Source organism: Lipophrys pholis (genome assembly GCF_963383615.2).
Source record: "Lipophrys pholis genome assembly, chromosome: 2".
In the NCBI taxonomy this organism is placed as follows: domain Eukaryota; kingdom Metazoa; phylum Chordata; class Actinopteri; order Blenniiformes; family Blenniidae; genus Lipophrys; species Lipophrys pholis.
Window position 1 is genome coordinate 15733816 of NC_137636.1, and position 204746 is coordinate 15938561.

A 204746-nucleotide genomic window follows, 5' to 3' on the forward strand; every position below is an offset into this window, starting at 1 on the left:
CAAAGAAAAGTCAGTTATTGCAAAAGTCATAAATGTAAAAGATGTCAAACAAGATGCATCTACACCAATTGCAACAGGTGACTTGTCAGAAACATGACTTAAAATCAAACAGAACTGAGATGATTTAGAATGAGAGACACTCTTCTTACACAATTCAGAAGAAATCTTAAAATGGAAACTGTCAGTGGAAATATCATTCAACAAACCACTACAGGTAGTACTGCACCTTTTAACTTTGCTTGAGCAATGAAGCTAAGATTGTTTCTTTTTAACTTTCACCATTTCATTTTTTTAAATGAAAGCCTGTACATTTGTCACCACATTTGTCAGTTGTTGTTCTTTTTTTTTTTACTGTTTAACGATACAGCAACACGTGAATTTAGAAAATAGTCGCTTTTTTTCAAAACCAAAATTAATTAAGGAGGGCCGCTTTGATGCCTTTGTTTAGTGCCTGTGCTTATGTTACAGCTTGCAATAGTTTGCACAATATTTCCTTTCCTCAAGAGAAATTAGATTGCAAATAGCTCACATGTGTAGATTTTGCAGTGTAAGTTGAATTCAATACAATATTTGGTCTTTAAATTTCATTTACTCCTCTTTCAGTTCATTGGTTCACAATAAAAAATGCAATCACAACCACAGCATAGTTCTGATTAACAAACAAAAACACATTTATGCTTTAAAAACATTGTGATCCTGCTTTTATGTAGTTTGCAATAACACAATGTAGGTTGATTAAATCTGCACCTGAGCCCTAAAATTGCTGATGTCATATTACTCCATGTGGAACAGCTGATACGCAAGTGGAAAACAAGTTATTTGGGGGACAAACTAGTCCTTGTGGCTTTCACATGAAAAACATAAATACTTCCAAGAACAGAAATAATACAATGAATTTACACAATATTGACATAACGAACTATTTCCCCTGGTTTAATGATCAAATGTACAGAGCAATATCAAATATTCAAAGCAGGCATCACAATTCCCAAGAAACCAGCGACACATGTCATCAGGGAAACTTGCAGTATAATTAAGCAGTGTGTGTGTGAGTGTGTTATTTTCTGGCTCCTGAACTATAACCTTCCAGCTCATTATCATAGTTTCCAACCATCCTCTCAGGACTACTTAGGACTATTTCATTTAGCACTGGTGAGACATCTTGTTTTGTTGTAAGTGTGTGTGTCTGAGTACTTTTTTGGTGACTAAGCAATCTACTCGGTCCGACTGTCACTTACAGCATTTCAGAGCATCTTGTCCGCATTTAAAATAAATTATTAATTTCTTACATAACCAGTGGAACATTTTGTCCACCCAGCCTTGCATGTTGTATCAGATTCAAACACAGAATGTCCGTGTATTTCTCAGGGCATGGATGCACATATGTAACAAATGTTGGTGTGGTGACTCCCATCGCTGCCTTTCTGCCTCTTGTTATTTGATCACCATCTTTTTTCTCATGGTTTTTCTCTCTCAGAGGGGAGGGTGCAGAGAAAGGCGAGGTTCTGTTGTCAGATCTGTCAGTCTGGCCAGCCTGGCCCCTCCCACCTCGGTGGAGGCATTACATACTGCTGGTGCTCGTGCTCTTAGCAACGGTGCCTCAGCAACAGAGCCACGGCAACAGAGCTCCACGGCAACAGCGTGCCGTGTCTCCCCAATGGAGCTGCCATTGGGCGGACCAGCGCTCAGGCACTACACCCAGAGCAGACCGAGACCTCACCGACAAAAATTGAACTATCGTCCCAGCAGACCGCAGGTACCGTGAAGGAGTATCAGGGAGGTTTTGTGAAAATGGGGTGTGAGGAGGGAAAGGTGATGTGTGTGAGGAGTGAAAATGGAAGGGAGGGAGAGAGGAGGGATGTAATAGGGTACTGAGGGGAGAGGCAGGGGGAAGGGAAAGATGGATGGGGAGCGCTAAAAGATGCCTGATCCCTGCTTGAATAAGGCAGTCCCATTGTACCGGTCACCGGCTGTTTGATGAATTCCCTCTATTCTCGGTTTGTAAGAGCGTGATGACTTTATGTGAGGGCGGGCGGTAGTTTGGTCCGAATGCCTTTTTCTGCTGTCACTGAAAAAAAGCTAACATCATTTTATTCCTTTTTAATGATTGTATGAAAATGTGGAATGTGTGTGTGATCCTTCATTTTTCACGAAGCTGGTCATGCTGTCACGAAGCTATTAGTCTGTGGACACTCAGTCACTCCCTTGGAGACAAATGGCCTGGGAGACAAAATTCAAGCAATTCCCCTAACAGGATATCATGTAACGGTGACTTCTGCTAAATCTGTGTTTTGCCATCTGACTTTCATTGGTACTTGTGGGCACAGATGTTATTGTGATCAGATAGATGCAACTTTGTACACCATCAATTTGGATATCATATGACCAACATTGGAAAAATGAGTTATCTTGTCTTGTAAAAATCCAGTGATGCCCCCTCCCATTTTACGTTACTGAGCAACTGACTCCCAGGAGGCCTGGGACGTAGCATAAATGGATGAAAAAATCTAACCAAAATACACCTATAGAGGTAGGAGGGGCACTAGTGCCAATGTGTGTGGGTTTTCAGAGTTGATAGTTATGTAATATTAAGTTACATATGATCCACTTTGCTCCTCATCTTCTGTTTTGTTTTATCTTTGGTGCAAAGTGTCAGTGTTTTCTGTTTCTGTGTGGTGATTAGGAGACAATAATTGAGAGTGAAAATGAAACCCTTGAGTTTATGGGAAGAGTGGATGAAGGAGTTGAAGAGTTCTTTACAAAGAGAGTACTTCCCACTGATACACCGTGAGTATCACTGCTGACAGATTAGCTGCTTTATATTTGGAACATCTAGATATTGTCATTGCTGTTTCACCAAACTTTTGCTGAACCTGTGAATACATAAACAGTTGATGTTTATGATTCTTTGTGTAGGAAACCGCAAGATGAAGAAACTATCACAGTACACGAAGTGGCTCCTGCCAGCTCTGTCCCCTGTCCACCCCCATCAAAAACCCTCAGAAGGAAGCTTGGTGATTTCTTTACTCTAAAAAAGAGGCGAGGTTTGAAATCAGAGACGAGCCATGAGGGGCGTCCCAAAAAGGCCTCCATTGCTGATCTCATTCGCCCTCTCAGGGAGGTTGCCAGATCTGAGAAGGAGAAAGACAAGGATCGAGTGAAGGAGCACGACAAGGAAAATGAAAAGGAGAAAGCAAAAGAGCAGCCCTCTGCCGTTACCGGAGAGTCAGGTATAAGGGAGACACCTGTTTCTGGTGCTCCCCCACTAAGGGGGGATGCAGCGCCTCCACGGCGAGCTCTCAGAGAGGGGAAGTCCCAGTCACTTATTCTGCTCTCTGGATCTGCAGCTGCAGGGTCTACTAATGCCCGAAACACTGCAAAGGTGAGTTTTACTGGTGTTTTTTTTAATACTTCCATGCTTGTAAAAAAAATAAAAAAATAAAAAAAAAGAAGATTGAAAGAGAATCTATTGATCTGCTGGCTGATTTCAGAAACAATTGGAAGGCCAGCACAGCTTTGAACAGAAACTCCATCTCATGCTTCAACGTATCGGAGTTTCCAAACCACAACCAGGGGAGACACAGGTTTGTGAACGTGTGCCTCCCCATTTAGTTCCTTTGTACTGTTGGAGTCCTACAAAGTGTGAAAACAACTTTTTTTTATTCTTGTAGAATCCAGAGGGAGAAATGAAAAAAGCTGAGTCTGAAGGTACGTTCCTTTATCTATGAAATATTGAATATATGTATAAAAAACATCTTATCTGGTCAGGCCTAGTGTTAATAATCTTTGAATTCGAGGAACAACAGATCTCTAGAGTTGTATCATTTCTCCATTAAATCTCAGGCACTGAGTCAACAGAACCGAAGCATGTAGTGGTTTCCCATGATTATTGGGGCAAAGTGAAGGTACTTCATTTTCTTTGGTAAAAGACTTATGTCCTGTTTTTTCTTTAGGTACTATCATTGACAGCAAACCTGAGCCACCTCCTACTTTTTCAAAACCTCGAACGATGTCTGCATCCTCAGGTAACACAGAAACCTATATTTACTCTCTTACATGTAAAAATAAAACAGAATACACTAAACCAGATTCACATTTATTTTTTCTGTAGACACACGGCATCAAATACGGGCAAGTGTGTCAGCACATGAGGCGGCTGGGAAACCTGCTTTGCTTCCAAAGCCAGTTATCAAACCAGGTCCACCTCCTACAACATCTGGACGCAACACACCTGAGAACGAGTTAGCCCAAATAGAAGAGGCTGAGAAAAACACACCCACTAAACAAAGCCCTGCTTCATCTCTGACTGCTCCTGCTCTCACTGATGTCACCTCCTCTGTACCGACAATCTCAAACTCAATTCCCGACTCAACTGATTTACCAGGTTCTGCTTCAAGTACTGTAACTCCCTCTGACCAAGATATATGCACTGCATCTGTTGTCGCCACCACAGCAGCTATATCAGCCACTAAAGACACAGCGGTTGACAGCATAGCCTCTATCCCCGAAACTAGTGTGTGTACCACTGACCTACCCACTACTACCGTTACAACAACACTCACAAGCATCACTACAGCTACAGAGCCCCTTCCAGCTGTCTCAGTGACTTCCACCACCTCAGAGTCCATTACCCTAGTTGTCTCTGTCAGTTCCACCTCACCAACAACCACTGGCCCTTCCATTACCGCCTCAGAAACAGCTTCAGCTCCCAGCAGTGAAAGCTCAGTAACGACAGCGTCAACAAATCTGCCAATTAAATCAGATTTGCCAGAGCCAAAAGGTATTTTCCCAGCTGATGCCACTGCTGCTGGCGATGCAACTATTCCTGTCACCACTGCAGCTTCTTCTCTTTGTACCAGCACATCTGATACACCATCAAGCTCGTCTATCCCCCTCAATTTAATGAGTGAAGCCAGTGATGAAGCCACTTCAGTTACTTCAGTTTTACTTATCACTGAAACTACATCTTTTCCTCTTAACTCAAGTGTCATTACCACAACTGCAGCTTCAACTGACACCCCCTTCACCACTTCCTCCACTACCATCTCTGCTACCCTTACTTCCCCCACCACCACCTCTTCATATATTGCTGAAACTATCAGTCCAACTTCCAGTGACAGCATGAACTCTGTCTCTACATCAAACATCATTCCCCTTTCATCCAGTGGCCCCAGTGACAGCTCTGTTCCCTCAACCTCTTCCAGTGACACAAACCCCACAGACACCACTTCCACTGCCACCAGTTTAAACCGCGCAGACACCACTTCCACCTCCAGTTCAGCGACAACGACAATGGCTGTCAGCTCTGCACTCACGACTGACTCAGATCCACCTTTGTCCAACAATGTCAGCACTACTCTCACACCAACGAGCACTAGCCTCACTGCTGCTGTTAACTCAAGTGCTACTTCTCACCGCGTGACCAGTCCAGCACCCTCAAATGATAGTCCATGTCAAGATGACAGCTTATCTCCTGAAGAAAGATCTGGGAAAGGGTCTGCAGACAAAGTCGCTGGTGAGTTTTATTCCCTGTAATGTGCCAATGTACGCTCTTTTACTCTTCACCATGTATGTTGAACAGTCTGTTTCTATACATTCCTATCAACAGCAGATGGAGAGCTTGATATGATTCACGAGGCCAAATTAATGGAGACGGATGAGAAGCAAGAAACCCTTGATAGTGAGAAGAAGAGTGATGCCAGTGAAGAAAAACAAGCTCAAGTCGACAGTGAAGCCACAAGAAGAGAAGCCCAGGACGAAAGTGTGGAAGTAGAAGATATTCTTTCTAAACCTGCATCAGGGAAAAAGGATGTACAGAGCAAAGATGAGGGAATGACAGAAGGTGGAAAAGAAGAAGAAACACAGCCAGTGAGTGACAAGTAATTCAGAAGTAAAGAAGTTGCTAAATATGGGACCAACTACTGTGACAGGTGCAGAAAAAGCCACAGTAAAGGGTTAAAAGAAGGGGACGATCCATGGCACTTCCTACAGGGACCACCACATTACAGCAGCACACAACAAAGGGTGGGCCACTGGACCAAAGAACTGAGATCCCTTTGGTGTGATGTAATCAACAAATCCAGCAGTGTCTTTGTCCTTTTTTAACTTATGTTTGAATTTTTGCATTGCACGTATGATTATGTACCATAAGAAAACTACTGTGGTAAAATACACTATGTTTACAATAGATGGATAAGAGACATAATTATGACTATTAAATGGAATATTCAGTTGACTCTGTCATTCTTTTCTGTTTTTTTCATATATTAATGTGGTTTTTTCTGACTATTTTCTGAGTGAAAGTGAATGGATAGTTTTACAATGCTATTCCATCTATTTTTAAGAAATATCATGAAATTATTTTTAAAAGAAATATTACAACTGAAATAATCTCTGGTCATCCAAATAAAATGTTGCAAGCTTGAGTTACAAATCAAAAATACATTTCCTCAGGGGACGAGGATAATATCTGAACAAACAAAAATGTATTATTTCTACTAATTATATAGAGGTGTTCAACATTTCTTAAATTTTATTAAAATGGCAACAACATTGGCCTATAATAATACTAATACTAATACTAATACTTTGTCTTGCAGTATCAATAAGTCAAAGTAAGGATGGAGAATCCATGTACGGAGATATGCATTTTAAGAAGGTCCCAGTTATAACCACCTATGCCTACTAATATTTTTGCTGAACTCGTTTTAATTCAAGTTTCAATTTGTGGTTCTAACAGTAATAACACATTTTCCAATGACTTGAAGACCCTAACTAGTGATATCTTCTTTTATGAGTGCAGTGGTCTATCTCTCACTGATGATAGCTATGATATGGACATTTGTTTTTGCGTACCTGCTTTAGTTTGTTTGCTCTTTTCTTCCACACACCTCGTCTCGTCTGGACAAGAATCACCTGACATGGCAACCACAGAGATTATAAACCTTCTCTATCGATCCGGCATAGGAGAAAAAACTGATGAAAACACCAACAGCAGCGAAGCTCAACTACAAATCGATATACTCAAAAGGAGTTCAACCAGGTTGTCGTTCATTCTCCAGACCAGCAGGGGTCGCTGGCGGGTACAGCAGACCCAATGCCGCCCTGACCCGGAAGAGGTGGGCTCAGGATACAAACGGTAGATAAACTGTTGTGGTGCGTCTTCACAGTTTCTTTGCTATTTTATTCTCTCAGTTGCGCTACTGGGCGAAGCTTCGAACAGAGATACCCCCGCAGGAGGACTCCGTGTCGTTAAGCAGTCTTTAAACATGTCGGTTGTGCCTCCCACTCGTTCGTCCACCGGCTGGCCGCGCCGGGGAGACGTGCAGTTCGGTAACAAATACCACGGCGGGCCCGCTAAACCCCTCACCCTGGAGAGGACCATCAATCTGTAAGTTCAGGACCACCAGAGGGGCAAACGCCACACTGCACCCCCACCCCACCCCGGGGCACATGTCTCTGTTATCTTGTTCACCTGAGGGACACGCTTCAATTAGCACGGACGAGGCCTTCACTGAGCCCCGGGGTTGATTTCTACTGCATCTAGTGTATTTATTGCTCCATCCACACCAACACATTCACACCCAGAGCTGCAGTCAAATTTGTTTGTTCCTTCAGACAACGCGCTGGTCATTTTTTTCAACTAATTGGCTTGTTCAGCGAAATAGAACTGAAAATATTGAACCCAGCCAGAAGTATCGACCACAGCAACGCATTTTAGTATTATGTTTTTCATTTACATAATGTCTGTCATTTGAAATGTCAATTATTAGATACTATTAACCCTCCTGAATGTATACATTTGCCACATTGCTAGGTTTCTTCTCTTTCTTTTTCTTTTCTTTTTTTAAATGTGGTTGGTGTTTGGGCCTGTTTGTTGACCAGTATTGTACAGGCAACAATACATTGAATTAAAACATTGCATGTCACAGCTTTAAATAGTTTTGGTATGTACTGCACTCTTATTTCCTGCCTTCTTGTTTCAGGTATCCCCTCACCAACTACACATTTGGCACAAAGGAGCCTTTGTACGAGAAGGACAGCTCGGTGGCTGCCAGGTTCCAACGGATGCGGGAGGAGTTCGACAAGATGGGCATGCGTAGAACCGTTGAAGGAGTTCTCATTGTTCACGAACACAGGCTGCCTCACGTGCTACTCCTGCAGCTTGGCACGACTTTCTTCAAGCTGTGAGTGTTTAATATTTTCACACTTGCACTGTGTGAAGCTGCAAAGGGGTGTTTTGCAAAATTGTTGACTGTTTTTCTTTGCTGCAGGCCAGGTGGAGAACTGAGTCCAGGAGAAGATGAAGTGGAGGGCCTGAAGCGCCTTATGACTGAGGTCTGTACAGCACAGCGTGAGGGGGGTTTAATCAATGTGAGGACCATGGAATTAATGTGTTTGTTTCGATTTGATGTTAGATCCTCGGACGGCAGGATGGAGTGAAGCAGGACTGGGTGATTGATGACTGTATCGGCAACTGGTGGCGCCCCAACTTTGAGCCTCCACAAGTGAGAACACATAAGAAAAAACATTACATATAACATTTTCTTATAATTTTGGTATAATAGTTGAATACTACATTTGTCAGCCGCTTTGAACGTTTAGCTTGTTAGCATGCTACTAAGTCCCGTGATATGCCCATGAAGTTTTTTATTTTCTTAAATCATGCAGAGATTTTTATAGATCCCAGCAATTTATCTAATATTTAGAGAATTGATTTACAATATTACCGAGAACGTGTAAAGGACAAAGGGAAAGAAATTCATTAAAAATGTTATATTTACAAAAGTTTAAGTGGTTAAGGATTCTCACATCATAGCACTTCTGAGCAATGTTTGCATGTTTCCTTGGTGTTTGGTTCTTTCTATGCGAAATCAAATAAAATGGCAATTAATTCTGAAACCATTTTTCACAATTGGCACTTTTCCACTAGTTCTTACTCAGCCTTACTCGACTTGACTCTTGTGACGCCTTTCCATTACGTGTTAGTTCGTGCTGCCAGGTACTTTCGTGGTATCTGCGGCCAAGGTTCAAAGCGAGCTAAGACGAGTAGAAAACGTGACGTCGGCATACAGCAGGCCACTGATTGGCCGGTGTTTAAACGAATTTCCATTGAAGTTGAAAGTATCATACCGTTTCTCTTATTTTGACATAAGCTGCTGCTAATGGGTTGTGACAGAAGTCACCACTTAACAGGGGTACCAGTGAAACTGATGCACGATCGTAACAATCCACATTTTGTAATATTAATAAATATAGAAAAATATATCCAATTTATTATTTGAGCCGATAGCCAATGCATGTTCGCTCCACATCATATCAGGGGTGATTATTTGTGCATGACGGAGAAAAGCGCTGATGACTCTGCCTATGCCCTGGTTGTACTATATTGTAATGGTAAATGACAGAGGCCAAGTAGGAGCTACTGGAAAAGTGCCAAATGTGTCGGTCTTAATGTAATGTTTGTATGTTGGCAGCTGCAGTCTCGGTTTCTGTTTCTCCATGAACTGATCTGACACTGTTTGTCTTGCAGTATCCATATATTCCCGCTCACATCACCAAACCGAAGGAGCATAAGAAGCTATTCCTGGTTCAGCTGCAAGAAAAAGGTTTTTAATTGCTGCATTACCTTCTTTGCATTTTGAGTGTAAATGATGAATATTTTACATGAATATGGTAAATTTATCCTCTTACGAAACACATTTGACTTTTCTGCAGCGCTGTTTGCTGTTCCGAAGAACTATAAACTGGTGGCTGCGCCGCTGTTTGAACTGTATGACAATGCTCCGGGATATGGACCCATCATTTCCAGTCTACCGCAGCTACTGAGCAGGTGAATTATTTTCTTGTATTTGGATCTTGTAAAAAAACATTTGTTTACTGACTTTGTTAAATTATAGATTGAAGACTCATCAGATGTGATGAAGATTGTCTTTAATAAATGTAAAAACTTTTTTTTTAATCCTTACACTCGCACTTTTGAAATGTCATTTCTTCATTTGACTTTAATACTTTTTTTTTTTTAAGATTCAACTTCATCTACAACTGACCAAAGTGAACAGCAGTTCGTGTGGCTGTCTCTGTGAGCGCAGTCCTGTCCGATCCGAGGAGCAACGATTTCCACCTGTGGCTCAGCTTTCACTTAAACGCTTCCCATGTCTGGTATTTTTACAGTCCACAGGGAGTTTATACTGGTGTTGGATAAAAATGACATGTATGTTTTTTGAGTTGTTTTTTTTTTTTTAATTCTTGATAAACTGTTTTTTTTGTAGTGTGCAAGTTGGTGATCCAGCGTGTTAAAAGAAAATTGGTTTTAAGTCCTTTCAGTGGAAGTCAATGTTTGATTAAACCAAGTACAACATTGAGTTTCCTGTCATTTTAACCTGTAACAATGCTGTGATTTTCTTTTTAATAAAGTCCTTTCGAGTATGTTTTTATAAAGTTCAAAGTGCAGCTGACTGATGCTTTTTTTTAATGTACTTCATGCCATTTTTTTGGTTTAGATCTTGCCTAATGTTTACTTTTATGCTTATACCATTTCGCATGTAACAATGAATTGATAATGTATTCAAAAGAAACATTGGGCAGATTTTGTGCACATGCATATTAAAGTAGGATAAAGCAATGGCTACTTCATAAAAGAGCGCAGATTTTCAACTTAAACTACAATTTAGTTTTTCTTTAACTGCTTCACATCCCTTCATATTAGTGATTTTGGATAATGTTGGCTTGTTTCTTTAGTTTTTTTTTTTTTTACATCTGTACTACCTTGGGTCACAGATAATATTTTACTTTTTCATGTTTTCAAAGCAATTCAGCTCTTTCTGATGTCTTTTAGTTTTGTTTCTTGCATATGTGAAAACCAGGCTTGTGTGCCATCGGTAATCTCTAACCTAGGAAGTACTAGCAGGTTTGCAGCTCCTCAGTTTGCGAGCGTGGGTCGTCTTCTCAATGCATTTTCACATGGTTAGGTTAAACTCGCCCTTATTGGAATTATTTTATACACCAACACTAAAAAGCAAGACTAAGATTCTTAAATTATTGGCCTGGTGTGTTGAAAACACAGAAGTTAGGGACCAAATTTTTTATTTTTTTAAATGTCTATCTACAACTCAACACATGTACTGTATATAGATATTGTATACATCTTTGTATTGGTTCAGTTATGTGCTTTTAAATAACCATAACATATTTGTTTGGTTCGTTGAATATCAACTCGTCCTCCAATTTGTCCTCATGACCTGTCCTTCTGAAGAGAGGACACCTGTCTTCAGGGGACACTTGCCTTTGGATTTTAGGGCGTCCATACATCAGAGGTTTTACTGTATTCCTAAATGTTCCCACTTTTTCAACCCAGACCTGTATCCTCTCTTCTGGACATCTTGTGCTCCTTTAAGCGACTCTCCTCAATTCTGTTATTCTAAAATGTACATCCTCAGTTTTCTTGTCATCTGGAATGTCTTTTATTGGAACAATGAGAAAGTAAAAATACATTTTCTAGTTATTTTTTCTGACGTGTGCATCCTGACTGTCATCAATCCCGGCAAATATAAAGCGTGACGTCATTACTGCGCGCCGCTTCTCCGGTTGTTCGCAGCCTGACGGAAACATGCCGTAGTGGTCGCTTTGGAGTCGCGGATAGTTTCTCTAATAATGGCCTCCAAACGGCCGCAGGAGTGCGGCAGCACAGACGGAAAGAAAAAGAAAAAGAGCCGCTGCGTAGAAGCGGCGGAGTTTGGTTCAGCAGTGGAAGACGAGCAGGTGAAGAGAGCCGTGAAGGAGGCATGGAGCCGCCAGAGTCCCTACACAGAGGGTCAGTGCTCAGCGAGGAGACCCCGCAGATCTTCACAGCAGAGCATAATACTTTCAGATTAATTTAAACTGTGCAGGCAATAGGTTAAACCAACCGAGATTGAATTGGTCTGACAGGGTAGTAACGAACTAGTATCCAAATAGTCCCAATAATGTAAATACTTTTTTTTTCAATACAAGTTTTTTTGTTTACACATAAGTAGTAACAATTTACATCATGTCGGCAATTTTACTACGTTTTTTAGCATGCTTTGTTGATTCCTCTTGTCGAAATTATTTACTCGCCTACTTAATTACTTAACTACAATACTTTATATTTTCTTTATTTTCCACACGAAATCTGCTTAGAATAACTAACAATATTTTGTGCAAGAAAGAAGGTCAAACGATGTGAACAGAGTCCTCATCACCACTGAAAGTCATGCAAACACCCAAAGCCCAAAAAACAAAACATCAAATAGACCAGAGAACAAAATCAAAGATGCATCCGTCCATCTTCTATGCTGCTTTTTCCTGTCGAGGGTCACAGGGTGCTGGAGCCAATCCCAGCTAAGTATGGTTGAGGGCAGAATGACACCGGACAGATCACCAGTCCGTCACAGGGCAAACACAAAGACGGACAACCACACACAATCATATTCACACCTAGGGGCAATTTAGTATCACTAATAACTTCAGATGCATGTTTTTGCACTGTGAGAGGAAACCAGAGTACTTGGAGGAAACTCACACGGGGAGGACATACAAACTCCACCGAGAAAGGCCCAGCCGGTATTGGAATTCACGACCTTCAAACTGTGAGACGAGCGCTAACTACTACTCCACTGTGAAGCTTATCGATGATACAATAGATAAGAAATATACTGCACACACAGAGGTCTCCTTTAGACTAAGGATCCCTTTTAAAGATTTTAATAATTGTTAATGATGGTGACTTCAAAGCTGAGCTTATCGAAACTGAAATTAAAGAGTTCCAGAGATAGGTACATGAAAGAATGATAAATATAAGATGTAACCAAAACGTTTTGTCTCAGATACGTGAATAACAGCTTACAATCTGCATTTTTCTAGCCAGTAAGTTTATTTTATGGACAAAATCCCTGCTCTATAGCTACATATGTTGACAAAACAAAAAGTTATAATGCAGATTGTATGTATTTTATTTTTCTGTTTGAGTTACATGCTTTCACTGCAGATATTTTATATTGAATCAAATGTGTTCTATTGACAAAGCATTCTAATGGAAGTTAAAACCAACTAAAACTTTAAAACATTATTGAGAAGAAGGTAATGCATTTTCACTTGAGCATTTTTTTTTACCATCATTATAAAAGTTGCAGTGACCATGTGACCATAACCATCATACCATACTTGCACTGATTGTTAGCTTTGATTTCATTTTTCACTTTCTCGTAGTTTTTGTATCTATTCTTAGCCACTCTGTGTCTGTTTGGGGTTTAAATATTGCAGTTTGATTTTGGTGGTCTCTCTTTGAAGTCGTCATTACATGTCTTTTGCGTCTCATTTTTGTTGGTTTGTACGCGTGTGTGATTGGTTGCACATGTATGTAGACATCATTAAAAAGCCAATTGTCAGTTAAGTAAAATAAGTTGGACTGTGTATGTCTAAATGTTTGCAGGAGATCTGGAGCTGGACTGCTCCCCTTTCCCTCACTGCGTCATCAAAAACTTCCTCAGCAGTGAGACGTTTGTGGAAAACCTACAGAAAGAGCTGTTGGGACTTAACTTCCATGAGAAGTCAAACGATCTCTACAAATTCAAACAGGTGATTGTCAACCTGATCCTCACACTGATCTATTACTGATGGTCTAAGTCTTTGTCTGATTTTTTTTTTTTTATCTGTGGTTTGTGTCCAGTCAGATGACTTGAAGAAGAGAACAGAGCCACATATCGCAGGACTGAGGTAACTCACAGCTTCAGTTTATTTCTGCACCTGAACCAACAAATCTTGAAAGACTGGTTTGTATTATATGTAGCAGATTAAATCTGTTAAAACAGCTGCATTACTGCACTGTACAGAACCCCAGTTAATCTGCTCCACTAGGCCAACCACAGTTTATCATTGACAGCATGCACACATACCTACTTTTATTTTAAACGCTTTGAAACACAGTGATCAATATTTAGCACCTGCAGTCACCTGTTCTTTATTAAAGCTACATATTGTGTTTTTATGGAACATTTTCATGGCTGAAATGTTCAGTACAAACAGCAATGGCTGTGCACTCAACCATTGTTTGGATGACTTGTTGTAGTTTTCAAACGGACTTGTTTCTATCAACATGCATAAGGAAATACAATCAGATTTTTTCTTTTAAACACATCCTGTTCTGATACAGACACTGTTTCTGTTGGTATTTACATCCTTAAACTTTAAAATCAGCTGCATTGCTCCTCAAGAGCCTGACTATAAAGTCTACCTTTAAGGATGCCGGTATGGTCTGATCCATCCATCTACTGTATCGTATGGAGGTTCACAGGACACTAGAGCGGGTCCTTGTGGACTTTGGGTGGCCAGGATACACCCTGCCACAGATCACCAGCCTGGAATAAGACAGCGTGACACTCGCATTCATACCTATAGACAATTTAGAGTCACCAGCATACCTAACACACATGTTTTTGGACTGTGAGAGGAAAGTGATGAACTTGGAGAAATCCCCTGCACACACATACATGTAAACTCCACATAAAGCTCCCCCCAGTCTTCGCCGTGCCTGCTGCTTCACTGTGTGGCCTGTTATGTCTTTGTGTTTGAGATACTTGTAATGCAATCTTGCATACTTGAAAACAATCTGCGAGTGTAAGGCAGCTTTATTTGTACAGCACATTTCAGCAATAATGCAAAGTGCCTTCCATTAAACATGTACAGTTTGCAATGAAAAAAGGTGGACAAAAAGTAGAAAGAAACACATTGAAAGGTCTTAAAGATACAGTGTAGCATAAAATTAATTCTGTCTTTACTGAAGGTTGCAGCAAACAGAAATGTCAGCACAGACTAACATCTTGGACTTAAAATGTGTAAATGAATTATAACTCTTACTTTACTCTCTTTGGTAGTAATAATAATTTGAAGAAAAAAAAACCTCTATGACAAACATGGTCATTAAACAATCTCCGTGCCACATCTAGCATGTTGGTGGTACCTGACCGGCCTGTGGGAAGTCACTGAGAAGCATTAAAAAAAAACAGCAACTTTTTTTTCAGAATATAAAGTTGTGCTTGTTTGCATCTCCACAACAAAATGAAATTTTCATCGCAAACTTGTAGGCTGCTCGTGATTAGTGAAGTGATTAATGGTAAAAAAACAATGTTGTGGAAGCACTTTCAATCTAATGATCTTTTCTTGATCACTCATCATAACATTGTCAGTTTCTTACTGCTTGTCTTTGTGTTGGTAAATTAATAATGTCAAAAGAAAATTGTGATTTTTCTTTTTTGGTGTTATGGCTTTGGTTTTTTTTAATGTCCAGCATGTGGAGCCAGAGATCACATCTCCCTTCTAATTAACATATTTTTTCTTTGTTTAGTTTTAATGACTCTGAATGTTCACTTTTAGATTTATTGTAAATTGTTAACATGAAACTAAATTCTGCTACACTCTGTGAGAACAAGGTGATTTGTTACCCTCGCTTGTCACCGTTTGACAGCGCTGAGGAAGAAACACCCCCCCCCCCACACACACACACACACACACACACACACACACACACTTGGCAGTGAACGTCTAGCTAACATGCTGTAGATCATCCTAACAGTATAAATGTTGGAGTGCCCAGATTAAAAAGTAGACAGCTGTTGGTCAGAGCTGCCAAGAGGTTCACTGTTTGTATAGTGTCCAAGAAAAATATGGTCTCAGTTTATAAATCAGGAGTAAATGAACAGAGTGTCAAATCAGAATCCAAGTCGACACTTTTAAGACTCAGTCATTACCTTAACGGAAAGTAAGGTTGTAACACCACTAACTTTATTGAGAGATGATCTATATTTTTTATGATGATAAATTGCATTACTGTGCAGGGAATTAGTTTTATTTAATTTTTTTTTTCGAAATATGTATTTGTATTTTTACAGAGAGGTATGCATACTGCAGCCCTGGAGGGTAAATGCTAAATGCTGTAATTAAATACACAATAACAGCCTCCCCTTGTGATCATCTATTATTTATGCCTCAACAAAATGTCATGGTGGGCTGTCAGGACTGCAAGCTGCCTGTCTGTGTGGTGACGGCTCCCCAATTTCTCATTTTAAATGTAATTGTCCATATTGCAGGTTTTCACAATGTACATGCTTGTGTCCTCAGGGAGGGACTGTTTGGGCGTTTCCGGTCTTGGCTCGGGGAAGTGCTGGGGGTCGAACTGGAGCCTACAGTAGATATTTCTTGTGCCAGATACGAGCACACTGGTGAGATTATTCAAAGACCATAGAAATGGCTGTCCTGCCTTAGGGTTTCATTTTTATTTGATCACTTGTTTCCTTTTTTTTTCTTTTTTTTACAAATACCATTTTCTCTTTTTTCTAGATGTTCTGTTGTGTCATGATGATGAACTGGAGGGAAGGAGAGTAGCTTTCATTCTGTACCTTGTGCCTCCATGGCAGAGCAGCGACGGGGGAACTCTCGATCTTTACTCAATAAACAGTGCGTGAGTGCGTGCACGCGCATCCCTCCTTGTTTTTCCGTACTACTTCATGAACCAGCCTGACTGCACACAACCCATTGGGACTCATGTCACTGTGGGGACAAAAATTGAGGTCCCCATGAGAAAAATCATTAATCTTTTAGCCGAAGACATGTTTTAAGGTCATGGTTAGGTTAACATTTAAGAGCCAGGGAAGCTTTAGTTACAGCTGGGTTTAGATTAAGTCTGCAGGAGATTGATATAAATCATTTTAATGTTACTGTATGGTATATATTAATAATTAGTATGTTAACCTTTATTTCTATTCTTGGGATCTAAGTGTAGACACATTATTGTTATTTTCATTGTGAACAACAATATCTAAGGTAGGTGAGGGCATGTTTTATGGCTACAATACGGCTAGGGGGTAAGTTAGACAACTCACTGGTATGGAGAGTGCACACAGGAAATGAACGCAAGTCACTCTAATGTCCCCAGAAACACTGAGCGTGTGCGAGTGCTTTCCTCTTCTGATCTGATGGAACCTGATTGCATAGCAGCAAATAGAGACTTGTTTCGCTGTGGGGTCAAAAAATGTACCCCCCCCCCCCCCCCCCCCCCCCAGGATGATCAATAATATTGAACATAGTTGCACGTTTTAATGTCAGCCTAAGATTATAACTAGGCAATTGACAGCAATAGTATCAAGCAAGTCTGTAGGAAATGAATGTAGGTCAAGATTTTGTCCCTGTATGCCATTTTGCGGATGTGCATTTGGGTGTATGTGTCTATACTTTGCCACCACAGAGCTGTGTTTCTAACTAACAGGTCATTTCCAGCCACAGACTATAGTGAAGTCGTTGGTGCCCTCCTGGAACACATTCGTCCTGTTTGAAGTGTCTCCAGTCTCTTTTCATCAAGTATGTGTGAACTCTTTTTCTATTTAGATGTACTTGTTAGATTACACAACTGAATTTGAAATAAGGAGCATGTCTTTTGTTTTTCTCCAAGGTGTCCGAGGTTTTGTCGAAGGACAAGTGTCGTCTGTCTCTGAGCGGCTGGTTTCACGGGCCGTCTTTGGAGCGTCCTCCTCGACATGTGGAGCCATCCGTCCCACGGAGTCCACATTTACCAAGAGATGTGAGTGGTGTGTTATCTTAACAGACAGGCCAGAGCATCTATTTGTGTCGTGGATGAATCATGTTTTTACCACTTGTGTTTTTCACAGGAGACGGTGCTGCTGGAGTGGGTCAATCCTGCCTACTTAGATATCGCCTATCAGGAGCAGATTCAAGAGGAGTTTGAAGACAGCTCTGAAATTCAGCTGAAAGATTTTCTCAAGGTCATCTCTCACTCAGTTTTAAGTTTCTTCAATAGAAAATGCTTCTGATTATTTCCACTCTAATTTTAATGTGAAGTCTCAGAAATGCTGTTGGGGAACGTTACTGGCATAAATAACTCACTTGAAGATGACTTAATAATCTTGTGATTGTCCAAAGTCAAAGTAACCTAACAAAAGATGCAAAGAGGCAGAAAGCCAGTAATCGATGTACAACAGGCAATTCCCACAAATATTGAGAAGAGTTATAGACTTTCTGTTATCACACTGGGAAATCAGTCTTGAAGAAAACAGCATGTTTTATTCTGAAGGCCTTCCAGTGCAGTGATTTACCCTGAATTGTGTCTGCAGGAGGAGAAGTTCAGGGAGGTGAGTGAAGCACTGCGACTTCCTCAGATTGACTGGACGAGGAAAGGGCCGCCCAACAAGCGGTAGGCCATGTCTGACAGATTATTTGACATTTTTGAACACAATATTTTTTTATATATATTTCAGGTCCTCCAATTAATTTAATGTGCGCTTTCAGATGCTATGAAGTGGCGTCTCTGGACTCACTGCCTCCGTGTGTGAGTGCGTGTTGGGAGCTGCTTCATTCAGAGGCCTTTTTCCTGCTTCTCTCCAACTTCACTGGCCTTCGGCTGCACTACTTGTGCCCTGCTGATGAAGATGAAGATGATGATGATGATGATGATGATGATGATGATGATGATGATGATGATGATGATGAGAAGAAGGATGAAGAGAAAAAGAATAGGCAGGTGGATGGAGGAGCCACCGGGTCGTCAACCGACTCATCAGCACACGGGAGCAAAGAGAAAGGTGTGTGTGTGACGGCATGAGTGATTATTCTGCTGTCAAAGCTGTGTGTGTGTGTGTGTGTGTGTGTTGTGACCGGTGTGTAATCCTCAGAGCCGAGTATACCTGTGTGCTGTGGTGAGGTACGGCGATGGTCTCATGGAACCTACACACTGATGCACGATGGAGAGGCAGCACAGGCAGAGTACGCTCTGGATCTCGTTTTACCATTCGGTTGCACAAGTGAGCCCATCGACACACACAGATTAAGATTACATTATGATCAATGTATTTGATTGGTACTCAGCTCTCTTTGTGTTTCACAGATTGGCAGTCTGAGTTTGGGGGATTGACGTGTTACGTTGCCAATGAAGAGGACGAGGAGGTGAGACTTGATCAATTTACAAATGTTACTGTGCACAGCTGAGCAGTAATTAATTAATTTGCCTTTCCCAATTTTCACAGCTTCTGACCGTCTCCCCAGAGGAAAACTCTCTTGCTCTCGTCTATAGAGACAAAGAAACCCTAAAATTTGTCAAACATATCAACAACACAAGCTCCTCTGCTGGTTGTTCACCCTGCAGAGGATTTTATGACTTCTCCTTTGTCTACTATGAATAAATATATAATTTCTATGTATGTTCGTGAGTTTTAAAAGTCTTTGTTTCTCATTTTTTGGGCTCTTTATATGGCTTGCACTTATGAACACAAGTTCAGTATCAAAAACCCACCCTGCACACTGACTTTTCGTTATCATGAATTTGACGACAGTTTTTGATTAATGAGTTTCTCCTGTAAGCTTGAAGTTTGCTTTAATAACAATGTGTCCATACTTTACATGCTCAGCGTGCTCAGAACCTGCTTACTTTACCTTAGTTCTCTGAGGAGTTTATTTTGGCCTTGTTTGACGTAGAACAAATTGTGCTTTTCTTCTATTAAAGGTCCATATACTTGTGAGACGGCGATGCAATTCCAAATGGTCAGCATTAAAACATTACTGGATGAAAAGCTTGAACTGAAGTTTTACTGCAAGACATACATATTCAAAAAATAGACATCAGCCTGTGAGTTTTATTCTTGATTTATTTCCCGAATAATGGTATCATTTTATCTAGCACAGTGCAGCAAATGAACAACATGCAGAGTGGGGGCTGCCTCCGGATCAGTGTTGGGGAAACACTGAGAGAGCAAAAATAATCCGACCTGCTTTATAATGTTTATTTTTAGCATCTGCCATCATGAATTAAACAATTAAAATTAGAACAGTGAGAAGTGAGGCAATCTGCAAAGTAGATCAAATGAACAGGAGCAGGGCAACGGACATTGCAGTTTTTATCATGAGTTGATCATGAAATGTGATCTGCATTTATTTCCAAGTAGAGATAACATATTCTTTAACACTATACAACACGTTAAATCATTTGTGTATCTTCGTTTGTTGGTATGTAATGCTCTTTCCAAAACATGCATTATGCTGCATCCTTTTCCCCAAAAATTCAAATACAATTGAGATATTTTGGGAATTATTAAGGCTGCGCAGTGTTACAATAGTTAGGAATCTCGCCACACACCGGACTGGCCTCTTTTTGTGGCATTTGCATGTTCTTCATGTCTGTGCGTGGGTTTCATCTGGGTATACTCCAGTTTCCCCCCACAGTCCAAAAACACGCATGTGAGGATGATTGATGAATTGCCATTCCCTAGGTAAAAATGTGAGTGTGTGCGGTTGTCTTTCTCTTGCGTTTGCCCTGTGATGGACTGGATCCCTAAACAGGATAAAAACGGTATAGAAGACGGATAAATGGAATTATCAGCCACAAAGTTCCCTTCATTTTCTTCCCCACACTAGAAATGTGAATGCTTCATGGATGTGTCCAATAATGTTTTGAGGCATTAAATAGTACTGTGATTTTTTGTATAAAATTGTGATTTGGATGAAGATGAAATCACATTTTATGAGCTCTAAACGCATAACAAGAAAAAAACAAAACAATTGATAGACTTTATAACTATGAACAAAGAGTTAAAACACTGTGCCTCGTAGTCACTGCTTCACTCTTAGTCATGCTTTAGCTGCGATGACTCATCACAGATGTGTTCATTATACAATATGATAAATTGATAATAGTTGTTTCGCACATATGAAAGTCTACAGCACGAAAAAAACAAACTTCCTTCCTGTAATGATTGTTCTCCGCAGGCGGCTCGTTGTTTACAGCCAATCAGTGCTCGCCTCGAATTGCGCTCAGCCAATGGGGATCCAGGATGCTCTGCGCGTCAGTGGTTGTGACGCGTCAGGAGGAAGCGTCATCGAGCAATATAACAAAGTTTTAAGGTAAGTTTGTTTCGACTTTAACAAACTTTAACTTCGCGTCAGTTTTGCGAATTCGTGGGTTACACAATCATTCGGTATGTTTTAACCACTCTGTGCGCCCCGCAGCGGCGGGTTTGGCCGCACTGTGGCCGAGGTTTTTACGGCAGTTGTGTCTACTGTACGTGAGGCTGATTCTCCCAGTAAAAATCGTCCTCATTTATGTCTTCGTTCCCTCAGCAAAGGGCTCCGAGGTGTTACAACTGAAGGTTTCAGTGTCTGCTAATCTAATACCGCCATGGATTCTGTGTTCAAAACTACTCTTGGCGGCAGATCGCCAGCTAACTTGACCAGTTGTCTCCTAAGTTTACCTGTAACCTGCACGTCTGGGTCGCGTAGCAACCAAGTAGTCAGTTTAACTCCGTCCAAACTGCAACACAGCTTCAAAAACTATTTAAAATCACAATTTAACCTCACGCTGTGCTTCCTGGAACTTTAAAACAAACTACAAACAAACCAAGCACGAAGTTGAACTTTATCAGCATATCAGTGGAAAGTTTGTATTGATATCTTTTTTTATTGATCTATATGGCCCTCTTTACGCCTACAAATTTATTTTAAAAACATTTTTGGAGGGGGGGCAAAAAACAAGCAAAATAATCTGACTAGCAACATGTAAGAAATAAATCAAATAAGGCCAATCATTCGCTCATATGGGCAAGGCATCAGTTAGTCAGCATTTGCCTTAACGGCCTATTTTTGGACTGTGGGATGAAACCAGAATACCTGGAGAAAACGCGTGTGTGTGCACAGGAGAACATGCAAGCTTGACACAGAACGACCTCCAACCACATTCTAACAGGGAATATTCTTACTATGAGATGAGAGTGCTAACCACTAACAGATGACAATGAGAACAAATGAGCTAAGAACAAACAATGCAATTTAGTAAAGTGGATTAAAATTAAGATGAACAGGAATACTAACAAAACTTGAATTGACCTTGATAGTAAACAACTTTAGTTGTCAGTTTTGGAGCAATATCAAGGGTCCCATCTGAGGACCTGAGGCTGCATTCAGTCTCAAAAAGGGTAACCATTTCTGAAATTAGCCAGTGCAGAAGGCTGAGGAAGAAGTTATGTGATGTAAACTTTCAAAACCAGTAAAAACCCTGACTGGTACCTCCTGTGGAAGCTGGAGCTGGATATGTCAGGGAAATGTAATGGTAATTCATTACTTTACTAACCGATCAGTGCTTGATGAAGTGGGTTGGAATTGGCTGTGCCTACCATGTGTACTTGTGTAAATGTATTGCATTTAACACTCTCAGGCTTAAACGTTAGGTAAACTTATTGTAACTGAAAAGATTAGAATGTGCAGTGTGTTTGGAGATGACGCAGAAGCAAAAGTTGCTAAAATACTTTTGTGAATAATAAAATATAAAACATGTTTGAGAAAACATTCAACTCTGAGGTAGAGGCCCTTTAGTAGCTGAAGACCATTGTTGACTAAACGAAAGTTTTGGTTCATAGATCAGAAGCAACCTGAGCCAGTAAATAAGGTATAAACACCAGAATTACTTTGTGCCACTGCCAAGACACCCTTTACAACAGTTTATAAGGCTATAATTCCTGTATTAAAAGTCTGGGGCACCCATGCCTCTTTAATTTGATTATCCTGCCAACAGGAATATCTATAGATTATTTTATAGTAATTTTATTAGCCCTGATCACCATAATCAATTCCAGAGTGTTGTTGCTCAAGGCGAGTTATTGATAACCTGTCTGCCAAAATAATACTCCATTAAATGGCCTATTAATGATGTCAAAATACAGCTTCAGTAAATTATTCATTAATCTACATTCTATCTATCCATTCACCCATCCATCTTCTACTATCCTGCTTTATCCAAGTCTGAGGTGAAACTGGGATACAATGACAAAACACTCATGCACAGCTAGACCAAGCAAACTCCACACAGGAAGACCTGCATGGACTCCAACCAACAACATTTTTGCTGTGGGGCTTCAGTGCTTACTACGTGAAAAAGTACACCAGACAGAGCAATTTAATCTTTATGAGTCTTAGGAAAATAATTAAAGGCTATCATCTGGTAAAGTAATGTTTTCCAACTGTGTTTCTGAAGACCCTCTGTCGTCTTATCGCTCCACCTCACCTGATTCAGCAAAATCAAGCTGTGCAGAGCTCTGATAAAGCTACGTTCTGCTCAATCATTCATACATTAGTAGTAGTTATAGTGCCAGTGAGTTGCAGTTGGCCCTTGTGATGTACTGGTGACCTGTCCCGATTGTACCCATCGTCAGCTGAGACTCCAGATGAATGGACCAGAGAGACTCAGAGGAGTGCCACAGCAGAAGAAAATGAGAGCCAGAGAGATGCCTTTTCTCTGCACGAGTTCTCTTTTAGTTTTATGATTATGATAAAACAAATAAGTGTAGGGTACAATGGTGAATCATTTTTTCTAGCCCACATTTTTAGAAAACCATGTATTTTAAGTGTAACAGAGATTAAATCATATGTTAAGTTTTAGTGCAAAACATAATTTCAATAGTTACATGCTTCTAAACAGCATTACAAGTGTTAGGCTTGTTATTGCCCATAGACCTAAAAATATAATCTCATAGTATGGTGAAAACATGAGTTTAAGTCTGAAATAACAAACATACTTGACAAAAAGACCGACTTGTGAGAGATTTGTGAGATAAGAGGCAGTGATGCGTTTCAAGCTCCCACATCCTCCCAGACTTAGAAAACCCCTTACAGGGTTAACATGTTTTACTTGCACTGTCACAAAAAGCAAGTCCCTAGTTCACCAATACAAAGCTTATTTATTTTCCAGAATACTCTTGTTTGATCACTCTCTGCTAATTTGCAAGATTCTAATATTTTATATAGGGCTATAAATACAGTTTAATTGTTTGTTTGAATATGGCAATGAAGACAATTAGATCAAAGTTCATCGTCACTTAGAGGTTAACTTACTAACTGGTGGAGACCATGTTCATATGTGAATCTAATATTTTGTGACTACAGGCGAGCTGTCCAGGGAATACGAGAGATTGCCTTTTGGCAGCAAAAGATACATGATATATTTTAAGCTCTTGCTGATCACTTAATCCTCATACAGCTGGTGAACTAATCTCACACTATACTTCCAGAGGACCGGTAGATAGGATACCACATAATTACATACTGGCTAAGTTGTGGACGTTCCTGTAGACCCAGTAGCCTGGCGCACAGTGTATTAGTGATATATGAGGATATGCATATAATCCAGCTCAGATGATGCTCTTTCCACGCAGAGCGCTCCCCAACAGGGTGCACAGAGACAGCAGCAAGGCGCATAGAGCAGGTCTCAGTGGTTCATCGAGAGTACAGGAGTGAGGGGCTGCACTGGGGGAGGGGAGGATCCAGATTAAACATGTTTTTACATAATGAGGGTTTCAAAAGGAAGCTGAAGTTTAAAAAAAAATAAAAAGAGAGAAGGTGGAGTGATGCCACATCCATCCACTACTTTGATGAGAATGAATATATTCTGGTAGTCGCTGGTCCAGGCAGTTAGATTGAGAAAGGTTGTATGGTTTGTCAGATTGATTAAATGAGATTAGAAATGGCATATTTTGCCACAAATAAAAGATGCGTTATAAATAACACTGACCTGGAAATATCAGCTCAGGTGTGCAGCAAAGATTAACTGCTTTTCACCCCTGTGGCTCTGGGAGGTTTTCCTGCAGGTAATTTGGTATACATTTCTTCAATATCCTTTAACGAAAACAACAGTATGATGAAGTCATTTGGTTCCATTAGCCAACCGAAGCGCCATTCATTACAAATAAGAGGAAAGCAGCAAATTCTCACTTTCAACAGGCCAAGTCATCAAATTAACTTATTAGAAAACTGCTACCTATTATTTAGTCAAGGTTTTTTGGTTTTTTAACACTCTTTGTTTGTGTCCAGATAATGGCGGACAAAGTTGTGGATGGAGGGCTGTGGACGGGATGTGCGGTCATGTTTCTGCAGTCGCTCTGCCCTGATGTGAACCTGCTCTCCCTCTACAAAGACCAACAAGGAAAGTTCCTCATTTTCAAAGTCATCAAGCTGACACTCATAGGTGAACACCGTCATTGAAAAGAACTTAAATATGAAGAAACATAGAACATTTAAAAAAAATATATTTTTAAGAATGCAACTTTCTTTAATCATTATTTTCCTTGGTCAGATTCCGCAGGAGGTCTGGGTGGTTATGAGATCCTGAAGATCCATGATGCGGACCCTTTCCTCGGTGTGGAGGTGAAGTTCGTGGACGTGATGGTGTGTCAGCAGTTTCTGGAGAGCTACAGTTCTGGAGCCGTGCGTCAGTCTCTCTCCCAACACGCTTGCCGGCTTCTTGCTCTGTCTCAGGAGTTCACCTTGGAAACACAGCTGAAAGCCAGCACGCACATCCTGGATCACTGTCTGGAGAAGCTGGAGCTCTGCCTGCAGCACATCCACCTCTCACAGGTGTCCTTCATGTTTCTGCGTGCTCAGTGACGACGCTGAGATTAAATTTGCATATCATAATTTCTACTCATGTTGGACCTGATCACCTAGGCATGCTAAATGCTCCCGCAAATAGATTATGTTTTCAATTTGTGTGAGTGATCAATTAAGAATAATAAGTGATGAGTGATGACTTGCCAACTGAAGCATTGAAATGAAGATTTTGCATGGGTTAGACTGTTTTAACACAAGAACAATTCGTTAGTAACAGTATCGTTTCCGTGTTTGTTGGCTTGTGTTTTCCATCGGAGTGATTGGATGGAGCGTTGAGCCCTCACGAGCACTAAAGCAAATGTGACATCATGGATTTGAGCCGTTGTTAGCAAATAGTTGTGAAAAATAAAAATACAATATATTAGATGGTCTGTCACAAAGTCAAAGCTGAAGAAGAAGATCAACAGAATAGGTTCAGAAAAGATTACAAGATTTAAGAAAGGGTACAATACAGAAAATAGCTTATAATGAAGACTGCAAAATAAGCCAAGAGGGACCAGCTGAGGAAATATGTCTCACCATAACTGCAGCATCGCCGCTAAAGCCTGAGGGGATTTGTGCCTCCTTTTAAAAAGTTGAGAACAGATGCAATCATAAACCATGCAGACATTCTCAGACGTTGTGAATTGCATTGAGTATTATGAATTAAACAGAACAAACTCCTCCCAGTATTTTCAGTGATCTGAAACATGCCTGATATTGTGTGCATTGATCAGTGTATCCTACTTCCAAATGTCTTTGCATGCAATATCAAGTTTGTGCCCGTTTTTATTCGTGCAAACTTTTAGTACATCAGGCCCATTGGATTTAGACGCGTTTAGGAAAAAAAATCAGGTTGGTTGAATCTGCATTTTAAAAGCTGCTGTTTAAATGACGTTAACTCCCCACATGTACTGCCGTACATTTTTACCTGTTAATGTTTCGGATGAAACGAGCTTTCAATTTTTTTCACAACTCACTTAACAAAAAGTATTCATGCTCCTAATGTTCAGGCGTAAAGGCAAGCCAGTGTGTGAGTGATCTTCCTTAACCTTCACCTTGAACTTGTTGTTTATTTACGATGGGTGAAATGTGTTGTTTTGCTTCAGCCGGAGCGCCTGCGTGACGAGGAGATTGATCATCTGGAGCAGCAGCTGCAGGATAAGGCCCTCGGTCCTGCCCCACAGTTTCCCACCATCATTCAGGAAGAGTCTCCTGTCCCCAGCAACTGCTTCAAGTTTCAGAACAGAGTGTTTGGTGAGTCATCACAGCCACTCTCTCCTGTCGTGTGTCCTTGTTCCAGACATTTCGTCATAATAAAAATTGAGAAGATATTATAGCATCATTTTATTTTTTTATTAGATCAAAGAGTTGTTTCCTACTATCAGAATGTAGAGTTCAAAAAAGATTTTAGTTTTTTAGTTAAAAACTGTTTCATTGATACAGTTTGAATTCCAAGAGTTAAACTCCTTTTTCTGATGTTCATGCCATCTTCTTTGATGGGGACGCTCCATCGTACAAAAATGACCAAAATAAACCTGTTTATCTCTCGTTCACTACCTTCAACTTTGTTGAGTGATTGACTGCTGGCTGCTCTCTGGAGAAGGATTAATGCCAACAGATAATGTGTTGCTTATAGGTTGCACATTCACATCATAGTGCATCACCCACAATTGAAATAACAAAAACGGCATCAGATGGGATGACTTTCCTTAAAGGGACACCATGCCATGGAACAAAACAATGCTGCCCAGCAACCGAGGCAAAATACTGCAGTGCACATTAACTTTTATCTCCTGGGGTTTGTTAATTAATGTTGCTTGTTGTTATAGATTCAATGGAAAGTGAGTCGCTTTCATTTTCAAACAGCATACAGCAGAGGAAAGACCTGGCAGTTTTGTGTATTGAAATCCCCGCACAGTATTTGATCACGCAAATGTACGACCATAGATCTGCGTTAATCACTATTTTCACATTAACAATGAATCCGTCAGTGTAAGGGAGTGAGCAAATAGTGAGAGCTTTGAGTTCATTTTCTCTGAGCTTCACAGGCTTATTTGGCATCTGTGAGGCCCCAGTTTTATGTGTTGTGTCACAACTTACACAGTGTAGTGTCAGGATCACTGAGGACCTTTTTGGAATTTGTGGTGTATGTGGTGGAATATGTCACACCTGTTTGACGCCTTCTTGTAAATATTGAGAAATGAGGATTGGAGCAACTAAGTTAACATGAAGAGCTACGTGAATGGCTGTGAATTAAGCTCATTGCTTACATGTAATAAGTCTATCTGGAAATGTATTTATTCCTACAATATAAGAATAATTGCTATTTTTCTTGGGTTCAGTGTGGTATTTTGACTGTTTTCTTGGCTTTACTATTTTTGAAAATTATTTAGAGGACTGCAAAGAAGGCGGTGACCCCATGCGGTCCACAGGCCCCTATTGAACATGTTTGCTTTACTGCTTGAAATTCAAAGTAATGATTTTTATAAATTACTATTCTAAAAAAAAAAGTTTTTCAATAATTGCAAACAATAATTAAAGTTCTGTCTGTGGAGTGGCTGCAGTTTGATTTACGGATTGTTATCATCGGGTCGGCTTAAAGCAGGGTAAAGATCGGTTGGCTTCGGAGCATGGTGGGGAAATGTTTACGTTACTTTCACAGCATTGTTGATCAGGCAGCTAAAACCTTCGATGCACCTATGAAATATGCCTCATTGATGATATGTAAGGACATCTGTCCAGATGCTAAAAGAAACTCAAATTCAGGATGTAACCTGTGATGCACTGGTGCCCAGTTCAATGCTTTCGCCTATCTAACTAAGGTTATCTGTTTACAGAAACAACTAATAAAAATACTAAACAGAAAGTGAAAGTAAACTTTAATGCCACTACAGTAGGATTTTAACATGATCACGAAATTTTTTATTTTTTTTCATTAATTTAGTGTTAGATTTAAAATATTTGACTTGTGGAAATATTACTCAGTGATAGTACAACAGTATGTTTTATTCTCCCACTGAAAATGTTTTGACCTGGTCAAGGTGGTTACAGTTCATTTTGGATAAAAAGTTAGAAAACCACTGCATCAGAAAAAAATCTTTTTCAGGCGGCAGCTGCAATTGATAACATCAACAATGTAACATCAGTTAGGAAAATGTCTTGTTGGTGTCCTTTAAGGTTACAGTGGCAGGGGATTATGGAAAATGTTTATTGTTTACATATATATCATCTTATAAAACATAGTTATATAATCACAATTAAGTACCATTTATATTAATATTTTCATCCTTTATCCTGTGGCTTGACAGAGGATCGAATGTTGACAGCGGCAGATGTTCAGAGCTTTTCCAATGGAGTGGGCCGTCAGTGGAAGTCTGTGGGGAGGGCCCTGGGGAAGAGCTGCCGCGCCCTGAAGAGCCCCGCCATAGACAACCTGTCCTACGAGTACGAGAGAGAAGGGCTGTATGAGCAAGCCTATCAGCTGCTCAGCCGCTTCGTCCAGGCCGAGGGGAGGGCGGCCAAGCTGAGCCGACTGGTTAAAGCACTAGAGGACTGCAAACTCACCAGCCTGGCTGAAGGCATTCTGGACATGCAGCCGCAGGAGTAACTGTGTGTGCAAGTCGTAAAAACCGACGAGGACAGGTCCAGGGGTGACTCTGTGCTGCGTGCCTCATGTTCAAAATCATTCTCCATTGTGTGTGTTTATGTGTGAGTGTGTGTTTATGTGTGTGCATGTTTCAGACCGATTGTGTGAACACATGCTGCCATCTGTGAAAACTGATTTATATCTTGATTTGTTGATCAATTATTAGTATTATGTTTTCATTTAGAGGAAATGATCTGTTGTCACTGTTAAGAACAAATGCTGTCATGTGTTGGATGCACTGTTAAACTCATTTCATCATGTACCTTTTCATATTTCTGCTCTATAAGTCCATTTACAGATGGAACCTGTTGAGTCCTGATTCCAATGAGTGCACAATTGAAGGTTATGGATTGTTTTTTTTTCTACAAAATGGGTGCCTACAAATTAAATGGTTGTTTCAAAAAAAAAAGGCTCAATGTTTGTGTTTGATGCATTAGTGTAATTAAAACTGAAAACATTATTTGGTCAAAATTCCCTCAGGTATAATTTAGTGTTAATCCCCCTTCCCTCCCTTCACTGCTGCCACTCACACACGTGCACAAGCTCGTTTGAACGAACGGCTGATTACTGATGCGGCTGCTGAAAATGTGTGAGTGTGGCTCCTGGAGTCACGTTGTGGGAGATTCAGGGCCAAGAGGTGTGTGTGTGAAGGTTTTATCTCGGCCCAGGCCGTCAAAGAGCAGATTCGCTGATGGATGGAGGCGCCACAGTTTGAGCTAAGCGGCTGGTTTCATTCAGGGTCTGCTGGAAAAGCCCAACCCCCCCCCGACCCTCTTTACTCCACTTGACCATCCATCCAGATGTGATGTGTGGATTAGAAGCTTTTATCAAACATAAAGACATACTGCTGTATGGTATGGCTCAACCCCCCCCCAACATATTCTTATAAGTTATGATGAACACACATCTCAGACCGCTGATTGAAAGGAAGTCATGCCCCCCTCATTACTTTATTATATAAACCTATACAGTAACAACTAAATTGATTTTCTAGAACATACCAACAATATATGACACACAAAATCTTAAACCTGCAGATATACAAAGAGATTATATACACGTGTTTACTTATACACAATCCTGTAGGTTCTGCATGATTTCTTTACTACACCTGATTTTAAGATTTACAAGCAACACCTGTTGTCATTTCATAACATACGAAGCAGATTAATGCAGACTGGTTGTAGTGTTTAGTATTCTCCCCTTATAGTAACAATGGGAGTTTTCATATACAGAGGTTCATTCCCAAACAGCTATTGAGATGGACCTGTAGAAAATGAATGTATGGATGGTACCAATTATACCACAAAGATCATCACCAACAATCATGTAGGCCTATCAGTAAATGTACCAACAATATATGATAAGTAGTTATCAAGAGGTTTTAAATACTGGTGACATCCAGTACTGTTCTGAAAGCAGGACGAGAGATTTTGTTTTGCTTCATTTCACCTAGTGTATTTTAACCATTTCATGTAACAATTTGTGAATATTGTCTTTACTTTCCGTTATGCCTTTTGTGTTTAGTATTTAATACATTTATTAATTAGCTGATTCTACATATACAATATATGGTACGGAATGATACCTCCTTGCTGAAAGATAGCTTGAAATGATTAACAGTTTAAAACAAGAATTGAGTTTTTCTTTTACTTTATACTTTTTCCTTGGTTTTAAAAGCCCCTATTAATCTTTTCCTACTATCTTACAGTACCCATCTCCACATTCTCCATGATATGTATGAGTCCTCTCGTCTTTCTATTTTCATGCTGCTTCAACTCAAACACATCCATCTTCACAGGGTGCTGGAGATCGTCCAAGTTGACAATGGATGAGTGAAGATCCTCAGGTCAATCACAGCTAAGAAAAACAATGTACACACAGATGTGCACCCAGATACACAAATTTCTGAAACATGCAAACTATACCCAGTGAAGCCTGCCTCTGACTGGAACTCATCGCACCTCTCATTCAATATATCCAGTAATTCTCCATTTCATCCAACAGAGCTCTCTAATCAGAAGAAAAAGAAATAAGTGGAGGGTAAAAACCATTGCAAGGTAATCTCCTGATACTTTTTGAAAGCAGGACATTGAGCTGTGAAGTTATATGCGTTTTTTTTTTTTTAAATACAGCTACAGAAATCTTCTTCAGTATAATGTAAAGTAAGGATTTTGAGGAAACTGAATATTGTAATTGTGTGTGTGTGTGTGTGTGCGTGTGTGTGCGTTTAAGGGCCGCACCACGACGTCGCTGACATGATTAAACGTCATGCACGCTCCGGGAGAGACAAAAAAAGACGGTGACGGTGTTTTAGGGCGTTTTAATGTTCCGCCAAGCAAAGCAGCGGCTGCACCGCGTCCACCGACACCACGAGACACACCGGGGCGACATTCGCCCTTTAAACGGCTCCTTTTCGTTTGAAATAATCTTTCATCGGACGTGATTAGAGCCCGGCTGCTCTGACGTAAGCCAGATTGTCTGCGTTATAGGTGAGTCTGCGCGCAGTCGGCCCTCCTCTTCCTCACGTATCATCATCATCCTCCTCCTCATCAGCGCCGCCCTGTAGAGAGAGAGAGAGAAAGAGAGAGAAAGAGAGAAAGAGAGAGAGCCCCCTCCCCACCTAACAACAACCCCAACCCCGCAGGCTCCAGCACATCGACCCCACCCCCCAACCCCCTCTGAGAGAGAGAGGGGACGAAGCGAGAGCCGCTCAGTCACGGAGAGAAACGACCGTTTCGGGATCCCGGCTCTTGTTTTTGCCCTCAATCCGGGCCTAATGCTGTAGGAGACCGCGCAGGAGGAGAGCGCGAGCGAGCGAGAGACAACGCACTGACCGAGAGTCGGCTCGGCGAGGGACAGGGCGGACCGGGGAGACGACGGGATTGCTCATTCGCCTGGAAACATGGGATGTACGCTGAGCGCCGAGGAGCGCGCCGCTCTGGACCGGAGCAAGGCCATCGAGAAAAATCTGAAGGAGGACGGGGTGGTGGCCGCCAAGGACGTGAAGCTGCTGCTGCTCGGTAAGAGAGGCGGCGGCCCCGGCCCCGGCCCCGGCCGCGGCCGCGGGGCGGTGCGCTGCGCTGCGCTGTGGTGGGACTGCTGCATGGGGCGGAGGTGCTCTCCGTGGTACTGAATTCCCTCACCCGGCTCTCACTCTGCCCTCCGTTCTTTTCAGGCGGCGGGGAGTCCGGCAAGAGCACCATCGTCAAGCAGATGAAGTAAGTTGCTCGTTTTTCTGCTCGTTTCGCCCCTCTGCCGCACGGCCGGAGTGAAAGGCCCGAGATTGCGCCTTCCCCTGTCTGTACTAACGGCAGGCTGAGCCGCCATGTTTCGAGAGGCCGTAGCCCGGAGGAGTGCCGGTGACTCGAGCACCTCCTGCAGACCGACAGGGGGGCTGCGGAGGCCGCGGCGCTCCGTCCCAGGGCGCTGTTCACTGCCTGGGTGCTGAAATCTAGTTACCGAGGGTTTTACTGGACCTCAGGGAATGTGCGGCTGGGGATGTGTGGGTGTTGTTCCTCCGTGTGTGTGTGTGTGTGTGTGTGTGTGTGTGTGTGTGTGTGTGTGTGTGTGTGTGTGTGTGTGTGTGTGTGTGTGTGTGTGTGTGTGTGTGTGTGTGTGTGTGTGTGAATTACAGTGAGGTCACTACAGCTCCATTAGTGAATACCTCTGCTTTTAATCTTAATGGCTTTAAGTGCCCGATATCGCCGGGAGTACTTTGCCTATAAAGCGGATTTACGCAGAAATATGGCTTCTAAAACCGCATCTAAACCTTCCCACTGTCTAAGCTAAATCACCCTTTTGATGTTTTAAATGTCTGTTGTTGCTTCATCTAAACCTCTTAGTTAAGTTTCTGGATGTTTCAGGACAGAAAAGGCTTGGTCCTTTTGTATGTTTGGCCCTGGGAAGCATCTTCTCTCCCGCAGCTCACACTGTGAATCTCTCCGTGTCTCCTTCCTGCACTGCACTGAGTGCTGCTGCTACTGCTGCACCCTCCCACCATGCACTGCTTCCTTCCTCCTCTTCCCTTCACCTCATTACCCTCCCTGTTGTCTCTGATTGCCCATAACTCACTGCTCTGCCCTGAACTCAGGACTCTGGGACCAAATAGTGTTTACCAACACGTTGAGGGCTTGCCTTAGCCCCAGTAAGCAGCAGATGGATGGGTTTTTACTTAACACTGGCGGCCATAAAGTTTAGGTGTTGGAGGGTGGATGTTGGATGCTCCTCTATGATGTATCTCCTCCTCCTCCTCCTCCTCTTCATCATCAACACAAACTGTGCAGGTCACTCGGACCTAGAAGTATATGATTGTAACAGCAGTGTTAAAGCTCTGGGTGGTTAGGGAACATGACTAATGAGGATGTGGCAGCTAAAACGATGCTGAAAGCTTGTAGGGCGAGGTCGATATGTGAAACTTCATCTATAGGTGATGTAGCACTCACCGTGTCTGTCAGTTGCAGCTGTAGAAATGTCACTGATGTCTATTTTTATACATATTCATTGTCAGGCTCTGATAGGTCACTTTAACCAACATATACTATATACATGCAGATATTTTAAACCAAAGCCCATAAATCCATCACTTTCTTAAATATTGTGATTATCTAGGTCATTTCAAAGCAAAAAAAAACCTCTTTATTTCTGACTGAATGCACCACAGGCCCTCCAGAATAATGTGCAGTTCATTTGATACCATTATTATTTAAAGACTCAGAAGTACCTTTCATCATTTGGTTTGTGGAGCTTAATTCATCATCGCAAATCACAGGCTCATTGCCAAAACTGAATAAACTGAATAAAAAACTAAATCTTATGGATTTGGATTTAAAACAATAATTATAACTTTTGTTATTTTAAAATGCTGGTTAAAGAACTGGCTGATCAACAGTAAGATATGTTGATGATTGATTAGTCTTTTCTTTTACCTTTACTTGTTTTGCGTGACAGTTGATTTGGATTGACATTTGAATGAAATTCAGTACAATTATTTTGTAGTCAAAAGCTGCAAACATGAACATAAGATGCAATTTTGAATGATTTTTTCCCCGTCTTCATTGTGGTTAAACATTTTCCTCCATAAAACTGTTAATTTCTATGATGGATGTCGAGGATTCAGGCCTGATCCAGGTAGTTGATCTCTGCTCTCACACATTTCATAATGCGCACTAATGCAATGAATATGTTGCCGCCACAATCCTTTTATCTATTTTTCCCATCAAGTAAATCGGTGGCCAGTCCGAGGCGGGATGGTGAGATGCTGTGTTAAAACTTAAAAACCTGGATGTGGAGTTCAGTTTGAGGACCTGGCTTTTGTTTGGTGGATCCAGTCAAAGTGAAGGAGTGCTGGCGGATAATTTAATGCTGGCCAGATTATCAGGAGTTTAACTATGGCGAGTCCTGTGTGGTGTGATTGATTTGTGCTCTGACTAATATCACTTCATTTCCCATTATGAATTATAAATGCTTTAAATATCACATTACTGCCCAATTACAGATGGCAGACTGAGATGTGATCAATTCCTGGCCCTGTTACACCCAGCACACTTTGAAGAGGGGGTTTGAGGGAGAAATGGTGGGAGCGAGATAAGATGTGTATGTTTGGTTTGATACCAAGTCATATTACCCAGTGTCCCAAAGCGACACAGCTCTGCAGGAGCAAGTGGTGCTTTTATTGGGGAAAGGCCATTGTTCGTGTCTGCAGGAAAATATGGACGAGTGTGACTGTTTCTGCTCGCTCCAAGCTTGTTTCTCTGCACTAATATCTCTGTATGCATGCAGGATTATCCATGAAGATGGTTTTTCTGGGGATGATGTGAAGCAGTATAAGCCTGTGGTCTACAGCAACACCATCCAGAGCTTGGCGGCCATTCTCCGAGCCATGGACTCACTGGGCATCGAGTTTGGTGACAAGGACCGAAAAGTGAGTCTTAACCCTCCACGCGTTCCCCTGGTAATGTTCACTGGGGGTTTTCTTTGTATGACCTTGAACTCGGGGGTTGAAAAGTGACAAGAACAAGTGCAGCCTGGCTTTCCCACATAGCTTTAAATCTCAGCATTGTTTGTATCACTGCTGTCATTACTCTCTGACATTTCTAGTAAATCTTGAAAAGACTTTACTCTGTAGTTAGTTGGTAGTAGCAGTCTTCAGGAAATCAAGATGATAAACTCCTCCTCCTGAACTGTGTGGTAATGTGTCTGTCCAGGCCGACGCTAAGCTGGTTTGCGATGTGGTCAGTCGTATGGAGGACACAGAGCCGTACTCTGCAGAGCTGCTCACTGCGATGAAGCGTGTATGGGCTGATGCTGGGACTCAGGAGTGCTTCAACCGTGCAAGGGAATACCAGCTTAACGACTCTGCTCAATAGTGAGTAAAACTAAAGGACGACGAGAAACTTCACCTGAAAACACAACGCAACACAACGTTCCTCTCTCTTGTGGTCATCAGCTACCTGGACAGTCTAGACCGGATCGGGGCAGGAGACTACCAGCCCACAGAGCAGGACATCCTGAGAACCCGAGTGAAGACCACCGGCATTGTCGAAACCCACTTCACCTTCAAAAACCTCCATTTCAGGTACCAACTCGCTGATGACTCGGCTTTTAATTTAGTACGGCAAGTCCGAGTCTGAACTGACGTCTTGGCTGCTTTTCCAGGCTGTTTGACGTGGGAGGTCAGAGGTCAGAGAGGAAGAAATGGATCCACTGCTTTGAAGATGTGACAGCCATAATCTTCTGTGTTGCTCTGAGCGGATACGACCAGGTGCTCCATGAAGATGAAACAACTGTAAGTGTGTCTTTTTTAATCCCTCGGTGTGGCTCGACCGTCACTCTTATCTAACAGAGGCGAGACAAACGCCTAAGAAATCAACCAACTGAAAACCAGTGTGCAGAGCACGATATAGACGAGCCTATGTGCCGGGTGTGTTTGGACACATTTCTTAGGAATTGTTTGAGGGTTTTACATAACAGACAGTATTGTTAGGTTATTTGTAGAGCCAAATATGTTTAAACTGGCTAAAATATTAATATTATATCGTAATGTTTGCCTGTGATGGTCCTGCTCACAGTCAACTGGAATCCATGGTGCAGAAGTTGGATGGATCATATTATTGTGATATGATACAGAAATAAGGACAGATTTTCCACTGTGGGGAAACTTGCATTGTTACAGCAGCAATGAGAACATAGAGCCATAAATGAGGAAAAGTGAAAAATAAAAAGACATATGACATGTTTAAAAAAGGATTTTTTTTTTTTTAGTTGTAAAGACACCATCTTAGGAAAAGGAATTTTTTTCTTAAAATACTACCTTAATCTAGCTGCTCCATAATAATTTCATCCATGATTATCTGATTCACAATCAGAAATCTTATTACGTGTCACTTATATATCATCACTGCTGTATTACCAGAGCTGTTTCATTTTTTTTTCTCAGTCACCAGCCAATAATAAAGAAGAGTTGTATAGTCTCTATTTGGTCAAATCAGGAACAAAGCTACATTAGAAAATTATCATCAATATATATCATATCTCCAATCATTAATTGTACGTTGGCCAGCTGCCTGGGGCTCAGTTACCAGGAAAAATTGACTTCTTGTGAATTCTTTATTTGTTCTATTCAGTAAATCTACTCTTTGGAAAACTGTCTTGACAAATGTTTCAAAATATATTTACCACACTGGCTGTTTTTGGCAAAGCGATATAAAGAGCCTTTTTTTTTTCTTCTTCAAACTCCACTGACATCTTCATTGTTTGTCCTTCAGAACCGCATGCATGAGTCGCTCATGCTTTTCGACTCCATCTGCAACAACAAATTCTTCATTGACACCTCCATCATCCTCTTCCTCAACAAGAAGGATCTGTTTGCAGAAAAAATCAAGAAGTCCCCGCTGACGATCTGCTTTCCAGAATACACAGGTGAGTATCCCCGCCGTCATTCCGCATAGTCCAAAACAAGGTGAGTATTTGAAATTTGACCCGTCACACTCTTTTCTCCTCTCTCTCTTTCTGTCTGCAGGTGCTAACACTTACGATAATGCGACTGCATATATTCAGGTTCAGTTTGAGAGTAAGAACCGTTCTCCCAACAAGGAGATCTACTGTCACCTGACCTGTGCCACAGACACAGGGAACATCCAGGTAGTGTTTGATGCCGTCACTGACATCATTATCGCAAACAACCTTAGAGGGTGTGGCTTATACTGAGGCCTGGCCAAGCACAGAGGTTGTCATGGAGCGTATGAGGTGTTAATAATGATAATTTTGATGATACTTAAACACATAAATATGTAATTCTACACGTCCAAATGGACCCAAAGAGCTGCCGTCAGACACCACACTGGATTATTGCCATGATTTGTTCCCTCCCTTTTCTTCTTTTGATTTCAGTATACAACCCCAGTTTTGTCTTTAAAAAAAAAAAAATGTGTTTTTGAGCTGAATGTTTCATATTTTGTTGATGACTGTGTAAACAGCTTGGGGAGTTCAGGAAAGCAGCAGCACCAGGGGTTTATTTGAGCGGGCTCTGTTTAAAAAAAGAAAGAAAAGAAAGCCGAGAAATGTAATGCAAGGAGCGTGCAATCTTACCCTCCAAACACAATGTGGAATATTGTCTCGTTCTTTGTGGCATTTCCGCCTCGAGGCGTTCTCCATCTACTCTGAATATAGCCTCTGGTGTTCAGTCTGAAGAGCTGCTGTGTGTGTGTGAAGGTGGAGATGATGATGATGGTGGGGAGGTGCTGTACTCGTGGCTGAGGTTTATGGATAGAAAGAAGGAGGCTATTTTAACTTTCCTTCAAAGCCACACATGACCGAGTAGCCTGCAGGTCTTTTCCACTCTTAGTTTCCTCTTTTATTAAAAGAGAGGACTCTTCTGTGCAGGGTGGTGCCCATCGCCATGAGGAAATACCTATCAGCCAATGATATCTCAAAAAAAAAGAAAGAAAAAAAAGAAAAAAAAGAAAGAAGAAAAAACTCATATCGGTGCCAACCATCTGAAAACAACATAGGGGAAAATAGGATCCTAGCTCATATTGTCAACTACATTATTTAAGTGGAAGATTTATAATTTTCTTATCATCGAATGATTAATTTATTTAAGCCTCATGCCCGACATGCCTCCTCCTACCTCCTGAAATCCCGTGCCACATTATTTATTTCCTGTCATGAGAAATTGGGGTGCACTGATATCTGTCTGCGGTTCAGAGGGTAGAAACAAGAAGCCCTCCAATGACATCTTGTTCTCCGTGTGGTGCTCGACCCTTTGATGTGAATCTGTGTAGAAATAGAGAGACTGCACGAGGAGAACAATATCATTTGAGGCAGCCTCTGTCTGAGGAGTCAAGGTTTATTTATTTATATTTTATTATTATTATTTTTTATTTAAAACCCTTTTCTCTTCTGATCAGTGAACAGGGAACCGTTTCCCCCTTCCTCTCCTCCTCATCTTCCTCTGTTTGTCTGTCACATTTCTCTTTGCAGAGAAAAAAAAGTACAGCTCTCCATTCTCACCTGTGCACCCAGAAACTCCTTTTCCCATCCCTGTATGCTCCCACCACATATCAGCCCTCATATCCTATCTCATTCTCACCTTAAAAAGCACCGTACTGTATATATATATTATGATTATACCAGATTTTTTTTTTACTGTGAATGTTTTTGTGCTGCACCCCATCCTATTCAGTAGTTTATTGGTTGCTCTCATGTGGAATGTTTGTGCTGAGCCAATCGAATGTTGTGTTTACATTAAAGCCACACTTTTCCTAACTACTCCCGCCTCGGTGTTCTGAGTCTGATTACTGACAAAACTGGGTGTAACACCCTCGGTGAACGTTCTGAACACAAGCTGACCTGCTTTAATCTGTGCAGAGAATTAAGGTTAGACCGGGAAATTAGGCTGAACATTATGAGAGTGGACCACTTTTAATGCTTCATTGCACGGTGAACACAGCTTTGTATTTAGTGTTCGAAATATGTATAAAAGATTGGGAGCAGGCCTTGCACGGCAATAGGGCAGCGCTCGGTGAAATGTGGCGGATGGCAGGGATCAGAGGCATCGCGCGGCAGCTCTCAATTTATTAGGTTAAAAGTGTTCCATCATCACAGACAAGGAGCTATTCATATATTGAATGACTACGCTGGATCAGCTGTCTGACCTGCTTCTGTCAGTTTAATGGGTATGATGTTCATTACTGCACTGCTTCACTGACAGCCGCAGAGCGCCGCTCCTCAGTCCCAATGCGTCCTCGTTTCTCAGAGCCAGTTACAGGTTAAAAGGTTTGAACTCCTTTGGCGATACAATTACGGAGTCACACTTTTAATTAAACATTTCGGGGAATAGTCTCATATTTTACTGTTAATTCACATCTGAAGAGTTCACTGCTCCTGCCACCAACACCACTGACGTCCATCAAAGCCCAAATATAACTCTGGTACAGTCTGAAAACCACCGGCGGACTAACAGACAGAGAGAAGACCTCTGCATTGTTTGCATAACATTCATAGACACCAATGAAGCTCTGATCCAGCCCTTTAGTGAAAGGTGGGTACTTTGTCAGCCTGTGACGGCCAGCAGGTCCGCTCTTTGGTTACAGTCTCAGCCTCTTGATGTCCTCACTTCTGAAGTCGATTCTCAGAGCCAGAACCTGACGCACCTCCGCTGGGGTCAGCCGCCATGTCAAGGGCCCCGAATTAGGGCCCCAGTAATCCAGGATCTCTGTTACCTGCAGTGCAAAGAGACACCATTCAGCCCGTGTGGTTTGGGAGCTATAAAAACTGAAAAACTGAGCGGATTTCAGGACTTTTAAGGAAAATTTCTTTGTTTACTTTTTTCGTGTGGAAAAAACTAAATCAGTATTACCACACTGTAGAATCTCAAAGTCTTACATTTAAAAAAAAGGGGGGAAAACCGCTTGATTAAAATATTGTTTCCATTTCTTAAAAAGCTAACATGATCAAGAATCAAAGAAAACAAGCCTGAAATAAATCAGTTTATTTTCGAGTGCACATAAAAATAAACTGTCAGTTATTATAAAGACTAGACTACAGTATTTGATTAATTATAATGTTTCAGCAGAGAGAAATACTAAAATACCCCACTGCTGTACTCTCATATAAGCTTTAAAATGCTCTCGCCGGGATGGAAATCGCTAAAAACGTTGAAGTGAATTATTTAGAGCCGTGACTAACACAGTCAAACTCACCCGTTCCAGGTTGAGGATGGTGGCCATTTGTGTGAGTCGAGCAAACTTGTCTCTGATGGTCCAGGTAGTCACAGTAGTGAGATACGCCACAAGAGACCGCAGCTCTTTATCGAACTGCAGCCCTCCGAGCTGCAACACACAGACTAACATGGTGAACGACAGTATAGCTGTGGACACAAACCAAACACTATTGCAGAACCGGTGTCTTAGTATGACATGTTGCACACAGTGCAAGAAAATGTGTTTCATGCTGGAACACTGCTGTAAACAGGAAAATGCGAAAAGGAGGTGCCCTCTCCTGCAGGCCTCCATGAACTCATTAATAAATCAGTGCTAAAAGCTTTTTTCCATGTGTGCATCAGTGATGTGACGCATTCGGAGCTCGATGCCACCTTGTGGCCGAGGTCAGCGCCTCACCCTGCTGAAGGAGCATTTCAGGACCGTCTTCTCCATCTCTATAGATATCAAGCTGGTCATGAGGCTGGTCAGTGTGTCGTAGATGACGGGGGAGAGGGCTGTCTGATGTGACACAAACATGGCCGTTAGAGGGAAAGAAATGAAAGCACAGTGAGCAGACAAACAGTCAATACACGAGAGGAGAGAATACTTTAAACTCTGCCATGAGCTGCTCCAAGTTAACGATGAGCTGCTGCACCCAGGGGTCGTTGGCTTCGTAGTCATTAAACTCCTCCTGTGGGGTCACCAGCAGTTAGAACAACACTTTTCCTGACCTCCGATTTAGACACATTTAGATGCAGACACCGTCAGAACGTTACCTCCTCTATGTTGTGGGAGATGGACAAGAAGCTGCTGATCCACGGTTTGATTTGAGGCTTTATGGCCGTTGTGTTCAACTCAGTCAGACCCTCCTGTCAACCAAAATCCAAACTATGAGTCAGTGAGTGTTGCATGTCAGAGAGAGGCACGTACAGGCCATTACCACAATCACCAGTCTCAAGACAACTGCACTAAAAATTATTAGTTTTGTGTAATGTATTTTTCTTCCTGAAGCTCCTCTTTTACAAAAAGGCTTAATAACAGATTTGATGAAGCTGACTGTGTTTAATAGTCTCTTGTGGGCCTCAAGAAATGGCTTCTCCATTGGTTTGTCATATAAAAAATTATTCTAATTGAGCAATTCTATACTCAACTAACATCCAAGACAAATATCGTGCGAGGTGAAGTATTACTGTGTGTGTGTGTGTGTGTGTGTGTGTGTGTGTGTGTGTGTGTGTGTCACCTGTAAGAGATCTTTGAACTTTGTGGAGGTGCCAACGAGGTCGGACAAGCAGCTTTCTATCTTGGCGTGTTCACCAGACCCGGGGCCTTGACTGAACAGCTTGGAGCAGTCGTTCTGTCGGGAGATAAAACTCCCGTGTTCCAGTAGTGCAACACATGACAAGTCAAGATGAAAAGGAGGGAGGCAGAGCTTTGGCATAGAAGGAACTTACCTCCAGGTTTCTTTTTAAAGTCGAGATATTCTCACTGCACACCTCGACATTATTCAGAGTCACCTGAGTGATAAAAAAAGAATCAGAGTGGGTAGTTAGCTGCTTTCAGTGTGAGTCATTCCTAAAATACAATCCATTGAAGGAGAGAAACTAAACAGGCTTCTTGCCTTTATTTTGCAAGGCAAATGGGTCAAAATATTTTTTTAAAGGTTCCATATTATACAGTGTTCAACTATTTCAGATAGGTGTCAGAGGTCCAGCAACATTGTATTCAAAGTGTATTTCCCCAAATCACCTTGGTCCTGAATTCTATCCAGTCTAAAAGTCCCTCTCATGAGCTCTACTGAGAACAGGCTGTTTCTGTGTCAGTCCACGGCTGCTCAAGGCCCATCGTGGGAGAAGTGGTTTCCTGTTAACTGTTAGCGCCCCTTGTTGCTACCAACAACAGATATTTAAAAACCTGACAGAGATACACAGCTGTCCTGACGAACGCCGTTTAACAGCATTAACAATGAAGTTGTGCCTTTTGTGAGTCTCTTTTCAATAAAACTGTTACTAGTTCCAACTATGGATGCTAATGGAAGTCGGTCACCATTTAACAGGGAAACCTGGTAATCCGAAACACTGCTAATGTTTATGGTAGATTTATCACTATGATTCATATAAAAACAGTTTTTCAATCATCTCCCTCATTTCAAGCAAATGATTTTCTTCACTTCTGGGGCCTCACACACAGGCTATAGGGCTATATTATTGTTAGACAACCATTAGAAAGTATATAATAATATAACATCACTGAGTGAAGAGTGACTCTAAAGAATATCTTGTTGGTCCAAGTATAAAACAAGATATTATTTTTCCTGAAAATAGGTGTGGGAAATGTGGGGTCATATTAAATTAATGGTCAAATATTCAACCCCAGGTGTAATGCTGAAGATTTGAGGCGAGTGAACTTGTTTGAGACCCATTGACCATACTGGAGGGACGACAAGCCAGCTGCAAGAGTCGGACGTTGTTGGTAACAAGCAAGTCAAGTCCTTGGAATAGCAGCCAGGATGGTCAGTGTATGGAATACAGGACGACACTGGAGATTGTAACGTCTTCACAAAAATGTATGCAACCAACAAACATCTGACAAGTTCGACAAAGTTGCAGAGTTAAACTTGCATGCGCGTATGCTCTATTTACATCATTTGTAAATTAAAAAAAAAAAAAGGCAATGCATAGGCACAAAGCATGGAGGTGTGTGCGTGTATTTGTCTTACGAGAAATGCAGCCTTGGCGTTTTCCGCACTCTCAATGCCCATCGTGTTGAACTTGCCCTGCTGTAAGCTGCTCTGCATCAGACTGACTGCACTGCTGACGCCTCGCTGGATGTCCAGAAGTGTTGTCGCTGGGAAACCCTGCCGCAGCTTATTATACAGCACTTCCCTGACAGGTGGAAGGAGACAAAGCCAGGTCAGGATGCGGCGCTTGTATCGTGTGAGAAGGTAGATCAAGTGTAAAAAGTATCGATCGCATCAGTTGGAGGGTGAAGCAACACCTGAAGTCAGACTCGAGCACGGAATTGGCGTGATTGATCATGGCACAGAGGCAGTCAATGCTGGAGCTGGACAACGCTCGACTGATGCACTTTTTCACAATGTAAAAACAGTCGTCCACCATGCTGCTGGTCAGCTGGCCTTTTTCATAAGTATCCATGGCTACAGCCTAAAAGGGTAAAGTACATAGGAATTAGATTAAGCAGTGAAAGACAACGTTATCTTCATGCTCTGAAAGAGGACCATCACAAGATTTACAGTCATAGATAAAATGTCACAAGTTGGATCTTCTTATCAAATTTCTTTCAAACTTTTTCTAAATTAATGCACTGAGAAGAAATATCAGGAGTTAGATTACTGGAACACTCGGTTTACAACAAGTTGATGTCATTTGGCAGAGAAAAATACAATGAAGCCGAGTCCAAATGACAAATACTTGATGCTCCATGTGGGCAGGCTCAGTGCAAATGAAAAACAAAGATTATCGGGAACAGAGGCCTTCAGGAAAGAATGAGTAACTTTGATCATTGTGAGGGCCACACACAATTCATCTGGAGGTTGAATACCTCCATCACAATAATAGAACCGATACTGGCTTCTGCTGTATCTGCAACGACCATAATGAGTTTAAGAAACCACCTTGTGGGCTAAGAAAGAAAGGGTGGGGGGACACATGTGGCCTGGAGGACCCCCAGCTGCTGATGTTTACCTTAACCCCTAACACACTTGTAGCTTTTCAGATATTAAGTGATGATGCCTGTGTACAAATCTGTGTTTACTTTTTTTTTTTTACTTTATCAAGCACGCAACAGACCTTGTTAACAGACTCTCTCATGTAGTACTCTTCCATTGGGATGTAGTATCCAATCAGCTCCTGCATTGTCCTGCTCAGCTGGCAGTGCTTTAGTAGCTTCTCCACATTTTGTTGATGCTCTGCATTATCAGAAACACAAGAAAAAGGACATACATACACTACCAGTCAAAAGTTTGGACACACCTTCTCATTCAACGTATTTCTTATATTCTCTTGATATAGATTCTCACTGAAAGCATCGAAGCTGTGAATAACACATATGGAATAATGTAGGAAACAAAAAAAGTGTGAAATAACTCAAAACATGTGTTATAGTTTAGATTCTTCAAAATGGCTGCCCTTTGCTTTAATTACTGCTTTGCAAACTCTTAGAATTCTCTCAGTGGGCTTCATGAGGTTGTCATCTGAAATGGTGTTTTCCAACAGTCATGAAGTGCCGTCAGTGTATGTGTTCCCATCAATCTTAATACTATTAAAAATGGAATTCTTTTGTCAGTTACGCCATCAAGCATAATAAATAAATTCAAGAGTTTTGACTAGTTTAATATTTAATTGTGATGATTATGGGCTTTGGTAGGAAATAAGGTAAGTAAAAAAAAAAAATTAAAAATTTGTTTTAATGTTTAAATTTATGTGCAATAAATCTAAATTATGTGGAAGTTTCACAATTTGAAGAAACTTATTGGAAAACTTAACTATACCATTATATTCTACTTTACTTTGATGCACCTGTATGTGCAAAAGAAACATTTAGACATTAAATCACACCTATGGAAGGAAAATGTACCTTGTGTGACACTCCGATCGTCTCCAACTTCAAAGTCGGCCATTATTCGGCGACGTAGGAAGCGCAGATAAAGCTCCGCCCTTGCGTTCATCAGGGTAACTTCTGCCAGGACAGGGTCCAGCTCCCTGTTCATGTGAAACGGAGGTGAGAACAAGATCACTTCAGACACAGAATTACATCAGACGAACATGTTGCTCTGGTAGCCTCCCACACCTTGGCTCGAGGCGTTCTCCTGGCATGCTCTTCATCATGCTGCTCTGGACAATCTGAAACTGGAGAACGTACTCGACATCACAACAGGGAAGATATGCAGGAAAAGAAATAAGCTCATTAGGCAACTCAGGATTCACAAACCTTGCTGTGGAAGCCTCTCTGCTGAATGAACTTGTCAACAATCTTTTGAGCCTGACGGTCACACTCCTGCTGCAGGTGAGTGATGAGAGTGCACAGATGTCCCGGCCCGTAGTACGTCTCCACGATAGGCTGATGGGTCTCAACTACACGAGCAATACCTGAAGAGGAATCAGATCATTGTGATTAGGTCCAATAATGTTCACATACGCAGGAACCTGTACACAACCCTTCAAACTATAGAAAATGTTGTTGCCTTTTGAAGCTTACAAAGAGAGCGAAACAAGGGCAGGCGTGCAGAACACACACGCACACTTTTCTCACCTTCCAGCAGCAGAGTTAGAGTGTCTGCAAATATCAGCAGAGCTCTCTTCTCGCCAAGATCTGCTCCTGTAGCTAACAGCAGGTTCTCCTCGGCTTTGGAGGCAAGCTGTGTGAGCCAAAGTGTGAAAAACACAGAGAGAATAATTCATGATGGGATTTAATCAGAATCAATATGACATACTGTATCAAATCTCACTGAGGGATAAAGGCTGACATTCTTCGTAACGTAGATAAGCTAATTAGTAACCAACGGTAAGAAGTGTAGGTTTTATAACCTTAAATATTAACCGAATGAAAAAGGCATCCTTTGTAGACGCGTGTGAAGTGATATCAACACGTTTACATTCACAGACAAGCTTTTCAGGGAGCACAGTGCAACCAGGGTCACACAAATGTCTAATTCCACCTTAAAGTGCGAAGACATTTTAAAGCGGCATAAGAATGCCAGCTTACCCGTCCTTACTTGAAAACAAAAAAAATAAAAAGGAGTCATTCAAATTTCGGAAGTAGTAAATCTACTACAGTATTGTGTGTGCTTATTGTAATTTGGGTGTGTGTAATATGATGTTTTGTGTGTGCGTACTGGGATTTATGTGTGTCTACTCGACCCTGTGAAAGTGTGTCTTCACCTCCACCTCAAACAGCATCTCAATCAATGGATTTCACTTATCTTCTTCTGTGACACAAGATCTGTCCATAAATCAGGTTTTCCAGTTTCTTAAGTCAAGACTGCAAGGCTCTTGTGTGCAAGGTTGTGTGTACATTTTGTCAGCAGTACCTTGATCACTGTACCGAGTTCATACCAGCAGGTGGCGCTGTATTAGTGCTCACTCATTTCAAACAGGACATTGTAGAAGCACAATTTTGTCAAACTACATCACTACTCTGATAAGGGGGCGGCTGTGGCTCGCTTGGTAGAGTGGTCGTCCTTCAATCATCAGAAGGTCATAGGTTCGACCCCCGATCATCACGGGTCACATGTCGAAGTGTCCTTGAGCAAAAACACTGAACCTCAAACTGCTCCATGTGGACGGATAGAGTGCCCTCCAAAATGTGGCAGCCACATCCATTGGTTCAAGGTTTTCCTACAAGGATTAATAAAGTATTTCTATTCTATTCTATAAAATGTGTCATGATTTTCCTGAAAGAGCTGTGTACTGATTATGGGAATGTGGTTTTATGAAAGGAATTCTAGCACAATAATCAGAATTTACACAGAGGCACAAATTAGTAACATGTAACATGTACGCACACACTTATGTATGCATGCACAAATCACAGTATAGACACACAAATGTCATGAAACACGTGCAAAACTATGTGCACACAAAACACTAGACACACAATGAGAGATACACAACAACTCTCTACACAAAAAATTTGGCTACTACGATACCCCCATAGAAAACTCTTTAAAAAATGACAGCAGGCAGCCCTCTCATAAATTTTTCCTTGATTTCTGACCTCTACACTTGCTACTGACCTGACCGCAGAGATATTGACCAAAGCGGGTGAGGCCCTCCTGGTGGAGGCCCAGCAGAGGGAAGATCTTGAAAAACCTTTCCACCTGAGCCAGGTCGACTGCAGCCACGGCTTCATCAAGCTTCTCAGAGACAATGACCTTCAGCTTCTGCTCTGCCTCCTGCAGCATGACCAGACTGGCATCCACAGCACTGCCTGTGCAGACACGGTGCATTCATGTCACATACACAAACAAGACATATAATCCTCTCTACACCGTCCGAACGCATCACCACACAAAAGTCAACGCTCCATACTTTCTTCTCCCTGCCTGCTCAGCTCAATGACCGACTGGTCCAGAGAGAGGTATCGATGGATATGAGCAGCAGCCTGCTCATAATCTTCATTACGCAGAGCTGTCTGCACTCCATCTGTGCAGAACTTCAGGTCGAGAATGTCATCAGCTCGCTGGATAACGTTGTACAGCCGAGTCTGAAAAGAGATAACAAGAGACACATAATCAGAGTAAGTGTGGTCCAATAATTCAAATATTAGAGAAAATGCCACCTGAAAAATTGCACAAGAGTGGAAAGCTTATTGAGAATCTCAGCTACAACACCCAGTTGTAAATTTCACAACTGACAAGGATATGTGTTGGAGTTCATAAAATAGGGGTTATTAACTTGGAATCTGAGGCCCCCTGGTGGAACGTCAGACATCACAGGAAATCAGGATTTAGATGGTCTGAAACTGATCAAATGAGCCTTGCAGGTGCCAAAGAAAGCTACAATGCCACTTGAGACAACCCGAGACACTTTTGTACATGGGGGTGGATGTGTCCCACCAGCATTTGATTTCAGTCTTCAAATAAAAGATCTTAGAGGCAAGCTGGTGGCGTACCATGAAAAAAGGTTTGGGGACCGTGGTTAAATCAAAACTGTGTCAACAGGTTACAAACATTAACATCGATGAAAAACCAGAAGTGAACTCTCTCTGTCGGTGTGATATAAATACAAAAGTAGGCTAGATTTAGTTGAAGTGATTTATGCTGCACCCCAAAGGCGCAGTTCACAGTGGTTCAGTGATTCACAACACCTTACCTTTGCCAGGTCGAGCTGTCTCACTTTGCGGCTGACATTTTCCGCCAGGCTGCAGGTAAACGTGATCATGCCCGACAGCTGACTGGCATCTCCTCCAATCAGCTGTAAGTTGGGGCTGTAGGGACAAAGAAAAAACATTTGGAGGACAGTAAGCTATTTACAGTTTTTATGGTTGGATTGTACAAACAATCAGTGATCATGGCACACTGTACCCCATCCTCTGCAGTGCAAACATCTTGGAGTGAATGGTTCCTTCCTGACCCACCAGCCGGTCCAGCTCAGCTTCCGCCTCTTTCTATAAGACATAAAGAATACTACATTTATAGACACAAGCACAGAGTCCATAGCACAACAAATATTCGCACTGTTTTTCTAGTTTCTATCTGCCTGCGGAAATGATAAATCTTACACATTCATACATGTTTTAAACATGCAAAAATATTGTTTAAGTGTAAAAATACCATAAACTGATCAAAAGACAGAGCTCTTAAATTAGAGAATTAATCAAGATTTGGGTTTCCTAGATTTCATTTTATAAATTGGTTTATTCAATTTTTATGGAATGAAAAAATCCGATATGCTTTTGAATGTATTCAAATTTACTATTTATAAAAACTACATTTTTACATTCAAGGCTTCAGCACACATGCATGATTTTCCAATTTAATTAATTGATTTTAACCATGGTTTGTTGTGGGTGGCTTGCTGTAATAAAAACATAAAAAAATATGATAGAACGTATGCCTCATATTTAGATGAATTGTGGAATATACTTTTTCGAAGGTTATTAGTTATATACAAAAGACAGATTTTTGTTTGATCAATATTACTTTATTTTACCTTATAACTTGGCTATTGGTCATTGAGGTGGCAAATATTCTCTCATCTGTGCGAAAGTAACTCATTTTGCTTGACATGAATTTTGTACTTCAGCATGTATGATTGTAATTCTTAGTAAAATGGTAAACCAGGACGTGTCATGCGAACTTGACAATATGAATTCATATCCCTGTATATATCAGAGGCCAGCTGACTGAACAGACATCAGACGCTACAGTATTTAAAATAAGTAATTGTAGGTCTGCTTCTTACTAAACAAAACGCCAAATATTCTGAAAAGCAGTGTTAGTTTATATGAATGTGAACTATTAGTGTCTGTTTACACTGCTGTTGGGCGTTTCAGTGGCTGTGAGGCAGCAGAACGTCATTTTCACAAGAGTTTTGTTTCATGTTGATTGAATACAGTGTCTCTCGGCAGCAGTTTGACGTAAAGTCATTATCACGAGAGTTTTATTTCATGTGGACTGAATACACAGTGTCTCGGTTGTTTTGGGGCAGAGCGCCATGGAAGTTTAGGTGTATGAGATCTACCAACCTCCTCGCTACAGAGCTGCTCGTAAACCCTCTCCAGGTCCTCCAGCTCCGTCAGCGCAGAGATCGTGTCCATGCTCACCGAGGACACGGGGCCGGACCCGGGGCAAGAACCAGAGCCGGACAGGGAGTCGCATCTCTTCGCAGCCAGAGCTCCGCTGTCAGCCATCTTCCGCCACCGAGACACCACGCACAGCCTGCGTCACCAAAAAGGAAATAATCCCTGCGTATTGTCTGCCAGACACAGCCGAGGGACTAACGAGTTCTTCAGCACACTCATGGCTTCCTTAGAGTTTAATACAACAACATATCTTATCAAAATGAAAACAAACGTGTTTTAACGTAACATTTGAGCAGCCTAATTCCAATCACAAGTATTTGTGAGGTGTGCTAATGAATCAGATTCGCTACCTGAGAAATCTACATACGGGAGAAAAATCTTTTAAACGCATGCGCACTATTGCTGGTTCTTTAACTTAAGGAAATATTTTACATGAATCGAAAAAGTTTATATATATTCTCTGGTTTTCATTCCTGTTTAAACGGTATCAAACACTTTAGGGCTAAATATTTCTAAAAATATTACTATTGTTTTTTTCATTATTAAATCCGTTTTTTCTTTAATTATATATTTCTGAAAGGTTGTAAGGCACTGATTAAGAATTATATGTCTAACTTAGAAAATTTAAATCTTTGGCTTTTCGAAAGTAAATTGTATATGATTAGTTTTTACCTTTTTAAATTGTAAAGTAAGTGAAAAATAAACTGTTATGTCTATTACATATAATACAATTACTTGATGATGGGACCGTGTGGTTAATGCTCTTGCCTCACAGCAAGGTTGCGGGTTCAAACACCAGCCTCTCTGTGTAGAGATAACATGTATGTGAAGTTAATTGGTGAAGTGTGATTGTCTGTGTCTGTGTCTTTGGTCTGTGATGGACTGGCTACCGGTCCAGGGTGTATCCTGCCTTTGCACATCATTAGCTTGGCCTGGCATAGATGGATGGATGAAAAATCTGTAGGAAAATACAAAACTGACTAAGCTCCCACATTTTCCACTCCTCTTAACTTCAGTGTTTATCAAAATAAGGTTAAATCCCCCACTAATTTTATGTTGAAAGCTCACACAATCCTGCTGACATATCCTACTAATCTGTTGGTAAGAGGGGCATAGCTGTTTAGAGTTTGTAAGTTTTTCCTGCAATGTTTTTTCATGCCACAATTCAAGTACCTGCACATTAGGTTGAACTGTAATTTCATACACTGCACATATACATTTCAACTTAATATAAATTGTATTTACTCAGCAAACTAATTCTGGGGGATTTTCAAAGCAAAAACATGTACAATTCCTGTATGTCAATATAAGACAAAATATGATCTATCAGTTATAAAAGTAGATGGTTTATTGCAGCAAGGCTTTCATCAAATGGCTACACAATTTACACCGGAGTAAAGTCTGCTGTAACAATAACCGACTGTTTGCAAGGAAAATTAACATTTTTACATCTCTGCATGTACAAAATGAGTCAAAAACGATATTGGGAGATTGGTCAATTCTGAGACAAGTCTTGTTATCGCACTCTCAGGTGGTTTGCTGTGCTTCTGAAAACAACAGAATCGCTTCTTTCTCTTGCCGAAACTCTTCCCATTTCCTCAGTAACTCTTCCCTTTCCTTCTCCAGTTCCGCTCTCTGTCTTCTCAAGTCTTCAGCTTCCTCCTGCTGTGTTTTCCTCAGCAGCTCTATCGTCTCCTTCTCCGCAGCTGCTTCTCGAGCATCGGCCGCACGCAGCTTATCAAGCAGCTCCCTCTGATGCTCCAGAGTCCGAGCCTCTTCCTTCTGCGTTCTCCTCAGAGCTTCGATCAGCTCTCGCTCCGTGCTCAACACACGGCTGGCACCTGAGAGCTTTAATTGATCTGAAAGAAAACAGGCAGTACCATTATCTGTGCGCAGTAAAACAAAAACAATTTGCGAAAATATTTTTAATAATTCCACCTAAAACTGTCCATATAAAAGCATCAAAAACAACACATTACTTTCCTGTGTGTCCTTATGAAATATTGAAGGATGTTTTGATCCAAAATAGTAACGGATAAACGTTAACAGCATCATGTTCATGCTGACATAACAAACTCTCTTCAGGTTGACGAGCTGGATTACAGGGGGGTATTCCAGAAAGGAGGTTCAACAATCTCTGAGTCGACTGACTCTGAGATGGGAAATTCTGAGTTTCCGGTTCCAGAACATCTGATCTGAATTAGTTCAATTAACTCTCAGTACGGGAACTTTGAGGTAAGCGTGTGCACAACCACAATAAAAAGGCATCATCAATGGAGCCCCGATACCACGAGTCACTATGGCAACAGACTGAAAACAGAGGTATTTTGCCGAAAAAGTTCAAGCGCTGCAGCAGCAGAGAGAGACGACTGGGAGAAAACTGCTGCCAGCGTCGACGCATAAGTTTGAACGCATTACTCCACTGACTAAACATTTAACTCAAGATCGCAGCATACAGGTAGAAATAATAAATAGGTGTAAAATCTCAATTTCGAAAAGGCTTATATGTATATATGCTCTGGTTGTATCTCATTTTGATTTTATTTTTAATATTTAAATTGTTCAGTAGCGACTTCAAGTAGTAATTTAAACCAGTAACAAAATGTTGTTTGAACTAGTCGTCTGTTAATATCCTACTTAGTAGATCAACACAGTGCTTAGATATTTTCATTAAAGTGAAGTCATTTAAAATGTGACGATGTGTTCATCAACACTCAATAAATTAATACAATATCACACAAACACACACTTCTTTATTTATATAACTCACTTGTTTCACTGCGAGGGTGACTCTAACCACTCTACACACTGTTACTACCATCTCACAAAGAAACACAATGCTGTGGTTAAAAAGTGCTCTGATGTGAGGCACGGGGCGATTCTGGAAGAAATTAGTACAGTCAACAAAATAAAAACTTCTAATCTGAGCCGGAAGACTCTCTCGCGACAAGTTATCTCAAATTATTACCTCAATGCCGATTGGGTTTGGAAATAACGGACAATCCATTTCTAGTAGCTGCTTCAGGTGGGAAGAGCCAGGAGAATCTCAGGGTTTCCTCTACAAAACCTGCATGCCAGCAGGTTCAGTTCACAGAGTCTGTTACCGTGGTGACTGACCCCGAGCTTAATTCAGCTCTCTTTCTGGAGCAGAAAACTCAGTTTCCCTCATTTCAGGGTAAAAATGCTCTGAGTTTTGACAAAGCCCACTTTCTGGAATCCCCCCCAGGTCTTATTAAATGCAAATAAGCAGCCGCTTGTCATGCCCGGCTCCTTACGTTGGTAAACTGAAGCAGTTAAAGTGCTTTTGCATACATTCCTCTTGCTTTTAGTGTGGTTTATACTTTGTTTTTGCTTCGCATTTCAAAAGTCTTCTGATTTATTAAAACACAAGTGAAAAGATTCCCGATAAAAAGCCTCAAGCATGTAAATCTCACATGGAGGTTCTGTTGTACCTGACGTCTCCTCACCGTCCATTCTGGTGTTGAAGTCTTGTCCGTTGACGTTGGCCTTCAGTTCAGAGAACAACTTTGGGTGTCTCTTCAACATGTGTCGACGCAGGTTGCTGGTGCTACTGTTTTTGCAACACTGCAGCTTTTTCTTGCAAATGCGACAACGTGCGGCACTCAAGCTCGCCAGTCGCTCAAAGTATTTCCAGATCGAACTGTGCTGCTGTCGCGTGTGTGACGCTGAGTTGTAGTTAGTCGCCACCGTCTGCTGTATTGGTTCTGATGGTTCCTGTGAAGACTGCAGTATGCCATTACTGGACGTTTCAGTGAGCGAATGAGCAGCGTCAAACTCTCCATTATCCTGACACACTTTCACTGAAAGAGAAGAAACACAGAGAAGTTTTTTTTAAATTCACAGTTAAGAAGAGTGTGCTTCAAGAATGATCTCACACGTTACAACCATTAATTATGAGTGAGGATCGAGTCTAACTTTAACCGAAGGTTGATAAAACATCCTTCAGCTGTCCCTCAACTGCAAATAAAGTGGGCGGGGATTGGAGCCTTTTGCGGGATGGTTTTGGCCCACGGGCCTCGTGTTTGACTGCCCTGGTGTAAAGGGAAAGTTAGTCTTAGAAGAGTCACAGTGCAGCGCAGGCTGTGGGGGAGGCGGCAATTAATCATATCTCAAAATGTATATATGGACACCACAATGACGGAATATTTGGATAATCAGGTCCAGTCCTACTATTTTGGCTGTTTTACTGTCCAAACACGTTGTCCACAGTTGGCAGGTTATTAATGTGTGTTAACAGTTAAATGTACGTTGGTGCTCGGCGATTCGTCCACTCAGTACAGGGTGTCTGCTCTTACTGGTTCCACTCATCAGAGGTTGTACTGTATAATATGTATTCACTTTTTAGCCTTCTACATATTTATATTTACTTTAATATTTTATATATTGGAAAGTTTTTGTAAGTCACAGCTCACAAAATACTGTTTTTTAAATCTGTTCTCAATCTATGAGAACCAAGAGGCAAGAATAATACCGTACTATACATGTACTATCTCTCAACAGTAGTTTTTCCAATAATATCTCCTCTTTGCTTAAAAAATACAGATGGCCAAAACACACTGAACATCTCCAAACTCATCTGATTTCTGAAACTTAGAAACGCATTTTGTCAAGTGGCTACCTCAACGGAAACCCAATCTCGTTTGTAGTACGGTTTCTCACAGAAAAGAAGAAGAAGAAGCCCTTTTGGAGCTATAAAAGCTCACCTGGAGGTTGTAGCTGCTCTGTTGCATCAAAGGTTTCCTCAGCGTCCATTTTGATGTCAGAGTCCCGGGGTGAATTTCGTGGTAGTGGGTGCTGTATACCTGCTGAGAGCTCAGAGAACACCTTTGGGTGTCTCTTTAAAATGTGTCTCCGCAGGTTACTGGTGCCACTGTTTTCAGAAAACTGCAACTTCTTTGCACAGACGCAACAGCGTACAGCATCTGAATCAACCAGTCGCTCAAAGTAGTTCCAAATCAAACTGCGCTTGTGTCGCATGCGTCCTGCTCGGCTGCAGTTGGTCACCACAACGTGCTGTATTGTTTCTGAGGAGCCCTCCTGTGAGGACTGCAGCATGCCATTACTGGCAAATTCACTGAGTGAATGAGCGGCGTCAGAGTCTCCATCATCCAGACACACTTCCACTGGAAGAGAAGAAAACAAACGTTCAACTAATATTACATTATCACAACCAATGTCAAGATGTTGCGGTCATGTTGTTCACTTCCATTTAAGAAGGCCAAGTTTTAAAACTTGTTTTGCAATGTACTACCATCAAGTATCGTCACTAAGGACTGAGTAGGTCTTTAATGAAATGGTTATTTCACAGATAAAATGTCTGAAGGATGTGTCCATCTTTTATTCTCTGCTTCACAGCAGGGTTGTGTATTAATCTCAGTGTCTGTCAGGAGAGAGTTTGTACTTGAGGGCTTTGTATTCACTCATTTGTTTTTGTATGTCATATATTTACTACTGTCATGACAGACATTCAGTTCTAATTCAAGTGTTTCCCTGTGATATAGAGTAGCAGGCTCAGCACTGTATTGGCTGCACACACAACACAACACAACACAGCACAGCCTACATAGGACCCTAAAGAATCTTTGCTCAAGCTCTCTGGAGATCATGTCAATGTGTGAGTCTGTTTGGATTACACAGCGGTTCCTGTTTCGACCAGAGCACGGTCACAGATGATCGCAGGACCCGTACCGGAGCAGAACTCTTCCGTGTCGGGGTCCATCTCCTGGAGGTCGCCGTCTGCGATACTCTCGATGCTCTGGGACACCACCTCTGGGTGTTTGGTCCGCAGGTGTTTGAGCATGTTGGTGGTGGAGCCCCGAACCCGCTTGAGCTTGTAAGTCCTGCAGATCTGACATTGGACCGAGCTCGAGTCTGTGGCTTTGAAGAACTCCCACACAACGCTCCTCTTCCGGGACTTTTCCATCACCGGCTGAAAACACGGAAGAGCCGCGTCGGTGTTGTCAGCGAGACGAAGAAACGCAGCAACCTCCGCTGCTCGCTAATTTTTATTTCTAAAGCAGAACAATGTGTAGAGTTTTGCCTGCTGTGCTTAGTTAGCCCCGGATGCTATACCGCCCCACAATGCACTGCTGCTGATTACGTCACATTTGGGGAAGCTGACGGTCCCTTTTTTTATTTCTTCATAATAAAGATATATTAGTTATGTGTATATCAGTCTATTTCATTGCAATAAGACGAAGGAGACTTTAAACTGTTAGACATACTGCGGACCAGTTTATTTCAAGGTTTGTGGAGGAATTTCTTCAGCAGATTTTCATCTATGTGTTGGTTTATATCTGCAACTGCTTGTCCTTCATTGGATTTTTGTGAGTCACCACAAAGATTTAAATGCAAAATTCATAAACTTCAGCCAGCCTATAGATGAACACAGCTGCATTTATTATAAGAACAATCTTTCAGGGTAATGGACATTACAGTTTTCCAACTATAAAGCAACACATTAGAGCTCAAAAAGCCATATTACAAGTTAAAACATTACTACATGTAAATAAAGAAATTAAATATTACAGCTTCAAACACATTCACAGGCTACAAATGCTGGACAGAACCAGGGCACATTTTTTTCCACAACAACTAATAAATAAATACAACATTTTTTCCTCATACACATGTTAAAATAGTCTTTGCAGAGAGCTGGCTGTGAGAAGCATCACAATCCTCATTAAATATGTGGTCTCAGTTTTCAGTGCAAATGAACAAAAATAACTTGATGACATGGTGGAAACTACTGGAATGCATTTTGATAGTGATGGACTCCACGGGCAAACCTGATGTGTTTTATGAAGACACTTAATGTAAACTCCATTCCTTGTTTTGTAAAGCACTGTTAAGAGAAAGAGAGGTAAGCGTGCATCTATCTAACTATGCAGATCCTGCATGGGCCAAAGAAGAGGAAAGATTGATTAAATCAAAGCAGTCTTTAACACATTCTGTCTCAGCATTTTGAAGAAAGAGGCCTGACATTACTTCGGGATACTCAGCAGAAGTGAAATGCAGTGAATGACTATAACAACTGTAAACCGCTCCCATCTGTTTGAGTGTATTTACACTCTCACACGTCACATCCAGTGGTTCTACTTTGTGAAAACATCAGTATAGTCTTACAACCACTGAATTGTCAATGTAAGGCATCACACTTTGTACATCTGTAATAATATTTATACGACAGTTTGCGTCACACCTTGTATAAAGATACAGCAATCTAAGTAGTTAAGTAATGTAAACAATGAATTTACATTTTAAACTGATTTGTTTGTCAAAATCCTGGACTTAGAATTTAAAACTGTCAATTTATTATTAAAAGGCCAGAACAATTTTTTTTGCTTCTGGTAATGATCTGGTGTTATCTCTCTATGCAACAACAAATGCTCACCCCGCATAAGCTTAAAAGTTGGAAGCCTATCCTTACATTGTTTTATCAGATAAAGAGATAACAGATTGTAAATAACTTTATAAACCCCTCTTTCAGTCATGAACCACATGATCCACTTCAAGAGTGACATGTATGACATACCTAACCTTTTTCAAGACGGTTTACATTTTCTTTGCCAATTACAGACTTGTCTTGGACTGACAAGAATGAAAACTAATCAAGTGGAAGATGTAGAGCTGTTTTGCAAGTTCAAATTGTTTTTTTTGCCTGCGAATCTAAATCCACAATAATTGTATAGCCCCTTTTCTAGCCTATAATAAAACTGATGCAAATAAAAGAGGTAAAGTAACAACTGGGCATTTCTACAAATTAGACCTATCATTCAACTCTCTACATAGCTTATTTCACTCAGTCCCTGGTATATTCTGTGTGCAACCTAAGATCCTACAAGCCTCTCTTGAAATCATATCAGCTAATTCATACTTCAACTTAAGAAATTAAAAAAGGAAAAAGCAGGAGCACTATACAGCTCCATTATCCTTATCCTGAGAATAACTTGGGGGAGTAGTGTCAGTGGAGAGTAATCTGAGAACCTGCTAGTGTCACCAAGACACAGTGTTTGTTAGTCAAATCGTCCTGGAAGCTCAACTGGTGGATTTAATTATCATACATTAATAGTTGTGCTTAACTCCGAGTAGACTCTCAGTAACTCTCAGTCAGAAGGCAACCCAGTGAGTCATAATGAAACGGCAAACTGTGTGTGCGACCCACCTGATGTGTGAGGACAGTACAAGGCAAGACTTTAACTAGTATGAATATGTGAACAATTTTCTTCGAACTGGCAGCATTGACAACTGGTCAGCTTTTTTCAAGAGCACAAACGTTACTTCAGTCTGATCCTTAAAGCAGACAGTTCAGGCTTATTATCGGAGAGTTTATATTTTACTGTCTGAGGTCTGAAACAAACTGATTTGGTGAAAATAAAGGCTATGGTCACATACATATGATAAAGATGTGGGTCCTTTCTAACAGATGATGTTTGTACGCTGGTCACTTAAGTAGGCACGCCGGTACAAAGTCAGACAATCCAGTACTCTGACAGGCTTATTGAGGTTGTTCACAAACTGATGCTAATTATTTATCTTAAAAGGTTTTTCTAATACTCTGCAACTGAAGTGTGCATTGATGATGATGTGGCCAAAATATTATAAATACTGTTGAATTAAAAAGAAAATTCTGATACTCATTGTCCTGCACATGTTCGTCTGTGGCTAGATTTTGACATTGTTAAACCAATTTGTTGGCTATTGAAATATGATCAGAACAATCTGATCAGTGGAACCGTTATTTCAGAATTCCAAAGATAAAAGCCTCCACAACACATTTATACTACAAGAAATAACCTATCCTGTCCAAAACATGAAAAGTAGTCAGGTGTGAAGTTCAGCTCATTTATATGAGAAATATTCAGAACCCAGTTTTGTCTGATGTGCAGTGATGACACCGGGTAAATAAATTAATTTAGTTTTTGTTTCTTTGAAGTGCCTCACACAGGTTGTGGTTTGGATCAGGCTCCTGACTCATGATCTCGACACACTCCCACTCTCCATTAGAACTGGACCGCTTCACTGCTTCAACTACCGTCTGCACGTACAGGCCGTCCTCGAACGTTGGTGCCATTGCGACTGGCCCTCGTGCCCAGGACCGGCGCTCCTCATGAGCCTGGAAAGACTGTCTCAGCGCCTTCACCATGGAGCTCAGTCCGTGCAGGCGAGGCAGGGACATCTCTTTCACCTCTGGTCCAACCCACCCACTGTCACCGAGGAGCAGCTCCTCACCATTACTCCCATTGCGCTGCCCGTATAGCTCCGTCCCCCTAGCAACCAGTCTACCAGTGGATCCAACTACCATGACCTCGTGCACAAACGACCCGGGCATGTTGAAGTTCAGGGTCACAGTGCAGCACACGCCACTGGAGCTTGTTCCCCCCATTAACATTTGGAAGAAACAGAAGTCATCGCTGGTGACATGGCGGATCCCTCTTATCAATCCGTTCTGCGGCACGAAGGTCCGCAGTAGGCCGTGCACACGATGGGCTCGAGCGCCAGTCAGGTAACTCAAAAGGTCAATTATGGTGGAGCCGACGGTGTGCAGACCGCCTCCGCCCATCAGCTCCTCGCATGTCCAGCCATAGGACTGGTCCAGAAGGCTTGGACCGTACACTCGGACGTCACACACCTGGAGTTCACCAACGTATCCCTCCACCAGCAGCTTCCGCATTGCAACAAACGCTGGCAGGAAACGCAGTGTGTTACCCATAATGCTGAGCAGTTGAGGGTAGTATCTGGCAGCAGTAACCATCTTGAATGAATCCACAGCAGTTGCAGCTTTCTCACACACAACATTCTTACCAATACCTGCAGGGAGAGGGGAATGGGGCTGTTATTCTTAAGATGAAACATTTGGTAATAACAATACAAATAAACATGGTACGGTAGAAGAATGAAGAGGGTGGAATTGACCAATAATTTATGTTTGAGGGCAATATTTCATACTGAGTGACATTTATTTGCTGTATGTGGGCATGCCTACCGAAATAAACATTTTATGAACGTCAAAGGCAAAAATATCAGAAATGTAGAAATTATATACATTCAAATGTTGAAAATAAAATTAATACAATTTTTGAAAATGAAGATGTCCAGAATAGTTTAAATTTTGGGCAGAAATACCAGTTTTATTCTCAACATTCTCAATTTATTCCTGAAGATATATCATTTCCATTAATGAGAGAATAAAAACTAGGATGTTTTTTTTTTTTTTGATTTGGCCTTAGTCAATGGTTACAAGCATATTAATGGGTGTGTGTTGAAATTTGATTTGAAGTTTTGCTGGACTAGGTCCATTTGTGTTTGGGCAGTGAGCTTGATGGCCTCACTGTCCAGTTCCTGGCATTTGATATAAATAAACATTAATAATAAGTTAACATTATCTCAGTTGCTCAGAGGGTGTGTAGTTTTATCTATACAGATCGGCTTTCGGTAGCTCTGGGTATCAGCACTATGGACAAGCTGCTCAGTGGGGAAACATTCAGGAAGTTGCAACTAAAACAGGAAACTGAGGTCAACACTCAGGAATTCCATCAGATATACCACGTTAACGTTTTACATCTGATATGATGAGGCGTTGATGAGATTTGTACAGTGTGCTGTAAACAGATTTTAAATGTTGAAGCCTGAAATCTTTTGTGGTTTTGTTTGTTTTTCTTCCCTCCAGATAACTACGATCACAGTGGTTGGGACTAGAATCACCGTTAATCACAGGCCATAAATAACTTGCACAAAATATTCACAAAAAGATGCATCTGTTTGTACTATTTGCACCTTTCAGGAGGAGTTTGTGATCGGAATACTTGCACATAAGTTTCAGCTCTTAACATTCCACACCCAGCTGGGGTCACAGTGGCAGTTTGTATAACTCCCACACTTGTACAGAGTAAAGAGAGACTGATAAAGTGTCTCACATCAGAGCTCTAAGAAGAGACATCTTTTCACAAAATATCTATAACATTCTCTTCTTTTATGGCTCGAGAGGATTGTGAATGTTGTATGCACAAATATGATTTGTAAACTTTAAATATGTTTTCGGGTCTATCACAGAGAATGGAAGTCTTGATTCAAACAAAAGTGGGTATGTGTTTGCATAAACTCTTACCTAGTGCTTTGACAGCGATCTGTCGTGTCATTGAGGGGGGGATATAGATACAAACAAGATCGACATCTTGGTGCAGCAGCACATCATCGGATCGGCTGGTGTGGAATGGGATGCCCAGTTCCTTTGCCAAGCAGCACGCCTCCTCTTCGCTCCGGCCCCAAAGCGCATGGACCTCAAAGCCTTCGGCTTTCAGCAGCGGGACGAGCACCCGGGCCGTGCTCCCCGTGCCAAACACACCGACTCCAGGCAGCATGGCAGAGCCACTCACTGTGACCTCACGTTTGAACCATGGTCAGTTTCGCCGGCATTTCAACAGCAATTTATCAACTCGTCTGATAAAGTCCACCGCTGACGTCTCCAAATCAGTGTGAGCTCACCTACAGAAAACAATGAACAGACTTTAAGCTGGGAAATAAGTCTTTTAAACATCCAAGAATGTAATTTACTGTTTATTTCCTTTTCCGTTTAACTTAAAATAAGCCTGCAAAATCAAAAGCAGCAAATTAACATTGTAAAATATTTCACTTGACTTGGATCTAACGCAGGGTTTAAAACCATATGTTGCCATGGCCAAACAGGAAAGCAATAACCTGCCTCAGGGGACAACATAACTTCTTCTAGCCATCCCACATTTTTGGCTGATGTATCAACAAACAGGACTAACATGTCTGAGACTTCCAGACCAGCTAGTCTTATCAGAAGTCACATTGTGTCCTGCTGCATACTTTACATGCTTTCCCTCACGTGTACCACACCCGCCAAATGTCAACGTCATCTCTAACCAAACATGTCTCTGTGCGGACATGTATGATGTTGACTTAAAGGTTTTTTCTGTGTAAATATCATTTTGTGCCTCGGGTCACCTAAAAACTTTCGTGACTTGGTCTCCTGGTTTCTCAATGTAAAGCGAAGTAGGAACCTGTGGCTTTTAGGAGTACGTGTAACTTCTGCAGTCGGTTTTGGTGGCGGGCTGAACACAGTATGTTGTACAATATATAATACAAGAAGAGGTTCGTTAAATAAACAGTTGTCTGCTGATGTGTTTGTAAATGACTACACGGTTGTGAATTTGAGGGCATGAACATTTGAAGTTAATGGCAGAGCAGCTGGCAGGAACAGAGCCTCCCCCCTCCGAGGTTGTACAGCGACGGGCTCAACAAGGAAGGTACCTGTGCACCTGCATTACCTGGGTAACCTGTGACAGCTGAGCTTTTTTCTGTTTTAAACGGCAGCTACTCTCAAACATACGAGAGCAGCTGGAGCTTCTCTACTACCTACTATATTACCTGAGACAGGAACCGAGCGGTGTGTGTGTGTGTGTGTGTGTGTTGACCCAGCTGGACACATAACAAAGCCATGTCACGCCAAACCACCGCTGTCAAAAGCAGGAGGAGTTACAAAAAAAGCGCCCAATTTTCTACTTTAAGTCTGCGAGATTTGGTCTCCACTTGCGTGGATACAAATTAATACACTAGACACACACACGCCCTCGACTGGCTGCACACTGGGCTTATTGATAACGTTAGCTAGCACGCGCAGCTAGCCGGCCATACAGCCCTGGCAGACAACCGCGATGAACGCGGGCACTTTACACAGTTCATCTGTAAAGTTCAGCCGAGAACCGGCCTTTTAGCGCATGGAAAACACAACACGGAGAGAAAAGTAAGTGTAACAGTTCTCACCTATTCGCCGAGTCGACATCAGCGGCGGAGGCGGTCGGTGTTGATCCGGGCGCTGCCCAGTTGCTAATGGTAACTTCTTCAACGGAAAGCTGAGGACAGTCGTGTTTCCCGTTGCGTGCATACATTAGGCATTACGGTAACCGATGTGAAGCTGGGCTCTGCACCACTACAAAGGGCTTTACGGTAAAACATTACCCTAGTGTACAATGATATTTATTATACTACTGAATTGGCTTAAGGACGTCCAAAAACACGCAGACACACCCACGTATTATTATTATGTTTGTGTGTGTGTGGTTCTGTGTTTGACCTGTGATTTCCTGGTGACCTATCCAGGGTGCACTTTACTTTTGCTCATAGTAAGCTGGGGATGACTCCCCGGACAAGATAAAGTGGTTAAGTTTTCCTCCCAGTGTACAAAAACATGCATGTGAGATGCTTCAAAAGTTAATTGGTGACCCTAAATAATTGCTCTCGGGTGTGAATGTGAGTGTGTGGTTGGCTGTCTGTGTTTTTCCCTGGTGACCTGTGACTTGTCCTCACTCATAGTATGCTGGGATTGCCTCCAGCACCCTAAGACCCTCCATAGGATAAAGCGGAATAGAAGCTGGATGGATGGATAAACAAGAAGATATGGGAATGATGGCTGAAAAGGAATAAATCTAAATTATTCAAGATGTGTAAAATATTAGAATCTTGCAATCTTAATGAGATCAAATACTATTGTCATTGTGTATTGTTGAGATTTTAATGGACAAAACATAGTGAGGGAGGCTGAATTAATTCATTAATTTATTGAATAATAAATTATAAACAACAACAAAGGTTTAAACAATGTTTTAACAAATCCCAAGGTAGCAATAACACAAGCCAAACATCGCTAAACCAGCCTCGGAAGCAGTGGACGCTCATGACCAGCAGGGGTCAGTAATGCAGCTTGAGGTGTGGCGACTATAATAAAACTCCCAAGACAACGAAGAAGAAGATTGAAGCGCGGTGGATTGTGGGACCATTAGTTCTCCGCGCGTCGGTTATTTTAGGATCATAGAGAAGAACAAAACAAGACGTTTTAGGACCAAAACCAGCGATCAGCCTTCAGCTCAACAGCCACAGCAGCTGTGTGCGTGCCGTGCGCTCTGAAAAACTGTGGATCACTCGGTGTTCGCCAGCGGAAGAGGCTCACTTTTAAGAAAATAAACAGGAAGTTGCTAGCTTTGTGGGACGTGTAGTTCGGCTGCAGGCCGCCGAGATTCATACCCGCGCACAGAGAACAGAAACAACAATAAAATACACTCAACTTCTCCCGGTCAGCGCTCGTTTGGCCTCGGCGCTGCAGCTAACATGCCCGGGTTCACATGCTGCGTCCCCGGGTGCTACAACAACTCGCACCGGGACCGGGACCTGCGCTTCTACACCTTTCCAAAGGACACCACGCTGAGGGAGCAGTGGCTGAGGAACATCTCTCGGGCCGGGGTCAGCGGCTGCTTCAGCACCTTCCAGCCCACCACGGGACATCGGGTCTGCAGCGTGCACTTCTCCGGGGGCAGGAAGACCTACACCATCAGGGTGCCCTCCCTCTTCCCCCTGCGAGGAGTGAATGAGCGCAGGAGTCGGCGGGGTAGGGGGAGAAAAGTGTCCGCCGGGGTTCCCTCCCCCGCCGCCGCAGCCACCTCCGGGATCGTGATCACCAGTGTGCTGGGAAACACGGCGGAGGGAGCTGAGGGCAACGCCGGGGGCGAGGCGAGCGACGACAGCATCACCGTAGTGCAGATAGGCCAGAACGGGGAATATCTGGGGACGGCGCGGCTGTCTGCTCAGTCGGACGGAACCTGTTACAGCGCGCCGGTCTCCTCCGCGGACGACCTCCGGGGAGACCCCTCGCCGGCGGACAACCCGTCCTCCGTGCACCAGTCGGCGGTACAGTTTGTCAGCGTGACCAGCAGCCCACTGGACCACTCGTACTCCCTGACCACCGGCACCACGTCCGCCGAGCTGCTGCGCAAACTCAACGAGCAGCGGGACATCATCGCGCTGATGGAGGTGAAGATGAAGGAGATGAAGGCGACCATCCGCCAGCTCCGGGTGGCCGAGGCCAAGCTGCAGGAAGAGGTCCGGGAACGGGACCGGCTTCTGTGTGGACACTCGGCGTCAGGCAGCGTTCGGAAAAAAGTGTGACGGGACCGGGTGATTTCATCTGAACCTCGGACTTACGAAGACCCAGCCGTGCTTTATTCATCAGGGTCAGTCACACAAGTTTGGCCGGACGACCAAATGAAAAACATAAATATTTTGCAAAGTTTGTGTTCATGTTGGTTTAATGTAGCTTCAAATCATATTTACGCAACTTTGTACAAAGATTAAATGTGAGTTTGAGGACGTCAAGTTTGTTACAACAAAACTGTAGAAATGATCATACTTCTCGAGGGAACCTTACTTCGGTGGAACATTTCACACAGACATACATAGGAGAGTGTACACATTTCAAAACATTCATCAGGGTTAAATATATATGTTTCTGAACATTTTGTGATCACATTGTTTGGCATTGTCCGGCACTTTCACACAAAAGTACTTGACACAAGCTTAATTTTTATTTTCAAAGCTTGAATCAAGTTTTTAATGTGATAATCTTACCAAAACCATGTTACTGACTCAATAAACACACAGTGACAATATATTTTCATCAAATAGACACATTTGTCCATAGGACTGATGTAAAAAATATTTGTCTAGTTAATGTAGCTGATTGTAATAACTTCATTACTGAGCACATGAAAATATGCACAGTCTTGCTGCCCAGTCGTAATTAAGACAAGACTCATAGTTGGCACCAATTTCCAAGTCTCGCAGGCTGATGCCTTCATAACCATCCTACTGTCTAGTTGCATACAATGTTTTTCTTTTTCTTCCCTACCTTCTCAGCAGAAATCACTAGGTTATTGCAGAAAATCTCTCCATGGACTCCAGGGATTGTTTGCACCAACACGAAATAAGAGTTTTTGAACACTTTTCTTGGTGCGCTGGCAGTTTTACCATAACTTTATTAGAGTTGCCTTTGGAGCGATCATAAGCTGCTTTCCTTTGGCTTTGTTGCAAAGACTTTTGCGCAACAAAACGGGACTCTGAGGACTTCCTTATAACAATAAAGGGCACTCGATAGATGAAATGTTAGTCAAGGATGTTTCTTGACAAGAAGCATTGGGTTTGTGCATTTGTGCAACAGTCCTTTTAACAGAAGTACAAACATTCAAGATATTTTATGCAGCTTGAACATGTACGTTTGTCTCGGAGGCTGTTTTCTCAAGGGACATCTACTAGTTTCTGTGTGGTTCATGTACTTTATGTGCCTGTTTACAGTTAGATGGTTTCTTTACACAGACTATTAGGAGCTGCATCCCTGTAATTCAGGACACTACATTTCAAACATCAGAACGTGGTCTAACAGCAGTGCTCTACTCTCATTTTAAATTAGATTTCACTTTGAAACAGTGCAGATACATGCAGGTAAATTTTTTGAGTTACACTAGGATGTCAGTATGTTGTCCATTGTCACTGTTACTTAACATATACCCTGTGGGTTACGAAATCCCTCAGGGTATCCATTGTTGATGCCTTTAATCTGGATCATATTGAGTGAAATCTCTCTGGACTGCGGTGCAGGTTTTGTTTTTGTTTGTTCTAGGAAAGAAGAGACAAAGATTTGCAGTGAAGTACAGTATTTTTTCAGCTGTGTTGAGTTGTGGAAAAAAAAATAAAATTTGTATCATTTAAAATCCTTGAACGAGTTGTGATGTTAATGAAACGTGCACTCAAACATATAATGCAAATACTGCTCTATTAGTCCACTTACCAGTTAACACCCTGTTTACATGACATTTCATGTGACAACCCCTCGGCCATTAAAAAAGCTGTTGAAAAGCTGTTTCAATGCAGCAGGACACACATGTAGTTGATATGCTGGGCCACAGGAGGGGGCTGTTGCTCGTTTATGAACAACACGCTATAATTGTGAACAACCGAGAGTACTAGACATTCATATGGATGATGACTCAGATGCAATTAGGGGTAAGTCTCAACTATTTAACTATCAACATGGACTATAAAACTTGTATTCGGACCAAGAGTCATATCACTACAGCGGCCGCCATGTCTGTTTACTGGCACATGAACAGAAGGTACTATTTACCACGGGGGGATTCGTGCTGTGAAAGAAAGTTGAGAATGCAGTGGATTGGACCACCGGTGTTGTGTAACCGGACCCCCCCCAAAAGTGAAGAAAGTTTTGCTGATACACTGTAATGGCAGCAATGGCCTGTTTCAGAGAGCCTTATCTGGTTGAAACTGAATGTTCGGAAGAACAATGTCAAGGTGAACCATCTGCTGTTGTTTGTTAGAAAACTCAGAGTATCTTGTGAATGTCTTCCACCCCTCCCTCCTGTACTCCCTTACTTTGGAAAGTTGATAATTGCAGCGCCAGAATTCCATCTGCGCACTCCTGCAGAGACTTTGCTCTACTGTATGACCTGTGTGCCTTGAAGCTTCAATAAAAAACACAAAAGACCAGCTCCATCCAGGACTCTTTTATTTCTCCAAGTTGAACAGGTGATGAGCACAATTTCCACAACAACACTCATTTTCATTGTCATGTAAATGGGGCCTTAGTGACAGTTGACCTTAACTGCATCGTCTAACATGTAATATATTTGTGATTGTATTTGGAGGAGTATAATACTTTAAAACTCAATTGCCTTAGCAGTTTATAGGTATCTCTTTATTGTGCAGTGAAAAAAATTCTTGCACCTGAAATTTAAGTAATGCTAAACCCCAAAATGTCACAAACCCAATGAAATGGTCCGTATTATTGCCATCCTGATTTCGTCCATCCAGTAATTTGCTATCCCTCTTCCTTCTGCTCAGGGTTGTGGGACCCAATATGGGCGAGGGCAGGGTACACCCCGGACAGGTCTCCAGGTCATCACAGGACAAACACAAGAGAGAGAGACTTTCACATCTAGGGGCAATTTAGGGTAATTACTTTACCTCGCATGTACGTTTTTGGACTTTGGGAGAAAAGCAGATTGCCCGGAGCGAGCCGCTGCACACACAGGGACAACGTGCAAACTCCAATCTCAAAAGAACCTGTACAATCCACCTTTTTCCTTTCAAATTAGTTCTTTGTGCCATATGTCAAGTTTGGATTGAAATATTGAAGATCTAGCCTAAACCCAGTTTTGTAGAACTGTCATATTTATTTCTTATTTGCTAATGTTCAGATTTAATTTGATACACTTGGTTTCTCTAGTAACAGAGGCAGCAGAGTAACCCCACAGAATGACGGTCCCCTCCTCCATACTTCATGTTTGGTAGGGTTACTTGATCTTTCTCGTCTTGATCCTTCATGCGGTGCTCTTTAAACAAATGGGAGTACTGCATTTCCAGAGATCTCTACTTTGGTTGTCCATAATGATACTGTGGTGAATCAATCACATGATGCCTTTTTGTGCCTTTCTCTGAGGTGGGCTGTTGTCACCGGTCATGGCCCATGAAGCTTGTTGTGGTGTTCAGTGGAGACTGAAAGCAACACCCGGTATTAGTTCAGCATAACTCAAAGCTCCTTCCATGTCCTGTTTTTTGTTTGTAACCTTCTCACAATTCTTTGTTCCACATCCAGTAAGTGTCTGAATACTGATGTCTGAAACATGTAAAAAAAAACAAAAAACTGTTGGAAGCATGTATTTCACTGTTGCTGATTCACTTGTAGTCTTTGAAATGTTCTTAGCTGTTTTTTGAAATGAACATTTCTGAATGATTTCAATCATTCAATTTTTAACACACAAATAAATAAATAAATAAACAGGAAACAATCAAGCTGTTTTTTTTACAGTCATATCATCAATTCTTGGTTTGTTCTAGGTATGTGAACACAAAAATGTAAAAGTTAAATTTAAAGCTTTGATTTCAATACATTTCTGTTCATATTGTTGTTAAATGTTCCTGAACATTTTATTCAATGTTGTCAATATCCCTAATTGAATTATTTAAAGTAGAAATTCTACATTTTGCAAAGAGTTGCCATCTTGAACATGAACTTCTTTTAAATGTGATGCAAATACAATGCCAATGTATCTTTTATTTGCGTCATTGTGAGGGAAGACTTTAATCACTATCTTGGATAAAGTGGGAAATAATTCTATGAGTGATAATTGAACTAAAATAGTAATAAATCGCTTTACATTTATCTGGTTTCTGACGTTGTGCAGTTATGACCGATTGTCCAGTCAGCTTTTCTCCCTCTAGATGGCGACAGGAGAAAAGCTTCAGAAGAACAGATGTATCTCTAGTCTTTAAGGCCTAATTCACTTCATCTGTCCATCTCGTTGTGTGTTGGCCATTTTCATTGCCACTTGGTTAGTCATTACTCATTCCAAGCCACAGACATGTTGAACATCACAATGCGAGTGGGGATAGAAAATAGTCCCTCCACACAAACTGAGACACGTCATTCTAAGCACTGATGATGTGTGCCATTGAGCAAAATAAAACCAAGGGAGTGTTGGACGGATGGATGGAGAGAGCGACGAGCCAGAGCCTAATCTCATCTGGATTTTTTTTTTTTTTTACTCCCAACAGTGTTGTGTAATGCCTTAATCCAGTGCTGTCAGTCAAACTCACACAGCTCTCTGTTGTGTGCGTCTGCTGCCATTCAGCATGGCTGTTCTTTACATTCAGGACAAACAACAGCTTCTACCGTGAGTCTGTGTCTTCCTCTGGGAATATTTATGTAATGTGAATTAAGTGAAATAATGTAAGCAACACAGGCTTCAGGCTCAGTACAGATACACAAGTGGGACAGCGGATATAAGCGATGTGAGCACCAGAGGAAGTACGTTGAATTCAATTAACTGCACAAAGTAATGCTTTTGCTACAACTGCTCGTTAAAATTAAAGTATTCAAAGTTCATAAACAAACACTTGTGGCAGACGCACGCACGCGCGCATACGCACACAGGTCAACAAACAATTCAGAAAACTGAAAAGTAAACAACTCCAAATGGAGGCAAAAACAAAAAAGGGCCACAAAAATGTAAATAGATAAATAAGTCCCCTGCAAAAAATATAGAAAAATCCCACTCTTCCAACATTTCTAATGATTATAAATACGGTGCTTCAATACATAGTTCATTAAAATTCTGACAGTACAAGCAGTATTTGTCTTCACCAGTACACCACACAGTTACCAAAAACACAGATTGAAAGGGGTCATATTAAACAGCTTTTCAACACTTTCACATGGGTCTTGTTGGTCCGAAAACATTTTCCAAAAACGGATTGAAAGTTTATTACCCCAAATCCAGCTTTTCCTTGATTTTCATCCATTTGAATACCGGATCATAGGAGCTGCAATCAGAATCTGCTGCGTCTGTGTGAGCTGGACTGGCTCCAAGTATTTCCTCTCGTGGTGCCATGTGCCAGAATAGGACAAAGGGAGGGCCTACCTTGATTGAAATTGACAAAACTCCCGATGACACTATTTTGGCTTTGATTACTGATTCGCTCGTTGGAGCACAAAAAATTTAAACAAATCAGGGAGAGAGATGACAGACATTCGGCACTTCTGGGCTACTGTTGGAAAACCATTAGAAAGTGAATTTTGTATACTATGACCCCTTTAACTATTTTCTTCAAAGTACCTTTTGGGAATTGAAAAAAACGAAAACAAAACAACAAACAGGCAAGCCATGTGTTGGATGAGGGCTAAATCTTTTTCTCCACCAGCGCTCCCATATTCACAAGAACGAGGAGGCCTACACCCTCTCGCACACCTGGGATTCCATCCTCCAGGGACCATCGGATAGTGGGAGGAGCGGCCGGCCTGACAGATCTTGTCCGAATTTTTCAGGCCGGGACCTGATGAAGACCTACACGTCATCACATGTCAGATGACGCTCTGAGGAAGACCACAGACACACTTGAAAAATGTCAGTAAGGTAAACAAATCCTGCATTACTTTGTCGGTGAAAAAAGAAAGTATAGCACATGTTTAACATGACAAAATGAACATATTCCAGCTATTTTAACATTTAACTTAGATTTTAATGTTATAAGCAGGATTCCTTTGAACACAGAGGGTGAGAGTGAATCAATGTAAGTCAGGGGAGATGTCATTATCTGGGTCTCCCCAGGACTGTGTCCTCTCTCCTCTCCACTATATTTTGTACAATTTACAACAATTGCTACAGTCGGCATGATAACAGATTTCTAATCAAATTTGCAGATGATTCTGTAATAGTTCGTCTCCTTCATGACCATGAACATTCCCATGGTCCTGTCATTGATGAATTTGCTGCCCGGTGTGACGAAGCTTGGCTTCAACTTAATGAACAGAAGACCAAGGACATGTGCATTTATTTAAACATAGGCTCCATAACCCAGTCATAAAACCACCATCAAATGCTAAGCAGTAGACACTGTCAACAATTAGAAATATCTCGGGACTACTCAGGATAACAAGCAAAATTTTACTTGTCATTCAGTCATTAGTGCATATTATGAGTTCCTGCTTACCTGTGAGGCCCTTTAACTGTGAGGTAGGCAGGAACCTATAATATGCACTAATGACACTAACCTCTCAGTCGCCACGACCCTTGGTATCTTGGCAAAACAGAAGAAATGCAACTTGGGTTGGAAATGAACCATGTCTACTGTACACTATGGGATGACCCTTGTTAAGCTCACTCTGCTATGCTACACTTCTCCCTGCTGTGCCTAACCCTGTGTGTGTGGACATTCGGCCTAGCCGCCGACAGTGACTTATTTAACTCTATTTATCTAAACGTCTTTCTTTCTGTGTGAAGCCACGTAAAAAGAATTGTCCCCGGGGATTAAAAAAGGGCTCTGATTCTGATTCTGAAGGTGTGTACATATTGGGGTTAATAAATTCTTTTCATTTGTGGAAAAAAATGCAAATGACTCCTGGGTAAAACAGATGCTGTAATCTGGATGGAGATTGAAGCCCTGGAAGCACCAGTCACTCCAGCTGGTGATGTTTTCAGGTACGAATAAGAAATATTTCCCATAACATAGATTTTGGTAAAGCAAAGACATTCTGCTGCATTACAAATAATTATTACAATAATTGTGACAATTCCAATAATAACTCATTGTGTTTTTTTCTGGAGGGTGAGACGAGTTCTCGAGGGATGTACAGTGGTGTAACATTGTGAAGCTTGCATGTTCTCCCTGGGTACTCATGTTTACTCCCTCAGTTCAAAACACATGTGAGATTCATTGGTAGGTCCGATTGGTCCATCAGTATGAATGCGTGTGACTGTCTGTCTCTTCATGTTGTCTCTGGGATCGATTGGTGACCTGTCAAACACTTGCTCTGATATAAACATTTCCTTGTTTGGTTTTACTACATTTTCTGCTTTAAAGGCTAAGTCAACGTTCTTTGACAACAGTATAGTTTACTTCCAGTAACTCTCAATTATTAGTGCATAGTGAAATGTAATGTAAAGGCATAAATGTCTGCCAGGAAAATATTTCCAAATATTACAGATATTTAGTCTCTAATCATTGGCTTAATGTTGAATATAGTGGCTTCTGGATGTTAGGATGCAACCAGCTAACGACGCAATATCTCACCCTCATCTCACCAGTAAAGAAGCCTTTTAGCGGAAAAAGCCATCAAACTCTCAAGACAGTATCTTTGTTCATTCTGGAGTGATGAAGAACTGCAGCCGTGTGAAGGAGGATGTGCACCTTGAGGCAGTGCTTCTGCCGTCACATAGTTATACTTTAATGGCTTAATCATCGAGCTATATTCCATTCCCTCTGTAAATCCCCCTAAATCCTACACACTGCTCCTTTAATTATCACCAGCGCAGTGAAAATCAGCATGCGTGAGTTTGAATGAGCTGTAAGGATTACTTATGAAATATCACACAAAATACGAAAGAGAAGCCATCTTTTAGTAAAACCTTCAAAGTGTATGATCACAGAGCAGGTAAGCGCATAATACTTTGTTTAGTTTATGAAATGGATCACAGAAATATACTGGTACATACCAGATCAATACAACTAACAATACAACTTCTCACTAAAATGGTGATATATTTTTTTTACAACAAATGTACAATATTACTAAGACAATGCAGGGACATTTGGATGTCTTGTATAGAGGGCATCCACAAAGTATTCACATTGCTTTGCTTTTTCCACATTTTGCTATGATATCACCTTAGTCCAAAATGATAAAAAAAATGTCCCCTTATAATTCTGCACACAATACTCCATAATCACAATGTCAAGACGTATTTTTGAAATGTTTGCAAATGTTTTAGAAGCATATAAACAAGTATTAACAGCCTTTTCTCAATACATTATTGATGCACCGTTGGTAGCGATTACAGCCTCAAGTCTTTTTTAACGTGATGCTACAAGCTTGGCACACCGACCATTAAGCAGTTGCACACATTTGTCTTTGCAGCACCTCTCAAGCTCCATCAGGTTGGATGAGAAAAGTTGGCTCACCGCCTTTTTCAGATCTCTCCAGAGATGTTCAATCAGATTCAAGTCTGGGCTCTGGCTTAGATGTGCTCAGTGTTTATCTTTATAACAATGGTTACATAAAAGAAACGTTCTTCGAAGCAATTTGCAGCATTTGTTCAGGTGGCATAAGATGAAAAAAAAAAAGAAAAGAAAAAAACTGTTGACAGCTCTTGTAATCCATATGCCATAAACACAACCAACAACTTATCTTCTGCAAGCCAGATGCTTTAATTGAAAATATAAAGTATTTTTTTTATATAAACTGTTTTAGCTGTTAAACTTAGGATTTTGCACTAAACTTATTTTGGTCTGCATTATATCATTACACTTACTCTGGTGTCATGATGTAATGAAAACGTGTAATTCCCAACAGAACAAATCTCTAAAAATGCCATATTATAATTAGACTGATCTTGAGCTCATTTTTACTATCATAGTGAAAGAGATCATTTATTTTCTCTGTTAATATGTTTACATGCTGCCTGAGATAAGTTTACTCCTGGGGTAGCCCTTTAACATTGATACAGAACAATCACTAGTTCAGACACAGGTTGCTTTGCAGTTTAAGGTTGCTTTAAACTACAGATTAACAATAGGTTCCCCATTCTCATGGCACTATACAGATGTGAACCAGGACTTACACTAATGCACAGTGTCAGCCATCTGGGAGGCATAGCAGGGGATTTGAAGGTTAAGATGGAGAGAAGGGTAATGTAAGACAGATGACAAAGTCAGGAAAATCCTCAAACAATTGTTGTGTTGTGTTGTGTTGTGTCGCTTTCCATTGTCCATGTGATTGACATTTTTTTATGACTGCACAGTGCTCGTGCATGACCCACATAGCTGTGGATGAATTCCCACATGAGTTACTGCTTCTCTCAAAGGCCGCATTGCATCGGATTCCCAGGTGATTCTTCTATCCCCACTGAAACATCATCCATCTGTCCAAATGACAAAAAAGTACTCAACAATATTTTCTTCCTCAACCATGAGAGAAAAGTATTTTTTTTTCCAATAGTAATAGTATATTTCTGCTCCGAGCAGGTGTGTGAGAGGCTGTGTGTGTTTACAGAACAATCACCATTAAACTGCATACAATTTGTGTTTGAAATAAATGTTCTAAATACCAAAGACCGGAAATGAGAATGCTCTAATCCAGTGATACTGTCATCGGTTTGCAGCATCCTCTCTCTCTCTCTCTCTCTCTCTCTCTCTCTCTCTCTCTCTCTCCCTCTACAACCCCTACACACACACACACACACACACACACACACACACACACACACACACACACACACACACACACACACACACACACACACACACACACACACACACACACACACACACGGCAGAACATCCTCTTACTCCCTGTGATGCATCCGTCCCTGTCACTGTTAATCCAGCTGGGTTGTGTTGTGCCTCTGCTGTGCTTTACTAAATTTGTGCAATCTGATGAATTCCCAGCGGATGGGAGGAAACATCACACTTTAAAGCAGAAACTTCACACTCACTGGATTTACACCCAGCGGGAGCCGCAGATCACAGCCTCTCGCTCAGAGGTGACGCTCAGCTTCACGGGACTGTGCTGAGCCCAACCATGAGGTCTCATCCAGGGACTGTGACTGTGCTGCTGCCCATCACTCTCTGCTTAAGTAAGCTTGTTTCTTTACTTTCAAGTTGAAGTTTCAGTCTGTTTTATTGTTTCTGTGGCTGTAAAGGAGGTTTTGGGAGGACTTCAGTTTCTTCTTAAATGTGATCTGATAGTTTGTCTTTCTTTTGCACGTCATAAGTTTTCTTTTTCCTGTCAAACTTGCCTCAGGTAAATCTCATATTCATCACAAGGTATTTAGATTACCGATAAAGGATACTCCAATCAGGTCATTCTGAAATTAGGTAGAACGGTTTAAAAAAATGCACTTACCTTAATTAAAGTCTCCCTGTCCCTGCATGGATCAACTGTCTTTACTCAGTGTGATGGTCTTTGTATGTGATGATGTACTAGTACTACCTATGACTTTGTAACATTTCCAATAATTTTTTTGGACTACCTACCTGGGGAAAAAAGCACAATTTAAAAAAACAAAACATATGAACAACTGTTCAGCTGTTTGGCCAAAGAAAATGGGCAAATGTTATGTTATAGATATCATTATAGTACATAGTATGAATTACACTTATACAGGAAACTATATAAGTCCCTGACTGTACTCAGATAAGAACAAACCTGCTGAACCTTGCTCCTAAAATCTGCTTTAAAGCTCGACATTAGAAGAGAGACACCCGTTTCAGTAGCTATGTTGATGGAGTGAGTTGATAGACAATCACTTTTGGGTTCTTATATTATGCATTGGCCATGCAGGTTAACACTTGAATTGCTGAAAAATGTTATGGGCAAAATAAATTGGGAAAATGATTCTTGAAGTCAGTGGACAAGTGAAATGTTATTAGATGTCAGATCAGTATCTGTATTTAATTATTTGAATGGTGTTTTTGAGAAAAGTCAGACCAACCTCAGAGGAAAAGACCGAGCTGATCAATGCACTAACAGCTTGTACATGGTTTTGTAGTTCCACACTGAATTTGGCTTTGACGCTACATAATCCCTCCAGATGAATGGAACACAACATATTTCTGTATTTGTTTGATCCATCTAAGCACTTGATGGATCATGTCTAAAAATATACAAACATAGTGTTTCACTCAACAAAATGAAATCTGCCAACTAAAGGAATGCAGTGAGTTTATCTCTTTCATCTGTACTTTAAAAATGTTCCTGCTCTAAAGCGCTGATTCATTTTTAAATATTGTTTCTGATAAAAATGATCTCAGAAAATCAATGTTTTATATTTTCCTCTCCACCACAGGCTTGTTTCCTTTGTGTTTTGGGGCCGCCATTCCTGTTTCATGTGGCTCCATCTACAAGGGCTTTGCTCAGTGTCTGCTCACACTCGGGGACAGTTTGGTAGAAACACAAAAAGAGCAGAGTACACAGGACATTGATGCAATCTGCAGGTGTGTATGTGTGATTTACATGTCACAGCTGAAACCATTCACTCAAATCCTCTTTGTGCTTTCTGTCTTGTCATGTTCCTGAATGTCACTGTGGTCTGTGGGCTGGAATTCTACTTCTTATTCTCCATTGCAATATGACACAAAAAGCCCTCACAAAATATAATTCTTGATAAAGGTATGTAAATAGTATCTAAAAGATTGAAAAAATAGATCTTATCCATACTCTAGACAGAGCATGATGTGTTGCGCTGATGAACCAATTCCAGCATTACATACACTAAACTCAGCAAGTAATGGCAACTACATGCTCACAGAATAGATGGCTTCAGATTCTTTGGACTTATTGATTTAATTGAGCTCTTAAAGATGTTAATTTACATTTTAAGCTTTTGGTAAAATGTCGGCCATCATATCCAGATTTTACATGATGTTTTTCAGCGAAATGATCCTCCTCCACCCATTTCACAGAACGATACTCCTCTTTACTGCCCTCTGTGTCAGAGCAGCTTCAGCATGTTTACTGTTGGGGCCGTTTTCTCTCAACTATTTCACCAGTAACACAAATGTAGTCAAATAAACATGGACGATAACGTTAATCAGAGGTGCAAAATACGGAGTTAAAGTGATGTCGCAGTCAATCCCTGCCTAAATGTTCTTACCAAACTAGTATTAGCATCAAAACAAACACTGCAGGTGAGTTTGTGAAAACACGCAAACAGCGACAGATTCTGGGTGTTGAGAAGTGACACACTTTCAACATCTCTCTGAAAAAACAACAACACTGTGACAGTGAGGAATTGTACACATATTTTGTTCTAAATTAAAAAAAACAACGCAATATTTGTACCTATAGACACTAACACTTATGGAAAACTTTTAAGTTGTTGGTATTTGTAGGTTATTACACTCTTGCCCATGAACTCTAGTAAATTTTACTTCCCTGACTTACGAAGTCAGTAAGAAGCTTGTGTGATGCTTTTGCTGCACCAATGAACACAACCATAACTGATGACAACATCCTGAAGTACATGTACACACACGCTGCTCCGCTATATAGTGCACAGTATTTGCAGCATATCTACATTTGACTCTGACATCTCGTCTTGTCCCGGTCAACCTGAAGGTCCTGGAATGCATTCCACGTTTGTGCCAACTTGGCTCTGGCCGGCTGTCCCGGAGAAGCAGCGGCTGTCTGGGAGTCTTTACGACAAGAGTCCAGGAAGACGCAGTTTTCTGGAAATCTCTACGACATGTGCGCCAGTCGCACCACGCTCCCACCCAGCACTGTGCCTGCACCTCAGAGCCCTCCCACCTCAGACCAGACAAACCAGGAGACACTGAAAGGCCAAACACACAAGGAAAGCCCCACCTTTGTCACAATGTTGCTCCCTGTGGGCAGCCTGCTGCTGGTCCTGCTCAGGAGTTAGTTGACCTGTTTAAATGATCCAATCAAGAGTGAGGACAGCTAGCCGTCAGACTCCTGTTCTTCATGCAACTCAAACACACGGGTGCACACTTTATACAAGTCATATTGATCCTAAACGTGAGCGAATCAGATGTGATTCAGCATTATTCAACTGGACAAAGTGTTGCACATACTGAGGCATTAAATACAAATTATTGGTAAAGATCTTTGTAGGACTTCCTGGCTGAAAGGAGGTGGTTCCAAACAGTAAGAAAACTAAATTTAAGGACACTGATGGCTGTTCAGTTGGGACTAGTGGGTTGTGTAAAAACAGTAAGGTTGAAGATTGATCAATAGTGATTAAAGTCACATTATCTAATAATTGTGTGGTTAGCGACTGGAGCCAAACATTTTCATAGTAAAGAAGAAGAAAAAAAACTGTACTTAGCTGAAGGAAAAACCTCAGTTACCTACAAATATTTGTTTTCCTGAAACTGTTTTTTTTGTCTATACCAAATCTGCAGAACATTGGTAATGCCACTCGATTTTAGGACAAAGGGAGATTTTAAGCAGTGCTGTAACACCTGGTGTCCAGATAGGCTTGTGATCCAATCAGGTGTGATCTACTGGAGAGTATTATTTCTGGGTGCGTAGCAGCATTTTTGTGCTGTAGGTTTAATTCTGTTTTTAATTCTGTTTACCAGAAAATCTGATCTCTGTGTGGAGGGACTCTCTGAAGAGCAGTTCACTTCATGTGTTTAAACTGGAGTCATTTCATGTGGCTGCATTCATTGGTCCAGTTTTTAAAAAGAGACTTTTTTATGTTTAGCATTTACAATACAGTAAACATTCACTATCGAATTATATTGAACAGCATGCAGTCAGCGGTGCAATGAGAAAATGGGGAAAGAAATGGGGAAAGAAATGGGGAAAGAAATGGGAAGTTTCTCATGTGTTTCCCAGATTTAATCCTTGTCAACTGTTTATGTAATATTATTTCATGTTGTAGAACTCTTCTTTTGTACTAAATGAGCTCTGATGTCAAACACACTGCAAGTTATCACTGGTGTTTCCCATTAACCAGTGTGTATACTGTGGTATTTTGTAGTTTTGCATTATCATTTTGTTTTGTCAGCAACACGGAGTGCACATGCCTTTGTTGTTTTCCACCCACTGACGTTCTTCAATTAAAGGTATGTTAACATACAGCATATAATGCAAAGTTAATATAACATCAAACATTTTTTTTGTCATCCTGTTTTTTTCATTTTTTGTCAGAATTTGTCTCTGTGTGCGTAGGTGTTTGTGTGTGTATCGGTGTGTATAATCTTAATACTCTTAAGCTGTTTCATAACAGCAGAATTAGAAAAGATTAATCTGGTCTGTCTTTATTCATTCAGTGTAGCAGGTTGCACCTCAGAAGCCTTGAACACAGTCTTAGCGTCTGTAGCAATACTGGAGGGAGAAAGATGGCTTGTTAAGTCAACGCCGTCAAACATGATGTGAACAGGTGCAACAAGTGAGGTCCAGAGGTGAAAACTTCCTCACTGCTGTATGCTGAATTTTAAAATGAGGTACTGATGCGACACCTGCTTTATATTCCTCCTCTAATCAGAAGTTCATATGTTACTGAGAGGTCAGTTAAAGTTCTGAAGAGTACGGTTTCATAGCTTCAGGAAAGCAAAGCTGATTTGGGCTGTATTTTTTAGAGTGTTGGCTTCTGGCTCTTGCTTTGTTCTGAAATCCCATTCACTGATCGTCTGATTTTTTTACACTTTACAAATCAAAAGACAGAAGATATATTGTAGCTTGAGAATTGAACAATTTGTTTGAGTAGCACTAAATTATTTAAAAATGCCATATTAAAGCCAGGTTAATCAAAATGCTAGGGCATTTTTAAAAGTCAAATTCAAATAATCAATCTAACATTGATTTATTGGAAAAATATTAACATTAAAAACATTAAACATAATTCCTGTAGTGTTCTGGCCATGACTGACAACGGCACACAAACCATACAAAGACAACATAAGAAAGAATAATTTACAAATAAATCAATTAAAACCTTCAAAATTAAAATGATACATCAGTTAAAACATATAAAGACATATTATAAACTTAAAATGTGAACTCAACAAATCCTGAAATGTCAAACAATTTAAACGTCACCTTTTCTCTTATGAATGAGTTTTGATGTGTCGTTGTAACATAACAGAAAATAATAGAAAATCTAATAATTATCAAAATCATATCTATTTATTTATTTATTTATTATTAATGGGGGAAAAAACTGAAACATTTTATTCTGCGTGTCAGGAAAAACACAGAGTTCAGTACAATAAATTCCAGGTATATGTTCTTTCCTTGATCGTTTCGATTGACCCACCTTATCAATTTTGACAAATAATGTCTTCAAGATCATCACCTTGTTTTTGGTCTACAGGAGTACATTAGTAACATCTAAAAAAAAAAAGAAGAAATCACTAAGATTGTTCTTGTCCTTTTCTTAAAGTGAAACCCTGAGATATTTCAGAAAACTGTCAATGCCTGCAGGATCAGCTGCTAAGTCTCTGAATTGTTCCCAGGATGGCCTGATGTCCCTGCTCACTCTAATCTGTCTTTGTCCTCCATTTTGCTGGAGAAAATCTGCACTATCATTAAACGTAAACTCATTGCGAGGACTCCCACAGCGCTCAGGTTCTGCGTCCAGCTGTTAAAATGCAAAGGTACAAAAGGTTTTATTGGTTGTAGCAGCGATCCCTCACTTCCTGTGATGTCAGTTTCATGTGGAACCACGTACATGGGATTGTGAGTGATGCTCCACAGCAGATGGTGTGTAGCATAAAAGATGGCAGGGATTATGAAATCCATGTGTAGTTGATTGTACTTTCTGATCCATATGGTCAGGGTTTTATTTCAATGGGTTACGCTGCACGTCAGCTCTTCATATATTATTTTCTCTGCAATATATTGAATAAACATAAAACATGAAGTAAAACAACTGGAATAAAATAGCTTAATAGTGACTTCATAGCAATATCACAATAGTGATACATAAGCAATGTTGTTTCAGAAGTGTAGGTGTGCATCTTGTACACAAGTGGTTGTTAATGTCTGGGCCACGACTGCTGTGGGGCTGCCTGTAAGCTTGGGGGAGGGGGCTTCACGGCAGCAGAGGAAATCCCGGCATCAAGGCGCTGATGCCTTTTCACAGCAGGATTTGTACCTTAAACTTTCATGAGAAAAACAATGAGGTAAAGAATATAACTGTCAATAATAATTCTTTTAAAAAGCACAATTTGGAAATGAAAGCAATGTAAGTGCAATAGAAATAAGTAAAGTCCTTTTTTAACAGCAATGATGGCTGCAGACTACATTTGAAGACTTACTGGACATTTTGAAATGAAATGCATCTTTGTCAGTGGATCTCAACAGTGTCACAACAACATATGTCAGACCAACTGGTGCACAAACCCTGCAGAACAGCCTAATCTTATAATGTAAGTCAACCAAGACCAAAGACCCTGAAATGAACAGCAGACAATGCAGCAGTGAAAGTTACTTGTGGTTTTGCTACAGAAATTAAATTCCAGAATCAGAGCTCTTCTATAAGGTCGGGTTTGTGGAAACATGAGGAGAGAAACTTTGTGACAGAGACAATTACACAAATCCTTAGAAATAACAAGTATTCATAATAGGCTTTGTAAGAACAGAATTCAAAGAAATAAGAACATTTTCAGAATGTAGCCTATTTGCCCTTGGCCTTAAACTGATGGGGACATTTGGAGTTCTCGGTATTTATAGGTTATTATGTTGTCATTTTACTGTTCTGTCCACATTGAGAACAAAGTGTGTTGAATGTGACCCCATGAACTAAGATGAGTTTCACACCTCTGGTCTAAACCACTTCTTGAATTGGAGTTCAACGGGTTATAGGAATTGGGTAAAATCAATCATCTAGACGTACATGTGATGAGGCCCACTTCTTCAATTTTACCGTTAAAAAACCCCAACATGTTATCCAAATACAAGAAGTAAAAATTGTGGATGTTTGTAGCTAAATGTGCAGAACTTAAAAGTTGGGTGATGCTTAAGTACCAATTTTGCAAATCAATTTAGAGTAGGACCTTTACTCATAGTCAGCTGTGATTGGTTCCACCACCTTATGACCCAGACTTTGATAAGGCACCACAGATGATGGATTATTGGATGATATATGTACAGATTACCAAAAAGATATTTATTTCTAGAAACAAAATATAATTTTATGGAGTTATTTGTATGTAACTAACTTTCTGACAGTTTAATGATACTGATACTTATTCAGTAAAAATTCACCACCATTTATATCAAAGCAAATAAAATTAAACTAAAATCTACACATGAAACAAGAACGTGAAAGTACCAATATCAGATCTTTTTTTTTTAATTTTTTTAATTTTGTGTTAATCAGTGATATAGAAAAATAATGAACATTTTGATTTCACAATGTGATGCCTTCATATTTAACTGAAAATGTAAGAAGAGGTGGTTTACACAGAGAAAGGTGGACATTTCTAGACTGTCCTCAAAAAATATATACTTGAAAGAAACAGTAATTATTCTGAGATTTAAAAGTAGATGTATTGATTTGGAAAGTGTTACTGCCAAATACTGTATATGTAGTTTTAATAGATTAGGGAGATGGTGAATCTCATAAACTGATTCTAAAACTGAAGGTTTACTTTTGTTAATTCCGAACATTGTTCGATTTCATTAAATGAATCATCTGTGTTTCAGAGGTAGGACACCTCCACTGGTGCACTGAGCAAACAAACTCACTTAAGTGTGTAATGTGTCACCTCAGAGAGAAATGCTTAATGCTCAGAAGTCCAATTAGACCACGTTGGTTGTGCGACCACGTGCAGAAGGTCTATATAATCTCATGGTTTACCATTCACTGGGTTTCATTTGTAAGCCGACACACATCGTCACCTGCACACAAAAGGTGGTCGTTTACAGGTACTTTGTTCATAAGAGCAACTGACTGGTGAGCGGAGAGCAGCTGGTCTGGGATCATGGAAGAACTGGCCCGGGAGAGCATCAGCCTGCTGGCCCGGTCTGCATCCCACGCAGATCCTCCGCGGCTTGGTTCTTTCGGGGCGGTGTTCATCATGCTGAAGTCTGCACTGGGAGCTGGACTCCTCAACTTCCCATGGGCCTTTGAGAAGGCGGGTGGAGTGACCACTGCCATCAGTGTAGAGCTGGTGAGTCTTTGCACACTTTAGGCCCCGAGGTACTCCTCTACGTGAGTAATGGGAACACCGAGTGAAAATTCATGAACAATATCATTCTTTGTGAAAATGTCACTCTTGTACATTTATACAGATTTTTTTTTTCTGGCTTTTACCTTCAACCCGTTCATACATGTTGCAGTATGTAACACTACTCAGTCACATTTCATCTGGGAAGATTTTGCACCTTCTGGACATTCTTTTAAATGTGAATCTTTGTTCTTCATTCCTCTCGGTACACACTCTTTACAGTCTATTCAAGTTAATTTTTCAGTTATATCCATTTGATGTTCTTTTCTCTTCTATTTAATAGTATTACTCTGGTGTAACAAAGTAATTTGCGGAGCTGAGATCGTTAAAGTACATCTGTCTACTGTATCTAGACTTTCCTGTCCCTGTCTCTCTCCTCTATGTGAAAGAGGTGGCTACTTTTCACAGGTGAGTTCTAATGAAGCGTCCAGTTTGGGTCAAGACCTGAACTGTCTCTGCCCCCTGATATGTGTTTTGTCAGAGATAGATTACTGTGAGCTTTCAAAGAACTTGTCCTGTTTGTGTGTTTGTAGTATAGCTACAGTTCACTGTGAAAAGACTAAAATTCGATGGCTGCTAAAACCACAAAAAACACAACATATTTTATAGCACATTTAATATATTTTGCAATGTGTTTTATAGCATTAAGGTGCTAATATGCAGAGGCAGCATTCTTCAGGATCTCAGTTCAAGCAACTGTTTGAAATTCCCGAGAGATTAATTTTAACAAAATTGATGATCAACAAGAAGACAAAATTGATTTGACTTTTGGTTGGACACCATTTGATGGCAGTGATGATGGCATGAACAGCAAGCTTCTGTTTGGAAGTTAGAATTGTCAGGTTGCCAACATGACATGGGACGAGGTTTCTTCTTTTCAACAAGCCTTCAGGTGACGTCACCTTCAACTCTGGTGTGTTTCTGGTCATGTCAGGTGGGATGAGGGGGTGCATTCCTTTCTTTGCTTCGAGTTTTCTTTCTTTTTGTTCTTCCAGGTGTCTCTGGTTTTCCTCATCAGTGGCCTGGTCATCCTGGGCTACGCATCATCGGTCAGCAGACAGAAAACGTACCAGGATGTGGTGAGAGAGGTGTGTGGACGAGGCGTGGGGCAACTCTGTGAAGTTTGTTTCTGCTTCAACCTCTTCATGATTAGTGTCGCCTTCCTGGTGGTGATCCAAGACCAGCTTGAGAAATGTGAGCATATATTTTTCTTTTGGTCATGCTCCTCCTAACTGTGTGAAATATTTCAAACATCAGCGTGCGGCCTTCTGTCTTTTGTGGTGCTCTGAATAGGATTGATGGCCGAAACATGGATCTCACAGTCTTGTTTTTAACACGTGAAAACGTTTAGTGTCTTCAGTCTTCACACAACAATTATCTGAACACAATAAGCAGAGCAGGGCTCGCCTGCTTCTGGAAGGACACAGTCTTGCATGGTTTTGACATGATCCAACACATTTTATTGTAATGTGGGGTTTATAATTAGAACAACAACATTGAGGTGTGCTGAGGCAGGACAAGGCTACATGGGAGGCTGACGGGTGTCTACTGGTTCTTACACCCTGTATCTGGTTCAGCGTGTTTCCCTACAACCGGGCATGCCTGCCGTTCAGTGTTTCCTTGTTCCCCTCCTGATAATGTTGTCATCACACAAACCAGCGTTGACGTTCGGTGGAAGTAAACTGAAGAGTGTCTCAGGCATTCAGTTCTCTTCATCTTGTTAATCACTGTTTTAGAGGAGTTCTGGTTTTCAGCATGTCGTTTATTTTGTACTTTGTTCAAGTTTCCCCAACAATAAAAACAATGAAACAACAATTTCATTTTTATATCATTCTAAATATTGAAACCGATTAAACTACATTTCCAACTTATAATTTTAGTCCCAGAGCTTAAGTTTTATGACTGTAAATAATTTTTTCATCACAAAAATGTGTAAAATATTGTCTCTTTATGTTTATATGCTTTCCAATCCAAATAGAGAAAAATAAGATAAATATGTATGCTGTGTTCGAAATTAAAAAACTATAATTAAATTCAATCTGAAAACAGATATGCTCAACAACCACACCCACAACCTGACACACTGAGTCAGAGAGAGGCACTGCAGTTCAGCGCAACAACCATTACCTTCATACACCAAGACATTTATTTGACCATTAAAAATCCATCAACCCTGCAGTCTGGAAGTTTGCTAAGTGGAAATGCATCTTTTATGAAAGTAGATATTTCATAAGATGTAATGATAATTGTTCTGTGTTGTGCTATTTATTTTGCCCGTATGTCTGCCCTTATCAATAGCATTCACTGTAGTTCTGCTTCTGTTTCTCCAGTGTGTATTTCTTTATACGAGGCCGCGACGGGGTCCAGTGAGGGAGACATGCCGTATTACTGGTACACCGACCAAAGGTTTGCCCTCTTCGTCACGTGCCTAATAATCATCCTGCCACTTTCCATCCCGAAAGAAATTGGCATCCAGAAATACACGAGGTACACAGCAGCACTCACATGTGGTCATCAGTGACATCCTGCTAAGTGTTGTTCATGGATTTTTCTTGATGTCAGTGTGTTGGGGACGCTGGCAGCCACATATCTGTGTGTGGCAGTCATCGTCAAATATTACCTGATGGACAGCCACACAGCCATTATAACACCGGAGCACAGCCAAGGGTCAGTGGCTCACTTTCTTTCTTTCTTTCTTTCTCAGTCACTCCAGGTTCTCTTTCATCATATAAATGTGCCAACTTGTGCATGTGTGTGTTTCAGTGTGAGTTCATGGGCGTCAATGTTCAGTGTCGTTCCAACTATTTGCTTTGGCTTCCAGGTAGGAAACTGAAAAAAAGTCAAACCCAGGGATTAATACTTTTTGGACCTCTTGTATTACTTTGCTAACCATTATTGCACAAAAGTATCTGAATGAAGGTATAAAACCTTTTGAGCCAAACTGTAGTTTAAGCATTTTTCTGATGTAGGCAAAACATCCACAATAAAAAAAACAATTACTATAGGGAGCTTACCAGAAGAAAGAGTTTTGTCTCGGACAGAGGTTCCCTTTCAAACCTGGTTTCAAACTAGGGATTGTTCTCCTATAATGCAGTCACACTATCTACTACACTACTGGAGAAACAACAACTTGCCTCATAGTTGCATCTGCAGTACCAGTGATTCACAGTCCTAAATAAACATTAGTTTACCTTTCTTTTTGTCACTTTCATAGATTTTATAATGAAATCTTCGACTGTAATTAATTTGTGTGTGTGTGTGTGTGTGTGTGTGTGTGTGTGTGTGTGTGTGTGTGTGTGTGTGTGTGTGTGTGTGTGTGTGTGTGTGTGTGTGTGTGTGTGTGTGTGTGTGTGTGTGTGTGCATGTTTGCAGTGCCATGAAGCTTGTATAGCAATCTACAGCAGCATGGAGAACCAGAAGATGTTCCACTGGGTGGTCATCTCTGTACTCTCCATGTTTTTCTGTTTGCTCATCTACACTCTGACCGGTGAGTTCACATCTGACCCTGCAGGCACTGTTGAGACCGTGCGGTCAGCGGACTTCATGTGTCTATCTGCTCTCTGCCACTTCAGGTGTGTACGGCTTCATGACTTTCGGACGAGCTGTTGCCTCAGATATTCTGATGTCATATCCTGGCAATGATGTGGTCATGATCATCTCCAGATTACTTTTTGGAATATCAATTATCACCATCTATCCTATCATTCTTCTTCTGGGGAGGTAAGCCTCCATTAGATGGAGATGTTGGTTTATAAGTGGAAAGTGGGAGGTTTTGGAACTTGAATGTTTAAACTATGTAATATTCATAAAACGTAAAGTAATTATCCCAATGATTTAGGTGTTACTAAATTCAATTCAATTCAATTCAATTCAATTCAATTCAATTCAATTCAATTCAATTCAATTCAACTTTATTTATATAGCACCAAATACAACACAGTAATTTCTAGGTGCTTATAGCAAAGAAAAAAACAACAAATCAAGATGAGCTAGAAGATTTTCTTTACTTTTGTAAAGCTGTGATACTATATGGAGCGTGTCTCTGGTTTGAGCAGCCATGCAGGGTCTCCACCCCCCTTGGTTTCCTTTTAGTTTGTTTGTGCTTTAGTCAAAAGGTTTGGCTGAAATAATAAAACTTGTGGGTAAATCATTACATTTTGGTGTGGCGTCCTCTTTTGGGTGGCCTTTATTGCAGCTTTCTGTCCCTATTGAGCCATGATTTTTGGCTTGTGTGGAGCCTTTTAAAACTTAGGTATCAACTGCTTTCCTTCTTACTGATTTATCATTGTTCCTGTTTATTTTTATCATGGCTTCATCAGTCCTCTTCTTCCTTGCGTAGCACTTTGAGCAGCATTTTATGTGTGGAAAGTGCACTTAATTATTCTCTGTTGGTGACTCCAAACTCCAATGCACTTGCAGATATTTAATTTGTTGTCCCTTTCAACATTGTGTATTTTTTGTCTTTGTGTTAAACAGATCTGTCATCCTCAACCTGATGTTACGGGTTCAGAGGCGTCGGCAAGGCATTGTCACTCACTCTTTTGAGAGCCGCTGCAGAGTGGTTCTTACCGTGCTCTGGATCGCCTTCACTCTGCTCATTGCCATGTTTGTCCCTGACATGGGCGACGTCATCAGCGTCATTGGAGGAATCAGTGCCTTCTTCATCTTCATCTTTCCTGGTATGAACAAACTTATCACGACAGTCTTGCACTTTCACATGTGGAAGAGTCACTGCCAGGCGAAGTGAACTCACCAAGTAACTTTTATCATTGTGGCAGTTTTTTTTAAGATCAGATTCAAAATGAGACTGTAATTCTTTCTCATGATGTAAACCGAGCAAGCCGTTTAAATAGTGCAAATGTGAATTAATGTCATTGAAATTAACAGATCCAACAGTAATGATGAAACTAATCATTTTCAGTTGTTATGCTGAAGACATTGTAGCCACTGATTTACAGCTGTAATGGAAGCTCCAGTGAAGTGAACCATGCGACAACAACCCACTGAGCAAAAAGTGGTCCAAAACACGTCGAAAAAATGACATCTATTTACATCTAGAAGATGTCCTCAGAAAAGCCAGAATGACAGTTTTTTAGATGTCTTTCTCGGACGTTGTATTAACGTCTTGTCTGGATGTCATATGGAAGTCAATGAAAATATGTTGCAAATGAATGAGGACAGATCATCAGTCTTACACAGGAGTAAACCAGAGAACCCAGAGGAAACCCATGCTCACACAAACAAACTCCACAAACACCTCCAGCTGGATTTGAACCCACGACTTTCTAACTATGAGACCAGCGCACTAACCCACATAGTTGTATTCACAAGATGAAAGGTTATCAAAGTGGTGAGTTTCTCTATGGAGACTTAAACAGTTCAATGCCTTGTGACCAAAACAATAAATGGTCATAACTCAGACATTGTCAGATGTTTTGTTTTAAATAATACCAGTAAATGTCAAAGATCTGTGATGTTACATATATGTCACATTGGGCCTTTAAGGTACATTAATTTTGCATTTCAAAATAAGTCAACAAGACTGTTATTACTGTTTGATAAATCAGATTTACCTTGATATTTGCATTTTCATTTCACAATCACATGACAACCACACAATGTTCATTTATCATTGAATTACTAAATGTGTTGTAACGTCATCATCAAATAATCATAAATTTGAGAATTACCCATATTTGTGGTAATTTGGACTCTTTGTTTCTGTGTGTTGCAGGTCTATGTTTAGTGTTTACTATGCAGACTGAAAATGTCCCTGCAAGAATCAAGTGAGTGTGGGATCACTGTTCAGTGTCATGTATGAATGAATTTCCATGGCTCCTGTTTTGATCTTCTTTTGAACACAAACTATTTTCTCCAATTGCAAAAAAAGGCAAATGCTATATTCAGATTTTTTACAACCTTTTTTCTTTCACATTTCATACAATGTCACAAACTTTTCAGAAATTCATTTATCCAGTTAAAATGTCTCCGTTTGTTGGAACTCACCTGCATGGCCGTTTCTCCTGATTCCCTGATTTTGTTTGTTACAGGCCCATTTTAACAGTTTGGGGGATCATAACAATTGTAGTCGGAGCCTTCATCTTTGGGCAGAGCACCACCATTGCTGTGATGGAGATTTTCGACAAAATCTGAGTTATTTCTTCAATAACAGCATAATCAGCAGCTCCTGCTTTACTGTGATGCTCCTCTGATTTGCACAACACAAAAACTGCATTTGTACAGATGCTTTTTTCCCCCAGGTGAATTTATTATCCATTTAACCTTTTATGATGTCACAATGTAATGTTTTGTGTGATAAATAAAAAAATGTTTGTGTTTAATTCATGTAAGAAACTGTTCAAGTACTGGTAGTTATTGTGTGCAAAACTATGTTTGAAAACACATATTTTGTATTATTTAGGATACCATTGTAATTATTATTCTACTATGTGTGTCTGTTTAGGCCTTCCTTTGGATTTCCTAAACACTGGCAGGGGGCAGCATTGCACCACTGACAACTTTATTTATTTATTTATTTACGTGATTTCCTTTCACACGTGTGCCACTGCGTATTACAACCTCAGATAAGAGAAGACAATATGGGACTTATCTAGGTGATTCTGCTCCCAGTGATAATTCTGACACGATGATGGCATGTCTTAGTCGACTGAGCTGGATTTAAAAAAAAAAAAAAAAAAAAAAAATTTAAACAGCTGAGTTCATTGTCCCTGAAATGTATGTTCATATCAAACACGATATAAAAATGTGGAGATATTTGTGTGGGTTTTTAATGTACAGTTCTTATCTTTTCCCGACATTGCTCAGTTTTCATTTTCACTTGCCTCCACTGTGCCTGAGTCACAGCACTGATATAAATCTGCAGCTTTCATTGAGCAGAAATTGATGGCTGAGGTATGCCAACTATTTATTGTTTATTGACTTCAACCTTAAAGGAGTTATGACACACACACACACACACACACACACACACACACACACACACACACACACACACACACACACACACACACACACACACACACACACACACACACACCCACACACACACGCACACACTTTTGTTGACAAGTGAGTAATGATTTATAGTAAATCGAGAACTTGAGTACTGTTGTATCTGTGCCTGCAGGGCTCTCCTTAATTTCAACATATAAGCCATGCAAACACCTCTGAAATGCAGGAGGCTTACACTCAGCACTTATCTGTCTGAACACACAAAATTTAAATGACTTTGGTTGAAAAATAAACCACGTAGAAATACAGAGCTGCTCCTTATCAGTTGTTATGTAGGCTAATAGATTTTCTCTTCTCGTGCAGCATTAGTTCCCTTACGGGAAAACCTCAAACCGTGATACTCTGCTTGTGTTAGGCTGTGGGATTATGTTTTGACCTCCTGGCCAAATGACTAAACCCATGAAATGCAAGAGGGGAAAACATCCTTGGAAAATATAAAAAACTACAAACATCCCGCAGTACAGTGGTTCATATATCAGCACCCAACAACACTCAGAAATATAATACTTCTTTTGCTTTCCATCAAATGCTTTTTAAACCATTTTCCCCTTTGAAATAAAGCTACACACCTGGTGTGCCCATGCATTTTTGGTGATCTGATCTGTGAGGAGCTGCAGTGTGAATTCAATGAAAGCACCTATTATTGTTGAGACAAATAGAAGTGCTTTGTTCAAATATGTCTTGCAATGAATTTTCTTCTGTTTAAAAATAAAATCTACTGTATACTTACACCTCCTGTAAAATAGTCAGTTTAAGTTCCAAGTGTACCTGCTACCATTCATCTTCTAACACTTTATCTCAATGTATGGTTGCGGGGGACAAGAGCTGACCCCAATTGACTTGGGCTCAAGGAAGTGTACACCCTGGATGGGTCTCCAGTGCACCATTTGGAATGCACGCATGGGCGCACATACAAATGCTATATACGTCGATTTTTTCCCACAGGAATATAGAAACACTATTCTAAAGGTTGTTTTCATTGTGTTCAATTCCTAGAAACAAAGAATTAATGCATTTCATGTTCATATTAGCATAGCATCCTCCTCCATGTCGTCCTGCCAAGGCTAAACTCTGATAGTGGGGAGGTCCCTTTAAAGATTAGCTTTCTGATGAGGGAATTGATGAAGTGTGGCATAGTGGTTACAATGTGCAATAAATCTAACCCTTGCCCTAACCATGTGACCTTTCAAAGTTGGCAACAGGAAGACAACATAGTACCAGATAAAGCAGAGGCTCCTGGACTAATTGCACAAAGAAAACACTTTTTTTTCATGACATATTTAAAAAAAAAAAAAAAAAAAAAGAAATCACATGTACAATAAGAGCCTGCTAGAGGTGTAAACTAATGCATTTTTTAGTGTTTGAGTGTAGTCAGATTTTCATTATAAATGCCAATGTTAATGCCAGATGTAAACATGAGCTTGGATTCGACTTCGTACATTCTATAGTTATGCTTTAAATATATCTATGAGCCAAATGAAACAGGCTGCACACATACACACATTCACTACTTTGCCATTTTTCTCTGTCGGCCTGCCAACATGATTGTAGCTGAATCCAAAGAACAGCTGCAAATTATTAGATCGACATTAGTTTCACAGTTGAGTGGTCAAACAGGACAAATGATATCATGTCAAATTGTTTTGATTATTGCCACATGGTGGTTCCTGCTATCGACTGCCGATGAGGGATCCCTAGTTCAAGTCTGACAGTGGATTTTTTTCTGTGTGTGGAATTTCCATTTTCTCACATTCTTTTAATACTTTGACTTCCTCCCCATGCATTTTAGGTTAACCGATCACTATAAATGAATTGCTCATTGCTCTGTGTGTGTGTGTGTGTGTGTGTGTGTGTGTGTGTGTGTGTGTGTGTGTGTGTGTGTGTGTGTGTGTGTGTGTGTGTGTGTGTGTGTGTGTGTGTGTGTGTGTGTGTGTGTGTGTGTGTGTGTGTGTGTGTGGTTGTCTCTCTCTGTGCGTCTAACCTGAGATAACTTGTCCCAAGTGTACCCAACATTTGGCCATAATTAGCTCGGATCAGCTCCAGCCCCTAGTGACCCTGAATTGAATAATGAAATCATATGAACAGTGATAAATATTAATGGCAATGGTTGTATGGATGGTCTATTTAAAGGCACAGGATTTACATTGTGATACATTTCAACATTTCAAATGAATCATCCAGCCTCATAGCACAAACATTCTCAGGTGATCTCAGGTGCCAGAATCATTTACACAGACTGCCTGTCAAGTGTTTCCTGAGACAAATGAAAACTGCAATTAGTGGCTGGTGTTGAATGAAACATCAGGATTTCCCCTTTCACCAAAGTTTTAATTATCCCGGGTGTCTGAGCAGACTTTAATGAAATCCATCTAAGGGTTCTTGATCTTTACAGTCTGGTTTGAACAGACTGAGAGAGCCACAAGACCCACACGTACGTCTCTACTGTGATGCCGTCAGCATGGCTCAAATCATCCATTATTCCCAGCATTAGATTATCTTTTCACTTTCCTTGGCCTGTGGAAAATAATTTCCAGCTCTCATTATTATGTTGTCCCCTGTAGCTACTTTCTTTGCTGAATGATTACTTGTAATGTAGGCTTCTTGCAGTGCTAATTAATTGAATGGTAATTTGTGACAGCGTCTCTTTAAAACGTTTAATTGTTCCTGATAAGAGCTTCAGCAGCAATGAAAGCAGATGGCTTTGTGCCGATGTGCGTATGCGTGGTTTCCCTCATTCCCACAGTGATTGTAATCTTTATCTCATGTCTTTTGTGTTCAGAATTTAAAAAAAAAAACTAAAAAACTTGCTTCTGTTTAATTTGCAGATGAGTGTTAGTTTTCTGACTTTTTCTGCCTCCAATCGAGATCAGTGATGTAACCGTGTGTGTGTTTACTGTGTGTGTTAAGCAGTACAAAGCATGTATGACATTATTGTGTGCATGTATGAGCTTGACCTTCTTTTGTATGACTCAAGGTCATGACCAGCAGGCTGCGATTGTAATAATGGAGATAACATGTGTCCATCATTCAGCTGCTCAGCTTTTATTGGATCGGTGACAGCAGATCTCTGACCTATAGGTGGAACTCTGCAGGATAATCGCTGCAGTGGCAATGAGCTCAGGTGAAGGAGAGGCCTCTTGTCACCTTGTGTGTGTCTGAACAAACAACCTCACATCCTACCTTTGATACTGAGAGGGACACTGTCTTTCCCCCCACTCTTTGTTTTTTTTTCAAATCTGAGTGATCAAACCCAATTCCAAAAAGGCTGGGACGATGAGTCGCAGGTAGCTCACACTGGATGCGACAATAAACGGTTCATCAATACATATTTTACTCACAACAGAACAAAGACAACACATTAGAATCACGAGTGGTCCAAAACGCAGGCAAACTACTTCACTCTACTGCATCTCAATACTTTCCTGTCGTGATTGATGCAGTATATCTAGAGCGGCAGAATTTTCCCACCACTTAAAGTGTTTTCCAGTTTTTCTCAGTCCATCTCGAATTAGGTTTGGACTTTCATTTCATATGTACAAAGCGCATAAGCCTGAACAACAATGAATTAAAAAAGTCGTTTGTCTGTCAGTATGAATCCTTTATTGAGATATCTATTGAGGAATCTCTACTCACAATTAACTGTTCAGTAAAACATTATCTTTACTGTATCAACTGTTAAGCTGAAATGGGTACTACCGTGACAGAAATTTGACAATAACTCAATTTTTAATTTTTTTTGCAGTTCACATCCTCACACACCTCCTGTGAGCTCACCACCCGCAGGAAAGGTTCTTAATTGGTGCAATGTGATCTTGGTGACAGTGCTCAGACTGCCACCCCCGCGACCTGGAAACAGATAAGCAGGAGAAAATGGATGGATGGATGGATGGATGGATGGATGGATGGATGGATGGATGGATGGATGGATGGATGGATGGATGGATGGATGGATGGATGGATGGATGGATGGATGGATGGATCATCACACACTGTGGATGTTTTATTCTTTTCTTTTAAAAGGGATTACTTATCAAACTCCCTGTTTGAGCTTAACATAAGCAGAAGTCTGTAAGATCTACAAAACATCAGAAACAGACTAATTACATTAAGCAGTTTAACATGCTGCACCCACAGATAAACAAAGACACATCATCTGAATAAGCTCTTTGACTACGTTCACAGAGAAGATGCGAGCAATGCACACGACCAAGGAAAACAGCAGTAACACTGTTTCTGTGTTTTGTCCTTGGCATGCGGGCTAGTTCCTAATTTAGGTTTGTAAGATGAATATCGAAGTGCTCCAGTGTTCCATTACATCAGAAGATTTAACTTCTTCAGGGGTTAGAATAGTTATATCTTTTTTGAAAGCAGTTAATACATTTTGATTAAATAACTGATGCAAAATGTGGCCACACAATGGTAGTGGTAAGCACTTGTCACATCCCGAAAAAGATATCTCCAGTTTGATTCAAGGTCTGCGTGTTTTCCCAGTGAATGTTTACCAGTGAAGGTGCTTGTTGTATGACAATGTGGGATTTGGAAATATTTTTTTCCACATTAGTTTGTAGGTTATAAAGTGCTCATTTATATTTTTTTGGTGCGTGGCAGCAGTATTTATTAATGGGACATAAAGTTTCTCCAAAGCGTTCCTGTAAGGTTTTTTTTTTTGTTTTTTTAGTTGAAATGAACATTTAAAAGTGTCTCTAAACCTTCTTTGTGCCAAAGGAGACCCATAGGTAAGCAGAATGTTAGAGGGGATTTCAGCGCGGATGCCCTTTAGGAATGAATGCACAAACAGTGCGGGGACATCTGTCTCTTTTTCCATTGGCAGTGCACATTTTTTCAGTCTGACCTTTCAAGCCCTAATCTGTTTGATACCTACTGTGATATATATCTTACTGCATGTCATTTAAATATTGTAAACTCAACCCCCAAACTTTAGTTTCTTATTTATTATTCATTTCAACTTCTTTGTTGGATCTACACAGCCCCGGCTGGAAAATTCTTTATGAACAATCCTTTTCTGTTATAAACCTGTGTGTCCAAATAGTTTTTGTTTTGTTTTTGAGAAGTATGAATAAGATTATTCTTAAGCTGTTGGAGGTTTTTTGAAATTACTTTTGGAATAAGAGAGATAATTTTAGATTTATGCTGCCACAAACTTTAGTGAACGTTCTCTTTTTTAACTTCTCCCATATGCAGTGACCCCTTGCTCATCCTCTGGCAAGCCAGACTTCATCTGAGCAGTAATGAATATGTGCTTGAGCAAATTAATATAACAAATCTGCTTGTTTATGCTTGACCAGTGCTGTCGGTTTAACTCGGGGCATTTCTCCTATCTTTTGTTTTTCCATATAAAAGCAGACAAGTTAGTACAAAGATACTCTCAACAATGAAATGATCTACAGTTGAAAAATAATGAAAACAAAGAGTTTGGGAGTAAATTATTTTTACATTTGCACAACCTCATGTGAAACTCATAATATCAATGTGATCTTACTTTTGGAACTCACACATAAGGACTCATGAGATATAGTTTGACACAATTTTCAACAGTGTATTACTGCTGCAATAATCTTTAAATTAGTTATGCTTCTATAGAATAGTAGTCTTAATCCTCACACACATTCCTATTCTACTCCCAACTCTTTGAAAGGTGATTGAATTGATAGATTTCTTCCATCTGCATCAGGTTGCAATTAGACAGCAGGGATATTAGCACACAAATAGAAAGATAACACCAGGATGCACACATTAATATTACAAGAGATGTCACTGTTATAGCAGCAATATGCTTGCACCACCCATTTTAGGAAATCCTAATTGCAGTTAGATATCCCAAAGGCCCATTATTTATTAATGAGACTTACTCTCTCTGTGATTGTCCGGTTTGCACTTTGTTTTTTTTCCCTCACATTTTCGTCCTAAAGAAGGAATTATCAATGCATAAGCAGTGCATGTGTAATCTTTGCAATGCAGACTGGGATAAGGGGAAAAAACAAACAAAACAAATGCATTGATTCAGCCTTGAAGCATTACAGCATGTAAAGCTCATGCCATTAAATTGCAACATTTCAAAAGTCAGTTTTCATCAGTTCACACTCCAGAGAGCCCTAATAATTACATAACACAATGACACAGATCAGGTCACCATGGATCATCTGCCTGGAATGAAGCATACACAAGAAAATCAGAGGAACGAAGGATCACACAGTTTTTTCCACCACAGCAACACATGCTTAGCTCAGCCATAATAAGACAATCTCAACACTACAGCATCCATCCATCCATCCATCCATCCATCCATCCATCCATCCATCCATCCATCCATCCATCCATCCATCCATCCATCCATCCATCGGTTCCCCATCCAATTATAAAGGTACACTCTTCCACACATTAGGGAAAGAGAAAACATAACTGTATTTGTCAGAAAATATGAGTGAAATTAAGAGAGCAATCGATTAACAAATATCACACAAGGAGTAGTGTATTGAATATCAGCACAGCTGTGTTTCAGTCAAAGAAAAATTCAGCTGGGCTAATATTGATAATAACAAAGCCTCTAATGAAGTATTGCTATGAACAACAGATACACAACCGGCATTTAACAGTTGGCAGGAACAACAACAACATATTGATTCATTGCTTCAATCATTTATTATGTCCCAGCCAACACCAATAGTACCACCCATCAGTGCTTGTTGTTCAACAACACAAATGCATTTCTATATTTCTGTCTGTATATATTGCGGAAATATTAGCTGCTTTTAATTGTGTACATTCATTTGCATGTTTCCATTTCACTTTCAAATAGATTAAAAAAAAAAACCCCACTGATGTCTTGGTAGTGTCATTACAGACTTCTGTATCACCTGTGAGGTAGAGCAATACACCTTGTGAAGAGTCACAGTGCTTTTGTGCTTGTTCACCTTTTCTAAATACTTCTGTTAGCACCACCTATGTGGTATAGATTAAACTTGCTGTAAACATTCATATATGTTATGTATGTTATGTTTTTTTTTGTCATGTAGCCCAGGGTATATTATGCCCATGCTTGCAACTTGTTACCAGTTGTGATGGTCAATTTTACCATCTTAAAGCATTTATAGCTCAACAACAAACAAGCATCATTATCTAGCAGTGCTGCTTTGTTGCACATTGATGTATGGACATCATTTTTTCTTTTTTTGCCAATGATATGTCACTCACTCTTACAGAAGTGGTGAGAGGTAGTATTGCTATCCAAACCTATGAGTATGCAAAAAAAAAATAAAAAATACAATGAAAATAACTTGTTTGTGCATGAAGCAAGTATATATTTTTAACATTTACCTAAACTGCTGCAATGTTGAGTAACATCAGACTTACTCTGAGGAGCTCAGAAGCCTCCCACATTCGCAGTGGGAATCTCCCAGTTTGACCGAATGTATTTTTTCCAGTAAGAAGTCAGACCCAACTCCCAGTTACTCAATGACGTGGCGTCAAATAAAACCAGGCTGTGAAGAGCAACTTTTCTATCAGAATGATCACTTTTGTTGTATCAAGCACAGAAAACAAGTCACACTTCAGAACCAGGGATTGACACATCTGCTACAGCTAATGAAAGATGTGTTTTTAAATATGATTGAAAAATGAGAGGCAGGCTTTAATATTGGTCATTTAAATGCAAAGTGAACCTGCTCCAAGCTCTGTTGTTACATTATTAAATTAGAAGTTTGATTTTTAACTTGGAAATGAATGGTCTGTCTAAATTAAGAGGAACTACCCCTTTAAGAAGGATCCCAACCCCTTGGTGTTGCACATGCGCAGTGTGATCGGGAGTCACGTGATCAAACAGTTCCGCGCTTCCTGTAGCTGTACTCCGGTGAGTTTGTTTTCACTCTTTTCACCCTGGTTTCTCTCTATTTTACTCTCCACAGCGGCGTCAGTGTGAGTAAGTTCGGTGGTTGAACAGCGTGTCGGTGTGATGATTCACACTTTGAACGTTTGAACCGCGGCTGCGGGATCAGAATCGTTCTATTGAGCAGCACCTCGGGACAAAGTTTGCTGTGACAGTAGTTTGTGATTTTTATAAACAGCATCTATCGTATATGTCCTTACACTGGCCTTATATGGCCTTACGACTCCAAACAAGCTTGATGGTGGATGAAAACGCAGATCAGTGGGTTCATCACTTTGTTTCTTTGCTCACCTCGCAGCCTCCATCCAGATGGCAGCAGGCAAATTGTTTCATTAAGTATTTATCCTCATCTTAAAAAACACGATGATTTATAATGTACACTGCCAGTCAAAAGTTTCAGAGCAACCCTATTTTTAATGTATTTTCTTAAACAGTTCGCTGCCTTATTTCACTCTGAAATGAAAACGGAATAAAAAAAAAAAAAAGCAATCATGGAATCAATTTATAAATCCAAGTCCATTTTAAAGTCTTGAGCCCTTTGGCTGGAGACACTCGTGGCTTTCTGTCTACAATGGAAATCATCTCAGTTGCTGAAGTTCCCCTGAATGTGTGGCACTTGTAGGGTTGCTTTCACTCTTCTGTCCAGTTCAACCCAAACCAGCTGGATGGAGACTGTGCTGCCACTCCCATGTTTTCCAGCTCACCGTCTTGTTGTTTACCTGCTAAAGTTCTGCCATAGCTTGGAATCATGTATTGGCTCATAATTTTGCTGTAGAATGAACCCCTGACTAACTGTGCATACCATGGCGCTGCAGAATGCAGAGGCAGCTGTTTTGTTTCAGGCTGCCTCTCACACTGTACCAGTCCCCCCCATCCAGAAAAACAGTCTTTCATTTTTAGGTGTTATTCTGGTCTCACTCTCTTCCATTGTTAACTGCAGTATAATACTATTCAACAGATGCTCGTGAGGGTTTGGTACCACAGTGTGTTCCAACACCTCCTTTACTTTACGCATACAGAAGGGGTTGTAAACAATTCAGATGAGTTGGAACACCTGTTAGTAGCACCAGCTTACCAGGCTTGATCAACCTCCATGGTTGGAGAACAACTTGTTAACTCAGTTCAGTTCTACAATATATTGCACATTAGTTGTGTTAAGTAAAGTGACTGCAGTGGGGTAAAAACTGTGTTTGTCTGTTTGTTCTTGTTTTTATTGTCCTGTAGCATTTGCCCGATGGCAGCAGTTCAAACAGGGAGTGTCCAGGGTGTGAGCTGGGTCTGCTGATATTGTGGGCTTTTATTGTGGCAGCAGGAACTGTGCAGTTCTCTTCTGGTGTTTGGAGAAGGCAGCCGACGATTTTCTGAGCCGTTCTGATGACCCTTTGGAGCGCTTTCCTCTGTGCAGCTGTACAGCTGCTGTACCACACCTTAATGCAATATGTTAAGATGCTGTAAATGTACTTTTTTTTTTTTTTTTTTTTTTTTTTTGGTTTTAAGCATTATTACTTAAATAAATAAAAATAACCCTCTGGAAGTTCCCCAGTTACTTTTGTACCATTTCAAGCTATTAATTGGACTTGAAGGACTTGAACTTCAATGAATATCTGGAAAGATTTGAGCGTTCTAAAACGTTAGAACTGTAGTGTATATAAATATACAGAGTAATAAGTCGGGGCTCAATATCATACACACAATTTTTACATATTAAGGTTGATATATTATAAAAACCCTCAAAATCCACATTTTAAGAACAATCATCTGAGAGATTCTACATAACGTAATAGGGTTGTGTATTTTCATGAAGGCTGCATTGATTTTACGTAACTGTTGTTGCTGTGCTTTAATTTACCTCTAACGTGTTTGAAATTATTCTTTTATTTATATATATATATATATATATATGTGTGTAGTTTCTGCTCCGAGAACAGAATATGTATTTTGTACCTGTTCGTATAAAGTGCGTTTGTACATTTACTGTAATTCAGTTCCCTGCAACATTTTTTTTGCACCAATCAGCCTTTAACCTTTAACGAAATAATTTGTTTCAATCTATTAATTCAACATTTTATGAAGTATAGAGAAGTTTGTTTTATCTAGGAGGGATAAAATATTCATCTGTGTTCTATGCGTGTTTATCTAACTGTGTTGCACGAGGTTGGTGCAGGTCCTCGCAGACTATGGGGAAGGCAGGCTACGCTCTCATCATGTCACCAGTCAATCGCAGAGCATACAACGAGAGAAAGAAAAGCACGCATAATGACGCGTACTGGTAATTTTTGAGACACCAATTAAGCTGAACGATACGTTCTTGGAATGTGGGAGGAAACCGTAGTACCTGGAAAAAAGAATCACTGGGAGAATATGCAACCTGCATAAAGAAATGCTCCAAACTGGAGTCAGAGTTGCTCAGCACTACACCACCATATGGATTGATTTCTAAGTTCTGTGTTAATACAGTATATAGTGTCTTCATGAGAATGGCTAATCATTGTACTGGATTTTTATCTTCCAAGCCTTTTTGTGAGAAGGCTTATTGAATATAATAAAAGACAATCCTTGCTCGTATGAGTCCCGTAAGATATTTCGTGAAAACAAAACAGCAATCCAGTGCTCCCATTTTGAAAATTTCAACAACAACAAACACATAATAATTGATCAATAGCTAAGAGAAACTTTTACTGTTTTTGATCAATTACTAAATTGTACTTTACCAGGCAGCCACAAGTGTAATGTTCTGCAGAGCTTCTACCAGTCAAATGTTTGTGATCAAGGGTTCACCCGAGAATATTTTCCTTCTTCAGAATGAAGATCGTTTTTTTTTTTTTTCAATGTGTGTTTTTAATCCAGAGCAGCAGGCCACAATGAAAAGATTTTCAGTTCATTATTGTTGTAAACTCAAAAACACAAACTAGAAAATGTTCACATTTATCAAGCTGAAAACAGAAAACCTTATTTAAAAAGATTAAAAACGCAGATTAGATTTTAAAAATAGTTGATGACTTTATGTATTTCACTTATATTTACATTTGTAATGCAAATATGTTCCATATATGTATGTATATAATGGGTATGTTTTTTTTTTTTTAACAACTAGTTTTTGTACTCACACTGCACTTTTGTCCTTAAATTTGACACTATTGTCTCGAGTCTCTGCAGCGCTTCTCAAATCTCTTAAGTCGGTTTAAAAAAGCCATTATTGGGTTGTTTGTTGTTCTGAGTTCATGTGAACAGCCGCTGAACTGTTTACAGCAGCAGCGCGGCTTATCGGAGTGATTTATTACAAATAACTGATGGATTTGCTCTCATTAGCCTTATACCACCTATTGCCATTCATCACTGAGTCACTGCCGACTAATCGAGAATTACCTTCTCCTGCAGAGTGTTGTCATCTAAATCATGAGCGCACAAGCACAGGATTAGCTCAGTTAATTTGATTGTGAGTGTAAATTATTTCTATGTCATTAATCAGAAATCGCTCTGTAATTCCATGGCTCCTTAAAACTATTGTGGCTCAACATGGGGGTGTGTTTTGTTTGTTTAGCGTCACTGATGGATCTGAACACGAGTTGCGTGAGATGTGATAAACATCAGAAATATGAAATATCCACAGCCAGTGGCTCAGAATAATCCAGGGAAACACCCCAGCATTTATTTATTAGGAGGGATTTCTCCAACTTCCAAATATTGAGAACTAATTTACGATGCATGTATTAATGTTTATGCACAGAACATAGAATATCTTCATATCTGCTGGAATAACAATATGTCTCTTTGCTATCATGCAAGTATTTATGAAAAAAACAAGAACAAAAACTAGAGCTAAAACATACTTGGCCATTGACAGCAGTGTTTCTCACAGTGTGGGGCGGGCCTCCTGTAGGGGGCGCCAAAGAGCTTTGCAGAGGTGGCAGAGCAGGAAAAAAGTATTCACTTTGCATGGTGAATTATCATGGAGCTCTAGAAGAAGGATGCTAAAGAGGGCTTATCGTTCTAAAGGTTTTCAGTTTGCTTTAGATCAAAATTCATCACTGGACAGTTAAAAAAACAGTCCATCTTTTCTTTTTCAATATTTTCTCGACGCTGTTTAATGTGTGCTTTGGCACTCGGCTCAAAAACCCGAGAGTTTATTCGGAGCAACTTGGGGTTGAGTGCTTTAGGCCAAGGACGTTTTGGCACATGGAGGTTGCGAAGTGCCTGTAATTCTGGTCTGGATTACAGGCATAAGATCCAATCCAAATATTACATTAGCAGACAACTTGATTTAGTTTTGTTCTTATTTAATGTTAGAAGTGGTTTTAACAACAGCACAAACTTTACAATAGTTTCTTGAAGTTTTCATTATGTCTGTTGCATTTATTATATAATCACCCAATGAGAATAATTTGAAGTGACTGAAGCCGTTTGAATTAGCACGACGATCAGTCATCTGCATAAAACCAGCTGGCTGAAACTAACAGACATGATGCCATTATTCCGGGTTGGACTGGAGCTGTTTCACTCATTCTGTCTGGTGTCATCTTGAAAGTCACCACTCTTTTATTTCATACATATTTTAGTTCCTTGTGTTTCTTCACTTTCTATTTTTTTTTGTCTTCTTCCCCAACAAATCAACAATGATTAAAATGCAAAGAGGAATTTAAGTTTCCCAGTGATGACTGGCTAGAGATCATTCTTTATGTAATTGCTGATTGCAATGTAGTAATTTAATCTGCTACTTCAAGTCCTCATATGGACATTTTAAAGAACCTGTTCTTGTCCGTGTTGAGTGAGTGTGTTTGGGAGGTGGTGTGCTACAGCTGCAGGCTCGACCCTGTTGAGGTGATCACGAGTATTTACAGTCTGTCCTGTAGCCTGAGGACACCACACAATGAGTCAACAATTGAACCCTGCTCATGCATGAAGATTGAAATAAAGAGTTGCAGAGTTGAAATTTGGTGTAAATCACTGAAATGTTGATTTTATTTTTTTTTCTCCTTCTGGACATGGTCTGTTGCTCTTATTCACAAACACAGATTTCCTATATAGAGGATAGCACATGATACATGTTTACATCCCACTCCTCATGCTGTGCTGTGTCTGCAGGTGTGGAGGATGAGCTCAGGCCATGGGACGAGGAGGAAAGTCAGCAAGCATTTCAACCACATGGTGGCGACTGACCCTGAAGCACTGGCTGAGATTCAGGGTCTTTTCGGTAAAGTTAGAGCTTACGTAAAGCCGTCCACTGGGGAGTGGGCCGTCCCCGACCCAAATGTGTCTCTGAGGTACTCGGCAGAGCAACACCACCACCTGCAGAAACTGAAAACGTCTCTGAACGCTGTGAAGAACCAACTCAGCGACAAGAACGTCCAGGTCTGGCATCAGCACACGAACTCCACGAACCGTGCCGGCAAGGTGATCGGCGCCGTGCGGTCCGCCACTAATGCGGAGATCTGCACTCAGGCTTGGTGCAAGTTCTACGAGATCCTGGGAAGCTTTCACCTTCTTTCACAGGAGGCGCTTCGAAATGGAGAGCTGAACAGTGTCCACCTGTGTGAGGCGCCGGGCGCCTTCATCACTGCTCTGAACCACTACATCAAAACCAGTGAGTCTACGCGTTACTGTGACTGGGTGTGGGCCGCCAACACTCTCAACCCGTACCACGAGGCCAACGGTGGAGGCACGACCATTGCGGACGACCGGCTAATTGCCAACACGCTGCCCTGGTGGTTCTTTGGTTCTGACAACACGGGGAACATCATGATCCAGAAACACCTGCTGGATCTGCAGGCGTTTGTGTCCAACATGCGAAGAGTCGACTTGGTGACGGCCGACGGCAGTTTTGACTGTCAGGAGAACCCAGACGAGCAGGAGGCGCTGGTGGCCTCGTTGCATTACTGTGAGGTCACAGCTGCACTGCTGCTTCTCAGCCCGGGGGGTTCGTTTGTTCTGAAAATGTTCACCCTGTATGAGCACTCCTCCGTCTGCCTACTCTACCTGCTGAACTGCTGCTTCCACTCTGTCAGCGTCTTCAAACCCGCCACCAGCAAAGCGGGAAACTCTGAGGTTTATGTCGTGTGTATGAACTATGACGGCAAGGAAGCCGTGAGGCCTCTGCTCTCAAAACTGATCCGTAACTACGGCTCATGTATGGCTGACCGAGAGGCACTTTTCCAGAGTTCAGTTGTCCCGGAGTCGTTTCTGACGCAACATAAAGAAGTGTGCACTTACTTTCACTCGCTGCAGGTGGAGACGATCACAGAGAACCTCCGACTCTTCGAAGGGATGAGTGTGGAGCTGAGGCAACGGCTCGACCACATCAGGGATTGTGTGGCTCACGAATACCTGCAGCGCTTCCAGGTAAGATGATTTGGAGCATGAAAACAAAAGATCCCAAAAACCTTAAGTTTTGATGTTTCGCTGTTTAGTTTTACATTGCATGTCAATAACCAATAGGACTTAGGTGATCATAATGGAGGTGCAGATGCGGCTCTGTAGTCACATCGTGAGCTTTTAGTTAAAACCTTTAAAAAGAGTATCCTCCCTTCATTATATTGCTTTTTTTTTTTTTTCATTTTTAAATTAATATGGTTTTGACAGAGATTACAAGATGCAGTCCCCATGTCCGACCATCCACCTTCTATAAGGCCTTTGGAAGACTCAAAGCCCACGCAAACTCAGCGAGAAATTAAGAAAAATGTATCCATTTTGGTAATTAGCTTTAAGCAATGGGCTATGATACTGATGCATGGACATCCTGAGTGAGTGTTGTCGGCCTTGAAACAGACAGTGGGAGTGTGAAACTAACCTCCAGGGCGGCACGGCTTCACTGACGACTGTTAGTTGATGTGTAAAATGAGCGAATAAGACAATCAGTCCATAAAGGACTTTGGCTTGTTCTCTCCCGCGATGATGCACAGTGTGAAAACTTATTCTCAATACTCTTTTGCAAAACGTCACACTCTTTTGGTCACTCCTGCAAATGCAGTAATTGTAGGAAGAAAAAAAAAGTTTTGTTGAATTTTTGCCTTTTTTGTGACCAAAACCTTCAAGATAAGTTTTATATTTAGGAGATGACACAAACACTTTGAATAATCTAATGAAATTAATATTTTCCCTAACATAGTATTTAACTCTTTGTTGACAGATACTGTATTTCGAGGGTATCGGTTTGAAATCCTTCATTGACAGAAGCTTTGAGAAAGAGCGAGTTGGCACTTGACCCGGTGTTTCTGTGTGCAGGTGAGCTTTCTCCCGCGGAGCCGATGGATCTCCCGTAACACAGTGAGTCCTGCCTGCTGCAGTGTGTCGGTGGGTCGGCCTCTGGGACAGAAGAAGCAAACAGGCTCCTTCAATGAGCGCAGGGAATTGCAGACCCTGAGCTGGAGGGAGCGCATTCAGAGGAGTTGCCATGCCACCTTGATCCAGACACACGCCTCTGAGGACCGAGGTGCTGGCTGTGTGCTGGAAGGACCCCTGTCCACCTGCCATGTGGATTCATGGTACGTTGTTGTTGGTGCTGCGCTGCCTGCAGTCAGAAACTCTCCGTTCTGTGAAGGCGGATTACTAAACCACTTGAACGAAGCCCTGATGGAGTCGGCTGGAGACTGGGCCCAAGTCCCGCCATGCAGCTCATGCCACGCGGCTTGTACAGCCTCCCTCCTGTCCGAGGTCGGAGGTCTTTGTGCCTTCAAAGAAGACAGTGTTTTGAACACAAAGAAGAAACAATGTCTGATCTTTGGCAGCAGCTCAGTTTGGGGTATCTGTGGGAACCAAATTGGGGATTTGGAGTTAACATTTTCTCCAGAGCCTTCACGCCCTCAGAGAGGCTGCGTCTCGCTGCACGACGGGGAGCCGCTGTACCAGCAGCGGCTCCTGAGCTGTCTCACTTCTTCCTTGCAGACGTTGCGCTCTGGGGACGCCCTGCTGCTCCCTCTGTTTTCTGCCCTCACCCGCGTGGTCGCGGCTGTCGTGCTCTGCCTGCACGCCTCTTTCTGCTCGGTGTCGTTTAGGTGTCCGCCCCCCTCCGGCGTGGCAGGGGCGGTGCTTGTGTGTGTCGGCTTCTGCCCTGAAGCTGCTTCCCGAATGCTCCCGATTCTTGCTGAAGTCCAGAGCTGCATGAGCCAGACGTTAGGAGAGGAGGCCTCCAGCGACGAGCGCTCAGGAGGTGACAAGCAGGTGCTGCAGTTTGTTCCCATGGAGGAGCTTCTCACGGGAGGACTGACCGAGTTCCTGTGGACCATGAACTCTGAAATCATCCGGCTGAAGCTGCATCTGCTCATGCAGTCGTAGAGCAATTTAGCGAGCTGTCTCACTGAGATACATGCCATCGTCTCTGAAGCCGTCTCGTTGTGTTACAGCCCGTTTCCTCCTGGTCGAAGCAGCAGCCGCACCAGCTTCCAGCAGTCAGTCACTTAATCACTTCTTCAAGTTGAGCATTCCACTCCCGTTACGCCGTCTGCCGCTCTGTTAATGTTAAAGGGCCAAACATTTTGATTTTAAAACCCACAGCTAACAAACTTCCAAAATATCTACTTTTAAAGGTTTTGATATCAGTATTTTTAACCTCTATTTCATCATTGTGATGTCAAAGTTTGTTTCAATTTAGATTTGATAAAATAAACATCAGTTTGATACAAGTGGGAAACAACATTATCATAATCTGTTAATTAATGATGATGACATCTTTATAGTTATTTATCTGTTTTAGTGTTATTAGCGTGGTTTTGCTTTGTTGAAGAAGTAGAAGTGAGATTTGTCATGAGAAGCAAATTTAAAATTTGAAACCAAACATGTTTGTGCTCTGAAACTAATAACAATGGTGTACCAGTGGAATCATTCAGACATATTTTTCATGTATGTGCCAGGGTTTATGGCACATTTGTAGTTCATTTACCTCAACTAAAGATCTCAACTCGATTTACTTTCCATAACATTGAAGTTCTGTTTTACCTTCAGCCTGTTTTCATGCTGTGATGATCTGAAATTACAATGTATGAAAATGAAATAACTTTTTTAGATTTTGAGAAGCAGAATTTACCTGCAAATAAGAGGAGTTTTTGTTTTTTAAGTAGATAAACAGAAGTCCAAAACGTACGTCTATGTAGATGCTCCCGTCAGAGTTCACATCAAAAGCTTGTTATCTTGAATCAGCCTGGGGTTTTTTTTGTTGTTGTTTTTTATCTCACAAGGACAGATACTTTTTCAAATCTTCAATTCAGCATGCAGCAAAAAGAAAAAGAAGAGTTTAATAATTATGTCCTTTTGATTGGAGAGCGAAGCACTTCCTCCTCATACTGTACACATGTTGAGACACTGCCATTGTTTCAGCTGTTTAAACTGAGTAAAACCCATGACTACCTTCATCAGTCAGGATTAAGTTTCACTCCAATTGATGCTTTTATTTGACCACGCCGCGCTCCAGTGTCTGTAATTTCACTGAGAAGTTTATTTTTCTTACAAGAATAATAAAGTGGTGCTCTGACAGGTAACATGAAGTCCTGGATTTCTGTTCTCAGCTGTGTTGTCAGTATCGCCTCTAATGATGTGATAATGAGGATATCTGCATATTGGCTGGAGCTCCCTGGTGTCTTCTCAGTCTTTGATTTTGGATGTGTGTATGTAAATATATATATATATATATATATATATTTGCAGAGAGAAGTTGAAATTGTCTTACATAAATGTATGGTGCTGCAGTTAACCCTTTCTAGGACAATTATTTTGGGTACTTTAGAGAATGAAAAATTCACCCCTCAGGTTTATTGGAAGGATGATGAGGTTTTTTTTTTGTTTTTCTTTCAGTTTTAAGACTTTAAAGTTGCTATTTTAGTCCATTAATCCATAAAACTGACTAAAATCACACCATTTGAGAATTTATAACTGAAGAATATAACTGCGTATTTCAGTTTGTGCAAGATTTATTTATGAAGGAAGCTGTTTATTATTAGACTCTAATACAATTGTTTGCAAAGTAATCACATTTTAGTACTTACTAGACATAGACCTTATATATTATAATAGTGTATGTGATTAGACATTTTGTAATAGCGTTGAACATTCGAACATTCCATGTTTTAAAGGGAATAAGTGTTATTAAATGAAAGCAGAAAGATAAAACACAAGTGTTTGTGTGAGTTAAAATCAAAAGTGCCAAAGTTGTCAGACTATTTTATACCTAGTGACAAGCTACAACTGTCTTATGGTGTAGCTTAAATATTTAATAAACAATGCCATGGTTGTTATTAAATTACAGCCATTAATCCTATAGAAATGAGGAAGGTATCACTTGTCATTTATAGAGGGTCGAAAATACATTATTGTTAGAGTTCTTTTGTTCATACTTAACCTTCTTTGAGAAAAATATTCATAAATTCTTGGAGACAAAGCAGAAGACTGGCAGCCTGACAGCAGCAGGACTGTGGTGCTGTAACGTTTATCATACTTCTCAAAACAACTGGAGAGATGCATGCAACCTGGAGTCTTTGCTATTCTTAGCTCCTCAGCCAATTAGGCAAAAAACAAAACAGAACGTCGACACTGAAATACAGTATGAACATGCAAAGTGATGGTGACTGACTAAGTGTTTGTGTTTTTGGACACAAACACAACAAAACTGTATTATCCAGCATCATTTGTTCAGACGAAGGCAATGTATAATTGATGCAAAAGTCTCGATTTTCTAAGCAGTTCCTACAAAACCTTTTAGCAGAAATTCTTTTTTTTTTTTTATTTGTCACATACACATGCTGGTATGGCAGTGAAATGCAGCGACCGTCCATCAGGCTCTACAACACAATGTCAAGATACAAGAGAAAGAAACAACAGTGAAGGGGGGGGTAGAATCCACACAGAGAATGTGCAGTCTGGGTGTTGTGCATGTGCAATGCTGCAGTACCCACAGCCGTGTGTCTATTGTCTCTGTTTGTGAGAAGCAACAGGATCACCTCGGCATCACCTCACGCAGATTGTAAACTGCTGTTTGGCTGTTTTCCTTCAGTGATTCCTTCAGATTACATGCAATGCTGATGTTTTGCGATTTTAAGATCACTTATGGTTTGAGGACTGGAAGCAGGATGGATCCAGGAAAACTGTTTCTCAATGGGGCAATAGAGGAGCGTACCGACATTCAAACTCAGGCACAAAAAAAAATGGAAAGAAAAGTCTCTTCATTTTTTGAATAGTGTATTTATTTGTCCATTTAGTTTTTGTTGGTCTTTGAAAAGATGCTGCATATGAATGCTTAATTTTTCATTGTCAGAATCTAAATGAGGAGCAACATAACTCTTGGGTTACTTTTTTTTATTTTTTTTTAAAAGTGCAACACATTTTTCATTTTTGCCCCCCCTGGATGCATGTTGGGTTAAGCCTTGACCTTGAGTGTTGGGTACATGGGTTTGAACCCTGGTTGCAAATGAAAGGGGAATAAATAAGTGTCCAGTGAAAGATGCAATGACCTGCTGTGGTGATCAATGCAAGAAAGGAGCCATCAAATAGATTCTACAGTAAAGCACGGTGATATCTTCACGTTGAAATTCAATTGTACACGTTCATTTTAATGTTTAAATTGTATTTAAAAAATTTTTATAATGCAGCAACATGAGGCCACAGAATCATTGACATGCCTTTATTATTGATTATTGGCTCAGGGAGGCACTCATCATACCCCACGCCACCATGGCGCTCCCCGGCAGCCGACTGATGAAGCTTTTCTGATGTTTGCGTCATGTTGGTAGGTCAAAAGAAAAATGAACCTCTAATCCGCTTCAGCCTTGAAATATGGTCGGTTAGTGATATGGGTCAAACCATCAACAGCACTGATATCATTAAAAACTCAGCAAGTTTTTATTATCTGTTTAAAACCTCTCTGAGTTTGATTTTGCAGATTAATGTCAAGAACTGGATCAGTTGGCAAATCAGCAAGTCATATTCCACTAATCTTTCTCCCTGTTTGTCTTGCAGCAGCACCCACACAATCAATTCAAATCAGACCAGACGCATTCACCCCCCCCCCCCCCCCCATGTATCTAATATGAAAAACTGGAAGAGGAACCAGTTCAATCATTGTTCACAGCGAGTGTGTCCTTAAAATGCAAAACTGGGGGGGAAACAAGATGAGCTTTTATAAAAATCACAAACAAAGCAAACATGGTTGTGTGTAACAGAGAGATGGATTAGTTATGTAATAGGAATATAATCATTCATTGTTGGAATATTTTTGTGTCCACATGCACACGCACACACACTCACACACACACAGAGGATTGTGTTTCATCAGCAGGGAGCTTTGAGGTTGATACGGAAGACGGTCCAATCTGCGTGGATGACGTAATCAGATGGTGACCTGCTGAACTTCATCTTGATCTCAGTTTGAACTGATTCCTACACCAACAACATCTGAGTAGCTCAATTCATTGTTTACAAGGGGTTGCTGTGTGTAAACCAGCTGTGGATAATTCTTTGATTCGGAATCAAACTGAGAATACATTGAGCGATTTGTTTTCTCACTGTTACGACAGACACAATTAACACCGTTCACCAAAAAACGGAGCCAGTATTTACCTGGATTTAACATGTATCAGTATAGAAAGAGTTGTATTACACTCAGTAAAAAGCAGCTCAGTTTTACAGCTGTCGTCTTGAGTTGACGTGAAAATGGTGTTCACCTCTGTGTTTTGTTTTGGAATCTCCTCTTGAGTGCCTGCACACTAAATATCTTGGCAGATCAGGTGAAGTGAAACTCTCATTATATAACAAAAACAAAGCCGCTGGGATGAATTCACAGCAAAGCGGGTTGAGTTTCCCTCAGAGCATTCAACAGAGGAAATCTGCTCCGTCAGTCACTTTTCTCTGCCTGATCTCACTCGAAGACAAACCGTCTGCCTTGTTAGTCTCACTTTGTTACTGTAGTCATTAATCTGGGAGAGAAGCAGAAAAGGCTGCAATAAAATAGAGCAATATGTTCCTCCAAACATCCTCAGGAAAGCATTAACTTCAGGTTGGTATTTTCTGCTGTTTCCATGTTCTTGTCCGTGTTGTAAAATGTTCATGTTTGGAAGAGCTGTACAGTGCTTCAACCTAACTCCATTGACAACCTATATCATGCTCCCGGTTATCTATCCGGTCAAAGCAGCCTTGTTCAAATAAAATGGAAAATCCTTATTTTAGGAACACAATAGGGGATCTGGACATCTGACGAGGCTGCTGTTGGTCACCTATTTAGAGGTCTGGTGTGTCCCACTGCCAGCAGTCCTTGTGGTCGGCCCACTCGAGCTTTCGATCGAGTGAGCTGGAGGTAGTTGCGGTGGAACCAGATGTCATTACCTCAATGAAACCATGAGACAGAGGTGGATCACTGGAATTAACCAATAAAATAAATGATCTTCAGAAATTCATTGATTTACTTTATTAGCTGTGTGACAATTAACATGACATTAGCACTGCTATGTAGAGTCTTTCCTTTTAGGCTAAGACCAAAAGTCATTGTATCAGGCTCCTAACAAGAAAATGAGTCATCGTGTTCCTGAATGCCTGATATTGTCATAAATCACAACTGGTGTGACAGAAAGCTGAAAATATAACATTTACTTGAGAGTCCGTCCATACTGGGTTTAATGAAGCATCTCCATCATCGCTTCAGTGCTCATATTTGTCTTGATATTATGTGGTCAGTTGATGAAACTCGCTGCTGAAGTCGATGCTTCGCTTGAAGCTGCAGCTCAACAGAATGGAGGATAAATCTGATTTACCAGAAAATGGGTCTCAGAGAACAATACATGTAACGGTATTATCAGTGCATAGTTTGTTTGAAACAAAAGAAGAAGAAATTGTTTTGTTTTTTGTGATTTTGATTCACATCATTAAGATTGTGAAGGTTGCCACTTATTATTGTGCAACTTCCTATACAGTCCTGTTATACATGAACATGGTCACCCGACCATGGGATTGTCCATACTTCGCTGGTAGGAAAATGTTAGGTAACTAAACTTGTGCTGAAATTTTACTTATTGAAGATTACACAATGGCACACTAAATGTATGCATGTGTTATTGTCTGTGACTGTTGGTGACTGTGTTGATCTGTTTTCCAATTTGATGAATCCACAATGAGCCTAACCAGGTTCCTTGTGTGGTTTTAGCCTAAGGTAGTGGTGGAGGAAGCACATTTCGAGGGAGAAATGCTCTTTGCCAGGTGTTTCATTAACAGAGTTCCCCAGAGGTTACAGAAAGAATTCAGGCTGTATTGCAGGAAGAAAAAAAAAGTCTAAACAGTAATAAAGAGGAAAAAAGTAACTAATGAAAACAACTCAAAAAGACATAAGGGAACTCAACTGATAGCAACAGCCAACAACTAAAACCAGGCCTGAGGCAACTAGAAAAACCAAACTTTGCCAGCTCTCCTCCCCTGTGAAGCGTCTACTGCAGGCCTCATATACCTGTTGCCTCTCTGATGTGACCAAACCATCAACATTATTTCAGTTTGCAAGAGAGCATCAAACTATAAGAACAAGCAAGTATCTTCTGATCTTTGGGTCCAATATGCTAGTATTTTAATGGGTGTAACAATGACGATAATCCGATTTTATTTGCAACCAACTAACAAAAAGTGGACATGCGAAGAAGCCTACTGCTTACTTACATTATAGAAGTCTTATATATTAGAAGTGGCCCAATAGAGGAATGAATGAATTTAATAGAATGATCATAGGAACGGTTGGCATCAGCTGTGGTTGGAAGAGCAACCCTTTCAGGTGGGATCCATTGATTTGTTATGATGTGATCTGATAGAAGCTGTTTATTGAGGTGAAGCATGCATGTCAGCATTTAGCAGATATGCGTCACGAACTGCAACTGGAGGTCTCAGTTGGTGCCACTGCCAGTCACTATAGCTCTAGGCACTCGGACACTGCAACCACTGAGGGTCCAGAAGGTCCTAGCAGGCCCTGCGTGAGCACCCTAGCCAGACCTCAAAGGGAAAGGACTGGCCAACAGCAGAATTAAGTGGTACATGGGATAACCTACCAGTCTTTGGATATGAAAAGGGTTTCCTCAACTACCTTACCATAACAGCTACGCCTATGACTTCATGTAGTAAGAAGCTGTAGTTCAGATGGTGGAGTGTGTCGTCTTACAATTGCAAGGTTGTCAGTTTGATACCCCATCTTGCCTTGTCCATATGTCCAAGTGTCCTTGTGCATAATGCTATGAACGGGTGAACTGCCCTGTCTATGGCGGGCTACTTTTACAGGTGAAGTTATAATGTCACAAAATAAACAGCCAATAAAATCTGAACTGCAAGTTTGTGTGGCGCAATAAAATGTTTTTTTTTTTTTAATTATTATTTTCATAGCTTCTGGGTTTTTACACAGGATGAATGTTGAGGATGACAGTTATGTTTCATCCGAGGAGCAGAGCAGAAATAAACACAACACTAAGCCATCACAGCAAACATCTGTTCCCTGTCACAGAGACGCTGTAGCGACGCAAACAAGTCGCTCTCTCTCTCCTACAGCTGTCGTCTGACAACAAACCTACTTTGTCCCCCTCGACACCGGAGATGGATCATTTAAAGCAGACAGAAAAGAGATCAAGCTCTGAATTAGAACGGGAGATATAAGGCAGAGCACATCTGGCTTGATAGACACAGGCAAACCTTTTACAGTATAAACATGAAAAAAAACCATTTTAATTTGTGCTAACAGCCCTGGATACAGTTTTGGTCTAGGTCTTTTTAAATTTACTGCCCAAAGAAAATCCTTCATTGCTTTTCAAAGCCGGGGATAGTGATGACACTCAGCTGTTAAGTGCAGTGTTAGTAGATATGACAAAATTGAAAAACCGAAAGAAACAGTGATAAGAAAAAAAAAATAGCAACGCAAAGATGTAATCCAACCAACCTATGACTGGTTCCCCTCACACAAGTGACTAAGAGAGATAAGATCAGTTCTTCAAAGTATGGAGGGATACATATATATATATATATATATATATATATATATATATATATATATATATACTGTACTTACATTAATCCTCAAGGCCTTACTTGAATGCAATTTGACAATCTGCAGGAGAACTTAATAAACCCTACTTCATTTTTGTTAAAGATTTACGTACTGCATGAGGTTCAAGATAAAGCTTAAGAGTCTCATTTCTTTCTTTGACTCTCAGATGTGAAAGGGAGGTTTGGATAGTGGATGCACAAATCAGTTTCTGTGGCAGGTTTTTTCTATCTATAAAAAACAAATTGCCCATTAACCTTTGACACGGGACAAGACTTGGAGTGTCAGTGTTTGTCGATTCTTGGAAATATTGCATTTTAGTACCTGTTCTGAATGGTTGCTTTTATGGGCCAAATATGTAAATCATGTTGGGTGGTCTTAGATTTCTTGCGAAGCACAATGTGCTTGATGTTTGTCTTCTTAAAATGCTAATCATTTTACGACTCCTTTGACAGTCATGCGTGGAGAGAGGACCCAGCAGGAAATCCAGGTCAAGACTGGGATTCACAGCTTCCATCATATATAATCTACTGTACATGTCTGAGGGCGCATGTTGTGTGTATGTGTGTTACAATAAACACATCCTTCTTTATCAGGCTTTAATCAGTCATATGTTTAAATGTGTTTGGTTTTTTTCAAGAGTCAAAAAAATTATTGTGACCCAAATTGTGAAAATGTCCTTATATGATTTCACCTATAGATCTAATGTTAGTGGAGTACTGATTTATTTTCAATTATTTGATTGGTATTTTGTATGTTATTATGTCACTCACATATTTCCTACATAGACTGGTCAAACTGCCAGCTACTTCAACACAGCCGGGTCGATGCTGCTTGGTGGGAATGAATATAATTTTCTTTGCGCTGATGAAGTCCGGCCAGCTGGCGACCTGTAAAAGGTACATGGATGGATGGACGGACGGATGGATGGACGGACGGATGGATGGACGGACGGATGGATGGATGGATGGACGGATGGACGGATGGATGGACGGACGGATGGATGGACGGACGGATGGATGGATGGATGGACGGATGGACGGATGGATGGACGGACGGATGGATGGACGGACGGATGGACGGATGGATGGATGGATGGATGGATGGATGGATGGATGGATGGATGAACGGATGATGGATGGATTATGACATGGGCCCTCTCTGGAGTATAGACATCATCACTATTGCTTTACAGAAAAATATTGCAGGTTCGATATTGTGTGTGTGTGTGTGTGTGTGTGTGTGTGTGTGTGTGTGTGTGTGTGTGTGTGTGTGTGTGTGTGTGTGTGTGTGTGTGTGTGTGTGTGTGTGTGTCTGTGTGTGATTACCACTCACCATAGAGCCAGTCTGATAGAACGTCTACTCTCTACTCAAGTTATCTTAATCCTATTTTCTTCTCATACTCGCAGGCAGAAATGAAGACACTTTCTCTTCAGTGAATCAGACTTGCTGTTGGTAATTATAAAACTTTATCGCCACAATTACAGTGATTACTAGGCATGTTAACGGCAGGAAATAAAATTGAACAGCTGAACACATACTGTAGATAAATGTGGGAAACTCTTTAGCTTCAATTTATTCCCTTTATGATTGTAGTTGGCAGTGATGAGCTTGTTGGCCTTGTTCTTTATAATCTGGGATAGTTACCAACTGGTCCCAGTGCCCAGCTGCATGAAGGCAGAAAAAAAGTTCATTGAAATCACTGTCCTTTAAACAAAGTAAGATACAAATATGTATACAAAGGCAAGGTATAAATATAAAACAGGATCCCATAGTTAGTAACAAAAGTTTTATTACATTTTTTTATTTTACATATTTCTGCAGTAGGTTTCATTCACAGTCATGATATGATTAGGCGCTTACCGGGGCAGTTGATGGAAATCCCTGCTCAGGGTCAAACACATGCACCTGCTTAAGAAGTGATGCCAATACTGTATAATCTAAATGAAGCCATGCAAATATTTGGAGTGTTTGATTGTGACTCTGGACATGTCTGCAGGGCGTCCGTGGGCAATTACCTCATACAGAGTTGATTTCCAACTAGTTTTATGTAGAAATCCTGGAGTAGATTTCATAAGAAGAACATAAAATCCCTAACTAATGAATTAAAAGAAGACAGAATGAATAAATGAAAGAAAATGTGCATTAAATAATGCAGATGGAAGTTAATATCTGATTGTGTAAAGTCAGCCTGAAGCTCAGTTTGAAAGGGACCGTTGAATGTCTTCAAATCACCTCATTCAATCAATACACTCACTCACTGTTGACAGCGTGCGTCCAAATCTGCGTTTTATCTGAGAGGGAGGGGGCGATCCAAAGAAAAAAAAAGAAAAAAATTAAAAAGCCTAAAATGTTAATCTGGTGTGGCTTAAACCTGGCTGGCCTGTATTCTGAGCCAACAGCTTGCACTGTGAGCTCATTGTGTCATTTTCTGTCCAAATTATAAACACAACGATGCCAAAGCTTCAGAAGTGCAGCACAGTAAGCGTGGCAAGCGATTGCATGTTTGTTGGGTCAAACATGTTGTCCAACAGGTTGCCACTAGATTATGTCCCATATGGGCCACACTGGTTTTAGTATAATTTGATTAATTTGTGTAATCACAGGAGCAGATTTCTCTCAGCTGTATTTTCTCTTCTGCAGTCGTTTAAAACATTAGAATCAATACCTGTTACTATTCAGTCTCTCTGTCTTTTACCATCGCTCAGTTCTTCTTTTTTTTTTTGCTTAGAGGCATTTCAATAGACCTCCATTCACCGGAATTGAATTGACTCCATAAAATGGACTGACTGGACAGAAGTGGGGGCAGAGGGTACAAATCAGGCCACAGTGAGACATGTTGACATGCAATCTGTACACACACACACACACACACACACACACACACACACACACACACACACACACACACACACACACACACACACACACACACACACACACACACACACACACACACACACACACACTCACACGTACAGTCCCCCTTCATCTCATCTGGGATGTGTGTGCTCAGGTATGTATTCTGAGCTATATGTGTGTGTGGGAGTGCTCGTTTTGCTTCAGTGCATTTGCTTATGGAGTCCTGTCGGTGCACAATGATTCATCACTTGTGCCGGGGTTCGGCTCATCTTCTCCACTGTGTGTTTGATCCATGTTCATCTGCAGAGATTCATGTTCATCCTCCCCAAAACACACCTGATGGAGGGTGCTGGGTGCAGATTACAATGTAAAACGAGACCATTGATCACGTATGTTTATGTGTGTGACAGCCAGAGAGAAAACACCAGCACTGTTTAATGCTCTCAGACTCTGATCAACACTTCAGTTCTGCAAATAAAGACCATACTATTGATTTATGCTAAGAGACATATCGCCAAGCTATGTGATCATTTAAAAACATTCCCTGTGCTTTTAAGCTGTGTAGAATGAACTGCACAGTAAGATACTCTGTTATTGTATTGTGAGTGAAGGCAAGCTTTAAACATATTTACTTTTGGACCTTTATATGTATTACTCAAATCTTCTCCCTGCGCATATGTAGATGTTCCTTTGTTTCCTCCCATAGTCCATAAACATGCATTTGTGGTTAATAGGTGACTCTCAATTGGCCTTGAATATGTGTGTGATTGTTGCCCTGTTTGTCTTATTATGGACTGGTGACATGGGATGAGCACAGGCTTCTGAATCAGGAAGGAGCAAGTTCAGCTCCTCACAACCCCAAGTTGGATGAAGTGATCTAGAAGATGAACAAATAAGAATGTAAATGAGAATCATAGATATATGAATTCCTTCACCAGGTTCACAAACACACCAAAAACTGTAGATTCTTGAATTTAATCCTTGGCTGCACATATGATCAATGCCAAAGTAAAATTATACATTGATGTGATGCGATGTCATGTCGTTGTCATGTCGTGTGATAGATATCTTTATTTCAAACATGTAAAAACAAAACAAAACGAAACAAAGAAACAGAAAAAATAAAAGACATCCAAATGAGTAAACAAACGTGGAAGAGACATCACAATCCCTCTTCAATATGTGCTGATCTGGATTTACACGTTTGAAAAGGAGCAGGAAGAAATGTAAACTTATTCATTCTTTCCTCTTTGTAACATTGTTACTTTACAGTAGAGCTTAGTATTACTTTTATAACATTATAAAGTAAACCTTATTATCAACTCAAAAAAGTAAGTCACTCTTCATGATGGCAAGCACTGAATCTCTCTCTCTTTCTTTCTCTCTCTCTCTCCTCTCTCTCTCTCTACCAAGCTCACTGAGTTTATTCGATGGATCAGCCTGTACTTAGTTGATTATTTTGAATGCTGTTCTTTATTGTGTTTTTTTCTTATCTAAATGGATTGGGGGCCCCTGCTGGCTGTGCTGTCTCTCTATTGGAGCACCACTTGAATGTTAATGCTATCAAGAAGAAGAAACATTCTTTAACCATTTCTCAAAACGGTTTGTAGCAAATATTGTGCAATTGTATCTTTTTATTCATTAGTCAATCTTTAATTGAAAAATGACAATACACTAATAACCCCCCAAAAAACCCTCACATTATTTTATGACGACTATGTGCAAATATTTTTTCACACCTAGTCAAAGATTTTTAATATAGAGAATTGTTTTTCATTATTTAAATTGTGAAAAAAAAAGTTATTATTAATGCACAGCTTTCTGACTCTGTTATTCTGTGAAGTTATTGTCCTGCGTTCCTGCAGGGGCTCATGGTTGCATCATGGGAACAAAAGATCAGTTCGTGTCTCAAGTGGCAGTATTCCTCATGGTGGGGTTGTTTTTGCAGTTGAGAAATGTGCTCTCAGGAGGTCAAGTGTCCTAATTGTTCCCTAAGGACCAGAGTGAATTTGCCGGTCCTTCTCTCATGCAGGAAGATTCCTTTTTTCTTGTTTTTAACAAATAATCAGAAACGCATGATTTACCGATGTATGACAGGCTGTCCAGCATCAGGCTCCTCTCCCCTCTCATCTCCTATATACAAATGTTTGGGTCAAATTGTGTGAGTTCCCGCCCGGGGGGAGGGCTCACGGTGACGGCGGTGTGCGGCTCTAACTGTATGTGATTGTCAACATATTTATTGCCTTGACAATTGGCATGGCGGACATGATAATGCAGTTTGGTCATTGTGAGGTGTTTATCTCCTGCAGATGAAAATCGCAACACAATCTGCCAAACAGGCTGAAAATTGGATCCAGCATTATCTGTTTCCAGCACAGGTTTCCCAGCTTTTGGAACCGTTTCGTTCTGTGATTGTCGCACTATAGTTACTCAGTCGACATTGTGCAGATATAAATGGCTGATTATTGCGATGAGGCACCCTGTCACTCTAATTTACACAAATTGTACACTCCCACTCTGACTGCTGCTCAACCGTATTAACACCGAAGCAAATGTCTGGCAGTCAAACCCAGAAAGCCTAATTTAATCTACATGCACACTTCCACACAAATAATCCCACAACGATATTCATATCTACCAACAATGTGCACGTTTGGTATTTATTGTTCTTTGGAGCATGTGATTATGCAGCTTTGGACGCTGTAGTCTCAGTGGCATCAGATCAGGGAGGAGGACTTTGGGGTAACCGATTATTCCAGTGATGCATTTCATCTCAAAGTCTCCATTATATAATCAGAAGCTGAGGCGTGTTGAACCGTTGAAAATGAAGAAGTGAAATGTTTGCAGAGCACCTGAACATGGCCGTGCGGAATTCCTGTAGAGTTACTGATGACCGTTGGGTGAGACGCGGCCACATGGGTCACTTCACCTGTTATCCCCACAGACCTGATTGGAGAGACTGCTCAACATTCCCAAGAGTGGTTACATGCTAAATTAAACCAGGTTTTATGTTTCTTTGTAATCTATTTGCTGATGACTGAATACAGATTTATCTAAGCGTTTTGCTGACGGTGCAGTTCGACTACATGGACCCTGATGCCTGCTGTTTGTGTGAAGGTGCAGTATTGAACCACCAAGACCGTGACAAAACGCATCAATGATTCACTCTTGAAGTTCACTTTCTGGCTCAGTCACGCGGTTCTTGTTGTCCTTTTGTTGTAGAAAGAACCAGAGCAGTGCTGCGTTTGATGGAAAACACCATAATTGCTGTGGCTCAGCCCTCTGCAGGGCCTCAGCATGAGCTGCCCGGCATCAGCCGAATCACCTCTGCTGCTTCATATGTGCCACAGTGAGTTTAAAGCAGTGCTTCTGCTGGTCCCCGGCTCTTCATTAGGTTGTCTCTTTCTCACATTGTAAGTTAAAATGCAATTTTTTATAGAGATGCTTGCAGGATAGCCATTTTGTTTGGTTTTTGAAATCCAGTCTGGGGCAAAAATATGTTGTCATTGCATGTTTCTGCACTGTGTGGTTGTGCTGAAACTGCATGTTTCTAAAACAGAAATCCATTTCAAACTAACAGCTTAAGATATTGATGGAATCAATGAGATCTTAAATACAAGTAGATAAAATTGCTCTTGCTTTCAGCAGAGCAAACATCATCCATTTTGACAGGAAGAGTTGTGTGAACATCCTTGCGGTTTGTTTTCAAAGTAGAGTCAATCGTCTTCTGCATTGTAGGAGTCCGTTGTGGAATCAGCAACTTGACTGAAGAGCAACAACTCTATTGAGCTGCGCTCCGTTGAACACTCAGAATGTAGTAATGATGTTTTGTGTTTCAAATGGGAAAATCATAACTAGAATATTACATTTCAACCAAACAGACTGACTCAGCTCTACACAACTTATGAGTCCCTTTATGGGGTTTTGATGTCGGAGCTTCTGGAGTACTTCTGTCATCTGGAAGTCAGTTCACGAGCAGTGAAGTACACGGTCAGTGGATTGCTTGCGTGGCATCAGACTGTTCGTCTTCCTGGATATCTTCTGACTGTTTTCTTCTAATAATCTTCCAGGCTGTAAATTGCCTGGAGAAAGAGTTGCTGCTAAATTTCTCCTGTGACTCCTTCACCTCTTTTTTCAGCATTTCAAGCTTTCTGTTTCCTCTCTGCTATCCTGGATTATCTGCACAGCTCACTTCAGATCATTGATACTACTGCATTCAATAACTCATCCCTCTGTGCCACAATGTTCAAATAGCCACATGCTTTTGCTCTGCTCTGCTCTGGATGGTTGTTTCCTATCATATCAGTCATCCTTCTGCATAGAAAAATGTTTCTTTTGCTTTAAATCTCTGTTGTGCAGAGGTTGTTTGCAGTACAACACAAATAACTAAGCATATTGCAATAACTCTCATTTATTGACTACACTCAGTCAGATCGTGTCCATAGGTCTGTAAACTGTGTCAGCAGTTAAGGTCAAAGTTCAATTGATCCGACCGTCAAGCAATTCCATGAATATAAAGATGAATGACTAATTAGAGACTGTGTGGTTTATGATTCTTCAGTATTCTGTTGTCGTTTGATGTCGTGATGCAAACGTTTTTGTTTTTTTTGCTCTTCAAACCAAGTCATATGTGATTAACATGTCAGGGGAGCCGGGCTCACCGGCTCACTTGCTGGTGGTGTATCACACATCAGGATGCTGCTTAGACACTCTGAAATGACAGTATATTGGTGGGAACTGATGTATGGGGCAGAGGGATGACTTGGAGAGGGACCACTGGAGTGAGGAGTAATAAAAGTTGTTACAACTCCACAAGAAATCTCCTTTGTATGATATCCTCGCAGCACATGAACAGAACATTTCATACACTCAACCATTACAGCATGTTGCAGGCTACTCTGTGCGTGCAAGCATCGCTGAGAGGAGAGTCAGACAGCTGCTGTCCCGCATGCAAGGAAACACACACACACACACACACGCGCGCACACACGCACACACACACACACACACACACACACACACACACACACACACACACACACACACACACACACACACACACACACACACACACACACACACACACACTTAATCACTTTTCCTGACCTTGACCTCGATGTTAAGGTTTGTCACTTTTCATCATAATTTCCTCGCAGCTGAGCTCACTTCATTATGACACCAGTATTTCTTGTGTTTATTGGCCACTTGTCTCTTTCTGTTCATATTTCAATTAGGGGATATTTGATATATTGATATGATAATTATACTTCTTCCTACCCCCTTTACGAATATGTAACGCACATATTGTCAAATTGGCGTGTGTGTCAAGTAATCAATGGATAACTCATTGAGATGAGTGTCTCTTTTTTGTTTTTATTCATTCCGTTTGTTTCTCTTTTAATAAAATGTTTTGCACATAAATAAAACAAAATAAAAAGATATATGTTGGTGTATCTGTTGGGTTATATTCTTAATGTATTTAACTATTATAGTGTGTTCAATCAAGTTGGTCTTATTTGGTGCCACATGGTTGTGTAATGGTTGGCACTCATTTACATGAAGTATTGTAAGATGTATACACTGGTAATAGTGCATAATAGTAAGAAGGGCCTCTTGTTTTACTACATATCGGGGCCTCGGGAATGTTTGTGTGAAGTTTGCACGTTCTCCAAGTGCGTGTGTGTCATTTCTTCATCCTCTGGATTCCTCTCACAGTCCAACAACAGTAATTTGAGACTCACTGGTGACTTATAATTGCCCCGTATGTAAGACTGTGAATGTGGTTGTTTGTCTCTCTGTGTTTGCCCTGTGGTTGACAAGCAGCTTGTCCAGGGTGTATCCTTTCTTTGCCCATCGAGCAAGTTATATGGTGGTGGGTATGGTTTTAAGAGAGAGTTTTATATTGTGATGTGAACTTCTGTTCATCAGTGCATCTTTCTGTCTGTTCATTTAGCATATGACTTTTCATCTCTCACTGTGGATAAGCAGAGAGTAGCCAGAGGCTACATTTGGGCAACCGAAGGAGTGCTACAGTTGCATCTGATGGGTTTGTGTTATTTAGGAGACACTAATGTTTAATATAATGCGTTCCGGCCTGGAACTTTCTCTCAAACACAAGTGTCCAGACACATAAAGCTCACACAGCATGGAGCCACAGTGCTTCCCAAAATGAGACAAACCAAATGGAACAAAGCCACTGCTTTATTCTTACCTCTCAACGAGTTCAATCTAGTCTGGCGCTTGACTCTATGCCTTTTTTGCATTAATGTCAGTGTCAGTAACAAAATAACCTTTTACGCCATGACAAAACAACTTCAGTTTTTAGAGACTTTGGAAGCATGAGGTTTTTTTTAGAGACCACATAGTAGATGCTTGAATGGCAACAATTACCTCAAAATCCACAAGTGCCACTACAATGTTTAAAATATGGTCCTGAAACTTTGGCTGGACATTGTTTCTTTTAAATTGAAGAAAAAATAAAAGTGAAGAGCTGAGAAATCTATACTGAAGCGAAGACTCTTTGGTTCCAGCAGGACAGGTGTGATCAACGGAGGCAGACACTGGAGGTGATAATCATCCATAACAAGAACCATTCAGCTTCTACCTGCATTTACTTACCTTTTTGACTTGTTATGAAGTGAAGGATAAATATTTCAGTGACGGCTCCTACAGGAGTGTCAAACCTATATTTTTTTAATTCAAAAAAACAAAATAATGATTTCTTTCGATGTATAAATTGGAGTGGGATTTGTGAACTTCATCCTGAATAGATCTATACAATTCCAGAGATGTTCTGCTGTTGTTCCCTTTCAGACAATTAAATCAAAGTGAACTGAAAAGCCTCTTAAACACCTGGCCGCCTGCAATATTTCCTCATCCTTCACGTCTCATGTTGAATATCAACATTAAGCTACTTTTACTAATCTAAATTTCATATCATGTGTATCATGCACCATTAACAGGATTGCATAATTATCCATAATCCTTGTAGGTATAATAACTGTCGTGCAAAATGAACTGCACCGCCTCTCTGATTTAAACAGATAATGTACATGTGTTTCTGTGTGTAACTGTGTGTCTGTGACATAGACATATCCATTACTGTAGGTACTACATGATAATACTTATATATATGAGTTCAATGTCACATGACATGTCCCTTCCAAAGGTGATCACTGGTCCATTAAGATGTTTGTCCTTATCCATCACTGTCATTCACACACATCTCTATTATTCATACCATCACTTTACCCCCAACACTTGCAGCTCACGGCTCTGCAAACAAATCTTTTAAATTCCCTAATTATTATTCATACTGCTCAGGCTTTATAAGAGAAGTTCCTATAAATATCTTCTCCACTCTTCCTCTCCCCTCCCTCACTTTTTTGTCCTTCGCACATACACATTAGTTGTTTTCATTTATCTGCTATGCAGCCACACACACACACACACACACACACACACACACACACACACACACACACACACACACACACACACACACACACACACACACACACACACACACACACACACACACACACACACACACACACACACACACACACACACACACACACACACTTATTATCTGTTCTTCTAACTCTCCCTGATTTCATCCTCTTCTACTCCTTACTGATCAGCAGCACACAGCTCTGCAGGGAGGAGATAAAGTGTCTCCCTCTTCTTCCACATCCTCCCCATCTGAACACCCTCCCCCTCCTCCAGCCCCACCACATCAGCCATCCTTCACACCACCTTGTTTTAGTCCAACCCTGGAAGGGAGATGAGGAAAGGGAGAGGTGTAAACTAATCCTGCAGAATGAACAAAGGCATGCTGGTGATTTAGCAGCCATGCAACTTCAGCTGCTGCTTGGATTCACTCCAAGTACAGCTTCGATTGGCCCAGGGAGACGGAGTGCCCCTCTGACCTGGACAGGGCAGGAAGACTGATGGAGCGAGTGACTGGTTGAACGATGGATGAGATGAAAGTAAAAGAAAAAAAATGGAGGGTGGGTGCAGTTTCATGTGAGAGGTAAACTCAGCAGACATTGAAGGAGTGATTTGGAGGAAAATGCTGCCTTTAGTGGAGCATGACTTGTGCATCAATGCACTTTTTTATTGTTTAGAGATCTCTCCTCCTGAGGTTGTGTGGCTCCTGGGGTGGAGGAAATTTTTTCAGGATTTATCTGATAATTCAAAGTGCGGGCAGAAGCAGGATGTGTAGAATCAGAAATGACAAAGATCGGAGTGGATCCACCGGAGCCAGCAGGGCGCCCTGCAGAATAATAGATTGCTTGCTGTAATTTTCTCCTCGTGGAGCAGCGGGATTGGATGATGTATAATGATCCTGCCATCAAACCAGCGTCGTGGACAGCCGTTAATAGCAACTTATATGCAAACCTCAGGAGAGCCTTCCTCCTTTCATCCTCCTCCTCCTCCTGTAATTGGTCTCCTGCTGCAGATGCCTGCAGGCCCCCTTCACAGCGGAGGCGCCCCCTGGCGGCGGACAGGAGAAGCGCGGACGCCGCGGGTGGGTTAAAAGCCCCAGCTGAGGAGGCGCTGCCCGCAGAAGCGAGCAGCTCCACAACGGCAAAAGTTTACCTTCAACTATTGCAGGCGATTCGAAGGAGGCAGAAACAGGAGAAATGGCAACTCAAGCGCAGCAGCCGCCCCAACTGCACCTGGCTGAGCTCACCGCAGCGCAGTTCATCGACATCTGGAAACATTTTGACGCAGACGGTCAGTGCGCACTAAGTGTACAGCTCAGGAGACCGGGGGAATTTAGACTCTCTTTGGATCCACTCTCATTTTAAGGAAGGGGTTTGGAAATTTTGTTTTTGTCATATGTGTTGCAGCTTTTTTTTTTCTTTTCTTCTTCCAGTGAGAGTTTAATGCCGTTTCTGATTTTCAGAATTATCTAGTGAAATGGGAGTAAAATTCAAGTTAAAATCCGTATCTGTGTTGTATTATCACAAGTTGTTGCTAATTACAGACAACTACAAGATAAACAGGGAAATATGAGACGCAAGGTCAAGTTTAGTTTTATTTGTTTAATTGATCTAATGATTTTGAGTTTTTTCCTTTTGAAATAGTTTTACATTCGTAAATTTACCGTGGGACCTCGTGCTTTTTGTATGAGAAGACGTACAGTACACCACTGAATGAAAACTCCATCAGAGTTTGAATAAGAAGGAGGACACTGCAAAGGAAAGAAAAAAACTGAAAGATAGTGACAAGAATGAGAGTGAGGGGAGAGGTGGGGGATGGAGAGGTAAGGAGGAGGCGGAGGATGAGGAGGAGGATGAGGAGGAGCAGGAGGAGGAGAAGAGAGTGAAAGACTGAAAAGGTAAGAGAAGAGAGGATGCTTCATAGTGGGGGTGGGGGTGTTTTCTATTGGTTTTTCTTGGGTGGAGCTTAATGGTTGTGTGTGTGTGTGTGTGTGTGTGTGTGTGTGTGTGTGTGTGTGTGTGTGTGTGTGTGTGTTGTGCAACGCACTACAACTGAATTAAATTGGATATTTTCTGTTTTTGATGCTTTTGGTTGTTGCTTAGATCAGATTTCAAAATTTTCTGCATGTACTTTTCTTTTCAGTTTATTATTATTATTATTATTATTATCTTTATTATTATTATTATTATACTCAGCTTTGGCTGTTTTTTTTTTTTTTCTAACAAAACCTGCATGATTTTACCAATAGATTGTATTATGGACTATAAATATGTCTTTAAAAGAATCAACAGATTTATCTATAATCCGAATAATCAATGCAATGTCAACAAAGGGAATTTAAAGTTAATTAACAAATTATATGGCAGATTTGCAGAGTAACACAGCAATCAAATCAGTAAAAGATTTGAGTGTCAATTAAACAATGTGGAGATAAAGATTAAAATAATCTTCAAATGTTCAGTTCTGCACTTTGTTGATTCTGTTCCCAGTTGTTTAATCTAGCAGTAACCGGTGTTACTGTTATTGTTGTCTCACTGCAAACCACTCCAGCCTTTTTGATTTTCATATTACAGGCTAAATTGAGGGATTATTCTTTTGGAGCCATTCTGAAAAACCCTTGACCTCCATTGTTAAACCTCTTTGAAAACTCATTCAATATTCTCATCTTGTATTTTCATAAAACAGTCTGACAGGCCTGAGCGATCACGTCACGTTCCAGACTCATCGTGAAATGCTACTCACTAGTTGGCTTGTAACCGTGACTGCAGTATTTTCTTCAACCTTAACTGAGCTGTCTTTTTAATCTGTCTGAGCGTGCAAACATCAGCCATGACACCAGTGATGACAGAGCACAGAAATCAGGATGGACGCAGCTTTGAAAAGACATTGATCTTAAAACTGGACACATTTAAAGTATTGACATGAGTGCCGTTCACTGTAAAGAGAGATAAAGCAGCATCTCGATTTTCAAGAGGCACTGATGAAGGCAGTTAACTTACAATGACCACTTGATCAATGGCTCACTGAGCCAGGACTTTCCCCAGCTGGAAGATTGCACAGGCAGTTTTCAAACCATCTTCTTCATGCAACTCCACTGCAGAAGCTTACAGTTACAGTGTTCAGTAGCTTACAGTGTTCGGCTCAACAGTGAAGGTTATTTGTTCTCAAGCAAGAGGGGTTGAATCACGAAAGAAATGTGTGAAAAGCTTTGAAGCTTCATTACATCTTCAGTGATACACAGCCCATCGTGTTTATTACATGTGCCCAACAGCATAAAAATGTGATGAAACAGATTCATTATCGACTACAAAAACTTTGTAATTACATATCAGACTCTTTAGTTTGATTTGTTAGAGCCAGAGAGCCACTGTGGCTCCGTAAAAAAAAAAATAATTTGATCAGCATAATGCCTCTTTAAATGATCTCATCTTTCAGTAAACATAAAACTCTCAGCTCAGTAGTGTTGAAACGGATTATTTCTGAGCTGCTTTGGAGATATATTTCTGTCAGTTAAACGCTTTATCGTGCCAGCACGTTGTTTTCTGGTGACAGCAGTGACAAACTTGATTTTAATTGTCATTGGCTGCTGGGAGAATAAACAGAGAAACCTCACATTTAAAATAGAAACCTGACTGACTTCAATAAACCACCTTTTCCTCTTAATCCTAGAAAAAACCCCGGCGTGTTTGTTGTAGCTTGTGGTGCCTTGCGTGAGCTTGTTTTTACACCTTGGGATTAAATAACTCAGTAACCCTTTTGATCAGTCTCTCACATGACCCAGTTTGTCGTTTTCAGTCATTACGTGTTAGTCAGCTGGACGGTTTTCAACGTGCCATTGAGCAATCAGCAGTTGAGCTGTGTTTGAAACATTTTTACAGGGAGAGAGGGAGGACTGCATCTGCTCAGTGTGCAGCGGTGCACTCCATGTGACAGCCGAGATTTGGATAGCAACTAAACTCTGGCGGTGAGCCCCAGTGAGCTGAGAACACAGTTACTTATGCAGGCTTTATCACAAGTCACAGGATTTTAATGCACGCATACTTGATCGTAGATTATTCTTTTGTGACCTTGAATACTCTAGAAATACTACTAGATATAGTAAATATAGTAATATATATACTATATAACATAATTGGATTTGTTGGATTTGGTTTCTCTCTGTTAAAAGTGCCTAGAAATGATTGTGCTTTATGTGCTGCTATATAAATTGAATTGAATTGAATTGAATTGAATTGAATTGAATTGAATTGAATTGAATACAGCATAGTACTTTTAACTCTGAGTTTTAAATAGACATCTGTCAAGTGAATTAGATGCTTAGATCTTGTTTCTGTGTTGTTTGTCCAGTCATGTGGACAGTAGTCATCTAAACTGTACGGGCAAGAAAGACACATCAGAGAGTTTAACTGTCCTTGTCCTTTCCACATACCTGCAGGTCCACAACACAGACACACGGGGTAGTAAATTGTATAGGCTTGCCTTCTTACATCCTTTTTCTCCACATCGTCATACTCAATGGAGTGTCCACTCTTGCACACATGAGACATTGATGACAAGAAATATCATTATAAATTCTGAAAGATAGGTGGATATGTGATTTAACATTTTGTAGTCATACTCGTAAGGTACATTTATTTCATGGAATAAGCAGCTCAGTCACAAATGAATACAATATAATAGAAATCAAAATGAGTCTTTCAGTGAGTAGCTTGATATGAACATTGTTTTAACTGAACATTCATGTTTTGTTTTGTTTTGTTTGAATTTATATGACTTTGGTATTCACTAGTTTCCTCTTACCCAATACGTGGAAAGGTATCTCACCTCGTCTCGTCACGTCACGTCACGTCACGTCACGTCTCGTCACGTCACGTCACGTCACGTCACGTCACGTCACGTCACGTCACGTCACGTCACGTCACGTCACGTCACGTCACGTCACGTCACGTCACGTCACGTCACGTCACGTCACGTCACGTCACGTCACGTCACGTCACGTTCCTTGAGCTGTTTTTAGATGAGGCCTATTGTTTTTACTTAATGCTAAGGGCTTTGGCAACAGGAACAAGCTGATGGTGACAGTGAGGTGGGTATTTTTTTTCGTTGTTGCTTGTTTTAGGTAAATTGTAAATATTTTGATGTTAATGCCAATGAAAATATAGGAACAATAAAAACAAAGTGAAGTCGAATTAAAGTCACTGTACTGATGCGATACAGCCTGAAGTTTATTATAGTGGTTTGCTTTATTTCTGCACCCAGAGCTTTTTCTCCTTGCACTGCTTTGTTTATATCTAAAACACCAGCTTTACCAAAGCACAGATGGTGACATGGAGCACCTATCAAGTACAGTGTGCAAATAAAGCTTGGCAGCGAGAGGGGAGGAGGGGGGGAGGTGAGGGAGAAAATGATAAAAAAAAAAAAAAAAAAAAAAAGGAAAGGAGATGAGAGGATAAGAGATTAAGAGATGAAGAAGGGAGCAGGGGGTGAGGGGGATCTATGCATTTTATTCTGAATTGAAATAACTATTTTATCTACTGCTATCTTTGTATTTTAAAAGGGAGAATCCCCCCCCCCCCCCCCCCCCCCAATCCCCGCTTGGATTGTAGGCAGATGGGACTCATTCTTATGATTAAAAAGAGAATGCTGAATGTCATGTATGGTGCCCTGTGACTTGCAGGCAAACCAGTGGAGTAAATTATTGTATTAAATCATCCCCGGTCATGTGACTGTCATAAGAAGTACAAATCCAGACAGAGGGACTGAATGCCCCAATAAGCAGCAATGTGACTGCCCACTTTCAATGTTTTAGGCAAGAAAACACTCATTATACTGCTTACACTCCAGCGGCACTTTACTCTTGTGGTCTGTTTTTCCCCCTGCTGAAGCATGTCACTGACTCTTCGCAGTCCGTGCCACAGCTAAATGCCAATTTGGCCTGAGTTATGTGCATACAGGAAAAAGACCACGTGACCTTGTTATTTAATTTTTTTTTGTACGGCGCCTTCATCTCATCAATTAAAGGTTTATAGTTGTGTCGAGGTGATATAACATCTGCTGATCTTATTTCCTGGTGTTACATACGGTAGCTCCAAGCCTCACTCAAGGCATAAATACTGGCACAACCCAGAAGTTGTGTTTTGACTTGTGCACTGACTCCCCGAGCTTAGTCAACCAAGTGCAGTTCGGAAGAGTCACACTAGTTTAATTACAGCTGTGAGCATGTAAACACTCTGTGCAGAAAGTTGGGTTCAGTCACAGAGGATTTCAGCCTGGACTCATGCTCACAATTTGGCAACTGTTCCAAAGTTTAGAGACCCTCAGCGACCTTCAATCTTTCATCCACATCTAAGTCATTAATCAAACTTCTGAACAGTCAACAAAGTTCAAAGTGATTTAAAAGCTTCATAAGCTTCATTTTTGCCAATCGATTTTTTTTTTTCTCTCCTCTGGTGCACCACAGGAAACGGTTACATTGAAGGGAAGGAGCTGGAGAACTTCTTCAAAGAGCTGGAGACTGCGAGACGAGGAGCAGGCGTGGTGAGTGTGTTATCACGCAGCCGAACACAGATGGATGTATTCAGTGTCAATGACCGCAGTGACATCTGTGATGTGATACTTTCTCCTTCACTCGTCATTTCACAAAATCTAAAAGGAATATCAGTTGAAAGTCATTGAGGTCAAACCGGAACCTTGAAACGAAGTTCAGATGCTGCTAATTTATAGTTCAAATACTTTTTGTGAGGTAAAGTCCTCTCTGGATTATGTCCCCCGGTGACTTTTGTAATTCATGTTTTTATTTATTTTTCCATGCTTTTCTTTTTATGTTTTTCTATTTCATCTCCGTCATTTCAATTGTTTATGTTGTTTATCACGTTTTTACACTGTAACTTGAGTTACCGGCAATATGCGGTATGTCTGTAAGTTATATAAACTAAATAAAGTCCCTATTAGCAATATTGATATAATGTCTGCACGGCCGGTTATTCATGGGAATTGGATGAGCAGTTTTGTACAAATGATTAAACATTGTCAATTCATGTATCGCTAATGCACTAAATATCTACTCTCTTATCAAAAATCTCAACCTAAAGTGATGGGCGCACACTTTCAAACATTTTAGAAAGTGCAAATGTTTTCAATTCACATAGTCATGGAAATACATGATATAGAAAGTATAAATCCAGCTCTAAACAGAGAAACACACAAATGGTCTTAAAGACACATTCAAACCCTGCTGCAGGTCTTAATGGGTTAATTGACCCTGATTGCTCATCATGTCGACGGAGGGGACACTATGTGGTACGTTTATGCTGAACAATGTTTTAGAAGTGTAATCATCAGAAAACAGCCATTCTCCATTCTCCATTCTTTTACAGCCACTATATCCAGGTGCAGGATTGAAGCCTGTCTGGGTTTGCATGATTAGAATATTAAAAATTTAAAATGTTATGTCTGATTTGCATGGTATTTTTTTTGTTTTTGTTTTTGTTTTTAAATCCTGAATTTGAATGTGAAGCAAAGGCTCTCATTATCTGGCGTCTCTTTGATGTGTGACTTGATGCGTTTGCAGGATCCCTCACACGCTGCATTCAAAGAAAAGATGAGGGAGTTCATGGCCAACTTTGACAAGAATGCTGATGGGAGAATTGAGATGTCAGAGGTGAGAAGACATTAAAAGCAGCTCCTCTGAGGTGTCCTGTGGTGGTTAAGTGGTGAAGATACATCAGACGCGGTGTATCTCTCCCTGTCCCTCCTTCTGTGTGCCCTCTGTCCCGTCTTCATACCGAATGAAGATAAGAATGAAATATCTTGTTTTATTAGGAAGAAAAGCTTTTAACAAAACTTCAATTTAAATGGTTCTTTTGTATCCCAAACATAAAATATAAATCTTTGTGCCCTTTTCTTTGTAGCTGGCTCAGATTCTGCCAACAGAAGAAAATTTCCTGCTGTGTTTCAGAGAGTTTGTCGGATCCAGCTCTCAATTCATGGCAGTAAGTTTACACATATTCACACCTGTGTCCCCTCACCTTGTCTATTGTCATACAGCGAGCCCTCTTACATAACTCTATACATTAGATCTGCTCGGTCAAGCTTTCTTGCTCACCTGACGCCCTTCACTATAACAACTGTGAAGAATTAGCCCTTTTCTCCTTCTCTGTTTCTTTTGGGTACCGTCTAATTTGAAGGGAAAGTCGCCAAATGAGTGACTGATAAAACTCTACTGAGCTGTGAAATTCCCTCACAAATGCCTGAAGTCAGTTTGTCCTCACTGCATATGCTGTGGAACGCGTGTTCAGCTGTCCCACCATCCCTTTTGCTTCCCTGCCTGGTCGGGATGCCTGGTTTATGTGGGGATGGTCCCGCAAGGGTCTTGAATTGTTAATTCAAAGCCTGGATGGTGTGCTTGGCACTCAGAGACTCAAAAATGATAGATATTGTCCTTGAAATGTGTAAGACTAAAGATAAAAGTCATATATATAACATGATAATGGTACCAGTGATGTACATAATCTTCAAGGGATTCGATCAATATATTAAAGAATAATATTATCTGTGGGTGAATACTGTATGTTGTTTATTTCTTATATGGGCCACAGAAGCTTCGACATATTGCTCATTGTGTGAAATAAACATGATTCACACTCAAGTAAATCATCTTCAACTAATTTGACTGTCTATGTTGCGATCGTTTGAAGGACAAACGACAGCGTCAAACAAACAGGCCCAAGGAGCACTCTGTGTTCAGGGGTTTTCATTGGTGTGTTAAAGCTATTCTCAGACAGCCATCCATTATGAATGGACCCCAGCTTTCTGCAGGGGAAAAGCAGTGAGTGCTGCAGGGTTTTAGGTATCCATCTTTGATAAGGGCTTTGACAAATTCTATATTTACACAATGTCAGATGACACTGCCATTTTTCCTCACTGTAGTCTGTAAGCGTTTCTTTAACTTGTCAGTGAGGTTAAAGTTGGCATGTGTTTTCTGAAAACATCGCTCTTCTCCCGCAGGCCTGGCGGAGGTATGACACTGACCGTAGTGGATACATTGAGTCAAACGAGCTCAAGGTAAACGTCAACATCTGCATTTAGCTTTTTCTGTACTTTTTGAGTTTTTAATTTCTATCATTTATTAAATAATATAACCCAGGATAGATAGTTTCTACCCTCTACAATGGTGACAATGCTCAAATGCATTATAATTATATAGTTGGTGAAATATCATCAATACTTGATGGTTCTTTTTCATTTGTTTTGTAATTTGTTGATGTATACTTTCACAACAAAAGAAAGAACAGTTTGTAAAAAGTGTATAAATGGATGCGTGATGTGTAGTATTTACAGTAAAGTAATATATATTTATATATCAATAAAAATTCTTTCCATTTATTTTCAACATGACTGTGACCTCGTCAGTCCTTAAAAGGATCAAATGGCTAATTGTGGCAGTTTTTCCTTTTCTCAGGGTTTTCTGGCCGACCTCCTGATTAAGGCTAACAGACGTTATGATGACAAGAAGCTGAACGAGTACACGCAAACCATTGTGAGTGTCTTAGATCAAAGATCAAAAACAGTGAAGCCCATTAGTGGAGAGAAAACATGTACTTCTTAGACTCACAATCATCTGCTGGCTGCCAATAATAATCGGGTTTTTTTCACATATTGTATATTTCTGTCATCAAGACTTGGTGAGCGTTTTCATTCCCTGTAACTTCTCTTTCTTTGTAGCTCAGGATGTTTGATCTGAACGGGGATGGTAAGCTGGGCCTCTCTGAGATGGCAAGGTAAGTCGTGTTGGTCTCATTTCATTTTCAAACCCTTTTTCTGTTTGTTTTTTTTAGCTGAGCTGAAACTTGACAGGCCTTCCTGTGTGTTTCCACTGCAGGCTCTTGCCCGTTCAGGAAAATTTCCTTGTGAAGTTCCAGGTAGGAGGCGACTGCAAAACAGTGAAAGCTGGTCCACCGCTCTAATGCAGAGGAATTAAAATAACGCTTTACAGTCTTACTACTACAATTCAGTGTTATTGGATTCACTACAAGAGGATTATTTGTCATTAAAGTGCTGAATGGACATATGGGACAGGAGCACAAATGCATTATTACTTGTGTGAAATCTGGAATTAGATATTACAGTGTGTCATTGCAATGAAAACATTCTGGTTTCCTTGGATGGGAGCCACTTCATTACATTGATTTGATAATTGAAAGTCACTTCATTTCAAATTGAATTCCCCTTTTTTACATTGATTTTCATCCTGAAATGAAGAGACTGAGCTATTTGCTTTGCTTGCTTCTTATCCTTTGAGGGTCACTGGGGTTGCGGGTGGTTGAGCACAGCCCAGCTGACACTGGAGGCATTATATACCCTGATATATCCTTGACAGGTCTCCAGTTCAGCACAGACCCAAGATAAGAGTAGTCTAACGTTTCTATCACTGTCTTAAATTCATGGACTTAGAAAGGAAATATTATAAGAAGGTCGAGCCATTTTCTATGCTTTAAAACCATCATTGATCCCTATGCATTATGACATGCACGCTCCCATATGTACATGTTGGCTTGTGAGAGCAGATCAACAATTCTTTTCCTACTGAGGATTAGTCTGTCTGATGAGGATTAACTCAACTCTAGTCCCAGTTATCATAATCTGCATGGATTAATATCAGTTCTGAATCTGGTGGGGCTTTTACCGCTCTCTAGAAATATCCATCAGTTTCGAATAATCCCCCCCCCCCTTCTCTCTTGCACACAGGGTATCAGACTCACCGTGAAAGAATTTGACTCCCTCTTCACTTTCTACGATAAGGTGAAAAGAGCTTGTTTCGCTGTCCTCTTATATCTTTTGTGTCTGTGGTACCTAAAGGAGACCTTGCTTGATATTAATGTCTCTGCAGAGCTGTATTTCATCTGGATGCTCTAATCAGCATCCTAACGTCTTTACAGGTGACCTTCGATATCTGCTGAAAATTGCATGCCGATCAATTCAGTAGTTATTGATATGTTTCACTCTCGACTACAAATGTCACTCTTATGGTGTTGGTAAGGGGAAGCTCAGAGGATCAAGTCATTCGGCTTTGTCCTCTGGGGAAAATGTCACTGCAATCCATCTGATTGATGTCAAGCCCAAACTGATGGCTCCCAGACTGATATCACTCTACTTAACAGCTTGACTCTGCGGCTGACATCAGTCACATTTACATATTTCCAGGGTTGATTTACATATGACTGATTAAAAACTCCGATTGAGTTATGCACTGAACTGATTCTATATTTCTGGTGTTTTTGATCCTGAGAATATAAATCCTAACTGCTCTGGTAGTGTTCTGGTGTTTTCTGTAGCTTTGCAAATAATTAACACTTTCCTGTTTCCTAACTTGAGCAATATTGTGTATTTAACTCAAATTTAACTTTTTTATTATATTTGATTTTAATGACACCTCAGCGTCACATTTTCTCAAAATTAGATGTCAGAGCAGTGAGTAAACATCTTTGGTGCTTTTTTTCATGAAAAAAGTGTCAAAAGTATGTGGAATAGTATAATGACAGAAAGACAGATTAAGGGAAGGTAGAAGAACCAACAAATACAACAAAACACAATAGAAAGCTACAGACATCCATTGACCAACCAACATGTAGAAGGGGGACAGTCGGAGACACAAAACATAAATAAATGAGAATTGTCACCAGAAATATGAGGGCGATTGCCGTGTTAATTGCTCTCCAATTAGATGGTGAAAAAAGTAAACTTCATAAATATTGAGAATCTTGATAACAGCAATAAACATGTTCAAATAATCATTTTGTCTGTTTATTTCATCCCCTCATGCTGTGTCTTCTCCAGGATGGTAATGGGTATATTGATGAGCAGGAGCTTGATGCCTTGCTGAAGGACCTCTGTGACAAGAACAAAATGGTAATGAATAGTTAGCCTATTGATCGATCAGTTCATGTTACTTTTCTACTCGCCAATTATAGAACCAAGATGAGGCCTTTGCCTTAGATCATCTGCAACGTACAGTATGCTTGTGCCCTATGACTTTGTGCTTACTGACTCTGTGTGTGTGTGTGTGTGTGTGTGTGTGTGTGTGTGTGTGTGTGTGTGTGTGTGTGTGTGTGTGTGTGTGTGTGTGTGTGTGTGTGTGTGTGTGTGTGTGTGTGTGTGTGTGTGTGTGTGGTGCCCCTGGCAGGACGTGGACTCGACAGGACTGGGTGACCACAAGAAGAGCATCATGGCTCTCTCTGATGGAGGGAAGTTGTACCGCACTGAGCTGGAGATCGTCCTCTGCCGGGACTCCACACTGTGACCGCCCTGCCTGGGACTCTGCTGTCATCTTCCCTACTGCTTCCTTCGTCCTACCTCCTGATATAACCTGGTGCATGTGTGACCCTTAACCTCTTTACAACACTTAGAGTGATGACAAAAGTGCTTGGAATGCACAAAGTGTACCGCTGGCCCTGCTGTTTCAGCTTTGTTCTCCTCTTGAGTTTTTTTCTTTTCTCTTTTTTTTTTTAACATGAAGTTTTGTGGTGACTTAGCCATAGTGATGACTACAGGAATATACTGTGTTTTTATTTATTTATTTAAATTCCAATTTTTTTGGATTCATTTGTATTTTAAAATCAATTGATCAAATTCATGAATACATCTATTCATCATATGTTCCTTTCCCTCTGCTGTGGCTACTTCTGTTCTGCAGGAGCTGTTTATTTTATTTATTCAACTTTGATTTATTATGAGCTTGTTTTATTTGATGAGGCTTGTACTGTTCTATTAAAGATATTACTGAGAGAATGAATAAATATAACATGGCAACTCTTGTCCCAGTTATTCACATTCTTTCAAAGGCATCTGTGGCTCCTAAACAATGTTTTGTTACACCTCAGCTGTCAGGGGGATTATTTCAAGTGTGTCACTGCTGCTGCAGGGAAACATTTGTTTAGACTTTTCTCTCAGTCGCAGGTAAAACAAAATACCTCCCCCCTCTATCTTTTGAGCGTTGTGTGGAGATTACATCTTGAGTACAGATGCCCAGAGCAAGAGTGTTTTCTCCAGAGTGCTCCACCTTCACTTTCTAATCTCCTGGTAACAGAAAGTGGGACGTAGAGCGAGAGCTGGTGCTGCTTCATTTTTTATAGAGGAGCGCCTCAGAGGCTCACCATGTCATACTCTTTGAGAAGAAACGAGCACAGTGAAAGAAACTAAGAGATGAAGAGCAGCAATACAAGGCAATGACCATCTCATTCATCTCTACCTTTAGAAAAACCTGTTTAAGCACAATAAGAGAAGTTACACATGCAATGATTTGCATTAATAAATAATGCAAATATGTAACTTTATTGTCCAAATGTTGGTAACTTAGTCTCCTCACATCAACAATAATAACACATTTTCCAACACAGAAGAATCACGTCATATTTATATGCAAATATTTCTGCATTGTAGATTATTTGACTTTTAAAATTGACTTAATAAGCAAAAAGCAGCTGTTTTATGAGGGAACTGTTATTTTGATATTTTGTTGTTTTACATTTCTCCCTACAGAGAGAATCAACACACCCCCGTGTTTCAGAATTATGAAGCAGTCTGCCATCCATCAATTAAACATCAGGCCTTTCATCTTTAATTAAACTCACTATCTTTAAAGCACACCCGTTCACTGCTCACCGTTGCTGCACAAATGCTGAAATAATACGTACAGAGCACACCTCCTCACCAAGAGCTCAAAAATCCCCAACACTGAGTTGACAACCACACACACACACACACACACACACACACACACGCACACGCACACGCACACGCACACGCACACGCACACGCACACGCACACGCACACGCACACGCACGCACGCACGCACGCACACACACACACACACACACACACACACACACACACACACGCACGGTATTATATTATATTATGTTATATCATAGAAGGGCGTGCAGTAGTCACAGACAGTCACCAAGCTGCTAACTGCTGCCAACAAAGAAAAAGAGAGTTATAGCCGCTCTGATTCCTTCACACACATTAGTCCCACTCACAGTGAGAGCAATGAGACAAACAGATGAGATTTCCTCTGTTATTTAGTATCTGTGCTGCTGCAACACACACACACATACACACACACACACACACACACACACAAAAACAAAAGTGTGTTTTCATGTTTTCTGGGGTCATCGCATTGACTTACATTCATTTTATGGAGATTTACCCTGAAGAAACCCATAACTACTGCCAAATATAGCTTCACCAAGAAATGTAAGAATTTTATGACGTTCTGCCCCAGTGTAAGAGAACAGCTTTATGTGCAGTAATTTTGACATCCTCAACAGTACAGAAGAACAAGATTGAACACCTGATTGCGTGCGTGCAAGGACACCTCTTGAGAAGGTTCTCATTACAAAAACAGCACTGTGCTGTTGTGGGCATTCTGGACGTGATGCAGTGCAGCATTCAGCCATAAAAACTCACTATAAAACATCACTGTTTTCCTCTGTGTGCTCTACATTACTATACATTATTTCATCATTATCCACACCTCTGTCAAAAAATGCACGAGGTCAAAGCCTCATGGGAAGTTTTGAGGATTACCTGCAAGTTCGTCTTTATGTGCTGTGTGCAGTTTAAATCCATTTTTAATGGAAACAACAAACAAAGAAAAAAAATAAGTGTTGATAAGACACAGTAACAATGAAACTGTACATATGCTCGTGCAGTATTTTAAGGACTACTGCTGAAATCTAAGCTGCAAAACATTATTCCTCATTACAGTCAGTCACTTTCCTCTCGCTTATCAGTTCCTGCTTATGCTTTTTTTTTTTGCTGCTCTTCATTTTAATGCTTCTTTCAGCTCTGATCTGTTTCTCAACTTTCTTTGCTTTGTCACTTGATATTAAACTGTCATTCATTTTCGGCTTAGTGTCATAGAGACAAATGTGAGAAGATTTTCACTCTGGTTGGAAGTTTGGGATTATAGTTGGAGAAATTCTTAAAGATTTGGATGGATTTTAAAATTGCATGAGTTTCCACTCAGAAGTATTAAAAGCAGGTGCAATTCTAATAGGTAAACAAATGTCCTTCATTTTAAAGAATAAATTGTGAGTCCTATAAACATATTGCTCTCTGTCTCTTCTCTGTTCTTCTCTGACATGATGAGTGTGTCGGAATTATCCGTATCTCCTCTGCACACTGACAGCCCCACATGTAAGCCATGAGCATGTCCTGTACTGATGCTCTGTTGGGGTGCCAATGGAAGCTGCTGTTGTCTGACACAATGCAGGAAAATGTTTCATGGACCTCCAGGCTCTGCTGTGTGATGTTCCTCCAGTTCACCCTTCCTCTCCTTGGTGATTGTTGCTGAAGTTTAAGTCCAAACTAATTTGTAGATCTCTAAAAGAAAGAAATTAAAACTACCTAGCATATTTACACGAGGCAGCATTACCCCCACCCCCACCCCCCTTGGCATTAGAAGAAAACAGAGTGATAACAGGAAGAAAAGACAATGTAGTGTGTTGCATGAGGGAGGCAGGATTCCCAGCGAAGGCTGCGGTGACTTTTAACACATTGAACACCGCACACATGATGGTTACATGGTAAAATCCAACTTCAGTTCACTCCCACTAGTTTTCCCTTTGTCCCATATGTCAAGTAAAATTCATGCAGCTGTTACACATCTACACTAAAAACTGTTGAGCTGTGAAGTGAAACGTAAAGATTTTCCCATCGTGGCAAGCATAGATGAGGGGGGAAAAAAATCAATAATTGCACTTTATAATTACACCTCATTCAGATTCAGGCACATCTTTCTGTACTGAAATTCTCCATTCCATTTTTACAAGTTGTTTTCTGACCCCTTCTCCTAAAAACAGTTTAATCTGATATATTTGTAGGTGTCACTGCATCTTGAAAACATCTTCATTGGCAGGACCATACTGGAACCTAAACATGTACAGAGCAACTGCCTAAGTACGGGCAATTGGAAAATTCCTAGTGTCTATTGCCCCCAAGTGGTTTATCAAGTAACTGCACAATATAAGGCACAAAATACGATATATTATAGCAGTAGTGCTGTATCTACACTGTATATCATGTCTACCAGCTATAAAATATAGTTGTTGCTGATGAAAGATTGGGCATCTGTGCACAGTTATGTAAAAACATCTGGAATTGCTCTAATTGCAGTTTGAGGGCTCTATGGTCATTTTGTATCTCATTGTGGTCATTTTATATTTCTCTTGCTTCTTTCAATGTTTCTGTGGTAATTTTTTTGTCAAATTCTTTTTTGTGTGTTTGTGTGGTCGTGTATACCTTTGTGGTCATGTTGCCAGTCTGTAATGGTAGTTTTGTCTGTCTTTCTGTCTGCTTGTTTTAGAGGCGGGTTGGGCGTAATTATTTCACTTTACTAGCATTTTATTTGACCTTGTTTTTGTTTGCATTGATAATGGACCGGATGACAGTGGATATTCGGCAGGAGACTCCCTGGAAAATGATATTTTTAGATGATATTTAGATCTGTGGAAAGGTGAAGGTCTGCACCGAGAAGAGGAATAGACAGTATGAACCCAGGTTTATGAAAGAGAGGGAGGCACGCAAGAAGTACGGGTAGCGAAGGTGGGTGAGTTCAAACACTTGGGGTCAACCATCCAGAGCAATGGACAGTGCAAAAAAGAGGCAAAGACGAGTGTCAGAGCTGGTGTGTAACAGAAGGATAACAACAAGAATGAAGGGGGAGGTTTACAAGACGGTGGATATTTGTTCTGATTACTAACTGACTAAGAGGCTATGCGGTTTTTCATTGAGATTTTCATTGGGTGTTAGCAGGATGAACAGGATTAAGAATCAACATTATTTTTACATCATTTTTCTGACCATCAAAGGGCTAAATCTGGTTGAAAGGTTGTGTAAATGCAAACCTCTAGTTTGGTCTTGTTGTTAACCTCCTTCGTGACTGATTAGAAATACTTATTTCTTTCTGGGTGTTTTATGTCCCTCACTTTGCTGCAGTCTGCACGTAAGAACGGTTAATGGATTTACACAGATTATGCTCTTGTGCGTTTCCGCCGTGTTGACGTTGCACGAGCTCTTGTGACGTCAGTACGTACGAGAGGCGTTACGTCGTCGTGGTGGCGCCTGCCCTTCACTTCAGTCCACATCCGACTAAGCTCGACTCCCAAGAGCAGCAACCATGGCCCTCCTCAAGTCCAACAAGGTGATCTTCTGCCTGGGCAGCATTTCCCCGTCTCTGGGAGCTCTGTCCACCCGCAACAGGTAACCAGACCTCATACGGCCAAAACCTGCTTGGACACCGAGACGCCTGCATTGATAAAGTGCGGCTTTCTTCATATATTAACGGCGATCTTTCCCGCTTCACTGCCAGTCTGACAGGCAGATTAGCTGTTATTTTTAGTTTAACGGCGGTGAGTGTTTCGCTGCAGGCTGCGGCTCTGTCTTCGGTGCAGTCCTACTAGCTGCAACGCTAACCGCACACAGGGGTCAAATGGTTCCGCCAGGCCCCGCGGTGATGTCGGCTGCACTCTGCTTCCGTGCAGCGAGTTACTGTTCAGGTTAACGCTCTCCAGTTGATTTCACGGAGTTGCAACAGTCGCTGGGTTCTGGGATTCACACTAACGTGACCGTAGAAGGTTATTTTTCATGCACTTCATGAGGATGATGAATGTCACGACGCGCCAGTGTGTCAGAAGCACAAGTTCCCTGCATCAGTCAACGCCTTCTGTCAGAGAAATGGCGGCTCAGTCACATTATAATCTATTATTGTCACAATGTATCACGTCTTTTGTGTAAAAGGTGTTTTTATTGGCCGTTTATCCAACTTTTTAGCGAATTAGAAAATCGCGATAGCTTCAGTGGTGAAATCCCACGCTCTTTTTTTGAGCCAACAGACTTGTCGTAGTTTCTAAAATAGCGTGATCTGATTGGCTGTAGCGCTCCGCCTTTGTGCGCTGATTGGCTCCTCTTGCGGTTGACATCGCTCGTGTCTTTCAGGGTGACATTTCTTTTTTTTTATTTATTTTTTATGTATCTCTTAGTGAAATGTATTATCCATAACAGTATGATTTGAAGTTTAATTCACAGCTTTGTGTGCTCTATTCTCATTTTTCTGGAGTCACTAGTCTGTGCGTGTGAAACCGTTTCGTTTTGTGAGCACATTGGCTGGTGGTTTCGTTCTGTGGCTGGGCTTCAGAGAGCCTCTCTCGTGTCATAGCATGTTTAAATTAGTTCAAAATTAATTGGTCTGACAACCCCAAACATACCTGCTCTACAATTTGACAGAGAGGCCTTTGATCCGTTGCTCACGAATAATCTCCCTGTTTACATAAACTCTGAAGTCCACCGTTCAAAGGTTATGTGCACGTCCATTTGACAATCGATACCTCTTTGGGTAGCATTTAGCTGTTTTCATTTTCAAGGCTATCATACCACATGTTGGTAAATGCCACAAAAACAAACTGTATCCTGTTTAGTTTGCAGTAACAAGGAATTTTTTGTCTTATTCTTTTTGACCTACTATCTTCACAAACATACATTGACTGACAGTGCAGTGCTTTCTGCATATATGTTCAGTGAAAGTTGAAAAATCTTATCTAATCATGAACTTCACGTATAGAGCCAGCCAGACTAATCCATAAACTGTGAAAAGATAACACCAACTACATGAATAACACAGGACTCTAATAAACAGCCACAAAACATATCAGAAATGATATTCTTTAACCCTGACTCAAGATTTCAAAAGTTTGTAATCAATTCTAATCATTTGGAAAGAGATAAAAGCTGAAACACGGATCTGAACATTTACCTTTTCATTTACAAGATCATTCTCTTGATAGTCATGCAGTGACCATACATTTGTTGATAAAGTCACAATAGGACATGATCATCACATGAGTGTTAATATTATTGGATTGGAGACTTTTGGCCTTTGCAAAAGGTTCTGTACTAAATTTAGCTGCAAAGTGTAGAGGGTTCACAAAGTGGAAGAAACCTGAGACCATGACATCTCACTGAGGACAGGGGTGCAGGCTACTCTGTGTAAAAATCAAATCACTGAATGTTTGTGTTTTACCAGAAAGCCATGCTGTCATACGAGCTCCCTTTTCTTTCTTTCACAATACGTTTAATGCAGGTCCCATTCTTTTTACAGCTTAAGCTATATTGCTATACACAATAACTTGCAGACTGAGTCTGACTGAGGATAATAGGGAAGACCACACAACCCTTTTAACAATTCTGACTATGTTGCGTTCTTTAACTGTGACCTGTTTACTTGTTCTTTTTTCATAAAGTAATTTTTTATGGACCACTCTTGCAGGGTACATTTATTTTCTGGGTTGCTTTACCTCTACTTCAATTGCTAGGGATATTTTCATGATTTCGTTATTGTCTGAGTTAACCCTGGAAAATTGAGTACCGTAGTTGAAACTTTTAAAAGATGTATGAGATGGTTTCGTGCAGCTCCAGAATTTTGATTGGAGAGGAAAAAATATATACATTTTCAACTGATTAATGTATCGACTATCAAAACAAATTAACCAGGTGAATATTAAACAATTTGAACAAACCATAAACCTCGGTCTGAAGGGAAAATAAAAGTAGCATTTTTTAATAAATCCACATTTATTGAGTACTTGGGGAAAGTCAGAGTTATTTCATAGGCAGTTTGGGTCTTCAATCCAGATTAAGCGTCACTCTTGTTTCTGGACTCTGGACCTTCTGAATGGATTATGTTTACTTCATGAAAACCTTTATCCACTGAGCATGTGTTGTTCATGTGTCTGTATGAGTGTATTAACCATAACATCACATGAGGAGTATTATGTCCACTGGAAGCAGGAGGTTTGCTCACTCAGGAGTCGCTGACAATGTCCTGCATCACAGAGAAAAAGCAAAACTGCAGCTCTTCTTACGAGTCTCGGGATGTCCTGCTTTTGTTGCGATTGAATGTCTTCACATCCCAGTAATTTCCCAGTCTGATACTTCTGTTTTCTTTGTATATTGACGTGCAAAGTGGTTTTATCGTGTACAAAATGACATGAACTTGTTTTTTTCTGTTTATTCTGAAATTCTTCATCATCTGCTGGATGTCCTCTTTCACATGCTCTGTGACACGAGGCCAATGAAACTGGCCTGAATGCAACAAGGTGTCAGTATCAGCACAGTGAGGCTCAGCAGTGGCATGGGGCCAAAGTTGGAGCTGCAGATGTCTGTAGAAAAACAAACAGTGGTCACTTGTTGTTTGAAATCATCTTGTATGTCGTTGCATACTTTGTTGCACAGGCAGTGTCGAAAATACAAGGCACAACATGGTCGTTCTTGAAATGCTGATATTGGTGTTGTAGACGGCGGCTGATGCTGCTAGGGTGCTATTTTTGCATGGCTGTTATGTTATGCATGGACTCGGCAATATTTTGTCTGATTCATGAATCAAATCAGTTTTTAAGTTTCCGCTCCAAAAGAAGAAATTCTGACTCTTAGTCTTGGCAGTTCCTTTGTTGTTGGCTTATCTTCCTTCTTGATCAAGTTTCCCCCCAGTGTTGTGTGCATTTTTATGACTGGGTGAATATCACAGGTCTTGTATAGCAGTGATTCTCATCTCTTTTGAGTTGCAACCCTCGAGATAACTTTCTTTGGTGTTCCCTACCCATCGTTCTCTCTGAATATATGAACGTGTATAGCACGGTCGGATCATTTTGCAGCGAATTTGAAATGAGTGATTTCTTTCAAATCCAGACATGATTTAACTTGTCCAATCTCGCCTGCTAAAATAACTTCTGGCTAAATTATGAAAGTTGCAAGACAAACTAGTACAACAAATTTGTCTTTAATGTCAAGTAACTAAATATTTATTATGAAATTTGTGGGAATTGCAACACTGAAGTTGAGAATAGCTGATGTGAAGTGTATTGAAACCTCTGAAGTGGTGAAAATGTGTGTAACTACAGTCCAGTTACCGTTGTGGTCACTAACGAGCATATTGGGTTTATTTGCAGCTCATGGTGGGGTGGAGTGCAGATGGGTCCCCCCGATCCCATCCTGGGGGTGTCGGAGGCATTCAAGAAGGACACCAACCCAAAGAAGATGAACCTGGGAGTTGGAGCCTACAGGGATGACAAGGGGAAACCCTATGTCCTCAACTGTGTTCGCAAGGTAAAGCTGTTGGCAAACCTTCCAGTGAATCCACACAGGTTCTCCTGTTGAATGCACACAAAGTGACAAAATTTAATTAGGGATTCATTTTTGAAGGTGATATGCTGCACTTGTCTCGTAGTTGACAATGTGACTTGTTTAAGCAGGTGCTTTGAAAACACTGCATTGTTTATTTTGCATCTTATTGTAAAAAAAAAAATGGAGTCAAAGGTGATGGCCCAGCAAGATTTGTTCATGGGGCAGTACCCGCTGTGTCATTATGACTTGTGCTTCTTGGGTGTATTACAGGCTGAAACATGTGGACACAATTCGATTTTTTTGCACTATCACTGTTATATAGTTTGTTTTGTCTTAGTTAAAGTGCCAACAAAATCTCATGATTTTCATGCCTTAGTTGATTGAAAATATATTTTTGAGATAGTTGATTGCAATGTCACGTTAATGTTTTTTTTTCTTTTTTTTTTTTTTCTAGGCGGAAGCTTTGATTTCAGCTCAACAGCTGGATAAGGAGTATCTTCCCATTGGTGGACTGGGGGACTTTACCAAAGCTTGCGCCCAGCTGGCTCTTGGTGCTGACAATGAGGTCCTGAAGAGCGGTAGGGTAAGTTATGATGTTCACTAATCCAGCCACAATAAAGTTCATATGACTGTTTTAGAACTGAATCTGAGCAGCAGTTTTTTTTTTTTTTTTTTTAAATCAACAGAATATCACTGTCCAGACCATTTCAGGGACTGGATCGCTGCGTATTGGAGGCAACTTTTTGGTAAGACTCATTTGTATTTATCATTTACAACAGTGAAGACATTTCAGTCGTTCAATCAGGCTGTCTTTCTTTGTCACAGGCTCGGTTCCACGGAGGTCCAAAGGATGTGTACCTGCCCAAACCCTCCTGGGGAAACCACACGCCTGTCTTCAGAGACGCTGGCATGCAGCTCAAAGCATACCGATACTACGACGCTTCCACCTGCGGATTTGACTTCAAAGGAGCTCTTGATGACATTTCTGTAAGATCCTTTTAGATTTTCTGTTGGAATAATGCTTCTTGAAAGATATTTTCCACAAGGACATCCTGTTTCTGACTTCTTGAGCTTTGGGAGAGTCATAATATAGACAGGAAATTGATTATAGAACAGCATTTGGACCAGTTGCACTGTCACTACTGTGCACCAGTGATCTGTTAGACATGATGTAACACTCAGCTGCTGAGAGCATTTTGGCCTGTGGTATAAACAATAACCATTTAGCCATTAACTTGTTCCGAAGCTTTCAACCACAATAATATCTGCGTTGTTACCAGTGTGTTTTTGCAACAGCTCCCAGCAAGGACTTTGTTTTCACCCTCACTTCTCTTTGAGTAGAGTTCCTATTTGACCAAGTAAAGGAAGCACATCATTTTAAATTCTGAATCAGGACATTGAGTACCATTTATAAGTAGCTGTTAAAGTGTCTGTCGTTTCATATTTGAATGTGTTAATCCATATTGTAATAATCTGATAGTTCTGCTATATTGGTGTATTTTGCATACTGTGACTTATTTGTAAATTTTACGTCAAGAAATATAGTTTGACCTGGTGCCAAGTCAGTTTCCTTGACTTTATAAAGGGTAAACCATCTTAGTCTCCACGCATAGTGCGAAATTGCATCTTCATGTTTGGAGTTAAGCGTCGCGCTTTGGAGGTCGTCTTTAAAAAGAGATTCGTCACTCCACTGTCACAAACAAACTTGACATTCAGTAATCAAACACAAAGCACAACACCCTTAAGGTTTTAAAGCACATCTCCTATTTTAAAGTCCTCTTGTATTCTTGTAGTTGGTCAGCGGTTATGAAAATAAATGTTTACCCAGAGCCCTGGCTTAATTGACATTCAGTAGAGAGGAGGACGTGAATAGATTTCCTATAATGAAATGTATTTACCATATCTAATGTTGCATTTGGAGTCGAAAAGGAATTGTGAAATTGACTGAGCAGAACTGCAGTCGTAAACTGATGTTGTATTTTGAAATCTCCTCTTTATGTCTCAGAAAATTCCTGAGCAGAGTGTGATCCTGCTGCATGCCTGTGCCCACAACCCCACCGGAGTGGACCCCAAGCCTGAACAGTGGAAGGAGATCTCTGATGTTGTGAAGGTGAGTGACTGTTATTGTCATGTTTCTGTTAGATGGTGGCAGGAGTGTGTTTATTCTTTACAGTCTTTGAGAGGTGATCATTCACAGCACCTTAAATGGTTTTCTTCACCTTCAACGTTGTAGTTCTGATATCTACCACTTTCTTTTTTTCCCACTCTATAGAAAAGGAACCTTCTGGTGTTCTTCGACATGGCCTATCAGGGCTTCGCCAGTGGAGACATCGATCGTGACGCCTGGGCTGTGCGCCACTTCATTGAGCAGGGACACAACATCGTGCTCTCCCAGTCTTTTGCCAAGAACATGGGACTTTACGGTCAGTCAAAGCTACGTGCAGGCTTTCCACGAATAAGCATTATTAACACATATTAAGCGAGTCACAACTTAGAAATGAAACAAGACTTTTGCAAAGTTTCACATAAAATCCATGTTTGTGATTTAATACCACGCTGTGCTTGTAAACTTCATATTCCAGTGCAATTTATTTAAAAAGCCCTCAAACCTTAAAAGTTCAAAAAAAAAAAAAAGAAATGCTGTAATACGTTTATTTAACTTGCATTATTTGTGATTGTATGTAAACTGGTTCTTTTCACTTTTCGTTCTATAATACGTTCAATATGTTGAATGCAAACAAAGCTTTTCCTACTGTTAAAATATACAGATGTTATTAATTACAAACTTAATCCAGTGAGATTATTCTTTCACCTTCTGAAAAGGCCTCTGCTTGGGGCCAGCTCTGATTTATTGAAATCTCTGTCGTCACTGTAAATGACTGTGAATGTTAACAGGTGAGCGTGTCGGAGGCTTCACTGTGGTGTGCAGCACCGCAGAGGAGGCAAAGCGAGTGGAGTCTCAGCTTAAGATCCTCATCAGGCCCATTTATTCCAACCCACCAATGAACGGGGCCAGAATCGCCACAACCATTCTCAACACACCAGAGCTGCGCTCCGTGTGGTACGAGCTCCCAGTACCTTCTGTCTTCATAGAAATCAGTGTAGAATTTGTTTCTACATGAATCACACTTTTTGTCTATCCCAGGTTGGAGGAGGTCCACGGGATGGCTAACCGCATCATCAAGATGAGAGAACAGCTGGTGGCAGGTCTGAAGAAGAACGGTTCCTCACACAACTGGCAGCACGTCATTGACCAGATCGGCATGTTCTGCTTCACAGGCCTCAAACCCGAGCAGGTGATCAGTCAGTAGCTCACAGCAGAGACGAAATCAGATTTAAAAAAATATATAAATCTAGGTTTTTCAGTTATCCCTTGTTTGATGTACAGGTAGATGTGTTGGATCCAGTTATAACGATTACTTGATTCCTCCCGGTTGTCAGCGTTCTCTGATGATGCAATCAGACTTATTAATACAGAATTAATTTCTAAAAGCTCTTTGTCAGACCGTTTAGGAATTGAAATATCCAAATCTCCTCTTTCAATTATATACAGCTCGAGCTGGGACAGGTAACTTCCTGGATGCTCTGCTGGTTGCAGTTTTCCAGATAAAGTTTTTATATTTGCAAAAATCTCCCCGTCTCACTATACATAGTAGGCAGGGTCTGACTTTCTTGTACTTGGACAAGACTTTATTTGCATTTATTGCATAGAACCGCAGTAGATCAAACAAAATGTATTGTAAACCTGCGTTAGAGTTCGACATAATGTCGTTTCTCCTTATATTCTCTAAAATCTGATTCTTTTTTTTGTTTGTGTTCTTAATGTTGCTATTAATTCAAACGAGTCACAGAACAAACTATTGCAAACTGAAAAAAGACATTGTGTCCTGAATCATAAATTACGAGACAAGCTAATAATGAAAGTGTAAAAAACAAAACAAAAAACATCCCACAGGACGCCGTTCTAGTAGAATTGTTAACTTGTTTTGCTCTTGCAGGTTGAACGGCTGACAAAGGAGTTCTCCGTGTACATGACCAAGGACGGCAGGATTTCCATGGCGGGCGTGTCCTCTGGAAACGTGGGCTACCTGGCCGATTCGATCCACGCAGTCACCAAGTAGAGTGGAGCCCGTCGGGAGAGTGGTGAAATCAAAGCAGCCGTGATAGAAGAGGAGCTTCAGACATCGCTTTTTCTCCTCCGTTTCACCTTTTAAAAGTCAACTTAACATTTAGATCAACCTTTTCTGGATCAGAGTTTAATTTGGAACAGTTAAATGTTGTTTTTGTTTTTTTCCAGTTACATTTGTTTCTTAAAACATTTCATCAAACAGGCACCCCTGCTAAAAAAAACAAGATTTTCTTTTTCTGCCAGAGTCAGTGAGCTGATATCTAACCTTGGCTTATTTATTATGTGGAGTCAACTGTTGGCTGTGTGTTTGTCCTAAATGTGCACTCTTTATCTGCTGCGGGCCCGTTCACGCTAAATCATCAAGCAAACAAACCAAGGAAATGTTAGCTTGTGTGTTAGTTTAATGTTCGTCATGAGCTCTCTGCTGCTCTGTGACAGCCTGTAGGAATGATTTTTTCTTAATTTAACGGTGGATGGGTAGCACTTTATGAACTGAAAGGCACTGTTTGGATATCAAGACATGACCTTTGTTGATGGTAAATTTTGCTGTAATAACAGGACCTTTTCATCTGGGTTATCAATTTACATTCATAGCTGTTACATAAATTAATCAGTTCTTCAGCAATGTAATTTGGCTTTTCTTCCATTACTCTTGTGTTCAGTAATTTTTTTTGAAAGATTTTTAATTTTAGGTGGGCACATGGCAGCAGTGTCTCGGGTTACTCTCGCCCAATTCTCCATCAAGCACACAGACCAGAAGAGTTGCACTACAATACAGAGAGTAAAGTAGAGCTAAGCATTGACTGTATACCCTGGTTTCCATGCTTAATATTGCTTTTCACATATTTGCTCCAAATATGCCTGATCTTTGAGGACTGTGTTCTTGAAAGCCCAGTGCATGTCTGTGGGCTAACGTGACTTGTTCATGAGGACATAGGACATATGCACAAGCTGCTGGTTCACTCAGACATCGTATCTCACTGTATGGATCGGTTCATCAAAACTGTGAGTCAAAGGTGGCGTTTGGTAATGTGGGCTTTGCCCCCAGTCTGCTCATACTTCTGAAACTCATGGCTCTTTGCCACCATGTTTTACATTCTGTCCTAAAATATGGATCATTGGTCATGTATCATTTATTGAACAAAGAATAAATCCTTGTAGAGTCGGGATGTGTTTTGTTGTGTTTTCTTTTCAACCACTGCAATCAAGAAATGTTAAGTCATTTTCACACTTATCCTTTGGTCTACAGTGTAAATTACTGCTGCATAATATCAGTTTGCAGCAAATCATTACTGGTATAATGTATCATTTCTGATCCAGTCTCAACTCTCATAAAGCACTCGATGAAATACTTTGACATGAAAGGTTGTGACTGGTGGAATCCTAAATCCAAAATTTTGAAAATGGCATAAGCTTCTTAGTGTTTTTTAAGTTTATACATTTACCACAAACTACACAACTGAGTAATCCTACAATATGAGTTATTTGTTAAAAATGTACTCAAAATACCACTTATTAGATGCAACAGGTATCTTTTTGAAAATGGACATTCTGTCAAGTCTTTTTTACACCTCATTTACTGTTATAATTATGTCATTGACCAAAAGATTAAGTTCGTGAATAATGCGCTAACAGTGTTGTCAGGTCTGTAACACAAGATCAGCCTAATAAAACAACCCAAAACCAAATCTCAGAGTGTGCCCATATGAACACTGCTTGAGTGCATGTCCAACTGTGTTGCTCTCACTGTAAAGTATGTTATGACGATAAAATAACGACTCAGTGTACCAATATTAATAGATGAATATATATTCTAAAATGCCTATATTTACATGATCAAGAAGTATATAAATGCAAATCGAAACAAGATCAAGTTACAAAAAAGCATTGACGTATATATTTACAAAGAAAATATGTATGTCTTATTCTAATGAACATGCTTTTTTTTTTTTTTTTACATTGAAATATATTCAGTAATCTGGTTCATCTTGTCTGTTTAATATGAGTACACGACGATCCTCTGCTTTTTTCATTCTGTCACGTCAGTGGGCTCAGAATGTTGTAGTTCTCCACACTTGCGGAGAACTACATTACCCACAGACGCTGGTTTCCTGTCACGTGACTCGGTGTCACATGCTCCCTGGTTGAATACAGCCGGGCCAGTCATTCCCTGCGGAGGAGGCTGAAGGTAACGAGCTGTCAACATTTTATCTACACAGTCAACCAAACAACCAACAAATTACCGCCAACAGGAACAGTTCAGGGGCTTTTACAGAAGGTGTCCCATCGGTGGAGACGAACCCTCGGTGTGTTTTGGCGTCCAGCAGGGTGTTTTGTTCGTTAGCTAGCTATTGTGGGGCAGTGACAAAGGGCATGGCTGCGTTGACACTTGTTATTGTTTCCGTGATGAAAAGGAGAGCACAAATCTAACATCGTTTAAGTTCTTAACAGGCATTGCTTCAAAATAGTCCGTCAAACCGGGAGTCGTGCCTCCCCGTCATGTAGTCTAACATGTCAGTAAACACAACAACATTAGAAATATCAGCCGATGTGTCATGGAAGCTTCTCTGACTTCTCTTCTGACCAGAAAATGTAAAATGTTCTTACTTTGCTGATTGTTGACGGGAGTCCTGCAGCAGGTTTCAGTGAGGAGCCATCCTCCAGGGTTAAAGGTATCAGGGAAGGTTTACAGTGTTGTTAATCCAGACATTACTCTCTGCTCTGGGCACCTTTACAATTAGTATATTCTCGTTGGATCGTTTCAAAAAAGTAACTATTTATGAACAATTGCAGGATTTCCTGTGAGCTTTTTCTTATAATACGGACAATAATGTACTTAGAACAATGTAATGTATTAAATCTTTATTATTTCCCCTCATTATTCTATAAAAAAAAAACAACCCCTGCAATTGAGCCAAATTCACAGTATTTTAAAGTTTAACCCACATTATGTTTTTAACTTCTGGTATGGTACAGTACGAGAGCATGCTATTGATACTGTGGTGTTTCCTGATTATTTCCCAGAAGAAATCTGACTTCAAGCTCTCTCTCTCTCTCTCTCTCTCTCTCTCTCTCTCTCTCTCTCTCTCTCTCTCTTTTATTTTTTTTTTTACAGATCAATCACCAAATGGCTCCACCATCACACCTCTGAGAAACTTCAGCTGCCTCCGGACATAAATCGCCACCGGGTGCTTCAGTTGGGGGATTTGTTGTCTCTTCACTTTTCTCCTGGAGTCTGATTTCATTAGGATTGGGTCAGGCTTCCTGGACTGAGCTGCAGCCTTTGAACTAATGGCGATTAACACCGATGTGGAGGACTGGGGAGTCGTTGGCAGCAATGACTCCGGAGAAAGGGCGTGGCTCCTGCAGAGTCCCAGTGTGGATTCTGTCAGGCAGCCTGAGGCTGACAGCCCCAGGGCTGGAGGGGTGTCGTCTATTGGGGCCGTCTTCATCGTGGTAAATGCTGCTCTGGGAGCAGGTCTGCTCAACTTCCCTGCAGCCTTCAGTATGGCAGGAGGCGTCACTGCAGGAGTGATGCTACAGATGGTGAGGAGATTTCAGTGATTTATCGTGCTCCTTCCACAGGTTCCCTGCTCTCTAAACTGTAGGCGTGTGGTACATCAGCAGCATGTCCACAACGAGCTCGATAAATGATCAGAATGAAGACGGGGACTCATCAGACGTCATGACAGGCCAATTCCATGTCTCCAGATTTTACTGAGACTGCACTTAAAAAAAAGCTAGATGAAAGGCTACTATTACTGTCTAACATCAACGTGCCTAAAAAAAAGTAGTAGTCAATTGACTTTATTCAGACAGATGTGCCTCGATAACGGTTTAAACTAAATGTTAGAGCTGGTAATCGCTCCATGGCTGTTGGTCTTCTTCCTCTCTATAACAGACAGTAAATTGTAACCTTCTGCTTTGTGCATCCTTTTGTTTCAGTTCATGCTGATCTTCATCATCAGTGGGCTGGTGATTCTTGGCTACTGCTGCCTGGTTAGTGTAACTCAAGAAACATGATCCTCCTCCATTATTATTGTTGTCTCCTATTTCATTTTCCCACTATCGAGCTGTAACCCCAGTCACTCGTCTCTCACTTCAGTACATTTACTGCAGACTTGGGTAATGTCATTGCACTGTGGTTGGAATCTTGATTGGCTGCAGAGCTTTGCACAGAAGTGCAGACTTTCACTTCCTGAATTCCAAGGCTGAGTCAGCTATATTTATTTCATCATTTGAAAGATGAGATGACCAACGTAGATTACCAGAGCTTTAAACTGGACCTTAGTTCTTTTATGACTTATGATCAAAGTTAGTGATCAGCAGGATTGCACCCAGATGAATGTCTGCTTGTGGAGTTCAGATACGAGTAAAAGTTGTGTTCAGCTGCAAAAAAGTCTGTTTCACTCTTAACTAAATAGCAATTTGGAAGCAGTTTGGAAATGTGTTTATTACAGCTACTTCACTTTATATCACAGTAGTTCTATTAGTTGGAGAATGTTTTTCTTGATTAGTTTACTTTTCTTACCATCGTCAGTAATCTAAAAAGAAGAAATGAACTGATGGTTATCAGTGTTTATATACAGGTGCAAAAAATAGAATATCATTGAAAATGTAATTGTTTTGTTAATTATTTACACACTAAAATATAATAACTGAGATAATGTGTCACGAGAGAAAGTGATAAAGAAACAAAATTGACTTTAAATATTCCAGTTTATGTGTAATACAAGTGAAATATATCAAAGTCTCAATGTTTTAAGGTTCACCTTTAAAAGTCCATGGAGAAGATATGATCTTGGGGTTTTTTGTACCGCTATAACAATTTTTTATTTCACAACTTGTCTATCATTGTCACAGAAACCTTGTCTGATGGTTCTCAGAAATATACTTGGACACTCATTTGATATAGCATGAAAAGCGCAGCCTTGCAGAGTGCACGTCCTGTGTGTGGAGTCAGACTGCACACACTGAAGTGAATATTTCATTTTTTCCTTTAAATGACCAAAGCACTCGATCAATCCCTTTGGTTGTGAATGTTCACGCTTTACCATAATTGTTCTGCTTCCTTCAGGTCTGTAACGAAGGAACCTATCAAGAGGTGGTTCGAGCAACATGTGGAAGAGTCACTGGAGTCTTATGTGAAGTAGCCATCGCCGTCTACACCTTTGGCACTTGCATTGCTTTCTTCATTGTGATTGGAGACCAGCTGGATCGCTGTGAGTACCAGGAGCAGCTTATTGTAACTGACTGGTTAGATAAACTTGTTTTGATGAGAGCGACTGGATTCTTTTGGATTTTATGGCCGGTAGAATCGACAAACAACGTGCAGAGAGTGACTGTTTTTGTTCTACTTATTTATTATTACTGTGTTTTAGATGATAATGAGAAACTTGATGCTTCAGATGCTTTATATTTCTGCTTTCTGGTAGTTCCTGAATTTTCTAGATATCATATTTTGGTTAGAATTGAGATTTCTAATATCACCAGATCACATTTTCCAACATTTACATGGGTTTTGTCTTCATTGAGCTTTGCTGAGGGCAAAGAGCATCGAGGATGACCCCGCTCAGCCTGTTGGTTCTCTCATGTGACCAAGTCTTACATTATTACCCTGTGACATGCTGACTGCGTGGAAATCCTCCTTCAGCCCGTTCTTGACCTTCTGCCTCTTGTTAATGAAGCGGTTGTGACTTCCATTATCTACTGAATGTCTGCCGCATGCATAGCAGCTTACAGTTCATGAATTCATTAGCGTACAGTACATTTCAGTGTCTTAGTGCGTCTGAGAGCTTTTTATGATTCCTGCTGTTTGTTGCAGTGATTGCTGCGATGACTCATGAACCGGCTGAGAACTACTGGTACACTGACCGCAAATTTACTATCGTGGTGACTGCTGTCATGGTTATTCTCCCTCTGTCCATCCCCAAAGAGATCGGCTTCCAGAAATATGCCAGGTACACAACTGAGTCCACATATTGATCCTGCAGCCTGTAACCTTGCTCATTTTACTTTGCATAGTGAGCATTTGAGTTGTTTCTCTCCACTGTAGTGCCCTGAGTGTGATGGGAACCTGGTATGTTACCGTTGTGGTCATTATAAAGTACATCTGGCCGGATAAAGAGGTGACTCCAGGTGATGTTCCCACCAGGTGAGGCATGTATGCACTTTTAATGACACTGCCATCACTTTATGCAGCTAATCGCCCTTTTAAGAGTTTTTTTTTCTTTTCCAACACGGTTGTCCATCGCATTTTCACGTTGCTTTGCTTGAGTTGCTGAATTGTTGTGTTTGTTACAGTGCTGCTTCCTGGACAGCAGTTTTCAATGCAATGCCCACCATATGCTTTGGTTTCCAGGTATCTCTTCACTTTGTATTGCTTGAACGCTCCGATTCTGGCTTTTTGTGTCTGACTTTATGAGTGGTGCAATATGGTCTTCTCTCCTCAGTGCCATGTCAGCTGTGTACCAGTGTTTAACAGCATGAGCAGGAAGGAAATCAAACCTTGGGGCCTTGTAGTGACGCTCAGCATGATAATCTGCCTTTTCGTCTACACAGGAACAGGTATTGTGTATTTTTGTGTATTGAAGTAATCCATCAACAACTCAAACATTGATCAGTGAAAGAATCACTGAAGCTACATATATACACGATGATCCTAAACATTATGATTACCGACACATGAGCAGAAATATCTCCAAGCAAAAGATTTGAGCAAGTTTGATAAAGTGGCTCGACAGTTCAGAGTCAGTTTGACACAATATGCGGCAGGTGATCATAATGTTATGGCTGATATAGTATACTTATCGCAAGATCTCAGTGCATCCTGAAAAAGTCCATAATTGTTAGTTTTATGTTACCCCGTGGTTTATTTATTAGTTGTTATTTATCTGTACAAGTGACAGTTTTGAGTATTGTAGTAATGAAAAATATGTCTTAGTTGAACATTTGTTATATTCTTTGAGAAGTGATCTGATGGGAAAATACTGAGTGAAGCTCTTTTGTGACGACCATTGTCTGAACTGCAGACTTGACCGAGAAACTGTCCTGATCGTATCTTTTACTATCGGAATGTTCTCAGGAAAACATCCTCTCATTATCTTTGGAATACGAACTCACACACTTAAACTACCCCCTTAAAAAGACTCCATATTGACCTGTTTTTCATTTGTCTCCGTCATCTCACACTGTGCATGGAGGTTAGGTAGGGACTCTGAATTGTCTGCTGGTGTGAATGTGCATGTCAGTGTTTCCACCCTAATGAATTCCATTTGTAGCCAGTTTGTCTTTTAAAAAATATCAGTTTACTTGTTTACTTGTGCTGATTGCCAGAAGACTTCTGCTGTGGCTTTCTCTAAGAAATGTAATGCTTGTGTTTGACCAGGTGTCTGTGGCTTCCTCACCTTTGGCTCCAACGTCAATCAGGATGTACTGATTTCATACCCTTCTGACGATGTTGCCGTGGCCATTGCAAGAGCTTTCATTGTCATCTGTGTCGTTACTTCGTACCCCATTTTACACTTCTGTGGCAGGTAAGATATGTTTTTTTCTTCTAAGGCCTATATTAACACTGGATATTTAGGTCGTTACCAACAATGACATTTTAAGAGTCTAATGATAATTTATCCAAGCATTTTTATTGAAGTCACTGTTTGGTAACCTCCTACAAATAAACTTATAAGATCAGAGAGTAGTTTAGTCATTTTATTCCAGTTGATTCCTGAAACACAGAATTCACTAATTTCTTACCAGTTTGTACAAATTACAAAGAAGTCATTTACTGCCATCTTCCATTAAGAGTAGCTGCTATTTCTAGTTTGTCCACTGGGGGTCGCGCTGCTACAGAAACGGTACAAAACATAAAGCAACTGTGAAACCCCCAAACTGAAGAGCAGACTGCTGCAAATTGCAAGTGAAATTACATTAACATCAAATCTATACTATGAGAGAGAGTTTGTGAAACACAAGAGATTGGCTGCAGCAAGAACAATTTAATTTGCCCTTAAAGAAAAGGCAGGTTGTCTATTATAACTTTTGTATAACGGCCTATTGAGTCTGAAGATTCAGAGTGTATGTGTACTTCTATGCACTAAACTTGGAGGACAATTTGCAGTTGCCATGAGTTGTAGATTATTATGCTGCATTTTACTGGTTCTGCTGAAGTGGGATCAAAGCGGTGACGTAGAGCGTTAGAGGAGCAAAGGGTCTGCATCTGGATCATTTATTATTGACAGTAATGTCAAACTTATTTACAACTAAAGTTTTCACATATGAACTTCTCTGTGAATGAAATACTCAAGAGCACTACAGCTTTTCTCAAATTCCAAAGAAGGATTTGGTGTCATACTCAAAAGTGAAACATAAAGACTTAATGCTTCTAACAAAGTAAAATAAGGCTTGATTAAAGCGTTGCGTCTCGTCTTACCGGAGTAGACGTTCAAGTGTCCGTACCATCACTGAGAAGCAGCACTGTTGCATGTCTCGTGTGTCATTTAGACAACTTTCCTTCTTTACTAGTTAGTGTCTGAATCTTATTTCACTGTGGTGTGGCCTCGCAGAGCGGTCATAGAGGGACTTTGGCTGCGTTTTCGTGGCGAGCAGGTGGAGGTGTGTGTGCGCCGCGAGCGGAGGAGGAGGATCCTGCAGACGCTGGTGTGGTTCGTCGTCACACTCGTTCTCGCCCTCTTCATCCCGGATATCGGTCGTGTAATTTCTCTGATCGGAGGATTGGCAGCTTGTTTTATCTTCATCTTTCCAGGTAACGACCACCTCATCAATTTGTACTGTCAAAGACGTCTGAGTAATCTTAATATAACAGCCGTCAAATATTATGCAACGTTACAGGTTTGTGTTTGATGCAAGCCAAGTTATCGGAGACTGACAATCGATCTGCAAGGTGAGATGACCCAGACTTATTATGGTCTTATTATTGGTGAAAAAGGTTTAAGCACTTGTTGAAGTGGAATTTGTACTTGTATACCATGAATTTGTAGTGGTGTACTGTGAGTTGTGTCCCAGTAGAAGTTTTTTTCTCTCCACAAATACAACACCACACTTAGACATTCACAAATTCTTAGTTTCATGTGCACAAATCTTTTTTTACAAGTCGCCGATTAAAAAAACTTAGATTTTTCCTACAATTGTTGTAGTACATTTAGTGACAAATATATTTGTGCACCTGTATCAATGTGACGTTCTTCCCCACGAGACACAGATTCTGTTTCCTTCAACTACAAATCAAACATCGCGGCTCTCAGCTGAGATATCTGGTGAAAGAGGAGAAAAAGGCGGTGCTTATCTGAGATTGACTGATTTCACAGGAGAGAGGATTTTGTCTCTCAGCCAATCAGGAGAGGGTATTTTGTCTATTGAGGCAGGAGAAAAGTTCTCGCTGTTTTGTAAATGTAAATGTCATGTAGAAACAGATGTATATTTACATGATGGAACAGTCTTGATCTGATAAACAGATTTAAACTTTTCTAACTGAACGACTCACGTTAACTTTAGTTTGTTTTTAATGTGAGATGCAGATTGAATCAAACTCGTTCCTGAGGCCTTCATTTAGTTTAATCCTGGTCATCTCTCTTCTAGCTGGCACGGATTGGTGGTCTTTGGCGTTGTCATGGTTACACTGGGAGCGTTTATCTTCGGCCTCACCACGACAAACTCCATCTATCAAGATGTCTCCAACTGAAAGGAACTTAATGGGAGAAGTGCCCCTCGTCTTTGATGATGATGAGGAGGAGAAGGTTCTCAAGACTGCTATTCTAGACTGCTGGATTCAAGTGTCATGTGACTTATTCAAGTACTCAACACCACTACAGCTCATCTGCTCCATTCAGAGTTAAAGCTCCAGAGGGTTCTTCTCAGTCACCGAGAGTCACCACAGGATGCCAAGTGACTTCAAGCTCTCCATTTTATTTTCCCGTGAAGTTTAAATAGCATGCAATACGTTTGACGCGGCTCCCGTCTCAGGACTGTGTGGCCGAAACATCCAGTCCTGTTTACAAGAGCTGAAGGACTTTATATAGTACGGTTTTACAATCAAATTGATTTTAATAAGGAAATTGTACCAATTTGTGTATTTTAAGTTGCACGGCTCAGAAAACCTTTGTGATCGTTGAATATCGACGTGCTGTGGTTCTCATGTACATGTAAATACTCTAATTCAGGTTCAGACTTTTTAATAACAGTTCCTCATCTGTTGAATCATGTGATTGGCTGAAATACAAGATGACAGAATTGACTATATTCACTACATGGTCGAGACTTGCCCTCTGGAATTAGGAGGTCCGGGTTGAATCCCGGTTGAAACAGGAAGTGAAATAGCAAGTAGCCAAGTTCACAAAGCAAGTTGCACTGACTTGCTGTGACCCTGTAAAGAAGGAGCAACTACAACACAATTACAACTACATGGACTAGATACACTAATTCTTTGCATTTTAAATCAAATTCATGAGCTCATCTGAGCTCTGTACTTTTTGGTTTTATTGGATTACTGCATTTTTTACAAAAATGTGGTCAGATTGGTATGAAGTTTCACATAGTTTTTATGGTTAATTACATTTAAATGATGTCTCAAAAGATTGAATGTAAAAAAATATTTTTTGCATAATTTCATTCATTTATTTTTCATTCTAAAATGGAGCTAATAAGCGATGGAAATCAAAATGAGTTTAATAGTCGTTTTCCAAAGATTAGATGTTTTCACAATTTAGTTTTTTCATCCAAATGCCATAGTTATTCTAATTAAATTCATTATAATTTCCTGACACTTTTTTGTGTCTACATTGTAAGTGAAGAAATAACTAACAAAGCAATTCAATTTTCATTAATATTGTAGTTATCCGAGGTGCTGCTGTACACCAAAAGGAAAAGGCAAAAAACATTAATTTAAGCCATATGTGTGTAATATGTAAGTACCTTAAACAATTCAAAGCACATCTGTGTGAGATGGAAAATCAAACTGCCTTTGTACTTGAAGAAAGAAAGGATGAAGACTTATTTCACCGAAATCACTTGGTGCACATTTTTTCTTTTTTACATAACAAACCGTCTTCATCAACTCCTACAACCAAACTGATAAAAGCCAAACTATGGACGTTTGCCACTAAAGAAATGAAGAGTATTGATGTAAAGATCCAAAGTTCAAGTAGTTCAATCACATGGAAGTGCTTTTTTTTTCTCCCTTTTTCTAAGTGGATATAACATGAGGACATGGTTTATAATATATCTGATATAGGATTCCGAACGAAGCCAAGTGATCATCTGTGTTTTGTGTTTACTGGGTCTTTAACGCGACTAATCTTGTTTAGAGTTGTATGCAGTTTGATTCCATTATTCCGTGAACAAGAGGGACAGAGAGGGTATAAGGGATTGTTTTAGTGTACTACGTCTATTAGACAGTTTGAATGAATACTGTGACACCTGCATCGTAGTTTAAAGTAACAAAAATGTACAATATGTGAGTATTGTCGTCTGTGACGAGTACAAACTGATTTACTGCTTTTAATTTCAATTTACTGTGGACAAATTTTTATGGTTTGGTGCTTTAATGTTCATGTATTTAAAAAAAGAATAATGTTTTAACATTTTGCTTTTTGGTGCGACAAATCAGTGTTTGGTCACGTTTACCTGGACAGCATTTATGATTTATGTCAATGACTTACTCCGTTTGAAACTGAAAAAAAAGTACAAACTTCTTTTCGTGACTCCCTGTTGTCTTCACATTGAAAGGTGACCATGTCTGTGGGACATTTCCGAGACCAGCCAGTGATGCTCAATGAATTCACTGGATTTAAAGCATGTAAATAAATAAGACAATGTCACAAGTCCAACAAAATCTTTAATAAAAACAAGTTCAAGTGAGGTGATCAACAAAGTTAGAGCAGAGTCAATAATTTAAAAAAAAAAGCAAACATTTTGTCAAAGGCACAAAAAAGGATCACATCAGTGCCACAAACATGAGCTTTAGAAGATTGTACCATTACTGTGTTATTGTGACGTGTGAATGCCTCCAAATGAATGAAATTCAACAGAACAAAACTGAGAAAAGTGTCATTTTAAAATCTGCGTTCATCATTTATTTCTCCTGCTTGGACTCTCTGTGCTTCACTTTGGACAAAAGCATCCGCTGAATTAATTTGCACATTTGGGAATTTCAGAAATACCTCTGCTGCTGTGCTTCATCTCCATGACATCAGTGAGCTAAACACACCAACGTTTTTACATTCAACACACGGTACATGAGAAGCAGGTGGTGTGATATTGATTGTAAACCTCTTGAGTTGCTTTTCAGTTCACTGAAAATGACTTTTCTAATCCGTACAGGTTAATGTGCGGCTTCTCCTTCGACAAGCTTGGAACCCGGATGTGGCAACTGGAGCCTCATCTGGGATCAAACTAACATTTTATTAGGTGAGCTTCAGCCTCTGTGGTTATTTGACCTGGTTTCAGTTTGTCCTCTTCAACTCTGATTCAACCATTAAAACAACAGTTTAAAGGAGCAAAATTCCAGACTTTGTATGCTTCTGTAATCCAATTTTGGAGACAATATATATGTAGACCTTTTTGCTTTCTATTTTTTCTTTTTAGAAAGCAGGGCAAACAAGTCATTTAACCTTCCAACCGTGAAGGTGGAACCTTCATGCCTTTGTCGATAATCTTTTATTTCATTATTTCCCATATTGGGCTCAGTAGCGAGATTTTCTGAGCCACTTGAGTTCCAATAAATACACCCTGAGGCATAGGGCTAAGTTTATCTTGTAATCTAATTTATCCCAGTTCGTTGCATGCAGGCTGCTGTTGTCACCGACTTTGAAATTTTGAGATGATCGTTTGCGTCGAGACTAGAGTGCGAGTGTGACACCTTTAATGTGTTAAACTAAGGAAAAGCCTAAAATCCCCCTCATTGTTCACCCAGCTTGGATGAAAATTCATCACGATTAAAATATTAGAACCCAGAAAAGTGCACACACTGAGCCGAGAGAAATATATGAACACAGAAATAAGGCAACAGTCCCTTTTCCCTTTTAAACTGATTCTTCCTGAGAAAATATGCCATTTTACAAAAAGTGAGCGCAATCATGCTCCAGCTGTCCCTCATGGCTCAGTGTTTGTTATGAAAGACTCAAACAAATGGAGAGCTGGACCAGGAGCCCACTGAGGAACCATGTGGCCAGCACCCTGCAACACAGAGGGACATGATCTTTAACTACACTAAATCTCCAACCTGAAAAAAAGACAACTATAGAGACACTTGTGTCCTTACCTTAACTGTCAGGAACGTGACGTTCCCAAACTGCTGGTAGAAACCAGCTACCTGGTTTTCATGGATCCAAGTCTGGTACTTGGTCGTTTCCTGAGAAGAGGAAAAAAAATAAAAAATCAGGGCAATCAGGCAATGCTTCTTATGGCTGTGGGAACAAATAAAGGAAAATAAATAAATAACATGATACAAATCACAATCCAAAAAGTCTGACTGATAAAGTGTGCAACAAAACCAAACACTGACCATCCTGCGGTATGCCTAATTACATTACATTTTGCACAAATGATAAATGTTTTTAGCAATTTCTGCACTTTGAGTTGTACTTTTATGATATTAATTACTTCAATAGTGGAATTTCTTTGAATGTTGTATACATCATCCCAGGCTTACAGTCAATTTGATTACATTTCTACACAAAGCCAATGCAGGCTTTCTGATCGCTCACATCAATGACCTGGACCTGTGAGGAGTGTTTAGCCCACCGCTATGAATCACAGGCCAAACAGTGGGACTCCTCACTGCCAGTCGTACCAAAGAGCTTTCTAGTCCTTTTTTAACCTTCATTCACACAAATATTGAGGATGAGAGCATGAGCGGGGAGTCCTACTGAAGCGCTCCAGGGAACAACATTCGCTCCACACAACCTGAACCGACTTCATCATTACATTGTTGCCCACTCATGGTGTTTGTGTTCATTTTAACACAATTATTGTGGACTCCCTGCAACGTTAACATCCACCCCACCCAAACCTCTCGCTGAAGAGTTTCTATTTTCAAATACTGAGGGAGATTGACATTACAGATTACAATATAGTCAAGAACTACATGCTCAATGCAAGTCAGGACGATGAGCCGCCTACGGCTGTATGTTGTCACTACGTGAAATGCGATGACCACAAAATTTGAATCATCTATACTTTCCTGATTTTTAAGAGACAAACTTTAAATCATTAAAATTGAAGGTTACCTTTATACCCAGGTCCTCCACAAACCACCGGTCTCCCAGGAAGTTGCAGGCCATGTCGGTGTCTCCGTTGTAGACAAGAGCCCGCAGGCCCAGAGCGAGCAGCTTCAGATACACATCTTTCATTGTTGAGTAGAGAACCGTGTACTTCCCTCCAACCTCATCGCTGTGAAAAAGACATATGATGGAAAACGTCCCTTCATCATTGTTTTTATTAACCTTGACTTAACAAGGAAAATCTAACAGAATTTTTTTTTAAATATATTTTTCTAAGCATTCTTGGCCATTATTTAAGAGTATCACTGAAACAGCCTGAAAACATTCAAGAACAACGGTTATTCCAGCACAATAAGAGTAAATAAGAGCTAAACCTAAAATGCCTAAGAACTATTATATCTTCAGAGACATTTGCAACCACATGCATCTGGTATATAATCTTTTATAATGGCCTTAAAACTATTTAAAGAAACCAAATCACATAGTTTCCTGTCTTTGTTATTTATTATACGTTGAACTAAAACTCAAACAAACTGATTGGAAAGAACTGGAATGAACAAACGGAGAAATGCTGCTATCCTTGAAATCATTCCAACCTTAAGATTTCATTCATCTAACTATTTGGATATGAATGCTTGACACCTACTCACTGGATACTGAGGCGTCTTCATTTCTCCTATGGTTGTGATGGACTACAGGTCTTCTTTCAGGCAGAAAGACAGTGCCGCTACTTGCTGAAACATACCTGCAGATGTCCCAGGGCGGCAGGACGTCAGGAATGTGTAAAGCTTTCCTCACATCTCCTCTGTTTAACCAGTTTGTCTGAGCCGTGCTGTTGATGCAGGGAGGGACTTCAGCCAAAGACACGGAGGATGAAAGTGGATCTGCAACCTTAATATAAGAGTTTTATTGACAACACTGCAAGGCAAAGTGGGCCGTTTAGAGCACAGGTGATATTAGCCATTAGTACGTGTTCACAGAGGGGAAAAGTCACCTTGTGGGCGTGCAGGCCAGTCCTGAAGTTCTTAAACAGATGACTCATGGCCAGCGTGTAGCCTCTGTGGGACCGTCTGTAACCCTCACAATTCAAGTAAAGGGCATACTCATTAAGGCCACTATTATACACTATTCCAAATGCACGATTTACCTGAAAAGGGGACAAGAGAGTAAAAAATGAGTCATGGCATCTCATCAGAGATTCCCAGATGAATATCAGAATATTATGCGCTCATACCTGCGTCTGGCAGGCCTTGGAGCTCGAGTTGTAAAAGTCACAGCTTCCGTTGTTACAGCAATTTATGTTCAGATCACGCCACAAACTGCACATAAAACATAGCAATCTCTGCATCGGTTATGTACAACTTATACCTCTACAACAGACAGTTTGTCATTCCGCTACTTGATGCAAAACATTTTAAGTGAGGAACTCTAACTCCTGGCAGTCACTTTGGGTTCAGGAGTGAGAGAAACTGCAGCAAGATTTACAGACATGTAGGAAAGTTTTAATTGTGCAGTGACATAACAGTTAATCAGGGAGCCTCAAGGATCTTCAAGTCTTCCACGGTTCATTCGCTTTATTATGCTCTCTGCCGGAAGGTGAAGATAAGGCAGTCCTTGAGAGAGTTTAGACTCTCGGCATATTATTGATAGACCACCTTCCAGATGGTGTGACCAGGGAGGACCTCGTTGCACTATAAATTTTTATGTTATGAGATAGTTTAGGGAATCCGACAGTGCCCATCCGGGCATCATGTGCCAAGGATGCATTCAAACACTCCATTGCTCGAGCGCACTGACCTAGAAATGTCCCAAGTATAAATATACACATCAATCAGGCAAACATGACCACCGGCCTAATGTTGTGTATGTCCCTCTTTTTCTGGGGAAACCCCCCCCACAACCAGCCCATTAAGGCTGGAACTCTACTAGACCTCTAGAGGTGTGCTGATCTATCTGGCACCAAGATCTTAGCAGCACGTTTTGTTTTTTTAAAACATGGACGATGCAAAACTGGGCAGCTGGTTGTCCAGCACATCTAACCGATGCTTGAGTTGATAGATCCCCGGAGAACTTGGAGGTTAAAACATCTATCTGTGAGATAACTTGTTTTTTCTGTAATATTGGGTTTGTTTTTGGGGTCCACTGCCAGAATGGGTGTGGCAAAAATAAATCCAAATTTAGATTAAGATTATTTCCTGAACTCAATGAGCCACTTACTCTTCTCCAAAGAGGCCGTGGTAGTAACCAAAGTAGATCAACGACTGATCGTTGAGCGCAAAGCTGCTGAGACCATTCCCCACTGCAAAGCCCTGCAAACAAACACGTTTTCCTCAGACGTGTCAAGATGCATGAAATTATATTCCGCATTTAAAAGTTCTAAAAAGAAGTTCTAAAAAAAGAAAGGGAGAAGAAATTCTGAAGTAGTGCCTCACCTTAAAGTTGACTTTAGCTGGTCCTGTGGCCACTCGCAGGCTGAGCGTTGGGGCGTATATCCCACCGTAACTTTCCCCAAAAATGAAGAACTCATTCTGAGTGAAGTTTGGGAACTTGGCGAAGAAACTCTGCAAGGCCTTGTAGTTATCATCAGCAACCTAAAAAAACAAAGACATATTAGATATGATCTCCTATCAAATACACCCCCCGTGCTGTTTCCAAGCTGCATTTGTGAAAATATAGTATTGATTCTTTTCCGCACCTCATCATCATTAGTTGCATATTTTTTGTCATCAGAGTAAGAGTATCCCACTCCTGCAGGAGACTCAATATACAACACATTGGCGATTGTGTTCCAGCTGAATGGATTCTCGTACAGTGTGGCCCCATCGTCGTTTACCTGCAAAGCAAAGTCGACACTTCCCATTCAGAGCTACTGTGGTTCCGTTTATAGGCATTTGATGCACAGTTATGCCTACTCACGTGGAATGGGCCATTTTCTGACAGGAATCCATCCAGCGAGCTGCAGCCAGGGCCTCCATTGAGCCAGAGCACCAGAGGATCTTTGACAGGGTTCCTCTGAGACGTCACAAACCTGCAGGAGATCAGGACCAGGGATTCAACCCTTATACTGATAGGCCAAACACAATTCTAGCCTAAAGCCACTCCCAGCACACACAACCAGCAATTATGACAAATATGCATATTACTGAGATATTACTGATTCTATTCCAGGATTTCACTGATACAATTCCACACCTGAGAGCGCTGACCACCAGGTCAGATTTAGGAAAGGGCTTACTTTACCGTTGTACATTAGACTCCAGAGGGCACACTGCCAGGATCTCATACAAGCTCAAATAATAGGAACAGTCTTTTGTGTCAACAGTAATGTGATCAACCATTTTTCTTTTAACTCGTGATTGATGAGAGGCACGTTTTGAAGATCCCACATTACCAACTGAACCGCACTGACCAGCCTGGGGGGAAAACTTAACACCTTATCATCTCCTTACTGATAAAGTGTCAAGAGTTAGGACATTTCACTGTGGTCAACAAGGGACAAGCAACACTGATGATATGGTTAACTGAATAATGTAGAACACACGAGACACAATAGGGTGATCCTTTTGGCCTCTTTTGGAATTAGATAGTGGATATATCTACTTAAAACCTATTATAGTTTAACACTTTGTTTATGAGTTTTTGAACTTTGGCTTAGTAAAAACAGATCTGGAAACACAAACGTTCTCTGTACAAAACAAAGTGTTCGACAGTTTTGTGTGAAATCACACAAACCAAAGTTTGATTTTGTGATCCTTGGGTGTTTGCACAGCCTGTGTGGGAGCTGATCGTTCTTTCTTACCAGTAATGCAGAAACCTCCCGGGTCTTGTCTGCAGGTATCCGGACCACTGCTGGTAGTTGGGCTTGAACGACATGCCGGGCAGGTGGCTCACCTCGTCCGGAGCGTACTGAGCCCGCGAGCCGAGCGGAAACACGGCCAGCAGACACAGCAGCAGCCCGCCGGCGGACATCGCTGAGGACAAAGCCATCACACACACACTTCACCAAGGGTGGGCGAAGAGGAGACGACGGTGTTTTCTCACTTTGACTTCCTCTAACTCCCTATCCTGCAGCTCTGTACGAACCACCAGGACGTCATGTGACTGCTCGGGCACGTGACCTGCGCCTGACTCCACCCGGAAGTCCTCAACGAAAAGTCAACAGCCACACGCGACGTCTTGTAAACAGACGAACCGCTTGTCTGTGAATCTCTACACCTTTACATCCTCACAACTTCATGCTGGATGCATTGCAAGGCAGAGCCACATTGAACAATAACAAAGGCATTCCGACCACATTGAAAGAAGACCACGATTGATGGTCCAATTAACCTCACATGCATTGGCTCAATGTTGTATTTGATCCGCAGAGGGTGACCAGGTGATTTTCTTATTTTTAGAGATGAAGTTTTCCTCCTCTGTATCAGAGCTGATTTTCAAAAGAGCAGGGAATCATCTGCTTGTTGGACCCATTCCTGATGAAATGAGCAGTGAATCATAATGCTCCAGATGAAGCTTCATAACTACTTGCTTGGATTGCAATAGCTGCTGGACACACATGGCCTCCCTTGGACCAGGTTCACTGGTCGAGGCAGCAGGGCTTGAAGCTGTTGAATTGGGTTGGCAGCTGGGGAAGGTGGAAGCAGGCAAATGAGAGTAGAATTAACTTGGCTGCATCTTTGAAGCACCTGTGAGAAATGAAAGTAAATGAAGAAATTCTGGAGCAGAGTGTGGTCAAGTGGCTGTTCTTTATGAGCTACTCTTCTGTGGGTAAGCTGATTATATTGGTATTTGACAAGAGAGAAAAAGGTGTGAAACAGCAGAGGAGTGGGGAGCAGTGTGGTGGTTGGTCCTCACACCCTTTAATTAAACCCATATCCAGTTGGGTGGGGACTTTGTTATGGAGAACAGCTCCCGCACAGAGGAGGTGGATCACACATTTATTATCTATTTAGGAGACATTGTGCCAGTTTACTTCTGGCTGCTTACATTAACTCAGGAGCAGCTGACTCAACAACTTTCCAGGTAAAAAAAACCCAAGTCTGCCTCGTCATTTTCACGCTTGTTACTGAAACCAGACTGTAGCAGTGCCGAATATACACGTGTTAAGTAAAACTCAAGTTATTAACAAATCATCAACATGTACAAGGTACAATTCACACGAAAAAATGTGTACTTCTGGTGCGTCCCTTTCACAGTAAACAACGCTCCTCTCCTTGTGAATGACTTTTGAGTCACTAAAGATGGATTCAGACAACGGTGCGTGAGACATTTTTCGTGTATTTTAACGTTTCATATCCACTGTGCTTGAATCTAAAACATACATGGAACAGCGTCTGCTTTTATTTGGAAGGGAAGTCCAGAGCGGAAGCATGCTGTTCCAAAGCGGAGGGGGCGGCGGCGGCTGTAAACCTGTGGCGGGCAAGGCTGTTCCTCAGTGGTGGGTGGTGTCTGAAAACCTGTGGCCGGGCAGGCACGTGTAGTTGAAGAAACTCGCTCACCTTTCCCAAACAGAGACCTTCATCATGGAAAACTTCGTCCCGAGGAGCATGAAGAGTCTGAATCTGCTCACCACCAAGTTTGTACATTTACTGGAAAATGCTGACAACGGAGAGCTGGACCTCGGAGAAGTAAGTCAGCTGAAAGCATCCCGGGGAGAAGTGTAAACAACACCTCACGCTGAGTTCTGAGGGGTTGCGTTCTTTTCTGTTAGAGAGAGAAAAAAATAAATACGTAGAATACCACACGTTACAGCCATATACACTGTAATCTACATTTCTGCACCTTCATCTTCAAAGTAGTCAAAGATGAGGGTTTTGTGGTGAAACGACAGGCACAGATCTGTGAAGAGGTTCACATCCTCTCCAAGAGACATAACATCTGTGTCCCTGTGAACTCTTTATAATTCACATTCTCAGTTTATAATTGTTTTGCTCGTCTCGATGCGTGCTTGCTTTGTGCAGATAGTTCATGCCTGTTGATATTTACCGCATTTTACTGTATTGTCATGACTTGTTTTCTATGAGTGTTTGTTTAGTTTTGTGTGTTCATTCTATCATGTTTGTCATTCCTCCTTTATTTCCCCTTTGCATGATTTGAGATCACTTTAACCCTTTACTGGGTAAGTGAATATAGCTTAGAATTTCAGCATTTCTTCCTGTTTCTCCCAAACCAATGTTTTTTCAAGTTGAATCATCCTATACATCATGCTTGTATTAAGTCATATTTAAGTAAAATAATTCAGTGGCAGGACAGTGGTACCCGACACTGATTAAACAATCTTTTACAGAATTTCGGTGAGAGTGAGAGATTTGTCCAATTTAGGGAATTGTGAGTGTAAAGAGGGTGGGATGTGGGGGATTTTTTTTTTGCCATTTAATTCTTTTCAACAGAGTTCATCACGTATAGATGGCACATCAATAATTTTATTTACACATAATCTTTCCTCAGCACACACTATGACTGATGTTTTTACCCTGCAAGTCTCTTTATGAGTGCCTATAAAGGGTTAAGATGTTAAAATGCTCTTTATGGTGATTTTTATGTTCATGTATTCTTTCTGTGGCATCATTTCTTTATTCTTGCATCTGTTGATTTTATAATTTTTTTAATGGAATTCCTGAATACATTTGACGTTATCTGGTGCTTTATGGATAATTTATATACAGTCCTATTTAGTAACCCTTCTAAGTCTGAAACACCAACAGACACAGATTTAAAAAAAAAGTAGTTCAACATAATTGTACAAGATGAATCTAAAGCGGTTATTGTGATAATGGGATTCTGTGCTCACCCAGGCAATCAAGATGCTGGATGTTTCAAAGAAAAGGCGAATCTACGACATCACCAGTGTGCTTGAGGGCATTGGTCTGATTGTGAAAAAGTCCAAGCGCATCGTGAAGTTGGTGTAAGTTTTTTTTTTTTTTTTAACTCTCCCTTATTGACTTGTACTTAAGTCAATTTTGCAGAATAATGTGTGTTTTACTGAGTTATTTACGCCTTTTCTCCATAAGGGGCTCCTTGCCCAGACGAACTGCACAGCGGTCAGGGGGCAGACTGGGGGCGTTGGAGTCAGAAGTTGAGGACTTGAAGCTCATGGAGCTTGCTTTAGACCAACAGATGGTCTGGGTTCAACAAAGCATCGCAAACACAAAAGAAGATTGCAGTGAATATCCTTTTTACTTCCAGTTTAAACTTCTACACACACACACACACACTGTCATATGTTCTGTTTAATTTTGATAGAATATCATTGCAAGATGTTGTTGACAACTCGTGTAATTTATACAAGCAAAAAAAAAAAAGCAAACCACAGTCATCGAGTCTTGAATGTTTTGTAACTTGGTCATTTTATCCGCTGCATCTCTTCACCACCTTCTTAACTGTTAAATCTTTAACCGCAATCAACTCTGACCTATGTGAATCATGAGGATATCTGCAACTGCTTCTACGGTAATGTACTATCACTATTTGGCTTTTACTTTTAAGTGTAATTTTTGTAATTATGTTGGCATTTTTTTGAAAGTGCTGAAATCCTAAGTGGGGTTTGTAGATCAACACACCGTGTCCTCCGCTTTCTTTGTGTGAGGACATTTCTGTTGCATGGACGACGCCGTCCTGTCAGCTGAGACTCGTCCTGCTCAACACAGAATTAGATATTGAAATTCAATTTTAAAGTTTTTGATTATACCAAATCATGTGGCCCACTTGCAACTTCAGCGGTTTTCCCCATCTTTGGTGCTGAAAATTGTGACTTAAAATATAAAGACAACCAAATAAATGCAAACTATTTCACAAATGTAGCATGAGAGTGTTTTAACTCCAGTCTCTAAGGGACAAAATGTTTAAAATGTGTCAAGGCTGTATTAGAAGATGTTTAGATGTTCTGTTATTTCTTAAGGCCACACAGTTTTGGCTGTGCAAGCACCATCTGGCACACAGCTGGACGTCCCCATTCCCAAAGCTGTAAGTTCGTCATCAACTTGACTTTATCCTGTCGTTACGGTCTTTCATTGTCATGGTATGAATTAATCCGTGCACACATCTTTCAGGTCCAGAACAGCCCACCAATGTACCAAGTCCACCTGAAAAGTGTGAGAGGACCCATCGATGTTGTATTTATGAACAAAGCCTGTGTTGGTTCGGTTCCCGTCATACTTCCCATTCCACCACCTGAAGCAATTTTACAGCGTGCCAAGTCGGCCATGATGGCCTCGCAGGAGAAAGACTGCATCACTTCTCGTACACAAAGCTGTCAGTCTGAACGGATGGCCACGACGGACACGCAGCTTCGGCACAAATCACCTTTTCGAAGTCCTGAACCTAACAGAACTGCTCGATCCACATGTGAGTATTTCTCTATTTGTTTGTTTTCCCTCTGGGAAAAAAAAATGTCCATTTGATTGGAATCAACTCCTTGCCACTTCGTTCAGCAAGTCTAACTTCTACCGATCTTAAAATTAGGATTTGAACCAAGCATTGTCAAAATCTGCACTTTTATAAATAAATAAATCATTCATTCATTCAAGGGTCACATTCTACAAACAAATCCTCCAGTTTGTCTGAAATGAAACCAGCTGTGTTGCTTCTGGTTGATGTTAAACGTGACAAGTTGTTTTGATTGATGTACTGTACTAATGGCATCCTACTAATGTAGGAGTCAGAGTTTTGCGCTGTGCTGTCTGAATGGGTGAAATCTATTCATTTATCTTCTGTGCCGTTTCTACCTACTCAGGGTCAATGGTCGCTGGAGTGGATCACAGCTGACTAATGGTGAAGGCAGGTTACCAGTCCACCATAGGGCCAGACCTCCAAGACAGGATTGAACTCTTTAGTGTGAATGCCAGACGTCGTGTTTGAAGAAAAAACCGGCGGCGCTCACCACCAGGCCAATACCATCACTACAGTGAAGCATGGTGGTGGCAGCATCATGCTGCAAGAACTGGGAGATTAGTCAGGATGGAGGGAAAGATGAATGCAGCAATGCACAGAGACATTGTGGATGAAGACGTGCTCCAGAGCGCTCCTGATTTATCCCTCAGCAGGACAACGCAACTAAGCGCTCTGCTAAAACACCAAAGTAGTGTCCAGAGGACGACTCCGACTGACCAGGCCAGACTTCACTGTGTAATGAATGTTGATTTATATTGCTGATCATAAGCAGCCGTGCTCTCAGATCATTTTTGCAAATTAGTGACCGGAGGACAAAACAGAATTGCTATTGGTTTGAACATTATTGTCCTCACGGCTCCTTTCCGTTTTCAGTGTGTGCTCATTGCATTTACATTGCTTTGATTTAAAAATGTATATCTATTTTTTTTTTTTCTCCCCCAGTCCATCAATTAACAAAGAAACTGAAGGCGTCTCCAATCTTTTTGACGTCCCTGCGCTCAGCGTGTGATCTAGTGCGTCAACTCGGGACTTTCTGCAAAAATGGATTTTTATGTTTATTTTTAAAATTGAATTAAAGGATCTTTTGAAATATTGTGACCGCTTTTTCTAAATGTATTGGTAGAACAGAAATTAATTGGTTATAATCCCCCCAAAAGTCCCTTAAACTATTATAAGTTTAATAATATTTGAAGAGATAATTTCTTTGACTATTTTTGTCCTTTTCTTGACATGAAAGTCCATGAAACACACGCTGTGGTAAGCAGTAACATAACAGACCTAAGACCTAGAGTTGTGTGTGTTCGGGCACCATGTGCTTGTGTACTATCTTGTTAACACTGCACTGGTTTCTCTTGTACATCATTACAGTGTATTATGTATTTCATACTAATCTGCCAGTTATATAAGGTAGAAGCATTTTTTCCCCCAGAAGTATTGGATGAGGTTCAATAGGCCTAAATAGTTTTCCTCTTCAGTGCAGCACTTGTGGTGAAGTGGTTGTCCATCAACAATAAAAACAAAAGCAAAATCAATATTAAATTGATGTGAATAGATTGCTAAGACCTTACTTCAGCCGCATGGAAAGTGACTGTTCCCCTGGGAAAAACAGTTATCGCGGGAGAAACGAGATTCAACTTAATCTTTTGACTAATTATTTAATAAATAACTGCAGTGCCTTCTGTGTGTTATGTCCTGATGAGAGCCACAAGTGTCCCTGTAATGCTGTTTGTGGCCCTTTTCCTTTAGCACGCGCGCCCCCTGGTGGTGTCTGCGTGCTTGTCGCCATGGCAACGCGCAGAGGAGCCCCTGGTTTTAACCCAGTAGAACCCAAACCCATTTCTCCTTCAATCAAGGAAAATTTTGTGCAATATACCACATACCGAGTGGACTACATAGAACACATTTCTGAATTATTTTTTTTTTAATAATAATACCAGTTAAGTCAAAGATCTGTGATGTTACATATATGTCACGCTGGGCCTTTATGGTACATTTATTTTGTATTTGAAAATAAGTCAACAAGACCGTGATTGCTGTTTAATAACACAGATTTACCTTTTTATTTACATAGTCACAGCATGTCAAAATTAAAACTTTGATCATGTGGTTTAACAAAAATATTTTTCAGATTTGCATATTGCCTCAAAATAAGTAGGGGGAAAAAATGAAGATAAATACAATTGCCTCATTGGGGGGCTTCTCAACAAAAAAGAGGTGTGATATGTGGTCCACATATCACACCTCTTTTTTTTGCTCTATGTTTATCCAAAGTACTGAAGTCTGTCGTTCACGTCTATACAGCTCCAGTAGCTTGTTGAGAAGCCCCCCAATGAGGCAATTGTATTTATCTTTTTTTTTTTCCCCCACTTATTTGAATGTGCACTTAGGGGCTTCAGAAGGTTTTGTTCTCCAAGAAAATCTTTTGTTTCCATGGACAGTTCCTTGTTTTTGTCCTTGGACTATTTTGTTTCCCTGTGTCCATGTTTGGGTGTGGTACCTCATGTAAATCACTTGATTCACCATTGTCTGAATCTCCACTGTCAATTGAGTCATCACTCTCCATGTCTTTGTTTTTGGGAGTGTAGTTAGGGTCATCGCATCCTTCAAACTCGTTATCATCGCCTAAGAAGATGTCCAGTTCATCCTCAACAGTGTTGCACCTTTTTTTTTAATTATTCATACTACAAATAAAAATTAAACAGTTACAATAAAATTGGATCTGCATGGGATAGTACATTTGAGTTTTTTTACTAGCAAACCTGCAAAAAATGTTTTGTCATATATTGTATTAATAACTAAATAATCTCATTATTTTGTGTTTATATTTGTTCAAATGCACTTTGAACTGAACAGCACAACATATTTTAATTCAAAACAATTAAAACTTGAAATACTTGACAGGATTGTTCCAATTTTTGTTTTTAAGTATTTTCAGGCTAAGAAGCCTGATGTGACGTCACAGCCATAATTTCTTAAATTGTTTTATATGAAGTAGCTCAAGACATTTGGTCAGAATAGGTTAACTGTAATGCAGGACTTCCTATCAAAGCATTAGACTTGTTAAATGGGTTCAAAATTACCTTGAAGATTAAAAAAAATGCTTCTCTTGTGTTTATTTAGTTTTTTTTTCTTTTAGTTGTTGTTTTGAATAATTTCCTTTTTGCTCACATGTCCAAAATAAACTTTTCAATTCAAATGTTTGAAATGATTGTTTAGTAGTAGCAATCTAGAAAATGTTAAATGGCAACTACAATAAATTAAAAAAAAAGCTTCTATTAATCAATTAGAATACATTTTAGAATAAATGTCTTATTCTGTTAATCTCTGTCTAAAATGTCCTTAAGACTTGGTAATCTTCATTTAAAAAGGAACCAGCTAAACTGTAAAATCTACTATATGAAGCTTTGTGCTTCTGTTGAACAATAAATGTACTTGCTTATTCAATAAAGTGCCCATATAAGCAAACTGTAGCAATTACCTGCAGCACTTGATGGTTTCAGCACCTGAAAGCCATTGAATGTCAGCATCTTCTACCCTGGAGACGCCTGCAGTACCACCCGTCTCTATTTCAGCTGGAGGAGTATATTGTGGAAGAAGAGCTGGATAGAGAGCGAGAAGAGAGAAACTACTTCCAGCTGGAGCGGGACATGATCCACAGCTTTTGGCAAGTCACAGAGAGAGAGCTTGCCGAGGTCAAGGCAAAGCAAAAAAAAAAACCCGGAGAAGGAAATTGAAGACGATGAGGCACATCACCAAGTAGAGATCAAGGTAAAGACAGACATAAAACCACTGCTTCTTAACAGGGAAATTCACGGTCTGTGACAAGTCTCTTTGATATAGAGGCTTGTGAAATGCATAAACCTCCCGTCCTTTTACCTCTGTTTTTGCCAGGGTTCATTTATGTCCTTCCAATAATACAAATCTGGTGTTAATCATTTTCCTGAAGAAACACCCAGCAGGCTTTCTCACACTTTGGCACGCATTGTGAGATTGTGTACTTTAATTTATTCTTATATATAAAAAAAATAGATTTTCCTATTGGGATTATTTACTAGTTATTTATTTGTTACTATGGTGATTAAATGGTGTCAAGGGAGGAGGTCATGGTGTTCACATCAATACGCTTCTTGAGCCAGTGGGGACAGTGACTGTATATTAATGGTTTAATATGTAGATATGATGGTGGGTGGAATTTTTTTTTAGGAATGATACTCTCTGCATTGCTGGTAACTCATTTATCAATACTTGTGAATGGATGAGTATGCAATTAGATATGTATTTCATGGCTAAATTCATTCTGTATTGCTCATTAGGCTTTTCTGTCCCCCTACCAGGTGTATAAACAGAAGATGAAACACCTACTGTTTGAACACCACAACACAATCTGTGAGCTGGAAGCAGATGGCGTCGTCTCTGCTGAGGTGGCGCAGAAAGATCAAGAAGGATTACAGAGAGACCTTCACAAAGAAATGAGGGAGCCCGTGGCAGATACTCACCACCTCCAGCATGGAACCCTTGTCGAGGACGTGAAAATGGTTTGTATATTGTCTTTCTGTTAATGTTACACACGTCCCCAAGACGTATTAACAAATGATCATGAGAACCACAATCAATAATTGATTTTAACAGAAACATGAAGAAGGAATTACTGCAAAAAAGAACAAATGGGAAAAGTATTTTGTAGGCACACAACTTGATTTTTGAGTTCAGACTCAGCATCTCATGCTGTGAACCGTTAATCAGGAAGCTGATGTTAGTCTCACCTCTTGTCTAGTATTTGCAGATAAGTAAGGAAAAGATGCTGTTGATGCAGCAAAAGCTGGAAAATGCGAGTTAGACTTTGATCAGCGACAGGCAACAGCGGTGGAACACCCACGGTAAGATTCTGAAAGAAGACGCTGACAAAGCTTTCCAGGTTGACTCTAATGTTATTAGGGAGAAAGAAAAAGGGACGAAGAGACGATGGTATGTACACAGAATACGCTTCCTGATCCCCAAAACATAGTCAGGCCTTGAAAATAAGAATGAAAATAAAAAAAAATAAAGGATAGAGCTCATTATGCTTTTCTAATACTGATACTCATTTTTTATTTCTTTGTCATGTGAATATAACACATTAGCTATTGTAATCTTGTTTGACATTTAATTTGGGACAACGCACGCACGTACACACGACTTGGTTGAATGTTATTCATTCCATTGATTTATTAGATGTTTGATACCACTTACTGGACAACAGATGTCACTGTTCACTCATTTAAGCATTGATTATTTTATTAGTTTGACCTCCCTATGTCCATACATCTCCTTGAGGCATTTCCATTAAAAAAAAAAAAGAAAAAGAAAATCTGAGCCTTCAAACATGAACCATAACAATACAGGAGACAACTTGGACTTTGTGACTTGAATTGTGAAGTAGTTGGGCTCTTTTCTCAAGAACGTTTGTTGACTCTCACCTGAGGGAGAAAAAGAAACAAACATTTCACATTTTTTTCCCGAAACACCCCAGCCATACACAGGGGGAACAAACCTCAAAGGAAAGCCCTGTAATATAAAACACTGAACTTTAATGCAGCGTTGTCATATCCCGCTGCACTGTATTATTAAATGTGTTTTCACAAGAGATGCTTTTCCTCTTAAACATCGGAAAGTGTGGAAAAGTTAAGGCACCCAACAAGATGGTGAATTATGTTCAGATCAGCAATTTATAAAGAAAAAGCATCATGTATCTAATATCTGCAACCCTTGATAACATTTTATTTGAGTCTTGAAAGAACCACGTCAGAGGACAGCAATAAACCTAAACACAAATATTTGATGAAGAGTTTGTTTGTGGAGATATATTGTATAATCCCATAAGCCATGCCGAAGAATCCCAATTTCCTGTTTTGTTTTTATTTGTTTTTCCATATTTGCTGGTTGTGTGAATGGAAATATGTGAGCTATGGGATATTTGTTACCAGGTCTGTATTTATAAGGATGAAATCTTATTGAGATGAAGGTGGCATGCAGTAAATACATGATCTGGAGATGAATGAATCGCCCGACAGAATAAAGTATGTTTCCTTAAACAAAGACTTTTTTTAATGGGGATGAGAAATATGATGACTCTATGACATCTGTGATATTAAAGTTAAATGTAATTTACCACCTACCCTTTTGGATACACAGTCCAAAAAAATGTTAATTTGAGGCTCGTCTCTTTAAATAGCTTGTGACTTGTTGTGAATGTGAGACTGTGTTTTCCCTATTATGAGCCATAACTCCATGATAAGCAGGAATCGGCTTGAGCTCCCCAACAAGTTAGAAAAGAAGATGGATGGGAATTTATTAAATGCTGATAAAGGTCAGCCAAGATATATTGAAATAATCTTGCAAGAAAAAAATGACTAGGATAAACTCTTTTTAGATTAGAGGGTCCATAGATGCAGAGGTATTTTCTTAGTCTTGGCTGCAGTTCTTTCCATTCCTGTCATGCAAAAGGAGACTCCACATGAATAATGCCATTTACTAGTTTATTTCTGTCTTTTTAACAGAAAGCCCTTTGTTTTTATAACCTTTCCAGCCATTTCTCCTCTTTACTGTTTTGCTCTCTAATAACAAATGGCTTCCCACATTTATTAAGTTGACGTGTTTGTTTGGCTAAACAACCCAGCAGAGGGCACAATCTGTAAAACAGATGGTGACATGGTTGGGGCATCCCTGCCAATAGAAAAAAAACGCATTTTGCTCTGAGCTGCTTCAAGCAATCAATAATCAATCTTCTATGCTGCTTCGTCCAACTTTGTTGCTCAATTTAGGGACAAATAATTACCTTCAAGCATGTTTTTGGACTATGGGAGGAAATGCACGCGGGAGGAAATCATTGTTTACCTGGGTAATGTTTGAGTCTTCCCTGTCGACAACTTCGAAACGAAGCTCAGAGGTTCCTGAAACGTGTGAATGACGCCTAAAATTTAAGCTCTTCAGATGAATCATAAAGCCAGAAAGTGCTTTGCTTTGTGTTGTGAGAGATGACTACAGGGGGCTATTGCAGAACTGTGTGGCGGCTCTAATGAGCTTTCTGCCGTTCATTATTTATAAGATACAATGAAACATTCAATTAAAATATGCATGTGCCTTATTAATGTTCTTCAATAAAGAAACAAAGGGTAAAGTGTTATGGTTGTTTTATTAACTGAACGCTGCTAACTCTGAGCCTTACAGAGTTGTTTTTTTTGTAGCTAACAGGGACACATGGTGCTCTTTAAATGAGGCTCACAGCAGCAGCCTCCACATCTACTGTGCTTTTTTCTCGCTTTCTAAGCTTGATTTGGTGTTTCTTGTGCAGGATTATTGCCCCTCCACTCGCTCTTATTCTCCATTTCTCCTGACACTTCTTTAGACTATAGTCTTACCCTTCATGGTAGTTGGTGCCATATATTTTTTCACTGTGGACATTTTAACTTGAAACATTTTGTGTTGAACCACAGCCCCCCCAACATCAGCCCCCCTCAACCTTCATTTAGATATACTGGGGCTCTAAGCGATGGATTGGTTGGTCTCACCTTGTTCCTAAATGAGTTAAAAGAAAATACATTTCTGGGAAATCGCTGAAAATTAAAAGATTTCTTTTTCTTTTTCATTTGAAGAGATAGTGTTAAAGAAACCATTTTAAGGTCTCTTTGGCCTTGGGCTCATTGTGAACAGCAAGAAAGAGAAACCTCAATTTTCTGCAGTGATACACCCACACACTTGCTGGATTACAGCAGGATAAATACACTCAGGATGTTGTAGCTATCGCTGAAAAACCAAGCTTAGAGTTTAATGTGTACGTTTTCTCTTTTAATTGGAAATCGGGCTCCAAGTTGGACTCAAACCAAGTTTTCCAATCACAACACCTTGTTTCACCTGCTGATTTCCCCACTGCCACAACTGAGTTTCCAGCAGAGCGAGAGAAGGAGCATATGGGGCAGATCCAGTTTCTCATTGACTATTCCCGTGGTGAATCGAGCCCCACTGCACTGAGTGATCGCTGTTCCCTGTGGCATCAATAATACAGGAGGAAGTTATTGTCCCTGTGCCGGCCATAGTATCATACAGCTAAAGCAAGTGGAGCGAGGGGGTGGTCCTTTCACTTGGACCTCTAGGGTTTCAGGGCCTGCAGACAGTGGTCTGACTCTGGGGAGCCTGGTCCTCTGCCCTTGCACTGGACTCAATTGTATGTCTGCCTGGCTGAGGGATAAATGTGTCTAAACAGTGACAGCCTGCACAGCCCTGCCCGCTTGGCTCCGTCAGTAAGGCTACACCCCCAACAAACCCCATGTCACGGGATGAGGCCCTGCTCAATAGAAAATTAGTCACTGGGAGATATAGATGGATATCCTGGGTGTGATTAGCGTCATATAGATTTTCACCTTGTTTAATGACTGTGCTGATTGCTTTGACCTTCCTTAAACATGTCCAAATACAAGCAATAACACTGAAGATTCTCATGAGACACATCCTTGTTGTATTTAAGGGACTACGTACACCCGTGCCTGTACACAGTGCATCATTTATTTTCTGCAAATTTAAGGTGACATACAGTTAACACACATAAAGATATATGAATTATGAAGCTAAGTATCAACATAAACACCTGAGATAAAAAAGCAAGTGGACGGAAAAAAAAAAACAGGAGCAAGAGAGGACACGAGTGGGAGGGGTCCAGAAGGAGAGTGCAAGGTAGAGAAAGTCCGAGTGATGGTGAAATAGAGTGTCACTCAGGAACCGGTCAGAAGAGAGTGTCTTAACGACTTTAAGGTTATGGAGACGCTGCCAGACACTTAAGAGGACACCTACAAACATGAATGGACCGTGACATTGGGTGAGTTTATTACTACTCTTTTACTTTTATGCAGTTTTGTCAAATGAAACTGATCCTCCTCCCCTAAACATGATCCCTCAAATGAGCAGAAAATATTCCTAGAGTTCTTTGCATATTCTTTTATATAAGCACACAGACTGCCTTTAACACTCGAAGCGTCGAAGAGTTTGTAAGACTTAATCACATTATCGATACTTGTTTCAGTAACCATGCAGTGAGAGTGGTAAAGGGATGTGGGAGAAAGTCATTAAGGTTTAATTATCCTTGCTTCACTGAGATACTTTACTCCAAGAGTTCATAAAAAAACAGTTGGACTTCAATGAGTGTTTTGTGAAATCAACAGGAAAAAGAGGTCAAAGAGAACGATGTGACACTGGAGTGTCACGCTGCATTCTGCATGCTGACATGAGATGAAGATGGCACAGACAGGGTCAGGGATTGCGAGTGTTAAATTTGCAAGCTTAATAGTTTGTGCAATTTTGCTGGGACAAGGAGCCCCCGAGAAGACAAGTGAGTGCTGAACCAAGACACAATATCTGTTGGTTTACTGTTGCATGTTTGTCACAGATAGCTGACTCAGACTATCTCTGTTGGGGCTGTTTTAGGTGGTGGAAAGGAGGGCCAGAGAGATGCCCTTTTGAAGGAGATCATATCAAAATGGAGTAGGGGTGGTGGTTTTAATTCACAATGGGCTCCCCCAGCTACAAACAAGGACCAACCTGTGCCCACATGGATGAGGAATTTTATGGGGAGCTTAAAAAGTCTTGGGCTGTTTCCCAGCAAGAACCTAGCGTCATTAAACAAACCAATTGACAGACACCGTCTCTCCGGCTTCCTCTACAACATCTCTCTGTATCTTCAGGAGATGGGCGCTGAGTTGGAGGAGGCACCGGCCGATCCAGATGAGGAGCAGCTGTGGGAGAAGGTGCTGCATTTCTTCCTCCAGTCTGAAGGGAACGCTGCTCTGAACCAGTGGAATGGCCGCGTGCCGCCGCGACCCAGTGTCAGAGTGCAAGACTGGTTTTTGTCCCTGAGGGGAAGCCCACACTGGGATGGGTTTTTGGGCCTCCTCCAAAGTATTATCACTATATCAGAGCGGCAACCTCACAGGCCTCTCCTCAGTTTCTTATCACAGAACTGGAGGACTGTTAGTGCTGTGCTGGAGGCTGCACTTCAGGCTCTGGTCAGTGGGACGTATGGGCAGGCTAGTGCTGGCCTACAAGGCTTCATCTGTGCACTGAAAGGCCGTAATGACTGCACGTTCAGTGTCAGCTGGCTTCAGCAGCTGTTGCAGTTCCTTGAAACACGCAACTGGAAGCCTGTGGTCAGTTTACACCCAGCAGGGGAAGCAGCTGAACACAGTAAAGGCTCCAGCCCTGTGGGGCGTTTAAAGCCTTTCAGCTTGCCTCCTGAGGCTATAAAGAAGGATGGTTTGTCTGCAAATGTGTCTATGGATGATCCTTTGGCTGCAGAAGATGACCCAGACTCCATGCAGAGCTTTCTGCTGCAGGCTTTATCACGTTCAGGTGGAGGAGAACGAGGGGGGCACCTGGCGCAGAAAAACTTAGCTCTGGTGCAGAGTCTGGACGGGCTGCGGACTGGCTTTCTGCACAGGGTGGGGAACTCTGTCTATGGTAACCTGAGGAAGAAGGTGTCACGAGTTACCATGGCGCTGCTTGATGACGTCAGCAATTTGGTGGATGTGCCTCAGCCCAACACTCAGGGCAGGTGCTCCATTGGTGAGTACGTAGAACAGATATGGCCTCATGTTATAGGAGGCTGGAGCCCATTGGCATTCAATTTGATTATGTTAAACATCTTCCATAAGAGGATAAACAAATTTCAGCTAGAAATTCTTGAATGACATTCATGCTATCAACTGAATAAAGACAAGCACACGACATTCATAGTTCATGAAGTACTCTTCTTTAGGGAACTATTAGAGAGAAGCATTGAACTGACATGTTTATTAAAATATATATTTGGTAAATACAGAATCTTACTGTGATTTTATTTAGTGTTATTCACCCGGAAACTGTCTCATTAGGAACCGTATTAGCTTGGCCCTGGATTCACCTGGCACATGCAGCCCAGAACATGACAGTGACTGACACTGCTTTAAAATCTTTATAATCATCCCGGCCAGTGAAAGCTTCTGTTGTTAGCCCAGCTAATCTCTTTATCCTCTCAATGCCGTCCCGTCAGTAACATTATATCTTGGGCATTGTTAGCTGAGCTGCACTGTTACATCAGCCTCAGTTGTGTACTGCAGGAGCTTCCGGTCACGTATCGCAACACTCATGTACTATACTTTGATTTTCAACCAGCTAATATTTGCTTCTCTCTGATCTTTTTGAAGGTGATTTAAGACAGCTGATCCTTTGGTAAGCTATCGTGTGGAGATATGGCTGACTTTGAATGATTGCATTTTATTTATATGACAGTGAAATGTTGCCAAACAAACTCACATTGCAACCCTTGTTTGGTTCATACATCTCTAGGGGTATAAGACACAATGTGATGTGGAACACTCAGGCCTTGGGCATCAGCTCTCAGGGTCTCCCAAGCTCGCTTCCATTCCTGTTCTGCCCCTCAAGTAGAGGAGATGAGCTGAGATCAGCTGAGTCATCTCGGAAAACAGCTCCCTCTTCACATAAAATGTCCACAAAAAAGCACCTTCTGGAACCCGCCACCACACCTCGTAGGCGGTCGCAAACAACAGGAGAAATCTTCAACCTGGAGAAAGAGATGGATTTCTTTTCAACAGAAATTCTGGAGGCAGCATGTAATGAATCGATTCCAGGCTTGACTGGTGTCTCCAACTTCACAGTTTTTCTCTATTGTAAGCTATTTGAAAGTGAGAATGGGACAAATAATCCTGCTGCAGCTCAGATGGGGCTCGACCTCCATGCTACATGCACCGACGCAGCTTGGTACCTGTCAGCTGCTGAAGAAGACTTTCTTTGGGTCCATGTCTGCAGTGAGTTCTTTGCCCATGAATTCAATAACACAGTGTGTGCCAACTCATCTTTCTGGCTGGAGAGAGCACATCAGGTAATGGATCAGTTTTTGGATGACTGAGCGTTTGCTTGTTCTCTAGGAAGCTGGCACAAGAAGCCAAAGAATTACAGTGTACTGAATACATACTAATCTGGTGCTTCATTTATATTATACCAAAATATCCACCAGCTGTATGTCAACTGATTGATATTTTACTGTTTTCAGGCTTCAGTGGCAAAGGATTATCACTTTCCCAACCACACAAGTATAGATGACCTGTGTGTGCAGCTCTCAGGTGAGATCATATTGAACCCAGGGCTCAGTGAGAACTGTCTGGCTCAGTTGGGCAGCAGGTCTCTCAGTGCCCAAGCTTTCAGACACTGCTTCCTTCCCAACAACTCAGTCTTGATCTCAGCTCTGTGTGGAAGAAACTCCCCTGACTCGCATCAGTCCTTGCCCGAGGGCAGCTGGGGTGCAGCATACTGCTCCAAGATGCACAACATCTCCGATGATGACACCATTGTCGAGAATTGTCACTTCAGGGAGTGGACTGTTAATCAATTCACCAACTCAACCCTGCTGGAGCTCTGTCAACAGACACATGGATTCAGGGAGTACATTTGTCTTAACGACACGGTCTACCATCACCTGTTGAGAATAAAGCCTCAGTTTGCTGATGCCTGTGGTGACCTGCAGGCAGAGCAGGAGGCGAGAAAGTGCTTCCTGCAGAAGTTTTTTGACATGCTTCCCGCACCATATGAGTTTGACACATCACAGCTGTGTGTGGATCCAGCTCCAATGCTGGTAGAAGTTCTGCACAAGCTGAGTGTGTGTGAAGTGGAGGGAGGAGAGCGTGAAGGATATTTAGTGGCGCTGGGGTACGTGTTGCGGGTGTTGGACTTCATGGTGGGCCTTTCTTCAGGACTGGATGAAGGCGAAAGAGAAGCGAGACAGGGCCTAGGTCAGGCCATCTTGCTCTCCAGCCTCTTGGACAACACGTCTTGGGCTGCGCTGCAGCCAGAAGCCTCCACAAGTGTCCTTCACACAGTGGGGGTCTTTCTGCGCAGAGAGCAGAACGCCACCGTAAAAGAGGACCTGCTGAGTTGCTTCAGTGTAAGACTGCACGCACGCACGCACGCACGCACGCACGCACGCACGCACGCACGCACGCACGCACGCACGCACGCACGCACGCACGCACGCACGCACTCATGCTGAGTGAATAACCTGTTTCTTTTATTGTATCAGCCTGTCCTGTGGGACCTCATCCAGCGGGATGATAATTCATCTGCTCTCAGGGTTTTGCTGCAGGTACTGTGCAGTTATATTCACGTTTGACTTTTCACTGCAGACTGGCTCACTGTAAATCACTTTATCTGATCAGGAGTACCTCCAGATGCCACGAGACAGTATTCGTACCCTGGTGATGTCTGCTGAAAAAGATGCAGTGAAAAGATTCCTATCTCATATGCATCAGAGCTGGGACCAACTTCAAGTTGAAACCAGCCAGGTTTGTTATGTAGAAACATACACCGATACAAGGATAAGGCTATTTACTGCAACGTTTTGTGCCATAGCCATTTTATTTGTCTTGGTGTCACAACTCATGCATAGTTGAAGAGGACAATATTGAACCAACATTCCTCCCCCACCATTTTGTTCTCTTTTCTCTGTCAGGCTTCTCAAAAAGAGCTGCAGGCCATGGAAACAATGACTGCCGCTTTCATCCATAAGTTCCCAAGAGTGACACCGGAGCTCTTTATAGACCTTTCTCAGTTCATCCCCTTCATGTCTGTTTCTGACATCATGAATTTCCCGGCCTCTCTCATTGTCAACGACAGTGTGTAAGTTTGTCACCTTCACAACAAATAATCAAATACTATATTTCTCTGTATTCACATACTGACCGCTTCTATGTTGACCTTTAGCTTGATGGCTATTCGTGACCACAGTTCAGGGATGAAGTCACTGCAGAAAAAAGCCTTTGTTCATAGGCTCCTACAGTCCAGTGTGGTGGGAGACGTTTCGACATGGCCGCCATACTTCCTCACTTCCATCCTCCCACTTTTGCCATATCTACCAGTCAGTCACTTTCAGCAACTGACATCACAACAGGTCAGAGGCCATTTTACAAATTTAAAGCTTAAACTTTATGACAAATTGTACAGAACCTCACCATGAAACACCTGCATGTGAAGCGATTTTTCTTTTCAATTTTTAAAGCATTTAATTTGTTGTCGCCTTCAGCTTACACCTCTGGTGGAGTTGCTAGGCAATGGCAGCCTGGATGGTGTGAGGGGACGCCATGTGCTCCGGACCCTCTTTAGTAAGAAGAATCTTACTAGTGATAATGTACTGAGGTAGGACCCGAATACTTGTGTTCATACTGTATCTATTCATGCTTGTATATGTTTATGATTACTGAGAAGTACCGGACGTTCTATCAGTTATGAACTGATGAAGAAAATACTTTTTTTTTTCCCACTGCTGGAGCAGGAAATATAGGCTTTCAGGGGGGCATCCTACACCAGCATGATTTAGTTCTTCAAATATTTTTAAAGAGTAAAATGAAGAGATAAAAAGAGATGAATTGAAGGAATTATTATGATTGCTGCATTATTAGAATAAAATTCATTGTAACACAGTTGAAGAAATAAAATTGAGAAGAAAGAAGCTTTATACTAAATCCTGAGTGTACCAAGCATGGCTGTGTCAGACCATGTACACTTCAAAAAAAAATTTAATTAAAAACATCTAACCAGAAGAGTAGGAGCAAGTAGCATGACTAAACTTGAAAATAAGAGAGGACAAAAGGCAAAGTCCAGAAAAGTTTAGTCAAACCAAAATAAGATTCAGAGATAAGAACACAAACTGGCACTGTGTATCAGTTGGACTGTGAGTCTGACAGGACAGTCTGGACATTTACAAAACAAGCAGGAGGCAATAAATGCAAATAAAATAAGGGAAACATGACCCAGTGTGCAGAGTGGGTTCTGTCAAACGCTGGGCCGTGGGCCTTCTCTAGAACTTTATAAAAGTTTGTTTTCAATGACACTCAGTGTAGAGAACACCCCTGAGGTTATTTGAGTTGTTGAATCCTTTTATGTACTGTTAAAAAATCTGCAATGCCTTTTTTTTTTAATACTTTCAGACTTGGTGTTCATGTTGCATAGTTTAAAGTGGAGTAGTGGTTAGCACTGTCTCCTCACAGTGAGAAAATCCCTGGTTGAATTTTACTGCTGTGAGCACAAATTGTTGGAGTGAGTATAGAAGTTGGATCGAAGATTACATATGGATGGATGAAGGTTTTTAGCAAAGAAACAATGATTGCAGGAATCAACAATGAGTTACCATGGTGACAGGGTGCGTTATCTGGTCCTTTTCGGTGTGTTAAGACAGCTATAAAGTCCTCAAAGGTGATTAGTTAACCCTTTTACAACTGGATTTCAATTGATTCCATGGCTGTAGAATTATTTAAAAAAAATGTGAAGGGAGAGGCTCCTTCCTTTTTTTCCATTATAACTTCAACCTTTGATATCTGGCAGTTCTTTGATATTGGTGTAGATATTAAATCTTTTTTATAATGAGAAGCTCGTGGTACAGATTTGTGAGGAAATCTTGTTTGTGAATGAACAGTCATACTGTGGAAGTCTTGTGGCTACCGTTATGACTACTGTAGAGTATATGCATAGTTCGGTTGGTAGAGCGGTCGTCTCCTAACCTGAAGGTTGCAGGTTCAATTCCCATTTCTGCCTGCCTACATGCTGATGTGTCCTTGGGCAAGACACTGCTCCCATTGGAGTGACAGCGCCTTTCAGGCTGCAGCCTCCAATGGTGTGTGTGAATGGGTGAATGTGATGAATCATGTAAAGTGCTTTGGGGCTGCTCTCAGCAAAAAGGTGCTATATAAGTGAATTCCATTTACAAAACTCCCTTTCTCTGCTCTCTCGGGGCTTTTGCAATTTTGCAAAGATCACCAGCAGTTTAAGAGTTACTTTTATGAGAATGAGAATGAGAACGTCAGCATTAAACCAACTCATAAAGGTCAGAACATATAGTGCAATGAAAGGTGTGGGGAAAAAAAGACATCAAATCCCTCCTGAAGCTATAGATATTATCTTTATTGCTTTGAGGTTTATTGTTTGTGATTAACAACCATTAAACATTTTAATTGAAACTTTTAACTTTTCATTTTTAATGATCAGAAAGCTAAAGAGAAATGACTTCTGCAGATTAGGAGTCCTGGCATGCTACCTGGATCCAGCAGACCTGGGTTCATACCTCCAGGACCGAGCTGTGTCCTCGGGCCTCTGGCAGCAGCTGTCTCAGTGCATGGCGAAAGGGCTCATCAGTGCCAGCGGCAGGGTGAAAAACCTAAAGCTCTAACATCCTGAATCACAGCGTTTCTTCTGTCAATGTTATTTCACAGCATGTCTGACGGGCTCTGTGTGACTGTGTTTCATTGACAGTTGTCATCCTGGCTGATTCCAGCAATTCAGACACTAAATGTCAGCAGCCTGGCTCCTCCAGAGCTTTCTGCTCTGAGTGGTCTGCTGCTCCAGTTAGGATCATCCTTCCTGCTGTCTCTCCCCTCACAACAACTCGTTGAACTCCTGTCCCAACCAGGGTTACAATCGTACTCTGCAGCACAGGTCAGCAGGGAACAGGATTTCTCTTTTCACTTTTCGGTCAATTTTTCATCTGACTCATTTAAAATGGTGTAAAACTAATGACGTTTAGATAAACTTCAAATATGTATCTTTTCTCCAAGACTTTATTATTATACATAAGCCCTTATCATTGAGAAGCAAAGCTAACCTTGCCTGAAATCTGTATAATTTAAAATATGATTTCCATCGAAGAAGATATTTAAATGTCTTTTCACTTCATTTTCCTCATCATGTTTTCAACACTCTTTTCAGGCATTTCAAATGTTATCCAAGATTTCAAAGGAAACCAATGTAAGTTGACATTTTAGAGGAACGTTTGTTCTGAATACCTACCAACCTCTGTGTTTTTCTGCCCCTGCCAGCTCACCATGGAAAAACTGTGCCGACTGAAGCCTTTACACTCTGGCCTCTCCCCTGCTGTGCTCAGAGACCTCCAGTGGTCTGAGCTCAGTGGAGCTGCCCACTGTCAGTGCTGGAGAACGTTGCTAACTGAGCTTAAGCCTGGCCACAGAGCCATGCTATACAATGCAGTGCAGGAGGTGATGGTGCTGTGTTTCTTTTGTATATCACTTCTCACTTTTCTAGTCTTATTTCTTATCATTTGGATGTGGCTCACAAGTTGAGGGAGGTTCAGTAGATGTTGGTCTTCATTGGGGTGAGGAGCTCTCATGAACGTTGCTGTTTTTAATCCTATACTCCTACAAACTAAACTAACAAAAACATGTGTGTGGGGTTCATTTGTGACCCTAAATCGCCCCAAGGTGTGAATGTGAATGTGTGTGAATGTTTATCTCTGTGTGCTTGTCCTGTGATGGACTAATGACCTGTCCAGGGTGTTTCCTGCCCTCGCCTGTATTAAGCAGAGATTGGCTCCAGCGTCCCGTGACACTGCACATGATTAAGCAGTATAGAAGATGAATGAATAGATTGACATTTCTCTTTTTGATAGTTTTGCACTGCTCATTTGAGCTACCAACAAACTTTTGTCATTGCCTTTATAGCATTGAATTCTTGGACTGTTAAGTTATATTTTACTGATCTTGTTTTTCTTGTTAACAGGCTCTCCAAGGAGACTTGAGGAACATCTCACAACAGGTAAACTGTATTCTGCCATTTGTCCCTCTGAGGAAACTGATACAGGCAGTGGATGGTGAAACCATTTTAAGGGACATCAACATGGCCGGACACATACACTGGTCTCCGCAGCAGGTGCACTTTTTTACTTTGATATACCTTTGTGTGCTGTTTAATGTTGCATTGATATGACAACAAAAGCTTGCCAGTTCTTTTTCTAAAGAAGAAAATGCTACCAGCTTCGGTTTTCGCTCCTGTTCATCTTCAACTCATTGGATATGCTTCGGAACGTTTCGGGATATTAATACTCCATTCACATCAGCTGCCATCAAGCTAATTAGTTTGGATGTAGTACAATAGTGCGGAGGAGTGTAGCATAAATTAATAATGGCTACCTTAAAGGGATTTTGTCACAGCCAAGACTGTATTTGCCTGCTTTCACCACCTGTTCTCAGCCTAACGAGACCTCAGTCAAATCAATAAAGATTGCCCTTTTCACTTGGTAATGACACTGAAGTATTCTGCACTGTGACACTGAATATCAATCCTTGGCTAATTCATGCTAAATGATTTAGCAAAAAAAAGGTGAGACCGTATCAAGTGTGATTTCGAGTTTCCCCAGAAATCAATTCTGCTCTGTAGATTTTACTTGCAGTGTGGTGAGCAGCTGGCTCCCTGTTAATTTGCCTGGTAAATTCTGTGGATATTATGTAAACCAAAGCCATTGTGTGTTGACTTTGGTTTACATAAGAGAGTAGAATAAGAGCTCCCACTGGAAAGATAAGCATGAATGCTTTTGGATGATGTTATTGAGGGAAAATACGGAATCTGTTGGACAAAGTGAAAATCTGTTAGCTTTGAATATTCACGATGCCAACACCAGCATGTTTACTGTTGTTCAATATTCACATGACATTTGTGGCCAGCAGCTGTGAAAAAGTTTACTGCTCTGTACTTTCGTGTTATGGCAAGAAATTGAACTGGAATACAAACAAACGGCATTTTGCCTCAATCTCTTTTGACATTAAACATAAACTTTATTCCTTCATGAGAGCAGCGGATTGATTTGATTTAGAAATGCCGTGATTCAGAGACAGTACGTACAGAGGTGCAACGTTTCCAGGTTTAAACACATTCTCTTTATGTCTGCATGGGGTTTTTTTTTTCAGCCACAATCTCACATTCCAGAGGCCTTGAATGTTAATGACATTTAAGGACACTGTTGTTATCAGCTGTTGACATTAATAGGTAAAAAACAAAAAGTAACTCATCTTGTGCAGATAGAAGCTTTCAATTAAAAGATCAGGTAAGTCTTTAAAGAATAGTCTGTAACTGTCACAACCATTAAACTTGCAATTTTGCACTAAAGTTTTTTTCATAATCCTAATTCAACTCTTTACATTGACAATAACTTAAAATCAAATACTGCATGTTTTCATAATTTTTTTTTTTTTACCCTCCACTTATTACATTTTTATCATAATTTACTCTAAAAGATTATACAAAGAGAAAACGAATCTCCCTCCGCCTCCCTGATTTGTTCCCTCCTGAAGCTTCTCTCAGTGGCCTTCCTGACACTAGCATTGTAACTTCCCCCTGCACTCTCAAATTGGGTAAAGGTGTATAGAAGATGGTTGAATAATGAAAACAAACGCTTGTTAAATGCACAAGGACACTTGCAACTGAAGGCTTAAAATACCCATTCTTTGTGGCCTGTGAGTTAATAAATTAATATATTATTGATTTAACGGGTTAAGAGAAGAGGAGGGTAATTTTAACAAAATTAAATAATGATTCTATAATTGTACTGATACTGTATATCTAAAAGAGTGTCTCATGACATAATTCCATTATATATGTTTGGTAGGACTGCTTAGTCATTATTTCACCCTCCAAAAGGATACCATTTTTGTTCCCCTGACAGATCACAGTTACCATCCCCGCTCTCAAGTGTTGGTGTGTGAGTGTGTGTGTGGGTGATCGACTGGAGACATTTAGGGTTTACTCTGTATGGTGTTTACTTTATGCTCCAGCACCTTGTGATTGTTGTCTTGATAGAAATGAGAAAGAAAATAGATCTATACAGTTTTACGGCTAAAGAAGCATCAAATTGTCTATTGTAATGTGTTGCTTGTGAAAGGAGCTGTTGGACACACCAGCAGGACAATAATTACTATTAAGCTACTGAATGACAAAACTCAAGTGGCTTCTTTAGTGCTTGTAATGAATCATTGCATATCAGCTTTTTAGGAACAGCCTGCAGAGAAATGAAAATTTAAGTGAGGAAATACTTATTGGTTGGTTCATCACTACAGCATGTTTAGTTTTATTTTACATTAAGGTGTTCTTCATTTAAGGAAGACTCAATGTGCTGATACTGATACTGACACTGACACGTTTTCTTTTTCTTGATAGGCTCAGTTTTTGTTTAACATGGCCCGAAAATTTAAAAACATTACCAGCCAATCAGTGAGGTACGTTTGACTTACGGAGCCAAGATATTCACATGCATAGTTTTAATCAACAATTAATTTTACCTATTACCTGGAGGTAAAACTCCAAATAAAGAGATGCAACAGCAGTCATTTGTAGATGGGAGTGTCATTCAATAAACAATCTAAATAATTCTCTTTGTTTTACTTGTAGGGATCTGGGTCGTATTGCAGGTGGAATGACTTGTGACTTTTTGAGACTCTGGAGTAATGATACGGATTTTTCAGAGATGCTTCAGTTTGTTAGTGAGCTGCCTGGAAGCACGCGACCTGCTCTGGTGAGAGAGAAGCTTCAAAGCCATCCAACTCTCACACACAAGTCTCTCATATAGTCACAAAAGCTCTGTCAAACAAATCATACGATGTTTCCATGACTAACAACTTAAAACTATGTTTTGCTTGGTTGTGTTTGCAGAGAAAATGTATTGTGGAAGAACTGAGGAAACAGCCTATACTCAACATCATTGCTTTGAGTCCTGGGTTTGCTGCAACGTTGCCGTAAATATTAAATATCTATTTTATTATTAGCCTTTTAACTCCTTACTTTAAATAGATGCTTCCCATCTTATCCAAACATAATAATATATTCATCTCTGCTTTGTTTTCCAGAGTGACGATGATAGAGAAACTCTCAAATGAATCCTTCACAGCTGTACTAGACCACATTCACACTCACTTCACTGATTTCCTCAAACTGCCGCATTACAAACAGACTAATTTAGCTGAGAAGACGATCACTGAGCAGGTAAAATATGAGCTCTAACTTTCTACTGCGTTTACTAGATATTGTGCAAAATAAGCAAGATGTGATTCTGTGTAATGTATCTCAGTGGAACAGCGTTAAACCAACTGCTGCTAAATTTCCAAACATGATTAAATTGAAAATAGAAAACCTACATTAACCTCAGGGTAATTAAAATGATAAACAACCACCATGAGAATTAAAAGCAAACTGGAGCTCAGGCGAGCTATTTTTTGCCGACTTGAATCTGGGCTTTGAGTCAGAGATGGTGACTCATGTATTTCTTTGGTCTTGACATTGTAATGTGGGTAAAAGACGAAATGTTTGTTTGATCAGCCTTTTGAAATGGGAATATACAAGCTCATAGCGAGCCGAGCAGGAGGAGAGCGAGATCCAAGAGATAACCCGCCTCATCCTCTCAGCAGCTTTCACACAACTGAAGTCATTTCAGTGTGAAATCCTGGTTATCCAAGACTCACTCTCTGCATGTGATACTGCACAGGGATCCCGTCTGGCTGAGGGGCTGATTGACGGCACCCTTCTGGATGCCCTGGGGCCTCTGCTGCCGTTCTTGGACCGTGACAGTTTGGAGTTGGTGGACAGAGGGGCTCTCGCTCTGCGTCTGGAGGAGATGAGAAGTTTCTGTCTTCCTAAAAAGGCTCTAAGAGATATTAGTGCCCTGATCACGGAGAAAGACCTCCTCGGGTAAAGCAACACATCTGCAGGGGACCGAGCCTTGACAGCTGAATCAATAACATGTGAACAGTAGATTTATTTCAGCATTTTCATTATTTATTTTCTGATGTAGTGCCTGTATACATGCAGCAGGATTGAAATCAAAATATATGAGGAAAAACATACTATAAATCATAATAAGGATGATATGTATATCCTTATTGCTTATTACAAGTGAACCAGGTATCTACACTTATAAACTACAGTAAAATATGTTTAATAGATGATTAAGGGACATTTACAAGACCAGAGAAAGAACAACATTTAAATGACTGACTGGTGAATCAAATTTGCACTAAACATGAAGGACTTTTAATTTGCTGGCATTTCAATCAGTTTTGTTTTTTTTGCTAATTGACCATTTATTTGAAAGACTGAGAATTGATGTCTTTGGAATTCCGAGAAATGTTTCAATTTCTGTCCATGAACTCTCCTGAGAATAAGTTCTGCCTCCCACAATTTGTGCTTGCAGTACTCCACCAAAATATATTATAGGCTACCAGATATAGTTCCCCTATCTGAGACTGCTGTAGATTTATTTATTACTCACCAAAACTTCAGGCAGCTTTTTATTTGTAGTTCAGTTTTCTCAAACCGTTAATAATTTCACATAGGAAAACTCTGCACTACTTTTGGGCACAATCTGAATATTTTCCATTTATCTCTACAACAGCTGCAGCTCCTTTTACTTCTTAGCCAAGACAGTGGCCTCTGAATACTTGAAGCGTTCAGCAATTCACACTCCACATAATGTTTTCTGAACACCATCTGGACCCTCACAGTGCACTGCATGTTCACTCAATGATAGTGTGAACATGTTTTATCTCTTAAAATAGTACATACAAATGTGCAATGTTTAATTTTGGACACAATTAACAACATTGACTCCTCAGTGAGGCTGTCTATTGCAAAGGTTTGCTGTGCAATGCTAAATAACCTGATAAGATGCTTCTTTAGGACATGCAGTGTTTGCTGTGTTCACTGTTAGACAAGCGCAGTTTATAACTTAAATGAGATGGCGTGCTGAGATTTGTCGAAGACTAATTCACCAACACAGAGCACAGCTGAGGCTGATGCAAACCTAAATAGTTTTGCATGCCCTTGATTATGAAATGAAGTCTTGAAAAAATGAAGATTTCAGCCCAGCGATGGCACCAGATGACAAGGTAATTGTGGAGTTATTATCGTCGATCCTGAGAGCGACATGAATGTCTGTTTCACATTTCATGGCAATCCATCAGGCAGTTGTTAAGATAATTTTCCTCAAATCAACAAATGTTGGCTCTGTGGTGGACCGGAAATTATTGTCTGAGGACCATGAAGAACTAATAGCCATTCATCCGATAGCTATTTCAATCTGAGCCAAAGCATCAGGCCAAATGACAGACAGATGGACGTTTTCATTCTGGAAGTCAAAGCGTGATTAAAAGAAAGTCTGAAAATCCTCACACCCCATGAATGTACTGACTCATAAGAGTGTCGAAAACAGAATGTCCTCCACATTGCAGGGCATGGTAGAAGAGCTTCTGTACATGCCTGATAGTAAAAATCCGGCAGTGTGGTTACAGTATGACGTGAACTAGATAAAGCAACAGTAATCACAGGGTATGTGTGCTTGTTTGCCAGTGAACCATCCAAATGGCAAGTTGAGGACGTTGAACATTTGGGCAGACTGGTGTTTGCACTATCAACAAAGCAGATGAACTCCATCCCGCTGGTAAGCACGCAAAATCATCAACCCAGGCAAATCATTACTTTAATTTTTCCTCTACTGGTTTCCTGATACATGCCTTGACCAGCATGAATAACTAATGTGTGTCTCCAATGCACAGACAGTGCTGAATAAAGACATAGTGGAGCAGGTCCTGGAGGGTCAAAGGCACTGGGAGGACAGCCTTGTTGGTGGAGTGTGTGTTGCTCAGTGTATGGACCAGTATCGCCTGAGACAGCAGACTCAGAGTCTGCTTCGAGGGATCGTGAAAGCAAAACACAGGAGGGCAAAAAGTTCAGTGAATGATTCTAATACCTTCAAAATATACTGTGACAGACAGTAACTTGAGTTGAATGGATGTTGAATGGATATCAATTGGCCACAATGCAGAGGATGATTGTCAGTTGGTCTTGCAGAAACTAACTGATTACACTTGTACTCTATTCGAGCAGTGCCAGTACCAAGCTGTGCAGACATTCGAGGGACGATTCCTTCAGCATGGACATCCACACAGCTCAGCAGGATGTCAGAGCAGGAGCTGAAGCAGTGTGTGGAGGTGTTTGGTCAGGATTCCTCTCTGATCTCTGAGCAGCGCCGGTCACTGTGGGTGAAACTCAGGCCGGTCAGTAAAAGTACACAACACATCATGTTCTGTAATCTTCCACCCTCAAGGCACCAGCACATCATGTTCCCCTTCCACACAAATACAACTTGTTCTCTGCCGTGGTATATGCAGACATTGTTTGGGTGAGTTAAGAACAATCTGAATCACCCCATCAGCCTGCATTGCTCTGCAGTCGTTCAGTCACACACTTCAAAAAATAAAATAAACAACAACACATTTTATTTTTGAAGTGCTTTTTAAGATACTCATCATCATATTATAAAATCAACAAGCATACAATTAAATGGAGAAACGGTAAGTCTTGATGAGTGAATTAAAAGTGTTGACGTCAGTACAGTCACGGATGCGTTGGGGCAAGGAGCTCCCGTGTGTGTGTGTGTGTGTGTGTGTGTGTGTGTGTGTGTGTGTGTGTGTGTGTATGGGGGGGGGGGGGGGGGGGGGGGGGGGGGGTATGTAGAAGGCTCTGTCGCCCCAGGTTTGGTGTTTGGTTGTTGGTGTTTGCGTTTCTGAGTGGGAGGGAAAGAAGGTTTGCATCTGAGGATCGAAGGCGAGGGAGTATAGTGATGGAGCAGGTCTCTGAGGAGTGGGGGGGCTTCACTATGGAGGTCTTTGTGGGTCAGGAGGAGGACTTTGAACGGGATGCGTTGTCGGACAAGGAGCCAGTGGAGGTTTTGGAGGACGGGGCTGATGTGATCACGGGAGTTGGAGTGGGTGGGAATGCGGGCAGCAGAGTTCTGGATGTACTGGAGTTTATTCAGGACTTTTGAAGATGAGCTGCAGAGAATGCTGTTGCAATGATAAATTTTGGAAGTGATGAAAGCGTGGATGAGGATTTCAGCAGCAAGGAAGGAGAGTGACTTGTGGATATTGGTGATGTTTCTGATGTGAAAGAAGGCAGTCCGGGTTATCTGGTTCATATGTTTTTCAAAGGTGAGATTGCTGTCGAGAATAATTCCAAGATCACGGATGTGAGGTGATGGGGAGAGGGTGGGGTTGTTGATGGTCAGGGGGAATTTGTCAGGGTCTTTTGGGGGGGATATGGGGCTGATGGTTATTATGTCTACTTATTGTAGTTTAGTTGTAGAAAGTTGTTTTGCATCCATGTTTGCAGGTTGGGGTGATGGATTTGGTTGAGATGTAGATTTGTACGCCGTCTGCTGAGCAGTGGAAATGGAGACTATGTTGAGTCCAGCTTTCTTCATACATTCTATACCTTAGTAAAATGAAACACCCTTAGAAATGTAATCTGAATCAAAGTAAATTAAATCCCATTTCATTGATCCTGCTCTTATTTCTTCATCCCAGTCCTTCAGTCCAGTGAGAGAGCTGGGAGGAGACCGAGTACTGGCTCTGGGCTCGCTGGTGACTGAAATGGGAGAGCGAGAGCTGCAGGATACCAACCTGACTGATCCCGGTGTGTTGGCACATTTGGGAACTCTTACTGACTGGAGCCACAGAAAGGTGATTCAAGCACAAACTGTCTTGTCATGCATTTAAAACAAATGCCAGAATTAGTTTTGGGTGCTTAACTATGCCTTTAGATATGTAGTAAATGTTCCTGTTTGTCATTTCAGATGAGAGCAGTCATTTTAAGTGTGATGCGGAAACAAAAACTCAAAGTGGAGCAGTTGTCAGCTGTTCATCTGGCAACATTTGGGCACCTGATCTGTGGTTTACAACCCTCAGAGATCAAAAGATTGAGCCCTTACAACCTCAGGTCAGTCAAACAATTGGTTAATAATTACATAATTTGCTATATGCTGTGATATCCAGCGCATAATATTCAATATATATTTTTCAAAGCCATCAAGGAAGAAAGAACTCATAGAGCCTCAGGAATATTATTAAAAATCCAAGTAGTGTGCGATCACATCAGAAATTATTCAAAAGCAGGCTTATCATGAACAAAAAGAAATATTACCAAACTGCATACATGCTGTAAAAAAAACAAAACACACTTTCTTGTGTGCCCTGTAAAAATGAGAACAATAATCAAAACCAAACCACAACATTACAGAGTTACTTGCTTGTGGTTTTAAAAAGAAATAAAGACAACGTAGGCAATCCAAGAAACAGGTGCTATCCATGTGGAGTCAGCAGAACACTGAGCGATACTTACCTCATGAAAGCTTTCCACCGAGGAAGGTAAAGTCCTGAATGTTTTCCTCAAAACTGCAGCACGGCTGTCCTGTTCCTACGGGAGACCGTCCTTCCGTGCACAGAACAGCAGATGGAGGCCTTGACAAGCTGTTTGTCTAGACTGGAGGCCTTTGGTCCAGTCAGTGCTTGGGGACCAGAAGTTTTCACCGAAATTGGGACGATGGCAGGTACAGTAGTGCATAATATCCCCAGAGGTGAAAACTTTTTTTTATTTTTATTTTTATCAACTCTCTTAGAATGGATTTTTAAAGAGTGAAGACTGTGGGAAAATGATATGGCAGCTCTTGGATGGATAGGCACAATTAAAAACACCCCTCAAGGGTAAACCTTGAGAGTGAGGAGGAAAAGTTTTTTTTTTTTTAAACCCTCCCTACTACCTGAAATGAGAAACATTAATTATCTGACCGCAGTGTTTGTGTGTGCAGTGGGCCTGCCGGATATGGCGCTGTCAGCTCTGTTACAAGAACAAGTGGAGGGAATCATCCCTGCAGCTCTCGCCCTGATGTCACCAAAAAAGATGGCGGTGAGTTTCTGTTGTCATTCTCAGGTTGCTTACTTCGGGTACAGGCAGGTTACTATATGTCCAATCCATGGTATTGGTTGAGGTTGAATATAAATGTTATGTAGTTGCCGATAGACTCTCTGGCACTCTGTCATAAAGTCACATCTGAATAAAGCAGAAAAATATAATTACAGGGGCTGCACATTCAATTGCATGTGCGACTTAAGAAAATGTCCCACAAACAATATTCTTTCTACTTTTAGTTGCTTTGTGTTTCAGCATTTATTTTCATACTAGTAATAAAAAAATAGGTGACATACTTTTCAAGCCGGGTGCATTCTCGCTTGCTAATTCGGCACCTAACTAGGCAGAACACATGGATTCGTTGTATTTTGAAAAACAAATAAAGGCAGTTTTTCATTATGGCACCATCCAGACTAGAAAAAAATCAAGAAGCTTAACTTGGAAAAAAAACAACAACACATAAATGAAACATTAAAGAAAGAGCAAAAATCAATAAATAAGGTAAACAAAATAACACATTAATTGGTGAAAAATATCATAAAAATTGCAATAGAGGAGCAAACTGAGCAAAACAGATTTAATTCACTGGCAGGCTGCAGTAAACTGCAGTTTAAAGTCCTGATCTTATTGAGCTGACAGTTCCCCTCAGACACTCTGGGAGTTTAAACCACATGTGGGGTTTTGATTATGTAGGTGTTTCATAACATACTAATAAATGGGAGATGCATTTATGCCGGCAGCAATATTGAAAATTGTACAACTCCACAGCAGTCTATATTTCAAACAACTTAAAAACTTTTTTTTGTGAAAGCAATCATTTCTGTGTAAATAATCCCATACTTGCCTTTTTCAATGTTTTCTATCATGTAAGAAATAAACAGATAATATAAAATAAGTTTGTAAATGGTAAAAATCATATATCTCCACATATGTATTTAAAAGCCTGTCATATCAGTCTGTATATAGACAGATCACATATTGTACAAAGAAGTTAATTAGCAGGACAATCCTGTCTAAACATGAGTGGATCTAATGGACGTGTTGCTGATTTTAATGAAGAAACTTTTGAAGTCAGCTCAGTGAGATCTGATGGAGAGAAACTACAGGTTTTGAGGACGCTGTGCTTGATGAAACATCTGTGGCGACTATGAAATGGATTTTTGTCTCTGAGAATTGCTTAAAAATAAGTGAAGAACTTCATAAACTCATGACTGCCAAGTGATAAACTCCACATAGTACAGGCCTGATGAAGTGAACTATGACAAAAAAATATCTGTATGTCATACTAGGGTGTCATTACAGCAGAGACGGTGATTATCAATTCAATTGCGTGTTAGGGCCATCACTATTAACATGAATAAATCACAATCACAAAGAAAACATAGATAAACTTCCAAGCACATGTTTGGTTATTTATACATATTTAAATTCAATACTGAACACATTCATAGACTCGCTCACCACTATACAATATGTTTCAATGCAGCGTAACAACATTGCAGTGAATTCTGATGCGATAAGGAAGCCAACTTTATCCACCCCCTCGTCTGTAGGGTCCACGTCCCAGGGCCTGTCATAGCTGGTAATCAGACAAAAGGCAGCGCTCCATTTATGAAAGGTCATTTTCAAACCTATAGCCAGCTTAGGCCCACTTCACATATCAAGAATGTCAGGACTCTGGGAGTCTGCTGGAGTACCTACAGAAATTCTATGTATTTACATGCAAAATCCATACAGTGACGTTCTATCATAAATTCGACCTTCTGGCTGGAAGACAGCCCCACCATCCAAACGATATTTCTATTTAAAGTTCATTATTAGTGTGTTAGTGATGTTTTGGAGTGTATTATGCTGAACAATGTTTCTTTCTCTTTACATGTTTGCTTAATGAGATGCCAACATATTAAAATGACCTCAGTGCAGGTCATCAGTACAGCAAAGAACGACCTGTGTTTGCTACACCTGGGGTCTTTTTTTTTTTAACATGGAGTACCAGTTCAATATCATCTTATCAATCTGTGCGCCATCATCACGAGCAGCCCAAAACAAATTCAACGTCAGTATGATGCAAAGAACGAATATATAAATGAGGATGAGCCTTAAATTCATTGAACATTTAATCCCTGACCGAGCTTTTTTAAGATGACCAGAGAACGTTTCTCCCTGTTCCCGTCATACCGATCACAGTGATGCAGCAGAAGCTTCAGAAAACAAACAGACGTGTGATTACACACCTTGTTGACCACCTTCAGTGCATTCATTGATGAAGGAAGTCTTTATGTGATTAAAATAATCCTAAATCATTGAATTCGCAACACATTTTCACATGGTTTTGTGTGTCAACTGTGGCGGGAAGTCAAGGTTGAAATCGACAAGTGCAAGTAAGGTTCAGGCGCATTGATGAATCTGTGTGCAACGCATTTGTCACTTGGTTCCGTTACTGTGCTGGTGTAGCCTTTCTCATTTGGGCTCACAAGTTTTGGTATTTAATTGCCTCAATGTCAACGGGTTTTAAACAATATGCATACTAAGAAAGGCTTTTGTTAATGTACCAATGAATGATATGCTATTACATGCCAACTGTAGCACAGGTGCTGAAGGTTCCTGATCAAAACAAAAGTCAACATCGCTGCCCTTGAATGAATCGGTTGTTGTAATGCAGTAGAACAGAAGTTTTCAAAGTCAAGCCAAATGTAATTATTACTGTGTGCCGAGAGTGCTCGTTTTGCTCTTTACACTTTCTTTTAGACTTTTTAATATCCACCTATAGAAACTGTTGCAGTTTTATACTGAAGCTTGTTTATTCAATTTCTCTTCTTTACACGTATTACAATTATTCAAATCAAAAAATAAAAGGAAAAACTAAACATGTTGGAGAAAGGCTTTTTCTTGAACCCCAGATTTCAATTGCTGCTGCGCTATCCTTGAAATTCTATGGGGGTGCCCAGTGGAGGCTCACCCTGCACCTTGAAATCTACTGCATAGACCTTTAGTAAAGTATAAGTAAAGGTTTTTTTTTTTTTGAGTAAATTACTGAACTTCCAATGTTCCTGCTTCTTCTGGAAACAGTGGAGAGACGTGAAAACCAAAGGCATGCAGTGTTACATGCCGTGTTATATTTTATTCCGCATTCCTGTCTGTATAACAGAAAATTATTTGTGTTGGTGTGTGCATGACAGGTGGTGTTTAGTGCGGTTCAGTTGTCGTGGCTCAGTGCAGAGCAGGCGTGGGCTGTCACTGAGGAGCAGTGGGCAGAGCTGGACGCTGAACAGAGACACGCTGTAGGACTAGCGCGGTATGAAGGAGATGTCCTGCTGGAGCTGAGAGGTATGTCTTTAGAAAGAAATTACAAAGCCTATTTTAATAATTTCCCTCACTTTAGGTCTGTTTAAACTGTTATTTTTTTTATGGTAATTGTTTCTACTGAGTGGAGAATATGATTTGTAATTTGTGCCCATGATAAATTCTGTGTTCCTTTTTGTTTCCACAGGGAGAAATTCGGCTCCAGCAGCCCTGAACACAGGCAGGCTCCCTTTATGCTCACTGGCTCTGTGCCTCTTGTTATGGCAACTAATTTAAAATGCTGGAACACCATTTAATTGTCCCTTCAACCTCCCTTGGTATCGTCATATTTGTACTTCAAATAAATATTTTGAACCGTTCTGCTCTTCACTGTGTTGGCCCTTTAATTAACACAACTCCTGACTGTGCTTTGCTGCAAACTTTCTCTCTGATGACAGCTATCAGCTTGGCAGGGTGTGTGTGTGTGTGTGTGTGTGTGTGTGTGTGTGTGTGTGTGTGTGTGTGTGTGTGTGTGTGTGTGTGTGTGTGTGTGTCTGTGTCTGTGTCTGTGTGTGTGTGTGTGTGTGTGTGTTTGTTTCAAATAACCATGCAATGCAATAAAGTTCATCTGATAAGAATTGTACAAGATGTTTCACCACACAAACAAACTCGTGACATTTCACCAGTAACATCCAATGAGTCAGACAATGAAGTTGTAAAATGTAAGAACTCAGGAGTAGCTAATATTTTCCAAATGAAATATTCTACCCTTTTGGTAAAAACATATGCTGGCTCTATCAGCTTCCTAATATGGTACGCCCATGACCTTCAGTTTAATTTAGGAAAGTCTTTCAAACTAAACTGCCTCTTGCCCTGGTTAAATACGTGAAGTCTCTTGGCAGTATTCCTTTCAGCAGGGTATTGTATTTCATTCTTTTTTTTTATGGTATGTTTCATGGATTTCAGACTCATTTCTTCTTGAGGAAAAATCTATTAAAACAAAACAATTTAAGAATGATAGCTAAATAAAAAAAAGTGTAATAATTTTTTTTCTTGGTTGTTTGATGTTATTTGTGAGCGGTCAGTGAGAATAAGGAATGATTCAACATTTGACTTTCTGTCTGAGCTTTCTGTCTGAGCAGCCACTGATACGTCCTCATGGTCTAACTTGTCGGGATTTTTCAAGGCTTGTCTGAGCTGGTTACACTCAGCGATTTTGTCATTTGATTTATAGACAACAACCAGTCTTGGACAGCACCTACTTTACTTTTAAATGATCCATAAATGAATTGAAAATATTCACATTCCTGAATATGATGCTTTTAGCTATGCTTGGATTCTAGAATTTGACTAAACTCCTGACAAAATGGTTGATGCCACATGCTTTGTGTGGGGTTTCTGGATGGCACAACATCAACACACACCAATTTAATTTCCGACCGGATTTTAAACTACAGTGCTTTTTCTCCAGGTAATATATACGGTGCCTTATGGGGCTTTCCGTGGGTTGATGTATTTTGTTTATGTTTTTATGGTGTGTTTCATGTATTTCAGACTCATTTCTTTCCAGATAAATTATATAATTGTATAGGAATTAGGTATTTATTACCTGAAAAAGAAATATAATAGATTTTTTTTATTTTTTATTATTGATTGATACACAGTTGTTATTTGTTGGAGGTTAGAGAACCAAAGGATGATTTATTCTTTGGCTTTCTGCCTGTGAGTTCACTGATCCAGCCTTATGCTTTTACTTTCAGGTATTATTCGAGGCATGACTGAGTTGGTCTCCTCAGTAATTGTATCATTTGGTTGATTGATAATAGCCGTCTTGGTTAGTACCCGTGACTCTTTTTCAAGCTATCCATGATTTATTCATATGTGCAATAATATCAGCACATCCCCAATGCAGACCAAAAAAAGTTTAAAAAAGAAAGTACCATCAATGTTGCGAAATTAAGATGAATATGTATTTATTCATTTTCATTTATTTAATCTTCATTTTACCAGGTACGCTGATTTAGTCATGCTTAAATTCTGGCAAATGGCTAAAAGCCTCACACAGTGTGTGATGCAAAGTCCTTGGGTGCAGGTTGTGTGCAGGTTAACGTCATCACATATTGTTGTGATCTTGCATTTAGTGTGAAGGACGAGGGACAAATTTATCAGAAGAGTGGATGTTAGTGGCTAACATTGTTTGCAAACATGACTAACAGTATTGGTCATTTAAGTAAAAGTCATTACACATTTCGTCAACATATATTAGTACTGGCATCTGTAATCAACCAAAATAGTGGGGCGAAAATCATCATATGGTATATTGATTAAAGAAAAAATCCATTGAATGCATGAGCCTTCATAATTCTCATGAATCCTTGCAGTGGGTAATCAAAGTTTATTATCTTTCCCAGTTCCCAGCTGGTAAAATACCACCCCAATCATCCAACAGGCTATGCAATTTTCCCTCAGCATGGATTTAAAAGTTCTGTGGCGGAATCTACTTTGCAACAGCTGTCCAGTGTGTATTCTGTTTATGTCTCATGATAAAATTGTCAGTGGAAGCTGCAGACTGGTGTAGGAAGCTTGTATTTCTTTTCCACATTGGTTCAGACCAGGGAACAGTGTGGGCATTCTAGATAAAACATATCCAGAGCGTTTTGAAGATTTTTGGATAATAAGCATACATCAACCTCCTATACGTCTTTATATACTCAAGGTCGCGAGGAAGCTGGAACTGATTCCAGCTTAAACATGGGCCAGAACATCATGGGAAAGCTGCCAGGTCACTGCATGCAAACCTAGGGACCTTCATACATGTTTTTGGACTGTGGGAGGAAACCAGAGTGCTTGAAGAAAACCATTGCATGTGCCATACAGTAGGATCAGGCCTGGAATCGAGTCCACAATTTTCTTTATATGAGGCGACTGCTAACAACATAAGATATCATCATTTTCACAGTGAAGTGGGAACCTTTTATTTTTCTAATAAGAAAGGTTCTGACACCATGTAAACAATCTGATGTTCACTTCTGCTGCTTTGCACGGTCTGATTTTCAGACAAACTTTATTCACACAAGAAAATACGTCACAATCCATTT

At 40.6% G+C, this 204746-nt stretch overlaps 18 protein-coding genes across 26 annotated transcripts; 14 read left to right on the top strand and 4 right to left on the bottom strand.

Annotated features, from left to right (window-relative positions):
- Positions 1-1657: 1657 nt before the first annotated feature.
- LOC308106892 (uncharacterized protein) lies at positions 1658-6234 on the top strand (the record flags this gene model as incomplete). The annotated part of the gene is made up of 8 exons (XM_080458918.1): positions 1658-1756; positions 2684-2787; positions 2917-3364; positions 3492-3584; positions 3672-3708; positions 3954-4025; positions 4112-5515; positions 5609-6234. The coding sequence occupies 8 exons, from the start codon at positions 1658-1660 to the stop codon at positions 5881-5883; spliced, it is 2532 nt and encodes an 843-aa protein (XP_080315044.1). The 3' UTR covers positions 5884-6234.
- An 861-nt stretch (positions 6235-7095) lies between these two features.
- On the top strand, positions 7096-11512 carry nudt21 (nudix hydrolase 21). 2 transcript variants are annotated; one of them, XM_080489358.1, is made up of 8 exons: positions 7107-7390; positions 7986-8186; positions 8274-8337; positions 8418-8507; positions 9533-9608; positions 9718-9832; positions 9900-9942; positions 10027-10456. In XM_080489358.1, the coding sequence occupies exons 1-7, from the start codon at positions 7269-7271 to the stop codon at positions 9919-9921; spliced, it is 690 nt and encodes a 229-aa protein (XP_080345484.1). In that variant the 5' UTR covers positions 7107-7268; the 3' UTR covers positions 9922-9942; positions 10027-10456. The 2 variants fall into 2 exon arrangements, with proteins under 2 accessions (XP_080345483.1, XP_080345484.1); XM_080489357.1 differs by lacking the exon at positions 9900-9942 and having other exon boundaries at positions 7096-7390; positions 10027-11512.
- Positions 11513-11576: 64 nt separating this feature from the next.
- On the top strand, positions 11577-19595 carry ogfod1 (2-oxoglutarate and iron-dependent oxygenase domain containing 1). The gene is made up of 13 exons (XM_080458803.1): positions 11577-11812; positions 13451-13596; positions 13688-13734; positions 16135-16235; positions 16354-16470; positions 17279-17370; positions 17462-17590; positions 17679-17792; positions 18141-18220; positions 18316-18608; positions 18699-18827; positions 18911-18969; positions 19050-19595. Exons 1-13 carry the CDS (start codon positions 11653-11655, stop codon positions 19203-19205), a joined length of 1623 nt encoding a protein of 540 aa, XP_080314929.1. The 5' UTR covers positions 11577-11652; the 3' UTR covers positions 19206-19595.
- A 1189-nt stretch (positions 19596-20784) lies between these two features.
- Positions 20785-29466, top strand: tradd (tnfrsf1a-associated via death domain). Of its 2 annotated transcripts, XM_080458805.1 has the most exons (6): positions 20857-20919; positions 24874-25027; positions 25136-25227; positions 25318-25416; positions 26538-26685; positions 28740-29466. In XM_080458805.1, exons 2-6 carry the CDS (start codon positions 24877-24879, stop codon positions 29036-29038), a joined length of 789 nt encoding a protein of 262 aa, XP_080314931.1. In that variant the 5' UTR covers positions 20857-20919; positions 24874-24876; the 3' UTR covers positions 29039-29466. The 2 variants fall into 2 exon arrangements, with proteins under 2 accessions (XP_080314930.1, XP_080314931.1); XM_080458804.1 differs by having other exon boundaries at positions 20785-20919; positions 25136-25416.
- A 1850-nt stretch (positions 29467-31316) lies between these two features.
- gnao1b (guanine nucleotide binding protein (G protein), alpha activating activity polypeptide O, b) lies at positions 31317-38076 on the top strand. Of its 2 annotated transcripts, XM_080458144.1 has the most exons (9): positions 31317-31569; positions 31725-32100; positions 32256-32298; positions 34859-35000; positions 35284-35444; positions 35526-35654; positions 35735-35864; positions 36844-36997; positions 37098-38076. In XM_080458144.1, exons 2-9 carry the CDS (start codon positions 31983-31985, stop codon positions 37283-37285), a joined length of 1065 nt encoding a protein of 354 aa, XP_080314270.1. In that variant the 5' UTR covers positions 31317-31569; positions 31725-31982; the 3' UTR covers positions 37286-38076. The 2 variants fall into 2 exon arrangements, with proteins under 2 accessions (XP_080314270.1, XP_080314269.1); XM_080458143.1 differs by having other exon boundaries at positions 31333-32100.
- An 896-nt stretch (positions 38077-38972) lies between these two features.
- On the bottom strand, positions 38973-49914 carry cog4 (component of oligomeric golgi complex 4). 2 transcript variants are annotated; one of them, XM_080458414.1, is made up of 19 exons: positions 49486-49914; positions 48323-48405; positions 48111-48225; positions 47328-47502; positions 47033-47226; positions 45550-45655; positions 45229-45386; positions 45088-45146; positions 44875-44999; positions 44088-44206; positions 43276-43442; positions 42998-43163; positions 41733-41795; positions 41522-41635; positions 41058-41150; positions 40889-40972; positions 40699-40800; positions 40282-40410; positions 38973-39801 (listed from the first exon to the last, which is right to left on the bottom strand). In XM_080458414.1, the coding sequence occupies exons 1-19, from the start codon at positions 49648-49650 to the stop codon at positions 39667-39669; spliced, it is 2352 nt and encodes a 783-aa protein (XP_080314540.1). In that variant the 5' UTR covers positions 49651-49914; the 3' UTR covers positions 38973-39666. The 2 variants fall into 2 exon arrangements, with proteins under 2 accessions (XP_080314540.1, XP_080314541.1); XM_080458415.1 differs by having other exon boundaries at positions 49564-49894.
- An 844-nt stretch (positions 49915-50758) lies between these two features.
- Positions 50759-55666, bottom strand: LOC308106627 (uncharacterized protein). Of its 3 annotated transcripts, none has more exons than XM_080458482.1 (4): positions 55252-55666; positions 54267-54686; positions 53010-53363; positions 50759-51401 (listed from the first exon to the last, which is right to left on the bottom strand). In XM_080458482.1, the coding sequence occupies exons 1-4, from the start codon at positions 55484-55486 to the stop codon at positions 51070-51072; spliced, it is 1341 nt and encodes a 446-aa protein (XP_080314608.1). In that variant the 5' UTR covers positions 55487-55666; the 3' UTR covers positions 50759-51069. The 3 variants fall into 3 exon arrangements, with proteins under 3 accessions (XP_080314608.1, XP_080314607.1, XP_080314606.1); XM_080458481.1 differs by having other exon boundaries at positions 50765-51401; positions 52995-53363; XM_080458480.1 differs by having other exon boundaries at positions 50868-51401; positions 52977-53363; positions 55252-55654.
- Positions 55667-55778: 112 nt separating this feature from the next.
- gfod2 (glucose-fructose oxidoreductase domain containing 2) lies at positions 55779-62453 on the bottom strand. Of its 2 annotated transcripts, none has more exons than XM_080458014.1 (3): positions 62353-62453; positions 60671-61047; positions 55779-59373 (listed from the first exon to the last, which is right to left on the bottom strand). In XM_080458014.1, the coding sequence occupies exons 2-3, from the start codon at positions 60921-60923 to the stop codon at positions 58478-58480; spliced, it is 1149 nt and encodes a 382-aa protein (XP_080314140.1). In that variant the 5' UTR covers positions 60924-61047; positions 62353-62453; the 3' UTR covers positions 55779-58477. The 2 variants fall into 2 exon arrangements, with proteins under 2 accessions (XP_080314140.1, XP_080314141.1); XM_080458015.1 differs by having other exon boundaries at positions 55779-59247; positions 62353-62429.
- Positions 62454-63341: 888 nt separating this feature from the next.
- On the top strand, positions 63342-66888 carry thap11 (THAP domain containing 11). The gene has a single exon (XM_080458632.1). The coding sequence runs from the start codon at positions 63694-63696 to the stop codon at positions 64525-64527; it is 834 nt and encodes a 277-aa protein (XP_080314758.1). The 5' UTR covers positions 63342-63693; the 3' UTR covers positions 64528-66888.
- Positions 66889-74201: 7313 nt separating this feature from the next.
- On the top strand, positions 74202-79342 carry nrn1lb (neuritin 1-like b). Its single transcript, XM_080493502.1, has 3 exons — positions 74202-74558; positions 75771-75918; positions 77042-79342. The coding sequence occupies exons 1-3, from the start codon at positions 74504-74506 to the stop codon at positions 77343-77345; spliced, it is 507 nt and encodes a 168-aa protein (XP_080349628.1). The 5' UTR covers positions 74202-74503; the 3' UTR covers positions 77346-79342.
- A 3038-nt stretch (positions 79343-82380) lies between these two features.
- Positions 82381-88779, top strand: slc38a8b (solute carrier family 38 member 8b; the record flags this gene model as incomplete). Its single annotated transcript, XM_080458065.1, has 10 exons — positions 82381-82569; positions 83622-83820; positions 84957-85113; positions 85189-85329; positions 85390-85447; positions 85999-86113; positions 86199-86346; positions 87103-87305; positions 88361-88412; positions 88677-88779. 10 exons carry the CDS (start codon positions 82381-82383, stop codon positions 88777-88779), a joined length of 1365 nt encoding a protein of 454 aa, XP_080314191.1.
- An 8737-nt stretch (positions 88780-97516) lies between these two features.
- cmtr2 (cap methyltransferase 2) lies at positions 97517-107025 on the top strand. The gene is made up of 3 exons (XM_080458425.1): positions 97517-97525; positions 102644-103897; positions 104780-107025. The coding sequence occupies exons 2-3, from the start codon at positions 102653-102655 to the stop codon at positions 105827-105829; spliced, it is 2295 nt and encodes a 764-aa protein (XP_080314551.1). The 5' UTR covers positions 97517-97525; positions 102644-102652; the 3' UTR covers positions 105830-107025.
- Positions 107026-124733: 17708 nt separating this feature from the next.
- LOC308106589 (calretinin-like) lies at positions 124734-136663 on the top strand (the record flags this gene model as incomplete). Its single annotated transcript, XM_080458426.1, is given in 14 exon segments — positions 124734-124823; positions 124825-124924; positions 124927-125016; positions 125019-125141; positions 130312-130388; positions 131422-131511; positions 131762-131842; positions 132858-132914; positions 133312-133389; positions 133575-133630; positions 133732-133771; positions 134598-134651; positions 135687-135758; positions 136033-136663. Coding segments are annotated over 14 exon segments (1125 nt in total). The 3' UTR covers positions 136150-136663.
- Positions 136664-140926: 4263 nt separating this feature from the next.
- On the top strand, positions 140927-150328 carry got2b (glutamic-oxaloacetic transaminase 2b, mitochondrial). Its single transcript, XM_080458341.1, has 10 exons — positions 140927-141117; positions 144858-145014; positions 145487-145615; positions 145719-145778; positions 145858-146019; positions 147038-147142; positions 147305-147455; positions 147928-148093; positions 148178-148328; positions 149031-150328. The coding sequence occupies exons 1-10, from the start codon at positions 141035-141037 to the stop codon at positions 149151-149153; spliced, it is 1287 nt and encodes a 428-aa protein (XP_080314467.1). The 5' UTR covers positions 140927-141034; the 3' UTR covers positions 149154-150328.
- Positions 150329-151307: 979 nt separating this feature from the next.
- slc38a7 (solute carrier family 38 member 7) lies at positions 151308-161001 on the top strand. 2 transcript variants are annotated; one of them, XM_080458419.1, is made up of 12 exons: positions 151308-151467; positions 152277-152707; positions 153107-153160; positions 154239-154383; positions 154986-155121; positions 155217-155315; positions 155465-155522; positions 155614-155728; positions 156549-156696; positions 157723-157922; positions 158009-158060; positions 158756-161001. In XM_080458419.1, exons 2-12 carry the CDS (start codon positions 152453-152455, stop codon positions 158856-158858), a joined length of 1365 nt encoding a protein of 454 aa, XP_080314545.1. In that variant the 5' UTR covers positions 151308-151467; positions 152277-152452; the 3' UTR covers positions 158859-161001. The 2 variants fall into 2 exon arrangements, with proteins under 2 accessions (XP_080314545.1, XP_080314544.1); XM_080458418.1 differs by having other exon boundaries at positions 151308-151349.
- LOC308106582 (lysosomal protective protein) lies at positions 160993-167527 on the bottom strand. Its single transcript, XM_080458417.1, has 11 exons — positions 167195-167527; positions 166312-166423; positions 166091-166228; positions 165828-165986; positions 165613-165704; positions 164630-164714; positions 164390-164542; positions 164141-164286; positions 163402-163564; positions 162435-162524; positions 160993-162349 (listed from the first exon to the last, which is right to left on the bottom strand). Exons 1-11 carry the CDS (start codon positions 167380-167382, stop codon positions 162266-162268), a joined length of 1410 nt encoding a protein of 469 aa, XP_080314543.1. The 5' UTR covers positions 167383-167527; the 3' UTR covers positions 160993-162265.
- A 1242-nt stretch (positions 167528-168769) lies between these two features.
- On the top strand, positions 168770-173289 carry LOC308106845 (transcription factor E2F5-like). Its single transcript, XM_080458832.1, has 7 exons — positions 168770-169022; positions 170190-170299; positions 170406-170557; positions 170797-170844; positions 171293-171357; positions 171444-171738; positions 172127-173289. Exons 1-7 carry the CDS (start codon positions 168918-168920, stop codon positions 172156-172158), a joined length of 807 nt encoding a protein of 268 aa, XP_080314958.1. The 5' UTR covers positions 168770-168917; the 3' UTR covers positions 172159-173289.
- Positions 173290-181041: 7752 nt separating this feature from the next.
- LOC308126528 (stereocilin) lies at positions 181042-201945 on the top strand (the record flags this gene model as incomplete). Its single annotated transcript, XM_080491023.1, has 29 exons — positions 181042-181141; positions 181237-182370; positions 182991-183015; positions 183133-183685; positions 183857-184744; positions 184880-184942; positions 185016-185141; positions 185309-185475; positions 185560-185746; positions 185879-185991; positions 187864-187996; positions 188101-188283; positions 188554-188592; positions 188664-188840; positions 189361-189510; positions 191791-191849; positions 192022-192145; positions 192283-192365; positions 192477-192612; positions 193112-193314; positions 194971-195061; positions 195177-195348; positions 195508-195677; positions 196986-197141; positions 197255-197397; positions 197859-198007; positions 198266-198363; positions 201546-201693; positions 201857-201945. 29 exons carry the CDS (start codon positions 181042-181044, stop codon positions 201943-201945), a joined length of 5859 nt encoding a protein of 1952 aa, XP_080347149.1.
- Positions 201946-204746: the final 2801 nt, after the last annotated feature.

Bases quoted from the DNA above. Each gene is read 5' to 3' on its own strand.
- nudt21 (XM_080489357.1), top strand. From the start codon at position 7,269: ATGTCGGTTGTGCCTCCCACTCGTTCGTCCACCGGCTGGCCGCGCCGG. The intron at 7,391-7,985 runs GTAAGTTCAGGA...TTCTTGTTTCAG, and splicing joins CTGGAGAGGACCATCAATCT to GTATCCCCTCACCAACTACA. The intron at 8,187-8,273 runs GTGAGTGTTTAA...TCTTTGCTGCAG, and splicing joins GGCACGACTTTCTTCAAGCT to GCCAGGTGGAGAACTGAGTC.
- ogfod1 (XM_080458803.1), top strand. From the start codon at position 11,653: ATGGCCTCCAAACGGCCGCAGGAGTGCGGCAGCACAGACGGAAAGAAA. The intron at 16,236-16,353 runs GTGAGATTATTC...TCTTTTTTCTAG, and splicing joins TGCCAGATACGAGCACACTG to ATGTTCTGTTGTGTCATGAT. The intron at 17,591-17,678 runs GTGAGTGGTGTG...TGTTTTTCACAG, and splicing joins GTCCACATTTACCAAGAGAT to GAGACGGTGCTGCTGGAGTG.
- tradd (XM_080458804.1), top strand. From the start codon at position 24,877: ATGGCGGACAAAGTTGTGGATGGAGGGCTGTGGACGGGATGTGCGGTC. The intron at 25,028-25,135 runs GTGAACACCGTC...TTCCTTGGTCAG, and splicing joins CATCAAGCTGACACTCATAG to ATTCCGCAGGAGGTCTGGGT. The intron at 26,686-28,739 runs GTGAGTCATCAC...GTGGCTTGACAG, and splicing joins GTTTCAGAACAGAGTGTTTG to AGGATCGAATGTTGACAGCG.
- gnao1b (XM_080458144.1), top strand. From the start codon at position 31,983: ATGGGATGTACGCTGAGCGCCGAGGAGCGCGCCGCTCTGGACCGGAGC. The intron at 35,865-36,843 runs GTAAGTGTGTCT...TTTGTCCTTCAG, and splicing joins TCCATGAAGATGAAACAACT to AACCGCATGCATGAGTCGCT. The intron at 36,998-37,097 runs GTGAGTATCCCC...TTCTGTCTGCAG, and splicing joins CTGCTTTCCAGAATACACAG to GTGCTAACACTTACGATAAT.
- cog4 (XM_080458414.1), bottom strand. From the start codon at position 49,650: ATGGCTGACAGCGGAGCTCTGGCTGCGAAGAGATGCGACTCCCTGTCC. The intron at 45,387-45,549 runs GTGAGAAAAGTG...ATTCCTCTTCAG, and splicing joins TCTAACTCTGCTGCTGGAAG to GTATTGCTCGTGTAGTTGAG. The intron at 41,796-42,997 runs GTAAGACAAATA...TTTATCACTCAG, and splicing joins ACGCCAAGGCTGCATTTCTC to GTGACTCTGAATAATGTCGA.
- LOC308106627 (XM_080458480.1), bottom strand. From the start codon at position 55,486: ATGGAAAAGTCCCGGAAGAGGAGCGTTGTGTGGGAGTTCTTCAAAGCC. The intron at 54,687-55,251 runs GTACGGGTCCTG...CTTCTCTTCCAG, and splicing joins CACGGAAGAGTTCTGCTCCG to TGGAAGTGTGTCTGGATGAT. The intron at 51,402-52,976 runs GTGAGATTTACA...GTTTTCTTTCAG, and splicing joins AGGTACAACAGAACCTCCAT to ATCAATTAAAGCTCTCAGGT.
- gfod2 (XM_080458014.1), bottom strand. From the start codon at position 60,923: ATGCTGCCTGGAGTCGGTGTGTTTGGCACGGGGAGCACGGCCCGGGTG. The intron at 59,374-60,670 runs GTAAGAGTTTAT...CTCTCCCTGCAG, and splicing joins GATCGCTGTCAAAGCACTAG to GTATTGGTAAGAATGTTGTG.
- thap11 (XM_080458632.1), top strand. From the start codon at position 63,694: ATGCCCGGGTTCACATGCTGCGTCCCCGGGTGCTACAACAACTCGCAC.
- nrn1lb (XM_080493502.1), top strand. From the start codon at position 74,504: ATGAGGTCTCATCCAGGGACTGTGACTGTGCTGCTGCCCATCACTCTC. The intron at 74,559-75,770 runs GTAAGCTTGTTT...TCTCCACCACAG, and splicing joins GCCCATCACTCTCTGCTTAA to GCTTGTTTCCTTTGTGTTTT. The intron at 75,919-77,041 runs GTGTGTATGTGT...GTCAACCTGAAG, and splicing joins GACATTGATGCAATCTGCAG to GTCCTGGAATGCATTCCACG.
- cmtr2 (XM_080458425.1), top strand. From the start codon at position 102,653: ATGAGCTCAGGCCATGGGACGAGGAGGAAAGTCAGCAAGCATTTCAAC. The intron at 103,898-104,779 runs GTAAGATGATTT...TTCTGTGTGCAG, and splicing joins AATACCTGCAGCGCTTCCAG to GTGAGCTTTCTCCCGCGGAG.
- got2b (XM_080458341.1), top strand. From the start codon at position 141,035: ATGGCCCTCCTCAAGTCCAACAAGGTGATCTTCTGCCTGGGCAGCATT. The intron at 146,020-147,037 runs GTAAGATCCTTT...TTTATGTCTCAG, and splicing joins GAGCTCTTGATGACATTTCT to AAAATTCCTGAGCAGAGTGT. The intron at 147,143-147,304 runs GTGAGTGACTGT...CCCACTCTATAG, and splicing joins AGATCTCTGATGTTGTGAAG to AAAAGGAACCTTCTGGTGTT.
- slc38a7 (XM_080458419.1), top strand. From the start codon at position 152,453: ATGGCGATTAACACCGATGTGGAGGACTGGGGAGTCGTTGGCAGCAAT. The intron at 154,384-154,985 runs GTGAGTACCAGG...TGTTTGTTGCAG, and splicing joins TGGAGACCAGCTGGATCGCT to TGATTGCTGCGATGACTCAT. The intron at 155,316-155,464 runs GTGAGGCATGTA...TGTTTGTTACAG, and splicing joins CCAGGTGATGTTCCCACCAG to TGCTGCTTCCTGGACAGCAG.
- LOC308106582 (XM_080458417.1), bottom strand. From the start codon at position 167,382: ATGGCTTTGTCCTCAGCGATGTCCGCCGGCGGGCTGCTGCTGTGTCTG. The intron at 165,987-166,090 runs GTGCGGAAAAGA...TTGTTTTTTTAG, and splicing joins ATGCAACTAATGATGATGAG to GTTGCTGATGATAACTACAA. The intron at 162,350-162,434 runs GTAAGGACACAA...TCTGTGTTGCAG, and splicing joins TCACGTTCCTGACAGTTAAG to GGTGCTGGCCACATGGTTCC.
- LOC308106845 (XM_080458832.1), top strand. From the start codon at position 168,918: ATGGAAAACTTCGTCCCGAGGAGCATGAAGAGTCTGAATCTGCTCACC. The intron at 171,358-171,443 runs GTAAGTTCGTCA...CACATCTTTCAG, and splicing joins ACGTCCCCATTCCCAAAGCT to GTCCAGAACAGCCCACCAAT. The intron at 171,739-172,126 runs GTGAGTATTTCT...CTACCTACTCAG, and splicing joins CAGAACTGCTCGATCCACAT to GGTCAATGGTCGCTGGAGTG.